Source organism: Rhea pennata, chromosome 13 (assembly GCF_028389875.1).
Source record: "Rhea pennata isolate bPtePen1 chromosome 13, bPtePen1.pri, whole genome shotgun sequence".
NCBI classification, from domain to species: domain Eukaryota; kingdom Metazoa; phylum Chordata; class Aves; order Rheiformes; family Rheidae; genus Rhea; species Rhea pennata.
This window is the reverse complement of record NC_084675.1, coordinates 16,803,502-17,091,859: the sequence shown is the minus strand read 5'-3', so window position 1 is coordinate 17,091,859 and position 288,358 is coordinate 16,803,502. Positions and strand designations below refer to the sequence as shown.

At 37.5% G+C, this 288,358-nt stretch overlaps 1 protein-coding gene and 1 long non-coding RNA gene across 4 annotated transcripts; one reads left to right on the top strand and one right to left on the bottom strand.

Moving 5' to 3' along the window:
• Positions 1-51,520: 51,520 nt before the first annotated feature.
• Positions 51,521-130,719, top strand: ADAMTS18 (ADAM metallopeptidase with thrombospondin type 1 motif 18). Of its 3 annotated transcripts, XM_062586239.1 has the most exons (23): positions 51,521-51,622; positions 51,769-51,853; positions 53,766-54,082; positions 80,456-80,738; positions 83,888-84,087; positions 84,820-84,903; positions 85,796-85,955; positions 86,578-86,683; positions 91,564-91,701; positions 93,177-93,330; positions 94,370-94,465; positions 95,427-95,575; positions 100,253-100,425; positions 102,365-102,495; positions 102,640-102,763; positions 103,967-104,211; positions 113,955-114,099; positions 115,352-115,478; positions 119,857-120,061; positions 122,352-122,543; positions 122,854-123,066; positions 124,513-124,660; positions 128,447-130,719. In XM_062586239.1, the coding sequence occupies exons 1-23, from the start codon at positions 51,521-51,523 to the stop codon at positions 128,560-128,562; spliced, it is 3,693 nt and encodes a 1,230-aa protein (XP_062442223.1). In that variant the 3' UTR covers positions 128,563-130,719. The 3 variants fall into 3 exon arrangements, with proteins under 3 accessions (XP_062442223.1, XP_062442222.1, XP_062442221.1); XM_062586238.1 differs by lacking the exons at positions 51,521-51,622; positions 51,769-51,853; positions 53,766-54,082 and having other exon boundaries at positions 80,667-80,742; XM_062586237.1 differs by lacking the exons at positions 51,521-51,622; positions 51,769-51,853; positions 53,766-54,082 and having other exon boundaries at positions 80,667-80,742; positions 85,751-85,955.
• Positions 91,883-241,326, bottom strand: LOC134146068 (uncharacterized). The gene is made up of 4 exons (XR_009959772.1): positions 241,227-241,326; positions 151,321-151,425; positions 131,413-131,518; positions 91,883-92,167 (listed from the first exon to the last, which is right to left on the bottom strand). It is a non-coding gene; the product is annotated as an uncharacterized LOC134146068 (long non-coding RNA).
• Positions 241,327-288,358: the final 47,032 nt, after the last annotated feature.

Sequence of the window (288,358 nt, the reverse complement as noted above, 5' to 3'; positions counted from 1 at the left end):
CTGAAAATATAGATGCAAGTTAGTATCTGAGCATGTTTTTGCATCTCAACATGCGTATTACAGATATGAAACCCAAAGATTTTCAACTTTGAATAATATACTGCAATACAGCTTAAGTGCCTTTTATTCCTTAGAAGCCATTTCCCTTAGTTTAAAACCATGGGAATTTGTCTTTTCTCACTTGCCAAAGCCACAGAACAGAACAACCATCAGAAAGTAATTAACACTGTCTGTCTTTTCAGATTAAATTAAACAGATGTAAGGTATATGTCTAGGGCAGAGGTTGAACTTACTAAATGAACCTCACTTAAAACAATAGTTTGTATCTTTCACTGTAAGAATTTATTAATAAAGAATTTTTCCTTGTTCAGTCTTCTTTTATTGTTAGAAAAAAAAAGTTACCCTCTTGTCATGACCATTAGCTCTTATCTGTTCAATTTTTTAAAATAACAAGAAGGAAGAGTGATCATAAAACTGAAATTTAAACAGAGCAACAGTTCAAACTGGGTATCAGTGAGAAGTCTGAGTTCGCTTTTGTAGAAAATGGAATTCCACAAAACTGAAAGAACACACATAGGCATATGAAAGCACATGTACACTTCCTTATGTCATTTCTGTTAAGTGTACCACAAGCATCTTTGAAGATAGAGTGCAGAGCTGAAGAACCCACCTGCTGGCACACTGCAGAAGTGATCATTAGGTAAACTAAAATCTTGTCCTGCTATATAGCAGTTTTTGCCAAGTACTGACAAAGGAAGTCTAGGAGCACTAGAGCAGCTATTTGGCCTTAATGGGCTTATGTATGTATGTATCTGTCTGTCTGTCTGCCTATCTATCTGTCTATCTACGTGCGGTGAACTAGATTTAGAAGTCTTAGTAATGAATAATTTTTGAGTACATACTTTTATACAGGTAGTAGTCAATGCCATGTTTTTAACTGTATCCACAGGACCAAACAGAGAATGCTCTAACATGGGATGAGCCTCTGCTGTATCTCTAGCTGACCAACACGGACATCAGTCTAGCCTTACTGCCACTTTAAATGTCAGTCACTGATATTATCTTGCAAGTAAAGTGCCTAAGCAGTTAGGAAAGGTTTCTTAGATCTACTTAAAAAATTAAGCACACTTTCAACCACTTACTTTGTTGGAAAGAAAAATGTAATCATGCGAAACAGAAGTACTTGCACATCTCATTGAATTGTATACCTTTTGAACAGATGGAGAACTGTTAACAGCAACAAAGACTGCAGTTTCTTTATTGTTCGTATTTTTAGGTGTAATTCATCATTTAAGAATAGACATCCATTAAATTACTATCACGTGATAGCTGCCCTGAGCAACTCTTGAGTATGCTAAGCTTGCTTCTGCATGTGATAAATAGTGTAAAGTGTTTTCCGATAATGCTGTGCTTCAAGGGCATGGCTTTTGTGACATGGCAAAACGGCAGTTCATTGCTAGGGGATTGCTAGTGGATCATGTAGGTAAAAAGGGAAATAACATAAACAAACTACTTTTAGTTTTCCTGCTGACACAGATGATGAGTTTACTATTTTAATTTTGCTCTGTGTCCTGTGTAGGAGTATCAGTGAGCGTGGTACACGAGTGGAAAACAGCTTATGTAGAAGGATTAGACTTTCCACAGTGTCACTAGCAATGTTCCCCACCAGCAACAGCAATTTCCCTGTCTTAATGTAACAGCTTGCGGGTGTGCTGGGTGTGCCGGGGAAGGCATGTGGCCAAAGACCTGGCTGCGCTCCAGCAATTCCTGTCTCCAGGAGCATTCTAACCACATGTCCTTGCCAACAAATTTCTTATGCCATTACATGAAGAACTAGAGAAGGGAAGGCTGTGCTGCAGGCCATTGGAAGCAGGTGTGGCCCTGGAGTCTCTTAATGGTGTAATTTAGAGCATCTTACGGTTTCTTCTAAACAATTCCGGGAACCCCTTGAGGAGCCATTTGTCCTAAGGAACAGCAGTAGTGACTTACAGTGGTTTTGTCTTCTTATCTTCTGCTTAGTTGTACAAAGCAGAGTTCTTGCGTATCTGAGAGTCTGGCTGTGTTTTTAGACAGTTACGAAACTGATGGTATATTTTGGACACATCCCACTGGGCTGTTTAGCTCAGTGTGAATGTTTGAAAAAACAGCATGAGAACCATTAGATAACGTGTTTAATTTGTTCTATGATGAATCCAAGAGGAAAGGTTATATTTAAAAATTTTAATAATTGAACAGAGATTATTTGGAAGTCAAATTTCTTTATGATTCAGTAATCCTTCGTAGTCAAGTCATGCTTATGCAATCAAACCTACAAAAAGTAGCCGAAAGAAGTCATCAGAAGAAGTTACTTAGAGCTAGAATTCTGCAAAGCTTTTGTCAGCATTATGTATTCTATTGACTTTCCTTTAGAACTTGAGAAACTCCTTTTTTTTTTGTTAAGTATGCCTTTTTTTTTTTTATCCCATGATAGCATGATCCAGTCTGCTGTGGTAAATGATAATCCGTGTTCTTAATCTTGAGAGGTATACATTTGGAGCTGAAGGAACAGAATTCCATTATCTGCACCTTGGTGAGACAGGAAATATAATCCAAATCCTTTTATTCAATTAACCTGACTTATTTTAAAACAATAAAGTCTTTTGTCTTCACTGGGTTATTTTGTGAAAAAAATTGCTTAATGTAAGACTGATGTTTATCTAAAAGCTGCTAAGCGAGTATCCTAATATTCAGGACAACAAACTGTAGATGAAGAGGCTTCAGATAAAGCAGTAAAGTGCAATTTATATCACTTTCAGATAATACTACCATAAGACTCTTTAAGGACCAAGAAACGTAGCTCTTTCAGATTGCTAGCAATGACTTGAAATGGAATAGTAAGAGACAATACGTTTAAATGCTCTCAGTATTCTTGCCACAGCATTAGTAAATAATTCTCTGAGCAGAATTCACATTATACTTTTCTGTTTAATAGCTTCATACTTGTATTTTATCTCAGACACAGATCACTATGTTTTCTGAGTCTAGGCCTGTCAGGTGTCTAAATACCAAGTATTTCTGGCCTCACTTTCTGAGATTTTTCTTGATCAGCTCTCAGATAACAAGTATTCTGATATCAGCATGAGCTGCTTTCTGCAGCTGGATTGAAATCTCTATCCATACTACCAGAAGGTGATATAAAGTGCCTGTAAGACACCGTACACACATTTCATTGATTCTATGACTTCTAGGATCTGTCCTAGGGTCTATGTTAGCATTGGAGTTTACTTTTATTTTGCCTATTAATCATTTTCAAATACAGTCAGAGAGCTTTTAACACTTGAGGCAATTATTAGCAGCTGACAAACACAAACTGTCCACTTCAATTCCTTTGCATCTGAATTTCCAGAATTCATCATTCCACCTGGAGCTCAGCAAGCACAGGGCACATTTTGCTGTCATCGACCAGCTACACTTGAGGGGCTGAGAAGATGTCTTGATTCTGCTAAAAGCAAGATAAATTTGCATGGGGAGCAGCAAAAGGACCCCAAAGGAATCAAAATGGCTGTGGCAGAAGTAGCTTAAGCAATAGAGGAAGCTGGAGGGATCGACACTAAATGGCAGAAGCTGTAGGACAGAAGTTGGAGAGCAGAAGGGTTGCGTGCTGGTGGCCTATGGTAGTGGCTGAACAAAAACTTAATTTTGAAAAGTGCAAATACAGGTTATATGGAGAAGAGTGCTAAACGCTTTTCTTCTTTTTCTGAATGAATGATTTTAGTTAAAAAAAAGAGTTACTAGAATTCAGTATTTTTCAGAAACAGGGGAACTGTTGGATGATGATATTTTAGAGTCCCAGGGGCACAGAAGACTACCAAAGATAGCTTTTATTTGAGAATGAACCTGATTATTCAGCTGAACTCTTCTGCTTCAAGTTTTTCTTGGAACCCTCAGTAGTTAAATGTATCCATCACCAGGGTGAGTGGACTTAGTTGTACAAACCAGACAGCCTATATGCACTAAGAAAGTTTTCAAGTGGTAATTGTAAGGCACTTAGTTCTAGACCATGCATTACTGTCACACTGTCACACTGGAAAATGTCTATTAGACATAGACATGTCAGCTTTAAGATCTCAGTTCTTATACATTGTGTGTACGTGTAGTTTGCAGGTAGATTTGAAAATGGTGGAACAAATCCGTATGTTACTCTTTCACCACAAGTGATTCTGGAGAATCTCTTAAGTTTAAAAATTCTGTAGCTTTGCTTAGTGCTCATTTAAATGAGTCACACTCATGCAGCTATCACGGAATCAAGCCCTAAGTCTGGACATAAATTGGACTCAACAGCTTCTGGAGTATTTTAAGACCTAGGCTAGAGGGAACAAATGTAGTTCACCACTGACAGTGTTAGGTGGCTCTTGGAAGCACATGTTAAATGGAACATGTCCAGATATTGGACTCACAGATGTGGGAGTCGTTGTGGAATAATCATCTGATCAGTCGATGAGTGTAAAAGCAGAAATGAAAGGAAAAGGCAAACAATATATAAATGTTAATTGGAAAGTGAAATTCAGTGGGCTGTATGACACATGGATGGTACTGTCAGCCTACGTATCATGCCTGGGAAGCTCTATGTAAGAAATAACATCAGCAGACAGAGAAAGGAAGGCAGAATTTAGCTTCTCACTTGATTTGGATTGTGTAATAACAGTAAACAGGAGTGAGATGTACAGTGCGTGGATGACTGTCCAACTTGCTGAAAATTAGATCCTGTCTATGTTTACAAACTGTGCCAGAGAATCTCCATGGATTAATGACAGTTAGAAATCACCACTTCCTCTGTTATTTTTATAATTGTTGATTTTCTAAGTTGTGCTTTCTTAACCAGTTGCTGTCACGTTCTGTATGATATAAATACAAATACTTATATTTTAAAAGATTTATAAGCAAGAACAAAGGAGGGTAAAACAGCTTGGTACTTTCCTTGACCTAACATTTATGCAGAAAGTTTTTAATTTTGACATGACTAGACAGATACCAAATACCACATGCTTTTAGCTAACATCAATACACAATTAGCAGTCTTTGTAATTAATCAGGGCAGAAAATTGGAGACAAGGGCCTAACACAGCCTTCTCTCAGTCTTAATGTCCACTGCAAAAGTATAAACTTTTTCCCTGCTCTTTGGACAATTTTCAAAATGGCTCTTGCACAATTTATAGATGACAATTACTATTGTTGTCTTTCATTCAGAGGTCTGTCAGTCTTTGAAACTTGGTCATTATTTATGCTCAAAGACAGGAAATACTAATGAGGTTTGATTTCATCAGTCTCTATGAGACTACTTGCATATAATTCTCACAAAACAGACTCTGATTTTACTTTTTTTAGGGGGGAAATATAAACTTAGATGTAAAACACGAGAAAGCAGTAGCTGAGAGATAATATCCCATAAACAGTCTTAATACACTGGTAAAAATACTACAACGAAATCCTCAGACCAGCCGTATCACTGCAGCTTATTTCCTGATCTATGAGGTGTTAGGCAACTCTGGTGTCATTTCTAGCCCATTGAATAGAAATGCACAGATTCTGTTTAAGAAACACTTCAGAGTCCTGGTATGACTGTATTTCAATTTAAGTAATTTATATCTCTTTTGGTACAAAATTTAAAATAAAATGTACATTTAATTTTTTTTATCCCTCACAGAATTAAATAAAAGACACCAGAGTTCAGTCAGTAAGAACTATGTTGCCTAGTAATTAAACATTTAATTGGAATTTAAAAAAGTATTTGCAGTGAATTATTATATCCACAACTGAAATACTCTGCTGGGCAGTGTTTTATGTGTGAGAGAGTCTCAGATGATTTTTGTAGTTAATTTTTTTTTGCTGTTGTTTTTCACTCATATTTCTTTCAGTCTTTCACTCACTTACTACTCAGAAATGTGATTTAGCACTTAACGCTGTGATTCCTATTATTTCTTAGTTTAATCGTAAAAGGTCAAAAACAACGCATTACTAAAAACTCCTGTGTAATTAGGCTACTTGCAATGTAAATTATAGCTGCTTGAGTTGAAATGAAATGTACTTAGATTGTTGTTCATGTAGTAGTCATTACACATTTTTGAATTTCATCTTTTAAAACATGGATTTAGAGTGTTCTTAGTTTGATAGCTGAAGAATTTTCCATGTGGCTGGTCCTATTTAACAGATTTGGCATTAAGCTGGGATCAGAAGAAAAAACATAATCATCTATAAGAATTAATTACAGCTTTAGTGGATAAGCTAACTTTAAAAGATACAGGCAAATCTGTACTCATCAAATAGTGATTTTTTCAAGCTTCTTTGTTGATTGTCTTTGTTGTGGGAAAGTATGAGAGACATTTCAGGAATGACAACCTGATTGTAAAGATAAGTACCAGAAAAGATTTGATCATGTCACTGATATTGATGGGAAAATATAACTCAGGGTTTCATGGGGATTGACTTGATGGGCAAGTTAAAGTGCATGTGTAAGGATTAGGCTCGTCAGTGGGAAACCCTGAGACTGGTCATACAGTTAGCTCATTTATGGTACAACAAGGCACGTGAATGTAAGTAAATCTGTAGTCTTTACTGAATAAAGCTGAATGATTTCAGTCAAGAGTGCCACCTCAGCTGTAAAACAGAACGGTCTCCGAATGGAGCAGTCATTAGTGGCTGCAGAATCTTACAGCTTGGTCTGTGGCTTGGACACTGAGAAAGCATTGGGACAGTCAGTCCCAAATCATGAGATTACTGTAGAAATTATAATATAAAATTATTCTTTTTTTTCAAAATTAATGAGGAAGATAATGACTCTGGTTTATAACACTACACAGAAAGAAAACAACACAAGTCATTGGAAAAATGCATATGTAGACTATCTGGTTTTCTTTTTTCAATGAAGAACCAAAGAAAATTGTTCTAGTTGGCCATGGCTCTGAGAGGTGACGTAGAGACCCCACAGCCCAGGGTGAAAGGTTTTAACGGCTTTAAACCATTTTTGAAAACCCTGTGGTCTTCTCTGAGGCCTAGAGACATTCTCACTGCAAATGAAGCCAGCCTCAGGAAAAGTTCCCTAGTTTATACCAATGCTCCTTCCTAAGATTTTTTAATGTCTATTTAGTCAGTGCTACTGGTTGAGGTGAAGATTCTGAAATCATCACTCCTAGCCTTTTTCTTCTGAGAGGGAGTCATAAGATGGCAGCTTTAAGCTTAGCTGTCGTAGGATCTGCATTAAGGGAATCTTCATCTCTCAGGATCAGGCCGCAAAGAGCTCATTATGCCATTCCCACTCTTGGAATGCAACACAGAAGGGAAAGAATGAGGGAAAGTATCTGAACCTCCAGTCATCTCTTAACATAGAGATTTATGAGACATGCCATACGAAGAGGCAGCTCCGTCTTGTTGAAAGCATATTCTCAAAACAATTCTCTTTCTGGTTAATCAGTTGCAGAGTCATATTTCTGTTTCTCATGCGATGTTACTAGTGATTTTATTATAGCTCAGAAATGTGTAATTATTTGTGCTATTAATATGCCCCAATGGGAAGGGTATTCTGCACTGCTTGGTGTGTGCCCATAAAAGCTCCAGTCCATTTGTTATCGGTAATTATGCAGTAGTGATGGAACAATAGTGATGGTTTAAGTCTCAAAACACAGAAGTATTTTTAATCTGTTCCAATATAATAAAACTTTGGGATATAAACAAAGTTCCCCATTTCCCTACAAAGTTAGGTCCTCAAAATTGAAAGGAGATTTCAGAGCCCGTGGGTGTGCAGAAGTTTTCAAAACAAAGCATGAGAAATGGAAACTCAGTTTTCTGCTTGAGCCTGTTTATATACTTCCTTCCTCATACCAGAACTCTAATTCAAGACTAATTTGTTAGATATGTGTTTTAATTATTTCCCTAACAGGGACAGGGAAGTCATTATGACACTATTAGTTTCTATTGCACAAATAGGGTTTCCAAAATATAGCAAAACCAGAGTCTTGGTTAAGCAAGCTGTTTAGTGTAGGTGCACCTAACTTTAATCACAGGAGAGTTGCTGTTCAGTAGTCAAATCCAAGGGGTCACAAACCAGTCCAGAGGATCTTACACCTCTGTACTTCTCCAAGTGCATTTGCACTTATGATTATAAAGAACAATATGTCAAGATCAAAGTAAAAGAGTGATTTTCAACCTTGTGGTGCCCTATACAGGCGTCAACTGCATGAATAATTCAATATATCAGAGGCATGCATTGTAAAAAGAAGGCAGAGGAAGTAGCTTTGTGGTAGTAGACCTGCATCAATGTGTCTCGTTGCCCAAAGTGCACTGGGACTGAGAACTTTTTTACTGTTGTTTTAAATCCGTGTTCCTTTTGAAGTTTTCAAACAGTTTTATCCTACTGATTACAGGAACAATGGTACCTGTGTTGCACTACATTACAGCAGCACTCTGAAGGGGTAAGCAAATAGCTGAGGAATTATGTTCTAAGAAGTCACCAGAAGTAAACTGAATTTAGCAGTCAATGGCTACCACTTCCTCTCCAGTGTTCCCTTATTCTCCTTTGTCTTCTCTGAAAATCAAGCAGATTAATGGCTTCAGATCACATTCTGGAGAGACTTTGTATTCACAAATAACATAGAAAAGGCAGGAGGGAATCTCTGTTAAACTCGTAATTGTGAAAACTGAAAAGAACCCTTATCTTAGAAGACTTATAAGGACTCCCTTAGATGTGTAGGATAAATTAAGAGATAATACCAGATATACTTCAGCCCCATCCTCTATACTCCTATACCTTCATTTTAATCCTTATTACTAATGTCTACATTAGGAAGGCTACATCAAGGTAATCTGGTGCTATGGGACCAGAAAAATATGCAGAAGGCATGAAGTCTTTCTCTGCTTGTCCTGTCTTTTGAGATCTTGGCATGCTATTAACATACAGAGAGAAGATACAGTCAACTGTCTTCTTTCCAAGAACAGGCAAAGGAGAAGGCTCTTCAGTTAAATAAAAGGCTCACTCAGGAAATTCCTTAATAATAATAAAAAGTCTTGCAAGCAAGGGAAGCATTTTTTCTCCATAAGGATGAATTAATTTAAAACATGTTGTAGGGTGTGTCTCACATGCTCTAATGGGTATGTCAGACACATGACATTGCTTAGTATTACACTGCAGAAGGCATCATCTTTAAATTAAAGTGTTGGATGGCTCATATTTTTACTTGACACGTAGCAGACGCCATTTGCTTACATAAATCTTCAGATGAAATTGTTAAACTACGAGGATAGGCACAGTACTACACAGAGAACATGAGACCATGTTTTGCAGGAAAACTGTTTATTACAAGGAGAAAAGGAGGCTGAACTGTATCAGTTCTAATGCCAGTTGCAGGCAGCTCTATCAAGCAGTGCTCTCAGACTGTCAGTCTTCTCTTCAAAGGAAGCTGAAGCAGGTGATGACGTTTACTTGAAGTGGTCTTTTATCTCCCTGGTCAAACTAAAGGAGCAGAAGTAAAGGCTTTTCTATTCATCCTCCCCACCAAGCTGGATCTTTATAAAGCTAGCCACAGTCTTTGGACATAATCTTCCCTGTTCTCTTGGCATGTGCAAAAAAAACATAAGTTGTTCATAATTGGGACCCAAATCTTCCAGGTTAAGTGCAGGAATAATATAAAGGATAAACCTTTCAAATAGAAACTATGTGTGCATGGAAGGGGCAAAGCATCAATGACGTACAGCATGCTACATCTTATGCTACAGTGGACTGAGCAGAAAATCAAAGCTCTGGACCGTAGTGATTCCTAAGGAAACCAAAGAAATGACAAGATTTTAGTACAGAAATTAAGTGTTGCTTTTGAAAAATGGGAAATGACTGGTTTGCAGTTCTAACAGCCTCAGCACAGTACTATATTGATGAAGAAATGAAGAGTAGCTGTGGCTAAAGGAAACAAATTCTAATATTTACAGTACTGAAGGAATTAGTTAAAAGCTTTTAAAGCCTAGCTTTTGTGAGGTCACCTCATTGACCTCAGCTGAGTAGTATGAGTAATACTGGGATATTTTCATTGCTGCTTCTTTTGAAACTATTTCTCCTACAGTCACCCACAAAACAGTAAAAGTTTGTTCATTAATCAACTTTCTTCCATTAATAAGACTGGGTTTTTTTCTTTCTCTTTTTTCTTTTCTTTTTCTACCTCTTTTCATCTTTACAGACATTGCCTCAGGCATTTGCATGTTCACTAATCTTTCCCGTATTAATAAAGTGGAAAGTCATACTTAAATAACCTATAGAGAAGTACATACCCATTCATGGTTTTCAGGGTGAAGTACAGACCCATTCTGAAATGGTGTAGAGTCTTTGTCCGGTACTAATAGCCATCAGACAGGGCACAGACACTCAATTGTACTCACAGTTAGATCATGCTCCCCGTCTCTTGGCAAGGCACAGATTCAAAGTCGACACAAAAGAGAGGAAAGAACCTCTAGGATGTTCTTTAGGGTGGAAAAGACAGGATGAAGGAGGAAATGAAAGAAGAATAAAGGGAGAGGAAAATGTTAATGAACAGGCAATAAGAAAGGAAGCAGTGATGTAAAATTTAATTACTTACCTACATTATAATTTTAAAAGTACTGCTACATAATCTTCACAAAGAATGTGAGCACAGCACTATATACTGTATGCATGCTATACAGTAAACTTTAAGAAGTCCATTTCAAGTCCCTGTTAAAACAAGTTTGGTAGTCTACAAACAAGAATGCTTTTAACATTACAACACCCAAAGCCATTTCTTAGGTCTTGTGGCTTGAAACTCATTCTTGGTGAGGGTTACGCTTTATTTTTTATCCAGAGTGTTTACATCTTTGTGGTGTCAGCAATACAGACCCATCTTTGTAAGACCAGCAGGAAAAAAACAGCAATAAATCTCTGAAATGTGTTTTCAGTATGTCTATAAATCTGAAATATTTAAATGTAAAACAGTACTTTTCTTTGAAAACAGTGGATTGGGACTTAGAAAAGAATTGATTACCGTATTTTTGTTCATGATGATCTGAATAAAGATGAGTCTAATTTTTTTATATCTGGAGTGTAACCTTGAAATTAAGGGGCACTGTGACTGAAAAAGAGTGTTTTATTAAGGGAATTGTTGGTGGTTTGTGACTGTGGGACTGAAGCCAAAACAGTTCTTACAGCAAGACGTGCAGTCCACCAACAAAATGTATGTTATAAAGACACAGTAAAAAGATCAGCTATTTAGATAATAAAACTGAATAGACTTCCCTTCTATGTCTACATTTGTCATCTTAAACCTAATGTTATTCTGACAGGTGAATACAGATTCCTACAGTATTTGTAAGTAGCTTGGGAAATTTCATACAGCTGGACATCCATGCTGTATTTTTCTGATAAATTGAACTTTTAATCAGCTACTATTTTTATAAATAATACTATTTCCATAACAACATGACCCCCAAAGGACCAAAGATCATTGTGTCAAGCGCTTTTAGACTGTTCAGCACTTTCTAATGCAAAAAGCAGTGATTGCCCAAGACAGATCTTAGTGGAAGAATGGAACATGAGGCAGAGTGATAAGCAGAAAACAGGGGTTTGAAAGGCAGGAGAAAGAAAGACCCATATAAAGGTAACTGTAAAGCTATGTGGATTTGAATAAAACAGCAGCTTCAGAGTGCAGTGGTCTAGAGTGACTGAAGCAGGGACAGAATTATTTGGGTTGACATTTCCTTCCTTTGAACAAAATGCTGCACCTAACCAACGTGGAACTGGGTCAATATGGAAATTTAGTGAAGCGACAGAGATTTTAACAAAAAAGAATCCCACAAAAGAATCAAACTCAAAATACATGTTTTGAAATATATTGACATACCATCTAGTATGTCAGTACCAGAATGCTATGAATTCTCTTCTGATGGGTGTATTCTGTGGGAAACCACACAGTAAAGCCCTTCTTTCTAGTATGATTCTACTCTCATGAATAATCCTCTCATGAATGAGAAATACATTACATCATCTCTTCTCTGAAGTGTATGCCACACAGATATTGTATATGTACTTACCTTCCAAGAGATACTGATTTTTCCAGTGCAAGATTCAGGTTAAAAAAGTCTATAGTGAATTATCTCATCTGGACACCCTTTTGAAGTGTTATGTTCTGTCCTAACCCAGCATTTCTTTACCTCGCCTACTTATTATATTTATTTTTTCAGTCAAAGTACAGTTTAGGCACTTGCTGTTGTCCCTTATCTTGTGAACATTTAATAGGGACTTTGGCAACAAGAGGACACACATAGGTCCATATTTGTCCCACCTAACTTGACACAATCACCTCATGTATGAGTTAGGTGTGTAGCATGTACCCAGGATGCCTTTATGGACAATGGAGAAGCACAGACATTTCCAGAAGTCAAGTCAGCCCACCTAAGATCTGGATATAGGCTCCTATGGCTTTCCAGTTTTCAAGAATTTTTACAGCAACAGCTTCAAATTATCAGCTCGATATTTATACGCTGCACATATACAGATTCCACAAATAGTCACACGACGCCAACCCGCACACCCAAATGGATATTTCCCAGCTGCTCGAGCGAGTGGCGTCCCCTGCTGCTATCTCTGTCTGCCTTAGCAGCTGGGAAGGACTGTCCTGCTGCTTTAGGGGCAATTGGCCTTTTTTCCCACTTTTAGGGTAGAAAGAATGAAAGGTCCTTATAACATTCTTCTTATCTGAGAAGGGACCCTAGCCACCAATGCTTCAAGAAAACAGTAGGTCTTACTCTTTGGGGGCAGAACTGTCAATGGCCTTGTGTAATATTGTGCTCCTGCCTTAATTTGACTTAGCAAGGACAAGAATGGTAAAATGGGAAGGGAAAAAAGAAAGTGAATATTGAACATAAGTACTGAAGGCACTCTAGAAGAGCTGGCACTTAAATTCAAACATCCTAGCAAACTAAGTGAGTTGAATAAACAATTTTTATGACTATTATGAGTCAAATCCTGGAAAAGCATGTTAACAGATAGCATTCCAGCATAAACATTTAAGTAAATCACTGTGTGTTATTACAATAGCACTGAATTTGAACAAAAGTTGTTAGAAATCCCCTTCAGAAATTAACCCAGTTATTCGTAAGAGTAATTGTGGCTTTTTGCAACCACATTCATATTAGCCCTCTTAGAAATACGAATACTTCTAATTAGCAAAATGGCAATAAAAGTAAAACAATTTGAGATACTAGATCAGTGGCTGGAAGTGTATTGTTCTCTCAGCTCTGAGAAAACTTCATGTTGCTATATTAGCTTGCAGAATGATTGCATACAGCAGTTTGCCAGGAGAGTTGCTCTGTGTACAAGTGTTTCTGCACTCTAGAAAACAAGAAATGACAGGAATATGTTGTAAAAAAATGTGTCCTCTCTATTGGGAGGTTTTTTATTACACATATATTTAGTCCAAATAATTTTAAACTTACATTTCCACCAGGGCTCATCTTTGCTTTAACAAGTGTTTTTTATTAACTGAAATGATGGGTTTTTTGTTTTGAACTGGAATCTACTCTTCTTGTTTTCAAAAGGGCATATATCTGAAGGATTATTTTAAAAAGCTGAAATGCAATATGTTGAAAAAGCAGTTGTGAACTCTTTTTCTATAATTGAAAAAATATATGAGTTAGGCTTTAAAGTGTGAAGAATGATACAGCTACTATCTGTGCTGACTCAGGCCGACTTGTTCCATGCTGGTATGACCTTCAAACAGAGTTAGAAAAATCACTTGAGGAGAAGAGAATGTCTGTCTAAAAATGTGAATCAAAACTTTTCAACGCTGCATGCAAAATATCAAATGTAATACATGCTATCATTTTGATCTTAGCATAGATTTTTCTATTATTAACAGTATAATCTGACTACATAAAACGCTAAAAGAAGACTTGTTTTACAACTGCTAGTTATGCAGCTATAAATTCTTGTTTCTGAAATACGGAATAAGAAGCAAGAGTCACTACAACTGTATTACTGTAACACAGCTCTTTTGTTATTACATCTGACTATATGCTAATAGCCAGATCTGAATGTGTTTCTTCATGCCTATGTCTAACTAGTACTTGAGGATCAGAATGACCATGATGATCAGAATGGTCATAAGAAAATAGTAGAGCATTTTTATTAGTCATGCGAGAACTTTCATGGACTTATTAGATCAGTTCAGTTTCTAAAGATACCATAGAATCAGTAAGGTTGGAAGGGACCTCTGGAGATCATCTAGTCCAACCTCCCTGCTCAAGCACAGTCACGTAGAGCATGGTAGACAGGGTTGCGTCCAGGCGGGCCTTGAAGATCTCTAGAGAAGGAGACTCCACCACCTCTCTGGGCAACCTGCTCCAGTGCACTGTCACCCTCGCAGTGAAGAAATTCCCCCTCACGGTCAGGCGGAACTTCCTGTGCTTCCATTTCTGCCCATTGCCTCTTGTCCTGTCACATGGGACTACTGAAAAGAGTTTGTCCCTGTCCCCTTGACACCCTCCCTTCAGGTGTTTATACACGTTGATAAGATCCCCCCTCAGTCTTCTCTGTCCCAGGCTGAAGACGCCCAGCTCTCGCAGCCGTTCCTCCTAGGGCAGGTGCTCCAGCCCTCTGATCATCTTCATAGCCCTATGCTGGACTCTCTCCAGTAGCTCCATGTCTCTCCATATCTAATCCACACTGAATATGTTCAAAAGATTATTATTGTTTTATGTTCCAGAATTGTCACTGCAAGACCACAGGACAGCCGAGAATAATATATAGATAGATTTGCCATTCTGAGGTGATTTTAAGTGAACTGCCTGCCCAACCTCAACTTAGCTGGATTTAACTTAGTCAAAGTCAACAGCTTAACTAATGTGCAATTTATAGTAGAAGTGTGTGGAAATGCATAGTTCTGGTAGCATATTAGTCAAAGAAGCAATTATGTATTTTGACAAATTGCATAGGTTGATTGTAGAATTTTTAGTGAGAGGATAAATAATTTAATCTTATTAAATGAATAGAATGATGCATTCAGAAATAATTGGTGGCAAAAATGCTTAAAAATAAGTATCTAATTGATGGTAACTGCTATTATATTCCAGACGTATTGCTAAGAAGGGGTAGGGCTACTGCATCAAATATTTTGGCAGGTTCCAAAATTTCGTATCCGGCAGCACAGCGGGTGCTGTGTGTCCTTTGGTGTCACAGACTGTGTGGGTATGCCACGTGGTCAGTTACGTGTCCATGTGTAACATCACAGAGCTGTGGCTGATACCATGATGCTACATCATAGCTGAGGGGCTTGTGTGGATGGAAGCTAAGTGATCTGCTGGTCAGCTGCAGACCGGTTACAGTATCTTCAGGGACCCCCATCATCATAGTTTAGGATTGCTTCTTTATGTTATGTATCAATTAGTGTTCCAGCTAAGCTTTAAAGTCAGTATAGTTTTCCTCTGAGCACTCTTCACAATGTTGCCTGGCATCATTTATCCAATATCTAATTTAATACCTAACACTTACCTCCTGATTGACGTAATTTCCACTTGCCATGCCTATACCTTTTCTTTCTTTCTTCAGGGAATTAAGAAAGCCATGGAAAGACTAGAACAAGCTCTGTGATTATCCCACTTGCCTTTCACAATTTCCTAGTTTTCATGGGCCATTACGTTTCGCAGATATTTTGGTACAGCTCTTATCTTTATATGCTGGAAAAATGGGGTATTGAAATTACTTCCCAGGCACTTCACTACCAATGTCTGTTGTTGTTGGACTTTAGCAGTTCCCAAGAAGGAAAAACAAAAGAGATTGCATGCATATGTAGTCCAGAAACAACACAAACTTAGGCACTTTTGTGACCAGGATCCTAAGCAATTCCTCCTAGTAAGCAGTAAGGAAGGATATCATCATCATCATCATCACCACCATGCTGTACCCAAGACTGCACCATCTGTTTCCTCAGATTCATACTCCATAATCTAATGATCAAGATCAATGCATATTATCATTTTGCTATAGAGTCTGAACAACTGTAGTGAGTGACATAATGCATCCCTGCCAAACCCCTTTCCTGATGTTAGACCATTTTCTTTTATAATAACTTTTATTATTTTGGCTGCTGTTTTCTGCTAATAATAGGGAATTGACAAAGTCAATTCACTAAAGAAATAATAGGAATGTCCAGTTCTAACAGGCTGACAAGCTACATTAAATCTATTTAGAGCATTTTTTTTTACTGCATAGCTGAAGAGCAGTATCACTTGCTGGTTAAAGTTTGTACCTTTTCATTGATTGCTCTGCAAGAGAACATTGATATTGCTGTTTCATAACTGGAGCTTTGCAAATAGTGTTTCATTCTGTGAAAATACACACAAATAGTTTTCAGTTCCATAGTCCGCTCCTCTTAAAATGTTCCTGCAATGATCTTTCACCTACCCAGGTGGGACCCAGTGTCCCTCTCATTTGTCACATGCAGTATAGGTGACATGTCTTGGAGGCTCTTTCCAAACTCTCTCAAAGTCCCTCTACTTCTTAATACTCATTACTGATGAGACAACAGTACCAAGCTTTTATAACACCATCACACATTCCTCTCTGAGGAATTTGTTAAACTTTAAAATACCTTTGTACCCTCTGCTGCTTCTTCCACGTGGGAGGAGCATTCCATAAGCATTAACCTAATCCCCCTGAGAAGTAGCAGAGAGCCTTGCCATAGTCTTTGAACAATTTCAAATCTTTTCAGTTTACGCTTACTGTTGTACAGTGACCAGTGCAGACAGCATCTTCTGTAATAGGTGAAGCTATTCCTCCCATGCCAAGCTGTTTTCTTGTTCATATTATGTAGTTGTCACTGCTCGAGGGGAGAAGCTGGAAGGATGTTAAGGCCTGCCAGGTTATTCCTTGCAACCAGCCTGTAAATTCTGTGGTTTCTGCAGACAAATATTTCAGTACATTTGAAATGCAACTCTTGAACTCTCGCTCCTCTCTTTGACCATCCTAGTTTATAATTCAGGCTAGAAGCACTGGTTGGCAGCAAACTCTTAGTCCATAGGAGCATATCTCCTTTCCTCAGCGCAGGTAAAACAGGCTGGAATGCTTGAAGTCTGTACCTCGGCAGCCGCACTGTAAGCTTCTGGGTTGCAGGGGAGTCTAATGGCTGCTTACACAAACAGAGGGTGTCTCCGAGATCTGTGTAGGTACGGGATCAGAACCTTTTTTATTAGTAATTGCTGAACTGCCAGACGAAAATAGGTGATTCATTCAAGTGAGTGGGAAACTATAGCTCTCCTATAATGGACTCGTTATTGACAGAGTGAGAGACAGAATCAAGCAGTTGTAGAAATTCACAAATCATCTGTCTTTTTACTAATATCTGTAGGTTTTGGCACCTCAAGAGCAGGCCCCTTCCCCTGGAGAGACTCTTTCATAATGCTCAGTAATGCATCTGTTATTATGAGAAGGATGTTGAGAGTTTTGAACACAGCGGCTCAGCTGAAGCAGCTGTTCCTTCAGAATCCGCAATAGCAGAAAAAAAGGACATTTAAAATTTTTAAATATATACTCCCGTGTGGTCTATTTCTCAGCCGAAAAATGGGCCTTTGCTTTGCAGCTGCCACCTGTCTGCAATGGGGAAGGCTTTATAAAGGGTTTTCCTGGAGCTGCACTTGGCTGCTTGTTTGAGGCCGCAGCCAAAGCCAACTGCTGAACACTGTTGTAAAAAGTGAATTCAGCTATTCCTCTCTGCTTAGATTTCTCATGACCCTGATCTTCCACAGGGGCTGGCAGTTACAGTGAGTGACATGGTAAGTCTTCGCCAATAGAAAGCCTAGCAATCTCCAGGAACAAGTACAGTTGACTGGCTGATAGTAAGTATCTTTCTGAAGAGTGACAGGAAACAGCAGTTATGATTCCACAGAAAATGAAGTATTGGTAACCACAACAAAGGGCCCTGTATCAGGCAGGTAATGACCCTCATCTTGCACAGGGAAACAGTTGTAGGCATCCACTGGCTTTCTCCTAGGTGTAAGAATCTGCCTGGTTGGATGTAACAGCAACACTGGGGCTACAATATATGTGAAAGGGAAATCTCCTTTGTTTTGCAGTTAACAGTTTTCTTGAAAGGATATCAAGAGAGAACATCCCTAAGTGCATAAAATAAGGGAATTATTTTCTTTTCTCCTGATTAAGTTGAGTGTTCTATGGATATGCTGTGTATATTTTTCAAATAGCATATCTTATCATATATAACCTAACTGCCATGTTATATGCTTACCACTGCTTTTCTGAATAGCACATATTTATATAGCTTAGGTTGTGCTCCCCCCTCCATCTGCTTTCTCATGTTAAGTAACTCTTTACTCCTCAGTAAATACAGCTAACTTTTAAGGGGGGGCCAAATTTCAGTTCTATAGAAAGTCCCCTTTTAAAGTTGTTTCATATAGGAGTTTATTTATAACTTCTTTAAGTGTGGAATGAAAAAAATTGGACTGTAATTCATACAGTAGGTTCCATTGCTTTGTGTTTTGAAAGTGTAAATCAAAGGTAAGATTTATATGAATAAAAAATAACAAGTGCCCCATTAACAGAGAGAATTCTAGAATGCTAGAATTCTGAATTTGCCACACTGATATGTGGAGACCAGTGGGAGTCATATGTCTTTAATGCATTTCTAGTAGTCTCTAGAATTCAAGAGAAAGTATCCTGTCCCTATTGCATATTACTGTGTTTATCTTCCTTGGCTCCTCTGATTAACACACACATGCCATGCTTAAAGTTATGACTTTTACAGACCCATGTGACTTTACACTGAGTAAAGTTGAAAAAAAAAAAAGAAAGAAAGAAAGAAAGAAAAAGGAAGAGAAAGGGAAATTTATAGTTCAGTCCGATACTGCCAAAATCTAAAAATGGTTTCAGCAAAGCTTCTTCAGTGCCCATACTTGAAATAGCATGCTCAGCTTCTTAGCCCAGAAATTTTAGGCTTTTCTATACTTCCGCAAACTTTATGGAAGAAAATAGCTTTTATTTTTATTTATACATATATATGTGTGTGTTTGTACATGCATACATACATATATACATACATATATATATATATGTGTGTGTGTATAAATATGGCAATTACTAGAGGAAATGCTAGACAATTTTCACGCAGTCACAGATCTGCCAGCTCTTACAGCATTGGGATTTTTTTCTGTAATTCCAGCTCCTGGAGCTTTGCATTACAGTGGACTTCTAGTGCTTTATTCTTTAAAGGTAATTTCCTTGTCCTTCTCACTGTGGAAAGAAAAATGAAAATGTGAACCCTTAACACTTATAAGAAATGATCCCAAGGGTTTGGGGACTTCCTGAGGGTTCTTTGTGCCATTCGGTGTCCTGCGCAGAGTCTGAACGATGTCTTATTGGCACAAGCCCTCGCTCCTGAGCCTCACTGACCATGTGTTGGTGCAGGAGAAGCCAGCTGGCTGCTGGGGCAGTGCGTGCTCTAGGAATAGGTGATCCCATTCTTTTCTGAAGAAAATATTATGGACCAGGTAGAAATATACTCTGGGCCTGTGACATAGCAGGAATCACTGCACTATTTTCTGACATAGGTTACTAACTGTCACATTTTGTCAAGAAGTAACTATACTTGTAGTACTACAAGAGATGAAGAAGTCATAGATCATAAAGTACAAATCTATGCCTGAGAGAATTAGAGTGTAAATGTGCAAATGTGAAATACTGACTCATAGTGCCTGATGGCAGTGTCTGTATGGGAATTTCTGAAATGGAGAAAATAGTGGGGATAAATAAGATCCCATAATTGCTGGAGAAGTATTTCAGTTTTCAGGTATTTATTCTTTGTTATTTATTCTAACCTCTTTCATGATAATCTGCTGCTGCTGCTTCTTCCCTAATCTCTTCTGATACGAAGCTGTATTAATACCATGTATTTATGTATTTGAAACATTTTCCAAGGTGTTCTGTAGCTCTGTGCTCACTAGCTATTTTCCTTCCTATTATATTTTATTTTCTATACACATACACATGTATTTAATTGTTGCGGTTAAGTGAAAAGTACCTGGATGCATATACTTAAATAGTATTTGTCCTTTGTGTACATACCTTTCCTTAAAAAAGTGGAGAGTTTATATGAAGATATATATTTGTGTATGCACAAAGAATTGTGCAAAATAATTCAGCATCATTTTAAAAACAATGTGTATAAAATTCTGATTACTGTCCTGAATATTTTTGGATCACAAATAAATACATTTATTCAGAAAATTAATTTTCCATTCCAATCTCATTATGATCAGTGGATTGCTGCAGAAGATTACAGATGTACCTGACTCTTTTTAAAATTAAGAATAGTTATGAATTAAATGATAAAGAACAGACATTTATTTGGATGGATGTACATCCTACTGAGAACATATGATCACACTATGCCAAACTTTGAACCTTTTTCTATGTGGGATTTAATTTCATTGGAAAATGGCCTTATAGTGGAAACCTGATGTAACCTTAATGTATTGTATAATTGTTCATCTTCAGTTGGGAGAGTTGTTTTGTTTTTTGCTGTAAAGATTGTCCAGGGCTAAATCAGACTGTTATTTCCATCTCAAAGTTGCGTAGTAAATATTTTATTAACACATGTCTATTTCAAAAACTTCCATTTGGATACCAGCCCTCAATACAGTTTTATTGCAAAATAAGAACATTTCCTGTACTGCAATTATAATTTTCATTGTTCTTCAGCAGGAACCCACCAGAACTTACAAATTTTCTTACATATTTCCTCCAAGGAATAATTGCAAAACAGTCAGAGCACATCTAAATGGGGCTCAGAGGTGAAAATTATAAAGCACTCATGACAGCATTTTCCATCAGTAGTTGATTTGTGATAGGACTTAGTGCTATAATGACACAGAGATCCTACTTTGTAATTGTCCATACAGTTGAACTCTGGCTCTAATATACAGAAAAGCAAAATCACAAGATAAAAAAGCACTTTCAAGTGAGTTGATTAAACATGCTGAAGGAGAACATGTCATAGACAGTCACTCAAATATTGCAGAATACGGTTTTGCAAGTCAACACGTGGAAGAATGGATTGTGTTCCAGTGAAAACTGAAGCTGAGTAAAAATGAATTACAAATTACTAACAATTTAGGTTTTCATTTTATGTTGGTTATTTTGTTAGGGATTACTGGATCTAACAGAGTATTAATACACTGGGATAGCTTATTTTACTCATTTTCCAGCCTTAATATACTATTCCATATACTGTTTCACACTGGACTAGAGCAATGGTTTTGAAAGCCTAACCTAGGCTTCCAGATTAATTCCTTTTTAGATGTGTTTTTCCTCTCTGGAAAAAAAAAAAGCCATAGAATGAAAACAAACAATCTGTGGAATCACCTAAGTTAAAGACTGCAATGACCAGTTAAGTCATTTATTTCATATCCCTAAATAGAGGCTCATTTCATTCTCTGTGAATGAAGGTTGATTCAATATAATTATACTCTCTAGAGCTTTAATCAATCCACCTTTAAATATTTCAAATGATGTGGCGTTTATCGTTTCCTTTGGACAATATTTTCATTGTCTAATAGATCTCACTGTGAATTTTCTTCTGATATCTTGCCTAAATAGCTTAACCATATATCATTATCTTCTCTACTCAGTTAAAAGTTCCTATAACAAGCCCTAGCAATTACTGTGCTGGGAGCTGGTAGTTAAAATGTTTAAGTAAGGATCAAATAGCTAAAATATTTCATCAGATAAGTCCTATAAAATAATTCTTAATTCAATAGTAAGGACTCTATCATTTAAAACTAATGCAAAATTAAGAGATTGATCTAGTGATAAAGAAGATATGCTTCTCTGGTAGCACTGTGCATTGGGATGACCGGTGGGAAAACCTCCTGCTGTGCATTGATGCGTTTGTTGCTAAGTGCCGTGGCTGGTCTACAAACATGTTCATCTCGTGCAGCCTTGGACAGAAACACGTCTCTTTCTGTTTGGAGATTCATCAGGATTCATGTGATTGGTTTGTCTGCCGGCTGTAGAATTTTAGAAAACAATCCCATTTTCCTGAAGCAAAGGGTAAGTGGGCAAGGAAGCCTGACTGCTAGAGAAGGAAGGAAGCTAGGAAGTTGCAGATTTAGATTCACTGACTTTCAGACTTCCGAGCTGGGGAGGCTGATGGGTCTTGAGCAGATAAAGACAAGGGAATAGGAGATATGAGTGCAAAGAAGAAAAGACTGATGGCAGCTCACTGAAAGTGGCTACGTTGGCTTTCAGGAGTCTTCATATTCAAATTTACCTATTAAATTAAATTATGATTGCTTGACAAAAACTCAGATGTTCATTCCCACCCTTATTGCCCAGATTACACTGACAGATATCTTTTTATATGGGCTAACACCATACAGACCACAGTCTGAATCCCTTCACTTAAAACAACTATATAATTTGCATTTTTTGAAGTTCTGTTTACAATAAATGTTGGCATCTCCTCATTCTTTTGACTCTTTATCTAACATACCTTACCAGGCTATACAGGAGTTGTTCTAATATTTTGCTTCTTTTGCTTGTTCTTAGCAAGCAAAATATTATGTAGACCCAAATTGGGTGCCAGTCACAAAGAAGGTTGCATATGACACAGCAAGTAGGTGTTACTTGCATTAGACCTTCAAGTTTTTTTCCCTGTAAATCTTTATTGCCACCTTATTGGTGCTTACAGCACCATTCTTTTTTGAAGGATTTGTTTTGCTGAAGTTCTACAATGGAAAACAATATGTTGGCATATACAGATGCAGTGAATGTAGAAAATTTGGGGCAATATAGCAGGATTTTTTGATGCTGTATGTTTAGCAGAACAAATGGCTGTAGTATAGAGGCAGACTCTCAAGTTAGCTATGCTGCCAGCTAAACTTATCTTTCTTATCTTATACTTCAGCATTTGTGGGTTGATCGTGATGCATTTTAGAAGCTTGTCACTTAAACATATGGGATGGTAAACGAATTCCTTACATATTCACCTTCCCCTGGGACAGCAATTTCTGCAGTACATGGTGTTTTAAAGTCGGATTCTCTCTTGCTCTCTGCAGACTGTTCAGGCAGCCATAACATGCCTTCCTGCAGAGAAATATAAGGAAAAAAAGTTCAAAACGCAAGTTGATTTTTATTTCTACCCTCTTAAAAACTGGCAAGATATTTGCAAAGGAGAGATGATAGGTCTGTGTGCTTTTGTCCTGCCCAAGTGCTGAAGTGATGAAAAATAGACATAGCAAAATCATAACATAATATGTGCTTGATCTGTGAAATAAATATAATTTGAGACATTCTCTGTAGCGATAAATACGATAAATTCAATCACTGAGCTACATACTTCTAAGTAGAGAGATGCATTTATTCCTTTCTTTTTTTGTGCTATGACAACCTCTGTAATGCATCACTATTGAATGCTTCCTTATGAATACTTTACTGTTAAATAGAATCAGCTGCACATCCTGTTCAAGAGATTATCTTGAGGGCATGTGGCTAAGATGGTTAAATTAGTATAAGAAACAACTGATTTTCCAGGGACTGAACAGTTACATAGTGTTGTAGGACAGGAGACATATGGCTGATGAGATGAGTATCAAGAAATATAAAGTGTAAGCTTTAAGCAGTGGAGCAGTCCATTTATTTCTTGGCACCTTTACTGACCAGAAAAGTCTAAATAAGGATGAACTCAGGTCCACCCTTTTTTATTGCATTAAGCATAATAGTCATTGTAAATGTAAGTATACCTGAATAATACAAAATAATAATACTTTGAAGATATTTGCTAGCAGTTGAGAAAAGAAGAGAGCATGCTGACAGGTTAAGAAGTATTTTTTTTTCCTGCTACTACATACAGGCGTTTTTACATCCCAATATTAGATTCCTATTGATAAAATAAGCTATCTGTATATAACATGTACAGCTGATGGCTGTGGTCACCTGGTTTCTGTGTCACATTGCCCTTGAAACTCAATTCCTTCAGTTTTAAAGCCTCAAATCCATCACTAAGTCTTACATTATTTGAACTAGATCACTGAATTAATGTTTGCCTTAAAAAAAAAAAAAACCTATTGTAGTAGTGCGAGTGAAGAGTCTTCAGTTAGTGTTGAAAAGAATGCAAGATTTTATAGTATATTTCTAACTTCCATAGCAGGCGTAATATTGACGTTAAAAAGTCAGAGGACAAATGGACAAATACTATGTGCTCGGCTTAGGATGACTTTAAGAGCTTGGGTTGGCAGAGGTGTCAGCACCTTGTTACATCTTTTTATTGGTGAGGTGCTGCTATAACAGTATTATTTTAACCATAGCAGCTACTGATGCCAGGATACTGTGAAGTGAAAAATGATTTGAAATACTACTCTTTCATTCTATGTATTTGGGGGGGGGGCATAAACAAATGAACACTTGTACTCAGTAATATATAGTCTGTATAGTCTAGAGGAAAGCACTGAAAGGCATATATAAAGGCATCTAGGGAGTCTGACCACCTGATGAGTTACTATCCTAACCAACAGTCAAATCTGAGTCAACTGAGACAGGGAATGCACAAAACAATCTTCTTAATTCATCAGAGGTCTTCTTCATTGTAACACACCCCAATAAGCTGTCCTAGACCTTGTGATAGCATCCAGCAGAACAGACAAACTATACATTAGCTGTTCAAGCCAGATAGCCAGAGCAAACAGTTTAGAACAGAGGCAAAAGACTGCTAAAAGAAACATCAAAGAGATACAGTCCTCATGCAAAGTCCATTGACTTGGTGGGCTTTGTGTAAGAACCTGTAACAAATGCAACAAACAATAGAATCGAAAATAACTGACTGAAAGGACAAAGCTGACTAAAAATAAAATCAGAAAAATTAAAAGGGAGGCTACTATAATTCTTCTTCCTGGCTTTTTTTCCACCTATTCTAGCAAATGGAAGGAGAATTAATGCATGCACAACCTCCACGTGGCTGCAGCACTGCATTCCATACACAATGCAGTTGAAAGGCACATTCTGGCAGCTCCTCACATCCAATTAAAGGCTAATAAGGCATTTTGGATGCTTCATCTCAGTTCTTATCGTCCTGTTGGCGTTATTATTCCAGTCAGAAAGCCACTGCATTCAGCCACCTCTGAGATCACTCATTGCATTTATAGCCACACGAGCAGGGAGAGCATATCCAGAATTATGGTCCCTGTACAAGTTCTCCCTTCTGTTGCTGCTACTACAGACTTATACAGCCTTGGCAACTTTCTATATCATATATTTTTTGAAAGAGTTAAATGCAGGTTGACAGAGTAGCTACATTTATTTCCCAGTCCTTGCTGTAAAGGCTTGTCCCTAGTGCATGAGGAAGAGAAATGCTCACCATCTTAATTTATATGCTGCACACACAATCTTTATTAAGTAGGCTTCAGTTGACAGCATGAAAGCACTTGGATTTACATATCACTAATGTTCTGAACAGTTCATGGGTTCTTCCTCTGGTAGCTTCTGCAGAACAGTGCCCTAGAAGAGCACAATATGACCACTCGCGGACTAAAGCTGTCCTCTGGAGGCTTGCCATGCCAAACTTGAGGCTGTTCTTTTTCAGCACTGGTGTCTAGTGTGACTTCACAGCAGGCTTTAAAATAGTGTGGAAATTAGTACCAGGCTTCCCAAGATACCATACCCACGGGATTATTTATTAAATGTTTTGTATCTTGTTAATGATCACAGAAGCACCCATGATTTTTCTTGCCTTAGAATCTGTACTTGAAGTATGCACATGGGATTTTTTCCAGTGGACCACTATCTTCCCTTTTTCTCCTGAAGCTTCAGGAGAAAACATGTTTTTCTCTGTCTCCTTAAGGAAAGAGTGAATCTTTCTCCTGATATCAGAGAACTTCGGAACATAAGTATTTTTTGGCCAGTATGCATTACTGTTACAACCATAAGCAGTGCAGGTAGCTTGTTGCTGGGCTTCTTTGCTCCTTGTCTTCAAAGGCGGCAGTGAGCTTGACAACTTTGAATAGAATAGAACTTAAGGTCCAGAAAGTGTCTGAGCAAGTGAAAAGGTTTGTGAGGGTGGGACTTCAGCAGACCAGCGAGATGTCATGCTGCTTTTGTGTGGTACACTGGCTATGGGAAAGGGAAATGCTGATTAGGTTTAGAGGCTGATAAGAATAGGATAGCACTGTTAGACCTTGCTGTAAGTAAGATCAGAACGGGATGGTTAGGCAGCCTTCAAGCCTAGAACAGTAAGGGGGGCATGGCAAACAGGCGACTCCATGATATAGTTTAGGTCAACGATGTCAAGAGCAAAGTCTTAGGTCAGAGGAGACAGATGAAAAATGAGTCTCTGCAGAACTGAAGGGGACCTCTGTGCATTTGTGTGGTCTCATTTCATGAGAAATTAATCTGTTTAGGTGCTGCAGTGAATTTTTTTCCAAAGTCTGTATCTGGACACCAGCACAGATGTGTGACACAACATGTTCTAAGGCCCTGTTTTTCCAAACTATTCAGACTAGGAAACCTGGCAGGATCACACAGTGAATCTCTTTGCAGCCTTAAACAAGGGCATACATGTATGCCAAATTCTCATCCCAGAGAGAAATCTAGAGATCTGCACGTAATTTCAGATGCTCAGTTTACAGACCAAAATAAGCTTCTAGCTCTGAGAAGCTGCTGCTAAATGATTGACAGCTGAGAGAGATCTCTGAGGAGATGTGTCATGGCTAAAAGAGGCCTGGGATTCAAGTATTAAGACAGTTCAGTGCTCTTCTAGTGAACTGGATTCTATATGTCTGGCAGACAGCTCCCATGTAGTACAAGTAAGTGATTTAAACCAAGATCTTGGAGGTGGTAATGCTGTGTTCCTCATTTTCTGGATATTCAGCTTGGGACTTCTAAGCTAATATTTCTGGTTTGCAGATGTGGGAAGAGTTCTCAATTGTACTGACATCTGTTCTGACTGGAAATGTGCTATACATTATAGTTGCTTTAAAAAGTCAAGCCCTATGCTTCTCAAACCAGGCAAGCAAAATCAGGTGGCACATTTACCAATTATGAGACTTGTAAGTTTGGATAATGTGCAGCAGGGAATGTAGGAGGCTAAGCAGTGAAGGAAGGGGAAAAAATAGTAGAGGTAGAGAGCATTGCCTGTTCCTGCACAAAGCATATGACTATATAATCAGAGTATGTATCCTAATGTGTGTCCACATGCAGGCCAAATTAAGACTGCACAGGCGATCTCTGAGGAACTGTTAATTCTGGTACCTCCTGGCTGCTTAATCCTTTACTTTGCAAACTCGACTTCCTTTTGTGTCTAGAGTTTGGGAGATTTGCCATCATTAAGTTGTACTGCGGAACTCCTTACAGGTAGGAGCTTGTTCCATTAGGCACTGTGCAGACCTATAACAAAGGATGGTCCTTAACCAAAGAGTTTATAATCTAAATATAAAAGAATAGTTGATGAATGGATACAAAAAGTATGTGACAGGACCTCAAAGAAAAATGTGTCTCCTTTCCCATATCAAAAGGATTTCTCCTTTCCCCTGTCAAACATAAAATATGGCAATTAATTAATAGTGGTAGATGTTCGTTCATTGTTCAGTGCATTGTAGTGGCATTGAACAGGTTAAAGATCTTTTTCTATAATCATCACAAGACAGTACTCCTTTCCACAGTGCTATTTTCTTTAATAAAAATTGTATTTGTATCATATTAAAAAAACAAATCACCTCCTACTAGTTAACTGGAAGCAGCCAGTAATGTACCATAGGGTGCCTACTACAGGAGGGCTCTGAGCCTGGAGCCACCCAAAAATTCAAGAAAACTGTCCTACTAATAGCTTTGAAACCAAAGATTCTTGAGACCTTCTTAAATTTCCCTATGAAATCCTGTCGTGCTTTTCCTGACCAACCAAAACAACAAAGTACAAGTCCATAGCAAGTCAAAGAGCTGCAGGAAAACCTGGTGCAAGTTAAAAAACAAAAGCTCCAATGTTGGTGGGCTTCGGAGCTGGACTATTGTGAACTCTGTAGCAATCTAACAAAGCAATCCCCTGAAGTTCAGATAGGACATGTAAACAGAGAGCCATGTCTGCAGCAGTTGGACTGGGTTCCTTCTGTGGAGCTGTTGCTTTAGCCAGACCACATGCACGACAAAGTAAAACATAGCTCTTCCCTCGTCTTTCCTTGGCCCTAGTTCTTTCAGAAGCTAGTACAGTGCTTTAGGAAGGTGACAGACAGAACTGCATGCAGACTGCTTTCTCATGCATACTCACTTTTGCTCATACCTGTGTTAGCAGCAGCGGAACAAGCGAAAAATAATAAAGGCAAAAAATTTCTCCTTTTCTCCAACCCTTCTCACCGCACATTAATATCTCTTAGTGAAAGGTTAGTCTTTTAAGGAGTGTTTTAAAATCTGCTGTCATAAAAATAGAAAAGCAAAACCACATGTATCCTGGATGTTAAAAATATATTCATATGTAAACTATGCACTCCTCCTGTCCCACAGTCTGGTGCCATTCTGAAATCCAACCAGTTCAGGCCGTAACAACATCTCCCTGAGACCCATGAATGCTCAGGCCTGCAGCAGACTGGCCATAGGGCCCAGATTATACTATTTGTATAATATCAGCATTAATAACAAAACTGAGTTCAGGAATAAATAAAATGGAGGAATTATGCTCCTTGGAGTGGAACATTGCTGAAGTCTTGGAAATACCAAACCCCTGAGATGCAGACGTGGTGAATGATGTATTTTCTGCTAAGCAGTTCACCTCTGGAACTGCTTGAAAATAGAGATATGTTAAAGAAGGGTGTTAGGCTGCTTTCTTTTACCTTCTTCCTGTGTAGAAACATTCCCGTATCCTGAAAACCCTGTGAGTGATCTGTAAGTTAAACAGCTGGCAGATGTGTGTGGGAAAGCAACACGCTACATGCTACTGAGGCTTCTGCAAACACTGAGGATGTGGGAAGTAAACCTCTGCCTGCACCTCTGCGTGGCGTAGGCAGGGATCAGTAAAGACAAGGCTGTTGGGTGATTATGTTGGCAGGCAAGCTGCGATACAGTGAACCAATCCGTATGCTCCGTCCTAAGATTCATTAGGTTTACTGACATTGTGTAATGTTCTGACTGTGGCAATAAAACAACTTCAATTCATTTTCCAACTTTGCATCCACTGAGGCTTTTAAAAATCCTGTGAATTTATCGCTAGTCATTTGCAGGGACATTTTAATGGAGAAAGAGACATCATTATGGATTTCTTTACCTCAAACAACAGGGGTGCAGGGTACCCACTGGCAAAAAACAAAGCCAGAAACAAGACAAAAATGCTCTAGGGGACCAAGAAGACACAATTCTGCGTGGAGACGATATTTTTGATTTAAAGCTTTCATTGTCTACATTTTCTGACTGAGGCTTCTGCTGCGTGAGAATGGCCTGTGTATTGTGTATGTTTGGTTTCTTGCTGTTGTTTTCCCAGGGATGTTTGGTGTCCTAGAGGAATACGCAAACTACACATGGTGCCTAAAGCAAGGCAATGTGGAATGTAGCTTGAAAAGTGACAGGAACGGAGTGCCTGAAAGCCTGTTTGTCTTCCGGCATGGGCCAGGGGGGCAATGCAGAGCAGCAAAATGACTCTTTGCTCCTATTATGTTCTATCAAACTGTTTGTTGAAAGATGCTCATTTTCCCTTTTTCTCTCTGTTGCCCACCCTAAAAACCTAACTATTTTAAATCCCAGTCTGAATAGGGGAATGTGTGCTGCATTCTTCCCTGGTCTGATGGGACAATATGTGTGGCATGTGGGATTGCGGAGGTAATTATTTATTGACCTTGAGTAATTCCAAGAGCTTAGTGTATCAAATTCCAATGCATCACATTGTATCAAAACTTTGGTTAATTTAATATCTAATGTAATTGGCTGTTGCACTCCCGGTATTGAAGAATAGTAATGAGGAAAGATGCCCCTGAGATTCTAGCAAATGCATTTCATGGGTTATGCTTGTTCTCCAGTGGCTTAGTCTGTTTTAACTGATGATTTAGGGAAGGATTTAAGAGCTTTCCTGTACAATTAGAGCTCACTTTTGAGCAACAAAAACAAATTAAAAAATAGAGGTTTGTTATATTGAAAAGGGAAATTAAGAGTTATTGTACAAACCTTGGGTTTTATTTCCTTTTTTGTAATGATTCTGTAGTTTTTCTAGTAATACTAGTATTACTAGTACTGATGCTACTAATACTTTACTTACTAATATAAGTGAAGGTGGACTAGTTCTCGTTGCCTGCAGTATCATACTGGGGCATCTGCCATCTCCACTGTGATAAATTAATTTACACCGTGGCTGCAACAAACACACACAGGTGATTTGAAGGTAAATGTTTTATGTGGAGAAAAGAAATCACTCAGTCAAGGTGAAAAGGATGTTAATTATTTTGAAAAAAAACTAAATTCTGAAAAATAAAGGCTTGAGTTCTCTCAAAAACTTTTTTCAAAGTTTTAAATAAGATCAGATCATTCTAAGATGAAGCATATTCAAGTGGAGCATTCAGACAGGTTCAAACTTAATTGTATTTTATTCGAAAGTTGTTGGAATTGATAGAAGAGCATTCCACACACATGTAACTGTCAATGAGAAAACAATTTTGGTTAAATAGTTGCCTAGGTATTGTTCCAAACCCTCTTTCAGAACCCTGCCTCCTTCAAACCCTGTAGCCTATACCATTAAGCAAGATGCCTGCTTATTTTCTGCATCATCAGCTGTGGGGACAGTTGGTCACTGCTAAAAGTGGTCAGGTTGGAGCAGTGATGTTATCCAAGAATTAGTATTTTTGGAATTGTATGTAGCCAGCTTTAGAAAAAATGGAACCCATATAATACTGCTTGTATATGATTTAACACCTATCAGGTGGCAGTGTAATAAAAGAGCAACCTAGTGATTTAAACGCAGTCAGAACACTAGATTGCTCATAAAGCAATGACATCCACATATCTTGAAGATGTATAACTTCTGGAATACAAGTAATCAGATTTGCTAGCTAATTTAATTCAGATGTTTTGTGGTTATTGGAAAACAAACAAAGACCACAAACTGAGAGAGAGGCCTAAATATCTTCTAATGGTTTATTAGGAAAACTTTCAACCTACGTAAGTGGTCCTATAAATTTGACTTAGTAACTGAGATATGGAACCCAGTAAAACCAGACGTTTTTGTCTTACCATTTAATGTAACCATATCCTACAGCAACATTCTGAAAACTCAAGCAGATGTTCTTTAAATAAATCATTTCATGAAACATGCTGCTCTTTTCTTTTGAGAGGAAATGTCCTTCTGGTTGAATTGTAATGGAGACACTTTACACTTTAGTGGATAGCAGAGAGAAAAGTAAAAACATCTTGATTAAAACAGACATTTTCAGTTCAAAAGTGACGGTACTAATAGATCTGTAAACCTTTGTCAGATGAAGATTTATTCCATGGTAAAGCTCCATAGCTGCAAATGCAAGAATAGTAAAGTGTTTTTTCTTTTTCTGGGGTGATGTGATGCAGTGATTCCAAACCATGGTTAGCGAGAAATGACTGACCGATTGCATGGTGATCCAGAGGAACACTGGAGCAGCTATTCTCAGCTAGCACAGCTTGGGTTCTCCAACAGAGAGTTTGACAGGCTTGTCTTGGTACCACAGGTGGAAAGAGGGAGGCTTGATTCCCTGGGTATTATCAAGGTACTGTATTACAGCAATGGAAATATGCCTAATCTGACAGGTGTGTAAGTGAATGGTAAAGATACCTATGGACTTCAGTGGTCGCTGGTAGTTTAATAAAGGATTAATGACCTTGGAAACTGTTTTATATACTTGCAGGTTGCAGCTATAGATCCACTCAACACTATTCCTTGCCTTTAGTGTTTTTGAAAAATCCTTTGTGGGCAGGTGTATTTCAAACTGTGTCAGCCAACTGGGTAGGAAGCCAATTTTCAAAATCCTTTTTTCTTCCAAAAGCAGATTTTTCAAAACCTTCCAAGCAAAACCTATAGCTGCAAAATAGCCTGGAATTGAGGATTTTTGATTTAAGAAATTAATCAGGTCTTCACAGACTTAACAGACTGTGGCATGCTGAGATGAACAGTAATTATTTAAGTGTTCAGATTTCAGCCAACTGTTTGCTGTACTTAATGTTTAGCTCTTGAGAGGACCTGTTCTGTGGCATGTCCCTTGGGAATGGATTATCTTCTGGGTATATGTACATAGCAATATTGTGATCATACAGTGGAACTGGTGGTAGTATTAATTGGTTTTAGTAAATGATCATCTGCCAGGCTATAAATATGAGGAATATTTGGTTTATTGTTAAGATGTGACATTCACAATTGTTATGAAGCTTAACAAGGCATAAAATATGAATAATCTTGAGTCTGGATCTCTATAAAAGGGAGATAATATTTATCACTAAGAAAACTCATTGAATTGTATGTCTAAGAAAGCCTGACAGATGAGAGGTTACCAGAAATTTATTTTTACTGTACAATAGCAACAACTTTATTATTGCTTCAAATGTAGAGGGCTACATGTATTTAGGTAGAACCTACTGTCTATTGAAACGCTATCTGCACAAGCCCCCAGATACACCTCTGCATCCTCTTAATGCATTATTCCTTTAAGTTGACCGTCAGTTCTTGTTGAAAGTTTTTTTGACATTGGTAGCACTTTTTGGCTGTAAGCATACAGATTTCCATTTGATTTTGGTTATTAAAAAAAACGAGGATGGCTTAGAGCTGGGACCTATCAAGTACGGAGGCTGAAATTCAAGTAAAGCGAGAGAAAAGTATTTTACACTCTTTTCCGATTCAAACAGAGTAGCTGCCGTTACAGAGCAGCAGCCACGGTGCGTTGAAGCAGTTTGTTCTGACATTCGGTATTGCCAGCTTTGGAGACAGGTGAGATGCACTGTGGTGCAGAAGGCCCTGTAGTGCCTGTCTCGGCATGAGCTGCTTCCAGGGGAAATCCCCCGTGTAACACCCTTACAGGAGTGCTACAGGTCAGGACATTGTTTTTCTCTGGCATGGAGGAGGTGTTCACAGCACCAGCAATCAGCAATGTGGACCGGGGATGAAACCACACGTATCGTATGTGAACACACAGATTAAGTAGCCTTAAAACCTTGCAGATGGGGCTCAAAGAGACTGCGGATGAAATTCCCGGTGTGTTGGTTCACACAGCGCACCAGTCCCTGAGGAGGGAGGAACATGCGCCTGCAGTGTTGAAGAGGTTTTGCCTGTCCAGTCTCTTTGTTTTTCTCATGTACAAAGTCCAGTTTGCTTATGTTTAATATGATTTCCCTATATATCTTTGATTGGAGTGAATAATCTAACACCCTTTACCATTCAGCAAAATTACAGAAATTTACGTTCACTTCCTTATTTAGTGACATTCATTACTACCTCAAGGGTATTTAATATTTGGTAACTGATTGATTTAGTTTTCAGCTCTAGAAACCTATCCAGTGATGTGTCTGAACCACATGTATGTGATGTAGGAGCTCAATTCAAACGTGGCATGAATACAAAAATAGAGTAGTTTCATTGAAGAAACTATATTATCTTAGATGTTTGTAAAATAATGCAAGTAAATTGCCATCAGGCACAAAGGCTGCCCCTGGCAAGCTGTTGGGAACATGGCAAGAAATAAGCATCTATCAAAGTCTGTGAAATTTTATAATGAAGGTACTTCATAGAAGTATCAGTATTGGCATTTTACTTGAAAGATGAGTAGAAATGATTTGATTGAGTTATAGAATGTGTGTTATAAATGACATATCAAACAGCTGCATTTGTGTTCATGTGTAGTTCTACATATTTTAGTGAAACTATTCATATATAGGGTCTTTCCTAGAACACACAAAAAAAATGCTAAAGAGGTCTTTTTTTAAGTAGACGTAGAAATTCAAGCAAAGAGAATTTCAAAGACAACCCCAATTCTTGTACGTAATATGATTGATAAATGGTAAAAATTATGTTTGATCTTTTGAAAACAGTTTATGGGAAAAAGTTCAGAAAGCTCAAAAGCTCCTAAAAAATTCTTTTCTTCAGAAAAAATTCAGGCTGTTTGGAGGAGTTGTTTATTTATTCATCAGCACTAGACATCTCTTTTATGTGTTTGGCAGATCATTACCTTTTTTTTTTTTTTAATTTGATTAATTAGACTACAGTGAAGACATTGGAATAAAATGGGCTAGTTACTTCTTCCTTTGTTTGAAAAATAAACATTTGGTTTGAGATCACATTCTTCCACTTCAGTGCATGAGAATATATTTTCATGGGGTTCGATTTTTGAAGATTTTTTTATGATTTCTTTTTTATTGATTTATACTATTTGAATCATGTTCATATTCTGTAGAAGTAATGACTGAAATATTCTGTTTAGAAACTTTCAACTACTGAGCCATCTGTTGATAGGAGGGGGAGAAGCTTGTCAAATTCATAAGGAAAAAAGAAAAAGAAGCATAATAATATTTTTTTCCAGCAATCTTAAATCTTTGCACCTCATAGCACACAACTTTTACAATCATTAAAGAGTTTTGTGACATAGCCATGTGAAATTACGAGAATATATGGGGTCAGAGTATTACAAAGTGATGACAGCTGATTCCTAATTTCATCATTCATCATATTTCTGGTCTCTGTGAACAGCTTGAGATAAGCTGATTCTGTGGTTGGTGTATTAGTAGTTAACATGTTGATATATTTCTTGAGATATATGTACTTTGCAAAATATTTTAACCCGTCTGGACTGTCTGGACTAAATAGAATAAGGATAATACAGGACATACTGAACCCATGTAAAAATTCTCCTTCCCCTTTCTCCTTCTGCATCTGTGTAAGAAATGAAGCATGAGTCAAACCAGGAAAACAAGTTTGACAGTGCTCGATTTGCAGGCCCACTGAACAAAAAGGAGAAATAAGAAGTGAAATGAGGGAAAAAAGCCCCAGCTACTGTTAAGTTTAGACTGTTTACCTGTTTTGTCTGATCTGTGTAATTTAATATTGTAATTTAAAGAGCCGGAGAGGAAGAAAGGGAAAAAACGCAAAAGTGTCCTTTAACACTGCATTTGTGCTCCACAGTAAAGTAACAATGTTATTTCACTATAATCAAAGTAAGAGGTAGTTCTCCAAAGTCTCCTTTCAACATGCCATCTACTTTCAAGATTACATCTTATTGCTGAATGATAGCCTATGTTTGAATACTGAAGTAAGTGTAGTTGAAAATAGATGTGAAGTCAGTTCTCCATTGATAGTGTGTTCTTCTGTTTTAAGATTTTTAATGTATTTATGGTATGTAGAAAGTTCATATTTAAATACTACATTCACATTTAAATACTACATTTACGTTTAAATACTTAAATTTCTAATTCTGTCATTTAAACTAATCCTATTCATTTATGTTTTAGCCTTTCATGACATTACAGTTATCTGATAAATGCATAGTTCTGTTTCCTTTCAAGTAGTGAGTTATTATACAGAGTGGACTAGTATATCCATAGATTATCTTCAGTGCCGCAGAAATCATGTGATTCTTGAGAGCTGGGGTGAACACTTTACATCAAGTTGCAAGGTCTGGTTTCATGCTTGCTCCAAGATTATGGAAGTGAATTTTCCTTGGCTGTTTTTAGGGAGTATCTCTAGCCACAGGAATGTGAAGGCAGCATATGGACTAGAATCTTCACAACAAGCAGCATTTAATTTGTTTTCTCTGAAGAGAGATATCATCATCTAAAACAGAAAATTGTTGTTGCTGTAAGAAGACTCAGTCAGTTGCAAAAGGAATTCAAAATTCCAAAATTTTCCTTTTTACATCCAAAATTTTGATCCTTATTATCAACTTCAGTGATGGTGATAAGGAGGAGGTTGTGTCCCAGCTTCCATGAAATCCTATAGTCATTTAAGGATGTCAGCTTTCATGTGAAAAGCACGTGAAAAAGAAGAAGTTTTATTTTGTAGTTGTAAAGGAAAGCCTAATGGTTGGAAAAAATTAAAGCAAATAAAATGGACAACCGACTTCTGCTATACAAACCCACATACGAACATGAGTACATACTTATTTCATTACTTGCCTGTTTCCGTCATGATTTTTAAGACCATTCGTTCTTTTGATTGAATGTGAAATCAATTAGGATTGGAATGGTGCCTTGGCCTTATCTGCCTTCCAGATAGTATGGATATCTAGATTGTAAGAGCTGGTCTGAATCTGTTAATATTACATTCAAATGAAATATGCTCGCGTCGAGTATAGGCTGTGGAAAGCTTCAGATTCCGTACAGTGTGGAAGTTGGTTTCTTGTAGCATCACAGAATCACATGTGCTAAAATAATGGAAGGAAAAAAAGGGAGATATTTTATCAGTCAGAAGTCTAAGAGAGATGCCATCTGAAGATTTATAAAGCCTGTAATTCTGTGTATAGTTTGTATACATTTTCATTATTTACTGTCCACTTTACTTTGTCCATTTACTATCCAAAAAGATTTGCCCAGTGGCCACATTTTTGTCTCAAGAGTTCATCTAGCTCCTGATATTTCTTTCTTCATTGAGCATTGTCAAACTGTATGGTATTCACAGGAGTTGCAATGAAAATGGTTTTGAAACAGCTGGCAATACCTCCAATGCACTGCTCCTGTTCAGTGAAAATATACTAGCTGCACAGTTGTGCGAGTTTCCTTAAAGCAGACCTTCATTTGCCCGATCTTCTGTTCTTGTGCTGGACAAGCGTTTAGAAGCTTACGGTCCATCCCCAATCCTAATAGCTTTTTCCACTCTGAAGAGAGTTGGATGTCACCCTTCAGAAATGTGTGATTCCGTCACCCCAGTTCTCTTTTCATTATTAATTTCTACTCTTCATTTATATTTCATTGAACTGCAGAAAATCTCCAGTCATGGTAGTGCCACTTCCATCTCTTAACAGTCTGAAATATTTATTAAACTCATTAAGCCCCACTCTCAGTAGCTAATTACAACAAACGTATGTTTATGGAAATAAATCCGGCCATGAAGATTAAATCTAAATAAGTGCTAAAAACTCCTTGCCTTTGGAGATTTTTGTTTTTCCTCTTTTTAATTTGTCATGCTGATTTGTAAAGCTTCCTAGTTATTCTGGTAACATTAGCACTGTTGATAGTAACAGACACTGTTTATCTTGGAGATGGGCCAGTATTCTAAGCACATATCTAATTTGTCCAGACAGTTTTAAAGTCTCTTGAATTTAAATAATAAGTTTAACCCGAAAAGTTACAACAACTAATTACAGATTAAAATTTGGAATGAGAATCTCTTTGCGAAATGAACTACCAAAAGTCTTTGAAGCTAAGGGCACTGAACAAATGCTACCCCTTCTGTACAAATAAATACCACCAACGCAAAGTACTCAGAGAGAGCACTCAGAGGATTGAGCATGTGAACCTGATGCCATTTAAAGCCATTGACAGACGTAGACCATGCAGCTGATTTTGTGGCCACTAATAGACCTAAAATTATGAGTGTACTTCTACTGTTGTAGAAAAAAGCTTTGCCTTTACTGGGAGGAGATGCTCTTCTGGAAAATTGTCCAAGTTAGGCCCTGCTCTGAAACATCCTGTGGAGGAGCATCTTCTTCTCCAGGAACTATAGATAGGCAGGCTGCCAAGCTAAGCTCTGTAATTAAGGCTGGATTAGGTGGCATTCTAAAGTAATCTTCAGTTTTCTGATGTCTTTCACCACTGAATCCTCAGTATCATGTTTTTTGAGGGAAAGTCTTCCTAAGAAGACAGAGAAGTGTATTTAGACTGTTAGCTGCTTGGATACTAATTGTTGTTCACAAAAAATAATGACCTTTGTTTCTTCTTATGAGCCTTTCTGGAAGCTGTCCCCAAAAATATCGATCTGCCAACACAGTGAATTCCCAAGAATCATAAGAAGAAATCTATGTACATAGGCTGCACACAACTTTCTGTGATAGCACTCTCCTCTCTCCTTCAACAGAAAGGTAGCAAGCTCTTTCCTTCAGGAACTTCTGGCCATAGGATTTACTGGATATTACAGATTGTTTACGGTGCAGCCATTATGAGACTTCTAGAGTGGATGGAAAAGCTGCTTGGGTTGCTTTATGTTCTCTAGACACAATTTCCTATTGACGCATAGTGCTCCCATTGGGTTGATTTGTCACGCTCTGAGCTGGCCTGAAACTCTGTCCAGCAGTGGGTGTCGGTGAAACATGACTTCGGTGGAGCGGTGCCAGTTCACACCAGCAGAGACTCAGGAGAATCTGACCTATGGTCCCAGCAAGGAGCCTATGAGGTCTCACTGATGTTCTTTAATAATATGATACCCAGTTTTACTACAACACTCTCTTCTGTGAGGTGATGTGAAATTCACAAAATTGTGTAAGAATTTATGGGTCTTAACAGAACATGAGTCAGGAAGATTCTTTTCTGCATGAGAAAGCCACTATATAAATTTTTTGTCATTTACAGACTTTGACTTCAGTTTCAGTAGAATCAGGAACGTGTACAAAACTGAGTCCACCATGACTTTGCAGTGATGGGACTGTAATGCCACACTTCAAACCTGTGATATAACACTTGGTATTACAAAATTTCATTTTTGGAGTTATATACCACCGTGAAACTCTATGAAGTGCAGCTATCAAAGTTATCAGCAGATCCAAGAAAACAAGACATAAAAAAGTTATACATTGAAACAGTGGTTTTAAATAGCATCTTTTGGCTTGAGAGTTAGAAGATGTAAGCCAGAAAATCAAAAAGACAGAAGGCCTTTCACATAGTCCCCCTTGCAGTGAACAAATTTGTTGCTTTTTTTAATACAGCTGTTTTGTTCTTCAGTTATATATTGATCACTTTATGCCTTCTACTTTTTTGTAAAGATAAAATTCAGTAAATGCCCTAATAAGAAATATAGAACAGTGTGTAACTTGAAAACAAGTGTGCCAGGTTCACTACTGACATCTGCTGGGTGGAATTTATGATCTGCTGGAGAAGGAAGTTTGTCTTGACATGCTTCTTGGCTGCAACATAGTCGGGATATAAAAAGTTATGGTAGTGTGTGACAGAAGAATTGCTTTATGTAGATGTTAGGCCTAAGGTATCCTTCAGAGATGTGTAGCATGTTTCCTCTCTGACTGCTCTTTCAGGCTAGAGTACATTCTGGGACTGGACACAAAAGTTACAAGATATTACTTCTGGGTTTGTGATTGCCTAAACCTATCCTTGGAATTTAGAAAATTTATTAAGCATTATTTTCATGCTGTTTTAAAAGGGAGATGATTTCATGGGTGTGCTATGAGGAGTTAGGCTACTCACACAAATAATCTTAGAGTTGAACGTGGAGTCACTGTCTGCCATCACATGCTGTAATGAGACAGATTTTAGGAAAAGGTAGCCCTCTTTTTCTGTGTGAAGAAACAGGAGGTGGATAAGACATTGTAAGTAGATGTCCATCAAAGTATGTTGCCACTTAAAATCAGATTTTTGTGTTAAGATGTATCTGTAACTGCCAGAGAGAAGCATCAGCAGAACTTGGGGCATGGTGCGGTGACATTAGACAGAGTTTAAGGAGGTAGGTGTACAAACAGTATAGTTTCTTCAGGTGCTGGCCTTCAGCCCTGCAAGAATATGCAATTGCACAAAACATTCCAAATTGCAAATATACCATAATAATAACAGTACATTGCTGACCATAGAATTACTTCGTCATTTGACTTTCCAGTTTCACAGTCCGGGGCAGGGAATGCATATTGTGCAATAAATGCACACATTTTGGAGTTCCAAACGTTTCGGGCACTCTGAATATCAAGATCTATCTTTCCCTATCTGGGGACAGTGGAGCCTATTCAAGCTACAAATACATTGGAGTGCATGTCCAAAAGTGCTTAAAATCCTACAAGTCTATTTTTAAGTTCAAGATTTATAGTCTATATGAATCAAACACATCTCTTTGGCTGGAAAGAGTATGGCTTATGGTATATTAAATGTTTCAAGGAGTATCTCTGCCACTTGAACATGCACACTTATTTCCTCCCCTCTTTAGACAAGAGTGGACAGTTACATATTCTAATCTCTCTCCACAGACCACTTAGGAAAATTAAATGGACCTCTCCATTTCAAATTGTTATGGATTCAAGTCCTTTGTTTTGACCAGATACGAATGATATCTTCAGATGTTTTTTATAATGCATTTGATAACATTAAGTGTGACAAATCAAATTTGTACCTGGCATTTTTCCTAGGATTACATCTGACTTTTCCAGGTATGTCCTCTTTTTCTGCCTGGATATCTTGACCAGTTGATGTCTTGGCCTGCCTGGTCAAGACTCCCTTAAGCTGATCAAAGCCATTCACAGATGTATCTATTGCTTGTGGTCGGATGCACTCTGGAGAATATGAACAATGGATCCCATGCATTTCAGATGCATTAGGATCTGTGTGTGCGCTCTGAATAGGTGATTGGTGTGAGCATAGTAAATCCCATTTGCTCTGGACTTACTGCACGTGTATAAATCAAAGACGCATCCCAGACACATTAGTCTCACTGCATTTCATTTTGTCTGGGAAAACCTGGACAGAAATATGGTAGCCCTAAGCTTCCCACATTCCACACTCCACATAGCGCACACATAATAGGTTCATGTCTTGAACCCTTACTCTCTCTTGGGTTTTCCATTATTGTTGATACAACACATAAATCTCTGGTTAAGTTTTCTCCTGAGTTCACAGTTATTTGTGATTTTCCTATAAGCCCAACAGTCTTTAAATCCTTCTGAATCACTTATTAGACTTTTAGGTGGGAAATAACAGACTCCCCTTGATTTCTCTGAGGATGAGTCAGTAGAAATCTCTTTTCTGTGTGATGCCTTGGCATATGACAAGTCATTGCAAGTGATTTTTGCAGATGTGCAAATTATTCTTGTTTAATATTCTGTGATGTTCTCTTAGCCAAGTTCTCTTGGTATTTATTAATTGAGAGTTGTACCTAATTTAGTTAATCTAACACTTGATCAGCAATTTCAGATCAACATTTGAGAAGGAACATACCCTAAGGCAATTGTTATTTATTCTGGTCAGGTAATTCTTTTCTGGGTTGTTTAAACAGCAACATGTTTTCTGTAACAGTGAGGCTACTAGTCTCAGGAAAGAATTTTGCAGAACTCTGCTGAATTTTTGATCACCTTTCTGTTCCTTTAAAAGTTTAGTTTAATAGTTAGTGCTTAGTATGATAAGGAAAATCAAGTATTAAGATGGCCAGATAGCAGCATAATTAAGAATATGCAACACAGCAGTATAAAATTCAGGCATCTGGTAGGGATTAGATTTTCTGGTTAGACAAAATCATGAAGATACAAATGCTTTTGACAGCTCTGATAGGGAAAAGAAGGATGAATACATTACCATTTAAGCTGCCCTTGTAGCACTGAGAAATTCTATAGTATTTTCCACTTAAAATAGTTCAACATCAAAAGCTGAACATTTGGCTCTAAGGGAAAAGTTCTCATATTTACGTGTATCATACATTGCTAAATTCTTCCTTAAAATACCTCTGTGAAGTAAACATTGACTAAACTGCTCACATTTAGATTTTAGGGGATTTTTTTCAGCATTCAGAGTTTTGGAGTATGTGCAAGTCTGACATGATATTCCAAAAAAAGTCTGATAGCTGTGAAGTTTCATAGAAGATTTGCTTCTGGGCAATCTATAAGGAAAAGGTTGGATTAATATGTCTGAAATATGAAAGACTGAGCACTGTGATAATTCAGGGGCTAGCATGTACAAGCCACATTTTTTTAGTTAATAAACAACCAAGCTTTAATCACTACAAGTAGGTTGTTGTTCCATTTACACATATAAAAAAGTGCTTTGAAAGTTAAGCAGTCCAGGCACTTAGTAAAAGCTGTAACATTACAAAAGTTATAACTTGACATGTTTATCAACATAATAAAGCCCCATTCTTCCTTTTCTTCATCCTCTCAAGAACAACAACCTGCACACTACTGAAGTGTTAAGCTTTATTTAGTGAATTGTTAGAGCGGGTTTTTCCTGGACCTAACAAGGCAAGTGTATGCAGCTCCAGAATAAAGTGGGAAACTGAAGAAAGCTTTGAATTTCAAACATCTTTCAGTGAGGAATTAGTTTAAAAAGACATATAACAATAAGCCATGAAATAGGTCCAGACACCATAATTCAGGGCTAGAATATGCTATGAAACTGGCAGGCATCCAGGCCTGAGCCAGGTGCCTGTTTTGGATTAGATTCAAGTGGCCTTAGGCCACCTACGGAGCTTGCAGGTAGAATCTGGAAGCTGCTCACCTCCCTATGCCCTACCTTCGGCCTATTCCAGGTACTTGCAAAGGATTCCCAGATGGCTGGCCCGCATCCAAAACTGTATGCTTTCAGATCACATTGTCTGCATACTGTGATGAGGCAGGTTTCAGGAAAAAAGATATCTGGAAAAGAAATACTTAATAAACTGCCTGTTTTCCTCAGATTGCAATGGCTGCAAATAGCACTGTTTACTCATAGGAACAACATTTATGCTTTGCCGCTCTTGACACACCTAGTGTTATGTGATTGCAAATGAGCAAAATAATATATATATATCGAATTAAACTGACACAAAAGAGAAGTCCTGAAAAAAAATTTTTTTTAGATTACTATAGGTCATTAAAATTAAGCGTTTGACAATCTTATTCATGTTTTACTTGTCACATTGTTTGTTTGCTTTCCATTTTACTTTGGATCATGGAAGTAGGCCAAGGTAACTCAAGTTGTAGACTTCGGTGTGTGTCCATACTACAAATAATTTGTGCTTCACTGTAGCTAAGTCCCAGACATACGATACCTTCCAGTCCTCTGAAAGATACTGTCTATATCCCACTATACATCACTCAGTCACTACTAGTTTCATATCATGAGGGCAGTGTGCGGTGCCTACCCAGCCTGGCAGAGCTGGAGTCAGTGCGTAACTTGCTGCTAGATGCAACTCAGTAAAATTATCCTGTGAGCATAGGAAAAAAATAATCGGGTCACCCTCAAACAGACTAATGAGTTTCGGTTTCCAGTTATCACGCTCTAGCACAATGTTGCAGTGTCTGCATTGCCAAGAAGAAGGTTTAAATCTCGTTTAAATCCAAGGTAAAAAACCTCTTCTCATTAAAAGTGAAATGATTGAAAAGGTCATGAAATCATTTTTATTAATGTTAACCTCTTAAAGACCTCATCCATGGAGCAAAACAACAGCAGATTCACTGTGGCACCTCCAAGCATGCACATACATAACATCAGACACATAGATAAGTATTTCCTGAGTAGGGTTTTATCCTGCATGAATGGAATTTTCCTTATGGGAATATACCTAAAAAATACTTGTTCTTTAGCCCTCCTTTACATTCTTGCCCCACTAGAGCGCTTGCCTTAATATGCGAGTTCAGAGTTACAACCGTAAGGTTCTGCTGTACCCTTACTGAATTCAGATGAAGAAAGGCTGTTAATCAGATGAAGAAAGGCTGTTAATTTCAATTTTACAGGCGTACAGCCTAAAATGATTTCATTCTTTTTCCCAACATCCAGTTCTATAGAAAATAGGCAAAATCAAACACTTTTCACTCAGTACACACACACAGTAAGATATTATTAAATGTTGTCACAGCAACCAGTGCAACACTGAGTTTGTAAAACAACTGGTCAGCTCCTCAACACACTGAAATCACTTTGGAAATCAACACCACAGTCAGGCAATAGTTTTGTTTGCAAATTAGGAATGCAAAGGAAGGCTGTGCTAAATTAAAAACTGTAAGCTGAGCTCTTGGGATAGGGACCAATTTTCTATTCTACGTGCGTTCAGCACTTTACTCAAGGGGTCCTGTACAACTACTACTACCATATTCTTCTTATGTTATCGTCATCTTCTGGAAGAAAAATAGTGGTAAAAAATATCCCTCTTTGCAGAAAATAAAAGGGAAGTATAACAAGGCCGTGTTTTTCTCATTAAAGAAGAATAAAACAAGTTAAATATTTAAAGTTAATACTCTTATACGAAGCTGTAAAGTGATTGTTTGCTGCTATTGTGGTGTAAAATAGCATACAATAATGGGAATCTGGTCCTCAAAAAAAAATATGCAACTTTCCAATGTCTAACACAAATCGCAGTATTGTCACAATAAGAGTTTGAAGTCTTTCAGTACACAGCAAATAGAATATGCAGATTTATTAGACAACGCCTCCTTTGTATAGTATTACATGATGCTGTAAGCCCTCTCATGTAATAGCAGATATGGAACAGCTCCATCATTCTTTAGGAGACATTTTTGTGCTTGATTGCCAAGCTGTAGTTAAAATTCCCACTGAAATGTCCATTTTGTGTGAGAAGGAGATGAAGATGGTGGGTCTGGGCAAACAACTGCAAAGGGAAGATGAACATACACAGAATCAGAAGTACCTAACTTTCAGAGAAAACAGGCTGGTACTTAATGAAAAGAGATAAAACAATGTATTGTGGGTACACTACAGCTGTTATGCACAAGGAACTGAACAGGCTCACAAACTTCTTTGCAATCTGTGCTCCCAGCAAGAAAGCTGAAGTAACAAAGGCTCATTGATGTGAAAAGGGGGGGAAGTTTTTAATAGAGGAATCTCAGGAGCCAGCCAAAGAAGCATTATCTTGTATTAAAAAAATCTGCAAATAATGAAATTCAGAGGAGAGATAAGCCAATTTTCTTCCTTGCTTGGCCCATGAAATTAGTACCAAATAAAAGAGGAAACACATGGAAAGAGAACTGGAGACTAAATCTTTCCAGCAATATTCTTGGAATATGTTGTTCAAAAGAATATAGGGATGCATATTCAGAAACACTGAGCAGGTTCCGCTCCTATTGACCTCAAGTGGAGCTGTGGATTCTGAGTACTTTGGAAAATTAATTTCCCAAAGTGCACTTGAAATTTTCATCACAGGTCTCAGATTCCCCCCAAAGCTAACTGGATGCAAGCAGGAAAATCCTCATCATAGATTTTATCTTACAAGGCATCCCAAACTGATGCTGGCACTTGTAGCTATGATGGAAAAGGAACAAGTCAGGTCAGCAGAAATTATCTTTCTAATTCAGAAATAAAATCAAAAAGGAAGATAATATATCAAACTTGAGGGAGAAGAAGCAGAACTGCTAGGAACAGAAGAGAAAAGAAAAACTTCTAGCCTCTGCTGGATGAAACAAGTGCATTTTGTTTACAGGCATGAAAAGAAGAACCAATAAGAAATGTATGAGGTACCATTTTGCCTCAATGCCATTTGGTTTGGGGGTGGAGTAACCTCATACATTCCTGTAGTGGAAAAAAAGAAGTTGAAACTTCCATATGGATTTTCTTTCTTGGCCTGGTTTATCTTTTTCTGGGATGCAGATGCTGGCTGGCTGTAACAGAAACTGGGCTTTCCCTCTCACACATTATGCCAAACTATGTCTGAAACCAATACTAGTGTCTTAGAAGTAATTTGCAGGCATTTTAAATATATCTTTGTGACTCCATAGGCTACACTGCCTTCCGGGTATAGTGCAAATCGGTATTTATGAAAAGCATTTTCAAAGTGGATCTTTGAACCTGCTGGACTGCACGGTTTCTCCTATGCCATTTTTGATCCATTGTATAAATACAAATTTTGGCACGTGCACAACACTATAAACTGTATAATTGTTTTTATTAGAGTTCTGTGAGTTTGAAGGTACCTGTTCTTTAATTACACTTGGCAAGTTTCCAGGAAAACTCTTCTAAAATGCACTGCTTGCAAAGTCTTAGTTGGGCCACCCACAATGACAGCTTTTATTTTTCTTTTATTAGTGATGGACATTTTTATATAATTTTGGTCTGGGAGTGTGACAGAGCCCCCATGTCCTGAGCTTCAGCTTCCTCTTGTTCACTTTTCAACCACAGACTGTGTCGGGACACTGTGGCAGCAGCTTGTGACATTTGGACCCCAGCCAAATGAATGCTATTTGCCGAGTTTTTAGGTTGTCTTTTTTGCTTCCTTAGTCTCCCCTCCTCCCTTTTAAAATTTCTGGTGACACTGGAAATGCAAGTCAGTTAATCTCTCCTAAAATCTAAGCATTAGCCTACAGCACTCAATGTGAGAGAAATGCAGAACATTGCTCTGTGAAGTTTCTATATGTCAGCTGTAAGCACCCAGTGTGGAGGTGGTTTTAGTTCTGCTCTTGAGCCCAAATCTGTTGTGTAGCAGCATAGGGCAAGTACAATAGTAACAAGTCAGCAGGATAGCTGGAACTTCATACTCCGTGCCAGAAAGTAGGATGTCCAGCTAGCACAAATAAATGTGTAGAACTAATCAAATTAGGATGGACATGCTGTGCAATACAGAGAAATGCATGTAAGCAGAAAATTGTGTTTAATATTTGCAATCAAAAGCATTTATTTGGGACTATAGCAGCCGAGTGCTATGTGCAAATTGGGTGAGGAAGAATGTAAACATTATTTCTTTGATTTCATTGGGAGTCAGGGTACAACAGGAATGCTGGATCAAGCTCCCTTTCCAGTAGCTATGATTAAAAAGCTATGTAAAATGAATTTAGAGGATTATTGACAGAAAATATTACTGTAAATGGTGGTGAAAACCTGTTCCACAGAAATTACTTTATATTGTATGGAGTTTGACAGAATTTATAGGATGCAATCTGAAAACTGTGGGTTTAGAGCTCATTCGAGGAAATAACTTCAGTCCCAACACCACATTTTGAGGCTTCTGTAGAAAGTAGATTTTAATATAGAACCTGGGGAGACGGTGGAATTTTATTATATGAACTTTCAGGCCTGCAAGGAACATGAATTAATGGAGGAACCACACTAAGTCAGCAGCAAATGTTTTTGCTACTTATCCAGTTTCCATGTCAGCTGAAACACAGTTTTGTGTAAGCAGGGTAGCCATTGACATGGTATAGGCCATGCTGCACTTGTCACTGAAGAATGTTACCATGTAAAAGCAACTTTATTACGGTCGCTCATATTATAAACTGTACAGAGGTTAGATATGCAGAAATACACTTTGTATGTACTTTTGGGAACACGCTGGACTAGCGTTTTCTATTCCTTCAGGTTTCACAGAAATGAACAAGAAGTCCTCATTGTTTCCTTTTCTGAGAGCAGCCTTTGAAATGCGAGGAGGGAGGAAAGAATATTGCATAGGAGTAGATGTGCTGTTAGCAGGCATCACAACCCTCGCTAGTGCTCTGTGAACCTGCTCAGAGCAAGTGTTGAAGTTAATGCGAGTCCATCTGGAGGGGAAGCTGGCCGGAGTGTCCTCAGATCATGGAAAGTCAGTTAGGATGTGTCATATTCGAGCTGTGCCCACATGCCGTATCTGAGGTGCTGCCTGTGGCAGAGGTGTAGGCCATGAGCTCGCTGTGTTTAACGCCTCCCTTCTGCACAAGGGATCTTTCTGGCAAGAAAGATACACTGGACCAATTTCTCAGATTTTGTAAATGAGGCAAACAGAGGAGCTATGATCATTTGTTCCAGCTGAAGGGATCTGGCATCTTCTTTAGCTACATGGTACTGAGTCAGTTTAGGCAATGTGAGAATAGCCGTACAATAGTAATTTGGTACCAGATTACCACAGCCCTCCCTCTACACTTAATCTGTGTGTATCCTTCCACAAGATGTTTTTTAAGATGTTCATTTTGCTGGAGGAGGGGTTTTGTCATGCTAGAACTGAGTACCCGTTGCTGAATTCTGCAGAAAAATTATATACATTTATGAATTGCCTTGAGATTATGGAATAAAAGATACAATGGGAAAGAAAAGCCTCCTCAACAATTGAGTTCAGTAATGAACAGAACTAGAGTTACTCCACTTTGTAGCCTACATCAGCTAGGGAAAAACAGTAGGTGAACTTGATAGGCCTTGAAAACTATCAGCTCATTTTAAAGGGGATCAGTTTCTTTTGTAAAGAGGTTTCCATGAAGTTTCACCGCATGGATTTTGACTCATCACTGCAACTGAAGCCAAAGGGCTCCAGTGCTTCACAAGAATAAAACAATTCCATGAGACAAACACAAAGGGAGTGTAGAGGGCGACCTGGAAGAGTAGTGCAGAGTGCTCCCGTGTGGCTTGAACATGTGTGTCTCCAACAAGTATGTCTCCCAGTAAGAAATAATCATAGAAATAGTCAATTGGGAATGGGTGGCTGTAGAAACTGACTGCTGAGTTAGCAAATGCTGGCTCTGTTCTTCATATTTACTCAATACCAGGTGACTTAGGTAGCCCTCAGTGCTCCTTTTTTGCCATTTGAAATACTGTGCTCCCAGTGGAGCTCTAATCATAAATGGTATAAATATAGTATAGATAATTCAAATTGGTTGCTAATACAAATGTATCTGGAAAAACAATCTAGACCGAAAGGCGATAGCTGTCAGACAACCGATTTCTGTGAATCATTCATTCATCTCTACTCAGTGGTCACAAATGTCTCTCATGATAAAGAATTTGCTCTAACAAAGAAGCCAAAACAAACATGATGGCATTTTTATTCAGGGCTTATTTCTTCTGCATGCCTGTCAGTCATGTTAACAAAAATGTGAGTTCTGTGTGTGTGGCTAGAGCTCTTTATCACTACAGCCATGATAGCCTGGTTCTTGGGAAAAAATGTCTGCAGAAATTCATGAGAGAAGAAAGAGGCAATATTAGAAAAAATAGGTATTAAAAATAATTTTCTTTGATAAGCTGGCAAGTGTAAGAACACTCTACATTTTTTCACAAGACAGTATGAATAGACACTCTTCACCCAGGAACGATCTGTCCAGAGCACAAGGAGGACCTCAGGCTATGCCATGGCCAAGGTCCATGTGGTGATGGAAGTGAAGTATTAGTTACCTACTGGTGCAGAGCAGCATAAACCCTACTCCTCCCATTAGATGTGGGAGAAATTCTGACTTCCAGGGTCAGGGTACACAGAGGCATCTCTTTGCCCTGTGCTGGGGATCCCTCCCCAAGAAAGGTACTATCTCTAGGTCAGTGCTGCCTAAGCATGAGAGCCATCCACTGTGGCTCCCAAGTTTCTTGCACCCACTTGTAACAGTTTCTCATGTAGGTAGAATACAAATACAGTAAGTGGATACAAACAAGTAAGGGAGAAAAATGGAAGAAAATGATCTACTGAAAACATGACAAAACTGATCATGTTAGTGTTAGCAGCATCCAACCTGACAGCTCGGGGAGAATAAAGATGAGTCCAGGAACAGACCGTAGGGTGGTAGTGATCGTCTCTGAAGGGCTTATACACTAGCTTGTGATCTGAGGTGGAAGTGACTAGGAAGTGTGTGTGTGTTGGGGGGAATAAAGGCCTGAGAGTGCCTTGTTTACCTCACGGCTTAGCATGGAGCTTCATTTCTGCAGTGTTTGCATGGTGACTGTGTTTGCACATGGTAAGGAGCTGCCTGCAGGATTCTCTGATGTTTATGACCATCACTGCTGTGATCTTGATTGACTCAGGGAGCAAAGTGTGATGTTGTCTGAGCACGCTAACTGATCGATGTTGCTGCCTACAGGCCAAGGAAGGTTGGGGACCCCGGCCTAATGCCAACTCAAATTTGGACACATGTCATTTATAGTCACGCAAAGCAATATCACTTTTTTTTTCTTCTTCTTTGATCACACTCAGAAAATGCAAATCCCCAGGGTGAAATTTTAGCTCCACAGAAATCAAGAGCAAAACTCCCTTCAGTGGTGCTGCTAGGTTTATGATGAAAGTTGTTTGTTTTTAATCAATTCTTGTAATGGCTAGAAAACTGTATTTACTTCCCTCCCCTCACAGCAAATAAAATGTCAAACTTCACAGCCAAGTAGTCTACAGAAAACAATCAAGGCTATCTGTTCAGGGTGTTGAAGGCTGATAGTAAAACTACAGCCCTGTAGTTGTATGCTTTTCTCCTGTTGTCTCCAATGCAGAGCATGTTTTATGTGTTTTGCTCCACTGGGACCATAGTAAACTTGTAGCCAGCTATTTCTTTTGAATAGGCTCAGTAGGAGGTGACAGATACACTATTACAAAAAGATCTTGAAACTTTATCATAATATATTCAGCAACGTGATAACATAAAACCACTGGAAAATAGAGAGGTGAAGGAGAAACTCCACACCTGGGAAGTCATTTAATGTTTATAGACAGGAAATGCTTTAGAAAGGGAAATATCTCTGATCTGTCTCTCCAGCCCACTGCCTCAAACTTGTTACCAAGGCCCCGATGGCTTAATGCGGACGCTGGAGGCGGGGGCTCTGGCTCACCTCGGGTCCCCAGCGCTCTCCGGCTGGCGTGCCAGCTGGAGCAGCGGGGCACACGAGGTTGACGCAGTGACTGTGTATTTTCGTGGTGCGACATTTGAACAAGGGAGATTTTGCATGAGATTGCCCGGAGCCGCGCAGGCCCTGGAAAGCTCTCCCGCACAAAAGGGAGATCGCGAGGTGAGGGACACTTCTCTTAAGTGCGCCAAAAACATCAGAAACAAGTTCTGTATTGATTTCCCGCCTGGACTGGTCCCATTAGCTTCAGTACTTCAGTTTCCTTTCAGATTATTTAGATCTTTCATCCTTCACTGAAGTTTTCTGTGGAAGGGAAAGTGTAACCCGATAGCATAGACTAGATTAGTAGAGACTAGAACCTGGTGCTGCATTTGGCTCCGGACCTGTAAGCCGCTGTGTGAAAGTCAGCTCCTTTATGGACATCAGCGTTCAGTACTGAACTGGTCTTGGCTGTCACTGCTGCATTTCACCCCCAGGCAAATTAATCGTTATGCTCCATTTCCTTTTTTTTTCTTTCCTTTTTTTCCTTTTTTTTTTTTTTTTTTTTTTTTCTTGAAGCTGCCGTGCAAAATAATGGAAAGCTCCAGCGCTGTCTGGTGCTTCGCGAGCCGGCTGGCTGGTGCTCGGCTCTGCTCCCTCTCCCACCACTTGCCGCCTTCCCGTGGAGGTGCGGGAGCCTGCCCGGAGCCCTGCTCCTTCGGGCTCTGCTCCCCTCTCCGCGCCGGCCCCACCTGCGCCCGGGGGAGGGTTCCCGCCCGCTCGGCCGCGCCCGCAGGTGCCCAGCGCCGGGGCCCCGCGCTCCCGCCGCCCCCTCCCAGGTGCCCGGCGCGGCGCCGCCTCCCGCGCCGCGGCCGAGCCGCGTGTCGCTGCCCGCCGGCGCCCGGCCCCGGCCGCGGCCCCGCCGCCTCCCCGTTGGTCCCGCCCGCTCCGCTCCGCTCCGCTCCGCGGCGCCCCCCGGGCGGCGGCCGCGCCGAGACGCGGCGCCGGAGGCAGCGCTGCCCCGCGGCGGCGGCGGCGGGTTAAAGCGCGCGCGGCGGCGGCGCGCGCTCACCTGGGCGCCGCTCCATGGGCTCCGCCGCCGCGCACGGCGGGGGCTGCGGCGGGGCAGAGCCCAGGTGACCATGCGGGGGATCGCGGCCGGCCCGCCGCACGCTCCCGGGAGCAGGTAGCAGGCCAGGTGCGCGGCGGAACATGGGCTGTCTCCTGCTCGTCGTCTGGACGTTACCTGTTGCGATTCTCAGCGGCAGCTCCATGCAGTTCCCGACCCTCCCGTGGCTTGGAAGCACTGTAAAGGCAGGTCGAGAGCACTTTCTTTTGCAATCGCCTAGTGTACTTTCATTCCAGGTTGCTGCACTGTCTCTGGTGCCTTGTCTTTCTGCCTTCTCTTATCAAGTATATCTCGCCCAACACTCCCTTTTCTCTCTTTTTTTCTCTTGCAGACCCTTCAGCTGTGCTGCCTGTGTTGCGTGTCTCATGCAACAACTTTAACCAGTAACAGCATCAGCACCAGTGAATTAAATCATGGTTTGTATTGCTCTCTCTGTATCTGTATGAGTGAACATTTGTATGGATGCTTTTTTGGGCAGGCTGAACGTTTAAAAGCAAGAAGCCACAGTGTTAGGGGAATATAAAGTGAAAGCAAGTTGGCTGCTGTAAAATAGCTAACCCTGGGCAAAGAGTCACTTGCTCAGCCCTGTAGACAAAAGCTGAGAAGAGTGATATGTAAAGGCAAAGCAAAAGTGTAATTAAGAAGGTAAATACATTCATGTTAATATGTGCAGTTAGAAAGATGAATGTGCATGTAGCCCAAACAACAAAATGTCATGTGTCTGTTATGAAGCAATGAAACAAAAAAACAGAAAAAATTTTGGGTTGGGGAGAGGAGGAAGCAAGGCAATGCAGGCTGAGGGAGAGCCAACCTGCAGAGAAAGGACTTGTGTGAATGCGAGTTCAGGAGCTGTTTGTTACCAGTTTGCAAAGTCTGACACTCTGCTGTTGATGACTTTGGGGAGGTTTGCAGTGCAGTTTGTGCTCTTTATTGGGTGACAATGCAAAAAAGGAAAAAGTTAACTAGAGCAGCACACCAGCGTGCAGAAAGGAAAACCCTCTTGCACCCTATCCTCTGTTCATTGGGGGATTCCCTTTCTCCAGCAGCTGCTTACATTTTTTTGGCCACCAGCCTTCTTAGTGCCCTCAACTCCTGCCATTGATTAACACCACTCAAGGAAAGTGAAAGCTCTTTATGTATTGTTCCCCACTGTCTAAGCAAAAACAACCTATCCCTGGTTAGGTTTTCAGCTTAACGTGTGTCCAATAAAATGTTATTCAGATAAAAAGAGATTAATAGTTTTTGCAACATCTGTTACAACCTAAGAAGGAGGGGAAACCACTTCTTTCTTTTGTAACAATGTATTTCAATTTAAGAAGAAAAGTGGATTGTTTTACACTTGGAGATGTGGACATATTTAAGTATTCATAGAGGACTAGAGCTCAGAAATTAAATGAAGTTAGGAAGCAATTTATTCAGCAAAATTACCCATATAACCAGGAATACATGCCAATGGTCCTAGTTAAGCAAACAACTAAAATTCAGGCCAAACTTCCAGGATACAAGTAATCCATTTGTGGATAAATCAGCAGCGATGGTAATGTACTTAAAACCAGACACCTGCTTAAGCAGCGAGCTGAATTATGACCTCTTGTTTTTTGTTGCTTTTTTTTGCTTTTTTTTTCCTTAGGTTGTTGTGAGTAGATCTTGGTCAGGTCCTCACAAATAGTTTTGTAATTTGTCACATATTTTATCCAAAACAATAAACTTCTTTGACATTCAATTAGCGTTGGCTGACTAAAGGTTATTAGGTAGGATGTAATCTCTCTCTGCTGAAGGTCAGTTACAATCTGAAACCCAGTCTAATCAAGTCACTACAAAGAGATGAGGTCTCACTCTGTTAAGGTATTAATAAATTAATCCTTTAATCCATTTGAACAAGTGGTACAGTTCTGCAATGTCTCAGTCATGGTTACTCCTACAATGATACAATATTTGCTGCATTCTTCCTGAAGGAAAGAAAAAAAGAAAAAAAAAAACAATCTCAAACCAAAACAGTCTTCACATTTGACAGCAATTAATACAGGGGGAGGGCAAAATCTACAGATCTGCTGGTGATGACAAATGTCTTCAGAAGAGTGACTGTGGGAATGTTCACAGCTATGCTAGTTAGTCTGTCCGTCGCAGTGGGGCAGAAAGGAAACAAACACTGCTTGAGAGTTTGTGCAGTCAGGCCTGGGTACACACAGCCTGGAGAGCTTTGGGGCCGCTCGCTAAATGAGGAAATTCTCTGTGCCATAGTGAAAACCTGCCGCTTACTGTGTTAGGATGACATTTGTTTTTATTTGTTGAGTACAAAAGCTGATGGCAAACTTCTTACTGTTACAGATTATGTGTTTGTGACACCTGTCAAAGTGGATTCCAGTGGATCATACATTTCACATGACATTTTGCACAGTACTAGGAAAAAGAGATCAACTCAAAGTTCAAAGAGTTCCTTGCACTACAAATTTTCAGCATTTGGACAGGAACTTCATTTAGAACTTAAACCTTCGACCATCTTAAGCAACAATTTTATTGTCCAGGTACTCGGGAAAGATGGAGTCTCAGATTCTCAGGAACATGAAATTGAGCAGTGTTTCTATCAGGGATTTATAAGGAATGACAGCACCTCTTCAGTAGCGATATCTACATGTGTAGGCTTGGTAAGTGTTTCTTTAAAACAAATCAGTGTTCTCATGCATGGAGCAGTAGCTGTTTTGGCAAAGATATCTAACTGATACAACATTCTGGATGCCATACGCCATTTGATGTTTTCCTGTTGTTAGTAGTTGCTATTGCATTTAACATAAGAGGTTTAGCTATGGCTAGTGATGTGCACCACATGCTTTGTGATTTTTTTTTGATCATGGATTTTGAAAAGAAAAAAGAAGACTGACTGGAGTCCTGTTAATTGGTCCGTGGCGATCTTCATTTGTTGTAGTTTGTGATAGTTTATACAGTGTTTGCTTGCTCTTACGTAAATGCTTTCCCTGTCTTTGTGATTAGTCTCACTACTATTAAGAGTAAAGAAAAAACAATCCATAAGATTATGAGTAAAAGTAAATATTCTGCCTAGGTTTGTCAACTGCTTTAAAGAAATCTCTGTTGAAATTTCTCTGTTCACAGGAGTTATGAACCTGTCTCCATTAGCTTCCTTTGACAATTCCAGCCTACATTGGCTGGAATTGTCTTGATTTTTAGACCTCTTTGTAAGAGGTCAACTAACTATCTCTGCATATCTTCTATTTATGACTGTCTTCCAAGTTCATGAAAAATTATTACTAATAGAAATGATTTAAAAAATACATTTGACAGTGCTCATTGTCTGCAAAGAAGTCTTTACTGATGTAGTTCAGAAGAACCATCAACAGATTTAATAGTTATCGATGATTCTTAGGCTGAAGAAAGGCCTTACACTTCACAACCAGTCTGTTGTGGATGCAGATGAAAGCAGGGACATTTACTGTCGTTAGGTTGTAAGAAGCTGTCTGTATGCTTTGTGGTTGATTAAGGTCCAGATGACATGTTGAGTCACCCTGTAGAATCCTGTTTTCCGAGGGCTTATCCATAAGGGCTCTTTAAGTTGCATGATGGGATCAAGAAGGGGCACCTGAGACAGCCAATGCTTTCTCTGAAATCATAGTCGGTGACTTGAGAAGAGGATGCTCTCTTAGGAAGTGCTGTTGAATATTGATAGCTGCTTGAAGTAGGCTGGATTGTATTTCGAATAGTCTGCTTTTTCTTTGTTAGTCCCAGCAATTTAGAAGAATTGATATCTTAGGTTTCATTTGAGCAGTTGCAGTCACAACTTTGGAGCAGGTGCCAGGAACTGGAATAAAGTTTTCTTCTGTTTTTATCGTTTGTTTGTAGTGCCAAACTGTTAATATCAGATTTGCTTAGCTGTGAGTTTTTATATGGACAGTATTTCTGTGGAAGCGTCATTTTCACAACTGCTAACTTTTATCTGATTATTTAAAAAAACTTTTTACTTGTAGTGTTTGTTGTTCCTCCAAGAGAAGTGCTCTGTCTGCATACAACAGTTACAGTTTGGGTGATCTCCCCTGTTTGGTCAGGTTTTGATTTTTTGAACTTGTTTCAGGAGTTAAGTGGAGCTGGGCTTGTCAAGTCTTGTTTGGAGAAGGAAGGTTCAAGTCTGCCTCAGGTCACAGAGAAACAAAATGTGGTGATCTTAACTGAGATTGAAATGGATCTTTTACCACTGTCTCGCCATGGGTTGTTGTGACTGGGAGACTTCACTTAGGAAAGATCCAGAAACCGATCAGAAGAGAATAAATATTGTGGAATGAACAAATTTATTATGGAAGAACCTTTTCAATACTTAGACTTTCTTTAATTTATCTTTAATCACTTCCAAGTTTTAATAGATTTCACTTTGAATTGTTATTTTAAACTGGTAATTGAAATACACCTTTATTTACAATGATCTCCTGCACAGTCGGTATCACAAATAAACTGTAATTGTTCCTTTCCCTCTATTCATTTATTAATGTCAGTGCAACTAGTGAATACCAGGAAAATAATCAACAGGATTCCTAGTCTTTCAGCTGGCAAGACTGCTTTCTTAAAAATGTGTCGTCAGCTGTCTCTAATGACAACCACGTCATTTTTTACTGTGATCCAAATTCAGTAATCATATGTTAAGTCTGGACGCTGTGCTCTGATCAAGGGAACCTTGTGAATAGCCTCTATATCCTCTTTGCACCAACTACTTTTATCACTTGGTTGCCCTTCTTTCCTATTTGCTTTGTTCACTGCAATTAAACCGAAAGTGGTGTTTCTTCTATATGGTTGGTAGCACTAATCTTTCCATTGTTCCTTTCATTAGCAATAGCTTCTCTACAATAAAACCGCAGTGACCCATTCTTTCAAGCCTGGAACACCACAATGTGATTTGGAAGCAATTGCATTTCAATAGACTGCAGGGACTCTTTGATCTAATTTTTTGGATGACCTAGAGTATTCAGTCATTCAGCTGTCTGTTATCTGCCATTGCCTGCAGAGTGGACTTTGGAGAGAAAGGTTCTATATGAAATGGTTTGTTAGGCAGGGTGACCTTAACTTAGCAGTGGAAAGGAGCAAGAATTCGTTGCTTTGGTATAGATCTGTTAGGAGATGTGTGTATCTCGCTCACATCTTAATAGCTTGGTTAACACTAAATCCTCACATTTTCGTGCTGATTTGTTGATTTTAGACCAAATACTTCCATCAGTCAACACAAGTTTCTTGATGTTTCAGAAGATAAGGTTGGATCCATGTTCTTTATCTGAAACAATACTCTGATACACTATTTTAGCAGTTTAGGAGAATGTGTACAAATTTACTATGAATACCATCTCTTGACTTTGTATCACCAATGTTCACGTGCTTTGACTGTCCGCAGGAAATATGCTTTCTTCCATCTTCTGCCCTTTTCTGCTTCAGTCAGCATCTTCTGCCTGCTGGGGGTTCTGTTATACAGCAAGAAAAACATGATATTCTTTTATGAAATTAACTGGTATGCAAGGAAATCCTGTTTAATTCTTTCTAAGTGCCTGTTTTACTGCCAGGGATGGAGTAGCAGCACAATACTTATTTATAGACAAAGTATGTCAGATTTACTAAAATCTAGGCTTATGCTCTACATCATACTCAGTTGTTTTTTCAAAGATGCCCAGAAGAAGGATGTACTTCGTGTATCTTCAGAAAAATGTGTTCAAATTATCTATACAGAAGATGATACCTTTCCTCTAAAGTAGCCATGACAAATTTTTTCATTTGCCTATATTTCATTAATACATTCTCACTCTCTGTTTTTTTGTTCAACTCTTAAAAGTTTGGGTCAGTGAGTTCATTTACATTAATAAATACAAAACTATTTTGTCTCTTTGGTATCAACTTAATGTGGCCCAAATGGAAATCCCTGCAAAATTTTCATTTCTTTATCAATGTTCTTTATTGCTTTTAGTAGAACACTTTTTTTTTTTTTTTTAATGACTATTTGGAATTTCCTTCAATTCCTTGCTAGTTCCCATTTGATATATGTATTCAGGCCACTGGTACATCATGCTGCTTCATCCTATGTTTACATTCTCCAGTTCAATCTATTAATTCTCCCCAAATTTAAGTTTTTGCAAACTCCAGACTTGAGCTAATTACTACTTATTCTAATTATAATTTATTATTGCTGTTATTATTTAGTAATATATCATTACTTATAATTGCCTTTAGCTATAATTGGGAGGCAGACTATGCCAAATCCACATAATGAAGGGGTTTTGCAATTTTTCTGAAGCAGATGGTGCTGGCTACTGTTAGAATAAGAAACTGATCTTAGGACTTGTTCGGTCTGGCTGTTCCTGTATTCTGAATTCCTTCCCCTTGCCTATCCTCATACATGTTATGCTATCTCTCCTGCATAAAAACAGCTATCAGACTGGTTCACCGTCTTTAATCCCACTCTTGTGATGACATTGTCTCTAAAACTCTCCCTGCTGTCTTCCCACTCTGTGTATATACTGTGCATTGTTTGTTGCTTTTTATATGCTACCTTTTGTCTCCTTTTTATCTCCTTATGTGCTGCTTCCGTTAGGTCTGCATGTACATGATCTGTTGTATAGTGTAATTGAGTTGTTCACAGTCACACAGTAAATCAGGGCAAGAGAACCCCAGAGTTGTCAGAAGTGTAGTTTTGTTCTAGAGACATTTTAAGAAGTGATTTATAACTGTACATTTAAAAACTGAAGTTGCATTCCCGTCGTGAACAAGAACGCTCCCTTATAGCCAAACCACTGTAGAAGTCCCGTACACAAAACATAGACAATAATAAGCATTATGATTGAATTTTTTGTTATCATATAGCATTTGTGGGAATGTTGCTGCTATTTCATGAAAGAGACACGTGAGGTTATATAGCAAATACAAAGCATATGCCCCAGAAGAGAGCAAGGAGGGAAAAAAAAAAAAAAAAGAAAAGAAATACACGTATAACATAATGGGAACTCTCCTACCATTACACTGATCAGAAGATACGCATGTGTGTTTTGGGTCAGAGAGAAAATCAGGGTAATACAGTGCAAAGAGTCTGGCCCTTTAAAACTGTGTGATACACAGTTTTATTATTTAGGCCAAATTCAGTGCTAAACAGATGTGTTAGCGTAGAGGCCAGAGGAGCTGCACCTGCTCATGCTAGAGGTGAATGGGGGCCATTCTCTCCCTTTTATTTGTGTACCTCAATTAGAGCGGTGGTGTCAGCTTCACGCACTGGGTAGTGCCCTCCTTTGTTTTTGGTAAGATGTGATTGAATCTTTCATTATAAGGGGCCTCTTTCTCTTGTCTCAAGTTCTGTTGTGTTTGTTAGTGTCTAGTCAAGGGAAGAGAAAGAGAAGGAAAGGATGAATCATGTTACACTCACAGAGCTGTCAGAGGAGTCTACAACTGGAGAAAGGGTTAGATGTAGCACTGAGAGATAAACAGGAGATGTATTAATTCAATGGAAGTTGTGCGTGCATGTCTGAGGGGAGGACAGTGCTCAAAGTATCAAAGAAGCCACAAAATTAAAGCTTCTTAACACAGCCTGGCCACCTAACAGGCAGGCAGGCAAGGCGACTCATGTACCCATTCTTTGTAGTCGCTGAATTGCACCCCGTATTAGCATTATTTGAGTTCGTGCTAACAACAGCATCTTATTCCTAGAGCTCACACTTTAAGTCCAATTAAATATGTTGAGACAAATCCCAAAGTCCGTATTCAGAGAAGCTCCCATCAAAATCAGTGAGCTAGACTGCTAGTAAAAGTACAAAATAATTGCTGTTTGCAATGAAGTTCCTGTAGAAACCTACAGCTGTAAAAATAGGATAAAGTTTGGCCCAGAGGGACTTTGAAGAGAAACTGAGTACAGAACTGAGGATTTGACTCATTCTCAAAACTATTTTTAGTCTCTCTACAAGTTAATACACAAATCCTATAATTTTTGTCCTTATAGTAGAAAAAACACTACCAGCATCTGGAATATATGCTCTGACTTTCCTGACCATGCCATCTCCCTCCTTTGTAAAACAACAATTGTGTTTTACAGGTTCATCATTTTGTCCACCATTTAGATGGCCATTTTCCCATTATTCACCTCATAACAGGATAAAGAGAAAGGGAAGCAAAATCTTTCAAGGAAAATGAAGTGACAATGAGAGAAAAAGCTATATTCTTGAAGAGTGTACTAGACAACTATGAGACACCATTTCTGGTCCCAGCTTTGTATTGACTGGTGATGGGAAACGAATTGTATGATTAGGTTATTGATTGTCCTTCTCTATATCTGTCTGATAACGTCTCTGTTTAGCTCTGGATTTAACTCTCCAAGACGAAGGCAGTGTTATCTCGGGCTTTGTGGTCCCCCTGCTTCCTACTGGGTAAGAATAGGAATTATAGAGAATGTTGGAGAAATAATCTGCCCCCACTGGACAGAAGAAGTAATAGAGAATATATTTCTTCCAAATTTATATTCAAAAGTCTGGAGCCCTTGAGCGTATAGACAGCAAATACTGTGTCCCCAGCTTTATGGGACTGTTCCTTGAACACAGTGATCTATAGATGTAGAACAACTTGCCAGACTGCCTGCAGAAGCAAGGTAGTCCTGTAGCTCATAGGCTTCTGCCTGCTCCACTATTGCTCTGCTGGCAGTAAGGGGATGGGAATAGTTCACCAGCGTATTTCGGAGCAAGCTTTTGGGTTGTGCAAGCAACACAGCTTGCACCTTAAAACTTCTACAGTTACAGAATCAGGGAGCCATTCTGTTCTGCTTAGATAGGCAGTTCTTCCCAGCCTTATTTTTAAAGAAACAGTCTTATAACTTGTAAGGGAATTAGTATACATCCTTTATCCTTGAAACATCAGCATTTTTCCTACTGTAGCAAAGTCTTTCCACAAAGCTTAGTTCCCACAGTTCTCATAGTCCATTAGAGGGAAGATTATACTCAAATGCCCTCATAAAGGTCAGCAGAGGATGATCTGTCTGCACAGACCTGACCTCCTCATAACAGGATGCCTTTGATGTAAACGAGTATTTTTATTTTAAGTGCCACTATTTTTGTTTGGACTGTACCATCTCTGCTGATGTGATGCAAGACATTCTCCACTCCACAGCCCTGAATTGCTGAACATCTAAAATATTTCTCTTTCCATAGGCAGATTTTAATAGCGGGTTTTTAGTCACTAATAATTAACCTAAGCAAGGTTTTGTTTCTTTCTTGTTCCTTCCCCTTCTACTTAAGGGAATTCAGTGTTTGAGGAAGGTACTGGGTTTGCAAAACTGGAGTCAAAAGCCTTTTGTTTACCCAAAACACAATGACAGTCTGTGAAACTGTAGTTCAAGTCCAGCTCAAGCAGCCTGCTTATGGAGTTCCACAAATGGCACATAGCGGTAGAGTAAGTGGAAAGCACAGGAGTATCTTGGTTGTGCCCTAGCTCTTCAAAACAGCCCACTTAATTTGAGCAAACAGTGGTATCACAGCTGTTCTCAAAATACTTTTTTTCCAAGCTTACTACCTCCTTAGACTCTCTGCAAAACCGGTGCCCTGATAACAGCTTTGTGATTTGCACGCTTGAATGGAATTGAGAACTTGACTTTGATTCAGCATAAGCTGCCCAGAAGAGGTCATGACCAGTCTGGCAGAAAAGATCGTGATCAGTCTGGATGGTCACTGGGAGGCTGTTTCCAACTTCCTGTACTCCCAGTCCTTTTGGCACTTACAGTTTTCTAGAAAGACAGACGTTCTCTAGAAACATTACAGTTTTCTTTAAGTCACAATTATGTTTGTGTATGAGATATTCAAAATAATAACCTGGAACTTTTTAGGGCAGGGATTGTCTTTCTGATACATGAGATTTGCACCACACTCAAACATACAGAGATTGCAGCTGCATCACTTGGGCTGCTGGCCAGTACTGCAGGCAGTAAGAGAAGGGCTGATTCCTAAAGACTGTTCTCAACCTCTGTGGTTTTGAAATTTGCAGCCCATGGATGGGGGCGAGATAAAAAGTGGGGTCATACTAGAAAAAAGCGTCCTGAGCTGTGACACAAATAATGTATCAGTCAGTCCTCCAAAACAATTTCAGTGCCACTTGCACTTGATTTCACTCACTCCAGGACATGAGCAATGTTGTGGACGTACAGATTTATAGTTCTCTAGGGATCTTCTAGAAAATACCTGTTTTTTTTTGGAAGTTGCAGTATCTAATGATCACTTGACAACAGCCCCACTGAAATCAGCAACCTTCTTCATCGTAAGTGTCCCCTGTAACTTGATTCCTAACCATACGCAGAAACTGTTAGTTATGTGTGGCTCTTTCTTTTCTTTCTCTTTTCTTTTCCTTTTTTAATGCTGTTCTCTCAGTGAACTAGCAGGAGAGGGGTTAAATTGAGTTGTTTTGGCCGTGAGAGAGAGCACTAGAGCTAGTGAGTTATATCAGCTGAAGCTCAGACTTCATTTTCTTTTTCTGAAAAGGCCACTCACTTTGTGTTAGGAGGGCTCTGACTAGCCCTTAAGTGGTATCTGATTTGAACTTTAATGGATAATTACATTACAAACAAGATTTTCCTGTGTCTTTTTGATCATGTCACTGGGAGCGGAGATGTTGGTTCTTTCTTGCCTTTTCTTATCCCATTTTAATCCTAAATCTGTTGCTGCAGGTCTACTATAAATTACAGTATGCTAAAGGAATTTCCCATTGATTTGCTCTGACAGTGATTTGACCAGCTATGTGAATAGCTGATGGAAGCAGAACTTTGGTTCAGACAGTAGAGCACAGGCTAAAGCTTGGAGGTAAACATTTACAGAAACCTGAAGTCGTAATGCCTTGCTGCTCAGCCCAATTTGCAAACACGTATTAATTAAGCTTCAGTACAGGGCTGTGCTATGTGTTGGACAAGAAAGGCATCCTGACTCATAACAGATTGACATCTGTAACATTTGCTTGTTTATCAGAAGTCACTAAGAATGAGGGTGCAGAAATGTCAAATAATCAGGTCATACGCAAGTAAATGAGTCTTGATGGCTGAAGCTCAGTACCGTGGGAACCGCTGTTGGCCAGAGTGATTTCTCCTTTACAACGTTAGTTCATAAACTAAGGGAATCTTCAGACAGTTCGCGCAGTCAGATGAAGATCCTTTTCCTGAAGTTTGTTTGTGCCTGCCCAGCTAGTTCCTGTCACAAATTAGTAAAAGAAAAAACAGTTTGATGACAAAGGTGATAGATCTTGAAGTTATTCCTCCTGGAATAACAAGGCCCAGAATCAACCTGTTCAATAGAAAAGGAAGCTGAGGCAATAAAGTGGTGTTTACTTGCACAGACGGTAGGGTGTTGCCTTTTCACTCCTCAGTGGTATTAGCATTTCTAGCTACCCCACTATGTACACAGCGCACTCATGGCTTTATTCTGTGAGGACTGGATTCTTGCTGTTCACAGTAGGATCACTTGAATGCTTGTGCCTGCCTGCCTAATATATGTTAATTGAGGGACTTTTGTGTCTCAACGTCTTTATTAATATTAATGGAATGAGATTTTTAATGGCCCTATACAAAATATGCTTGACCTGGCTTGAGCCCTTACTTTTGTTTTTATACTCTGCAGCACAGTGTGACTTCCAACTAATTTAAGAAGATAATATTATATTCTGTGGCAGAATACACAAACTAATGAAACATGGATTACTCTTCAGATCTGTTATTTCTTTGCCATGACATATAAGATTTATATAACACCAGAAAATAATTAGATTTTTAAAAATAATGAAATGAAAAACAGATTTGCTGTTTTCTCCATGCAGATAATTGCACTTCAGTGAAAAGAGTGGGCATTTAAAAATAATTCTATCTTCAGCAGGCTTGTTTTCATGCCACATGCGTTTTGTTGTTTTGTTTTGTTTTTTAAGAAGTCATCAAACCCATAAATCTTAAGATTTGGCTAGACTAAAACTCAAGAAATATATTAGGTTAATGTTGTAATTAAGAATATAATCTTTTCATGGTAAAAAGTAGGTATAAATGGTGTAAAACAGTGACAGAAAAGAAAAATTCAGATTTTCTAAAAACTGTGGCTGTCTAGTTGCATTCGCTGTTTACAGTTGGCAGAAACTTGGTAAATGCAGATATACATTAAGGATTAAAGTGCCAGTTTTGGGCCAGGGCCAAGCTGGCTTTTCTGCAGCCCACTGTGGGTGACCACAATAGAGCCAAGCAAAATGCCTCTGTCACTTTTGCACTTCTCTGCTACTACTCTGACAAAGAGAGGATCATTCCTCCTAGTCTGCTCTACGTTACATTGTTTGCAAGGCTGTCTGTGAAATCACCGTATAGACGAGCGGGGTTCTGGCTTCTCTTTATGCTAGAAGCTATGCTGAAGGCTGTACAGGCATTTTTTTGCACTCCCAGCATGCTGCGCTGATGATCAGACTGTTAACCTGCCTCCCATAGCAAAAGTCAAATACCAAGCTCAGAGGGAAAGCGAGGAAAAAAAGCGCAATTTCCAGGCTGAAACAGGAGTGAGCAACCAATGTCCTCTGATTTTCTGCAGCACAGGAACTTCCCCTGCCATTGACAATACTACAGGTGTTTGCTGGTTTATGGGCTTCGTCTAAAGCCTGTTTAGCAAGTAAAAAGATTCATACTGACTTGCTTTGGATCAAGGATGATCAGAACCTCACCCTAGAAGCATGTTCTTTTCTCCCTCACTATATTGTCTTGCTTCTTGAGTCAAGAGGCATGCCATTTCTGCTGGAGAGATTACTACAATTGCTATTTGGTTTAGAACGAGATTGTGCAAATGGAAAATACTGCTGGCTGATCAAGAAAGTGAAGCGTGTTGGTTTCTGCTAACAGACTCCAAAACACATCCTGTAAGTAATCCAAGGTGGTGCTGCATACTCAGATTTCACTGAATCAGAAGTGAGATGCAGGAAAACAGCCTACAGAAGGGCAAAGAAACCCGTTTGCAGACAGACCCTCTCCTGTTCTTGGTCCACTCTGACTAGTAACAGCCAGTAGCGAAGGGAAGCAGGAGGTCAGGTAGCTACCTGGAGAACCAGCTGCTGCTTCTGCTGCTAGACAAATGCACTGAAATGCTTGGTGTCTGGGACCTACAGCTGCCAGATACATTTCAGTGTACTAATGCCAAATACTGCTCTGCTGCCAGAGTATTATGACAATGAAGGGGTAAAATAAGTATACTGGCCACCAAAAAAATGTGAAGTCGGGAGTGAATTTGAAGAGGTCACTTGGCCTAATCCTGATCAAGTCCTGGTGAAGTCAAAATCTTAAGTCTGGCATTTGGAGTAAAAGACGAAAGTGTCTTTGAGGCTTATTTCCCTTGTTAGACAAGGACATAAGCTCTTTACCTACAAGAGAACTGTGTGAGGACATTATCACTTGTCATTGTGGAGATGCATCTACTTGGCAAGACTTAACCACATCCACCTTGTGCTCTTGGTAGGAGGACTGGGGAGTTCAGAGTAGGGGACATGTAGTCTCGTAGAAATAGTGCATCTCCTGTAATTCGTCTCTCTACCAGGCGGTTCTGACAGGTCACTTTAACTGCTTAAGGCACAGAGTCCTGCAATTCTCACTTAGTGAAGCGTGCATGCTTCAAGTACCATGTGTGAACATACGGTCAGTGCCCTGCGCCACTGAACCTCAGACTTTGCATGGTGGCAAAGGCTTGCTTTCTTCATCTGCCTGTGTGGCAGATGAAATACCAACAAAAGGACAATTTGGATCAGAATCAGCAAGTGAGGTTGATAGATTACAGCTGGAGCTGGTGATCAAAAACATACCAGACTTTGGTCTTGACCTTCTATTTACAGGTTTATGGTTTGGGGGATATACTGCCCTAAGAGGTTTGTTTTTGTTGTTATTTTCCAAGCATTTCTTGAAAACAAGCTTTCTGGTGTGCAGAATAGTTGCACAAGACTACATTAGTTGGAAATAGCTTAGGGGCTGAGGGGACAATATTTTTTGTTGTTGTTTTGTCTGCACATGATTCATTTAATCATTTTAAGGATTACAGTCTGGGAAAGTCAGGAACACACCCTAATGTGAGAAGCAAAACAGAAGGAAGAGAATGTTACTCACCTAGAATGAAGGTCTCAGTTCTACAGACCAGCATTTGTGCATAGCAAAAGTCACTCTACCTCCACATCCCTACTTCTCTATTAGATTTACTAAAACAAGATATAGAGTGTTTTTTCATAGACTCATGTTTCTTGCTTGCCATCAGCCTCCCCTCAGTGGTCCCCCTCCTGTGCCCCAGAATACCCCCATGGATATGCTGCATGCCCTTACTGACAGTTTACCTTCTGGACCTGACTTTTTGCATTTAACTTGTCAATAAAAATGAAGAAAAGGAGATTTATACATAAACACATATCTATACCAAAGAATTGAAGTGGTACCAAGTCTTTAATCTTGATTTTACAAAAAATAGTGTAATTTAGTGTTCATCTATGAAATATTAACATATCTCTATTTCCATAAAGTAGCACAAGACCGTGATCCATGGAGTTGTTTTCTTCAGCCATTCGATAGTAACGTTATGCGCCAGCAAAATAGTAGTTATTATTTAAAATAAACACCTTCTTTTTTTCTTCCAGGAAGGGACTTACATTTTAAGATTAGTGATGTGATTTATCTCTCCTAGATTGATTGTTGTAGTAAATGGGCGGATGTGTGGTTAGTGCAAAAAACAACAATGTAGATGGCTTAGTTGTCTTCAGTCATCATCAGTCTTGCATGACTGCTATCATTACAAAGGCTATCAACATATGCTAAAGGAAGAAATCATAAATTATCTTATAATTGATTTACTTTCTGCAAAAAAAATTTCAAATACATTTAGGACTGGTGAAATTTGTGAGAATGTGTTACAACATAAATAATATGAGGTGAAAAAAGAGTGAGTCCATGTCCTATTGCAGTGCTTTTGAGGAGCTCAGTGGAGGAGGTGTAGGAATAGCAGCCCTAGAGGTGATCAGATGTGGAATCTTGGGCTGAAAGTATTTCAACAGGATGGGAAGAGCATTTTAAACTCTCTCTTATCTTACAGTGTTCCTTGAGCATGGTAGCTCTCCACAGTGAGTTGTTTTGATTGATTCATAGCAACTGATGTGCAGTTTAAAATTACAAAGCTTTCAGCTTCCTTGTTCCTGACAGATAAAGAGGGTGGGCATTTCCTGATTATATGGTATACATTCAAAGTATTTCAGTTCCCCATGGTGCTATTTGTGCCTAATTTACTTCCATAGAACATTAACACTGCTGGTTTTATGCTGTGGGAGGAGTGTATAGTGTAACATGCTGTGCAGAGAGGAAATGTTTCCCAAGGAGAGGTCCTTCTGTTTATGTTGCCACCTGGAAAGAAGAAAAGGTGGAGTAAATGACTGATGATCCAGATGGACTGCATGAACAGTCACATCTTTAGTCATGACACATTAAGCTGGGCAAATTCACGCTGAGAAGTGGCAGGATTGCACTTTAACTCCTGGGAGGACTTGTGTGTCCTACATAGGAAAATGTTTAGGCACAAATAGTGCTTGACTAGCCTCATGCCAGTAGCCTTGTGGAAGGCAGTGCAGATGGAGTGCCCTTTGGCCAGACACAGGCTGAGTGACCACCAAGCAGCCAGATCACATTGGGCAAATTCAAGGTTAAGCTCTAATGTGAGAGGCAGGGATTGGAACAGGCTTTAGCAGAGGAGTTTGAGAATGATAAATATGGTTGTGCAACTTCTGAGATGTTAAGGGTGTGGGGGGAAACACATTTTTCACCCCTGATTTTTTCTTTTTGAATTCCTGCCTATGAATTTATCTAAATTATGTCATGCTTTGGGGGGATTGGAGATCTTTGATGGTCTGAGCTTTGACTCTCACAGCACTTTGCAGCATGCAAAGGGTATCCTGATTTCTATGTAAGAGTTCAAGATCCATTGGCTGCTAGGCTATGCCACGTGCCTCTCGGACTGTGCCTCAGGTCCGCAAAGAGCAGCTGCTGGCTGCAGCATGGCCTAGGAGGTGTGTGTGGGGGGGTGCAGTGGAGGGAGTGCACCCCAGTCACAGTAGAGAGCATGGTCATGCCCTGGAACTAGGAGGTGCCTACGAGATGTGTCTGCAGCTCTCACATGCTTCCCTGGAGTCCCTGAGCCACTGTGACCCTGGCAGCACATTCTTCTTCTTGGAGCTTTTTCCTTAACCTATGCTTAACCTGACCTTTGCTTAACCTACTCTTCAGTAGATTCATTGCAGAAAGAATGTCAGGTCGCTTAGGAAATTTGGCCTCCTAAATCTTCTGCTGAAACTTCTTTTTTAATGATGTTTTACCATCCCTTTATGACTTGGCAGCTAAGCGGCCTTCAGATTCCATGTAATTGTACCTCCCTAGACTGTACTGTATTTTCCTTTCAGTAAGAAGGCCTATAGGGTTCAGCATTAGCATCTGAACTAATATGACGGCAATAGATTTCTAAATTTATTGGACCAATATCATACAGGGACTGTCGTCTTTGAAGAAGATATTGCTTCCAAGCACTCACTGCATTGCTTCTCAGAGACCGTCACAGAATTACATGTGTTATTGGTAGTCCACAGACCATGCTTCGGGAACCTAGTGTGGTAGGTAGTACATTGAAAACACTCTACTGTGGAAATGCTTTCCTTAAGAAATGCTATTCACACGCTTCAAACTAACAGCAAATGTTTGCTTGCTGCCATAGGAATCCAAGGTCTCCCTTCTTGGATTAGTTTGTGAGTCTCTAGAAATGGAAACTTTTCTGTCTGTCTTTTCCTCAGCTTCCTTTTTGTCCTCTGTTTTCACTCTAATTCTTGGAGAAGTATAATAGAACTGATTTCTTCAATGAAACAAAACATGTAAATGCTCCTGTGCCAGTCTTCGTGCTTTTCTTAAGATTCACCCCAGCTATAGAGTCACATAATTCACTGGTTTATGCTAAAATGTGCTTGTGGTAAAATCATGACCATTTTACTTCTGTAGGCCTAGTCAGCAAGTACAAGTTGCACCCAGATTTGAACACTTGGAGACTTTGTTATGTTAAGAATCCAAATACTGGTTTAGACTTGTATCTTGTACTTTGAACTTATCTGCTGACATCCGGTCTACTGATATAAATTGGTGTAGATGCATTGATTTTAGTGAATTTACCTCACATTGTACTGAAAATACAGACCAACATTAAGCTAGTGTTACCATTTCAGTTTTACAAAGACAGTTTTGGCATGAACTTGTATGTTATACCAAGCCAGGACATATTTGGGGCAGTTTTGCATGTGATAAAATGTTTTTCTACTACAAAGATTTCTGTAGTTAGAAAAGATACTGGAAATTATTTCTCATCAAGCTTTCATTTATAATTGTTTTTAAAACTTTTCTAAACTGGGACAAGCTCATCCAGTTTTCCTATTTTTAATTTCAGTGCAGTTACATCAACAAAACAGTTAGATGCTCCCCTTTGTGCATCATTCCTTTAAAATTCCCTTAAAATGTGGGCCAATTTGTAGGAGAGAGGAGTGTGAATGAGTGCCCACTCAAGCTAGGACAGGAATCAATGCGGGATATCTACACTCTGCTGGCTTACTGCACTTGGCTACAAATAGGACAACAAAGAATCTTCTCAGGACCAATGGTACACTGGTCTGATGTAGTATTGTGAATGGAGATTTTATGGGTATAAATTGTGCCAAAAAATGAGACTTTTTCATGATATAGAATCAAGATGAGTGTTACTTCATTTAGTGTGCCAAATAACTCACTGCTTATTGCAATGCCCATTCTAAATTAAGATCTGGATGATAAGGATGGTTTACTGTTTATCTAAGTATTACATATAGCTGTCCTTATATAGGTTTTGCAATGTTGTGAAAATTTGAGAAAATGGTGAGATCTTATTTTAAATTGGTGGACCTTAGAATGTTGCTTCTGTGCCTTTCAGGTTTAAGGTATGAATTGTGTCCAAAGTTTTACTGATTTGCCATTTCCTAGAAAAAAGAATATGATTCAGCCACACCTAGACTGTTAGTCTTTTTCAAAGATGTGATTATAGGAATTTTTTTTTATTTTCTGCTCCACCTTTGACAGTGATGCTAGGCAATGAGGCTATTTCGTACATAGGCATACATAAAGTGTTATAACAAGGGAATTCCTGTTAATGAGCAAACCTGTCAATTTTCTCAAACTCTGTTGAATGTGACAGTGCATTTCTGGGAGATGTATTATGTAGCAGCGTTGTGCCATGAGACCCCACTCTCAGGAACAAGCCCATCCAGGGATGGGACAGGGGACAGACCCCAGGGGAGAGCTGTGTTTGGTAAATGCGTCTTCGAACAGGGCACATTTCCACGTGGACTCTCCTGGGTGACCCTCCAGGTGGCAGTGACCATGTCCACGTGGTGCAGCTGGTTGGTGGGTCACAGCTCGAGCTACACAGTGGCATTCCCAAGCTTGGGCCTGCGGGAGAAAGGCCATGTGCTTACAGTGAGCGAGATACAGGCATTTAAACAGAACAACCACACTGGGGTTAAATATGACACTTCACAAGTTGCTCTCGAGCATCTGCAGGGTAGACTACACCCATAGTCCCTGAAAACTTCACTGTTTGTTTTTTTAAAATCTTTTCTTGTGTCAAGGAAGTAAATGCAAATACTCTGTCTTAAAAATTGAGAAATGAGGCACAGGGATGCTAAGTGACGGAAGCATTGGGAGGCTCCAGGTTCTAGCCTCACATTCTAGCTATTAGGCCATTTTTACTGCCAGTGCTTTTTGTTTTCTGCTCCCTTGATGGCCTTTCTTCCAGTCCTCTTCTCCTTCCCACATAGATATTTCAACACATATATATGTCTGTCTGTGTGTGTGTAATATCTGCAAAGCTGATACTTTGCTCCCTGCAGAGTTCCTTGTGACCACTCTCTCATGTAACTAATCCATAGCAAAGAGTACTCCAACAAGGAAAATTAAAAGGTTGGGAACCACTGATTTAACTTCTTAGTAAGCAGTACAGCTCGCAATCAGATGTAACCTGAGCCCCTTGCTATTGGAGCTGCTTGAATTATTCATAGCAAAATAAAATTGTTATGGGAATTGAGCTGGATGTATTTTGTTTGAATGCAAATTATCCCAGGTCAGACAGTCTCAGATCTTCTGTCCCCTTAAATTCATTTTCATCATCTCTGCCAGCCCAAAGCTTTTATCTGGATCTTGGTCAGGGACAAGTATGTATGGGTAGTGAACTCTCATCATCTAGAGCAGTCCCTTTGGGACTTGGATATTTCATGTAGAGTAAGTCACTCTGAAGCTGAGACTTTTGCTGTTCCCTCTGAGGGAAGAATTTGCTGTCAGCTAGCACAGTTGGAGTGTTCAAGCTTATTTAGAAAGTGCCTCTGTCTGTTGGCTGTGACTTATACATGGTATATTGTAAGAGTGAGTGAGTCTTTCATGCTTGTCAGCCACCCTGAGGCTCATGATACGTGTGGTTCTCCTGAAAGATGCCAAAGTTCCATCACCATAGGAAAAGCTGAGTTTTCACACACACACACACACACACACAAAATAATTCTAGTACACATGATCATGAACGGCTAAAAAAGAATCTTAAAATCTCAATCCACAGTGGTTGAAGAAATCAGAAAGCAAGCAAGACACCAGACCCTTTCAGCATTATTTTTAAAAAAATCTAATGATTTATAGTCTCATTTCCTGCAAGGCCTGATTCATGACTTCTAATGTTTGGAGTTACATGTCTGATGGGGAAGAGTGTTCCTAGTCAGAAACACTCAAAGCAAGCCTCTGATAATGCTAAATACTCATGGAAAAGAATTTCCAAGTACTGATTTTAGTTAACTGTCATCAGTTCTCTTTATTAAGGAGTTTGTTCTCTGTTTCATTATTTTTAAATAATCTTATTGGTTCTGCCTTTAGCACAATTACAGAAGAGATGATTCATTAAGAAAGCCTGTAGTTTCCCCAGAATATTAGTACATTTGAATCTCACCCACACAGAATCGATCAGCCATACACAGAGGAGGAGCAGAATCCTGAGAGTCCATTTTCACTGCACCAACTCCTTAGAGCAGCACAGGTAATTCATAGAAAACCATCCTCAGGGTGAAATTTTGCCCTGTCCAAAGGTCTACTAAAGATCTAGACGTCTGGAAGTCAAGTTTTAGAGATTTAAGAGTGCTTTTATAAAAGTGCTTTTATCTTATGCTGCTCCACTGAATGGGAAGGGGGGGGAGGGTTGCATTTTCTATGCCTTAAAGTTGCTCTGAGGTAGAGCTCCTATCATGCTTATAAGGGCTCTCTTATGACCTGATCCAGCAATGTACTCGGTTAAGTGGAATGCAGGACTAGGGCGTGAAACTACCTTCTAAAGTCAGTTATTCTGTTATTCTTGATGCACCATAAGTAACTAATCAACTGTAAGACAGCACAGGACAAATAGTAGGCTGTCTCTTTTTAGGAAAAGTGAAGCATAAATGCATTCATAAAATAATCCTCCTGTTTCCTGTTTGCTTTCAGAGCTGTCATAACTAATAAAATATCTAGATTTTATCTTACAGTTTCAGAGATTTGCTTAAATAGGCTATGCCCAACTGCTTATATAAGTACCAAGTCTGAATTTGATCTGTTGGTTTTAGCTAATTGCTTTCTGGAACCATCAGAACAAGCAGAGAGCCCAACAGTTGGTGCATTTGCTTGTGTCCTGATTGCTACTCTGGGCCCATGCTGATGGAATCATCAGTGAAGGGATCTAGAATGTCACTTAATTTAAATGTGATTAGTGCATAATTCATGTCATGCTACTGCAGTTTACGTTATTATTTTTCCTGTTCATTTATGATGTATACTGTTGGGGTTTTTTTTAAGCATGAGAAATGAGGAATTAGATACTGAGGATCTAAAATGAGGATTTTAGCTACTCGGATACCAAGGATTTAATTTCTGGTAAAGCAACTGAATTTCTCATTACCCTTCTATACTACAATTTAATATATTTAAATACCAATGTGACTGGTTCAATTACCTTAAGGGGAGGAACAAATAAGAGTATTTCCTTATTTGCCACATGTTGACAGAGGATTGCATAAAGATGTTTTAAACAAGTTCAGTCAACTGCAAAAATACAAAGGCACTATTCAGAGATAACTTCATCTTTGTTCATATAGGAATAATTAAAGACAAGCAATTTTGTTACCTTGTTTTAATAATTGCTGGTTGTTCTGCATAGCACCCTTTCTGAGAAAAGGAACAGAGTAGCCTTTCATGACCAACTCAGAGTGGCAATTTGAAGGTCTTACTGTCTGAGGACCCGATTGAAGGAGAGTAAATTACGATATTGTTAAATATTCAACACTTTACATTTGCAAGAAATCTATATTGTGTTAGAAAACAGAATAAAGTGAGTTATTTTTGTGAGTCATTTGAAATCTAAAGAAAAAGGTGGTCTGCTGTACAACTCTCAAGTCAAAATAGGCAACTGGTGATTCTTATGTTTCTTTCATGACTGAAATATTTTAGTCTGTATAAAAGCCATTAACTTAACCTAAACATTTGGTGTGGTACAGAGCCAGATATTCCAATCTGGTGAAAATCAGTAAAGGTCTGCTGAGGTTATTCTCGTCATACCAGGACCCTGTCCAATGAAGTACTGTGTTTGTGCTTCCCTGACTCTGGGATAGTCATCAGCTAGTGTTGCCCATGCACAAACTTGATACTTTTCCTGGAGGATGAGTGAATTTGTTTGACCAACATAAAAACAAGGGAAAAGTTTAGTAACTTAAATTCTCTTTTGTTTAGTGTGTTCACATGCCTTTTTGCTGCCTGGTTTGGGATAGGATCAAAAATGAAAATGCTCTGAGTTTTACTCCTGGGATCTCTGACTTCAATAATATATGTGTATTATTGGAAACCTCATGAGAATCAATTCTCAGTAGTTTCCCAGAACATTTTCTTTCCCAGATTGGTTTAAATGCACTCTGAAAAAGAAATGATACTCAGTTCAATGGGAGCTGCTGGGTGCTTAGAACTCTTTAAAAGTAGATTATTTATTTAACCTATGTATGGATTTAGGGGCCAGATTTTATACTTCTTATTGGAGAATCCTGGGCCACGCTCCTGCTGCTGTGTCTCACAATATTCCTTAAGTTTACCTAGTACCCCAATAACGTGGGTACATCTGTGCAAAGTGCCCTTTTGCAGGGGACACAAACGATGTATGGAGGCAAAACATGCCTCAGCCCTGTTAGCTGCTGCTGTCCCCATTGCAGCTACTACCCAGAAGAGGGGCTGTAGGTCGCAGCAGAGAGGGAATGAGCCTGTTTAATTACTGTGATTTACTGCCGTCGGTTTGGCTGTTTGCTCATGCTGCGTCCCAGGCGTAAAGGTATCTTTCACCTCAGCAGCACTGTGCAGTTGAGCTCCTACTTTGGGCTTTGTCAGATATGTTGCTTGTCATTTGTTTTCTACCTGATTTCATATCTTAATCTGCTCATTTTGATTATATTTTCCAGAGCATTGACATGTTGACCCTAACCTGAGAGGTGCTCAATAACTTATCTCTCAAAAAGTCAGTTAGTGATATCAGGTATCTACAATTCTATCCTGCTGGCTGTTATTTGAAATGGTTTTGCTTATGACTGTGGTAAGGTTATAGTCTTGCATATTTTTCACACTACCAACTTAACTCATCCCAAGTCTGCTTCATTACACATTCTCTAAAAAAACAGTAATTTATGTGGACTGTTCACATGTGGGGTTGTTTTGAACACCCTTGTCCTAGGATTGGGTGATAGAATATCCCTGCTTTAGAGGAAGGAGGAATCCAAAGATGAATGCTGGCAGACTGACTAAGACTTTATTCTTCCTGGGCTTCCTTGGCTTATGTGAGGCAGCTGTATCTTTACTGCCTTTTCAGGGCTTGACCTGTTCTCACCAGCTGCCACTTTTTCCTTTGTTTTGAATGAATTTTGTGTCGGGCTGCAGGTATATGCATAGTGGACTGCCATCTCCGCATAGGTTTCTCGGAGTGTGCCATTGGCAGACAGATCTGAAATCACTCTGCCTGATCTCCTAGCTGCCGGCCATCAACTAGCTCTGCTACAAAAAACCATATAGACACATTAGCATGATGCTGTGCTTGAGCTATTAAGCTCAGTCTCTCAGCAGCTGCTTTGCTTCTGGTTTGGGCTGGCTTGTCTCCAGCTGCCTTGGAGCACGAGTAGAGCGGACAGAGGGCTGACTGCAAACGTGTGGATCATCTCTATGCCTAGCGAAGTGACTACCACTATTTAGGCTATAAAACCTGAGGCAAGGGGCTCGTCTGCCATCGTTCTGTGGTGGAGTCCGAGCGGAGGTGCAAGGGTTGTGTGAGACAGCTCCCTTCTTGTAGCATGCAGTGCGGCGTGTTGGTATGTGAAAATTGACATCTACCCAATTCTAGAGGCCAATCTGGGCCCAAAGGCTGTTGAGGTAGCGCTAAGTTGCGTGAATACCTTATCGTTTGCTGGAACTCCCGTCATATCCTCATTCAACTTCTAATATACTTGTTATTCGAGAAGGGAAAATGTTCTCACAGACAAAACCTGCAGGCAGGACCCTGAATGTAGGGGAGTCCCTCCTCCAACGAGGGAACTCTCTGCTGGCGGAGGTAGGTCCTTTGTGCTTCCTTTGTGGTGCCAAAGGGCCAGAGACTTAGCAGAACATCAAGGCAGGAAACGAGTTCAGCTTTCATTAAAATGACCTGCAGCTAAGATCATTTCATGAGTTTTCAATGCAGAGTAAGTGAGAAAAGACTAACGTGCTGTGATAGGAGATGGCCCCAGTAATATCATGATGGGATTTCTAGATACCTGGATATCTCCTGGCTGTGGACCTCTGATGATTTCAGATAATTAGCAACTATAGTTCTTAGCTCATCTTTTCTGATTCCTTCCATTTCAAAGAAATTCTTCATTTATTTTTTATGTGTTTTAAGTAGAACTAAAAGCTGTACTTTGTGATACGTGCTATAATGCTCGTTAAGATGCGTTTGAATTAATGATTTGTGGTTTTTAGGAGCAAGACAGTTGGGAAATAATGCAACAGAGGTCTTGGATCAATGTCCGCTGGTGTCTGTGTAAAGCTGTATGCCAATTTCAGTTGGCCTTTTGTCAAATCCTTTAAAACTTTGTGTGAATATTTGGAACCATTTTAATGGGTGTGAAACTATATTTAACTCTTCCTTTTGAGAAATGTTTCATCATGAGTGCATGCACAACCATCTGGTCATGTAGACTTCATGAATTCTTTGGCCACTGTTGTAACTGCTATCAGTTAAAACAGTGAGTTTTAACACTCTTAGTTTCATATATATATATTCATACTATAACATTGAATAAAGCATTCTGGAAATAAGCAGTGTTGCTTAGATAATATGTGCAAATATTTTGCAGCACTCTGTTTAGTCTAGATACTCCTGTCATCATACAAAATGTAATTTAATTTTGCATCAGTCAGTACTTAGCACATTTATTTAGCAGAGATATTGCAGTTCATTTATTCATGTTTTAGTTTTCAGTTTCATTATGTTTCTTAGCTTTTTTTTTTTTTTTTTTTTTTTTTTTTTTTTTTGCATCTGGTTTATGAAACTCCAGTAACTTTAAGATGCATATGGCCAAGCTGTTGCCTTTAATTTAATTAACACATAATGAAAATTCCTTGTATGCAAACAGAGAATCCACAGCCATGAGTCTGTTCTAGTTTTGAGCAAGGGTTTCTCTGCTTTCTCAGAACTTAGACTTCTTAAAATACATGCAAGAAAAAATTCTGAAAAGCCTCCTCAGTATGATGGGTCACTCAGAGTCATTGCGGTATATCTTGCAGAGCCTGTTTCTTGGAGATGCTGAAAACCTCAGAGTGAATTAGGCTTACAAGTCCGTAAGATCCCATGGACCTCACTCAGAGTCTAAGAGCACAAGGGAAGGCTGATGGAAGGACCTCTGTGCTGGTTCAGTAAGATACAAGTGAGACCTCCCTGAACAGATGGTATTTTAGAGCAGGACTCCCAAACTATTCATTGTGGATCTGAAATCAGTGGAATATTTACTTTGTATAGCTAGATAAACTTTCAGTGATTTAAAAATTCCCATTATTCTTCAGCTCCTAATCTCAGTTAAACAAATCCTGAAGCAGATTTTGTTTTATCATCTCCCTTGTCCAAATTTATTTTTGAGATTCTTCCTCCTTTTGGAAAATACCAAGAAAAAAGAACAAGTGCCTTGCTTTGGTGATAGCATCCTGATATTGAAGAATTTTACAAAGGCGTATTCCAGTCTGAAAATTCCTTTAGCCCAGAGCTAAGCAAACATTTCATAACAAATAAAGGATGGAAGGAATGTTGCCTTCTCATCTCTTCCTGACTTGTCTGCAAACAAACTGCAAGTTCCTCTAATTTATTGATTACAGTATTATTTGCTAGCCACACAGATCAACCTGTGTCTTCCAGTTTACTTTCCAATATTGCAGAATATTCCTTACAGAGGGATAGCTGTGAGGGAAGAATAAAAGAACAGCAAATTCCAACTGAGGAATCTCTTGGGTTTTCCTTCCCACCAAGTTCACACAATTGCTGCTATTGTTAGCAATAGCCACAGTGGGAGAGAGAGAGTAGTTAGGAGTCCCTGGCCTTTTGCATGCTGTGTTGTCTAGACATAGTAAAAATGTTAGATTTTGTCATAACTGCTTCCTGTCGCAGTATTATAATCACAGAACATCTGAAGAAAAATTGGAGTGTGGACATATCTGACCCCCTCCTTTTAGGGTTCCAAACCCACCAAAGTTAGTGGAAAGATATCATCAAGTTCTGATGCAAGGAGAATCACATGTACACTTGAAGTTACTGGCAGTAGAAAGGACTATTGCAAAAAAAATTGCATGACAATTTTGACAGTATTTATTCATCTACAGAATTATTTGAGCTGGAGAAATGTATTGCATCTAACTCATGACTGTGGTGATGTTTCTGCAGAAAACCTTCTGAATGACACTTTTTCTAACACTGCCTAGCAGTAGAGACTAGCCAAACTCTGGCCTTCATCAGGAAGCAGGAATTCTTTGGCGGTGTACGGTTAGAACAGCTGATTCTGTGCTGCTATCCTGCATTTATGCCTTGGTCTTTCTCAACTGGCATATGCTCCAGTTGACCTAATGATGGCCATAGGCCACTTTAGCTAAGACTAAAATTCAAGAACCTGCAAGAAAAGGATTGGCAGTTATTGTCCAATTGCCAGTTTCCACCAACCCAGAAGACTGCATTTCTGTCGGAAGCCAGGTCAGCATTCTCAGCATTCTCAGATTATTTGAAACCATCTTGAAACCATCCAGTAACTGGAAGAAGTTCAAAATGGTCTGTGACTGAATGAGTGTTCAGACTGCTCTGTGACACTTCACCATTTCTTCTTGATAACATTATAAAACTGAATGTTATCAAAAAAGAAGACATCTTTCGTTCATGCAACATTTTTCAATTTGCAGGACTTGTCTGATGTAAAACGCAAAGGAAAGAGGTCTCATTGGAAGATTCAGGGTCTTTTCCGCTGGAAAAATGTGAATATATTTTTTAGTCAGTTACAGCATATGAAAACTGTGCAGAAAAACATATTCAGCACAGGGTCCAGAATTCAGTTCACCTTTTTATTTCCGGAATTCTCCATCCACCCTTATAATGTTAAATATAGAAATTACATTTGAGGCTGAAGCTTGGGGTGCGTCAGGGACAGTTTCTTACAGGAAAATGTAGAAAATCCTTTGTTCCATATGGTTTGAATCACTTACAAAATGAATCCTACAGGAATAATTTCAGATGTGGAAACCTTTAAAATAGGGAAATAAAAAACAGATTTACTCCATTTCTGTTTTCAAAAAAAAAAAAAAAATGTGCCCAGTTATCAGCAGTGCTCTCTCTAACTCTAGCAGATAAAAATTGCCTCTTTGTTAGAATCACTTTTAAATTATGTGATGACACACATCGTCAGGATTAAAATACTAGTTGTCTTCCCTACAGGAAACTACTTTGCCATGACCAAATGTGATCTGACATTTGAAATATGCCAACTTATTGCAGTGAGCAGGCAAGCTGAATTCTTGTCAGTGATGAAAAGCCTGTTTTATTCTCTAGTCGACAAAGACAATTTTATCCTTCATTTAGAATGTTAAGTAGATATAAGATGAGATACATAATTACAAATTTATGTTGAAGAAAAGAGAGTGGGCAAGTTATTTATCAGAGGATAGTCTACAATTGTTTTCTTATTATCATTTGGGAGACAATTAGACCCTCCCAAGTCATAATATAGAACCACTTTTATTGACAAAATTAAGATCATGCTGTGATCTTGTGAGCAGTTGCAGTACGTTCCCAGTAGAGATGCTGATATTGTACTGTGAAGATGCTATTGATCTTGTTCTGACCATCTGGAAAAATACAGAAGTGAATTTCATTTAAAAAAGGCATGGTGTCTGATTGCAGTGTTGAGAACCTGTATATCTCTGGTAAATCCTTTTAACAGGGATGAATTTAAATTCAATTTTAGCATTAACTAAGTAAACAGTTAAAGCTGTGAGGATTTCACATGTAACTTCCTATTTTCACGTGCTTTACATTTTCTGTTGAATATTCCTCATGGGAAACCAGTGCAGAAAATTCCACAAATCCTTAAGAAATACCGTGCTGGTCTTAGGTATTGAAATTGCTCTTTTTTCTGATATCATTGGCATTCTGGACCTAGGAGCTCAGGCAAAAGCAAAGCATCAATTTCAGAAGGGGTTATGTGATACATGTCTAAAGTATCTGCGTTTTCAAAGAATGTTTTTTAAGGAAAGAGGTAGAATCATGATCTGGGAGGACTTAGATGTCAGGCAAGATGGTTTGCAGTTGACATTTGTTTGTCTGCACATACTTTTCTGAAGCAAAAGAGATATGTAGCTCTCGTGGGATACTTATTTTGTTGGAAAGGTGTTGGCACATGGTAGAGCTGATCCAAAACAAAAATCTGTATCTAGTATTACATATATAATGTAATAGAGTTACAACTGATGAAACAACTTCTTGTTTTTTGACTTGGTAAAAAAGAATGTTTATCACAACATGTTTCACAAAAACAAGAAATGAACTAAAATCATAAGTGATTAATGAGCTGCATGGAAATACTTCCTCAGTGCCACCCACATTTCTCTGGCTCTGGTCCTGGAAACACTTCATCACATGTGCAGTTTTATGCATAGATACTATGTGAAAAATACTATAGTTTTCCCATGCTTACTTCTGTCTTTTAGGGATACAAGAAGGAGAACAAAAAGATGCTTGCTTTCACTGATGAGTTTTATCTTGTATGAAGCAATAAAATTTAAACTTTATCACGATAAATTGCTAGGAATTGTTTACTGAATAATGGTACTAAAATGTTTAGAAGCTTTATCTTTGCACTGATGCACCAGAGTGTGCTTAGGTTTCTACTTAGAGGAACCTTAAGTCTGGATTTCCTGGCTGGTAATACTTGATTTTGAAAAGATTGAATCTTAATTCAAATATTTCTGCTTTACTCATCTATACACTTACTAGAAATATCATTTTCAAAAGCATTTTCTCTTTGTCTGAGACCATATAGCCTGTATGTATACATATGTACACACACAAATACATACTATGAAGTACAGATTAATACTGCATCTTGAATTAGTCCTGGCACCATATGAAAGTGTTATGCTGGCAACCTGACAGACTGAAGCATTCTTGTTCTGTGTGTTAGCAAACATGAAACCTGGTCACCTCCAAAGCGAAGCAAAGCATATTTTAATTGAAAATAGTTAGCCTGTATCTTGAATAAAACTAATTTTAACTGACAGAGAGAATATTTCAATCTCTTTAGAGCCTTTGGAGGGAGATCACTTTAAGAGCTATCATGTTCCAACTGTAAAACTTGACAGCCTTTCCTCTAATTTGTTTGCTTTTCAGTCAGGTTTAATAAGGACACAGAAGATCGAATTCCTTATATCTCCATTACCTCAGCAGCTAGCAAAGGAGCACAACTACACATCACCTCCTGGACACCATCCACACGTATTATATAAACGAACAGCAGAAGAGAAGGTGCATCAGTACACAGTAGAGTCCAATCCCAAATACTTTTCCCTTCGTCATCACAGAATTCACACTTCCCACAAGTCTCATGCTCAAGCGAATGGTTACCACCATGGAATGTTTCAAAAGCAGCATTTTTGTGGACGTCGCAAGAAATGTATGTAAGGAAACTTTCTCTCCTTGTTTGAGATAGTGGCTCTTAGAGACTGTATGGTGATTCCTAGGTGTGGTTTGTAGTCACCTTTGTTTTGGAGATGTCATAATTTCGAATAATATGGCTATAAAAGAAAATAGATATGGGAACATAATTACTCTTTTAAATTTAAGCCATCATCCTTGTTATAAAGCCATCAGAATCACTGATTACTTTTCTTATTCTCCACCTAAATTAAAGATCCCTTACCTGACTTCTTGAAATTACCTTAGGTTTCAGTAAGCCATTCTGTTCCAGACTGCCACTTTTGCACAGTTACTGATTCCAGGTCCCTGAACTGTTCTCTTCTAGTCTGGGATATGTAATTAATTCAGCTTGAGGATGGAGGAAAAGCCTTTTGAATCATTAAGTTCTGACAGGATGGAGGATATGTCTTTCAGAACTCACCATTTGATAATGAAATTCTTAGCAACTGAGATCTTCAAAAAGAACCTCCCACATAAATTGTTTAAATAAAATTTTGTAGCCACCTCTTAAAAAACATATTGGAATATATTATCCTGCCAAGGTCTGTTCTGAGGCCTTCATTAGACCCTCAAATTGCATAATATTTTAGAGCCCCCTTGGAGCCTACAACTGTACTTAAAACATTCTGCTGACTCCATTTGAAAGCTGATCTGCTTCTGAGTTGAGTTTCTTAATGAGAGTCTCCAGGACTGCACACAGAATTGAAAACACTGTCTCAGGCTAGTTATATTCTTCCAACCTCCTACCTGAGTTCTGAGAAAATGAGCAGGTTCCTTTCCAAAAGGAATGTAAGGAAGAAAGAGGAAAACAAATAGCAGGGAAAGGAAGGAAGAAGTAGTGGAAAAGGTGGCTGAGACCAACGCCTTTCTGAAGCTATGAGTTCTCAGCTGCAGTTTTAACTGAATTTTTGTTAAATGAAGAACACACAGTTAGCATCCAGAAGTGAAGAGTTTAGTATGTGATTTACCCTTCATCACTTAGGAACTTGGTGTCAGAAGCACAGTTAGATCCAGTTAAATAAGGTAGCATTTAATTACCTTAACCATAAAACTCATTCTTTCCACATCCTGCAGTCTTCCACTTCAAATAGGATGTACCTGTGACCTTCTGAAAGAAATGAAAGAGGAATTCTAAAAAATAATAGCCTAATTCTCTACCTAGCCTTCATTACTCTGTAGAGCAAGTATAACTCACCTTCATTAAATAAATGTGGTCTAACAAATAAAATCATATGATCATTTAATTGAATAGGTCAAACAAAGGATATAGAAGGAAAGATACCACTGCGGTGAAGGCAGATTATTTGAAGCATAAGGGGAAGCAGACACTTTTTTTTCTTCTCCTTCTCCCCCCTTTTTTTGGTAGTTTTTACTTTTTTCTCTGGTCTTGTTCTGAGATCAGAAGTCATATCAGTTTGAAATCTTGAGGAAGATTAATCTGGACATCTGGAATAGAAAATTTCAACCTGAATGAACAGAGGCATAAGAACTGAGAATGCAGTGTCATGGAAGGCAATCCTCTGTTATTAGCGCTGCCTATATTCAAGGTTTATTCATCCTAAGCCAGCAAAGAATCCAAGCTTGCTGATCAGTAAGACTGCAGAGCACGTTGTCACTTTTAATGGCATAAAAGCAGCTTGTCCCATTCACCATCTTCTAAAATTTCATATACTGGCAGTTTGTAAGCACTAGAGAAGCCAGTTAATCATCTTTCAAACTTTTCCTCACAATCTAAATGTCTTTAGATCATGCAGACTGAATGGACTGTAGTCAGTAGATCATACTTAAAAGATACTGCTGCTGCTCATGTTTTATTAATAGCCAAAGAGTTAATTTGAGAGTAAAACTATGCTGCTTGTGGATCAGTCTACAGGACGTGTGAACATGACTTTCTATGACTTAAGTGCCTTCAAGTTGTTTTGCCTTCCAAATAGTACATGGAAAGTGATGTGTACTGAATTGTACACTTCATTCTTGGGTGAGGCATGTCGACATGATTTCAGCAGAGAAGAGGAGCTCTTTGAGCTTATAAAGGAAAATTGTTTATAATGAATTTTGCATTTTAAAATCTTACTAATACAGAGACTTGTAGTGTTAATTTTAGTTCAGAGTTCTTGAAAGTAGATGCTGTTGTCCATTCTACAGTATTCTCGATTTCCCAGTTTGGCCTGAAAAGAGACAGCTACAGTTTCAGCCCTGCCATTGGAATATCTTTCTGATGAGGCATAGGCAGGACTTTTTAATTACCTAAGACTTCCTCATTTGTGTCATATTACATCCCTATGACCAAAAAAAAAAAAAAAAAAATCCTACTGTTATCTTAACAATATTTGAAGTGACCTTTGATTTAATTCTTGATGCCAAAGAAGCACAGGTATATCCAAAAGAAGCTATGAGCAGCAAGAAAACTATAGGTTTAGCTTTCTTTTCCCACTTCTGTCTTTCTTTAGAAACTGAGTGAGTCCATTCTTTAACCATGCAATTATACAAGCACTAAGGGGAAAAGTGCAGCCCAACATTAGGATGCGCAGGCTGGATACACATATCCTGTTGACCAAGCCTTGATTGCTGCTTCCTGACATTTCCTATACTATGTAAATAATTCCCAGCAGGGATAAATCTCAGTGGCAAATTTGCATAGAAGGCTAATGTCAGTCAAATAGCAGCCTAACAGAAATCTTGCTTTTGGCATGTGTCTTATTTCTGTACTCATGGTGGACAGCTGATGTGGAAAGGAGTTTTTGAACCATCTGCTAGGTAAGTAGCACAGGCCAAACACCTCAGGAAGTTACCAACGGGACAAAACAAATTTTGATACTCTTTTAAAAAATCTGAGTATATCTTTTGCTGCAAATACTGCCATTTTATTAGATTCATTCCTTATGTTAAATTATTTATTGTATACAAATGTCGTTCTCCCTTTCCCTTCCCTCGCTGTAACTATCCTTCCCTCAAGAATTAATTAGGTCTTATTTACTAAATATATTAGAACTTCCTACCAGTAAATATTAAATCACATGCTATAAAAATAATCTAAGGCTCTAAACCTGTGTTATTTTATTATCTGGTAAAACTGCTTATGGGTGATCTGAACCCTTTCCAAAATTGAATTTTATTTCCTTTTAGATGCACCTAAGCCTCCCACAGAAGAGACATACATTCGCTCAGATGAATATGGGACTTCTCCAAGGTTCAAAAGATCATCTGCTAAAATTCAGAAAAATGGGAGTCTAAACGTTGAAACTCTTGTTGTGGCAGATAAAAAAATGTTGGAGAAACATGGCAAGGAAAATGTTACAACTTATATCTTAACAGTTATGAATATGGTAAGATCTGATGCAACTGAAGTATGTCTTTCCCTGTGGAATACTGGTATGTCAAAATAGTACCTTTCATCAGACAAACAGTGATAGCAAAAAGAGCATGCACACTTTACAAACACAAGCTCTCCTTCAAGCCTAATCTCATATATTATTTATGCTAAAAAGCTGCTTAAAAATACATCCTTAGATCATCATGGCTATGGCAATACTACTACAGGGTAAAAAATAGATACGTTTGGAAAATACTTAAAGTATTGAAGTGTTTATTTTGTAATACAAGGAAGCAGGTACTCATCAAAAGTTTAATTTCCCTCAGTATTATAAGATTTTACTTTGTTTCACCTGATGTCACTCCTTGAAACAAAAATTTATAAGAAAGCACATATTTATTCTGAGAAAAATAATTTAACTGGAAATATTTTTCCTTTGAGGATTTCCTCTTCTTTAGTTTGGTACTGCAGAAACTTGATTACACTTGATCCAGAAGAACAGGGACAGAACAAAGCCCTGTGAAATCAGTAGAAGTTTTTCAAGTTTTTTGAATAAATGCAGTGGTTTGGGGCATAATTCTTCTCAGTTAAGCTCTTTTAGAGTAAATCCTGCAAAGCATATAATTACAGCAATTTGTGCTGAAAACTGAAGCCTAATGTAATAACCCAATACATATAGTCAGTTTTTTGAAAAGTGTTTTTTAGTACATGTAGGTCATATTTCCTGCTTGAATAATCATTACAGGTTTCCAGTCTGTTTAAAGATGGAACAATTGGAAGTGACATAAACATTATTGTTGTGAGCCTTCTTCTTTTGGAACAAGAGCCTGTAAGTTGTCACAATTACTATGTAGTGCACTTTATTTGACACTGTTCACAGGGAGCATTGGACATGTCCAGGTTATGTACATGAACTCTTATTGGAAGTTGCTTATGACATAAAGCACAAGAGGAAGACTGATATCACAAAAACCTGCAAACTCACATTTTCTACGTTTCACTGCTTCTACTTTTTTGATACTAAATCATGATTTTGATTAAAATGTTCTTGAGAAATTTTGAAACGCTTCTGCTAATAATTTCCTGCCTGTTCTTGAAGAGAGAGGGCTGGAATGAGAAGTCTACTTAAGAAGTATCTGAATAAATATACAGATTTTGAAGTGGGCCTAGGTAAGACTGGCTTTCCAGGGTATGATCAGTGGGAAGGAATCAAAAGTCCCAAACTGAAGACAGCATGTAAGGTGGGAGTTGAGCCTGTTCTTTGGGGAATGATGGTGAAAGAAAATAATACAAAATCGTTTTTATAAGAAGAAATATGAATTTGTGGCTGGTCAACCTAGCTGGCTAATACTGTTCCTGCACAGAAATTTCTGAATATTTTAAACAAAAGACTGAAAATGTTTTAGCTTTCAGCTTTGACAAAAAACAGATATATTTGTACACAGTAAGAAACTGGTGAAATCTTTTCATTTTCAACTGTTATTCCAACCATCAGCTTTGAAAACAACTATGTGTCTAGGGAGAGGTTCAGTTTTATTTTATAGTTGTGATTCATCAATCAACAGAATTGGTCATCACAGTTAACATGAGAATGCGTAAGTTTATATGCAACAAATATGAAAAAAATAACTCCTTTTCCCTACCCATCTCTTCTTCCTTCATTTACCTTCCTGAAGTACTGGTGGAAGCACCTTATTTCTGTGTCTGTGAAATATCTACAGGGTGGATTATTGATTAACCACCACGCGGACCAGTCGCTGAACAGCTTTTGTCAATGGCAATCTGCTCTGGTCGGGAAGAATGGAAAGCGCCATGACCATGCCATCTTGCTTACGGGTTTTGATATCTGCTCTTGGAAAAATGAGCCCTGTGATACTTTAGGTATAGTATGTAAATGTGTCCTGAGAAACTCATGGATGTCAATAGCAGCATCTTGATAAATAAAACAGAAATCTTTTAGAATAAAGAAAGGTCAATTTTGCATATAGCCGTAATCTTCTCAAAGGTGACAGAGCAGTATTAACATTACATATTTTCCTTTGAGGTACCTAGAAGAAAATGAGAATTATTGGTGTCTTTGTCCCAGCAAGAATGACAAAATAAGCTTTCAGAAGACATCCTTCTGGACTGTCACCTTTTCAAGCAATATCTGTGATTTTGAAAATATTTCTAGCCCACTCTGATTTTTATTTTTCTGTGACCACTTGACTCTTCATGAATGGGATTCCTCCCTAATTTGGGAGCATTAGAGGCAATGAATGATGTTTACTGTAAAAATGCATTTCTTTGGGCTGGGTTTGATTTGCATATACTTCTTATACAGGAATCTCTTTATTATCAAATAGAAATCTGCAGAAATTCTTCCACGATTAAACTGATCAAGTAGAAAAATACCTTCATGTATCACAACTGACAAATACTGACGTACTAGGACCTGTGCAAATGATGTATGTATTTTGCATTCTGTAGAGAAACAATCTCTTGTAATGTTTCCTTCCTCCAGGATTTGCCCCTATCAGTGGTATGTGCAGTAAATACCGTAGTTGCACCATCAATGAAGATACAGGCCTTGGACTGGCTTTTACAATTGCTCATGAATCTGGACACAAGTAAGTTATTTTCCACTAATCTTGCATTCTGTTTCTATAAATATGTAAATGAATGGAAACATAGTGATTCTATGTTTCCATTAGCCAGCTAATTATAGATCATTTAGAGAGCAATATAATTGTTAGACTGTATAGAGCTTCCCATTAATGTTTTGGTCTTTATTAAATGTCATCTCTTCAGCAATCCTGAAAGTAACCACTGTGAGATTTTCATTTATTTTGCTGCTGTAGGTGGAGTCACCTTATTCTGACACAGGTACATCACTATTGTTCTTACTTTGGCAGGAAGCTGTAGACAGTTTTAGGTCAAACAGAAATCAAGGCTCTTCACTCAGAGATGTGTCCTATAGCATTAAGTGGTGAATCGACTGCCTGTGGTTCTTTTTGTTTTTTGCCATTATATATATTCCAGTAAATAATCAGAACAAACAGTTAGAGCTGACAATAATCTACAATATTCCCATGCTCCTATCATATGCCAGTAGACAAATAGCTCTTGTAGTAGTGTGGTTGCTCCAAAAAGAGAAGGAACAGAACAGCTTACAGTATGGAGACACAGTCTCTCTGAGTCTCTGAAAGGTCTCTTTCCCAGAAAACTCTGTGCTTCATAGAGTCTTGGATCCATTCACCCCATTCAACCTCTCCTTCTTTGTTCTCTGTACCTATTTAATGGGTACGTTGGTTCAGAACAACCTTTGTGGGGGTTTCTGCCTTTCTGCATATTTTTGATTTTCAGTTCTAACACAGCTCAGATGGAATTCTTTCTAACCACTGGCAGTATAGAAGCATAGCTTCTCTATGTGGTGCAGATCACAAACATGAAATCAAGGGTCAGAGAAAATATAGGTATAGATGGTTATTTTCTGCAGTTACATTTCTACACAGAATACCTTTTTAAAAGGCAGCGCTACTGTATTCTCCTGTTTAGTCAAGGCATGAATCCTTCCGATTCTGCATGACTGAATCAGGACTATTTAGTTTTCATTGTACAGATATGCTCTGCAGTATATACTATGACCTAATGTCTACATGAGTGACCCTTTCACAGGTTTCTGTACATCTGAAGGGAAACAAGGAATTAAAGAATAATCCAGCTACCAGTGAAGTCCATGGGAACTGTGCCAATGCTTTCAATGAGACCAAATAAGTAAAATACCTATGGCTTGATGCTCATGTTACACTAATGCAATTTCACTGACCTCAGTAAATTTTTTAATGCCCTTCCATCGGTGTTAGGAGAGAATCCGATCCATAGATTATTTTTCAAGAATTGTCCCCTTAGTCTTTTAGTTGCCTGCCTTCCTCTTTAACTTCTTCTTATTCTCTTTGAGAGAATGATATATTAATTACTTATCTTATACTTGGATTTTTTCCAATGTTGTTGGATTTTTTTCTTTTTTACCACTGCCATTTTATTCAGCCTGTCTTTGGTTTACTTTAGTGCTCCTGCATCATGCTTCTGCATCTTGTCTAATAGAATACATTTTATCTCCTGGAAGGAAAAAACCTGCCACAGATACAAAATGTCTTTGTTAACATTTGTTTGTGCCGGTGTTCCTGAGACTACTTACTATGAAGTGGAAGAAGACAGGATTTTGTCTCTATAATACTCAGATTCCTGGAAGAAAAATGTTTAGAGGATTTATGCCTTACAATCTTACTAATAATCAGAGAATAGATGGGACTGCAGCTTTGAAAACAGTACATCATCATATAAATGATGTAAGATAGCTCAGTATGATTTTGAAACTTTAAGATCTCTGTTGATCATCCCAGCTTAAATAACAGCTTCACAAGTGCTCTGAAAAGTGGTGTCTTCTGGGAATTAATGAAGGCTCAGGCGAAGGTAAAAAGTATTTCTCATCTGACAGGACAATACCTGTTCCCTGGAGTTTTCTCCTTTTACTCCTTGAATTTCCACTGTGTGTTTTTGAAAGTTAGACATTATTTCACAGAGTTCCCTCCTGATCTCACTATTTAAGACATATAGGACAGACTTAAATGTAAATGTAGGATTGGTACCATTCTTCACTTCTTTAGTAAACTGAGTGCTCAAATATTGCACATATTTAAACATATAGTTGGAAGGAGTGATTTGACTATTTTATATTGATCTCGTTTCAATATAGATCCATTGAAACAAAGTGTGCTCGTGTATGAAAAACTGTGACAGCTCTGGAGGTGATGAGGTCCACTGTGAAAATATTAAGCTAAAGATATCATAATAGCAGAATACTGTATACTGTAGAGGTTACACTTACAGTGGCTCCAGGTGTTACATATTTTTATGATTTTCTTTAAATAGTTCGTGTTTTTTACCTGAAAGCTTAATCGTTCCTTTGGGAGTTCAGAGCCTATTGTGTCAGTGGATATTAAATCTATAGGTTCTTTGGCTGCAATGCATGTGAATAAAATTATTATTTTCTAAAGCATTGCAAAATATTAGCTCAGTTAGGAGCTTTTTGTCCATTTATAGAATAAACCATATTTTTTTTTCTAGAAAGTTTACATCTTCAGCTTGAGGCAACACATGCAGTAACTCTGATGGGCCTGAAATGATTTATAATAATAGAGAATCGAGTCCAGTGAATTAGATATTCCCTGCACATGCACACATTATATTCATAAAGTCACTAGTGTACTACAACACTGAAGTAACAGATTATGAAATTTCTGTTTAAAACACATTGGAATTCACAGATGTCCTGTACAGTGAGTAAATATAAAGCACTGAAAGAAAAAAAAATCTGAAAATTAGTTTTGTTACAACCATAAATTCCACATCATTTATCATATTTAATATGGCTTTTATTATCGCTTATTATTCATTATATTTTTGTAACACTTCTACTGAAAGCAGGGCCACATGATGCTACAGACTGTGTAGAGCACCCAATAAAAGGCAGTATTCCCACTAAAAAGCTTTCAGTCTAGACAAAGTAAGTGAGAGAGGAAATCAGAGGCATGGAAAAGAAAGTGATTTGACTGAGATAATATAGCAATTTAATGGCCAAAATAGGAAATGGAATCAGATGTTTATGTTAATACTTGGTATTCTATTCATTCAGTCACACTTCTTTTGGTACACAGATTGAACATAGCTTTACCGTTCTTCCTTCAAATTGGGAGAACATTTCTATTCTATTCCTACACTGATATTTTGCTGGGCAATTCAAGTTAATGGGAGTTGTCACTATGATAAGAAAGGCTCAGACTGCATGCATGTTTTAAGCTGATAGATTTATAGGCAGTATATGACTGTGAGAGAAGTTAAGATCCATTAGTGTTTTACCTCCATCCATCTCAATGGCATTCTCTTTGTACGTGCCCTAAATGTGCATCTTCCCTTTCACAAGGATTGCAAGGATAACAGCAGGGTCTTTCTGGGTTAGAATGACAGAAGTGATGCTATTAGCATTCTCTCTACTGGGCGCAGAGATCAACAAGACATACATACCCAAGCATGCCTGAGTACTGTGTTTTCAGAACATTCAGAAAATTGCATAGAAACAAAATATAAAAAAACTGCTTGAAATAATTACAGATACAGCTGGGTTGTGATGTACTCTGATACACTTAATTTTAGCATTAATCCACTAATAAAAAGGTTTCTGTATTTATGAACTGGTGGGTGAAAAGGTGAAAAATACTATCATTGTGGATATTACTATAAATGATGCAAAGAAATTCCTTACTGCTCCCTAAATGTGTCATCAGCACAATGCAGAAAGTGGCCCGATACAAAAATTCAGTCAAATTGCAGACTGTTCAGTCATTACCATGATACATGGGGAAATAAAACTAGCTTTAATTCTTAGTGGTACATTATGGTGGTTATTTAGTCCATCATGGGGCTATTGTCAGAGCTGACTCATTTGGTGGCAGAGGAGAAAATTCTGCTGGAAGCAAGAAGCCAAGTTACTAGGCAGGATTAGGAGATGGAAGGGAACATGGAGTAAAAGTGGCTTCAAGGTAATTTCTCTAATGTAATTATCTGCACAAGTCATTAATCACAAGGTTGTTTGTTTTTTTTTAATAATGTACTTCATATATTGTTCATGTGACAATATAGTACCTAGAGTATAAACCTGATTTTGGCATTGATTTGTACATTATTGTCCCATTTGACTAATGCTACATAGACGAAGAGCTATACTTTTGATTTAAACCTTTTATAACATACCTGTGTTACGATGATATTGCAAGGAACTTGGCGTCTGTTTATCTGTAGGGTAGGCCTATCATAGACAGTGGCAGGTTAGCTTTTTCCCCCCTATTACCCCAAGCAGTTCCTTCCAAGAGCAGTGTCATTAGTAGTGAGGAAGATGACTCCAAGTAACCTCAGTTCTTGGCTTGTTCTGTGACGATCAACAAGGCAGCCAAGTACAACAGCGATTTTTATAATGTGAAGTGGAACATTTTCATGACTGAATGCATCCACTCATTTCAGAAGCACCACAAAAACTAGATAATAAATTTCACTGGCAATGCATGATACAATAAATGGGGAGAATTTTAGGAAAGAGAAATTGTTTAATGGTGAAATGTCTCTCACAGTCTGCAGCTCTGGTATCTATGTGCCAGTGTCTTGTCATTAACTCCCACTGCAGAGCTCCTGTGCATCACCAGTATGGGTCTTTCTGGAAACTTGACAACCTTTCTCTAATCAGATAAGTATATGATAGCAACAACATTTGAATGCTACTAACTGGAGCTTTTTTCATACTAATAATCATTTGTATGTTAGTTTTTACATATGCTTTCATCCCTTTGTGGAATTCAAGCATAGGGATGTTGCCCAGAAAGAGTTTCTTCTGCCCCAAATTTTGTCTTGCTTCTGATTATCTAGATTCCACTCTCATGTATGGTTCTCTTTTCAGCTTTGGTATGATTCATGATGGAGAAGGAAATCCTTGTAGAAAAGCTGAGGGTAATATTATGTCTCCCACACTAACAGGAAACAATGGAGTGTTTTCTTGGTCTGTGTGCAGCAGGCAGTATCTCAACAAATTTCTCAGGTAGGTCAGATGTAAATCTGGGCCAGTGCCAGGGAATATATCTTAGTAACAGGGCATGAACTCTTGAACAGACATAAAAATTACTAAAGTGTGAAATTCACTTCTTTTTAAATGTACTCAAACCAACGTACTATTTGAGCCCACACACTTGGACTTATGAGGCGTATAAGTGGTATGCTATGTATGCAAAGTGTCTTTGTCCTGCCTCTTTCTAGAAGAATGAATTTCACCCTCCATGAATATCCTGCTGTAATGACTGGCATGCCGTTCTTTCCCAGGGATTCCTGTCCACAGCTCAGTTTATTAGAGAATTAGAAGGAAGTGAACACAAAAGAGGGCAGACACAGTGGTACCAAATTCATTACAAAATGTAAATTAACACTAGTGGCTTTTCTCCCTGAATTTTTCTCTCTTGATGTAGTTCATGCCATGAGTAGGCACATTTTCCATTTTCCATATACTGCTTCTGGGAAAGAAAAAAGAGAGAGAGAGATGTTAATTGTTTCTCTAACAAGTTTGCATTATTCAGTGATGTTTTTTCAAGGAGCTGTCTTTTGATGCATGTTTAATATCATGAGAAATGCAGTCCTTCTTTCCTGTACAAATGTATTTTATTTTGTTAGTCCTACATGGGCATAATGTGCATCATTCCAAAAAAATATGTAAGTAAGTGGTACTAAGTCCCAGATCCTGAAAAGCTGTTTTAGATATTAATTCCTTAATTAGAGTCAGAATCAAGAACCTAGATACTTCTGTGGATCTGATCCTTGCACTCCAAATTAGTATTTCAGACTAGCAGACAGGAAAGATGACAGTTCTGGTGATTTTGACTGCTAAATGATCACAGATATTCTAAGTGCACAAGCAGAGTGCAAACTACAAAGTCATATAAGCCCTCCAGCATGCAGTATGGTCCAACAGACATACATTTGGAACATAAATCCAGAATAGGCTGACCCTCTGTATATGAGGGTCCTCAAGCATATATGAAGAAAAGAAGTAGACCATAGTGTACCTGTGGTCTTAAGCTGGACTCAGCCAACCCAAAGCACACAACACAGCGACAGCTGCCTTTGGTTTGTCAATCCACATGCAGTTAATGGGTCATCTTGATTCTGTACATTGTCTTATATCCTGATTTTGGGAATCCATGTAAGGGAATGCAGCAGCAGAACAGATCACCTTGTTCTTGGTTACACAGAAATAAAGGGAGAAGAATAATTTGATAGCATTCTTTCTTGTCATAATAATGCCAAGGCCTGGAAATTCCTGTGCCCTAAAACTTTGCAGGTCAGGCTACCGACAAGATGTCAAGATATTTTAGCTTCTGCAGCAAATATTCTCATTCCAGTGCATGCCAATAAAGCTAGTTAAAAATACTATATACTCTACTATGTATTTTTTGCTGTTCTGTAGCAAATAAAATATTCTGATAGAAAGGTGATAGTCATGATTAATATATGTTTTCATTATAGTACAGCTCAAGCAGCTTGCCTGATTGATGAACCTAAGCAAACAGGACAGTATAAATACCCTGACAAACTGCCAGGGCAGATCTATGATGCTGATACCCAGTGCAAATGGCAATTTGGAATGAAAGCAAAACTATGCAACCTCAGCTTTGTAAAGGTACCTATTGATATACTTTTCAAAAGTTAAAATAACATGAGAAAACTGCAGTGAATTTATAAATAAGTACAAGTGATAACGTGTTCTCCACAGGGCTGGACTATTTCTCAATCTAATCTTGCTTGGCAATTTACTTTGAAAGCATTGGTCTCCCTTGAGGAATATCACCATCTCAGGGGAATTTCAGAAAGAAATGTGTTCTTTCCAGGACGTATAAATTTGTATACATAAAGATTGATCAGGCATTACCTGCAATGCTAAGGGAGATTAGCAGGCAGTGCTGTTTTGATCAAAACTTGCAGAGTGTGTTGTGGAGGGGGAAGTTCATTGTGTTTCGTTTTACTCTTACGCATTGGCATGGAAGTCTGGACCAGATCTATAGGCTTATTTTAGAACAATAAATTGTAACTTATATTCTTGTTTTTTGATGGAGGATTAACCTAGTTTAACCTGTTATTTTAGTGACTATTACACCCTTTGCTGATCTTTAGAGAAGATGTTTTATTAAATAATCCAGAGTGCTCATTCTGAAAAGAAGTGTTGTAATTTCTCATACTCCTATTATTATCCTGCAGTATTTTATTTTATACTAACCACATTGATCAGGTGATGGCAGCTGTTTTTCCTCTACAGCCAATAAACAAAGAAGTGAGAGTGAACAGCACTGTGAACGGACTGTGTTTCCAGACATCTCTGTGTTTTAGAAAACTGGGTCTCTTTGGAATTTCGTAACCCCTGTAGATTTGTTTTAATTTTGACCTTGAACTTTTTACCACAGTTTTTGTTCTCATGTAGTCTCACACTCAAAAAAGTAAAAAAAAAAAAAAAAAAAAAAATCCAGTGAAACGGTGCATGAACACAAAGGCAATATACAGAATAGTGCTGTGCTAAGAATCTTAAAGTCTAGATTTTCTAAGTTCAGAAGAAGGTTTTATTCATATAGCTTTTAAGATAGCAAAAGCATATATCAGTTATTACTATTTCTAAACACCAGGAAATAATGGGCAATTATATGAGTACAAGTTCTTTTTCTTTTCAGGATATATGCAAGTCTCTCTGGTGTCACAAAGTGGGTCACAGATGTGAGACAAAGTTCATGCCAGCAGCAGAAGGAACACCTTGTGGCATAAGTATGGTATGTTATTTTATTAATAGGACTACATCATTCTAAATTATTGTTAGACTGTATTGGGTCAAATACTAACTCCTGTCAAAACCAGTTTTCTCCAGATCACTCCAGGTTTCATATTATGGGTGGCTGGATTGCTCAGTAAAAGACTGCATTGCAAAAGACTGCTCCTTGCAGTGACACATACATGATGGTGGGGAGCGATCTCCCTCCCATCAAATTATGCAATAGGATACTTCTGGCAAATCTAAGTCATTAAGAAATTCCACTGATTGTAACAAAAATTAGATCAAGACTTCAAATTCCACTCTGTAATAAGCATTCCTTAAGTCATAAAATTGGCTATACAAACTAAGGTCGCCATGCATACTATCATCAGTGATCACTACTGAAAGAACATGGTTATTTGTTTTAATTGAACCCTGTAATTTACTTAAGGTTATAGTTACATGAAATATTTTATTTTGTTGTAACGTGTTTCTTCCATTGGAATATTGTTTTCATTTTGAAGTTACTGACATCATGTTCTATCTCCCTTTCTCTCTTTTTGCAATGTCTAATAAGTGAATGATAAAAGGAAGACATTTTAACAGAACTTTAGCAGCCTATTTCTAAATGAGATGGGCAATTTTGATGTTCTGACAGCCCAAGAGCATCAATTAAAATGGAGTATTTTGGAATAAGTAAGCTGAGAAGTTAGAGTACAGTTTTAAAAATGTATACCTCAGAGATCTTAAACCCAGAGCCTGGGCACGTTTTAGAACATCACTTCCCTTTATCATTGTGTTGACCAGTGTCCTGCGTCAGAGTCCTTGTTCTACTGTAATCTCATTGAGTCCTGTGGGAGACCTCATGTTTGCAGGGTTAAGCACTAACTCTGAGGCTTTTAAAAGTAGATCTTTTCTTTTTTGCACTTTGTAGTTACTGCTATCTCTGATGGGGTACTTTTTGGCATACTTTTTGGCAGTGGTGTCGAAGAGGACAGTGTGTCAAATACGGTGAACATGGACCCAAGCCTGTCAATGGCCAATGGTCTGCCTGGTCTGAGTGGTCAGAGTGTTCTCGGACTTGTGGAGGTGGGGTCACGTATCAAGAAAGACACTGCAATAATCCAAAGTAAGACATAGATATGCAAAGGTATTATTTTTATATTAATTATTTATGTTATTAAATCAGAAAAGACGTAGAGTCCCTTTTTGTTAGGATGTGTGGAAATCATTCTAAGATTTTCCTTCTTCTCCAGTATGACCTATCAGTAGTTAGGGAACACTGAAAGACAGAGTATGTTCTGATAATAGAAAGCAGAGGTTTGTTTAAAGACTGGTAGAACATAAGGCAAGTCTTCACATGATTAAGATTTAATGATTCCTATGTAGAGCTCATCAAAGAATACAAAAGGATTTTTTTTGACAACAGGAATTTTTCACGCTCATTGTATTGCATTTTAACTTAGATGAATCTCCCAATTCTCTTCAAGGTCATATTCAGTATCTGTATTAGAGGTATGTTCTACATTAAAAAGCTTACCATCCACAGACTAGTTTTCTAAAGCACCTCTGGAACAAATATGAAAACTGAATGCAATTTATTTTGTGTAACTGCACATACTTGCAGAAATAAAGAAATGCCAGATAAAAATATTCACACCTAATAACTTAAGACTAACTGAAAAAACTCTTGTAGGCTATTAAAGACTTCTGATGACATCACTATCCAGGATAGTAAACCGAAAATGTTTAAAGCCAATTCATTGTACACAACACAAAGAACATTTAAACTGCAGTAATAAAAACAGAAAAAAAAGTCGCAGTTTATATGAGGCTATAAAGAAGCCTCACATCTACTATACAGTGTTTCAGTAATAATATCCGCACTTCACATACTATGTTATGGGAAAATGTGAGTTACTTAAAATAGTCTATTACTCTCAATTAGTTGAAACAGTCTTTACAGATCCATAGCAGAGCGTTTTCTCAAGCTTTTCTGTTGATCCTCAGTATATTTTGAAAAAAAAATATTTAGATAGTTTAATAACACATCTAGCAAGAGAACACAGGTTCTCAATTGCATGCCATACATGTATTTTCATACTTTGGTCTCTGTTTTTCCTGCTAAATACACATGCAGGCACATTGTTCTCTGCATTTATTCTCAAGTCCTGGATTGTTGTCCTTATACCACAGCAGAATGTCTGGAAGTTGGAATGCCTCCACCTGGTTCAATATTAGAAAAATTATGATTCAAATGGTTTTAAAACTAAAGCTCTTTAGCATGAAATGTGTCTATTACTGCAGCAGGGTGTATTTAAAACTTGCATAGAGAGTGATCAGTCCATTTTAACTTTAATATGAATTCATATAAGACTTGACACCAGAACTGGATCATCTCTCTACTAAATTTAATTTTATTACATTAGTGATAATTAAATTGGAAGTAAGACTGTAAGTGGACTGTAAGTAAGCCACTGTAGAACAGTGTAGCTGTATTTCACATCACTGACCAACAGTGCTTTTTATATAAATGTAGATTAATCAGAAAAATGATTCTATCCATTTCTAATGTTAAACTACATGAAAAGATTAATAACTTACTGTTCATTGTTAATCTCTATAATGACAAGTAAACAATTTTTTTAAACTTTGTAAATATATTTCAGACTTTTATGTATTTCAGTGCATATATTACTTCATATGCAGTATATTTATTTCAGTTTTCCTAATCCAGATTTGTGTAGGAGCTAATATTTGTTTTGTTCAAAAGCTAGTTAGAAGATTTTGGATAGCAGAATTCTGAAGATAACAAAGAATAAAATATATTTCTGTAAGAAATCAGGACAAAGGCTATGGATCTCTGAAGACTGGCTGAATTCTAAAATAAGATTTTTATATAAGTAGTCTGCTTTTCAAAACAACTGACTCCTTATGAACACCGAGGACATGTAAACTTGTGTAAACCAATGCTGCTGTTTAAAACATTACATTAAAAATGAAAATTGTTAAAGATCTTGTAAGACCTCTGAATTTACACAGGAAAAATAGTCTAGCTTTGCAATTTATGGTTATTTGTAATAATATGGTTATAATACAAGCAGAAATGTTCACACTTGAATTTAAATGATCACAAACCATGACAAAAATAGAATTCCAGAATCTCAAGGTCTAATTCCTTTCATAATGCAAGAAATATTTCTCTTGATCAGATTACTATAAATATCATTCCATGTTTTCTCACTCTGTATTGCATTCCAGTGAGTATTCATCTCAGTTTCTTTCATTGTTCACTAAATCTGTTGTAGAACAGAGTACTGCAGAATTAATTTAAGCTACTCTTGTAGCATTATACGAAGTGCAGTATTGACATATTTTGCAGTTACTTCTTAAGGGTTTTTACAACTCATTGTTTGGAGACTGTTTCTCAAAAAAATTCTTCCTTGCCAGTAATCCTCAGTAAGGCCTCAGCTCTAACAGCATCAGCTCATGCCAGGATCTTTGCCTCCACGTGCCGAAGCTGGGGTTTACACAGATAGATGGAAAACACAGGCTGTTTGCATGAGGAGTGCTGTACTACTACAGAAATACTGGCATACCCAACACTGGCAAAGCTTTCCATCAGGAGCAGTTATGTTAACAAGTGCTTCTGTGGACAGTCGAACCAAACCCTCCTAGTACTGTAAGTGTCAGTGTATCAGTGTAGATAACGGACTCTGCTCAACAATTCAGTTTTGTAGATCTAAGTGTAGTTTCTTATGGCTTACATAATTATTATTGACAACTTATCGGTAAAAAACTGAAAGTGAGGAAAAGTCCATCAATTCTCTGGCCAGCAGTTTCAGTGATGGCCGTGTGCTGTGTTATTAAAATGCTGTAAGAGAGCTCAGAACCAGAACATCTTTTCCAGCACTCCCTTAGTTTGGTGGAATTTTACATCACCCTCAAATGCAAGACTGTGGATAGAAGTTACGATCTAGCCATAAATAATCCTACTATATTGCTTGTTTGGTGGCATTTACTTGGAAACAACTTGGATTGCTTCTTTCCCTTACAGCTGAAAAATCCTGTTCTCTGGGGATGGAGGTCAAAAATAAATAAATAAATGTGCTAAAGCTGTAAAGAAAGTCAGTAGAGAATTGAATATAGACCCAACAGCTTGGCTGCCTTAACTCAAAGCTCCCACCAATTGCACAAAAACAATATAAATACTCCCTGACTTCACTGATAGCTACTTAAAGATGCATCCTCCCCATCCCTCAGAAACTGAATCGCCACCAATTAGGACAGAACATTTGCCTTTTTAAGACCTTTGCTGTTGGAGCCAGCGTCAGCACAGCTAGTAGACGACCTCAGGAAAGGTCAGTGGAAGGTTTCTCCTACAGTGCATTCCCCTGCTGCTTTATCCAGCTATAAATGGATGAGTAGAGGGGTTTCCACTCCTTCCTCTGCTGACTAGGTTTTGCAGTCTAGATTTTTGGCAAAGCCAACACCTTCAGCCAGCAGTACCTTCAAAGCTGAGACAAAACATGAAAACCAAACCCCAGCTTGTTTTTAGAAAAGTATGAGGGTTAGAATTTACAATAAGGAAATAGTATAAAAATGAAATGAATCTGAGTTCTCTCATCCCTGCTGTACCAAGCTGCCCCAATGTTACTCCATAGTAGGATGCACATTAAGAGAAGCTGCATGATATAAAATTTTCACATCCGGTTTAGGGATTTAGACAAACAACTCCATTATATTTTTTGCAACTGTATAAATCCAGTATCTTTTAAATTATTCTACTTTTTCCCTTAAAGTGTGTGTAACATGGCCAAGCCATCTGCTGAAAGATCACAGCTTGCCTTCCAAGTGTGTCTGTTCCTTACATTTTTAAAAATCATGATGTGAATGTATGCAGGTGCAGAATTGTTACATTTTTTCACTTGATGCAAGAAACAGTACAATATCACACAAATTCCTGTAGTTTGGGGTTTTGAAGACTTGGCACAGTACTTGCAGATGTATATCTGATTGTGAAACTGCAACAATAACATCAGTGGATTCCAGTGTAGATCCATAAGGAATACAAATGTGAGTGAATGTATTACTCAGCAGCTTAAGAGATCACTCACTCTGAAAAGAAAAAGACTTATGTTTAAAATTGGTTTACAGTCGTGTATGTAGACCCAATAGTTTAAAAATGATTATTCTGATAATGTAAGATGCTAGCAAAGTAACAGAATATGTTCTTTTCATACTGGCCAACATTAAGGAAAATGCCCAGGTAAGGTCTGCTGAAGCGGATGCAATGTGTTTGAAGTTAACCATGAACTTCAACGTTTTTCCCAAAGTAGGGCAACTAAGCCTTGACTATTTAAAAGTCATTACATTTTTTACAGTGATTTACAAAACAAACAGCTATAATATAATCACTCATTCTGTTTATGTTTGATCAGTTTTCCCAGTTATCCCCTATTAACTCTTACTTTGATGGATAATTCTTTGCACATGTTCATTCCTGGATTACAGCAAAGTAAAAATAGCTATATAAGAAGACTGAAACCAACCAATACAAAATAGCTCTACAAATTTAAATCAGTGCGAACATGATTCACTTCTGACTGGCTGCATCTTTGCTGTGTTTGCAGTGATCCAAATAGGTATTGCATGGCAGCTTTGCTTAGTTTTAGCAATCATGAAAATTAATGGCCATATTAGAAATACTGATCTCTTAAGACAGTAAGTCCTCTCATTTTGTCAGTGCGCGTGTAATATCATATACATTGCAGGTTGTGAAAAATATATTTTTTTTCTTTTTTAGGCCACAGTATGGTGGCAAATTCTGTCAAGGCTCAAGTCGTATTTATCAACTTTGCAATTATCAGCCATGTCCACCAAATAGTCTGGACTTCCGTGCCCAGCAGTGTGCAGAATACAACAGCAAACCCTTCCGGGGATGGTACTACAAATGGAAGCCGTACACTAAAGTGGAAGGTAATTATAGCACCGCTCTGATGGAAACAAGTCAATTGCAGGAAGCAAGCTATAAATCTGTAACTCATCCGTATTCTCTGAGCAAATGTCACCCTGATGTAAGCAAACAGAAATTCAGTTGGCTTATTTGGGAATATGTTTGCTTTTCAGCATACCTGAATCTCGACTTCTGTGTGATGCTGCCTGTATGAACACGCAGAGTTGATTTTGACTGTGAATTTAGATCTTTGTCCTTGGCATGACTCCCTGGCTGTTGCTACCCTCTCTTTTATATTATATATGTTTTAGCGTAAAACAAAACAACAAAAAAATTTCCATGGATTTTTCAGCATGGGAAATATGAGGTCCCACAATAACACTACCAGACTCTTCCTTCATTTGGAATGTTCTCAGATTTCTAAATGTAACAATAAATCAACCTTTTGACTTTTCTACTGGTGTAGTCCCATGAGAATTGGAAAAACAAACAATGTACTGACATCAAATTTTTAAGGATATCTTTTACTACTAGACCTTTATAAAGGTCAGGTCTCAATAACTATTTCTTGTATTTTGCAGAAGTTCACTTTTCCTTTGCAGAATTTTATTTTGTAATTAGAATCAATATTCATTTTTATCAGATATAACCAATGTTTTCTGCAGTTTGGAAGCACCATTTTAAGTGCGATTGATACTACTTCATAAACTTGCATATATGCTAGTCATAAAAGTGACTAGCACATATCACATTGTAGCTGCTCTATTTAGACCTGTACAAATTCGCTTTGATAGGTATTACACACACAATTTTATATGTGCACACAAGTAACTTTTATTTATAGTCTGTTTATATCTCCTTCAAAAGATTTTGGAGGCACTTTGGTTGGTGTTTAGAAATCTATGTTGTATAAGCCATTATGAGTGGGGGAAAGAAAAAATACAGTTTCACAGCATGTCACAATGGATGCTGCATTATAGGCAGAAAGATGCGTCTTGTTTAACAGCAATTAAGCTAACCCACATTGATTTTAAAGGCAAGAAGGATACATTTAGCAAAACAAATAGGAGCTTAAAATTAGGGACAAAGGACATAATTTTCAAAAGGAAGAAGTCCCCAAGTAACTCAGAAATTAAAAATGCCTCACTGTCGTAACTCTCCTAACTGCTTTTCAAAATCTCCCCCAAGATCTATACTTGTGCTCCTAAAACCATGGTCTGGTTTTCAAAATTGCTACACGTTTTGACTCTGTAGAAAGAGCAGAGTGCTAAGTACTATCCAAAATCCAGCTGCTTATTTAAATGCTAAAAGTATTTTGAATCTAATTTCATGCTCCTGAAAATAGTTATGTTGCTTTTTTTAGTCCCTTACTTGCACGAAAATTGTGTGCTTCAGCAGTTACAATATTTCAACAGCATCACTGGATTTTCCTATGTAGAATTTATTAGCCCTTCAGAAGCATAATATACCGTCCATGTAGAAGAATAAATTTGTGATTTTTTTAGAGGAAAAGTGCTTCCAGCTGAACTTACCTTTTGTGCCATCTTACTTCATTTTCATTTTTTACTTAAAAATAAATGAAAATACTACAAATCTCCCATTCCTCTTAATAAATGAAACTTGAAACTGTGCACAAGTATTGCTGAAATTTAGGGCCACATCAGCAGCATAGTTATATGTGTATTTTCACACTAGTGTTGAATTTGAAACACCAGTTTCACTCACCATTGTGAGTGTCTGGATTGTCAAATTCACATGTTATTTTAAAATAGCATAATATAAGCTACTGTATGTGGCTGTATTTCTGCTTGTCTTGAAGTCCCCATATGTGACCAACCACAAATAACCCTTGTAGCTTCCAAATGTCACCTAGGATGTGGGAAGAAATGATGGCAGAGGTTGAGGGGATGGGTTTAACTCTCTTTTGTCTGCTAAAGCTTTCTTGTCTTGTTTTTTTCCCAGAGGAAGATAGATGTAAATTGTACTGCACAGCTGAAGACTTTGACTTTTTCTTTGCAATGTCCAGCAAAGTGAAGGATGGAACTCCATGTTCTCCAAATACATATGATGTTTGCATTGATGGAATTTGCGAAGTAAGATAAAATTAAGTTTCTTACAATCCTACGATCCTTTTTTTCTTTTTTTCTTTGTGGACAATTGATTTCTTTATCAAAAATGCAGCTGTTTCTTCAGATTCCCTTGTGTCTGAGTCCTTCACTTCTGCCTTTTGGTTGCAGCAAGTAGGGTGTGATCATGGACTTGGTTCCAAAGCTGTATTGGATGCTTGTGGAGTTTGTAAAGGAGATAATTCAACATGCAAGTTCTTTAAAGGCCAATACTTGATCCAGCACAAAGCTAATGGTAAGGAAAACTGTTCCACATGATCATCAACTCATTGCTCTGCTGTATCCCCATGTAATGTGTATGACTCCTTGCTCACTAGGGCAGTGGCTGAAAGTCCAGATGTGAACTGGAAATCACAGGGAGAGTGAGAGGAGAGTTCACATTTCTCTTCCTCCTTGGTAGCAGGAAAGATATGAACATTAAGTCTTGGTTAGTTAATTTGCAAACATTCCTCTTGTTTCCTAAGCTACTTTTTTCCCCTTACATTTCAATTTTCTTTTAAAAAAGATTTTAGAATTTCTGCAAGTGAAAAAATAGCTGAAAATAATTCTGTCTGTAATGAGCTTGTGGAAGATATGAACAGTAGTACACAGCATAATGCCAAACATGACAGCACTTCCATGTCCATTTTCAAAATAAATTCATTGGAAGCTATCCCATTGATTCAAAGAATGACCCAATCACTGGGACTTTTCTTCACTGGACTGTCACAGGCTTCTTAGGAAATAATCTCACTCTCCCTCTATTTCCCATGCATAAGTTACAGATAATAAATACTTCTTTACCTTTGGTCGTATTTTGAGGATTCATTTACTCATAATCATAAGACATGTCAATGCTACAGTGATACAGACCAGGAAAATATTTAGGATATAGTTATACAGAGATAAAATACAATGCTAGGAAAACAATCTGAACCGAATGCTCAGCAAAATTAGCCATGTGCAGTGATGTCTGATCAGACTGTACAATGACTGAGGTTTCTAAATGCTCACAGTGTAGTTGGTCACAGCAGGGAGATCCAGTGGTGTACAGGGCTCTGTGAAAGCTCTCTGTGTCTGAGTGCATCTCAACCCCAAAACTCGTCCTTGGTTGAAACAGTACCTTCCAGCTACTCTAAGGAACTGCAGGGAAAACATGGTAAAACCATTACAGTAAAAACACCATTTGTCTGATATGCATTTTTCTAAGGTGAACTTGCTTTTTCTTGTCTTCAGTCACAAAAAAAATTCCAGGAATTGAAACACCTCTGAATTACTCTGATTACAGGCTGCATAGGAGTTTTAAAATCAGATCTGGTATGTCCTTGTGAAAATTGAGTAACTTTTAATGGATCAGAACAGCTGCCTTCAGTGTCTTTCAAACTGTTGACTCCAAAAGGATAAAACATCTCTACCTGTATGACAACTGCAGAATTGTTGCTCACTTCTTTCTTTTCAGACTACTATGCCGTGGTCACTATTCCAGCAGGAGCACGCAGTATACAGCTCCATGAAATGCAAATCTCAACCAGCTATCTTGCAGTACGCAACCTCAGTAAAAAGTATTATCTAACGGGAGACTGGACAATTGACTGGCCAGGAAAGTTCTCTTTTGCTGGGACCGTTTTTGATTATCAACGCTCTTTTAACCATCCGGAGAGTCTATATGCAGCAGGACCGACTAATGAGACGCTGGTCTTTGAAGTAAGCTTTCTGCTGTTTATTCTTTCCTTGATGTCTATTACAGAATTAGTAACGACAGCTTTAGCTCTGTGCTGTCGCTCTCAGCTGGATTAAAGAATAGCATTGAGTCACGATAGTGTTCAGACTTAATTGTGTAGTCATGCTGGACTGAAAGGCCTTTCACTGGTTTATCAAGTTCTGAAGTTTAGCAAAGTGTCACAACTTCTGAGAGAAGAAAAATGCGTAAAACACATCACATGCCATTATTTTTCAATTGTTGCACAATGGTAATAGAGATTATAAACCCATCCCATAAGTGGTATACAGTAAAATTCAGTGATGTAAAATTAAGTCTAACATCATGTTAAAGCTTAAGGGTAACAGTTTCAAATAATGCTTCCGAAACTTTGGACACATGTAGCCATTTTTACATCTTCCTTGGGAAACAGATGGTCTGAGTACTGCACGTAGCTCCTACGTAATTTCTCTTGATTCAGTTTTATTGCTGACAGCATATAGGATAATAAATCTTACATATATTTATTGCCTAATCAAACTTATACCTATTCCATCTGCCAGGTGCCCTGTATTGAAACTATATTTAGCAAAAAATAAATTGGTGCTGATATGGTTTGTTCCAGTGTAAGAATTTTGAAACTGGTCATACAAACTTTTCTTCTAAGAAAAATCTCTTTCTGTATTGGGTTGTTTTATGAGAGTTTCTTTGAAAATGCATCAGAACATCTGATGGTCAGTTGCTGGCTGAATTGCAGAAGTCTTGGGTGACTGTTAGCTACATTACTTTGCCTGCTTTCTTAGAAAGCTGTAGCAAATCTTGGGATTTGTAGCTCATCTGTTATGTTCGTTTTGATGAGTCCTTCCCTGTGAGAAAGCAGGAGCCCTCCCCAGAAGGGTTTAGTTTTTCCCGCAGCTGCCAGCAATGCCTTGGTCGGCTCGGTACCAAATGCATGGTTTTCTCGTGAGTGCCCCAGGGGAGCGGGAGGCTGAGTGCTGTACCCACTCTCCGAGGCAGCAATTTGTGGTTCTTCACCCCCACGGTAACACCACAACTAAAAACTGCTCTCTGCCGAAGTTCAGCAGGAATGGTCACCTGAGAGCTCTGCATCCTCTCTTACACATCTTTACTCCGTTGAACTAAGAAACACAGTAAATATAGACTGTAAATGAAATATATATTCTTCAAGGATTATTTGAACTTTTACAACTATTCAGTACAAGTTTTGTTTGGAATACTTAACAGCCTTACAGATACTCATATTGATTGAGTATCATACTTAAACTTATCTTTAAGAGCCATTGAAGCTCGTGGACCTTGAACATAAGAGTTTTGCTTTAGGATGGACAACCTGTTGTGGACTAAAAGTGAGTATTTTCACACACGATTATTATGATTTGCAATGCTTTTTTAAAACATTTTTTTCTCAGTTGAAGAATTTTCATTCTGGGTGTGTGTGTTAATATGGATACTTTAGTCCAAAGAAGAGTTTGGTCTACAAGTTACAGATATGCTTCCCTGTCTGCAAATCATTTCCAAAATAGCCTTACATGGCAGCAAGCACACTTATAAATACTATGAAATGTTAAACTGAACTCATGGGAATTTTATTTGTCATAATACAAAGTAAATTGAACTTCATTATTACAGAACTAAAGTATGAATAATAAATTGCCTAGAAGATGACTTACTTGGCTGCATATTGTGCAAATACTTTGCAGAATAGAGATTAAAGAAAAAAAAAGATCTTGTTTTAATGCCAGATAACACTTCTATTTTCATCCTATCAAATTATGTTAAACAGTTTTATTAAGATTTAACTTTTAACTTGAGGCTATTGCTCCTATGAGAGCTTATTTAAACTTCCTCTGTATTTTTATTGAAATACCTACACCACTAGCACTGGTAACTAGGGATTCTAACAGCTAAAAATGTTACAGTCACGTATTTCCCAATTATATATATCTATGAGCTGCAGTTAGTATTTTTTCCTTCAGTAATTTAAACAACATTCAGCAAATTGAATTTAGAAAAAAGCAAAATCTTATGTGTTCAAAGATCTGCACAATTTTTATTTTTCAATAACTAAGCAGCAAAAATACCAATGAAAACTTAAGAAATAATTTTTATGATGTAATACACGCATTGCTGAAAATCTGCAGCAACAATAATCTAAGATATCCTACTTCAACTATAAATTCTAGAAACTGATAGAGGGCTGAATAAAAGGAACCTTGGAGCATACTACATGTTAGCTTCATTTTTATTTTTCTGTCTTCTGTAGTTTTCAGAGAAGCATACAAAACAAGTCCTGCTAGCAATTTTTTTTTTATCTAAGTAAGTTGGTTTTCAGTCAGATAAGGCTTTCCAGGAGTAATCCCTCAACTTCTTCCTGTGACATTTAGGTATTTTTTTCTTTATTTTTAGTTGCGTTGTATTCAACAGCGATTTAGTAATTATTTTCTAGATTTTTTTTTCCCAGAAGAATTGAAAGAGTCCTTATAGAAACATACACTGCTTGTACTGAGAAACAGAATAAATGACATGCATAAATGCAGGAACTTTTCTTATTCAGGTGGACATAAAATATAATTTTTTGTGGGTGTATTTATTGCTATTCCACTGTGTTCTTCTGCATGATAGATGAACACAGCTTGTACTTGTTTGCTTTTGTAGTCCTAGTTTAGCTAGACATTTGTGTGGTGAACCTAACAGTCCAGGTTTTTGACTAAGTTTCTGGATGTAAACCAGACTGCATGGATCCAGCGAGTTCAGGCTGTATGTGTCCCCTGAGCAGCATTCGCAGGGAGGACAGGACCCGTGCTCTCCAGGTATGGGTCCAGACAGGTCTGGCAAGTCAGTGCTCAAGGCTATCACTTCCTTTGAAATGCAGTCATTCTCCAAGCTATTTGCTTGAAAGAGACATCTGAAGCATGTATAACATGAGAAGGATGCAATCCAAATTAGAAAAAAAATCTTAAAATTCCTTGTTTTCTTGCATATCACAAAAATAGCAATAATCCAGCCTTGCAGTCACACTAAATATTTCATATTTATGACATATTATTTACAGCATGTTCCTATGCATCTGTGTTTTTTCTATCACATTTTTCAATGGTTTAGTTTAGCAGACTTTCAGTTTTTGTAGTCCTAAAACATTATTCAAAAATGGATAAGAGACAAGAAAAAGAATTATATCATGTTTTCATATTTATACTGGAATATTAGAAAAAATAAATATTCATTATATAGCTATGTACGTATGTAATTACGGGAGCTAGTCATACCAAAGAAGACAAAGGGCAGTAACTCTGTAATTTAACTAGGTTGTGAGAGAAAAAATACAAACTTCACTGGCCAAATACTTTCTGAGGAGGAGGAGAACATTGTGCGAAGAATGTGGAATGAAATGTGTAGGACTAGTGTTTCCAGAGTACAGCTACTGGAAGTGTAAATGTATAGCCAGATTTAGGAATTCATTAGAGCTTTTCCTGGGTTGTTCAAGAAGTAAATTCACACATGGAGCGAAAGCAGTGCAGTTAAGCCAGTGAATTGGCCAGTGAATCGTTCTGAAGTTGCACTTGTATTATTGATACTTTGGTGATTGGGGGTTTGTAGAAACCAATAAAAGCTGAAATGAAAAATCTTTAGGGATTCAGAAGGCAGGTCCCAAAATGGCCAGATTTAGGCTAGGTGAAACCAAAGACAAAGCTCAAAGTAGTAGAAATATGACAGTTAAATGATAATCTAGGATGAGGAATTAATACCAGGTTTTAAAAATATGAGTTCTATAATGTCATGGTGTTATCTTAACTGGAAACATACTGGATTTTTTTTTAACGTAGCTGAATATATCCAGCTAATTAATTTATTTGTAATTTGGTTAGAGCTAATCTAAGGTCAATACTTTTAATTAAAAGACCTTGAGAGCGTTTTTCTGGTAACTGAAAAAGACGTAACTTGAGGAAGGATTAAGTGTAACTCAGCATTCATTTATTCAGCTTTGGAAATCAGGGCTGACAGTGGTCCGCTAAGTGCTGCAGATGTTCTTCTCCCCAACAGCCACCCCAGCTAGCAGAGCACCAGGGACAGGGCCATCGGCAGGCTCCCGGCGGCCGCTCGAGCCCGCCCTTTGCTGCAGTCTTCAGGCACTCTCCTCGACTGACTGGAATTACAGGCATGGTTTTGAAAGGGCAAAACAAACTGAACTGTTATGTGGGGATGAAAAATACTGCATGAGTGTGAATTAGAAAACTCACTCAAAAACAAGGGAGTTTGATAATTTGGTTTTCCGTTTCATTAATGAGCTGAAGAAGAATGGATTGACTCAAGACTCCAATCTGATATGAGAAAGCACAGTAAAGTTCTTCAGGATGAGACAGAACCAGTATCCTCACTGCACTCTACCTCACACTTGGTGAAATACTGAATCAGGGAACTATGAAACCTTGGTGAAGAAAGATGGTTCATCTTGACAACAATAAGTAACAGATGGAGAGGATGCTTTACAAAGAGGCAAACATTCACAGGAAAGGAAGGTGAAGGGAGCTTCAAAGCAGGAAAATGTCTAATTAAAACCAGTAAATCATTTCTTTCTTGTCGATAGGGAAAAAAGGAGAAAGGAAGCCAGGTGGAGTGACTTTACTGATGATCTAGCTGCCACTGGGAGAAAGCCAAGCTGCAGTTATAAAGCATTACATTTATTATTAGCTACTAGATGATAAATTTGTACTGATTTCCCCTAAAGAGAAAGTAAGTTAGAGAGAGCTAAGATGTGCTTATAAGATACAGATGTTGATGCAATATAATGGATAAAAGAGCTCTCCTTTAGTGAAGAGAGATTAGCTGCGTACTATCCCTGAAGGTTGTACATTTAGCATGTGAACAGTAAAAAGATGGAAACTCAGTAACAACAGAGGATAAATTTGAAACAGCTGAAGCAGAAATGAGATCATACAGGACCTTTCAAGGATACTCTTTTTCTTTTCTTCTTTTTTTCCTTTTAATGACCTTAGTGGATTTTCTTGAAAAACAATAGCTGTTCATAAGCTTTTAGTTAACATTGTTTTTAAAGTGACTTTAAAATATGGAAGGCATAAAAATGCTTTTGTTTTAAGGTTTGGCTAGCTAACTAATGGGTAATTCTTCCTCTACAGGTTCTCTCACTTCCTTTGAAGCTCCTAATATTAGCCACTGTGACAGACAGATAACATCCAATAAGTGCCCATTCCATTATGGATAAAATAGAGAAGGGTCCTGTGTTTTTAAATTGGTTTAACAGTTTCCCCCCAGCATCATACGCCCCATGCTTAGATTTGCACTACTGCAAAGAAAGTAAATTCATGCAAGTTGGTTGAATAAATCTTGATTAATTAGAGAAATCAGAATCTGGCTCAGGATGTTGGATGTTACACATAGGTTCATAATAGATGAAAACACAGGACTCACAACCATCTTTCTGAAAATACCACCACTTACCCCTCTTTCAAACACACGAACTTTTCCTTCTGCCCTCCTGGAGAAAGCTAACTGCTTTTATACCTGCCTAAAAAAATTATCTAAGATTTACAAAACACGGGAGAGACATAGGAAATATAGATGCAATTTGAAGAGAAAGATCAAAGCTACCATATATGTTGGCAATCTAAATTTAGGTTTATGCCCATTTTGTAAGTTATGCAAATGCAGAATGAGTAAAATTGAAAATATATGAAACAAATGTGGGTAAACAGTAGCTATTCCTTTATTTTGCTCTTTTTTTAAGCTCAGCTTCACTCCATAGTGATAAACGTCTGTTTGTCCTTTACAGAGATAATCATTCATTCTTTCAAGTTGTTACATGCCAGACACTTTTATGTTTTCCTATACATTAGATAGTATACTATAGAGGAAAAAGAACCTTATGTTGTCTAAGTTAATCTCTCTAAATTCAGTCTATTTGCAAGTAACTTTACATATGTATCTTACAATAAAACATACCTTAAAAGCACAAATCAGTCATAAAAAGGATGTGTTGATAGGCACTTTAAAAATTTGCCCCCCAAACCAGAGTATATTATTGGAGGCTTAAGATAGCACGGAAAAAAAATACACACACACATATTATACATACACACACACACACACACACACACACACACACATATATATATATATATATATATATATATATATATATATAGGCAGAGGAGCAGATGCACAGCTAGTTTTGGTTTAGCTTTGAAATCAAAATTAGCAGTAAAAGGAAAAGGTTCTTTACTCAGGAGAATTCAATTTATCCATTGTTTTAACATTTTTATGCCCTAAGCAAAAGCCACAGTTCTTTTTCTTTAGAATAGATCTGGCAGATTCCAGCCATAGAGTCTGTGGTTTTCGAACTCAAGAAGCTGTAAATTTTATAACTGTGCGCCCTGCGGTCAGAGCTGCTGAGTGTTGTGTCTGAAATCAGGTGGTTGGTGTGTTAAAGGTAGACGTTAAACAGTTCTACTGAGGAACTGGAAATGTTTAAGGAGGTTGTTTGCCAGCTGTAAATTTGGGAGCAAGTGCCAGTTGGCTGAAAAGATACTGGACTGCATCCAGTTAAGTAGACTAGCATTGGAGGTCTTTCCAAATTTGTGGGTCTGATAACTTGGCTGTATATGCAGACTGCAGTTATTGGGTTGTTAAGGATGGGATTTATAATGAATGTTTTAAGTACGATAGAAAACTTTTTATATGCTCATTACTCGGGCAAAATTGCAACTCTGCAATAGCATTGCATTCTTGATGAAAACTTGGTTGAACATTATACATTGTATAACATTCTTCAGCTGAGTGCAAGGGACTTTAAATTATATGCTTTTGTACCCTACAATATTTGGTCTCCAATACTTTTCCTGACTTAGCTGAAATGGGATGATACAGGAGATAGGAGAGAGAGGTACGATACAGCTCTTGCTTTCTGAATGTTCCTCCCTCTTGTGGTCCTCTAGATGGGAAGGGGCTCTAGCTTTGGCTGCTGGCTAGGAACAAGAGGGAAAGTTTCAGACTTTGTCTGTCTTGTGTCTACTGTCCAAGAAGGTGATGCAACCCAACATCTTAAAATGTGGATGGGCCAGCTTGTGTGGTGACCAGGATTTACTCCACAGGCACTCACTCAGAGGTTGCTGGTTTCTTACATCATTATGTGGTTGTTCTCTGAAGTGATGAATATTAACATGTCTTGTTCAACTTCTGAGAGATCTTTTGCTCTCTTTCCTTCCGCTGTGTTGAAGCATCAGGAGAATATTGCTCTAACAGGAATAAAACTGGTTGCCATATTTCTTCTCTCTTCTCATCCTTCCCTCTGTATCCTGTTGTTCAGGTGCATTTGTTTCTTGCCTTTATTATGACAGAGTAAAGAACAGTTAAGTACTACTTTTCAAGTGGGAACAGGCATCCTCTTTGCTACCTGACTTACTAGAAGGCCTGGTAGGATTTCAGCCCGAGCACTTGAAGGAACACAGAGCATCTACTGAAATTGGAAAAGTTCATCCTCAGAGGACCATGAAAGAGACCTAAGTTTGATCATTCATACATTCACAGACCTCTTTCATCACAAGAACAAAATAAAGTTACTTCCTGTATTTGGATAGGCCCCATAAATACTTTCTTTTTTGGGATACAGACAGTTTTCTGGCTGCCTTAGACACTGAGATCTGTGCTAATACCTTGGACTCCTAGGACCTTCCAGTGGTAAATGGCAATTAAAGCATTTTGAGGTCTGGTCTATAAAAAGAAACAGGAGAGATACAAGTTTCTTTTAAAGAATGGTTTTCTAGGGCTTATTAAGTCTTATTAGGGTTGATACACACCATTTTTACTGACACGTGTTCACACATTAGATGTTTGTTGTAAATTGAGAAGGACATAAGAGTGAACACATACTGTTGCTTGTTCTAACATAAAATTGTGCAGCCTTTTTCTGTAGAAACACTAATGTCTTTAAATTCAAGATTCAAAGTCATTGTGGAACAGCTGTTGTAACAGAGTTGGACTTTTTGTCATTGCTTTAAGAATCTGCCCAAGTGTGGCCAATGACACAGACTACAGCACTGCTTGTATAAACCCCCAAACACAGGAGGACAAAGGATCAATCCATAGTTGTACTACCTCCTAAAAATCACAATTCTTGTGGAAGAGACATCTTCCTTCACCTGAAAGGGCTGATGAGTATTGTAACACACTTGCATCAAATAGTGATGAATGGCCAAGGGAAGAAGAGAGTCCTGAAAAAGTGGTAAGTTTTTGAACAGGGCATAGCAAATACAGCATGAAACTGCCTATTAAAGAATGAACATAAAACAAACTATGGGAAACTTTGCAATATGCTCATTACGGAGCACCATGTACTGTAAGCACTGAACATTGTAGAAGCTTTCTGGAACATATAATGTGATCCAAAGATTCAGTGCACACTTGTGCACGGCAGCTTCAACTTGCACAGCGGTCTCAATTCCAATGTTTTCTAATTTCAGAGTGCTTGACCTTAATCTTGTTCTTGTAAATTATTGTGATCTATTTAGATGACTCTTCCATAAAGCAGCTATAGTAACATTATTTCTATCAGGTACATTTACAAGAAATAGAAGTATTTACTAGGAATATTTTAAGGTGTTCATGAAACAAGCTCCTTGCAGTAAAGCATTTAGTCTTGTTTACAGATTTCAATTTACCTAGGCTTAGAAGGTTTTCTAATCTGAATCTTTCAATGACAGGGCACATACTGTCCTTTTCTTTTGAATGTATTCTGTCTTTTGCAGTTCTAAATTCCTATATTCTCAGTTTGGATCATTATCAAGAGTCACTAACTGAAATAAAATATTTGGCTAAGAATGGAATATATAGCATCCGTTTTTCTTTCTTCTAGAAAAGTAAACAGTATGCAGTCCAGACCCTTCATGTGTTCAGCATTACTGAGCTCAAGTTCATGTAAATTTGATCTAAATTTTCACTGTCGTGGGTAATTTCTCTTTTCCAATATGTACATTTTTTGAATATTTTAAAACACTTGGCCACATATTAAAATGTTACTACATTTCTTGGTCATAAAAGACATAAACGTAAGTTTGTTGATGTTTTTTGAAACCTACCTATATAGAGGTCGGTTCTACCTACACGGATGTGCTTGACCACTCAGTTTAGATGCCATGTGACATACCATCTGCCATATTTTATTACTATCTTGAAAGTTAATCGTTACCATAGAGTGGAATCATACCTGTAATGCTAGTGCTTATCAAAAAGCATGTTTAGGAAGTGAGGTTAACTGCACCTGCTCTTTATATTAGTACGACCAGACCAATACTGGTGAAGAAATAAAACTTACTTAATAGAGCTCTATAACTGTAAATTCTTATACTCTATTAAATATGACTCTAAATGTACTTAGCTGCCAGAAATGCTTTCTAAAATAAATACTGTTAAATAGAAATTTTCCCCCAAATTTAGATATGTGTCAGATACATCTTGCATTGATTTTAATTCAGACTTTGGTGGAATGAATACAGTGAACCACAGAAAATTGTTTACATGAAAGCTGCAATTAAATTTACCACTAAAATATTAAATAGTGTAACAGACACTGAGAAAGACCTCCAAGAGCTCAGCTCCTTCAGTTAAGTGACAAAGATTATTACTGTGTTGTTCAACTTCCTTCAGAATGACAGAACTTTTCTCTTTATTCTCCTCCCCCTCCTTTTTTAAACAAAACCCGAATACCCCTCTTTAGATCCTGTTACAAGGCAAAAATCCTGGGATTGCTTGGGAATATACATTTTCCAAAATCACCCACGAGAACAAGACATCTGCCAAAAGACATCATAGCCACTCCTGGGTGACGGTGCAGTCAGCGTGCTCGGCTACCTGTGGCGGGGGTAGGTAACCTCCCACTCCCCAGTCCTCCCCTTTTTCATTTTAAGGACATCTCAAGCATTTCAGCACCTTTAAATTTTACACAAGTCTGTATCAGTAGATACAGGGGATTATACTGAATGCCTGGTCCTTATTTCTTATGTGACAACTTATTATATAAATGAAGTACCTTCACACTTTCTTTAAAGTAAACAAAACTCATCCCCATTTCAATTCATGTGACTTAAGGCAACTCAGTGTTTCTTCTTCAGGTCAAGTGTAGACATATAATATCTTGCTATTGAACTAATGTAGGAATTAAATATGTGCTTTCATGTAGTTGTAATTCGGGGACACAGAAAGATAACAAATAATAAGGACTAAAATGTATCTCTTTGTAGAGAGTAATTGAAGACCAAAATATTATCAAGGCTTTACTGACATTTCCACTCTGATCTTCTCATTGTTTAAGTACAAATATTTGAGTTAAGCCAGGTCAAATTCTGAAATTCTATATAAGCTGAAGATTTCTTAACACTATATTCCTCTACATATTTGCTATGTTCACACTATGTATTTATTTTTCTAAATCCTGGATGTTCTGTCACTGAAAGTAATTCTAAGATTTAATGAAAGCAGAAAACTGGCATGTGGGAAGTCTTGCAAAAGGAACTGAGAATTAAAAAATCATATAAAAAACATATAAAGACAATGGAAACAAAAGTGTTCCCGATTTGGCTTGCTGTGCCCAATGAACCATGGGTGAAGTAAATGATCCATCTCAATTAAAGGATAAATATATAAAATCACTTAATCCCTTAAGGCATTTCTAGCCTTCTATAATCTGTCCTGCTGCTGAGACTAGATAGACACGAGGTACAGGAGCTTCCAGAATTCTGTAGAAGTCTGTAAAGACATAGTGAAAGAGTTGCAACATGTTTTTGCAAACATGTGAGGAAAGCTCTAAGAAAGTACAGCTTGTTTCTGCAAGAAATTAGGATGTGAAATATTAGTAATTTCTGCTGGCGGAAGATTCTCCAAATATGTTGTTTTTAACTAAAATGTTTCATCTGACTTCAATAGTTCTTGTGTTGCAGAGAAGAAAATTAGTCCTAAAAACACATTGCCAAATTAAATTCTGTTTTACTTAAAGTCAGTGGAATTGTACCAAGCACAAGCTTGGGCTTGTTTGATTAAAAATCTTCCTGACTACATTTTCTCTTGCATTTTGAGTAATAATTTATTTTACTATATTTCTTTTTAATACTTCTATAGGACACATTACAGCAAAAGCAATTTGTTTAGAAGATCATCGTACACAAGTTAATTCCTCTTTTTGTGGCCCAAGGATGAAGCCTTTAACTGAAACAAAACTATGCAATACTAATCCCTGCCCAGCATAGTAAGTGCTCTTTATTTTTGTACCTTTTACATGTGCCTTATGTCTGACTTTTTGCAAGGAAAGAAGTGCTCTCTGATAGGTACATAGAGCTGTATAGCCTGCTAGATGAACCCACTTTTATTCTGTAACTTAAAACAGTAATTGTTTTAAAATGTTACTTGTGTAGGCTTTTGCCCAATGATAATAATAGAGGCGGTATTTCTAATGTTGCGAAGCAAGACCTCCTGAGGATTGCTTGCAGCTCTGTCACCGTGCTGGGGTTAGCTATGTGACACTGAGTAAATCTAAGTTACTTAGAGGCCGATTCTGCCACCTTTACTCACCTTGAATCAATAAGACCATTTCCTGAATAAAGTGCTACTCCCCCATGTGGAAGCAAGGCCCCGTGACTCAGATTCCACATACTAGATTAGGCTAAAAGAATTCTGTGAAGTGTAATTATTGATTTTTGGACAAAATTTACCACAGAGGATTATGATACCAGTAAGAAGATTATCTAGGCCAAATAAATTGTCATCAATGCTCCTGGTGCCCGCAAAAATAAATATGGAGCTGTTTCTTATGTTTACAGTCTTATCGTCTAGAAGGCATAAGAAAGGTGAGATGCAAAGGAAGACACTGACATATAGAGAAGTATTTAGAATCCAGCTGGCATAAATCAATAGAGCTCCTTTAAAAACAAGGGAGTCACACTGATCTGTAGAGGCTCTGGTAGAGGTCCTTTGGAAAAAGAAATGTGTATTCATATAGTTAAACACAGTTTGACTTCTAGAACAGTGAATTTTCCTAAGAGATGTGGAAAAATTAAGAGTGGTTCAGTAAGAGACTGAAGTGAAGATAGTCGGAGATGCAGCAGTGGAGCATGGCAGCAGAAGACAAGAACTGGAGGAAAGCTCTTGTCCTGTTACCATCTGCTGTTCTTACACTGCAGTGATAACAGCAATGGGTGGTAAAAGCCATGGCCATGGCTGCTACCATACTTACACAAAAATAGCACATGTAAAAGTTTAACAGGCTTTCCCTCTCTCCCTCAATCCAGGAGAGGATGATGGGGTAAAATGAAAAGACATATATACTGTGCAGTGGCTTTGTTTTTACTTAAAAATCCATAGTTTGCAATATGTTTAACATACTCAAAAACGGTCCGGTAATAGTTTGGAATTTCCTGCAAAATCTAAAGATTACAGCAGAGAACACAAAATCCAAATGGCAAATTATACAGTATGACCACAAAAGGATAGAGATAAGGTTTAAATAATGGCAGCATGTCACATGAGAGCTCCATGTTCCTGCTTCAGCAGTTTCTTTAGATTGCTTTAAGCCACATGATTTTCTGAATACTAATTTTAAGTAATCTTTATAGCCAAACATAATCTGTTTATATGTGACTTATCTTCTGCCAGAAGTATTTTCATCCAGTGGACTCAATACCATGTAGACAGAAATGTAGTTTCTATGATGTTTCCAGGAGACGTTTTCAGTTTGTTACGCTCACCTTCATTTTACGTGGCATTGTGTTGGTATAAAGCTTCACAAACATGATCTTCATTTCTATTTGGTCCATTTAGACCACACATAAAATCTCCATTTCTGTTAACTGGAGGTCCCCATATACTTTGGAGATCCGCTGATATATGTATATCACTGAAAATATCGGAATAGCTATTTTGACATGCAGTGTAATGTTTTTATGCTATATTGCTCTAATAGTCTTGTACTTTACAGCACAACTAATGACTCGAACCCTAAAAAAGTACAAAAACTACAAAAACTGCAATGCCCTCAAACTGCAGAGAAAGTATTCAAGTCACTAATTAAGTATTTTTTAAATCCTCAAAATATATTAAAAGTATGAAGGATCTACATGTGGGACCATGTCTTAAATCAAGAGATTGCCACTGAACCAAATGGAACTAAACCAGATTATCTCTGCTGAGGAATCTGCCAGAAATTTATGGCATGTAATGTCTCCCATAAAACTGAGACTGCCAAACATCAAAAAAATTAGCATTAATAAATACCAGGGAGGAAACAAAGCATGCTTAATAATGAGCAAATAAAGACAAAACAAATGAGTTAGGCATAATAGGCAGGGGCGGGAGGTGAACAGTAGATGGAGATACAAGTGTGTCAGTCTCGAGACATAAAAGCAAAGACTCCAGACTTGTACAGTTCAGTGAGGAATAATCACTGCATAAGAACAAAGACATTAATCTGAGGAGGAACAAAGTTACTATCCTAACAGTACAAACACAGAAAGGCACCAGAACTGCACACTGTTATTGTTGGATTCCGGAGCTGCCAAATCTGGTCATAATTATTTAGATATTTGAGCTAATGAAAGATACTGTTGGATCACAGCCCAGATAATCTTGGAAAATGGCAGTTTCCTAGAGGACACTAAAGCAGGTTTATTGGCCATTACTCTGTGAAGAGGGAGACCTTTTTGATAGTTTTGGTGAGTAAACACTTAAAATGATCGTTTTCAGTTGCTCTATCAATCACAGTCACCAGAAACATCAAGGCAATGTAACTGTAAGTCGTAGCATGGATTAAGATTATACCTTCTTTCCAGAAGTTTGTGTTTCAGTATTCCAAGTATTTATAAATCAGACAAAAAGAGAACTTCTGAAGTGTTCCAGAATTATGTAACTACTGATTTTTTTCACACTAACTTTTCTTTGTCCTAATTGGGGCCCTTTATATTTCCCCAATACTTTCGGCAGTTACTTGAGTTACTAGATTGTGAGTCAAGCTTTCTTCTTTTCCCAAAGGAGTTTTTCCAAGATAGGCTTTTAAAGCATCTTTACAAATTAAAATTACTTCTGATTTCAGACAGATTTGAAAGAATAGGCAAATGGGATGCTACTCATCTTTCACAAACAGAGAAGAAAAAAGGCTTTTCTGTCATTAGAACTATATAGGCAGCTATTCTAGGTGTCAGAGGGCTAATACTGTGAAAAAGCACCAAGTAGGATAGGCCAAGCAGTTGGATTTGAGACAAGGACCTTTTCTGTGAAATAAATTCTGAAAAGTTCATAAAACAACTATTTTAAAATTCTGACCTTAAATTCAGTGCTGGATACTTGAATAGGAGTTCTTATCTTGAGTAATCATTTAGTCATTTATAATTTCCTTTGCTTTCTTCACTTTTGTTTTCCTCTCCAGTTGTTATTTACGATCTTACATTGTAAGCCTGGGAGGACAAAGACACTTTGCTGTATGTTTGCATAGCATTACACAGAGGTTGGGGACCCACCCGGTGCTTCAATAATACAAATACTGAGCAGCTTTTAAGGTTTCGAAACTGAATTTATCCTAAACAGTTGACAATAATTCTTCGGCCTTTAGGTGCTTTTTGTGATAATCATACATGACTGAGGCTTGCCTGTGACTCAAGTGCAGATTGGCCCAATAACTTTTGGCTGGTTATGTTCATATTGGTTTTTTAGATTCTACATCATCTGGCTGCCAGATATATTTGTCTGAGGAGATTTAAATCCTCCAAACACTAATGATAGGGCTGCTGATTTTAGCAAGCCAATTCTTTTTTTGTAAACAGAAGAAAGCTAAGGCATGACATAAATATCACTGGGCAGCACCAGGCTGACATTTGGAGTCATAAACATATGTTCCTCTGTACAAATGCATTTGGTGATACATATTCAGGTAAATTGGCCCTATTCTTTGCCTGCCCTGTCAGCTTTTTCCTTAGCATCTGCATAGGCGAATCTTTCTTCTCCTCCTCCTTTTGAGAGACTGTAACAAGGGAAAAATGTAACAAAGGACAGAACTTGACAAGAACAATCTCATCTGTTTACAGAATTTTGCTCCATATATCTGATTTCTTCTCCTGGAGTATTAGTGCATTTGGATGTCTCTTCAGTAGCTAAAGTGACAGAAGAGATCATCCTATCATTTCTTTAGACAAGATTTTTTTCTTCTCCTGCTTTAGAGATAGCGTTTTCAATTAAAAACATAGACATGGTTAAGAAAGAATGGTGATTTGTTACCAAGATCCTTAGATTTTCTGCCTGTTCTACCACTCTGAATGGCAGTATCACTCTGATCCACATGAAATTACAAATTCCAAGTCAGATTCATTGACAAGTTTGTTCAGGTAGATGAGAACTGTAAATAAGTAATAGCAGTTTTTCCATTTGCATGCTTTATACTTCATCCCTATTAAAATGTTCTATGCTTTGAAGATAGATTATGTAACTTAGGCTTTCTGATTGCTTGAAAAGATATCAGTGTATCAGCAGAGCAAACTAAGCAGAATCACTGAATAAATCGCATTTTGATAGGTGGCTCGCATGCATTGATTTTATAAAGTTAATTGGATTCCTAGTTTCTAATACATATTTTTTTCTTTAAGCTGGTTGGCAGGAGAATGGAGTGCGTGCAGTAAATCTTGTGGAGGAGGGCAGCAAAGTCGTCTCATTCAGTGTGTCCAGAAAAAGGCTTTCCAAAGAGAGGAGGTGGTGGCCCATTCCCTGTGTCCTGTCAGCACCCCTACACAAGTGCAGATGTGCAATACTCAAGACTGCCCCCCAGAATGGACTCCTGGACTGTGGTCTCAGGTAATCTGGAGAAAAACTTACTTTTCATTTTGCTAGCATAATGAAAATATTGCCAAAAATTCTGCTAAAAGAAAGGGAACAGTAAAAATGTTGTAAGGACTAATACTTTGCAAGTGGCTATATTCATGAAAATAGTATGTAAACTGTGTTATATATTTTAACTAGCCTTTATATGTGATCAGACAGCAGGGCTTGCCAGAAGTGGACACATCCATTCCTTTTTAGTACATACAAACAGATTGATTTTTTTTTCTGGTTTCATAGCTTAAGGCTCTATGGATTCTTTAAAACCATGAATCCCTCTCTGAGATTAATTCCCACAGCAGTATTAACTTTTTTTAGAGATGAAAGGCAGTCAAGGATTGAAGAATCATTTCGGCTAGATTTGCATATTAATGTACATGCATTTTTTGAATTATGGGCTGATGAAGTTATGATTTACATGTACAATAATCACTTCTGTACTTTAGCCTTTGTTAAGAGTGTAACTGTTCTCCTAGAAGCAGAGTAGCACTGCAGTTTGCTGCTCTCTCAGGAGCCTAAGAGAGTAGCCATGGCTCCTAGGCAGATTCCTGCATGTACACTGCCTCCTTCACAACCATATGAAAGGCCTGACAATCTACGGACCTTAGTTAAAACACACACACACACACACACACACACACACTTAAACGAAACTCGTTTCTGCTCTTTCTTTCACTGTTATTGATGCTGGTGTGAACTGCTAACATAAGGATAAATGAAGTACTAGCAAATCTGTAGATTAGATACCCAAGAATGTACCTATATTAAAAGGGCTGTGTAACTTTTGAGTTTTTCCATCTTCATTTAATGAGATTCAAGGTGGATTTAAATGCACTGTAAAATCTATTACTCCTGTGCACACTTTTTGGTAGTTACTCTCTAAGTGTTCAAGAAGAGCTTGACCAAAGCATTCGCAATCAAGAAGTGCAGACTACCTCTCGAGAGGTGTACCCTGTCATGTACTACAACAGACAAGTAACTACTCAATAGTCCATAATAATAGAGTTTTAACACTCAATCCTTCCAGTGTATGTGAAGGAGTTCTTACCACAGCATTGAGATTTTTAAAAAAACAGAGATGACTAGATACTTAAAAGGGAAGAACACAGTCTTCAAACACATGCATACTTCCAAACTTTCCTTTATAATACTAAGTTTGCATTTTTCTCCTCTTTAGGAGATACATGTCTCAAGTTGGTGACAAGCCTACTGACCAATTTATCAAAGCTTTTAAGACTTCAATTGAAAGCTGCCATGTCACAGACTCAAAGAAGTTAAAAGAAAAAAAATGCAAAATACTCAGTCTCTCTTCACAAGTCAGAGAGAGAGTCATTTTAAATGTAAAGGGTTTTTTTGTTTGTTTAGAGGAAAGATTATAAATCATAGATTTTCAGCAAACAGATATTTCTGTTGCAACCCCAGTACAACTCTGCTTTCATTAAATCTCTTTAAAAACATTTATGCTTCAATATGTATAGTGGTAGCATACAATTCTGCATTTGGAATGTGCCTGTTAATTATTATTAAGAACAACTGAAAGAGGGTACAACGCAGCAGAAAGCCAGCAGCATTATCTCCAGGCCATTTATTTCCCTATTTCACCAGAAATGACTTATTAATGTATTTTGTTGTTTGCTAAGGCAATGAAAAATATAGATTATGTTTTAAACTGAACCACAGTTCAGCAATGCCTACTTATTCCCTGGTGACTTGTCCTAAGCTTCGGTTGTAACCTTGGCAATTAACGTATCTTTGGTCAAACATCTTAACTGTTGTCTCTATCAGAGTCTGCCTTGTAGTGAGATACATATGGTGAAAGAGTCCTGTAAAGATTCCCTGAGTAGTTTTCTCTGCATCTATCTCATCCCTCTAGAGCCAGGTGAAGACAAAATAACAAACAGCTGAGAATATCTTTTGTGAGAGATTTCTGAGATGGGAGGTTAGGACCAGCTTTCAACTATGTTGTCCAGGGAAAAAAGCATTTTGCTCACAACTCCAGCTTCCCTCATCTACAGAAGAGGGTTATACATGTGGGCTATAAAAGCTGACAGTCTACACAAAGAAAGCACTTAGAACAATGTTTGAAAAGAAGTGGCATATAAATGTTATTTTACTACATACATATACCAATAGAATTTCAAGTTTGCTTGTATCATACTAGCAGCTACATAGCACATTATCTTTGTTTTCTATGCTCTGCTGTAAAATACAAAAAAATTCCGATTTTTATTTCCTCTAGCTCAAATGATATTTCTTTCCATCACAGTGCTCCAAGACTTGTGGGAGAGGTGTTAAGAAACGGGATGTCTACTGCAAAAGTACCAGTCCTCCTAAGCAGAAAATCTTGCCTGAGAGCATGTGCAGCAGAGACCAGAAACCTGAATCCCAGCAGACCTGCGTGCTAGGACGATGCCCCAAAAATGACCGGCTCCAGTGGGTGGTTTCTTCTTGGAGTGAGGTAAAGTGATGCTGTTACATGATTGACTCTGTTCCTTTGCAAGACTTGAGAACATTGACTCAGGACATTCACAAACCTCACAGAAGAAAAAAAACAACTGAGCTCTACTTGAAAATCCATTGTTTTAGGCAACTGCCTATAAAAAACCACAGCTCTACATATCAAGATGTAGTTATAAGTACCCTGATGTCCTTTTATTTTCCTCAACTTCAACTGGCTGGGATCCATATTTCAGTTTACAGATTATACATGGTCTTTGTGTTTTCAGTTGTATAATGCTTTTTAAACATTTTGTACTTTGTTTTTGCAGTGCTCAGCCTCTTGTGGCCCAGGCATGCAAAAGCGAGAACTGAAATGTGGTGAGAAAAGCATCCATGGAAAATTGATCACCTTTCCTCAGAGAAGATGTAGAAATATCAAGAAACCAAGTATAGATCTGGAAGGAGCTTGCAACAATGGGCCCTGTCCATTGCACACCTTTTATAACATGATGTCTGGCTGGTATTCCTCACCCTGGCAGCAGGTAGGAATGAGTAGCTTTCTTGCCTCTCCCTCCCTGCCCTGACTAACACTGTATCTCCAGCAGTAATTGCACGTCCCGTCCTCCTGGCTTGAGGAGCTTAAAAAAGGCACAAGTTTCTTCTACACAGTAGTTCAAATAGCATCCCCTAGAGCTCTGCATTACAGAGCACTGAAGAACTAAACAACTGCAATGGGGCTGTTGATGCAGACAATCTAGCCACCGTAATGAGAAGATGAGGTTGCAATTTTGGTCTTGGACACACCAAACTTAGAGGAACTACGGTGTTACATGCCAAAGAATGGACACTAGCTGGGTTGGCATAAACAGCTGGAGTGGCAAAAACTACTGTAGTGGTGTCTTTAGGGCCATATGAGTCTGAGCTATCTAGATTAAAGCTAGCTTCAGCCTATCTAAATGTCCTGCAATCAAACGTCTGATTGTACTGAGGAGATATCCACAAGGCTAACAGTCCACAGGTGTCTCCTGCACATAATCATTCCCTAAGGAAGGTCACATCACTCAGACATTGAAGCTTAATGCAGCTGGTCCATATTCACCATGTATTTTGGTGCAGTTCATTTCTTTATCCTGGAACTGAAGAATGTCACCTAAAAATGTTATTTGTACTCCCAAGGCACTACATTGCATGCTCATTTTCCAACTCTTCCTTCTCAGACTTCTTCAAACTGCACTGTGATTGAACTATTACATATCTATATGCACAATGTACATGAGCATCCGCACAGATTGTCTGGAATTCCCTAAATACTATGATTAATTATGGGATCAGTCTGTATTTGTTTCTACATTCTTGCAAACAAGCTTCTGTATTTCTGGGACTTGTCTACTTCATGAGTCACAAATCAATGACACACACACTCATTCAGTAACATTTACGTGAAACAATGTATGCCTAACAATTGCAATCAGATGAAAATGATCACATTTATCTTAAAGACAACTTTTCATGAAACACATACAAGTAAAAACCTTATTCACTTTAAAATACTTCATACATCTTCCTGCAAATACATAGTGTTTTTCCCTAGGTACTGTCATTATTATGGTTCTCACAGGAGTTTTATCTCTGTTCAGACAGCAGGATTGGGCCCAGAGGCTCAGACTTCAAAAGAAATCTGTGCAGACAATCAGGAACAGGTTTTCTAAAATGTGCGGCTCATGTCTAGGTATCAAAGTAAGGAACCGTATTTTCAGCTGACTCCTTAAATAATCAAACTTTCTGAAGAGTTCAACATGGGGAACAGATGCACAGATCTTCGAAAAGCTGGGCCTGTTGGGGATTGCGGAGCATCAGCACATCTGATCCTGACCTCTCTTTCTTTGAAAGTCTCATCCAAAGCCCTTGAATGTTTCTCCTTTGGATTTTGTGAGCTCTGAGAGATTCTCTATAATGAAACATGGCTTTTCATGTTTTCCTCTTGGCAGTGTACAGTAACATGTGGAGGAGGAGTGCAAATGCGGAGTGTACAGTGCCTGCGCCAAGGGAGACCAGCTTCTGGGTGCTTGCCCCATCAGAAACCTGCAATCCTGAGAGCTTGCAATACAAACTTCTGCCCAGCCCCTGTCAAAAGAGGTAAACCCCAGCTCTACATGCCACAGGAGGGTTCATTGCTTAGAGCCCTGTATCCAGCAAAAATCACCTTGTTCAGTTATACTCACTGGAGATTCATGTGTGCAGGAACATGCCAAATATTAATCTCCCCCAAACTTTCCAGCTTTACTGACACTAATACTAAAGCAGCTCTCTTCTCAAAGAGAGCTCTCTTAAAACATGCATGACAGTATAACTGACACAGACAGGAAAGTATTTTTAAAACAGAGTTATGTTCAAAAAAAAGGGGGGGGGGGGGATGTTAAAGGAAGCTTTGCCTTTTGGGTTTGACCTGCATCTGACCTATATCTTTTGACGATCTTGTTGAATCACATCAAAACATCCTATCCTGGTACTGATTAAATAATTAAAAACAGTGACTTTTGAACGGAGCAATGAGAACATGCCATTTATTTTCAGTATTTTGATGTCCAGTCAAGGTTCAGATTACACCTATCTTTTCCCCAGTGTCCAAAAATGCTTTGTCTAGGATGTAGTTGCTCTTCCCTCTGCTCCTGATCAAGTGTTATGACATGTGCAGTCAGGGAACACAGAATTAAGGTCTACTTGCACCTGTATATCTCCAGTGTCCCTCTCCATCTCTTTAGCAAGTTTTCTGATTTGAGAGGAGTAAGAAGAGCAAAAGGCCGTTTGTCTCTCTGGATGGCAGAATGGGAATTCTCTGAACCACCACAGGAAAAGGGCATTTGCCCTCCCATGTATTTGTGTACAAGCTGGCTACAATTTGTGCTTCCTTCTTAATGGAGGAAAAAAGCTCACGGAGGCCCAGGTTAGTCCCATGTAACTCCAGGTACCCAAACATGCTGAAGCACTTCACGCGTTATTAACTTTCATATATATACATACTTCACCTTATGCTGTCTTGTTACCATTTTTAAAGCAGGGAGCTGAAAGTAACATTTATAAAACTCAGGCAGGACTGCAAGAGAAAAGTGGTAACAGAGCTGAGATCAAAGATCAAACTCTGGCCCTGCATCCTGTAATTTAAAATTAGCCAACCTCCCCTCTCATCTGTACTATTTCAAGACATTGTGCCTAGAAACCCTGTAAAACTCAGTAATACCTTAATGTAGCCCTCTCACTACATCAACTCAAGACACACATAGAATCAAACTTTTATCTAGGAACCTAAACCCAAACTGCTCCTCTCAGTCAGCTGTAACTCAGCTAGACTGAATATTTAGATGAAATGGTCCTAAAAGGGAAAAGTAAGCAGTGTCACTGTTTTTATAAGTAATTAAATAATCCTAATAGTTAAAATGCTAAATAACTTTTTTAGAAGTTCTGCTGTACTTCAGAATTTCTGTATTGCATCCTTTTTCTTGTCAGGATATAGCAAACACTATTCTTTCACCCCAGCCTCCTTCTGCCATATTTCATATCTGGAGTAATATCTGTTACTAATGTTGGACTTGGCCTGTTTCGCTCTCTCCTCACATCTGCAGGAGCCCTTTCTTCTTTACTATAATTGGGTCATCAGGCTCTAGAGATCAATTAGCTCTTTGCTGTTCTCTAACTTTCTGTCTAAACCAGCAAAAGAGAGAGGGAACCAGCTGTGCTGGAATCACATCGAAGCAAATCAGTCTCTATTATCAGCCATGCAGCTTCAGTTCAGTGATCACAGACAAGAAATTAATGTTTCAGGGCAAGTTTACACACTTCCCTAGACAAGTTGGGTCATTTCCATCCCTCTCTTACATGCAGTTACGGTCACCATAACCCCTAGCCAGCAAATCTAACTGCTTGAAATGCATCAAAATTAACATAAAAATAATTGCATAAATGGCAATAAGGAGCTGAAGGACTGATCTAGATTCACTGAAGTCAGTGGGAGTCTTTCTGTTGATTTCAATGGCCTTTAGATAAGTCTCAAGAGTAAAGTTTTTGACCATACCTCTGTAATGTTAGCATTGTATGCTGATCTTCAAATGGGACATAAAGATTGATTAGCATAGCCTCTTCACTGCTTATATATATATATATATATATATATATATATATATATATATATATATATTTTTTTTTTTTAAGTCATAGGTAACTTTGGAAAATTCACCCTCAAATGGCAAGTGAGCTTTTTGTCTGATTTTTACTTATTTAAGGTTTTAGACAGGCTATTTAAGGTTTTAACAGGCTTTCTTCACCTAGTGCTTTGCATGGTTTTCATGTGGTGTCTGCTTTGAGCACCATGGCAAATTCTTTTTGATGGACAGTAGATCAAATTATGGTAACTGTGGTGCTCAACTACCAGTTTCACTCTTACTGACACTCAAGTAAGAATAGAAATGTCACATTGTTGAGAGGGAAAGCTGCAGTTTGAGGCTCCTAGTTCATGAAGAACCATTTAAGGACAATATTTTCTTTATATAGGATTAGTATTTACAGGGAGGAATATATGTTCTAAAAAAAAATGAGGAATAAAATGACATCTCTTTTCTGATTTTTTTTCCATAAAAATACGTATGAGAGTGATAAAGGTATTTAAAAAAAAAATTGCCTTTGCCACCTTAAAAAAAGGAATCATCAGAACACCAAAAAGTGGTGAATGATCAAAAGAACTTCATTTAAGGAAGACTGAGATAACTGCTGATCTGTAGAAAATTAAGTAAGTTCTCTGTGCTGTGTGAGGCAGCATTTATCTTCTGTGTCTCAGTGTGGCTCATCAGAGAATGCAAACAACACTGGCTCCATGTAAATTCCTTTCATTGACCATGTAAACAGTAGTTCTCAGGGCTGAACAGAATCTTTTCCCATGCTCATAGGAGATTTCAGTCTAGCTATAAATTTTGCTAAATCTCATTTAAATGTCTTACTGCTCTCTCAGACATTGTGAATTTGTTTATAAATCATCTGTATGAATCATCACTCTGCTCTTTTAAAGAAACATAAAGCATCCACTACATACATAACTCGAGAAAGGCACAGCTATGAAGTATTTTCAAACCTACTGGACTGTGAGCATAAACGATCTGTACATAAGTGAAATAAGATCTTAATTGAAAAGTCTGATTTGCTTAGTTTTGTAATTAAAAGCTGTGCTTTTCGAAGTAAACACTATCAGCTTGTCTCTTTTTGCCATTACAACCGATTAAGATTTCACCAACATAGCACAGTCAAAGTCCTAAAAGCCTGATTCATGACACCTAACTGAAGTGTCTGAATTAGAAGCGAGATTGCTTGGGTTCCCTGTGTAGTCCAATGGAGAGAAATATGAGTCTCTGGCAAGTGCTGGAATATGAACACTTACTTAGCAAAGCATTTTGTGTGCGCTGAGTCCATGCATTCAGGTTTCCATACATATGCTAAAAGCTGACACTTGTCTGAGGCTCAAGTAAACTTTGTGCAATGTTTATATTTATTTACAAGCACTGGAGCAGGTTCCTTTCTGCAAATATTTGTCTTTAGAACAAAATTTATAATCAGCAGTGAGACCAAGGATGACTTTATCCACTCATTAGTGGGCTAATCCCTATTTCTTCCTATTTTCCTGAACTTTAAAGTGATGTGCCCTTAGTTCTTTGACGTCTGTAGTCTCTGATACTATTGTATTAGCTCTATTGTCTCTATCAAAATAACTTAAGAAATTAAAAATAAACTAGTAATTTTGCAATAAAACATAGGTCATACTGCCTTGTCTTTGAATTGAATATTTTTAACATTATGAATGCATACAAGTGTACGGAAGTATTGCCTGGTAGAACTGCTGAAACACTGTCTTAACACATTGCTTGGATTTCTCTCCTTCAGATGATCCTTCTTGTGTGGATTTCTTCACGTGGTGTCATCTGGTACCCCAGCATGGTGTCTGTAACCACAAATTCTATGGCAAGCAATGTTGTAAATCATGCACGAAGAAGAACTGATAGCAAAATGTTATCATCTGAACCCTTCAGTGACAGGAGTCTCCTCTTCAATTTATGTTGGAATTAACTTTGCTTTGAGGCAGGACATGGTGCCACATAAACCACTGATAGAAGAGACATAGTTTCTAAGGGAATGTCTGAGGTACAGTAATTGGTGGATAAATGTTGGAAAAGGAATGTTTCTTTTTTTCTTTACTTGCTGACCTCACTAAAGTACAGGGTACTAGGGATCACTTGAACACTGAGACTCAAGGGGCTGTTCTTCTTTCTTTAAAAGTGTCATTTTGCACTGTCATATGTTATGAGGAAGAAATTAAAACAAGGAAGGCTGGCTAATATATAAGAAAGCAAAGCAAAGGCAATTGGGAGTTGCAGGAGTAAAGTTACAGCGTGGCAGCATGACAGATGGCGCTACCGAAAGTGTTTCCTTTCGTATTTTTTATGATAATATCCTCCTGGAGTAAGGAAGCTGTTTACTGCCACTTTTACAGGAAAGACATTCAAATGGCTGTTGTTTGGAGAATGCGATGTCACACGTGTGACCACAAGAAGTAAATGGTGCACTACGAAGATATATGGTGCTTTTCTATTATACTTGCTGCTGGAAAAGCAAGTTTTGCATCATGCTAATGTTTTTATTGTTTTGAAGAATTCACTTTCTGCTTTGTGTAGAAACTCAGAGGTGGTTAACTAGCAACTTGAAATGTATTCCTAGAAATATTCAGCATTTGAACATTGGAACTTTCAATAATGTTTCTGTGTGCTACAAGTAAAATAGAATTTCACATTTCAACTAACTAAAGACACTCAGATTTATTGAGCTCGGTGGTTATGTTTTCAACTTTCTAAGCTCATTAGATAAAACATTAAAATTTAAACTTGATATTTTAAAGTAGTTTTTTCTCAGAAGCTAGGTTGTTTGAATGCCAAGATACTGAAGAATGTCTTCTTTTTAATCTCAAATCTCTCTTAAAATTCTGATTCATCAGTTACCCAAAGGGAAATACCAAGAATATGACAGTCCATTAATTCATGACAAACTTCTCTAAATAGTTATTTATTCATATAGGTGATATGAAAAAAAAAAAAGAAAAAGAATGATTTGCTCTCACCAAATAAAGTTAAATCTATTTTTTATACATTTTCAAAATACTTTTAGAATCCACATGCAAACAAAATAAATGTTATAAACACAATGATAATTGTAACCATGCAGTATCAAGATGTTAGGTGACACTATGTATCAAATAGTACCAGTTAAAAAGTTTCTTCATTGAAGAAACCCAACCTATTTGCCAAAACCGGTCTGAGACGGAGCTATGTCCTACTGTAATTTTCTGGGGAGCAGCTATGAGGGACATATTTATCTAATTCCACTAAATCCCACACATTCTTTTGATGAATGTAGCCCAGTTTTACTGTTTTTTAAAGTATCATTTCAGTGAAAGATTAGCCAGCTCAGCACTAATGCCAGACAGTGGTCAGTTAAAATTAGCAGTTCCTTTTGCAACAATTTAAATGAAAAACATGCATCTTCTGATACTTTTAAGGAATGATGATTGAAAACATATCTCAGCCTACAGGCTCTGTCTCGATACTGGACACTGTATAACTATAACCTTTTTCTAGGAAAACTACATTTTTTTGTTTTGTTTTTATAATTGTGTTCTTTTTATTATTTGATGTAAAATAATTAATTTATTAATGCATAGCTTTTCCTTTATATTTCTTTGCTCACTTAAGTGACAACAAATGAAAAGAGAAAATGCTAATGTCACAAAGTATGAGTTATGGTGTAAAAAAAAAAAAACCCAAAATATAAGTGTAATATTTAATTATTTTATAAGCTTTGTAATAAATACACTAACGATTTCATTGTATTTGGAATTGTAAAATTCATGAATAAAATATGGAGGTTATAAGTAAATATCAAGTAATAGAAGTAGTATATGCATTTGTTTGCATCTGTGTTGATACCCATAGTATGTTCAAGTAAAATATCCTGTTTTCTTCTGCTGTGTAACTGTCAAACGTCTGTGACTCTGAACCTACCCAAATTCTACAGAGCGGCAGCAACAAAAGCTCCTCACAAAAAAAGGCCGTCTTTTGGGCAGTGGAAACACAGATACCACAGCTAAGTGTGACCTCTCTGCCCATGCATGCCCTTGCCATTCAAGTTTTGTAATGGGTTAATATTGGTGGGGAACCCTCAAAACAGTGGATTTGAGTGTCAACAAGCCATTACGATGAATGAGGTGGAGGTCATTCCTTAAAGGCGCTTCAAGTCCGTCATATGGACTAAGGTCATGTGAAACTTCTCTACTTTTGAAGGTCCCATTATACTGGTAAGTGTGGAATGCTCTGCTGGTTATTCAACAGAATAAATATATTGTAGTTGCATTTTAAGATCATAAGATGTTTCTCATTTGAATGGCTGCCATACCATTGAGCTGGTTTGAGCTGAACCCATTTCAGGCACAAAAAGGCAAAATGACCACAACTTACGGTTTTATAATAATATAAAAATTAAAAAACACAAAAGTACAGTTACTTCAGTTTCTGCAAGATAAAACTGACCTAGCTGATCTGTCTGTCCAAAGACACTGGGAAGCTCTGTACCACAGAACCAGCATGACTGCCCCCTGTACATATTTATCTGCAAGGTGCTTTGCAAGATAAGAAGCCTCTTTCAACAAAGCACTAGGTTTTACAGCCTCTTTCATCTGCCCAGGGAGACTTATTTTTTTCTAAAAGTGACTCAGATTAGAAGTTTCCATGCCATTCCACCATATAGACTGGTAGAGACTACATCTCTTCACTGGATCATTTTATATACACTAACATACTCACCACTTGTCCATTTATTCACCTTCACGCAGTTCTCTCTGGAAACAGCAGGCTCCATGGAGTATTGCTGACAGGCAGTACGGCGTGTACGTCTGATGTCCACTACTATCTAGTAGGCAATAGTAAACAACAGATCAGTCTGCTCCTGAATGACGCTCAGCAAATGTTCTATTGAACATGAGTTGTTGGACTAGTGATTTAAATAATTAATATGGCTGTACAAGAATTCAGGCTCTAAACTACTTTGTGTTCTGGTCTAGAATTTTGGAATTAAAATGAGCCTGACAGTTGTCAGTGAATTACATTGTTGGAGATGGATGCTGAAAGAGGAAATATTGCATAAAAGTGTGCTATTTTGCAGTTGGATCAACCCCAAGTCTGCAGCTATTTTATTGCCGAACCCTCACAACGATATTTGGTATACAAAGCTTGGCAGTTTCCAAAAAGTATATTGCTGCAAGGCTGACTTTATAAAGCAGAATGGGGTCTTTTCACAAAGGAATATCTCCGTTTCCTGTAGTCAGATTTCATCACTAGATAAAGGAGGTATCTGCCTGAAACTCAAACAGATATTTAATGAATGGCTTGATTGTGTAAATCAAACTCAGCTACCTTGAATGCCCAGAAGACATGAAATGTTGGAGACAGATGAACATTTCACAGCATGTGGTTTTATGGTAACATGATCCACATCCATATTTCCTATATTTTTCAACAAATCCATTTCAAAAGCATCAATAAAATAAGTTAACATTTAGAACATTTAACTTATAGAAGTCCAACCCTACTCAGTGATTGGGGTCTCGTGTGTACACGTCATAAAAGCCTCACAGTCCCAAGAATATAACAAGAAACAATAGGAAAATAACATGTTAAGAGTGAGATCATCGTAATTAGGAGAAATTGCTCACTGTTGCTCATGGCTCACTGTTTGTCTGGATACTGCAGAATATTTCAAAGCAACCTCCATGTAGATAAGAACTGAAAGAGCATAATATTGAGAAACTTTATCACGACTCTGTTCTGAAAGCAAATGTTCATTATTGAGGTCTGAGAGGATAGGAGAGGGGAAAGGCAGCAAGGAAGCTGGGAACAGTGGAGTGGAATGAATCAAACATGAGGCGTGTTCAATGCCGAGTCCTAACCAAAGATAGCGACTATCACTGGAGGAAAGCAATAACTATGAATCATTCAAATTGTTAGCCTGGCAGTTATCAGGGACTGCAGAGATGTGAGTTTTTGGCAAGACAGTAAGTCTTCTTTCCATCAAAAAAGTTCTGAAATAAGGAGATACAGCTGCTAGAAAATACCTTGAATTCCTCCCTAGCCAATCTTACATGAACATCAGCCAAATCAACCTGACCTTCCTGTCTACTTCCTGCACGTTGAGCACCACTGTCAGAGACAGCCTCAATCCCCTGTTCCTCAGAGGCACTCCGGGCTAGGGCTGGAAGGGGTTGCTTTGGGATTTATCTATCTCCTGCCCAATTTCTTCAGCTTGTAACTTACAAACAATCTTTGATTCCTGTGAGCGCAGGCAGTGACAGGCTGATAACAGAGCGACAGGCGTTCGCAGGCACTTCAGAGCACGCACATGCTGGCTCCTATTTACAGCATTTGTATTGCATTGTCTGTGGAAAGTTGTCGTCTCTGCCCTGGCTAGGGCAGGTCAGAAATGCACTCTGCCCCGAAGAGTGCCTTCCGACCAGCCACACACACTTAGTAGGGTTAAAGGAAGTAGTTACCTATTCATTTTCCAAAATGCCTGAACTAGAGCTGGAAGCTGAATTTCCTGATTCCCAGTCCAATGCGGTAACGTCAAAATCGGTTTTCCTTATGTTCCGTGAAGAAAAACATCCATTACAGGGCCTATACTTCAAATGAATAAATATTTATAAACTTGTGCCCAATGAGAAAAAGTATTCAGTCACAAAGAGACTTAGTTTTAATTTCTGGATTCTACCTATGCAGGCACAAACCTTTAGCTAAACCCTGATTTTCAAATTTATTTTCTAAATCAAGCCATTGTCACCACACATTTCACCCTTAATGCTGCATTGTGTACTCACCAGGATTTAAGACAGTCTCTTAGCATCCTTTACATGACTTCAGCTGCCAAGCATTAATTTATTATGTTCTTTTGTGATAATGCTCACTAATCCTTTCATATTAACATAGGAGAGCAGACACAAAAGCTCATTCAAAAAGAATATGAAAGGATTTATGATAGAAATGTTTACTCATGAAATTTTTACCTGTGAAAGCAAACAGGTTTCAGAAGAAAACATGCACAAGAACTCGGTCACTGCAATCTTCCCCTTCTGCACTTCCCCTTCTAATTACACCATGTTATCTGAATTAGGTTTGTCTAATATGAAGAACTAATGCAGGCCTTCTCCCCAAAGCAGGAATCTCCTGCTCATACTCATGTGCTTCCACTGTAAATCTGGACCTCCACTAGCTCTATTTAGCTAATAGTTCAAGATCACTGCAGGATTCAAGAGCTGCTCTTGTACAAAGTCCTCAATGTCTGTCTATAACGCCCTTTCTGACTGACTTTCCACTGGGCTTTTAGCATGGTAATGCATTCCAGCCATCCCGATTCCTCATCTCAAGCACTGCAGGAAACTGTGAAGAGACCCAGGACTCCTGCAGGGTTCAAGCAGAGAAGGGGACCCTGAAAACAGAAACAGTAGATTTTTCCTTCTATGAGAAAAGATCAGAGAAAATTCCACTAATATTTTCCCTAGCTACGGATATAACCAAGTCTCACAAGAAAAGTCACACCAGCGCAATGCGTTCCCCAGAGCACTGGAACTCACATTTCCACATTGTACACTCAGCGTAACTGTTGAGCAAGTAAAAAGTAAATTAGCTGTCTGTATTTCACATAATGCACCACCAAAAATTATTTTTCTAAGTTTATAAAACAAAATGCTTTATGGTTTCCATTTTGGGGCGCTTTCCAAAGCTGAAGAATAGTTTTTGATTTAATAAGTCAGTCCTCTATGTTATATTTTTGCCACCCAAACAGATTATCTCACAGATTTTTCCTCAAATGATACAAATAGATGAATCCTGCAGAAAGGATAGTGCTTCTCAATTATTAATTGTGTTCATGATATGTCACTATTTATCCACAGGAGTTGAATGAGAAAATTAAATTTACACATCATTATTTCACTCTCCAGAAAAAAGATATTCTACTTCTGGGCTTATTAAAGGAAGTTTAACTTCCAAATAATTTAACTGTACAATACTCTCCATTTATAGATATTTTAATTGGATCAGAATATGCCATTTCTATCTGCTGACATTACCTAAAAGCATAAAGGCCATTAGCTTTTTAAAAATACACTGCAAATACTAAGTTGCCCCATAGTACCATGAGTTATCATCATCTCTGCTGTCTATAGGGAAAAGTCAACCAACACAGACAATAACAGGCTGTAAAGACAGCTCTCCAATTAGATATAGTACATACTGCAAAATGTATCATTTACCACAATTTAATTTTGAGGGTTTTGGTGTCCACTTCTAAAATACTAGTTGCAAAACCAAAATTGCCTATCAGCAAACTGGGACAGCTCCTTTGAAAAACATTCAGCTATTGTATGAGATTTTAAGCTGGCATATAGCCTACTGCGATACGCATCTACATTACATGTTCTGAACTTGAACTGCAGTTGTGTTTTATGGTCAGTTAACATCTAATGCTGACATGTTTTTCAGCTGCAATGGATGTCGTAATGAAAATCATGAACTTAAAACTACTTTATTATTCAGATAACTGAACAGTTTAAAATCACGATCTTATAACTAGATTATTATTCAGATAACTGAACTGTTTGCTCAAATATTTACTAATCTGTAGCTAGACTGGTCCTATATTACATTAGCCATACCAATTCAAATCAGCGCAATTCTCAGGAAGCTGATATAAAACACATAACTCACTAAGACACATTTAACATCTGGCATGTTCATCAGCCATTTTATTTATTCTTTAGCACAGTGATTCTACACTCGAACTTACACATTTCTGAGAATCCTATTCAGTTTCACCAGTCATGTTATTTGTAAGGTAAGTTGGAGCTAAATCAGAGACCCTGTCTCCATGGCACAAGGCAGTACTTTAGACTAGCTCTGAGCAGCAGTGAGAAAACTTCATCTGGGCTAAGCAGCTGAGAAGCCAGAAGTTCATAAAACTGTTTATATAACAGGGGTGGGTTGATGCCAGTGCAATAAATTAGTTTGAGATTACAAGATTTCTGAGCTTTGACCTGTTGTGATCAACCACTACAAGGCTGAAGGGAGGGAGGCCAGACTGATTTTTTGTGTTTGCTACATTGTAGTTGCACTGCACTGAATTTGACCAGTGCTTCACTGTTCCTGCTGGTCTTCAGCAGGAGCTAAAATGGGTTTTTCATCTCGATGCATAACTTGGAAACACAGAATGGAAGGGAAGCTATCTTCTGACTGACAAAGGGTGGAGATGAGATATGCTGATACTCTTTCGTTCTTGGCTAGGGTGATTTTCCCACTCTTTCTACACCCACTGCTGAATGTATGTCCAAGAAGGAGGATGTTTCCCCAACCAGTCAAGATCCTCTGGACATTTTCAAATACACTCCTTGTAGTATTGCACATATTTTAACCTCTCCAATAATCTTCCTGTGAATTATTAGGTTTTGAGTCTTTGATCTTTTGTATCTAAGCTACTATAAGGTTGTAGATAGTGTTTTGCAGCTTCTGGTACTTGGTAGGGAAGGAAGAGGGCAGACAACAGCAGACACTTCTGGTTCATTCTGGACTTTACATCTATGACATGGTAGTGTCTTGCAGCCAGAGACTGGATTTGATACATCAAGTGATACAGGCCTTTGACCATCTCTCTGTAGTTCAGTATATCCCTATCCTCTCCTTGATTAGTTAAGTGGCTAGTTTTATTTGAGGCAGGCATCAACTCTCACTTCATGTCTGCATGGAGTGTAGCACAACAGGGCCCTCTTATTGACCGATACTGATAGCAGTACTGATCTGCTGACAGATGATGACTTAAAGGGATGTTACAAATCTTACCTCTTCTTTTATGTCAGAACAGTTACCCCTCTATCAAGGCAGATGCTAGAAGTACCACACAAATTGTTCTTATCCACATATATAAATAGAAGACTTTGATCTTCACGGCTGTTAATCTAGCTTTTTTTTTTTTTTTTTTTTTTTTTTTTTTTTTTTAATACAAGCAACTTAATTAGGGTAAGAAAATACAAATAAATATTTCATGCTATACATTTTTAATCAGAGAATAGCCAGAGTAAGGTAGTTTCACCAGCTTCCTGGATGACACAATCACACTTTGCTCAAGTTAATAACAGAGTGCTTCAAGAACTGTTATTCTCAGTTCTGGCATTCGTAAATGCTCCTCCCTGATCTCCTCATTAACCTTCTGAACCTCATGCCTACCGGATTCCAGCCAGCATCTTTCAACTACCAAAGGATTCTTTGAAATGAGAGCTTACACCTCACCTCAATTTCCAGACTCTGTAACTGCAATGCACTAACTCTATGGAAAAGAGATGCAAGTAGTGAATTTTTCCTTTTAAAAAACATGGTTGATCAAAAAATAAAGTTCCAATAACGTGAGACTCATGCAGTCCCGAAATGGTCAGACATTTTGGCACATAGCTCTGTCTCTCTTGGACAATTGCATCTCCCTTTTCACTGCTTCTCTCTTCCTGCTCCAGAGCTCCCTCCCAAAGCCATTGGGAGATGGGGAACAGAGTGCGTTGAAGTGTCTTGGGGTAATCCACTCTAACAGGGAACTATATTGATTAAAAGTTACAGCTTTGGAACAGTAAAGCTCCCACTGCCGTCCATGTACAAGTTACTGCTTTCCATTTAAGCCTTAACAGTCACATCTAATCAAAAGAAAACAAGGATATTTTTATGAATTCCATGAGAAAAATTCCCCTCAGGTGTAGGTTGCACGGTTTGATCAGTTCCAGTATCATGTTTTAGCATTTCATATTAATCCTGCAGAATCCAAGCCAAGAATGCTAGCTTTCATACTCTCCTGATGGTCAGGCAAAAACACTTCTGCAATTTCTTATTATTCCAGCTAAACTTGCAAATATGTAAATTAAGATTTATAGTAAATGAAGGCCTAAAACCATGTGTTTATCTTCATGTGGAAAAAGAATCATGTACTTGCAAGATGCCAGAAAATACCAGAGCTGGGCAGAGAACAAGCAAATTACAGCTCCCAGGAGGCACTGGAGAGCTGTACATCAGCATTTTGTGTCCCAATGACAGGAAACAAACTATTTCACAGCCTAAGATTTTCTGGAAGATATGGGCTTGACCCAACCCCCAGACTGAAGTATCTCATTTCAGTGTTTCCAACAGAAAATTGTTAAAGTGTCAGGTAAATCTAAGTTTTTCAACAACACTAACCTAAAAGAAAAATTACGGTTTATGGAATATAAGTATCCTGTTGAAAACACAGTGATGGGAAAAAACTGATCTAGTAGAGATAACATTTATATTCCTGTTATTCACCCATTCTCCCCCTTGCTTCTCCACATATGAGCAATTAATATCATTTCCAGCCCTATGCTGATTCAGTTTTGCTGCAATTCCATTAAGACAAAGAGATGAGATGCTGCATATTCCCTGTCTCATGTTTTTTGGGTAGTACAGAGCAACACAAACCATGCAATCAAGCTTCAGAGGTGCTCTAGAGAGATGCATTTCTGTGTGGTCTTATTCCCTGCTTTAGAGTCAGCATTACTGAAGACAATGAGATGACAGAGGACAAGAGAGGGATCCACGCATACTTTCCTTCATAAGTCAGGGTTTCCAGTGAAAAGTATTGGAAAACCTAGTTACATGCCTGAAATTCAACTCAGTCTGAGCCTTGGGGTCCCATTTTCATTTCAGCCAGAAGTAATTTCCCTGAAGCTAATGGAGTCATAACCACACAAAATCAGCACGTATAAACCAAACTCAAACCACATCTAGCAGTGAGGACTGTAACAACATGAAGGATGTTAGGTGACCAGCATACATTTTTTCTGGATCTATCCTCTCATATACAAACCATAATTTCTAGGTTCTGGAGGTTGCTTTGCCTCACTCCTTTAGCTTACTGGAAGAATTAGCCTTAGTTACATACAGACAGTTTATGCTATTCCCTGTTTTTGCCTATGCTATATAAATATCCTATAGAAATTGAAAAACTGGTGATGCAAGGAAATCAAAGAAAGGCTTGAACTTAATTGATACAAATACTTAATTCTGCTCCTTAGTATTTTCCACAAACCTGGAGATAAAGTAGCTTACCCCAGGGATCTGACATCCGGTACCCGCAGTTGCGCTCCCTGAACGGAGGCCTTGCAGCAGGCACCTGCGCCTGCTCTGCCTGATCGGAGAGCGCTCTCCAGCGCGAACCCCGGGAGCGGCACAGCTGCGAGCGGGCTGCCTTTCCGCGCCGGCAGGAGTATGTGTGCTCCTAGACAGCCACCTAGCGAGCACAGCGAGGAAGCAGAGCTGGAAGAAAAATTATCGAACTCCTAACGGAGACTGGACTTACACTGTAAATACGGTGCTACAATTAGCAACGCATTTTGTAGATTTTTTTTCTGTTCAGAATAAATGCAGTAGCACAGCAGAAATACTTTTGCATCACTTAACAGCTGTGGGACAAGATTCCTCATTACTTTGCGATTCTGAAAATGAACATTTGGGAAAGAGTTTAAGATTATCAAAGAAGATATATCTGAGGGTCAAATGGATTTCAGAACTATGCTTAAATACAACTATATGTGTATGCATGTATATATCTCGATATCTAGAGATATGGAAATACATATCTTTATCTCATCTTTTTTTTTATATACCAATTTCTGCATCTAAACTCTACTGTTGATTAAAAATTCTTATGTAATATAAAAAAAAAACAAAGCCCAAAGAGAGAGATCCTCAGAAAAACCCCTGATAACTCGCATAAAGCGTCTGTTTCACTGGCATGTTTACATCCCAGCATTTCTGCAAATTTAAACTTGAAAGTGACTATGAAAAAAACGTCACGCTTGTAAGTAAATCAAGACAACCTGTGGCCCCACTTTACATGAGGAATAGTCCTTGCATTTACTTCTTGTGTGTGTGCTAAATTCTAGGTCTGTATCCACCACAGGTGTGCATAGGAAGGGGTTTTGAGTTTGCCTTTGCAAAGTTTTCCCAGGGAGACCTCTGACAAAGTTGCACAGTCATAGTTTCGTAACCATGTTAGTGTTCCAAATACCACTCCTGGGTGTCCAGAGAGCCACAACATGCAACTTTATCATCATGAATGTGTAAGATTATAATGAAACAGCCAGAGTTTGCACCTCGTAAGTCCACTGGTTACAGATTAACCAGTGCTTGCTAAATTGTTTTTGCTATGAAAACCACCTGTGAGATGAATGCTCCCACAAGGTCTCTTTTTACGACAGTGATCATTGAAAAGAAAATGAAAAAAATGATCAGCTGAAATGAAAAACTGAAAGACTTGCGGAAAATACTATCAAACCACAGTTAGACATTGGACGAAGTTTCACCTAGTATTAATATTCCATAAAATCACTGCAGGGAGGTGGGTAAGTTAGAGAAAAAAATTAAACGCAGATGATGACAATCTATATGGGATGTTGTAGAACTGATATGTAGAAATTTACTGCCTTCCAAAAATCCGATACAGAGAACTACCATATAGAGAACTACCACAGATCATGTCAGCCCTAAACTACTGCTGCAGCCTTCGATGCAGAGTTTCTTTACAGACTTACAATGTTTGTAATCCCCAAGTCGAACAATATACTAAAAATAGCTGTAAGTTCACTTTTAATTCCTCTCAGAAACATCAGCACTACATACCTAATTAAATATCCTCAAAACCCATACACACACACAAAATCGAAAGGGAAAAGACATCTCTTTCATGAGGGCCAGATGATTTTAATTAGGTCTCACTCAAAACCTTCCTACTGCCACATGGCACAGCTTGCTACAAAACACCCAGGCACACTGAGATTGCACACAGTGGTCTAGGCCCCTCCTTCCTCTTTCATACTGGTTTCTCCCTTTTTGTCCTGATTTCTGCACATTAGCTAGGAATTTACTTTCATCCAGAACTCAGACACTTTGGGGGCTGGTGTCATTTGCTGATTTCTTTTCTCTTGCCCCTTAGGAAGAGAGCGCCGTGCATATGGCACGCTTCTGCGTAGAAGCTCAGCATATGCACAAAGCTTTCACGCAAATCTGTGGAGGAGGCGGAACAGTATTTATTTATTCTGAATAGAGTTACAATCCCCTTATCCTCCCACAGAATAGGTTTGCTCTCAGCCCAGCACCTAGAATGCAAACTCAGATCTCACTGCCCACCCCACAGGGCACTACAGATTAAACCCTCGTGACTGCTGCACAAAGCAGGTTGCCCCTTCCTAAAGGGATATCAGCAGAGGGAAAGTGGGCAGCACTACCAACACAACGCATCTGGACAAAGTCAACATTTCTGCCGTCTTCCACCACTAACCCCAGTTTTCCTCTCTTTCGCAGTCAGAGAGGAAATTGTGCCGTAGCGCTGCAGCGCTCTGTGCCACTGCAGAGACGTGTGGGATAGGCACCTTTCAGCATCCCGGTTCCAATTCCGATGCTCAACAGGAGCGTTTTGCATTAAATAATTGGGGACTCTTTAAAGTACAATCCTGCACCTCCGCCTGTCCCAGCCATACTTATGAACAACAAATATTAAATTTTGTATTGCATGAGAATGAAATAGATATCCAATTTGCTCTAAGTAAGTATTTAGAAACGTTCCCAAAATAATGAAATAATTTCATCTGCTTCAATATGACAGATAGCCATTGACATAGTTCTCAAGGTCCCTTACTCTGTTCTTGTATGATGTCTCCCTTCTTGGCCCTGAGTATTTTTATGCTTAGGGTTCTGTTTCGGGTGCATTATGGATTCAAACATGCCCAATGCCTAAGTGTCACAAGCCTCATCCTGGGCTGAACAACTGCTGCTTACTACGAAACTTTATCTGTCATGTCCAGGGGTCATTGCAGATCTTGCAGCAACTTCTGAATTTGTGGTTTGTTTATTTTTTTTTAATGCCAAACCAAGGAGTCTAACAAATTAATATATAAGAAGTTTTGTTCCAAGACTTCTGCTCATTTGTTTGATAATTTGTTTAAGAATGTTCTTCTGCCATATGGAGTGAAAAATCTAGGCTGGAACTGAAAGGATCTTTGGCTCAGTCATCAGGAGACCAGCTTTCTGTGGCCTCTAGAAAAACATCCGGCTTCTCATATGAATGACTATTAAGTTGTGTTTCTCCTCCTTTGGTTTGAAAATAGGGTAGAACTTGATTGAAGATCTTTGTCATGATGGGCTTAATCCTAAATAATTCAGAGTAAATATCTCTCTGGGGTTCTGTTCTGGGTCTTCTCATTTAGAAAGAAATTCTCCCATTTCCTATGGTGAATTATTCCTGTGAATGTAAATATGGTATCCCTCAAAGCTTCTGGAAAACACTGTAAGAAGTAGACTAGTAAAATTAGAACTATGAATTCTCTTGTAGAGGATGGCTTGGTGGATTATTATTGCTTCCAAGGCCATTAACTACAGAAATATTCATTTTTAAACTTTCTAGATCTGTTGTAAAACAGAGCTTGGATTATTTTGCTGTTTCTGTCCTTGATTTGTTAACTAGAGTTATTCTTTTTAAGTTTTCAAGGCATTAAAAACATGAACTTACAGCCGAAGCTGGTGAGAACTTGAAGTATGGAACTACTAAAAGTTCCCCTCTGATGTCAGAGCAAAGTCATTTTATGGGAACAACATTGTAGATCAACATATAAAACACTCTCAAGCATGTAAAATTAGACATATATTTGAAATGACTTCACTCTGCATTTATATTTTCAACACTGACATGCTGGCATAGAATAGGTCTGAGTAACCTATAGTACTAGGAAAGCGTATGTTTAGATCGTCAGTATACTTATGTAAATGTTTGTGTTATCCTGTGAAAATGAGATATGCATTTAACTTTTAATATTTGCTTGAAATTTCTGACAAATTCACCTGAGCTACAAACAACTAACCTTCTGCAGTGTGTGCATGTAAAAGATGCTGTGCAGACATGACTGCCTGAGAATCTTTGCAGAAAGTGAAGTTTCAAAGTCACCTCAAGAATAAGAGAAAAAAAATCACCCTATATTTGTTGGATGATTTCCTTGCAAAGACTGATTTGTTCCATTTTACTGAAAACAACTTCAGGGAGACAAAGTTGTTAGACTTCCTGCAGAATGGGAAAAGAGTTGACCCATCTGAGAAATGGAGATATGCCTACTAGTTTAATAATGTTACACGGCTTAACAGTGTGCTTGCACTGATAATACCATAGAGCTCAGATGACACAGCCAACAGAAACACACTATTGAGCTTGGAGATAGCTTTTCTCCTTGACAGTGTTGCTCAATGCTTCTGAGCCTATCTGGGTATGGAGAAAGTCTTGTATTTTGGATCTGAAAAAAAAAAAAAAAAAAAAAAAAAAAAAAAAAAAAAACCTCTTTGTTTTCACAGATTTAGGGGATTTAAATTCAGGCAATCTGTGAAAATCTATAGAAGCAAGAACTTCCCACAGCTCATCTAGAACTTAAAAGAGGTGTTTGCTCATGCTATTTGATGTTTTACACTCTTCATGCAAGACAATTCCCTCCTTTGATCTCCCCTAGTGGTCTTAATTTCAGAACAGAAGTGTTATATCACAGAAGTAGACTGCATAGTGAGATGGCAGAATAAGCTGTAGAGAAACTCTTACGCCATATGGGAAAACTTTAAAAGCAAGTTGAAAGTGTTCAGATTATTAAAAAATGAATGCTAAATCCTTCCTCTATATTCTTAATGGACATTATTATAAGAAAATCTAAAACAACCATCCTCAAAAGTATGCTATTCTTGCTGTTCGGCATCAGTGAGACCTGAAAACTTTTCCTTTCTTCTCTTATTCTTGTATCTACACATGAAGAGCTCTGTTGAACATAACTGCAACATGGCTACTATTAATAGGCTCTGAAGACATGTGAAGGAGAAGCCTGCTCTAACTCATTTCTATGTAGGTATAAGAGGAAACCATCAGAGGTTGCTGTTAGAATAGGAAGAACATACTCTGCAGCATGGAGAAGGGATGGAGCAACAAAGGATGGAGCTAGACTTGGCTGGCCTGACATGCATTGCTACATTTAAATCATGTGTCCAGGTTAAATCTAAACTGTAAAAAGTCTTGGTTACACTGCTCTCAGCACATTGGCAAAGTTGCTTCCTTACAGCTAGAGTTACAGGTCTGGAGAGCAGGTGACCTAGTTCTGGCCACACAGATCTGGCTAGTCTTTGTTCAAGGATATTTTCACCTTTGAAGTACAAACTAGAAGAAGCTTTGGCTGAATTTAGATCATTGTAACTCATTGAACATTGACACACAGGGGAAATCTTGTATGAAGAATGGAAAAATTCTTATTTAATAGTACTAGTCATGACTTTCTATTTCTTCCTGCAATTTGAGCATAGCTCTTCTCTCTAGCTTTCTGAAAGCATTGTATAGAAGCACATGGCAACACAGCTGCACTGCTGCAAGGAGTCTTTCTTTCCTTCTATGAGGAAGGTCTGTATGTGAATATAATTCCAAAATTTTCCAGCAGGTGACAAAACTAATCAAGAATTGTCTTAACGCTGCCTTTCTTCATGTTATATCCACTTATTTCTGAGCACCTTTGCCAGTAGCACCCCTTCCAAGCTTATTATAATTGAAGCACATTTATTGTTGTTATGCCTGTCCCTTTGACACACATCTTCAGAAAAGGTCTTTAAAGGGAGAGACTTTTGCAGAGTGTAATTGAGCTATCAAACCCTCACCTCACAATATTTCATTGAAGCAGGCACTAAATACAATGTATAAATGAGCAATTGCATTCATATAATTTGCCTCAAGGTTTTGCACATATATGAACTCACTTGCAGGAATTCACTTTAAGGAAAAGAACACTCCTGCAAGTAAAAACAGGAATGTGTCCTTAAAATTGCCCTTCTGAAAATAGCTCAGTCTATTTGTAAGAATTCCTGCAACTTAGCACATGCTTCATCTTTAGCGCAGAGTGTTAGCCAAGTAATAATCAGCACTCAGCAAGAATTAGAAAGCCAGTTTGTCACAGTTAGGTCATGGGGAAGATTATTCCTGCTTTATGTCTCCATTTATAATAAATATTCCATAGACTGTCATGGAAAGGATGTACAATATATTTATACTTCCAGTCTCCCTTTACATATACAATTCATCAGCTTGTTCTGGTAAATTCAGTAGGAATCTATTCCCTCTTCTCACTCTTCAGGTACCTTCTGTCTCAGAAGAACCAGTAATCCACCTTTGACTGCAATGGAGATATTGCATATCTTTGAAAGTTAATGTAGTACAGATACAGATTAGCAAAGGTATTTCCTTTTAAGGTAGAACATAACTGTATAAATCTCCTCCTCATGTCCCACATATGATGCAATCACCTCATGTTTAGGCTGCTTATGACTATCTGCTGTGATATCATGATTTGAATTCACAGTTTCACCTTTCCCCTATCCCAGTACTTACTACCAAGCAACCATGTGTTTGGAAAGCCTACGTGACATTGTAACCACTATCTCTTCTGCTTTCATAAACACTTAGAAGAGAATGTAGTGCACGCAGCATCTTTCTCAGCATGCAGAATGTTTCTCTTACTGGAAAAACAGCATGCAAGTAGTGTCTATGTTGTGATGAGCTATTGAAGTAACTGGTAGCAGTCATAAGGGAATTAGTACTACCTAAGGGAGCTCATAAGAACATTGTAGAAAGTGTAGTTATCTGCATCTGCACACAGAGGTGCCAAAAAATGGTGATAAAATTGGCTATGGCAGAGCTTGATGGAAGTACCACATGAAAACTTTTTCTGCAGATGAGATTGACTACGTCAGGGAAAACAGAAACCCAGTTATAATGTCTTAATAGTCAGGCAAGTCAGAGCAATTAGTCTTAATCTCCACTGGGTGGCTTCCAACATGACATCTCCCATGTGCAGATGGTTAAGAGTTCAGCACGCACAGTTTTCCTATGTTCTCAGCTTCTCTAAGGGAATATGGCAGAGGAGCTGGTGGTTGTATTTTTACAAAGACTGGAGACTCCTCATACCAGGAAATTCACATGAGAGTATGTAGAGAACAATTCATACCATAGTGTTGCCAGGTTTGTAAAATAACGATTGAAGAAAACAAACTCCAGATTCTCCTCTTTTTCACTCTGAACATCTTAGCAGCACAGAAAATATGTCAGTTAAGATTTCAACAGGATGGTGTCTCAGAAAGGTTTCTAACATGGATTTATCCAGCGGATAAAAAAATACCACTTATTGCTACCGTTTGGTCTTACAAAACACTATAAGATACATGTTGTATCTGCCTCCACTATAAATATATACTAAGTATTTTGAATGCGTATCATTCAAGCAAACTGAATATAGACAGCTATTTCTCTCCTTACAAAACATATGGTAATCATCATCATGATGAAATTATTCCTTTCAGAAATTCAGACTTGGAGTTCTGCAGAACTTCCAGTTGTTCTCCAAGAAAATAATCGTATAGAGAGAAAGCAACAATTTACCTGTGCAGGAAGTTCCTAATCCTACATTTCTTAATCCTGTAATTCTTACTTACATGGCTTTCACTGAGGTCTATTGTTTAAGAAGTATTCTCTGGTGAGTGAAAAATGAAACAACAATGTATTTAAGCTCGACAACGAAATAGATGTTTGTCAAGCTTGAGAAATAAGTTGCATATCTTTTTTTTTCACAACAGCAAAGCAATTGCAGATAGGGTTCTGTGACATATCATGGCTGAGCTGATTATTAAGTATTGTTCAAAGCCTAGAAGTATCTAAGTATTTTACAAATAGAGCAGACAGGAAATCAGAGCACCTATTTTTAAGATAAGGAGGGAGGACAAGAATCCTAGAAATATGGAGAAGAAGGATTTTTTCCCCTAAGGTTGAGAATCTGTCATAATACTATTTAACTTCATGGCATTTTTCAGTCAATTCACACAATCATTATTTCAGGACAAAAAGCAGAGAAGTAATGAATGAATTAACAGTTTAAAGAGAAGCACACTGAGAACAAAGCAGTCAACACTTCTCGGAGTCCAGAGTTTGTATTTTTAAATTGTTGAAGTTATCACCTTACTCTGATGACCTGATGGTAAGTACCCTTACCTCCAACTCCTGAATGTTTAGTGAATATGTACACCCCCCTCAGCAGCAGATCTGGCCTAGCGCAGTTCCCATGCCTTTTCCCTAAAAGCTCTTCTAACCTGACATCACTTCTTGGCCACTAGCTCTGGCTAATCTTACAGTACTCATACCTTATTTTCTGTATCCTGGAATGGTTAACATTGCATTATTCAGTTCATTAGACATTTCTATTGTTATTATTCCAAGCAGAATTCTGTGACATTTTAGTGGTTTTGTTTTGGGTCACTGCAATGTTCTGAGCTGAGGCTGGTGGTAACACACAACAGACTTGGCCTGCTGGTATATGTATAGATTTTCACGTTACATGTAAAACACTGGTATTTATCTGAACAAAATTTGCAAGTCTGTTTCACAATATCAGGTTTTGTGAGACTATTTGTGAGCCTGCAGCAGTTTACAACACTCAGAATGTTGTATAAAACAGCCAGTAGTTAATATTGTTCAACTATCCTTCTCAACCAGCCATCTGCAGTTGACAGAGTGGCATTAACAGCTCCATGCTTCAGCTAGGGAGACAGAGGCAGGAAGTCTATGTCCCTGCTACAGCAACACATAGACACTCAGCATTAGTATGAGACGCTTGCTTATAACTCAGGGAAGTCCTCTTAAATCCTAAATACAGTGCCACCAACCTTACTGAATCCTTCAGTTTCCCATGCTAGCAAAAGAGTATCTTGCTGAATAGATTTTTTAAAAACTATAAAAGGTGAAAAGAGTCAAGCCATTTGAAGAGTGAGAATAAGGATTTAAAACTCACACGGTAAATAGAGATATGAGCACTGAAGAAAAGAAAAACCCTCAAGCATGTGTGCTACGCTGTAGTTAAGATATCTTCAGTAAAGATGAGCTACACAATAAATCTGTCATAAAAGCCTTCTGCAGACACATGAACAAATACATTAAAAAAATCTTGTAAAAGAAAACCCTGAACTCAAAACCAATTCAGTAGAACCAAATAGTATTTCTTATTGCTGAAATAGCTAATGTAGCACAAGTGTGGCACTGTGTCAAATCTCTGCCACTTAACTGCACTTAAAGAAATACACAATGCAATCTTGAAAGCCAGGCAAGACAGAAGGACAGGAACAATAAATGAACAGTGGCTAGTCAGACAGAAAATCCCACCCAGCATTTTATCTTCATCTGCTTCTCCTTGTAAATGTACCTTTACACAATCAATTCAAGCCCCAACTTTCCCTTTCTGCCACTGAAAATGGGACAATGAGTATTTAAGATAGAATGATATGTCTTTAAACACAAAAAATAAACAACAAAATCTGAAAGTAAGCATTAGAAAGCAGAGGCTCTTGAGAAAAGCTTCGTTAAAAAATATTCTTGCTATTTCCTTTGTTTTTCCATATTGTTCTTTAATCTTGCTCCTGGAGGAGGCCCTGAACAACAGCAAGAGATAAGCGCAGAAGAGAGATGAAAGAAAGAAAGAGGCAGCTTTGAAAAAGTAAAATCTTTGTTTCTCATTTTCTAGCTATCTGGTATCACCTGTAGCAATATGGAAAAGCAGCAGGAAATGTGCTGGGGTGGAAGTTCTGCTGTGAGCTTGTGTTACAAACAGTGCATTTTTGCACAGAACATAGTCTTTTTTTATCCTTCCCATCAGGTTTAATAGTATATGACACTTGCAAGTTAACATCTGCCGAGTTATTTCCAAACATTGCAAATCTACTCTTTCATTTAAAGTTACATTTTATTGTTTGTATCCTTGATAAAGCTGTATAATCTATGTCTAGAGATGTGCTAAATAGCTGTAAATAAAAGGCTAAATTTTGCAGGACTAGGATTCCAAGTTGCTAATTGCAAGAGGATTCATTCATGATAGAACACAGTTAGCATTTGGTGACCTGTAATTGTTACTATTTAGCAACTGCATAATGAAGGTGAAAGAGCTAAAGTAACTTTGCCTTTAGGTCACAAGGAAGATCAATGGACAGGTTCAGAAAAAATCTGCATTTCCATCTACCTGTATTTTAGTTCTGTATCTTCACAAATATTATTTGTTGAGCAACTATAATAAGGGTTTATGATTAAACATCAAAATTTACAAAATACAGAACTAAAAGACTAATTCTGCTGAGCAGAAGCCTTGTATAATGCATATACTATTTAGAGATGGTGCTTCTGAGATGTGTACTAACTTGCATCTAGAGCCTATCACTACCTTCTAGCCAATGACTTATTTTGCAGAATTGCTTGTGTGTTCAGTATCGCAGATGACAATATCAACTGGCTAATGGAGAGTTTACTTTAGCTGACAAAGTAGAAAGCTCTTTTGAGAGCAAGAGCTGCAGAGTTTGCATCCCTGTGTTGTGCTGAACCTGATCCAACATCCATTGCAGCTGATGGAAAGACTCCTGTTGACTTCAGCATGGTGCAGTTAGCCGTAGTGACAATGCTTGAATGTGAAGTTCCTGAGACCTTATGCTACATGGACATACCACAACTGACTGTGTGCATACAAGAGTTGGAGAAATTTATTTTCTCTCCCTTTCAGGGCTCAGTTAATGCCATAAATACCACAGTATATCCAAGCCACTGAACATCTTGCTTTACTTTTACATGCTTTTGTTCTTGAAAAAAATCAGACAAAAACATCAGCTGCACTGTCTCAATATTAAACAGCCACTTCAGAGCAATGACCCTTCTTTTAATTTTTCCAATATTTACCGATTCAGAAGTTGATTGTGTTGCAGGTTTGAAAATAATTGGCCATTTCATTTAGTTATCTACAAAATCCTGGATAAAACCTTCCTCTATGCCAAGCATGTACCTGCATCACATAAGGCCATGTGCTGCCTTGCATGATCCATGGACCAAGAGAACAGTTCTCTGTCAAGACAGTCAGCTAAACACTTCTCAGATATCAGCCTCAGTGCCAAATACCTTAAAACCAGTTTCAGCAGTCTGATTTTTGCCCCCTCCTGAAAGGTCCAATACCTTATTGTTTCTAAAATCTGCATGACACATACAGAAAAGACTCCTTTCATAACTGTAGTCATCAGGTAGTTTCATAGTACTATTACTGTGATTAAATACATTAATTCTCAGTAGCAATTTCTACTAACAAATCATTAGAAACTGGAAGTGCTTAGGAGATGAGATGCTGTAACATCTGTATGTTCATCCTATGTACATCCTATACATCCTAATGTAACAAGGAATTTCCTTTTCTTCCATATTTCTTCTGCTCCTAAGGGTCTTAAGTAACATTACCTACGAGGTATCACAGCTAATGGAAGAAAATTTAAGAAATGTAATATTGATCTTACACTCTATTCTTTGTCACTTCTACTAGCCAGTTGTTTTCCTCTATTGCTTAACAGAACAACGCCTATACTTGGTGACAGTACTGTGGCCAAGGTTTACTAAGTTACAGATCATTGAGACCTGGTGAATTCCACTACTACAAGAATGTTTTTTTTTAAAAAAAAAAACGGAATCTAAGATGGCATCATGGGAAGGAGGTCATATCCTGGAAGACAGTTTGAAGAGAACAAGGGTAACAAGATATCCATGGCAACAATCTACTTGAAGTATTTCCTAGAGCTCCTATCACTGTCATAGTAAAATTTCAATGTGTGAGGCAAATAAATATGGATAGCAACTGAGCTGCAAATTGACCTTGTAGGGTTGAGATAGATTTAGTCACTGCTGCCAAAAGAATTTTCAGGTACATCAGAGATTTGTGCCCAAGGGTCCTCTTGTTACCCAACTAACTTGTAATCACAACTGTCAGCTCCAGAACAGTTATGTGACCCTGTGGAGAGTAATGCAAGTCAACCATTTGAATGTGAAATTCATTAGACAGCTGCAGTGTGCACAGTGGGAACAGACTGTGAGACAACGGTAATGTAAGAGAGAAGATGAAGGAGCAGCTTAAAGGGGTCCTGCAGTGGTTTTGCAGGTTTGGGAACAGGTGTACAGATATTATGCCCAGAACTTAAAAAGAGATTGTTCGAATGCCAAGCAGTAACAGAACTTGACATCTATCTTTTCTGGCAACAAGATACAACAGTGATTGGACTACACTTTAATAAGTTCTGCTAGCCTTTGTTTATCAAGGAAATGAGGCTCTGGAAGCAGAGTTTGCTAGATTTTAACACTGCTGTAAAAGGTGTGAGCAGCCCTCCCCACACCACTTTAGCCGTTACCCATGGCACCTCTGAGCCAATGTCAGTCACTCATCTCTAAGTCCTTTGAGTTGTATGAAGGGGTTTTAAATATCACTAACTTGTGTCTGGTTCCAGCAAGGCTGATTTAATACTTTTCCCTCAGTTAAACTTACCTAGCTTTCTGAAATCCAAAAAGAACCTATTGATACAGCTAAGGGCTTTATGCAAAGCTGAATCCTAAGGCAGTAAGAAACTACTTGTCAGGAATTGAGTTATCAATTCCATATTTTTTTCTTTCGTTTAATTCTAATTTTACATTCTCCCTCTATTTTTCCCTGTAACTTCCTATTGCTGAGGTGGGCACTTACGCAGACAAGCAGTACTGCTATTAAAAGAATCAATACTTACATTGCCTTGCCTTCATTCCTTTTGCATCCTGTGCCCTTGATCTGTGAGGAATAGTGATCAATTATGAAGATCTGTCAGGTTTGTTATTACACAAGATCATTTGCTCTGTTAAAAGGATAAAGCAGAATCAGCAAGCCAGGAACATACCAAGTCAACTACAGTTCCAGAGCCTACAGTTAAAGCCGGTTAGATAGACAAGTGTATTTCCCCACACTAAACTCAAATTCTAAGGACAAAGACACAATTCTCTTCAGCCTGATCCCAGAAAGTATGTAATCAAGAGTCAGTATATTCAGCCTGTGAATTTCTGAAGACCTTTCTCTACTACTAAAGATTTTCTCTCTAAAGATCTCCCCTCCATCATAACAACAATCATCCATAAGACTGATGGTTGAGTTTGATGAGATTGACGCTGAGTAGAACAACAGTACTCATCAGATCCTTTTTATACTGAATTGGGACATTTACTTAATTATCCATAGCTGGCCCAGTTCAAGTTCTTTGGGAGCTGCCATTAGGCCATGCAGCCCTAGATTTCTCTTACCTTTCCAAGATAGTATCAACCTTAAATTTGCTGAAACTAGCAGATGCCCAAGTACCCTGTAAGAGGCAGACAGAACAGCAGCAGGCATTAGCAAACATCAGTCTACCACAGCTGAATACAGCTTTCAAATCTGTGAGAGCTTGTTGTTAATGTGATCAAGCTCTGCTACTGTGAGTGAGTAGGCTGGATATCATATCATTAAACCAAAACACACTCAGTTTCTCACAAGCAAAAGCCTTTAGTTCCATACATTCATATATCCAAATTAGGCAAGGGATGGTTGGGGTAATGTCAAAGACAAGACTTATTTCTTAAAGCTTCATAAGTTTGCTCTTCTTCACATGATAAAAGACAAGGACAAGAGCAGAACTTCTTATAGTGATTTTCAATTGATGCTTTGAAGGGAAATTTCTGAATATTTAAAGTATTCCCCATAGTGGGAATTCTGATATTTGTAGCCACTGCCAATGTAGGATCTTTTGCTACTAACTGGTTCAAACTGAAAGTGAGCATACTGCAGAGTCTGGGAGAGATGCCAGGAGTCCAAGTTCTCTGCTTAGTTATAGAACAGGTACAGTGGAAGTATAATATGTTCAAGATATTTTCTCTCCCTGGCAAACATCTCATCCTAATTTGGAAAGGACTATAATAATGATTAAAAATTTGTTCATTCTGCATGTCCCTTCTGCAGTGATATAAGGCACTAATTAATGCCAACACTAATTTTGGAACTAGAGTGAGGCCCAGATCCTAAATATGCTTAAGTATCTACTATCCATCTATCTATTGCATCTAAAGCCAGCTGACAGCATCGTATCTTGGAGGATTTGGATCCAAATTCTAGAATAAGACATACAGCCCTACATATTGACTCCATCTCTTATTCTCCAATTAAGGAAACCTGGGCATACGGAAACCAGCTCACATGTGTGTTCTGACCTTGCAGACAGAAGGATGATATGACTCTGAGAACTCAAAGTGTGACTTGAGTGCACGTACCAAAACCAGTAAGGTTAAAGTTACTTGGATCTTCAAATCTCTAAATGAGCACTTAACCCTATGAACATTTGAACTCTCAGATTAAATTCCTACCATTAAAATACCTTAGGTGCTAACTGTCTGCTTGGAGGTATACATAACATGACTAACAGCCTTATGACATTGAACTCCTCAGCCTCTGAGCCCAAGAAGGATGCTTAAAATAGGTCACCCTCTATCATGCTGCCTTAAGGGACTCAAGGCAGAAAAGGTGATCTTGAATCGTGTAGATACAATTCTCCATTCTTCTTCTAGCTTGGCATGCTCCTGGTCAGACCTACTGGTCTACAGATTTCAGCTGTACATAATGCAGGGGATAATTCTCTAGACATAATGATAGAAATGAGTTTAAAGCTGAACTTCTTTCTTTTCTGTTATTCCCCCATATATTTCATATACAGCTTTCTTGATGAAGGTGTACAATTTTAAAATATGTGTTTGTGGCTATAAAACCAGAGTTTGCATCTTAGGCTGAATGCGGCCCAATGATAACTACGTTATTGTGCCTGTTGATATGCTACACAAGCAGTGACAAGATGCAGAGGAACAATTTAGAAGAAAAGAAATACAATTCTAAATGTGTCGTGCCTAACTACATTTGGAATTCTGGTCATGGATATCCTATCTGCTTGTAAGTTTCAAAGCAAAATATCTCTGAACTTGCTATGTCAGTACAGAAATGCTCATCTTTTTCTTAGTGCATAGCATTATACACATACTAGGCAACTGTGAATGATTAAAAGAGTCTCTCCAGCAAAATAAAAGAAGATAGGTCTTGTTATAAACTTGGTTGCTGATTCTTGACAGAGGTAAGAGTTTAAGGCACACTGAGATGCTTATGAAATTCCTACTGATTATTATGAGAACTTTGAGAAGTGGTTATAGGCTGAAAAGTGACTCTGAATAAATGGCATTGTGCAGTTCCAAATTTATTTTCTCTGAAAGCCTCACAGAATAAATTTGCCCGCTTTACAGGTAAAGATACGTTTTCTCTAGTTGACAGACTTGCAAACTCTGAAAGTCACAGCTGTGTTCTCCTTGTCTTGTGCATTTCATTACTGCTCTTCTGAAGCAGTATCTTAGTTAAAATTCTGTTGTTAATGTAGGAGATAAAAAATAGTCCCATATACTTCCCTACAGCTCTGTTGATTCTACAGGACTAATAAGAAGAAAGAGACCCCAGAAATTGTTTTTGCCTTAGAAAAGGAAGACATGCAGAGAACAGATCTAATGTGTATGAAGGTATCACTAAATGCAGCTGCATTTTTGAGCAGGAGACAAGAAAAACAGGGACAAAATTCTGTTCAGGCAATTGCAAGCAATGACTTGTGGGTTTTCTGAACTAAGTGAATTTTTCTAACATTACTCTGCACCTGACCTTCTGGTTCAGGTTGAATTACGTAGAAATTAAGGAGTAACCCCCTTCCACCAAATTTAAACGACCTTTATCTTCTGAACATGAAAACTACCCCAAGTGTAACCTTTCTAATACATATTACTATTCTTGCTGGCTCAATAGTAACTTTAAAGTGTGACGAATCCAGTCACAGTCCAAAGGCAGTTACACCCCAGAGCCAGCAGATGAAGGCAGCTTACACACCATGTTCAGTTCCTTTGCTCAGAGATCAGAACTGCAGTTTCATTAGTATCAGTCAGTACAGATGCTCTGCTCAGAAGAAGCCAGAGCTTACTTCCACATTGTTTGTGTCTTTTGCCCGGATGTGTGGAGCTTCCTCTCATGCTGATACAAATGTGTTTAATGTATTTGAAGAGTTATGCCAGGTGCTTCTATGTTGTGCTCATCCCTGACTGATTCCTCTACAGAGACAAGTTGTTTACAACTGAGATAGCTGCAGCTGCTGTGTGCTAGGGAGTAAATCTTCAGACTATTTTGCTGCTGCTCTGAAGTTTTCCCTGACTCTAGCAAAACTCCTCCGTGGGAAACTTCTCACTTAGGCTTTACACTTCAAGGTAACTGGCCTCACGATCTACTAGAAAATTGTGCAATCTGCAACACATTAACCCTATTTAGCTTCACATATAAATCCTGTAACAGGCCTTGAATGTAAAGAACAACTAGTGCACATCCTAAGATTACTATAAAGCTATAACCATAGCCAAGGGGGGGACACAAATCACTCTGAGATTTGGTTTGCATGAACCATAAAGATTCACCATAAAATCTAGTTATGAGCTCATTAAAAAAATAAGCTTCAGTGAATGAAACATAAGAGACGCTTGCGATCTTTTGGAAAAATAGTGTCTTGTTTAAGATCAAATTTTAAATCATTCTTTCAAAGTTGTCTAAGTGGAAACACACTTCTGGCAGTCAGTTCAAGGAGATGTGTACCCCTTATTGGCCTATCATGGTCTGCTCTTCTCAGAAAGTGTTAGCCTAAGGGATTAAGGTCAGATTTTGAAAGACATTTCATTTCTAAAGACGTAGATAAAAGCCTATTGAGAGTTCTGAAAATTTTAAGCATCTAACTCTAGTCAAAATCAATTAGATCAGTAACTACCTCAGGTGTTTTGAAAATCTCAGGAGCTACTGAGCATGGTAAGTGCCTGAACGACTTTAAAAGTCTAGTCATTAGTGCCTTCAAATGACTGGTAAAAGAACATACAAAATGGACGTCTTGCACATTTAAAACAACAGATAAACAGACCACAAAACATTGACGGGATGTTTAACATTGATCTAATTCTGTTCTTTTATTGATACAGGTCACACTATGTCACTGAAGTTAATTGCAGGACACAGGTGTAAAATCAGTGTGAGATGAAAATCTTGCCCAACATGAATATGCAAAAAAATCAGAATTCTCTAGATTTTTCCTTCAAACAAGACCGTAAATGCTAGCAAAATGAAAATGTTGCATGCTTTGAGGAAAGTGTGTTAATCTGCTGATCTTGGCTCAAAATTTTCATGAGGCTAGAAAACTTTTCTGAACAACTATAGTGAGTTTTGAGAGAATCAAAAAATCTAGTATTTCATCTTACTATGTTTAAAGCTTTCAGAGGAAGTATTGTTTAGTAATACTCAGCACAGACCCCATACAGATCAACTACAGATCTCAAAGTATTCTACAATAGGCAATTATTTCATCATCTTATTTTCTATATGGGAAAAATGAAGAAGAGGAAAAGAAGATGAACCACTAAATCCAGAATTCAAACTTCGAGCATCTCACGGGTACCTTTAGCCAGTAAGGCACATGATACATTCTCCAGCAGAACCCCATCAAACAAGACAGACTGCTACGATGAATAAATACACAGTATTTGATGCCTGTCTGGTAACAGCACTGACCACAATGTAAATATCATCTGATACATAATTTTAGAGGTCTGATTTTCGAAGAAGCTGAACAGTCCTGATTGCTTTTACTTGGAATTTTAACTAGTCAGCACGTCATTAGATCAGGTTTAATGAATTATCTAAATAGTGATTTCCGATCATAATTTTCAGCATCCCCTTTGGCAAACAGCTGCTAGCACCTTTACTAAAATAAACCTTTTCTCTGGCAGGCTGGACAGTGGTTATTCTGCCCAGTCTTCACAGAGAGAGCAGAACTGGATTCATACTCCTGCACAGTGTGGGACTGTTTGCCTCATGGATTTTGTTTCAGATAGAAAGATCAAATAGAGATTTAATAATTTTCTTCTCACTTCAATTCACAAATTTCCCTGGAACTAGCAACTTGGAATATTTCCAAAGAAAATGATAATCAGCTGATTTTTCCCATTGTTTGGTGCACAGCTAAGACAGATGAATCAAAATAGTAATGAGGTCATGCTTCAATTTCTTCATGCTTCTTCAACTACAATGCTGTTTTGAGCTTACACTGCCATGTTTATTCACTTTATTTATACTGACCAAAGTCAGTATAAACACTTGCTAAACCAATCATTTTATACTCCCTGAGAAAACTTTGCCACAGGAAATCTCGGGATAGATCAAAATTCTTGCATGGCACCAGTGGCATCTGCTTTGGGGTATGTGTACAGACATATAGAGACAAAAGTCAAGATCCCTGCTCTCTTCTCACACCCCCCCCCAACCACCACCATCCCTATGTGTGAAAATGGATATTAAAGCACTGGTACTTCAAAGATCTTCAGGTAGTTGACCCAACCAAAATAAAGGGATCGCAAAACGCCTCTTTCCACAGATACAGTCACCGCTCCTCAGGTTTACTAGGTTACTGCTCCTGTCTCTTTGAAACCTGCACTTCCTGAGCACTTCTAGAGATGGAATCTTTTTACATACATTTTAAAGTAACACTAGAGGGCAACAATGCATGACATACTCAGAATCTGCAGGCCTGAAAAGGTTTGAATTGGGTGATCTTCATTTGTTAATAGTTAATCAAAATTCAGCAACTGTTTGCTCCACGTGTTTGCTTTAATTTGCAAAGAACAGGTGCTGGTATAGGAAAGGAGGAAGAAAAGGCTTCACGAATGAACAGAAACAAATAACTGCTTGCTTTCTTTCACATTTATGTGATATTCTTTAAAAAGGTGAATTTTCTGGGGGAGAGATATCTGCATGCAGGGATATCCATCTCTTCCAAGCATAATATTTAAAAGCATGTAAAGATTCCTCAATTCGTTTTCCATTTTAGTGAAATGCTGACAGAGAAAGATCTCAAGGAAAAGGAAAAGGAGCAAGAGGAGAGGAGAGATCACAGAGGTAGTTAGAAGTCATAAATTTTTTTATCTCTTTGTTAGAGGTATCTCACCTGCACAGCCCAATGATTGTACTTGCCTTTTATTGCCTACTGTCTATGTAAGTTTTAGCTTTAAAGCTAGTTGATCACTAACCTAGAAGAGCTTTTTTGCGTAGGGGAAAGAAGGGTTTGATTGATTGATTTGGTTCTCTTTTTTCCTGAAACTAATCTATCATCCTTTCACATAATGTTTTGGGCCATATATTAAAACAATTTTTGCTTGCCCAGATTGTTGCTATTAATAAAAAATATTGTCTAAAGTTTGGTGCTAGAAAATAAAACAAAAATCTCCACATCTTACTGCTTTCAAGTCTCTATAAATTCAAGGTACCTGGATGGATGCTTGTCTTGAATTTATGGCTCTGGTGATGATTAACATCTTCAGGGTACATTCAGACATGAAGAAAAGATTTCGCTTCAAAAAAGCTGTCTTTTAGGAATGTCAAGTGTAAAATTAATGATTTAGGATTCAGTCTAAAAAAAAAGAGATGTAAGTGTGAAGTGAACCTTTAATGAGTTGTGAGAGGGAGTGACTGCTTAGAAGAACTTTTACAGCAATGTGTTTCCTGCTACTTCAATAATAATAACAACATAACAGTTACCTCTTATGTTTCACTGCCCATCAGCAGAACTCAAGTAACTATGTTCATTTCTTATCTTATAGCAAGTATTACCAAAGAAAGGAATGTCATAATGCTATGTCTTCCACTATCTGTGCTTTTAAGCAATGCTGCAGGCTCAATTTTGTCACCTCTACTGAGGCAGGATGCAGAGAAGGACAAATAGCAGAAAAAGCTCTTTTTAGGCATCCAAGTTTTAGAGATCACTATAATCTCTTTGGGGGTGAGGTGGGAATCATGGCATGGCAACACAGTGAGTCTGGCTCCTTTGGGTAGAAAATAAATACATTTGTTACATTTACCAGACTCACCATCTCTGCCTTCAAATACATTGCATAGGACTAACATGATGCTACATTACTACAGTATGTTATTGACAGTTGATGCCAATTACAGGTTCAATCCAGGCATTTAAAAAACTGAGTATCATCTTCTTTTTAAGGAAAGAAATTACAGTTAAGTACTAATATGATCATCAATTTGAGCAGGCTTCATTTTTTCCTTCTACAGCCTATAGAAAATTATCATGCCACACGAAACTAATTTAGGTCATAACAGTGCAGCTGAAAAGCTAGAGGACAATTCATGGAGATTGCTCGGAATAGACTCTCTATTTTCATGTTGCATTTAATGAGCCTTTTGGTTGAAATACTTGTTACGATGTACTTTGTTTCCAGTATAAGATGAGTAAGGCTACTGTGTTTTCGAGCCTCTCCAAGATTATCACTGAGATTCAGTTGTTTCTCCTTTATGTACCCATGTTCCATAGGTCTAATTCACTTCATCACTGGCAGAGTATGAAAGGGAACAATAAGGATATTCACATAGGTCAGGTTTCCCTGAAGAAATCTTGCCTCTTACACTGGTGTTCTTCCTGCTAATCCAAATGTAAAGACAAATAGTAACATTTCATTTTAACTATGTATTATTAATTTTAAGCAGTCTAATTTTTCTTTCAGCCACTTTATATTACCCACACATAATGATCCTTGCCCACATAAATCAACTAGGAAGATTTAATTTGCTTACTGAAGAATCCAGTTCTGTTCATTTCCAACCTCTTCTTGCAAAACTCTGAATATAATGCATTTTTTCCTTCGTCGTCTTGAGGAAGTAATGCACAGCTAAACACTTCGGTGAAACCTGGAAAACAGCCCCTCCGCTCTTAAATGCTGACTACTAGCTGCAGGCATTTAAAGTGCTTAGCTCTATAGTATTCAGCTCTACTATACTGTATTATCCTTGATTTCTGCACTGTTCATTTTAGCTGAATAAGGTGGTAATTAAACATATACACTCTATACAACAGAAAATGTTATTCAAAACTAGCAAAGGTCACAGAATAAATACATTGACAACTCACTAAAAAAGGAGATTATCCAAAGTCTTGACTTGCTGTTAGTTCAAATCCCAAGACATGAGAGAGTTTTTATTCACTCTCAATTCCTTTGTTGTTTTGGGATTTCTATGCATTGCTTAGCTTTAATTTCTGTCAAAGCCATCTCATCAACTGTGTTGACTGCCTGGTAAAATTCCTTTCTACACTTGGGTCAGTATGTACTGAAGAAGAAGGTTATCTGTGCTATTAAACCTTTGACTTCTTGTCTTTTGAAGAGATCATTTTGCATTTTGCTATGGCAGAGCTGTAATTAGATCTGTTAATTAAGGACAGAATGAACTTTTTAAAAACTCCAAACTCCTTTGCATTTTTGATAAGTTTTCTTAGGTTGCTACTGACCTTTGTATGGGGTTTGCCACTGCTTATTAATTGTTAAATTTTAATTAGGCATGCTGATGAATGTGCTAGCCTTCGCAATAAATAAAAGGTAGCTTCATCTATAATCAGATATATACCAGTCTAAAGCGAAATTATCTGCTTTCCTAGAACATGGTTCATTTAACATATTTTGATAAGAATAATTGGTGGTATATAAAACCCAAACCCCAACAGATATATACATATATATATATAGTGACTCCCTGGTTAAGAGGCTGGATTCCCAGAGCAAACTGAGCTAGGACATTGGATCTTAAAAACATCCCGCAGCCACTTGAACTAAATGACTTCAACAAATGGTCAGATATTCACAGTATTTCTAATTCAAAAATGTGTTTCCAAGAGAATGCAGTCTTCTGACTGAATAAACAGGCCACAATATGGGGATATGGGGAGGCTGAGAGGTAAGGGGATGAAGAAGACAACCATCTTTCATGTCTAAGGGAGATGAAAATTTGCAGCTCTAGCAAGCAACCTGCTTTTTTCTTTGCCAGTAATAAATATATGGCCTGTGCCTTTGCTTGTGTCACCCATCCAGGCACAACACAGACTAACCCACCAAGACTGCTGTGAAGCAACATAATACAAACTTCTCCTAAAGCCCACTGAAATTAAGAGGTGCCAGATATCAAAATATATTTTTCAGGTTGATCAACAGCGCTACATCTGAGAGAAATGGCAAATATCTATCCTGTTTGACTGCTGTAGTAGAATAATTAACCATTCTGATAAACAGGACCTCTTGCCACTCTCACCTTTTGTCTCTGTGAAGGACCATCAGAAAATCTTTTCATTATTATTGGGATATTTAATTAGCTACATTCCTTGCCAGGAAGAGAGAGAGCAGTCTCCAATGTTTGATGCAGCATACTCATGCACATAATTTCATCCCCAGTTTCAGTGTCGTAACTTCAAGTTGTACAGCAAACTGGGAAAGTAACAGGGACAGTGACTAAAGTCTTGTTCAAGTACAGGCAAATGGCAAAAGTCACACTGACTCGACATAAAGTCCCTGCCCAGCTTCAGAGATCAAGGGCCAAATGCTCTGAACTGTTTTTATCAGGAACCACCACATACATAATGAAATGCTACTGTAGTTGGTGCTGATTTTCCAGCTGTTCCACTGTTCGTCTTGAAGAAAGAGCACATATAATTCACTTTTTACTGTGAAGTTTATTAAGTATCTCCTCCCAAGGACTAGATACCTAGAAAATTATCATGTTGTCTGTATTATTATTGATGAAATGCTACCTAAATTTTATGAAGGATGACCCAAATAGGTTTTGAAAGGAGATGAAGTGCAGTGCTCAGAACTGCGTGTGTAGTGCCAGGAGTTTCCTGTCCTCTGACCATCTCAAAGCATACGGTCACTGCTGTTTGGTTTGATGCTATTTCTTCAAGTATTGAGCGCTGCTTTGAAGATTCACATCGCAAGCAGCAGGGCAGATGATTGACTTGCCAGGGTGATTTCAGGCAGTCATAAAAGTGCTACTTTTCAAAGGCTAGTGCTTTGGGAGCAATCTACCATACTGTGGGAATATTTTGCTAGTGGTACACCTAACCGGACTTACAGTGAAAGACTGCAGAATTCAGTAGTAGTAGACAAATTCATTTGCTGGATCCTAATAAGTATGTCTTCCCAGCAAACATGTTTCAACAGACACCTTATGTGGGACTCAGTGAAGTGTGTTTGATTATCTCCTGACACTGAAAAAGAGACCTAAGCCAATTTCCAGAGAGTGTTCAAGTAACCTGTCTGCTATTAACCCTGTTTTATCCACAGATGTTCCTAGCAAGTCTACTGAGAATCAACTCTTGTTCTTTTGAAATCAGGTATGATTGCATGACTGGCTTCACTTTTACTTGCAATGAAAATGCAAGAGAAGTATCTGAAAGCTTTCTCCCTTACCGACATAAAAATGACATTACATCTTCAGCACCGAGTGGAGTATGCTTTCTCTGATACTTCAAAACATAGGCTAATGCATCTTACGCAGTGCTGTTGATTTAAATGAAGACCAAAACCCTAGAAATACAGTTTTTACTGCAACAGAAAATGGGGCATGAAATAGAGGCCATATATCAGTCTTTTTAATAATGATCTCAAAGCCATATTAATGAGGTGCAAGCAAGAAATTATGGTTGAGCAGAATTTCTTCCCCTTGAACTCAGAATAGCAGCAGGACATGAAGGAGCTGTAATAGAATGTTATTTTACAAGAAGTAAATAATGTAATAGAGTCTATAAGGATGTCAGCAGGAGAGTTAGAACTGTCATAGCATAATCCTGACTTGAGCAGCAATGTGTGAAAAAGTAGCCTGCAGCAGTTTTTCCAGTACTTCAATAATTTCTACTTTCTCACTGATCTTTGTTTACTCTACTTACCTTGTCAAAAAAATGTTTTACCTTATGTTAAAATGCAAGTTAAAAGAAGAAAATGTATTCCCAGAAATCCCAACTTTTCAAGTATACATATTTTCTTTTCTTTATAAGTTGTAGTTTTAGGAAAGATGGAAAAAATGTATTCTCTTCACTTAAAAAATATGAAGAGTAGTATAAAACACAAATAAAAAGAAAAGCCAGTGTCTTGGTTGCTTTTTTTTCCTTCAGTCTAATGAATAATTCAAAAAAATGACAGTATTACACTTCACATTCTTGTGATGGCATTTTTTTTCCAATGAGTCCTCAAATGTAAGCTCAGGAGGGTCATGAAACTACACAGTTATCACTGTTTGGAATACAACAACATCTTCCAAGATACTGCAGCATCTTCTTATCATTACTGAAGCAAGTCAGAGAGGACAAGTTTGCAACTAAATAAAATGCTAACTATTAAACTGAAGTTATGAAAAAAGGGGAAGGAGTCTGAGTCTTTTTTGTCATTTCTCCTTTCCTGTACTATCTATTTAATATTTCTTGAAATGTTATTATAGGAATGTAGTAAAGATTGAGGGACAAAACTAAACCAAATTTTCATAATTGCTTTGTTCCTGCCTTAACACCGTGCAAGGGATTCAGAGCAAGCAGCCCCAGAAGAATACTCTCACCAGTCTTCCCTGGCACAGATTCAATCTGATTTTCAGTAGAATCTAGGCACCTCTACTTTCCTTTCAAAAATACTGCTTCCATTGCTTCATTGCTATGTGATACTGCTGCAGATCATAAGATCCTATGCAATTTTCCCACCCCATTCTAGTCATATCCTAAGGAACAGTATGCCATGCTTTTAATTCTAATTGTATTGGCTTCTCTGGGTTTGAGACAGACCTTTAACATCAGTTTGCTGTAATATGTTTGTACTGAATATTTGTCTTGGTTTTAAGGAAATACATTAAAAACCTTTCATTGGGAATATGAAATATTGCATTGTCCTTGAAATTCTGCTAGGTCCTTCGAAGCCATTTAATCTCAATTAAAGCAAAGCATACAAGATAAGGTGCTCTGAAGATGCATTAAAGCGTGTTATAGTGCCAAGCCTCCGTGCACTTTGACACTTCCTAAAAGCACTGTGGCATTGGTTTAAAGGTACAGTTCAAAAATCTCCTTGTGACCCATTATCCATGGATCATTAGCATAATTCAGAACTATTACAGTGTATTGTGCCAACGCATGCTAACAAGAACTGTTAATGCATGAAGCCTTGACATGATAGATTGTAATGCCTTTGGCTCTGTCATGTCGATGGAAGTTTATGTATTAAATAAAACACACCAGGGGATTAGATAGCTAAGAGTTTGGAAGTGTACTATAAAACCTTTTAATTCAAAATTACCATTTGTAATCCATACTGAAAATGCAAAGTACAACCAAAAGTTTGACCTCACATGGAGGTTCAAAATTTTATATGAAGTTTAATATTGTTAGTATAGCTCCTTGCATCATGAGATGGCCATCTTCATAGTATTCCTAATGGGATCTTAAGGACTGTATAGGTGATTCAAAGCCTAGGCTGCCCTCACATCTGAATGTGCCCAAGACATTGCAGCTTGATGTGAGCAAGTTTATGCTGCCATTGATTTTGCTGTGCTAATTTGGAGCATAAACAGAGGACTCAATTCTCCAGAGTTATCAATCTGGCACATTTCAAGCACATTTAGACTGACTGGCAAGAGCTTTTGTTTTCTGGTTTTTTTTTTCCTTCGTAATTACATGTTAAGTGCAGCAATGTTAACAGATGTCACTAGCACGTAATTCCCAAGGATTTTGAGGGCAAATAATACCAAGAAAAAAAAATCATTACAAAAAAAGTTTAGTTACCATGATCATTTAGAACTGTGAAACAAACTACATTATTTTCTTCAATATCTCATTCAGATAATATATTCAGAGATATTTTGTTAAAAGTTTTTGTTGAAGTTGCCAGTAAACAGTGTTGAATGACAACTATATAGGAAGGAGATAATTGAACAGTAGGAACACACCTACCACGAAAATGAAAGGCATTTGGTCATATTATCCATACTGATATTGCCTTACACCTATAATGTAGTATGGAGCAAAAGCTTAATGGTCCACAGGGCTATCATGTCAGGAAATGGATTTGCATTATAAATTTGCTAAAAAATATAAGAATCAGAGACATATAAGTACCATGAATATCCTGGCTCTACTTCCTACTTGCTTTTTGGACTCATAAAACCATTTTTGTATTTCTGCCCTCCTTAATTTGTTAACACTGATTTTTTTAAGTAACTTAGCTACTACGTAAGTCTGTTCTTAACAAATTTACAGCTGGTTTAACTGCTAAATTAAAAAAAAAAAAAAGAGTTACATAGGAGGCTGAGGTAATTAATACACCAGAACACTTACTTATCCTTCTACATAACACTGATTTCCTCGTCAGAAGCGTATCATTCCCATAGCATGAAGGCAGTGAAAATTGCAAAGATTAAGCCTCTCTGAAAACATAGCTGTTTTAACACAGCCACCCATATGTGGACATGCACACAAAAATTGATTCCTACAAATCTGATAAACTCAGAGATAATAAAAACTGATTATTAGTACAGTAAGTTTTTGGAGCTAAATTTCTACCAGGTCTGCCTATTTATTGTTCACTAGCACACATTAGTAATTCTTAATATGTGTCTATTTTGGACATAGGAAAGCATATCACAAACAGATAAGCACATTTATATAAAAACAGTCAACACAGACTCTCTATATAGTTCATGTAACTGACTCTACATTTGTTTAATACTACCCAGGTCTACAGCCAAGAGCAGAAGTACACAAATAAGTAAGAGTAGAAAAATGTTCTCTGAATATTGATTTATATATAAAATGGAAGTATTTCTGAACCTTATCAGAACTCTGTTGTTCATCTTCTACTAGACCACCATGCCTAGAGTTGTATTGGCACATCAGTTCAGACAAGCCTCTTCAGCATCTCCTGAGTCACCTGGCTGTGAACCTCTTCCTTTCCTTCATCCTAACCCAGGTCTTTGGAATCTGTGAGGAAAGATTTGCCCATTCTGAGTAAGGTCTGGAGGAGCACCTATCCCCCTCAGAGAAAGCCCATTAGCGCCCTACCCACTGACCCTGAAGACGCCATTGCCAAAAGAGAACTCGGCCAACACTCACTGCAGAACGACTTCAATCATGTGTTAATGTTTCTGTGGACACCAACTAGTCGGCACTGCTGCTTTCTCGCCTGATTGCAATATGCCCTGAAAAAGGCAGTTCCAGTGAAACACAACAAAATTTTGCACTCTTACCCTTACACTAGTGTTTTCTCCTTATGTAGTCCACTGCTTTAATACATGATACATGAACACAATTTGTGTTTTTTCTCATTACTAGCCTGGTTCAGGCTTATAGCCCTGGAACTATTTTCACTGGTGAACTGTAGATGGAGTTAGTAAACCACAAGAAGCATCTGACAGAGAAAAGTGTATACCTTCTTTGAAACATTTCTAAGTTCTTGCAATTGTTTGCTCATGTACTAAGAATAGTATATTCAAAAGCATGGGATGCACGCCACTAGATTCACTGAGCCCACCCCTACAACAGTGAGCTGAGTATGACAGAAGAAACAGACATCTGGTTTGGAAAGGATACACAGCAGCTCATCCATGTAACACCATACACTTCCTAGTGCTTCCTAACAAATGCTAGGCCTACAGAAAAAGACCAAAAGCCCGTAACTGCAATAGGAAAAGGAGAGATCTCACAAATAAATAAATAAATAAATAAATAAAAATAAAAATAAAAAATCCCACATCTCAGAAATACAATATTGCCTGCATTAAGTTTGATTTTAGGAGTAGCAATAGTTCACTATTCCCCACTGTTCCCTCACTGTTCCCCAGCTACCATGTAACATCATAGCTCACTTTGTCTATCTCTCCCTGCGTTTTAGCTTTGTTTTCAGCTGAGCTTCACCAGTTTGTGAACTTGGGCTCTCATCAAATTCTTGTTCAGTAACATAACTATTGGGCTAATAGCAAAACCATCTTCTTCTTCCAAGATATCCCTGTAGTCTTTTGATAAGATTAGGATGGCATTCTTTTCCATTGTAATAACAGACCTCTAAAATGTTAAAATACTTGCACATTTCTAAGGGAGTAGAACACTCCGTCATTAGTGGGTTAAGAAAATCCCCTGGAGCTACATCATAAAGAAGTTATATTCCTGTTCAGTCGTTTACTTAAATGCAGTTATCTCTGTAAGGATATGAAACAAATCCTTAGGGCATTCACATAAAGAGAAAGTTAGGGCACAAGGGGATTTTTCACCTTCAGATCAAATAAACTGTCTTTATTCTAAATGGGGATGGTCAACCCGGATAGTCAACCAAGCATTTGTTCAGCTCCCATATGAAGACTGCAGCTAATGACTAGCAGAGGAGCTGTGCCAACATGAAGGCTTTTTAGGTAATCTGAAATCTCAGCTGTGGGAGCAAGTCAATTAGCAGAGACTACTGCAACTGACAATGAATGCCCAGTGCAAAATGGGATCCTGGAGAGCTGTTTGCTTTTAAGACATTCATCATTTCCTCCTCTGTCCCTTTTACTATGTTTTTAGTAGGCATTTTCTTATCACTCTCAGCAATATGAAGCTATCAGGACACAGTTTGTACAGTTAGGAAAGCCAGTCTGATTTCCTCTAGCTAGTTGCTCTCAGGAGCTGAATGCCGAGAGAAACACAGAAATGTCTTCTCCCACCAGGAGAGCTCTGACTGGCCCTCCAGAAAGCAAAGGGGACGTGACAGCCTGGACACTGCTGCTGCTATACTGCACGTAGCATCAAGTTTTAGGAGAAGGGTCACATATTGGTCCGTGTTTAATAGTCCACCACAGAGCACACTTCTCCCAGGATCTGGAGGCAAGCTGGCTCCAGGGATTCTCTTCTTTTAGCTAGAGCTGCTCTGCTCTCTCCCTGTGAGCTCAGTGTCATAAGCAAGGGCCAAGACAAGTTATTTGTTTTGAGGTCAATATTACTGATCTTATATTTTTAGTACTCACACAGAATCTCTTTGTCTTCTGAAATTGAAAGAACATGCTGATTACTGTAATACAGTCTACTTCTGTACATATCAATGCACCTATTTGTATGTACCTCTGCTGATTACTGAAAATCAGACCTAATTTGCACAAGAGCTTTGTAGGAGGTGGACTAACTCTGAATATTATCATCACAGACATTCATTATTGTCAACCAGAGCAACTTGGACCTGGTAGCTTCTTTGTAGGCCCATAAAATAATAATTTATACAAGTTTTCTTATGCAGTTAATGTCATACATGACATAAATTTCACAAAGAAAATTATTCACATTCATAGGTGGTAAGAAGATCAGGTCTTTTAGCTATCTCAAAAGCATACAAGACTACCATTTAAAAATAAAATGCTCTGAGAAATGTTTGCTATAATGCTTATTATACCACAATTGTTTGAACTGAAGAAACTCCATACCTAGTAAGACAATAATTTGATAAATTGCTAAAAGAAATAAGCCATAGTAATGTATGAGCCTGAATCAAAATGACATCTAATTGAAAAAATATAGGTCTATTCTGTTACCCTCGAGCCACAAGTCAGCCTTAGATGAACCATGCTATTAGTACAGCCAAAACAGGAGTTCAGGCTAATATCGATTATGCTTAAAAATGTATAGCAATTTCTGATACACTGTATTAAAAACAGCCTGGGAATGGTAAATGAGAATTGAGTGCTTCTGATTATTAGCAGAACAGTATTGTGTAATGTATTATTTTGTTAAGGAACACTAGAGGTCTCTCTAAAACCATATTCTTGTTTCCATGTCATCTCTCACTCTTTTATTCCTTGCTCGTCTTCCCCTCTTATTTTGGACCATAGTTTCTGTTTATGCTTTAGACAATTTACCTCACGTAACCTGAATACTAGTGTATAACACCCACTTATTGAATTAATTGTTTAATACGCCAATTAACTTCAGCTATTTCTCTCTATAAGTGCACAAATGAGATCATTCTCTTCCTCTACATAATATGACACTATTGTAATGAAAAGTTAAAGGAGACTGGATACAGCAATGCAGCATTAGTCTTTCAGGCATGATCCAAGAACTACTGCAGGCACTGGAATTTTGATATTAACTTCAGCTGCATAAAGATTTGCAAAAAGCCACTTTAGTACAACAGAGGTGTCTATTAAGCTGTATCATTTTAACAGATCCATGTATCATTCCACTACCTAAAGCACAGTTTACCTTCTAGGTTTCGTAGGTGTTAACTAATCTGTCTTATATTTTGTATTTCTTTCCAGATCATTCAAGGACTTTGTTTATTAACTACTTTTCACATTTCTAACACATTGAGAAAACCCGACTTGCACACTTGGTTAGTGCTCACTGAACAGTGTTATCAATAAAGAACCTGAAGCAGCTGAGCTCCTGAGGAAATGCTGCTATAGACTTACTCAGGGTAGTATCTGCTTAATGAAGCATATAAATTGTAATTTAGTGTCTCAGGTCAACTGCTTTCAGAGAGCCTGCATAAGAGATCCACCTCAGCTTCATCATCACCTCTAAGTGTACCTGTGATAACTGATGCTCCCAGCCATTTACCATATTCTTCTGCTGGAATTCACTGCCTCCATGGCAGGAATAACAGAACACTACGTGTCCCTTAGGCACTGATATTTGCAGCATGGACTATTCATGCATGCAAAGGGGTTTCACCTCAGCTCTAAGTGACAGAGACCTATCCAGCTTCTCCCTTCTGTCTTCTCGTCTTTTAACTTTTACTATCAGTTGTTGGAAAGAAGTAGAGGAGCACTTTGGATGAGATATCAAAAAACTTTAAATTGAACTTAAGGCCAATTGTCATTGGTTTATAATTAGCTGTATTAAATATATCAATTATCACAAGCCTTGCATAACCATTTTATTTATTTTATGTACATATTTGGTCCCTCATAGCTAAGAGTCTTGCAGTCATGCAGCTTATTTTCTTCACAGTAAATAAACAAATCTTCTTCTGATGTGAGGATGTACTTTTATCTCCATTTCCATTTGGGGAACAGAGTCAGAATATGAATAGTTTGCAAGAGGACTACTCACAGAATATCCGGCAGATGACAGAGATAAAGCCAGTTATGGAAACGATGACTAGAGAAGGGGATACTAGGCGTTTTATCATGCAATGGGGTACGCAGTGGTCTTGCCTGGCAGCAGGTTATGATTAAGCAAAATGAAAGCACTTTTTCACAAAATGCTTAATTAGATTTTTGAATGAAGCATCGTAGTATGTTATGGAGAGCAAAAATGCAAATGGGTTCAAAGAAGCCATTAGACAAGCTGATCACCATGAAGGATAGGTCTATTAGTAACCACTAAACTTACATGAGAGTCCAGACACAAAAGCAGCACGTCCTCAAGTCATCATTTGTTCAATGTGTGGGAAAGATTCACTGCCACATACATACTCCTTAAATGCCACCCTCTTCTTCCACCACTGCTCCCTTCTGGAGAGCGGATATTTCACAGAAAGGGATCTGCATTGAAGTTACTACCCAGCTGAGAGAGAAGAGTTCTATTTTACAGTGGATATCTTGTAAGCAAGTGCAGTTACAGCTACATAATACAAACAGGATTTGAGGGGAAGGAGGGGTTATTTTTATGTTTTTCCTCTAAGGTTTGGAGACTTTGTTCCTGTAAGATGTATCAGTCTTATTTCAGAACGGCTGAGTCAGGATGTGCCATGTAACAAGTAAACAACGACGCCGCTTGCATTGTGGCCAGAAGACTAAGCTTGGTAAGTCAATCTAAGCGTTCTTCCCTTCCATTGACAGGAAATCAATTGTTTCTGACCCGATAGATAAACCTATCACACACTAAACTGCTAGGTATGAAAATCAATACGCAATAATAGGAGGCATAAGTTTGAAAAGGAGCCGTTCTACCATTTTCAGCCCAGACACAATACAATAGTTACAAGGGTGATTTTGAAACTAGGGACGCTGCCGTGATGCGTTTGTTTTGCAAAGCAAATGCCAGCTATACAAGCGCAATGGCAACTGATGGCAGCTCAAGGCTATATCCATTTATATTCCATGACTGTGTCGGGAACTAGTAGCGCTGAGAGGTCACTGTGGAAAATGAGGGGATCTAAATGACTACTTGTTTACGTAACCATTATAAATATTCTTTACTAAAGTATTGTTGTTATAGAACAAACTGCCCTTTCAGCTCTGCACTGACTTCTGGGGCTGCACCTATTCAGTGTCAGGGCTTCAGTTTTTTGAGAGCAGATCTCTTTTTTCATGTGGATCTGTAAATGCCAAGGTGTTTATTAGTTATCATGTCAAGGTCAAATCAGATGGCTTTTTTTCTCTCCTGAGATTCCTGTTACCAGTACTTATTAACCAAGTATACTACTAGCAAACATAGGAAAAATTTGAAGCAAATGAAAAGAACCCACAAGCAGTCTATCTGCATGTTTAGTCAGACCTAACGATGCATGTCAGTGCATGGCTGCTTAGACACATGGTCTTTTGAGCTGTAAGAGAAGATTGGAGTCAACTTACCCTCTTTCACTTTCTTACATCAAGGAGCTCTTGAAATCCTACCTGGGTCTCTTTGTTTAGCAGTGACTGTTTTACCCTGTGAACAGCTTCCCTGGCTTCACCTTTCAAGGAATTTGGATTTCCTCAAAAAGACCGTTATCTTTATGTTTTCCCTCACATTTTCACACTGCTTACGCATCCCTGATACACAGCCTGCATCTTCTTTTATCCACAATTATTTTTTTTACAGCTACTAAAATTCCAGCCAAATAGAAATATGAGAAGACAATTTCTCTCCATTTTAGTTCAAAATTAGATTATCAGGGTAGGGCTTTTTCAAATTGAAAAAGTCCTCCTAAGTCAACTGAAATGTTCATTTCAAAACACAGATGTTTCATGTTTTATTCCTCAGGATTTTTTTTTTTAGCTTCTGAGTAACATTTAAGTAAATTTCACCTCTAAGCAAATGATTTTTTATCATGCGTAAGAATGAAATATTTAAATTTTATACTTTTCCTTTTTTTTCAGACAAAGAATTTTCTGAGTTTGACAGAAATCTGTGACACAGGCTGAAGCTCCACTTCTAGCAGATAATTACTCATCCAAAAATATTGCTTATTCTTCATTAATTTCCTAGTTAGGCAGACTGGCCATACCTGTGAATGTCCAAACGATGGTTGCTTCATTGCTTGGCATACAAATCACTTAATTCATCTTGTGTTTTCAAAATGATGTGTGGAAAATATTTTTCTTTTTGATATGCCAGTTCTGATACTGAATAAATCCCATTTTCAAACAGGATTGTTTTGCTCAAAACTCTGTCACAGCCCCATATTGCTCACAAATAAATAGATAAATGAATGCTATCACAAGTCTATCTTCTGTTACTTCAACTCCAAGCAACTTGGCCCTAAAAGGAACATAGTTTTGCTCTTTATATTTTCATTATAATGAAATGACAGCTATATAATGTCACCTTTCCCAAATTATTTCAGCTACAGCAGGGGAACAACAGACAGAGGAAATTGTAAAGACAGTAAGATAAATCTTTACTCTTATGCGGATGTTGTGCAGTCTTTAATATACAAGCAGCTTAAGATGTCAGTTCCTAAGGTCTTATTTGAGCCTTATTTTGAGCCTTACAGATAAGAATATAAACATAACCTCACCGAAGTCTGAAAAATGCAGGCTAAACCAACTTGCAGGATTTATGGATTTTAAGGTAAGCAAGGAGTGCTATGGCTATCTGGTTTGACCTGCATAGCTCAGACCAAAGCATATCACCCAGTAAATCCTGCTACTGAATTAATTAGTGTTTCATTCCATATAAGTAGTCCTGCCAAAGCCAGGAAGTTGCATCTGAATTACAGCATATCTTTCAGAAGGGCATCCAGCTTCCCTCCATCCTGCTTACAAGGCTAAGCATGAAGCCCAATAATCTGTCTTCTTTTTCACTTCCTAGAACTAGAACTTAATCCAGCTGTGATGTGAAAATAAAGCTACGTTGTGACATGCTACTCCCATATATCGCTGACCTTACACCTGTGAATGCCGCCAGAGTGCTACATTTACTTTGTGGGATAAGCATTTCACAAGAAATGATGACTAGGAATACCAGGAAAAAAATCAACCAATGATAGAATAGCTATCTGTAAAGGGAGAAGTAGTCCTCATTTGGGTTTTTTTCCTGATTTGTTTTGCAACTCTGCAGAATTTAAAAAAGGAAGAACAGATTAGAAGGAAAAGTAAAAAAAGACTAAGTGGCAAAGGACAAGAACAGGAAAGTATTCCAGATTTATCTTGTGCATCTCACTGGAAACTCTTGAAAATAATATCTGAATTTAGGATTGTCACTACCCTAGTCTCCCTATATACTCAGCAGTGAGAGTTACACATGCATGGAGGAAAACTCAGATCAAACAGGGTCTGAATCATCTTTTTCAGGTGCTGCTTATATCCATTAACATACAGGGAAGCTAAAGTAGGTATATTCCTTACTTAGCTAAGTTTGGTGGAGTGAATTTGAACATTTGTCACAGTTATGTCTGGATTAATGTAGATTGAAAATGGTCCTATTTATTTCACTGACAGGCTTTTAAAATATTCCTAGAGCTTAATTTGTGTTTCTTTTACATCACTGGAAAATAAAATATGTCCAGTAAGTAGAATTCCAACAACTTTAGGATGGAGGGGAGATTGTTGTTGTTGTTGTTGTCATTGGTGCTGTAACTGAATAAAAGGTGTGCCAAGCTGCAACCCATTCTCCTTCCTGATCCAAGATTTTAATTTGAAAATGGCTATTTTTAGGCTAGAGCTCATTTGAGGTTGTTCTCTGTCTCCAGCATGTAGCTGATTGCTGATAACCTGTTTGGGGGAGTAGGGGTGGACAAGTGCAATCTGCAAACATTAAGAATCAGACTGACTGAAAAGCAGAGCAGAGCTGCCAGGGACCTTTCTGAGATTCGAGTCTGATCTCTGATACTCACTGCCTTCTCTTAAAGATCCACTCTTTAGTTATAAGCAACACTTCTTTCACATTTTAAATAACTGGTGGAAAATAAAAAGGAAAAGACCCTAAAATGCTTTTACCAGACTAGTCAATGCATTTAAGATTAAGCTGAACATTTCTATACATCTGTGACCTTTAAAAACTGTTAGGAAGGTGAGATGTTAGGATTTAGTCTCAGCCAGGTGACTGATTTTTTTTTCAACTGTAAAGCAAAGCTATAGTTTGTAGTCTAAAGACTATTTATAATCCTCTTTAACAGCACTTGCTATAAAGATACAACTCATTTCTTTGTAAAAATAGCCTGGCTCTGCAACAGTATGATATGTTTAAATACAGCAAAGTAGGGACCTGGAGCTTGTCTTCAAGATATACATTAAAGAACTGTCAATAATTGCCCTGCATTTGAAGGAATTTTGTTAATATGAAAATCTGATAGCATCTCTGTAAGGTAAGTGTCAATATAGGTTTTCCATTAATCTGTTTCCTTTCTCAAAGAAATTGGCAATTACAAGAAATAAGAACAGAACCAGCTTTGTAGGTGGAGCATCTCTTTCTTAGGCTGCTCCCCAAAATGTTTGCCACTTTGTCATCTGTCACTGGCAAATAAGTGCCAGGGTGCTATGAGCAGTGCAGGGGTCAATCATCTATTCATAGTAATGCTTAATGTAGCCTCCTTTGCTCTTTTTAACTTGGTGTGCTCTAATGATCCATTCCTGATGTGCTCAAGGATGCATCCAGATGTACCTGTGCATGCACGTTACTTACAAGATTTTAACTCTACAGCATTTTTTTCGCTGTCATTAGAAAAGGAAAGAAGTAATGGAAAGAGGAGGAGGAGATTTTTTTGGATTTACCAGTATGTCTGTGCACTTCTGGAAAGCAACAATTAGGCTTGCTGGGGGAAGTGAAAGTTTGTAGCTATGAGGCATGGGTTCATAGTCAGTGAAGACATCAGTTAGGACAGGCAGTTATATATGACTCAATATATTCTCAAGCCGGAAGCTGAACCCATCATCAGTATTTACGTTCAACAAAGTTGGAAAATCGGTAGTTATCTCACTGGCAACTCATTAAGGACCCAGTGAAGTTAGATATAAAGCTGAAACGACATTTATTTTGTTCAGACAAACTTTATGCTCTTGTGCAGCCTGTAATACTTAGCATGTTCCAATATTCCCTCTTAAGTAAGTTTATGCCTTTATTGCTTTATGTGGCTGTGGCCACCAGAATGTGAATGGGTGTGGGATCAAAGTAACAAAATGATCAAAATAACAAAAAAGTAAGTCTGAATTCACAGTTTAATATTTTTGACAAGATCTAAAAGATGAAATTTCTATGATTAGGCAAATTCTTACTTTTTTTCCTACCGTACTTGTCCTAATGCATTTCATACTATATTTATCCTAATAAAGGATTGCACACAGGTTCAGTTTTGTTGTATGGTCATACTATTCTTCTGGCTGTTAGGATAGGGTTTTTTTAAGATGGTCCAACTCCCACTAATAGAATCCAATGGAAACTGAATGTTCCCTAATAGTGATCCCTACTGAAAAACCTAAATTTAAAGGCACGATAAAGTACCATCCAAATTTGCTTCTTTCTCTCCATTAGACTACTGAGTATGGGAAATGGACCGGAAACTTTGAAATCTCAGTTAGATTTCAATGCAAGATAACAAGACTCTACTACATCACTAGAGAAGCTCAATTCTGTTGGAGCCTGCATGTACAGTCCGCTATCAGTGCAATCTAGCAGAAATGAAACTTTGCTGAGCTGCTGAGGGATTCCCTTAGACTAAAGAGGTCTTTTGAGCTGAACAGAGATGGAGCAATGACCTAAACTGATAAACTTTAGTCCCTTTGTTTTCCTTGCAAATTGCCAACACGTCACCATAATCTTTGAATCCTTTACTACTGGTATTGACTTCTGAAGATGTGCCAAAAAGGGGCAATGCACGATCTGCCTATGATGAACCTGGGTTATACAATTTCAGGTATGGCTAAGTATCATCTCAAACTACCTGATGGGCCTTAACAGTGAGGCAGCAGCAGCCACAGCCTTTGGCCATCATATGTAAACTCAAGCTGCACCTTAAGCTGCTAAAGCCATTGCACAGGCTTAGCTACCTTAAGCTACCAGTACTGCTGCTGAGTCTCTTAGAGCTGTACAAGGAAGACAGACAGACAGACAGACAGAAGAAAGAAGAGAGACAGAAGGAAAGAAGAGGAAAAAAAGGAAAGAAGAAGAAGAGGGAAAGAGGGAAAGAGAAAGAGGAGAGGAGAGGACAGGACAGGACAGGGAAAGAAAGAAAGAAAAAGAAAGAGAAGCACAGAGACAGAAAGGAAGAAAAGGGAGGAAGCCAAGAAAGAGCAAGACAGGCATGGAAAAAGTAACAGTTTTCACAAACAAAACATACACATCCCATTTTTTCAGGGAACAAACTAGCTATACACACACAAAAAGAGGGAGGAAGCTGAAGAAGAACTTAAATAAATTGGGTCACTTGCATTCACTGAAGTATGAAAGTGACTCAAATTCAACAACTTGGCACCTCAGTGTCAAACTGAAGTCAGAGCTTGATTGTCCTTTAGTTTTAATTTTCCATAGCAATGATCCTGCTGTCTGCTTGTTACAGCTCCTTATCTGATACCCTATTGCAATTCTCACAACAAACCATTGATAAGACCAGACTAGGTGCCTGGATGGAGCTTTTCCACATTGATCATCAACAGACCTCTCTTTGCTTCTGTAAGGCCAGGTTGCTTCTTACTGATCATTCACTGTGTTTTTCTGGCATGCCAGGCTTGCAAAAAGAGTCAAGCAAAATCATGTGGGGCTTACAGGGGCTAGCAGAGTTTTGTAAATCCGAAAGAGGTCAAACTTAAGGACAATTTGATCTAACCTGGGATTTATTTGGGCAAAGACAGGAAACATTAGTCAATCTCTCAAAGAAAATACTGGATCAATATAGTGAAAGGAAGGTCTCATTTTATTCTATGCTGTCAGTTTGGAATTTCCCAGCTTCTCTGAAACCATTGCCGGAGGAACATGTCATTTATGTTTTGTTTACATGAAATTTATCCAGGATCATTTGCTGTTACATCTTGATATGAAAATGTTAACTGTTAGCACTGCATCTCTCTTGGAAAGAAGAAGAAATGAAAAAAGCACAAAGAGCTGCTCTCCTACTGAATTTTTCTCTGCATGTCTACCCTTTCTATTTTGGTTCTTTGCTGAAAAGAAGTGCAGGACCATACCTAAGAAACAAGACTGTCAGCATTCATTAAGACCAATGCTTAATCTCAGTTGACAACATCAATGTCAGAATTGTAGCTGAGAGCTGGCAGCATTTCAATAGAGGATTCTTCTGAGCTCTTACACACTACTTCAATAAATAATCCTACCGGGAAATATGGAGAAGAGCATTTAAAATGATTTTAGCTGGCACGTCACTACAAGGTTGAACCATCATGTAGTGATGTGCCCACTGCCTAATTCCACTGTGAAATGTTGAAATACAGCTTTTAGCTCCACAGAAGCATGTAGGCCTCTATTTACATGCAAATTGATGCTATTCATGTGTGAACTACAGCAGGTACTGACTCTGCCAGATGGAATAATTTGGGGACGGGCCCATTCTCTTTAGCTGAGGGCTGCATGTATTCACACATGCTGTAGATAATTGTTGGAATTTCTATGTCACTAAAAGTCCCAATTAAAAAACTATTTAAATAATTTACTTTTTTCCAACGGAAACATGATCATGTATATAGTTGAATAGAGTAAATATAATGATGATGACAGTCATACTAATAATACCACTATTAATAATAACATCATTAACAACAAGGAGAAGCAGGTGGTTCTGGACAGAATATCAGGAAACATGGACACGTTGCTGCCCAGTGATTCTGGACATGTCATTTCATCCCTCTGTCTCTTTTCTCCCTTCATTTTCATCTGTAAACTATTAATGGAAGACATAGTATTTTATTCAGTTTCCTGATTTGGGCTAGGCAAAAAAAAAAGGAAAAAAAAAAAAAAGAAAAAGAAATTACCATAATAGACATAAATATGCTTTTTGTTATGGTAGCCCCCACATGACCTTCACCAGCAGTGAGGGTTGCTTAGTTTTAATCAAAGACAGTCCTCTTCTACAGAATTAGGATGATATTGCAACACAGTAGGTGGCTAAACTGACTGATGAAAATAGGCCTGGTTTGGCTGATAGTGCTTTGTTTGAAGCATTTATATGCTTAATATTTGTTCAAATATGATCAACAGAGAAATCAGGCTATCAGTATGTGAAGCTCTTCAATGTGCAGTGGCCCACCTTGTACAAGGCTGCAACAAACATAATACCTGAGAGGAATCAAATAACAGAATCAACTGATCTATTCACAATTGGAATCTACAAAGGGTTTTTTAGCCAGCGATTTTCATTCTTTTCAAGCTGGAGATGCAGCAACATATTTTGACAGTTACAAAAAGAAAAGGGTTTAACTAAATTGAAAAAAATGAGATAAGCTTTGCATAACAAAAGAACAGAGGAAAACATACCTATCTTGCAGAAATAGTCTGGGACAGGATGCAAGGGGTTGAACTCGCCTCCTGCTCTCCTTGAAACCTATCGTGTGTATTCCAAATCCCACACGGGGACCTTGCTGCTGCCAACCCACTGTTAGCGCTGAATTTGCATCGCGTGACATCTCTATGCAGGCAGCCTTCTGACTGGGCCTACTCCTCCAACATGTGGTCCCCAGAACGCATCCAACCTTTGCCTGACCCAGCGCTGCTAACTGCCTCAACTGGCCCTCCAACACACACCTTTCTGATTCTGTCCAAAAAACCCTGCTTCTGCAATGAACATCCAAATCCTCCTACTAAAATCAGTGAGAAAGCATTAAGGCAAGAGAAAAAAATAGTTGCTCATTCAAAAACCCATAAATAGAAATGACCAAAAAAAATCAAATAAAAAAAAAAAACAAACATAGAAAATCTCTACATTCAAGTTTAATATCCAAACAGAAGTGAGGCCGCAGAGCCTTTTCCATTTCCAGTTTCTCTTATTCCAGAGCCATTTTATGAGCATTTGGCTTCACTACTCCCACTCCCTGGAACATTCCCAAATGCCTTCACATTTCAAGGTCTCAAGGGCTACTGGATGGGTTTGCTTCACCTGTAAATGCTGGCTAGTACTGCAAAATGTAGACATACTATGATATCATTACAGTGTAAAGTACAGCATCTTACTCCAACCATGGAAACAATCCTTCTACTGTAATCTTTAGTTCACTGGAGGACAGTCAAAAGATATTTCTCCCCAAGTATCATTTTCAAAAGGCCATTTAAAAATAAGATCTGATAATCATATTCCTGCAGAAAAATCTAAGCATCATATATAAAATGGCACACATTCAGATACTAATGCCTCTACCTTTTTTTATTTAACAGAGATGAAGAAACACCAGAAAATAGTTCATTCTGAACTTTTTACTTTCCACATGTGATTGATTCTAGGACACCAGAAAAACAGAAAAAATCCAATGTTTCTTTGTCAATTCTATGGGATCAAAATAATAAGGTCAGAAAATGGAATAATGGGCACGATGATGAAACTGATATCCATGTCTGTGAATGCTTGTCTCTTTAGCTGGTGCATACATGCTTGTTAATAGAGTTTATCTGCTTGCCTTGCTCACCAGAAGTTAATCAACATACACTGATAGACACTGGTTAATAAGTGGTATATTGAAAAAAAACCTAACCAAGGAAAAACAATGTACTTCCGTAGACATTAAAAATTACTACACCGCACTAGACAAAACGCCTACCTAGCATTATTCTCAATTTCCAAGAGTGAGCATTCACTGATGGACAGGAAGAGATTACAAGAAAAGGGAATGAACAGGGCAATTCTTTACCTCTTGTGTTCAGCAATTAACACTGTGTCAAAAGCTTTGAATCCAGATATGTTTTTAATAGCCACTAATAAGCCTGTCATTCAAGAGTTCAATCACATTTCGAATCTACTTGTAACTTTCTTCTAAACATCCTGTAGCAATGAGTTCCACAAATTAATCATACAGTATGTGGAGAACTTCTACATCTTCCATATCTTATTTTCCAAGCTAAAGACTCCTAATCTATGCAATCTCTCCTCCTATTTTGACCAACCTTATTTTCTTTCTCTTATTTTAATATTTTCCTCTGTGCATTACTTTAGACTTCTCAGTACTAATTTTTATCTGCTATTTTATTACTTCTGTGAATTTAAGGTCTAAATTTTCCAGGTTTTGGTTTGACTATCTTAGTAATTTTTCTGTGGTCACTACATATGAACTTTCTCTCCAGGATAACTGATAGCATACTGATTAGTACAAATCCCAGCTCAAATCCTTGGAGAACCCCTCTAGTAACCTTCCTTCAATAGGAAAGCTGTCCATGTACTCTTACCCTTTATTTCTTATAACTAGTTTTTAATATATGAGAGAGCCTTTTCTCTTATTCTTTGACAGCTTAGTTTTCATGAGTGTCTCATGAGAGACCCTGTCAAAAGTGTTGAATGGAAACCACTCGTATGAAATGTTTCCTGTTACGAATTAGAATATTCATTCAGGATCAGCAGTCTATGGAAAAGACCATTTGATTTATGGAGAAAGGGAAAAGGAATCATGAATCATTTATAGGATGTTTTCTGACATTTTACGTCAAAGTAGATGCTGCAGATGATATTAAAATATCATAATTTTAGTAGTTTACCTGACGTTTCAGCAGTATCTGGTGAATAATTAAACTGTTTTTCTCTGAATATCTTGCATATATTTCCACTTTTACTTCTTTTCTTTTCTAATTGAAAACTAAACTGAAAATAGAGAGGATCTGAAATCAAATAGAACAAGCTGAAGCTGCTTTCAAGCGTGCTTGGGCAAGGTTGAACAAAGAAACCCTGACCTAACAAGAGCCAAAATTCAGAGCTAGAGCCCCTTGGTAGCTCTTTTCAACATTGGTTCATAACACAGAGCCTGCTCAAGGCACAAGCAAAACAGACTAAAAGAAGTGGCAGACTCCCTGCTTTGCCGTTGCCTACTCCACTCTTAAACAGTGGATCAGCCTGAACTGCTAGAGCAGATGCTGTATTGCTACCAAGCAAAGGGGTCAATGTGCAAGATACACAGTTACAGGTACAGATCACAGCCCCTGCCAGCACCAGTAGCCCCCTCCTGCAGCTCCTTTCCACCCCAAAAGCTGAGAGAAGCACTGCAACAGGGGGTGCTCTGATGGAGTGCTGCTGCTTTTATATCCCTTAAGGAGGGAGTAGAGAAATGCAAATGTTTTAAAGAAGGTGGGAACTGAGGGATGCTTTCAACTGCTCTCCCCAGTCAGAGCCATTCTGAAAAACCTCTGTCCTCCAGCCCCTTCTCCATCACAAATCCCCTAAGCCCCACTGATAAAACTCCCACTCCTTTACCTACTCACCGGCCCTTGCTAGCTGCTCCTAGGCCCACTGCAGAACCCACTCTGCCATCACTGCAAAACTGAATTTCTCCCACACTGCTGAGAAGCTGTGAGACAGCAAAGAGTAAATGGGAATTTGTAATGCTGACACTGAGGAGCTATCTGTCTTCTTGCAGTGTAAGTTACCACAGTTTGGAGATTTAATACAAATGACCAAAGAATCTACGTAAGTGGGCTTTTACATTCTGCTTCCTTAACACATGGCCATGGCACAGAGAAAAATTATTTACCAAAGAAATGATCCCACAATGACATAATGGAAGAATTAACAATGTCTATAATAAAATTAACTTTTAATAAGTTGTAGTTTCATACTGTTTCATTAAAAGAAGCATTTTTTATCTTAAAAAAATTCAAGTTAGTTTTTATTTTATTATATAATCTTCTGCCACTACCTGGCAAAAATTATATGGAAATAAAATTCAGATTAATGTGTGGCAGGCACTTAAGGGTATAAAATATTAGATGGATATTGTAAATTCTCAAAGCCATACCTAAGAATCTCCATGTTAAGGTTACACTTATAAGACATCTGCATATATTAAGGACAGAAAAGGTCATTAAATAAACTTAACATTTCCTTGTACTTTTTTAAGTAGAACAAAGAGGTTGAATTCCTGCTGTAGGTGCCGGGTGCAACTGCTTTAACTCCACAGGTATGACCAGCTTCAGACAGTAAGTTGTCATTATAACAGAAAAGCTCCTTGTAAGCTATACAGAGAGCTGGAAAACATCTTTAGAGTAAGAACTACAAAAGGAAATTTTAAAAGGCTGAACACAGTAAATAATCTAGAAGCAGCTAATGAGATAGAACTACTGCTCCTTGATAAAATGGAGAAAGATAATTTTAGAATAATTTATCAGAATATTGTCAAATATTTTATTTTCTTAGGTGTTTTGTGTTGGCTGGTAGCCATTTACTCAGGCATTTACTCACGCACTGCAGTTCAAGAGCAGAACATTCACCTCCTCTGTTTTTCACTCTAATATCTCATTGCACAAGCAGAGCTTTGTTACCAGTAGCTGCCAATATGAAAGGCTCGAATAAAAATGGTTGTCCTTTGATTTTGATTAATTTTAGCTGGCAGCTCTTCACAATTTCTCTCTCCAGTTCAGAACTAGTCCTCTGTAGCTTCTATACATAGTCCTCCAAGGCCTCCCAGTACTCTCCCATTACAAACCAGTTGACTACACTGTCAGCACCTCACAATGAACTTTCCAGTTCCATTTAGTCTTCATGACTTTTTGTCTTCAGCAATGCAAATAAATTCCCACTTCTATTCTCACCTCCTAATAAACTGGAAGGAATATTTTATGTCAGATATATTCTTGCTGAACCTAGGCATTTAGCACAGTCTCTAATTATACTCTTTTGTCTTACAGTTTGCACATGTTTCTCAACAATTAAGATCCCTCTTTGAATCTTATTTTATAAAAAGGTTTAATTTTTATTTCTTCTGTTTTTGTTCTTGTGCAAGTGTCTATTTCCCTAACTTTCCATCGTGGATACTATGACAGGCACAGGCAAAATGTCAGGCACTGATGCAAGCCTGTGCTTAAGACATACAAATCTGCAGAAGTTAAATGTCTAAACACTTTCCTGAATTGTTACTGACAAAAGGATTTGCAGGCTTTCTGCATTGGACTCTGCTGATGTCTGTGTTTTATACAGTTTGTAACAACAAGAAGTGTAACAACAACCCTTACCTAGCTTCTTTTGGTGTGTGATACTCCTAGATACTTTCACAAAGTCAATTTCATTCAGAGAAAAAAAAAACTCAAAAAGTAATAAGCGGCAATTTGTTTGTACAACAAGAATAAAAGAGTGATTGCAAGACAGTGTAGCAAAAACACTGGAAACAGTATGACTTATATTCCTATTCAGGACACAGAATTTAAAAGAATAGAATTTGCCTATATTAAAAAAAAATCACTGGAGTGATTATGCTATTTTACCTCTTTTACACTGGCCTTCAAGATTTGCCTAGAAGTGATGGTTCTGTGGAGATAAAATGCTACTTTGCATACTGAATAGCGTCACTTTCTTCCGATTCTGCCAAGTTTTAATGTAGACTAGCATAAGAAAATGTTAACCTCTCCTGTTCTCACTCTTTCACTGTGATTTCTAATTCATCTGACACAATCCTTTGTAAGTCCTTATTTCTCGGTAATTATATTAGCACGATGATGTGCCTTCATCTGGGACTTCATCTGGAATTCATCTTGTAAAGAAAAAAGTCCTGGATCACTGAAATACCTTTTTCTTATGAAACCATCTTCAAAGCCTTAACCTGAATGTTTCGAAAGATCTGTCAGCTTAGAAGTAACACCTGACACCAAATTATTACCATCATCACATCCAGGGCAATCATTCCTCCCTCTCCTGCCACCCTGAGGTTTTCAGAAAACAAAAGTAGGTTTTTTTCAACTTTAAAAATTGATAGCTGTGAGCATGACTTAGATTTACAAAATTACTCTACTGTAGTGTCCCAGGAAGACTTGGCTGAGATTGATTCCAGCCACACTGAAGGCGACATATATCAAACTCTTTCACAGATGCTTATTCACCCATCAGATTATATAACATTGACCTGAGAACTGCTGAGAACTAAAAGAAGTAAAAAGAGAGTTGGATATGTTTTATCTGGGATGCCAGGTCATTAAGACTATTCTGGTAAGACATAACAGAATGGTATGATGCAGACTTTCTACCTCAGGCTATGAACTTGTCATCTTACAAGTGAAGTGTAGCCAGTCTGCTTAACTGCTGGAGCAATAAATAGCACCTCTTTTCTAGCACATAATAAAAGCAATGGATAACTTCTACTTAACTCCTACTTCTTCACTCTCTCTTCTAAGAGTGCCCTGAGTCCTGTCAGAGTGCTTAAGTGATCAGTGTTGATACTGGTAAGCAATAACCCATAGTAATTGCGCTATTTTTATGCATATTACTATGTTTATGAATATAATGTCATAACTTCTAGAAGTGATGTAACATGGCTTGTTTTTCACAAACAGAGTAACATTAAACAATGTTTACTGTGTCATACCAATATGGTCATTAGGTTTCTTTAATGAGTACAGACACTAAACTGTAATGCATGAATTTCAGTACTCCTGAAGAATATGTTTGTTTTCCTAAGAACGGTTTCACATTGACCCAAATAAATGCATGGCTTGTCTTCAGTGTCCTATTACAGTCCAAATATTTAGTTCTAGCTTTCTTTTTCTTAGGTCTCTGGGATTTAAGTCAGTAGAATCTGCATCTTCAGTTATTGCAACAAAATTATGCTTACAGACGAGGAAGATAATCATGTCTTTAAAAATCAGGTTTATGGGAACTAATCTAAATGTGAAGTTAATTCATTTTTAAAGCTGAAGCTTAAACTGCCATTAAAGCAAAAAAGAAAAGCCTTTAGAGGGAAGAGAACATAAAGAGGAAGGATCTGAGACATCACGTTTCAGAGTTGTTTCCTGCCCAACAAACAAGTAGTAGAGCTAGCTACTTCAACCTCTATCCCACATAAACAAGTAGTTGATGGTACAATAAACCCAGCAAAAGTGAATCTCAATAATGCAAACGGTTTTATGCCAAACTGCAACAAAAACAAGGCTCTGAGGTTGTACGAGCGCCTTAAAAATAGGCAAGTAACACTGCAATATTACATGAGATCATTCAAAGCCTCTAAAAACCTTCAAAATTTCCCTGCCTCTTTTACTGGCACTTTAATAAGGCAATTCCCAATATTTGACTTGTGAAATAGCCTAAAATGTAACAGTTGTATCAGCAGCCTCTAGTTAGGCTGTTCCTTATTGGTCCTCTGTGAACATTTTAAACACCCTTTGTAACAGGATGAAAACTGTACCTATTTCAAGTCTTATTTGCACAGAGGGAGTAGTTAAGAGTTTTGATTATTGGGACTGCAGATGGTGGGGCAAATTCTGGAAGTAGCAGTCTATTCTCCTAGTCCACGGCATCTGGAGACCCCTGGCTACACTAGTACCCATTTTTTCTGAACTAAGTCCTTTTTATCTGAGAACAAATCTGCAACTGACATTGTTCATTTCAGTAATCCAGCTCAGTGTCACATCAGCTTTGTCCCCATCTTTAAATACATTCATGCCATCTGTCTTACGGTCTCAACTGGTAAAAACAATTGCGTCGTAGGTTACTTACAATCAATTCCCAGTTGTTCTGAACAGCTTGAGATGTCTCACATCTTACTCTGTGGCTTGTGGTAGAGACTGATAAATGATTTTTATAGGAAGATAATCAGTTTAGGATTCCCTTTACTGACATCTCAGAAGCCAAGAAGCTCAGATTTTAACTTGATATCTTTACACTTTTTTCCCATATGGTTTTGGTTTCCTCCTTGCAAAGAAATGTGTTTCTCTCCATATGTCTCTTATCTTGAGCTTTCAGCTTCATCTTTAATTAGAAACTGAAAATCAGTTAGTTTGATTTATATCAATGTTTGTCATTGTTATTATCTTTCAGACAATCATATTCAGATGTTAGTGTCAAATTAAGATTATTCTTTATAGGCTCATAAATATGAAATATGCAATTAAAGAGTTCCTGTTAAGAAATAATACAGAGTGTAGGAGAAACTCTTGTTCATGATGCTTCAGCATCACACCCAGTCAGCACTGTCCTTGTGACAGTGATGTGAACCTCTCATTCAGGCCCACCATGGCCAGAGCCTGAATCATATCTATGGTCACAGATCTGACAGTTCAAATTCAGATCACCAGGGTGTTAAACTTGCTTTCAGTTCTTGTGATCATGGTGAAATTGTCAAAGTGAATGATGACACATCATCCAAATGGAGATGCAGGTGGTCCTTCCTGAAAGCTGCAGAACAGGAGCAATTAGGTGGTCTCATTACATTTGTGGGAACAAATCCCAGGTGGAGCAAAGCTCCAGTCCCTGGCAGGACACAATTGCTCCCTTGTGACCTGAAAGGCTAACCATATACAGGGAGAAAAATGAAGACTGTAGAAAAGCACAGGCCTAATCAGGCAGGCCAGCACTCACTACACAAATTTGGAAGAAAAATCGCTCTTACTCCAAATTGCAGTTCAGAATAAACATCACATTTCCAACTATTTTTGGACTTGAAAAAAAATCCAGCTTCCTTGTGAGGTAACTTCATGCTAACCGGTGGGTTCTGGTGACAATGGGTAGCTCCTTGTCTTGATGCTTCTGGAAAGAGCAAGGTTTTGTCTTCCGCTTTAAATGAAAGGAGCCTGAACAAATATATACCTTCTTTTTCCTAAGTTCTTTTTTGTACTGAGTCTATAACCAGCATTTCTTTCTTACAGGGAACTCTCTACAGTAATTTAACTGACCCTTTTGTTCTGTTACATGAGTTCAATAGTGTGAGAATTTCTAGCAGTGACTCATTAGCTTGCCCAAAGGTGGTAACAAGGCCTCAGAAAATCCATAGATAGTGTTAAGAGCTACATGAGACAAGTTGTATACAAAAGAAGCCATTTACAATGAAGCATGCAATAAGATACTTGATTTATCCTTTATACTGCGAATCATAGGAGCAAACACTGCATACTCCTGCATGCCAGCTACTAAAATACTATTCTCAACTTAGTTATTAAAGCTAGTTATTTTCACATTCACAGACATTAGCTTTGTCATTATGAATGGAAAAATAAAGACCACCAATGTGGTATAGAGTGAAATGTGAAACTGCAGCCTTCTAGGAAGAGCCGTCCCCAAACATACGGACATATGGTCTGCCCTCCTTCCTCACACATGGCTGTGGTGGGTAAATGGTTACCTCAGAGTTCCTGAAGGAATACAGGAAAACAAAAATTTGAAAGCACTCATGGCATGGAGGACAGACTGGCCCTTGAAAGTAAGCAGGCAGGTAAATTGTTCATTTTAGTGAACTCTACAATTTTCCTGAATGTAGAGAAAATAAAAGGACATAAAATCACACACACACTGTCCTCTTGGCTCCTCCTTCTGTGATCAACAGCAGTTCAAGATGTCTGGAAAGATGATAAACACCTTCCAGAATGACCAGGCCTCTATTACACAGCAGCTGTATTTCTCTGTAACATTTCTGATAATACAGAGCAGTTTAGAAGCAGAATTTCTTCAGCTCAACCATCCTGCGAAGCCCTTGTTTTTGTGACAAGGCACTAGTTGCCTTCGAAATTGTTTTTACCACCTCAGATGCTTCAACTGTGTGCAGGGTTATGGGGACACTGACCATAAAATAATAGTTTTTGAAGCACTGCTTCTGGATACTGACCTGAGTAAAATCAATAACATTTTTGGACGTCACCCAAGTAGCTCTAGCCTTCATATTTTCTTCTCTCCTAGTCGGTAAACTGAGAATAAATCAGGGTCTTTTATTGTGATACAAAAGAAACAACCTGTTACATCGGGCTTCATGGGTCAGGGCTTTAATGTCTGTACCAGTATATCTGAGCTAAAATGTATTTTCTAACTACATATAGAGAAAACAGTAAAGAATGTGAAAGGATCTCAGAAAATAAGTAGAATAAAACACGAATTATTGAGATAGGTTTTCAGTAGACATTGCATTCATCTGCATGAATAAAATGTATACGGTCTTGATTTTGCTTCTATCACAGTCAATGGCAAAACAACCTTGTCTGTAAAGTGAATATAATGGGACTGCACAGATTATCACCTACAATGCACTTGCCAATTTCAGCTTGAGAAGACAAATCTGAGGTACAAATACAGCATTTTCACATACTTTTCTGGAGCTCTATTTCCCTTGTAGCATAGGAAGAGGGAGAGATGACACTAAGATTGAAGGGCTACATTCAGTGATTGGCCTGGTAAGGTTTAAGAGGGTTCAGTGAGATTGTGGAGTCATTAAGTTTATCAAGAAGCAAATTAAAATGCAAAATACAAGGGAGTTATACTTCAATGTCATTACAAAAAGTCCAGTGAATATCAATCTAAATTAATTTTGGCCTCTCTAATCAATCATCTCTTTATGAAATACAAATAAAGCCACCTCAGTAGGACATGTTATTAAAGAAGAAAAGAGATGAGCCCTAAACTTCTGGTGACAATTTACATAAATGTCAATCGAGGCAGCAAGGTTAGACCTCAGGGAGAGCATTATAATATTCTAAAGAGCATCAGCAACTTCACTGTATGCAAAGCATGAAACAAGGAGAACTGGTGCCTAAGAACCTGGAAGTGCTGCAGAAGTGGGAGAGAAGGTTAATTTGGCACCTCTCTAAATCTTAGATAGCTTGCATAGCATAAAAGAAATATAAACAAAATATCAAAGGAAAATGGCCTCAAAGAATATTTACAGCACCATTTTTTAAAAAGAACTATGATCCTTAACTCATACAAAACTCTCATTTATTTTAGTAAAAGATCTGTGTAACTAAAATGTACAGCTATTGCGTTTGTTATATTACACCATTACTGTTATAGTATTTGTGTTACTGTAACTCCTGCAGTCATCAGATGAAACTGGGACCCTGTTATGCCTCCTATGTAAGCTAGAGAAAAACCACACTTGGAATTTAACAGTCTAAAGAGTGGGGAAATGGAAGGAGACTGATTTCCCAAGGATATACTGGACGGGACAGGCTAAGGCAGGATTAGAGCTTGGGAAATACAATTCACAGCCAGTGCCCTTGTCAGTATACAACCTAGCTCTTGCACCCTATGTGCTTCTGATATGCACCATGAGTATTCTTCACAAAAAGGTCATCTGACCACACTGAAATCTGAAATCTCAGTCACAGTCTATTTCTCCCTCAGGTCTCCAACGTGTGTTTTGCTTCCCTCCCTGTTTATCATTTATTCCCATTCTGTTATATAAAAAATGAACAAAGACACTTTTTAAAGGCCATTTCACAGCTTTAGGGAGCTGTATTCAGGAGAGTAATGTGTGATCTAACGCAAGCTGAGGAGCGTTATTTTCCTATCACCACCCCACAGATGATGGGGAGCGACAGATTACACGTCAGTCACAGCACACCAGGCAAGAGCCCAGTCTGCCTGTAGTTCTGTCCTTTCTGGCTCCAACCAAAGCACTATTGAGAACGAAAGAATTGTTTATAAATAGCTTACACTGAAGTCAGTCTATCACAGAAACTGCAGATCAGCCTGGTCTTTATTCAGGCTGTTCAGAATGTCTGTATGCTCATGTACATGCAGGTGTTGCAAATATAGCCTGTAAGGATCATGTACCAGAGCTATTCCCTTCCTAGCTGTCATCTTTCTTAGTAGGAAAAGTAGAACTTACTGTGAACACAAACACCTTCATCTCCCTTTGTTCCTCTCTAACATCCTTCTTATTTGATAGATTCCACACTAATTTGTACTTTCTTAGAAAGACTTTTTAAAAAACAATTTCCAAGCATTCATCCTTTCCCTGAAAACCTGACAATGAAATATTAGAACAATATCTTATTAGCAACCATGTTAACAGACCTCCCACAGAATGTGCAGCATGGCAAGTAGGTATTTAATAAGAGAAGTGAGCAAAATCTTTTGCCAAAACTGAATCAAATCTGCCTGGAGAAATCACAAATGGGTCATTATCCTGTAAGCCTCTCCTGAATGTTCACATGCAAAAATTAGATGGATTTTCAGGACTTTCTGCTTTACTATGTAATTATATCTACCCTGATTATAGTCTGAGTGTCCTCAGCCTGCTAAGAAAATGTCTTAGCATGCGTAGAGGCAAACAGTGGACATATGACATTCATGCAGTTTTCCCACTACTCAAACTATGGGCAGACCCTTAAAGACCCTCACCTGCCCAAGACTTCACCCCGTCCCAGCTTCTCAATGGCATATCACTGAACTTGGCTACCCAAAAGCGTCTCTTTTGCCAAGCAAGTGGCAGCAAGGACCGGTCTGGAGCCAGCTGTGACAGATATGCAGTAGCATTCCTTCTTCTAGAAGAATCCCAAATTACTGACATGTTGGCTTTAAATAACAAGACTTGAAGAGGGCCTGACTTTCTAATGTATACCCCTACCCGGATTATTTTTTAAATAACCTCTCTGAAAAGAACTTTTGTATTCTCCATTGAACACGCTCTTGGTGTTGCCAATAGGAGGGAAGACTAGTAAGGCAATTTGTTTCAAAGAGAAGTCCTACAACAAAAATTCATTGTCCAAAGATAAAAAAAAAAAAAAAAAAAAAAAAAAAAGAGCAGATTGGAACAGAAGCTGTGCCCACAGAAGATTTTTTTTTAATTACCATTAAGTATCATTTATCCTGTTTTAATCTTATGCACAGAATATCATTATTCCTGATATATTGACCAGGAATAAAAACAGACAAGTCACCTGGTAGCTGAAGGTGTAAGATGAAGACTGATGAATTATACATGTGTTCTGGACATATCTTCAATCAGTAGAGTATGGGACTAAACAGGGATTCATACCTACTGAAATTAGACTATCCGAAATTTTCAGCCAAGTATCTTGTGTCTGATCTGCATCATTCCCATACGTTAGAGTAAATGATTGCCTAGTGCATTAATATATTTTTTAAAATGATTGCCTAGTACATTAATATATTTTTTAAAAGGATTACACTACAGTCCATCTATGATACTGCTACACTTCATGAACCAATTCCTTTAGGAGAGAGGTAGAGAGACAGAGAGACAGACAGATGGATGGATACGGCATTCTTTTTTTATCACATACACTCATACAAATCACTGAAGCAGACCTACTACTTTTTGCCAGTGTAATGGCATGCATTTAAACTGTGGCTGCTGAGGTACAGAAGTTAGCTGCTTTAAAGAATTAATTTACCCTTTTAAAAATCTTTGCACTACTATCAGAGGCTGCTTCTAATATCTGACATCTAGGCTATTTAAACCTAACTGGGTATCTTAATACTACACTACCACCTACATATTGAATATGCTGAATGGAAAATGTATCAGGTTCCCCTACAGTACTATTTTTCCATTAAATATATGTCTAGTTCTGGAAATATTTCCTACCAAGAGTAGTGCACAGTCATAAACAGGACTAATCCTATGAATTCACATTGCCTCTTCTCAGACTATGCAGGGTAACACCGAACCCCTGAAAAGCATCAGAAAAACGGTGACAAGCAGTTCTCTGTGCAACAGCTGAAAATAGATCTGTTTTAAAAGAGACTCTAAGTGTTATTCATAGATCATGTCTGTTATTGTCTACATAAATAGAAGAAGCTGATTGCAAAAACCCTCCACTTCAGGAAAATGAGGACTGCACTGCCAATTTAAGGCCAGACTGCACATGGCTGAACAGCAAACTGAAGACAGAGGAACAAGAAGTGTTTTGCCCAAAGGTAGCAGGGTACTGTATGAGTTTTGTGGCTGATCCTCTCCTAGGGGTCTTAAAAGCAATTAAAAATCTATGTAAGCTTTTACTTATGAAGAATCATCCTTAGCTAATGAAAATTGACATAGCTCATTAACTTCAACAGTGAGATACTGATTTACAAAGCTGAGTATATGGCTTGACAGTTACACTGGTGTCACTGACAGAAAAACTGGGAACTGTATTAACAAGGGTAACTAACTCAGAAAAATCTAGGTCTAAACTTAACCAGCAGAAGAATTTTAAAGCTTTGGTGCTTTGGGGTGCTTATATATGTGTAATATTATTACAACAACCAGTTATAACATATGCAATATTATTACAACAACCAGTTATAAATAAAATTATTAGGTTATTTTTTGCTCGTGATCTCTTTTTTGTAACCACTGCCGTCCTGGCCAAAGGAGGCAGTTGCAAAGCCTGGACCCGATCCTTCACAACACTGTGACAAGTGAAAATTTAATGGATTTTTTTTCTGTTTTTTTATAAAAAAATTTACTGCTACACAATCTCAGACAATAAGCCAGCTGTTTGCTCTGAATCTTGACACAAGATTAATCCTACAGGGTATTAAGTGAAACTAAAATCACAGCAGGCTTTTTCTGAAATGAATCCACAGTCATTCTGTTCTATTCTGTCCCTTTATCCCTTTAGCAGTGAGAAGTCAGGACCTGCCCTGTCATCAACCGGAAGTTGCACAGAATGAATCTGACTTCTAAAAAGAGAGTAAGAAGTCAGTGAAGATTGGCCTTTTACAGAAATCAGTGAGAGCTAGGCACCTCAATTCTTTGAAAAACCACCAGGGACCCAGCAACATCATTTGGAGGCTAAATACTTTTTAAAATCTTGCTTTAATGTTTTAGACTTCCTTAAACTTACAACAAAAAGGACCACGTTATTAAAGATTAAAACAAATACCTTTCGCTTAGTGTCCTCTGAGTGAAGTTATTCTTAGAGAATACACAAAGATTGGGAAACAAAAGAAATAAAAGCTGTACCACTTATCTCTTTAGTATATAGGAACAGCAATGCTAAGCTAATACAAATATTGCTTAGTCAGATCCTGTTTTCATATTCCAATGGTGGATATAGTTCTAAAACAACATCTTTAATACTCAATTTCCTAAATTACTTACTGCAAAAGATATTCAGTCCATAGGATTCTTCCTTTTATTTTGAAGGATTGAGTCTGGAAGTCCTTATTTAGGTTACTTGCTGCAGAAATCCACAGGGCTTACCCGAGTAAAGAGCTCAGGAACTGGTCCTGTATATGCATATAAATTACTAGGGGAACTGAAAGATTGTAATGTAACAAAATAAGGAGTCTCTAATGCATGCAGGCTTCTGATGGTTTTTGCAAACATCAAGGAATATGACACCTACCCTTAATATGTTTCTGCTTTGATTATGAATTCCCAACTGCTCAGAGTCCATCTTTGCGTATGCCAGATGAATCATTTTTCCAACCTGAGCTGTCTGGTATTTCTTTGAGTGGATGAGGAACTTTTTAAAAACGAAATATAGAGTAATAGGTACTTACAATTTAAATGAACCATTGCATGCAATGTAATTTCTTTAAACTATCTGCCAGGTAAATCTTGAATCAACAGCATGACACATTTGGAATTTTAAAATTTTGAATGTATACTTAAATACTAGTACTGTTAATTGACATTCATCAGAGTACAACACATTGTTTAAGGGAAAAATCCCAGGATGCTGGTGCAAGAAAAACTACCAAGGTCAAGAGAAGTTATACCTGCAGATGGAGAACAGGTTACAAAGGTCCCATTCTTTTCTGTTAGATGGGCTAACCTAATGCTTACCTTCATCAAATTACAAAGAAGAACATCCACTCTTTGTATGATGGTGGAAAATGTTATCATCTACCTCATTTTCTAGAGACCTTCTCCTAGGCATGCTACAAAAGGTTTTGAAAGGTAAGATATGCAGTCACCTCAGGAATCAAGATTATATGTTTATGCATTGTTCGCAGAAGTTGTAGCAATGCACAGCATCTGCCTCTCTCTGTTTTTTCTGAAGCTGGGTCAATGCTATGTGATTCTGAAAATATTTGCTTCTAAATATGGCCTAATATATTTGGAATCTTCCTAAATCTTTAGTTTTCAGTATATATAATTAACATTTCAATATACAAGTTCTTCCTTTAAGAACATTACATACTTCTTAGGAATAGGCATTTCTGTGTAAGAACAAAGGAGGACATGGTAAGAGGTGGGAAAAAGAAAAGAGTTGCGGGGGAAAGTTGTGTTCTACTGTTCTAGGAAATTTTCTGCAATTATTTTTTTAAATCAAAATTTCATCAACCCCAGTAGGAAAATTCAGGCTCAATAATTAGCCTTCCCTAAATACAGCAGAAGCATTATGATAGGCAAAAGTATGGATGCATCAGCCTCTGCAACATTTTACACAATGCTGAAGTGAGAACAGGCCATGCTTAGATGAGTAGATTTTAGTAGATTTTATCTTATAGGTATGTCATCTTTTCATTTGAAAATGCTGATCAGTGCTTTACAATAGATGTTAGATACACTCCTCAGCTCACATGGCATGAGCTAAGAAGTCTATGGTATGTACTTCCAACATAACAGCTGGATCAGGTCTAAATGTCTGTTATTGTGTATATCATAAATTTGTCCTGGTGTGATTGTAAGTATATCTAGTATTTGAGATACCTTTTTCTGTTTGTAACCACTGTTACAAAATGCTAAAAAATCAGACTGCTGATATCTGGCTTAGGTATAATATCCTCACTCTAAGCAGCAGAGTGCTTTTCACACAAACATTATTTCTTTTAAGAGGCAATAGGTTAAGAGGTATCACTGATTTAGTTTATAAACATTCCTAATATTGAAAAATGTCATGAAGAAAAAATAAAAATTTCAGTGAGTTCAGCACAATATTTTTAGGTTTTTTTAAACTCCGTCTTTAATTTAATCTGATACAAAGCTATTCCGTTCTCTTCTGTCCTGTTCTGTTCTATTCTGTTCCATTCCACTCCACTCCACTCCTCTCTACTCCACTTCCCTCCACTCCACTCTCCATTCCACTCTGTCCTTAACACTGGGAAATCAGAGAGGATTTTAAAAGCACATTAAGTAATAGGCCTAGGTCACGTGAACTTATGCTAAATTGAAAAACAATAGGGAAATCTGCTCTGTAACTACAGTCGTCCATCACCTTTGAACTTATTTTTCCCATGGTGATCTTGAAATCTTTGTCTCAAACTAAATTTCTTCACCTACAACTCAGTAATGCAATTGAAATCAACACACTTAAGCTGGTATACAATTAGAGTAACTAATATCACCTATTAGAATCTATTTTGAAATAATTAGAGTTGCTCTATGTCAAAGGGTAGTATTTCATAGACTTCAATGAGTTTTGAAAAAAAGAGTCTAAAATTCTACATCTCACTTGATTTTGGATGTGTATAAGGTGGACAAAATAAGATGGCTACATTGAAATAAACGGATCTACACTTGTAGAGAACTAAGTAGAACAAGAATCAGGATTACTGAAATTAAGCTTTTGGCAATATTAGTGTAAGGGAGTTTAAAAATGGATTCCTATGATTGTCATTCTGGAAAAGCATTCTCCTTTTCTTTGTTTGAGTAATTGCTTTAATAGAAGAAAAGCGCTTTACAGGTAAAATTCGTATTACCAAAACTAACTGGATTTACAATTTGTTTTTATTACTACTAAAGCAGCACTAATTCAAGATCTGGATGCACTGTAATGCCACGAAACAACAATAACCTTGTTTTTATAGCCCTAAACACGTAGAACAGCTAAGACTTTCTTCTATTATATCATGCCCAAATGTCATTATACTTGGTAAATGTAGCTGACAGTCATGGTTTGTCTTTGTGTTAATGTCCTCATGTTTTTAACACACGTACTTTTGTCTGATAACAGACCAATTCTTCAGATTAAGCAAAACACCTACATTTTCTAAATACGATTTCTGCCAAAAAGCTGTTGCTGTTTTTATCCAGCTTCCTTGGTTTCATTTAGTATTCTCAAAAACTTTGTATATATAATAGGCAGAGTCACCCAAATGTGTAGCACTTGAATAACACTGTGATGTCAGCAAAGTTCACTGTTTGGCTCTGTTTAGACTTAATGTGTCTTTCTATCGACTTTAGTGGCCTCTAAACCAACCCTTTAAACGCTGCACTAATTCAATCACTGTGTGGAAAGTCAGCTAAGTCTGTTTAGCTACGACCCTTTGCTGAAACAAGCTATTAAATTAAGCTTCACGTAGAAATAATCTTCTAATTTTAAATAACCTGTTGCAAAACCAGCACTACTAGAACAACAGAAGACAAAATAGAGAAGACAAACTAGTATACCAGTACAGGCCAAGCTGGAGGCCACATTACCTGTTGAGTAAGCAGAACCCTTCATCTTATGCCCAAAGATAGGAAATGTGTTTTGAAGTGAAAGTTGCCAATGTATACAGTAACCTGCAGGACAGTGGGTTACAGAGGAAGGCTTGCGAAAACCTGCCCGTGAAATGATCGCACGCCTGTGTACAGTTTCTCCCCAGTCCTGACTCCTAGAATCTTCTCTGCCAGACTAGCACAAGAATGATTTGGGGATCTGTCAAGACAGCGTCCACTCTCTCTGATATTTTCAGATCGAAAGCACAGAATATTTTGTAGTTTTGACTGGATGATTAGTGTGACATGAGGAAGGAGACATAAGCAAATCAGAATGCACAACTAAAACCAGGGAAATTGCCACACTGAAGTTGGTGGTCAGTTCAGAGCTTGCTGTCCCTTTGCAAAGGAGCATTAGACTTGATTGTGTCATTACAGGTGATTTTACAACAGAGGAATATCACTGATGAACAGTGAAAGGATTAAATGCAGGGCAGCTGATGAGAGTGGGCATTGATAAAGATGGTACATTTACCAGTTCCTGTATTTGGCTCACTTTTGTTCAAACAGAATTACAGTCATGAATCCTACTTGTTTATAAGTTCTATTTGATTGGGGCAATTTGTATTTAACATCTGCCTTTGATTTCCTGGCTTTTTATAGTCAGTCCCACAGTTCCTATTATCTAGTCCTGGCATGCTACTAAGGTAAAACTGACAAGGTGGGAAGGGCAAGCTTGAGGATAACAAACTGCAGAAGCCCTGACAGGTATAAACAACCTAATCTTTATACAAAGAAAGCAACTGACAGTCTTTTATACATGCTTACATGTATATTTTGTCATTAAACATGATATAAAGTTTGCCACAGGAAAGCAAGAAGTGTATGAGTAATGTGCTATTGCTTTATTTTAAAGTGTGCTGAGAGACAACAGGAAAATGTCACCGTTGAGAAATGGTTGGCTTTGTTCACAGCTGCGTAATTTCCAAACTGATAGATCATCTGCACACAGACAGAACAAATATGTGTTGTCCCAAAAGCCTGATTTTTTTTTGTTGTTTCCCTTTAGAATTATTTACTTTTTTCCAGTTGGAAATGAACATATTTCATCAGTGTAGAAATCCCAGAGTGCAAATATAATTTCCCATAGCTAAAACAGAGACTCCATGAAGTCACTTATGTCTACATTCTTAACCAGGAAATAGTCACTTCAATGGTATTAATAAAATTGACAACTGGAATATTTCCAAGTGGCAAAGTGGGATATTTCTGTATATAACCTTTATTTAATTTATTCTTCTGTTATAGTTTATCCTTTAAAATCAAAATGAAATTAACATATTTGTGTGCTACACTGGAGCACTTACACAAATGGGTCATGGATGTGAAAGGGTTCTTAAACATTAATACGTTATGCATAAATGAGGAAGTATTGCTCTTTTCAAGGTGAGTACATTATTCTTAGAGGCATGTTCTAATACTGTGAATCCTTCAGACTTGTACTGGTTATAGGCCTGAGATGGTGACTGAAACAGGGAACATTATGTTCTTCCTGAAACTACAGGAAGAACATAATGTAGCAGGAATTGTCACAAAATTCAGAAAATGATGCAATAGCAAATTATAATGGAACAAATAGCGAAGGTCTGGAGACAATTTTAAAGGGCTACCCCCAACAGCATATCTATGCACATAACAGCAATTCCTGATAGTAATTCAGACACAAGCATTGCTTCAGAAAAAGGAAGTTATGCTTGAGGGACAGTGTCTGAAGTGATATAGTGGGCCAGATGCGACTCCCTCTTATTACACATCTGTGTAGATCTTTAGCAATTCTACTGAGTCACTAAATCTAGAACAACTGCACTGGCCCAATTTCTAATTAAACTTTTATTACAAGAATCTTATGGATGTTATGGATGTACAATCAAAGTACTGTAAAATAACACAACACAGCATGTTAACACATCATATATCATTTTGAAAAACTAAAATCGTAACACATAATGAATTATGCAATCTAAAAACTTTATGTATCACTACAGTACAATTTTATTTGCTTACTAGGGCCTTGATAAAGAAGAAGACTCTAAACATGTTAAATTTTGTCTACATGCCATCTTCCTTCAGTGATCAGAAAACTGATCTTGAGTGAGAAAAAAACAGAACTTTAAAACTATTTCTTTGTGCTTAATAACACTTTCTTTTTCTTTTTAGAAACAGGCTTTTGTGAAAAAATAATGGATATCTCAGCCAACGTATTTTGTTTTTCCAGAAGGATTTCAGGTAACAATTTATGCTTTGTGTTTTGTTATACAGATTTCTTTCTTTATGAGAAACAGAATTACTGATGCTCTACTAATAAAGCCCACTGTTTAAATACTCTGCTAAGTGTTTCAGTGTGCCTTTGACCAAGGAATAAATTTAGCCAGCCATCAGTATGTTAATCAATTAGTATACACAAAGCAACAAATATGACTGCAGATACTTACTCTCAGCCGTAATTACACCTATGGTGATCTAACATTGTTGGAATTTGATGCCTAAAGGGTTGCAGATGTTGGGGATCTGACAGGTTGGATTCTCAGTGGAAGAGAAATTAGTGTCATAGAATATGGGGAATATTCTTAAAGCAGCTTGTTATTCGAGTCTTGTATATATCAATTCTGGAAAAAAAAAGCATCATTCCAAATGACATTAAAGATTTAGGTCACTGAGCAACCTTACCCTATACACTGATAACATTTGGAGCTTAGCTCTGCCTCAAGCACTGGTTCTAGTCTGAGAGATTAAGGAAGAGGACAAATTCCTGGGATGCTCACAGTACTCCTTCCAGAAAAACTCAAGCAAAAGCCTTGAGGTATTTCATTACAAATTACACATCATTTGTATGCTCTATCAAAGCAAGATGTAAGAGAACTGCCCAGCCTATTTTCCTTGGGTGGCTTCTGCTAAAAATAATATAAAATTCCTTTATTTTAGGACAAAAAGGAAGACCAAGATAAAGGACTGAATAATCCTTATTCAGACTGAAGAAAACTCCTTTCTCAGAAGAAACTCTGTGATAAATTACTTTTGGGAAGCTAAACATTTCCATCTGGTCCTTAATATGTAGGGAATATAAAGATGCACAGTCTGTTCCTTATTGTGTAATGGCTAAAACTTCCTTAGGCCAATGCAGGTGAAGAGAGAGCTTGGAGTGGTTATGTGACTGTAAAGAAAATGATGTAACACTGATAGAGGCAGATAATAAAGAGTTAACTTATTCATATTGGCAATATAACTAATGAAATAAGAAATGAGAGACAGCATCAGCAGTATCACAATTCTTATTCTGATTGATTGCTCATTCTTCAGAAGGGATTGATTCATTTTATCCCACTGTGATGCTCACTGCCATATTTCCCTGAAAATGGAGGTGTGAGGGTCTAAATATCAACCATCAGAAATAAAGCAATAAGCATCTCCTAGGCAGAACTCTATTAATCTCACAGCTACAATATTCAAGCCCAAAACAATTTACTAAGATGATGGATCTACTTAAACCTAAAAAAAGAAATCATAACTCTATATCAATCAGGAAATTTGTAGGGGTGTGGTTATTTTGAAATACACACATTTATGGGGAGAACTAAGCTTTCATATAGCAAAATGCCCAAAGATATTATTGTCTCATGATAATCACATTCCATGCTGGGTTTTATTGTGTATAATTCTCACTTTCTTATTAGAAAGACCATCTTCCATTAAGCTTTTTATATTATCAACTAGCATAGACAGCAACTGAACCCTATCTCCTGTACTCAAAGTAGTTATTAGGTGAGCTCAATTGTTGGTTGAGATTAGAAATCAATTATTTAGAAAAATCTCCCATTTTAGTACTTCTCTAAAAGGCCTATTTTTTATGATGTGTGTACATTTTGCTTGCACAGCAAAGTGAACTACCCAAAACCATCCGTCAAATTTATATGCTATGTGAATACATGCATTTAGGCATGTTAATAGGAATTTGTTTGAAAATTAATACTATAATGAAAGTCTAGTAGTAAAACTGTAATATAGTTATAGTGTGGCATGTGTTGCGGAACATTTGGTTTGGTAGTTGCCTACTTCCATAGTTTATGCAATACAATCAATTCATAACAGAAAAGAATCACCACCTTTACCATCCCTGCAGTGAAGAAACGCAGATGGACTGGGACCATGACATCTTGGAACATGAAAATGACAGGTTAGGTCCTGAACTCAGCTTTACCATCTCTAATTACACGATGCAGCAGTAACTTTTGCAGGCAAGTGCTATTACTGAAAATGGCATAGTTGAAATGTTCTGAAACAGAAACAGGGAAAATTTCGACCAAATACTTAAAACCCCACAAATTTCATAATAAGGACAATTAAGCACTGAAACAGGGGTCAAGAGAGGCTATAGGAGTCTCCAACCATAGAAGTCTGTAAGACCTTGCTAGACAAAGCTCTAAGTGCTCTGGTCAGAATTCAGTAGTGACCCTGCTCTGAGCAGGAGCCTGGGGCCTGAGTCCTCTGACAGTTCCTCCCAACAGGACTCTTCATACGGTTCTGTGAAATGCTGATGAGGCACCACAAAGTCACTCTAGAAAAGGTTTTCCAACTTTATGGACCATGGGGCACTGGCTATTAGATTTGTCTTCACTGTATTTCAGGAAGAGAGGATTCAAACCAAATAGGTAATAACTCATCCACCACTAAAGCAGAAAAAGCTGACAAAGAATAAATAAATGAATAGTAAAGCTCCAGGGATACAATCCTGAGAGATGTACTGTTTGAACTACAGTCAGTTTTCTAGGGGCTGAAAGATTAAGAGAATATGATAAGACTGTTGGTTTTAATACGTTTATAGCTCTTGCATATGTAAAATAATCAGTTCAGTGCCTGAGGCAAATTCCAACTGGTATTTTGCACAATCCCTCCAGAAAGCAGGATTCATTGCAAAGGCTTGCTAGTACAATCTGTCCTTGAGAAGAAGGCTTTTTTGAGGCATATGAGCAAACACTGCAGTTCAAGTACTATGTTCTAAGTGCATTAATACCAGCATATATCAGACAGATACAAGTAATATTCGTATCTGGAATTTGTAGTGGGAACTTACAGTGAGAAATAATGGTGCCACTGGCCAAAATGAAAACTCTAAACCGAGGTATTTTTGTAGTTTGCAAAATCAAGATCAAAATCTGGAATCCAAATTCAAAAACAAGATTTCTTTTCCATTTATAACTTGGTTAGATTACATCACATGTTGTTCACACAACATGCTACTACGGTGAAATCAATAAAGGTACTCTTCAGACTAGTTCAGATGACAAATGTTAGCAAGTTTTTTTTTTTTTTTTTTTTTTTTTGAAGTCTACTTCTATCTGTCAGGCTTTTAGTTACTCTAAAGCAATTACGACAGTTCTGACTGATGACAGTGATGCTGATGCCTAGATTTACACGTTGCAGATTAACTCAGCCAGTCCATATCAGGGTATAGTATTAATTGAAGTATAATTGTATGAAAGAAATCTGTTCTGCTTATGTTCAGCATATACTTGTGGCAAATGTTCTGAACATCCTATTTTTATCATGTGGCAAGCAAACAAGGAATGATTCAAAAAAAAAAAAACAGGGCTGTAACAAGAATGGTGTTTTCATCTTTCAAAAGATTTTTAGATTTCAAAACTGTTTTCATGCCCATCACAAACTAAACCCTATCATTCAAAATTCTCCATGAAAGAAGATTCCGGCTGTAACAAACCAAAATGTTGTCTCAGGCCAACTGTTAACATATTTTATTTTCAAAAAAAATCCAAAATATTTCATTTGGTTACAACTCTACTTTGAGGTAGAATTCCAAATAGAAATACATCTGAAACTAAGACTCCATTTGGAAGGAAAATAAAAATATTTTGCTTGAAAATATAAAAGCGGGGTAATTCAAAAGTGCTTTACCAGCATACGTATTTTTTATTCCCAAAGTAAACGTTCAGCAAAATCAACAATCTTTCAAAAGTTTAGCTATGATGGAAATGTTCTTTCCAATAAAATATAAAAAATATATTTTCAGTAAACATTTTTTAAAAAGCCCAGGGGAGATACTTGATCAGTTCCTGATATAACACTTCTTGCAAATAAAGGACAAAAGTTCCTTTTAAATGTATTTTACAACTGAGGGTGCTGTACTGCCACATACTCAGTTGCCTCCCAAATATCTTCCAGAATAACGACATCATGGACCTGCACTGGTGTAACTGAGATAAAACTGGTAAGACTGAGAAAGGACCAATGGCTAGATCCATTCATGGTGATAAAAAACAGAAGGCTTGCAACTATTTTATTTCCTTAGGGCTCACTCTCCTCACACATCCCATCCCTCTACAGGACAGTGCATTTCACTGTTCAGCAAAGCATTAAAGGAATTCTATTGCCTTCTTTTTCTCTATGGTAGAGAGAAAAGCTTCCTTTTACCTTACTTTGTTGGAATATGGAATTGGAACATGGAATAAAAGATGCTTGAGGTCTCCTGAGTAACACCTTGACATGACTATACTTAGGCAAATCAGTGATTTTATTATTAGTGGTGTAATTACTTGAGTTCAGCTATTGCTTGAGTAATTACTTGAGTACAGTACTACCTCTTCTTGGAACTGTAGCACAGAATAAGTAAAATACTCTAGCAGCCTTTTATTTTGTCCTTCCATCCCCAGCAATATGATCTCCTTGTTCTAAATGCAAAAAAGTATATTTGGAAAGTACCATTTAGCAGGTCAAATTTTGGTACTGTCTCCAATGTAAATCAGGAAATGTTCCACTGAGCTCCATGAGTTTACATGAGTCATCTCCTAGTGCCTTTGCATTGCTAATTAGTGCAAGGATCAGAATATTGGAACTCTTAAAATTTAATAATAGTAATTTGTTTGTAGAAGGATACAGTACTACTAGATCCACATTTCATAGACTTCGGCCAGTTGAGGAAGGTATGACAGGCAATGAAAGTATACACCTATGCAAAAAACTGATTGAATTTTGCAGCCATTTATGAAGTTTACAGTTGAGAAATACAGCAAAAAATGATATTCATCAAGCTACTTATCATTCTTCATGTTTAACCCCATATATAGCCCTATTGCAACTGTTTTTATCTTATTTTAAGAAGAGTAATTTCTCATTGACCTTAGAATGTGAAAATTAGCTAGAATTAGGCACAGTATGTGGAACAGGAACACCTGTTAGTAATATAAACATATTTAAATATCAACCTTTCTCATTGATTGATTTTTGTGGATGCAACTACTGATTGGAAACATAAACTTCAAACTATGACCTTCCATGATGGCAGCTAATGTGTGATGCCATTAAATTGTTATTGAGTCACCTCATTAAGTAAAAAGGGCAGTTTCAAGAACTAATTTGTTTCTTTTTGCAAATCAGTATGACTTGTACTGTTCTAAGGAGGTCTTCAAATTAAAATTTCTGGTGTGTATCCCTGCTTGCATGAAGCAGTATAGTCAACACATGCATCATGAAAAGGAACAAAATGCACCAAAAGCACCTGTCATTAAGAAAATTATCTGTTTTCTTTCATAGATGTTTTGAATAAGGAGTGTATTTTGTTCCACAACTCTCTCCACAGAGTTGGAGAAGATATTGTTCAGAATATAGGTACGATTGTTACTCTAAATAACACTTGATAAAATAGCTAGTCTAATATTTTTGTTGAATATTTAATACTGCAAACAGATGTACCAGTATCACCACTGTTTAACTCCCTAAGTTTCTAATAAATCCTTGTGCTAAAGTTTGAACTTGGAGCAAGTGAATATGCAAAATTTTTTGACATGAAAAAATTTTGTATTTTAGGATTTAGATTTGAAACTGTAATCCTGTCATAGCAGATTATCAAATGATTAAAGCAATAAAAAATGAATTGAGGTTAAACTTTTAAGAAAAAGCAGTTATATTGTAGTATAAGACTTTTTAATAGACCACAGGCATTAAACAGACCCTGTATTAGGCTTTGAAATTAATGGGTCACTGTATAACATTCCAGTCTTCATAGATTGATAAGATTAATGCTTGCTTATATAGCAAATTCAATGGCTCATTTAATTTCATATGAATGTTTAAAGTTAAATTGCTTTTGGATTAAGTCTAAACTCATTATTCATTTTAATGTCTGAAAGAACTTCCATTTTTCTTTCATTTTACTTAATCAAGTGCATCATCATTAAGTAAAGGCTATGAACCTAGATAGCTTAGAAATAAAGAAGTTTATTAATTTAGTTTAAAAGGGATCTATTTGTTCAACTTGAATTCAATGACTATTTTAGGTTCATCATGAAGTTAGGAAAAATAGTGACTGCAAGTTGTTTCATTTTCTTGTAACGCTATTAGGGGGAGAAGGTGCTTTTAGGCAGTATCTGCTTATGGCATATTAACCACTCTAAGAATTATTCTGCAGGTACCCTCCCTTGTTAAACATACTTTTATATTCACATCCCTCTTTTCATAAGACTGGTCCTTCTTTACTCTAACTCAGCATGACTTTACAAACTATTGGATCAAAATGCACAAAAACTGATTAATTTCAGTGACTATACATCTGTTTACATCAGGTAAGAGTCTGATCCCGCATTGCCCCATGAGCTACAAGGGTATACTGGGCTGATTGTGGATTTTTCCCTAATGCTGTATTAAGCTTCAAAAATTTGAGTGCCAAGCAAAACCTACCCTACACTTCCAAACAGAAGATGCATTAGCTTACTTATCACCCGAAGCCATGCACTGGTTTCTGCTGCCATTCTATGCACAGTGCATGCTATTACCATACACACTCACTTTCATCGCCAAATTAGACACTCTGCTCTAACTACGACTTCCAAAATAAATATCTCTTTAAAAATACTCAAACATCCACTTATTATGTAAACCTTAACATATTTGATGAGGAGCATGGCTGAGGGACCATAAAACCCCTCTCCAGGATTTACCTGGGACTATTAGAGTTTAAGAGTGTTAGCTAATGAATTATTCAAAATGAATGAATAGCTTGGGAGAGTCCTTCACCTGTCTGACACAACTTCATTTTCCTTAGATAAGGTTTCTCAGCAGACTCAGCTACTGGCAAACAACTTTTGTTTTCCCCTTCTAGTGTATGTGCAACTGTTTGCAGTAAAGACAATGAAAAATGCATTGCTGTGTATAACAGTAATAATCTCACCTAGCTGCAATGCAGTTCACAAGTGGATCTCTGAGTGCTTTGCACAGGAGATCAGTATAACTACCACCTTACCTTACAGATAAGAGCCTGACCAGGGTCCAAAACTCAGGACAGACACAAGAGCTGTTGCATCCAACTGAGCACTCTATTCTTTAGATAACATTGCTCATTTTTTCTGAAGGGATAAATAGCTTTCCATGAAAATATGAGATAACATTTTAAGTTGCTTCTTCCTATTCACTGTATATAAAACATTTTTAATGAGAAGATATATTATACTTGCATTGTACTTGTCAGTACTTTTTCCCAAATAATATGTTATTAAGGAGCTGCAGAACAATTTGACTGGCCTAGTATTGCTGTCTTTTATTTATTTATGGATTTATTTAATTAACAAGAGAAATCTACTTTTTTTTATATATAATTGACTTTGCATGTGTGTCTAATGCCAGTATCTTGTATTATTTGCAAATAGTGTGACTCTTTGTGCAAAGACATGTACAAGCCTACACAGAATTGTACCATCATGTCTTAGTTTGTGATTTACTGCAAACTGTTAAGCACTTGTAAATAAAAACACTTCATTATAATGTTACTTTTTACAGTATTTGAATTAATGTTGATCATGCAGGAAGAAAAGAAATCCAGACAGCCCTATGTCTTCTGGTGGATTTTCCTTTATATAAGAAAGCACAAAACACTTCCCAGAGCTTCCAGCAACTTGTCATTAAAACTGGACTTTGACTTCATGCTGAATCAGGGACAAACAAAACTAAGATTCCTCTCTCCTTCATCTCAAATGTCAACCATGTGGAACATGGGTATGCAAGATCAGTGAGTTTTATAGTATTATACTCCTGCAAATCCTGAGAAGTCTCAGGAGAAGTTATTGCTATGCTTTTTCCTCCACCTTATATGATGGGCAGACAAACTGACCTAGTGTCAGTAGTTGTGTAATTTGTTGCTGCCTTTGGTTTACAGCAAATTACTACTGCCCTGAAGCAAAGAGGGAATACATCTCTGAGACACATTTCCTTTGAGGCTATTCCGCAGGAGATGGCAGCTTATGCACCATCTTTTTTGATCAGCAACTATCTTTGAAAATAAATCTGCCCAAGAGTCCCAGGAGGTTTGATATAGCCCCTCAATCAGCGACAGCTCTCAGGAGATCCTGCTGTAGCTAGTACATCTACTCCTCTCCCTCCCCCTCCTCCATCAGTGAAGACAAGGTACAGCTGGGGTTAAAGCAGACAGTAAGATGGGAAAAGAATAAGGACTATAGGCTCAAAGTAACAATAATGAAAATAGTAATGTAACATGGCATCAGTAGTGATATGGAGGCTAAAAGAGCAGTACTGTTGGAGAGATCAAAGCAGTGGGGAACAGTTCTTTGTACTAATAATATCTCCCACATTTTTAAAGTGAAAAAATGTAAAAAGCAAACTGTATACTGTTTTCCCTCAGGCCACAACTATTAGAGGCAGTTGATAAAACCTGCAAACTCCTACAGAAGAAGGACAGCAGACCACTGGAGTATAGAATACAACATGTACTATCTAAAAAGCTAACATGACAGATACAAGGCAAGGCAAGTATTCAATTTGGGCTATCATAAAAAAAAAAAAAAAAAAAAAAAAGACAAATGAGAAAAGAATCTTATGTGACAATTCACCAGGGAAATTGCTTTGATGCATCTGGAAGCACAGCCCTGAGCCAAGAGAGTGTGTGTGTGTATATGCCTGTATGCATGTATCTAGGTATCTGTGATGGTCCTCGTCAGGAGAAGTCCTGGGAAGCAGAGAAGCTCCCAAGATTTTTGTCACATTTTTCTTTCCTCCTTATCCTTAATGAAGAACTCCTAAGGTATTTGTCTTTTATTTCTAGGCACACCAAAAAGAAGCCACACCATTCCTCCCACATTCCTGCCCCACACTGCTACATCACAGACCCCGAAGGGCAACATGAAGTAAAGACCTAGCTTTGCCTATCCGCTACTTGTAATCAAGCAAGTAGCTTGTTTACTCCCATATATTTCAACTTCAGATCTTGATAACCTATGCAAGAAAGACATTTCTTGCCTGCCCAGGGAATAATCTGAATTTTTAAAAGTAAGTCATTTTCAAAAACAGATTAAGAAGGAACATGTGCGGGCAGGAATGGCACTAGGCAGAGAGTCAGTTTTGTTTCTACTGATGCAACCTTACACTTTATTTATCTCTCTGTCTCATCTACCTACACTGCAAGCTCTTTGATGTTGGAATTGTTTCTTTCATAACTTAGTAGTGGCTCTAGGAGAGTGGGGTTTTGATCTTGGTTTTATGGATGTGTATCATCATAGAACAAACAACAATTTGAGAAGCAGGATTACTGAACAAAATATTTGCCAAACCAGAGTGAATACTGTAACAGCAATGCACTGCCTGCTTGACAGAGATTGAGTGCAAATGTATTCTTACACTGTAAATGAATGAAATGGCTTGAAAAATTTCCCAGAAAATAGTTTTCTGTTGGAAAATGACGTTTGAGTGAAATTGAGTTTTTCTGTGAAATAATAATGCTTTTGATAATTTCTACTAAAAAATGAAGTAATCATCACTTTATTTATTTCAACATTCAATATTTATTTGAAATAATCTATATTTATATTTCTATTATTTCATGGCCTGTCAGTAGAAAGAAATGTAATACTATATCCTACAAAATGATATTGAAAACAACTCCTTCTCTATTTACTGACACATAAATCAGCAAAGACTCTGAAGATACTTTTATTCTTAGCATTAAGATGCACTGTCACGTCTTTCACCAAATGATGATGTCAAAATAATACAAAATAGAAACAAAATCTTAAACCTAAACTTTGAGTTTGAAATGCACATTGCTTTTTGGAGTTGCTATTTAGAATATTCCTTTTGTAGGATAGTTAGAAGAAAATCTTCTATTTGTTCCATTTCTGAGCAAAACTGAACTTCAAGATTTTCACATTTCCCAAACAGAAATTCCGTATTTTGTTCAATTCTGTTTAAAAATTCAGTATGTTATGCACTGCTCTCACTGCTCAGAACAGTGCTATTTAGAATTGTGCTATTTGTGGAATATTTGACAATTATTAACAAAATATCATTTCAGCTTAGCTTATAACTTCAGTTTGGATTCTACTTGATAGTGTTTATGTGCTAGCTGAAGTGTTTTTCATGTGTTATAATGACATCTTCAGATGTCGTGCAGTATCTTACAGTTTTCAAATGAGGCAGTTCAAACAAGACTCTTTTTAGTGGCAATTTCATGAAAATCATCTAAAGAAAAAGGTTATTTAGAAGAAAATGGAAGGGGGAGAGCAAGAAATATAAATGAAGCAATACATTTCCAGCTAGGTTAAATGCCAGATTAGAATTCAAAGAAGCAATAATGGCAGGCAACTGTTGTCAGATTGAAATGACTGAGAAATGATGTGTCTGATTCTATAGAAGCTATAGAAGCTGCTATATGTGGTCATTTGGAAAGCTCAACAGGGCAAATTCTTAGCAGATGCAAAACTCAAAAAGCCCTAAAAATGTCAAATAGAAGTTGACAATTTATAACATATGAAGGTCCAACTCCTGTTGTTATTTACTTATCTTTTCTTAGTGTTAAAAGATGGCCCTACCATCACACTATTGAAAATCCTTGTATTATTTTTTCAATTAAATGATATATTTTTGAAATATCCACAGTGCAAATAAAACCAGATTGTAGATATATCTCAAACTATGCATATATCTGTGCTTGTCTTAAGCATGCAAAGAGACACACTCCGTTGCATAAAATACTTGCTCTAGTTATTAAATGTTCTCTACTTGCCTTTTTCTTTTGGCAGGCAGAGAGACTCTGGTATTACGGGATCATCCCCCGAGTAGTGGCATGTAAAAACATCATATAACAAATTGCCAGATTGGTGGTGGAGCAGCAGAGACTTCACGTTTGCCTTTCTCCCTGTAGTGCTTTGACTTTTAGGAACAAATATGCACATTTCCCTGTTGGTCTCTAGCAAAATACATGAAGAAATTTTTTTTCTTTACCTTCCCCACTCCTCTGTGAATTACAGAGTAGTAAGCACATTTTTAAATACAGCTTTGCAGAGTGAGATACAGCCCCACTCTGTGCAAGACAAATTGAAGCTCATTTATGAAAGTACATCTAAAAATGCCAAGGGAATAGACTTATCAAAGAGATGACATCAAGTTGTCACTCATTCTTCGTATATACACCTGTGATTGAGAAAAGTGTTTTCTTTAATATAACTTGATATTTGAAGAGAATATGACAAAATGAAGTCCCATCCCTTCATCATTTACATTATGCCTTAGGGGTACAAAGTTGATCTAAGACATTTTGATTTATGCCTATTAGTGAAGCTGTACCCACAGATGATCAAAAGGCTCATTCTGATTCCTATAAAATACTCAATATCACAGTTAGGGAAACTATTAGCTATGATTAAATTACTATAAATGTCATAAATCTGTGATACTTTGTGATAAATAACATTTGATATACCAGGCTTTTTAAAGAGTTCATCCCATCCACCCTCCTTTCAATGAGGCCCTAAATTAGAGGGCATGAAGAATGATGAACATAAAAGAGGAAGTTATCCTACTTAGAGACTAACCTATAGCTAACTTATGAACCTTTGTGCTTTCCCATTTGACATTATACAAGCTATATCATGAAATCACAAGCGTAATGAAAGTATTTTTTGCCTTTATTTCAATCATATATCTTGTGGACCAAGATATAATTGAGATGTGCAGAAGGAAACAGAGCTATACACTGCCACTGGAATCTATGAGAGCTCAGTAGGCTTTTGCATGCAAAAAAAAAGCTTTTCACGAGGCTGAGGCAAAAAAAAAGAAATGCCAGCAAGTGGTAAGCAGTATTTTTCATATTCAACATACAGAAGAGATATGCAAGAGAATATACATCTAACTATATGCACGCAACTGACTTCACTCATGAGCAAGCATTAACGGATAAGAGACCTAAGTGTGCTGAAATGCGCACATTAGCCAAGAATGGTGCAAAGACATTGACAATAATAAGATAAATCCTGGATTTATCCAGGCTATATCCACACGGAGAAAACTCTAGTTAACTAGTGACATCAGGACAGGGAGCAAATATAAGAAATTGGAATTATCTTTGGCCTACACTCAGACTAACTGGATGTACTCTCTGGCTGCCGCAAGCACGACACACTAGGCCTAGGTGTAAGAAGCATCCAGAACAATAAAAACCTAAAATTGTTAGAAATCACTATTACTGATGGAGATCATGCTACCTTCACATTTGGTATGAATTCCCTATAAATACCTTCAAAATTATTGTACAAGCTCCTTTCTGACCTACTAAGGTCTACCTTAAGACCCTTCTGACCTTTCTACTTTTGAAAGTCTATCTCCGTCTTGAAGGACAGGCTGTAGTGCGCTGAGTCAACTGCCTGTCATATTGATAGGTATCATTTCCAGTACTGTTTGTTTCCATTAGTCTCCATTCTTGTCCTAATTCTCACTCTGTTTTTAGGCTGTAGCTCTCCCGTGCATGGATCACCTTTTGGCTCTTGGTTCAGAGACTAAGCAGAGTTTCGGTCTCTAACTGAATCCCAAGGCATTATGATAATGCAAACAGTAAGTAATATATCTTCTAGTGTACTTACTTCACAGTAAATACTATGGCCGTGGGTATGCTTGCTACCTGTATGAAGATGCAGTCCCACTTCAGGACTTGTGAAGACTCTGGCCACGGTTATGTTCTGCAGAAATGAGTTCCACAGTGAAAAGAAATGAAGTAACTGTAAAACTATATAAAGAACAGAAGGCCATATGGGGAAGAAGAAATTTGTAATGCATCAGTAGAAGAGAAGTAATGGAAAGCAACTGGGCACATCACCTTGTAAAGGATGCCCATGCATAGACCAGTCAGTTCAGTGATAGAAGAACTACATCTACGTGAAAGGGAGGGAAAAAGAAAGGAAGAAAATGTCATATGCAGGTCTGGAAAGTTTGTAATGTGGCCAGACACGCTGTAACCGTTTGAATCATATAATCACAGAATCATTAAGGTTGGAAGGGACCTCTGGAGATCATCTAGTCCAACCTCCCCGCTCAGCAGGGTCACTTAGAGCATGGTAGACAGGCTCGCATCCAGGTGGGCCTTGAATATTTCCAGAGAAGGAGACTCCACAACCTCTCTGGGCAACCTGGTCCAGTGCTCCGTCACTCTCACAGGGAAGAAATTCCCCCTCACGTTCAGGCGGAACTTCCTGTGGTTCAATTTCTGCCCATTGCCTCTTGTCCTGTCACATGGGACAACTGAAAAGTTTGTCCCCGTCCCCTTGACACCCTCCCTTCAGGTACTTACAGACATTCATAAGATCCCTCCTCAGTCTTCTCCAGGCTAAAGAGGCCCAGCTCTTGCAGCCGTTCCTCATAGCGAAAAAATACTCCAGCCCTACCACACTCAGGTCCCAGTCTGGCAAGGGATTTTGGTGAACATCTAACCGTAATCATTTTGACTTCAATGAAAATTCTTCTCTGTTTGCCATTAGACATCTGCTTAAGTTCCTGAATGAAGTCCTAAAGAGTTAAACGTGTAGACATGACAGATGTTAGTTCTGGTGGGGATTACGCCATTTTGGAAGAGACGTTCATGAGCCTCTGAATGTGCTGAGGTCAGCGGCATCAAAAGAGGGTTGAATTTGGCCCTGTTTATATGTTGATACATACTGCTATGTATACTACATATACTACATATACATATACTACACTGCATTATGTCTTTTCCTTTCCTTCATTTTTGCATTCTACTGTTTCACTTCACTACAAACTGTATGAGACAGAGCCTCCTCAGGGAGCAGCTAGAGATTTGAAATTCACATCACTTTTACCCTTAAGCCTGTCAGATGATCAGATAGCCGAGAAAGTGCTAATAGCTTATGCTCTGGTGAAATATGTTTTTCTGTACATGATTACCTTTGTATTTTGTTCCTCTTATCCCTGATTGTCAGCATTTTAATTAAAAATAGAGGTGTTAGAACATGGGAAAACCTGTCTGCAGAACAGGGCTGTCTCTGATTTAAGTTAGTGTAGTAAGTTTGTAAATTTGGAACAATTTTCTGCTGCCATCAGTTGACTTGAGTGGTTCCATTGACACTGATGCTGAATAATGTTTTTTTCCTGAGACACCTATATCTCCCCAAAAGTGTCAGAGGGAGTGTAGACACACTGGCAAGTAAACCCTAGTTAAACCTTCCAAAGGTGGTGTAAGCTGCTATTGCCTCTCTGACTAAAACTTTATGTTCCTGTAACAACACTGGGAAACTATGGTATGGGTCCAGTACTCAGCTCCTTCATGGCCAGTTTACTGGTTCTTAAAGAGTGCCGTCTCGTCAGCTTTACGGCAGGATCGAAGAGATTAATATCCATTACTTTCTTTTTCCAGACACTACCACCATTGCAGACAACACAACAGTCAGTTTGTCTATTTATCAGCTGTTGCAGTTCACAGACTCATGCATTTTAGTGTAAGTTAACCCAAAGGTTGGTGAGGAGCTGATATATGTTCATTCAGCCACCTCTATTACAGAGTTATAACTTCCAGAAGAAAGGCAAGAAGGACAGGCGGAGATAGTTAATCTCTATAGATTTAATTTCAATCTCCACAGCTTATAAAACCTCTAAAGAAAGTTAATAGTATGCCAACATGTGCATATATAATTCTTTTTACTGTGGGGGGAAAATACCTCTGCAGAAGGATGGGAAAGGTGCCATACTACCTCACAGTAATATTTTAACCTTCTACCACAAGATTTGCTCGTTTGGTGGCCCACATCTGAGATACCTTATGTAAGGCTTCATCACAAGAATCAGACGCATGAAAATTCCCTAGGCACCTAATTTATTGAATAGCCGTGGCTTTGATAGCGTTGGCCAGTTCAAAGCCACATTTAAGCACAATCAGGATCCAGAATTAGAGCACCTCCATATTCCTGATAGGCCTGATAGTAGGAGCCACAGTTCTTTATTGGATCCAGTCTTGTGTAACTAATTCACTTTTGAAGATGAAAATTATGCTTTTGAGTTACATAAAGGCTTTTTAAAAAGTAGTCAGTCTCTAGTGAAGTCCATAAAATAGAAATTGTGAAAGAGAGAAAATCTCATGTTCTTCCTTTTTATATAGTATTAAGGATTATTATTTCACTTTTCTCAACACTTTTATGATCAAAAATATTTTTATGCCAAAATTAGTACACTAGCATAAGGAGAAGACACTATTTTATTATAAGTTAGTGGGAAGATTAAATTACATGATTACTTTCACATGGAGATAGGAAACCACCACAGACTAGTATCTGAAGGCTGAGGTGATTCAACAATGACTCAACAGAAAAAATTACAAGATGAAAGGAAGTAAAACAATATGATAAAGATGAAAGATGATACAGCAGAAATGCCACGAGAAAAGAACTGTGCATGAAGAAATTGCATTAGGACACAACAGAAGGTGCTGTGATGGAAAAGAATTAGCCTGATGTGGTTTATGATGATGCTGCATAGGAAGAACTGCTATGATGATATATTGCAGCAAGAAAAGGCACTTTCAGACTACACAGTAGATAACGCAGGTGGACAAAACAGAAAAATGCTGTAATACACTGGAAAGAGAAAAACGTATTTTGGTATTTACATTCAAACAATCTAATTCTAATTAGTGGGTCTGCTCATGTGGCTAAAGTCAATAGCAGAGTTCATATGAACAGTTATTAACTTAATTGAAGACATTCATTTTACATCAATAATCTGAAGGTCTCTCTCTCAGCTTGCAATGCTGCTTTATGGACCAGTATCTAAAAAACAAATTGAGAATATCTGCTGTATGTGAGGTAGTATGGTACCTCCACAGTAAGGACAACTATCATAATCCTCTACTCTGTGCTGGTCCTGGTTATGCAAAGTGAGCTGGGAGAAACTGCTCCTTCTGGGAGCCCTCACACATGTCAGCGTTTCAGAGTGCCCTGTTTTTCCTGAGCAGAAAACTGCAGTGGAAGCACAGTGAACTGCTGTCTCTGTCAGGCAAGGCTGAGGAGATGAGGACAGGATGCCTTGATGAGTGTCACTGTCCTCTGTCATTCCAAGATGATGACGATGACAGTGATTATTATCACTTAACAAACACAGCTTTGTTGATAAGCATGTCACTGTATGACAGCTGAATTAGAGCAAACACTACAAAGTTCATGCTAACTGCATGAGGACAAGCCACATCCAATTTGACCTAAAGCCTTCCAGTAAAAGGAAACCTACCAACTGTTTTGAACAAATCTTATCAGGATGTGACCTTGTCAGGGGTTGGGATCATGTAGCCACAACATTTTTGTTTCAGCCGGAGCTCCCTTCCATGAAATGGCCTCATTTTACTGAGGGGGGCAAGCCACCCGAAAAGACTTTTCTTCAAATCTCTCTTTCCTCTGCACTCCCTGCCAATCCCTCTTGTTCTTTCCACCTCCACTATGCCAATATGACTGTGTGGCCACCCCACACTGAAGTGAGTCAGGAAGCTGATCTGGCTAAAAAATAACCTAAAAAAACCACCCCAAAGTTTGCTTTTCAGCCAAATGCTTCCATTGGCAGTGTCTTGGCATCTGTTCCATAATTCCAGGATGGTGGGTAGAGACTGACTCTTTTGAAAACCAGTAGTTACTAAAGTAATATGAACACCAGTGCCAAACTGGAGAAGTGGCTGAGTCACTCATGCATGAGAAAGGCCTGAAAAATTATGGATGATTGGTTGGGCTGGAGTATATAGTAGGTAAAGTAAAAACTTGGGATTCAGAGCATCTTTGACACCTTCGCAGCCTAACTGCTAACTTAACCTCAGAGCTTCCAGCTTTTCAAGAAGTATTCTCCACAGTTTGGTGGCACTCTGAGAGGTGGCAAGATTGATGGCTGACTGCGATTTGCAGTGATGAGGGACTGTAATACTTGACCCAGACCTGTGTCAGTGAAAGAAGATGTGCATGTGTTCTTTGAGAGATCGAGTCTGCTTTATTTCACTGTAATGTGCCACACTGTTAGGTGCCTAATAATGAAGTCCAGTATTTTTACTGTGCTTATATACTGCCATACTTAAGCTGAGATAAAAATCACTGAAGTTTGGACAAACCTGAGATTCAGATTGCCTGTGTGACTTTTAGAATGCTGTGTTTTCACTCTCTGGTAGGAAAGTAGGTTGCTAATATTCTTGGTTCATCTTTGCTCACAGAGGTAAAATTAGAGGCCTTGAGACTCCTGCTGGTAGAACAAGCTCTCAATTTCTCACTGTCGAAATTCAATCTGATTTCTATCTTTTTCACTAAAAAGCTGTCAACAGAAAATAAGCAATTCCCATCAAAGAGTTATATTAGCTCCTGAAGTACATAAATTGAGCTGGTGGATGGTGAAAAAAATCAAAGTAATTTAAATTGTTCTTTTTATTTTAATTTGTATTTTCTAGGAAACAAAACAAAAATATTAATGCAGGACATAACTATAACCCAACTAAAAGTAAATAATCAAAAAGAGAGAGGCTGATTTAGTATTAGATCACTAATAACTTCTTTTCTCTATGCAGCCCTGGGTTTGTTTTTTTCCTGCTTATGCTGAGGTAACTCTATTGAGCTGGCTAGGGTTATCCTTTATTTACTGTGATGGAAGCAGGAAGACATTTCTGCACTCATTTACAGTGAATAACATGGTACTGAAATCAGGAGTTTTCTTTGTAGTATAGAATAATATCAGACCTACCAGTATCTAATAGGACTGCCTTAATATGCCAACCATACAACTTCCTTTTTCATATGTGGAATTGTGACATCCAAATAAAGAGAACGTACAAAGCAGTTGATTTCACATATTTCCAAGTCATACCTGGAAAATTGATTTATGTTTTATTTATAAAGAAAGATCTAAACCACATATAAGTGGATTTAGATACATTTTTTTCAACCATTTAGTATCTGAAGAAAATGTTTCTAGATTTTTTTCATTGTAGTTTCTCATTGCACAATTTCTCAAGGGAATTTCAAAAGCAGACAGTTTGTAGTTTTAAATTAAATCTACAATCTCTGAAATCGCCTTCACCTTTCTCAGACCTTTGAGATCAACATCTGAATTCTGGCTACTTTTCCCTCTTTTCTGGCAGATATTTGAGCAATAAGAATTCGAGCAATTTAGATTAGGATTTTTGGTCATAAAGGATTTTATTCATTACACAAACTCATTAATGTCTTTTTTCTCTCAAGCACTACTACTACAGCTGAACAAAAAAGTAGTTTAGAGATTCCTTTTTTCCCCTGCAAGGCAGCTGTGCTACACGCCAGCTCACTGCAAGTATGCCTAGTGCTCTCTGGGCTCTGAATCCTGATTCGGTTTAGATTTATTTCTTGGCCAAAGAGGTTACTGTTCCTGCTGTCCACCCTATTCCTCTTCTGCAGACGACTCCCCCTGGAATAAAGGTGGCAATGCAGGTGCTGTGTCTGCTGTTTTGACATTGCAGTTCACATCCTGATACATTAACATGAACTGAAATTGATGGTGGGTTAAGTTAATATGCCAGGCTGCAAACTGTGGCAGCTGAGTCCTGACTACAATGCCTGTTCTGCTTTGCCATGGGGCTGGTAACCTCCTTATAGGGACAGGACCTGCTAGAGGCTTAGCCTCCGCAGTTATAGCCAACAGGAGCTGTGAATCAGTGTGTTGATCTTTAGCCCTGGGTTGTCTGTTTACTGTTTTCTCACAGATCTTTGTTCTTGGTCATGTTCTGTTCACCCTGGATTCTTAATAAGGCCTTCAATCACAGTTCTTTCTTCTACAGTTTTCAATATTCCATATTACTCAGCCAGACTATTTAACTCACATTTCATCATTTCTGTTTGCACTATAAATGATGAATAAAAGAGACTGATAGTATTCCAGCAAAATATAAAAAGTCCAGCATGAAATCCTTTAGAGAGGCTGGAACAAGAATCCCGGAGTACGCTACACAGCATTTCCCCCTATAGTCTCTGGAGCACACTGCCTCTGGATAAAGCAGCCTGTACATATTTAATAAAAAAGACAAATGAACAAATAGAACTCCTAAATAAAATCTAAAGGGAAAATGATTGAAACAAGACACTCTGCCTGGGGAGAGGATGATAAAAAAACAAGCACATGACAAACTGTAGCATGCTCATTGCCTTAAAGAAGTTGCTTAAATGTTCTACTGCTGAACACTATCAAAGAGGATATATGGAAGAGAATACCGAGAAACCAAAGATCTGAGTATTAACCTGTGCCATCTTCCTTGCGCTTCATTTGTTGCTTGCAATACACTGGGGATATTTACTGTCCAGCATTTACTGGCAGTTAAAATCATGTTCTCTGTGCATGGTGTGTTTAGAAAGTGCCCAGTCTATAATCAAAAACCTGTAAAAGAAGTAGATTTATCCATACCTACTGATAATTTTCCTTTTCCTGAGATTCTTTTTTCATCAAAATACAATCCTTTCTACCTGAAAAATATTTATCAGACTAGAAACACACACTATGAAGCTTCATCCTAGGAGGGACTAAAACGACCACGAAACTCATCACTTTCAGAACAGAACGTAAAATTCATTCTTTTAATCTTGCTTTTTCACATTAAATCATCAAGAAAAGAAGAAATGAAATAGCAAATAGAAAGCCTTGACATTTAACTCAAAAATGTCTAAGACATATCCTGATGAACAGGTTGTAACAGCAAACACAAATAAACCAAAACACTACATACAGGTAAATTTCAGTAAATTCACACTTTTCAGTGACTTCACTCCTTTAAAAGAGAACTGATCTTGTGCTAAGATTCAGGAAAAGAATATATGAGATCCAAATTTAGGTGTATGTTCTTTCACAAAATGTGTGTATGGCTTCTGGCAAGTCCCTCAGAGCCATATTTCAAAGGTACTTAGATACCTAAGAAAATATATTTAAGTACTTCATGTAGGAAATGGACATCCTCATACATTTGAAAATCCTACTTGGCACCACAGCAACCACTTGCCTCTTGAGGTCCTCAAGAGTTTATAAGAAATCCAGCCCTTAATCCCTTGATACCTTAGTAAAATAAGAAGAGTAGTTTTCCTCTTTCTGTCTTCTCCATTTAATTTTCAGCTTAAAGCAGGGTTTTTCTTATGAAACGCAGCTATGTCTTCAGCCTTCACCACAAAAAGCAGCGAATAATCACCTACATGCTCAGTGATGTAAGCCAAACTGTCCCAACATCCAGGAGCTGCAGTCTGACTGCAGAAGTCTCATAAGAAGAGTATGACAGATACAAAAGGAAGGGAGGAACTCCATGGAAATTTGGTGCTTAGGTTTCTGATGACACCAGAATGCTGAGGCACAGAAAGGAATGTCAGAGCTGACTTTATGTCTTTTTGCATATACAGACGAAGTAAGGGAGGAGAAGATAAATCAACTTTTCCTTTTTTTTTTTTTTTTTTTTTTTATATATATCAAAGGGTTTCAGAAGAAATATAATTCAGTTTTGCATTGACTTGTGGCATCATGAAATCAAAATATACTACGGAAAACCCTGCAGAAAACTCATGCAAAGATGATAATGGAGGCCATAAACATATCTGCCAGCACATGGTTTTCCTTTCACATCTGATATGGAGTCAGTGCCAACTGAAATGGGGAGAAGGGAGGATGAGCAGCCTCCTAGCCAACATAGGTGAGGTGCCACAGAAGCCTTTGTTGGGCTGGTTGATTCTGGTGATGAAGGGGGAGTAAAAGTCTCCTCAGCCTCCTCCAGGAGCCCACACAGCGCAGTGCAGGCATATGCAGTCATGGGACCAGCAAGCTTCTGAGTGTGTCATAGCTGAAGAAAATCTGAGTCCTGAAGAAATGAAACTCAGAACCTAAAGAATACGTTCTCTACCTGACAGGGATGAAAATGCACACATAAGGATGCAGAAGATAAGAAGTTACTGCAAACAAACACAAGAATAAGAACCATTCAGAAATGAAAGGGAAAAGTAGCTCTAAATCCTTCCAGTGCACGGCATTAGCTGTTGGGAATGTTAAGCAACTGCACTTAAAAATATCCTGCTCAGTTCTAGGTATCCAAAAAGCAAGATCTTCTTTCCCCCATGCTCCACATCACGATACTGTATATTTTGTTCTGTGACTTTTTTGTGTTTGGTTGCTGCAGTTAATCTCAATCATTTATAGTCTTACAGTGCCCAGTAATCAGAAACCCATAAACCAGCCATACTTCCAACACCCTGGGATGGCCATATTCTCATTATCATTGTTCAGTCAGCCAAACCTCCGTAAGGAATGTATTAACTTCTGAATATGGTTAGTTTTCTACTCCTTTAAACCCTCTGGTGATGAGAGTCAAGAAAGTCTTTTCATGGTGCCCTCATGGATTTGATTAATTTATAACTATTCAGTGCTTCTACCTGATGGCACCAAGATGAGGCAGAGGGGTATGAACATTCCTTCTTAATTTACAGATCCAGAACTGGTGGCTCAGAAAGAAACTGAGTGTCTGTCTACATGATCAGGGCAAGTATTTCTGAGCCTTGAACAGGTACAATGAAAGCCAGTTCTAGCCTCAAAGCTACCAAGATGTATCAACGTGGGATTTTGAGGCTTGTGCCTGGGCTCAGAGGGACCTGAGGCTTGTGACTCTCTTTTCCTGACTGCAGTGAAACATCTTAATCACCTACTCAAGGTCAGCAAGGAAACCTATGGCAAGAATTACTCCTAAAAATTAAGCTTTTTATTCCCTAGGGAAAACTTCATGAAGCTATAATAATATAAACAGACATAAACGTATTTTAATTTCTATAAGAATATTTGTGATCTCACAGAGTTCTCCACAATGGAAGCCAAATGGAGAAACAGTGGCATATTAAATCAAGAAATAATGATATCTAAAACACATTATACATACTATTTAAAATAGTTAACTGTTAGTTTCCAAGAAAACTTCAGAAAGGATTTATCTGGCGACTATATAACGAATATATATGTATGTAATGAATATGCAATGTATTTAATTTTATAAATTTACCTTAAAAATCTTAATTCTCAACTAATTGGTGACTATTTTTCAGGACTGCCTGTAAATACACATAACTTAGTAAAATATATGGAAGAAAGAATACATATCTAGATTAATAAAAGTCTTGTCTGCAGTGTTATTAAATAGGACGTATTTGAAAAGGACTCCATTTTTACATTCTGGAGAAAACACTATACATTTGGTATTGTGAAGTAGAACAATACCCCATTTAAGTTGTACTGCAGAAGGCAGAATAGTTCCATACCTTACCAGGCTTTGAGTTTTTAAAACATTCACAGCAGCAGTCACTATCAGAGATTAGCAGCAGCTTAAATAGACTGAAACTTGCAGCTTTTATTGAAACTAGTTCTGAAAATTTTAGCCTTTTAAAATTTATGAATACGCATTTTTTGTTTGGTAGAGACACGGATAGCTCAAGAAAATTCCTATATTCAGATTTCAGTCTAACTAAGTGAACATGTATTTATTAATAACCTGTTAAGCATTGCCTAGAAATAATCCATAAAGACAATCTACAAAATTTCCCTTTTGTGCAAATTATCTATAGACCACAGATTGAAAATGGACTGCATTAGATATGATCAGTTATACCAAGAATGTTCATATTTGAGGATTTTGGTTCTGAAAGAGGAATTATGCTGGCATTTTTGAGCCAGAATAGAACAAAAATTGTTTGTGACTAAGAAACCGGTATTATTGGGAAATTAAAAGTGGTCAGTAGAAAAAATTCAGTTTTAATATACTTATATACAGTCATGTCAAACCCAGATGATATCCCTCTCCAGGAAAGGAACTAGATTACTGAAGGAATAAGTAAATACAACACATCCTGATTTTAATAGGGTGTCCCATATAATCCTTTCTTAAGAAAAGCAAGATGCCGCACAGTTTAACTCTTAGATGAGTGTACAAATGATTAATAACTGCACTTCGACAAATGCTGAGACATACCATTTGTGACCTCCCAGGGGTTTGCTCCATGTCTGACACAGTTCAGTGTATTCATTAACACCTTAGTGTAAAGGAAGACAGAGTACATTGTAAAACTGTGGATGGTGCTAAGCATTTTGGAGGACAGGGTTAGAATTCTGAATTACTTCGACCACAGTAAATTGAAGATATAGTCTGAAATCAGTAAGATGAAATTCGGTAAAGACAAGTACAAAGTATTATACCTAGGAAGGGAAAATAAATTCATAATTACAAAACTGGGGAATAACTGTCTGAGGCTGGAGCAGGCCACAAACTGACTATGGCTGACCGAAGTAACAGTTTGGGTTAAGAAAAGAAGACAAATGTAACTTAGGAATGTAATTATGGGACATTCATACAGAGCACCAGTGAGATAATTATTGCACTTTACTAGGCTGTAGGAAGCGTCATCCAAAATACCTGTTTTTCACATTAGGAGAAATGCAGATAAATTAGAAAGGTTCCAGAGGATAGCAACAAAAATTACAAGGATTTTAGAAAACATTACTTATCATGAAAGGTTAAAATAATTGGATTTGCTTCAACCAGAAGAGGGAGTATGGAGGGGGACATGATAAATGTCTTCAAAAATGTAAAAGGTTATTATAAAGATGGCGATCAATTGTTTTCTATGAAACTGAACCTTAGACAAGAAGAAATTGGCTTAATTTCCAGCAAAGAAGATTTAAGTTAGACATCAGGAGAACTACAGTAACTGTAAAAAACAGTAGAACACTAAAACAACTTATCAGAGGAGTGTGGAAAATCCCTTTCATTGAAAGTTTTTAAGAACAAATCGAAGAGATCCTCATTAGAAATGGTCTAGAGTTACTGGCTTTTTCATTAGATTGGAAGACAGACTCAGATATATTAACTGAATTTCAGGTTTGATTTTCTACAGTTCTTTACAGGCTAGAAGTCTATGCTATTTAAAAAGACTAGAACAACAATTTGCAATAGGCAGATTATGCAAATACTATAAAACAAATCCAGTCGCCAGGATCAGCATCACTGCATTGCTCAGCTACAGGTCTGACTCTTTTATCTACCTACACACCATACTTGTTTTTTTGTTTCTTTTTTTGACAAAATATACCAAATTTCTCACATGTACTTTATACCGATAAATCTAGTGAAGACACTGGAGTTACAAGTGACGTAAAACTGGTCTAAGTGAGGAAGGACTGAGATCCACTCTCTTGAAATAGGCTCTGTAAGTATTCATTTTAAATTCATAAACCTTTTCATCTTATCTTAAAAAGCCTATTTTTCTATTCATGTGTGAACAGATTAGAAATAGTGCTGCTGATCACAAACAAATGCAAGATATAATCCACTTCTCTACAAGCAGGAGGTAATAGAGTACATTTCTTAATCAAACTACTGAAAATACCAACAACTTGTGAACAGAAATTGTAGAAAAGGTCAGCACGTTTGCCTTTCCTTTTCCTAGCCCCGTCTTACTATTACGTATCTTGCCTCATTTATTTCAATGATTCTGTTTGACTTAATGGTAAACAGGTCAACATTTTTGTGTGACAAATGCACAGAATGGAATTTCACCTCCATTGTAGCAGATGACAGTACTCTTATCAACTTCACAAAGGTTTCACTAACAATCTTCTAGATTTGTGGGTACACAGCAGTCCAGACTCCAAATTAGCATTTTTATCCATGCTTTGATCTATATGTATTGCAGAGTGTTTGCCTGGGGAAAGAAAAATCCACAGTCTAGCAACACTTCTGTCATGAGTGTACTGTGTAATTTATTTTAGATTGCCTAGAAGTGACAACCCATATAAAGCATATCAAACTGAGAACTCCTGCTTACCTCAAATGACAAAACACAAGTAGTTCCTTTAGATGGGGCTGAGGTGCCCCACACTGACCTGTCTCACCAATTCTTTTCTATTGTGCTGCTAAGATACGTTACTATTTCATTCGTCTTTCTGCAAGCCTTAGAAAAATGAACAAGGTAGGGGAGTCTAAATGCAAGTGTTCTGGCAAATACTTAATTTTCATTTACATGACAGGGCAGTTGGGAAAAATAAGTTGCTATAACTTACAAACCGGGAGTTAATATGGTCAGCCAGCCATGCAGAGTTATGGGTAATGACAGGCATCAGTACCCAACGATGAAAAGGAAAAAGCTGTTCATCTGTTTTTATTTATACTGTATACAAGAAGGAAATGAAGAGTATGATTCCTGAAAGGTTTCGCTCTTTGTCTAGCAAGACACAAATCAGCTCTCTAAAGCTTACAGATTGTTGGTAAGAAAAGTACAAGCAAAACAATAAAATACTGAGATTCTAATACTTTTTTAAGCCTACCAGAAACAATATAGTTGAATAAAAGATGGATGTTACCAACTATGTAACATTAGACACATTGAAAAAAGACTTTTAGTCCAAACCATATGGAGAGAAATAGAGTGAAATCTGAATCTCTGGAAAATATATTCTTTATAAACTCTAGAATCTGTATTTTCCAGTGGTCCAGATTCCACTCACAGACACTCACAGACAAATCTACTAAGACATCTACTGTTTTAAAAGGAAAACAAAACAAATTCTTCTCTGAATATGATTAGCATTTGCATTGATACTACTTGAGAAAAAATCTGGTTCGTAATTTTTGTGGCCTTTCCTTACTAGCATTAGTATTCTTCATAAAGTCTAAATACTAGCAGCTACACATAAGTACTGTGATATTTCTTCACTATTATGACAGACAGTTTCCAAACTGAGCATCCAGAGGTGAAGAGATTGGTAAATTTTTCATGCATAGGATTATGTCTAGAAATGTTAAGAACTCCACATGATATTAGAAAGAAAGAATAAAGACTAAATGTTGTTTTGTCTTCGTCTTCTCTCCTCTTTTACAAAAACTCAGAAGGCGGTATCAAGAATGAGTTATTTCTTGCAGGCAAATGAAATATGAAATCATGAATATTTTAAAAACCTTCCTAAACAAATAAGAAAACTATCACCAGCATGGCAGCTCACATGCATGGGAAGTCAAGGGGAAATACGCTCTGCAATTGCACATTCTTTGTTATCACTTTGAGAAAGTTACTAAATCACAATGGTTCTGGACAGAAAGAGAGGAAACCATGAGCTGCTGTAACTCTAAGCCATCATGGACAAATATCACACCTTTAATAATATCACATAGTTTAACAACAGCAATAGCAGATCAAGACAGCTGTATAAAATCCTACAAGGGGCTCTGCAAAAGCAGTGTCAGCTACTAAGGTAGCTTTTCAACGTACATCACTTACGCTGGACTGCATAACAAGGCTAATTCATGTATTTGCAAGATAAAAATATTTCTAATATGGTAATATTAAGGAAGATTCAGGAACTCAGACGAGCATATTCATAGAACCTGTGCTAACTCTGTCTTTAAATACTTAAACAGATACAGCATCCTATCCAAAATACCAAGTTGAACAGAAAAAGTTCATCAAGTGATACAGGGAAAATATGAAAATACAAGAGAAAATATGCCAAAACTCTAAGGGCAAAATCAAATTCACAAAGAGGAAAAAAACAAAATACAAAAGAAGACCTATTGATACTGCAGAGAAAAAATATGATAATAGAAAATGCCCTGCATATGAGGTCATAAGTAATAATGGTAGCAAGAGAAAACGTTATGTCAAAGGTTGTACATGAAAAAAACAAAGTACAAAGGCACCATATCAAGGAAGTATGCAATGACTCAGGGGACGAGATTTTGCATGTCTAACATTAATGCAGAACAAAAATAAATATGTGGTTTATAAAGCTCAGGCTAGCATCAGCTTCAAGGGCAGACACAGAAACAACCAGCAAACTGAATGCAACTAGCCAGTAGAGCATCAGAGACTATGCTGACCTATAAAGATTTACTTAGCTTTTTGCAAGTAACAAAAAAGGCAAAATTGTACTAACCTAAACCAAATTCAAATTGCATTGGTGAACAACTACAATGCTACAAGGATTATGCAAATTATAAGCAGAATACAAACTAAAAGTATAAAATCCAAGGTACAGATAATAAAAATACAAGAAACATTGCTAACAGCTGAAACAACTGAACTTACAGATCTGGAGAAATAATTAATAAAATACATGATTAAGTAAAACAAAATAATCCAGAGCAGGCAATTCTCTGTAGTATCCCTATAGCAAAACTGCCCAAAATTACCAAACTGTATTTGAAAGACTGAGATGTCTTCCAAGAGTTACACCTGGAAATAAATAAAACAATTCAACCGGTACAACACCTGTCTTGCAGAACACCCATTCAATTAAAGCAAACAAACAAATCAAATAGTGGGAGCAATATAGCAAACAAACAAAAAAAATAAAATCACAGCACTGCTAAATAAATATCAAGAAAGTCATTGAGAATACTAGGCAAGTTGTAAATCTGCAAAGACCCAAGCAGTCTAAACACAGTATTGAGCCCAGTTAATTACTAAATACTTACCTCTGCAGAAACCTGTTTGATTTAACAAAATCTACTATACTTTAAAGATGAATACTAGCAGAATTAGGGGAACAGCAGCCTCCCCGCATACCAGCAGAGACAGAGCTTGCAGGCGGCAAGCAGCAAAAGACCATCAGTTCTGCTGGCCAGATCTAACAGTGGAACTACTTGATTGATGGCATTCTGCTGTATGGAAGAAAGACTTGAAGATGGAGAAGAAACCACAGCACAAGCAGTAGCAGGTCCTTAACACAACCTCATGTGTTTATAAGAATGAGCCATGAAAACAAACAAGCAGCTTCCTAGTACTTCCTAGACTAGCAAGAGCTATGAGCCCTTCCCAAACAATGGGCAAGAACTTACGGACCAATCTATAGAGATCAGATCAGTTTGATGGCTAGTAAGATTCATAAATCATAAGAAAATAATCCCTTCCACTGTCTTAGTTGTTTGTCTTCAAGACTTTTGCTAGACAAACACTCAGTATACATTTGGCTATCTTTTGCACTACTCAGCATTAACTTATTAAAATACATATCAAAGACATAGAGACAGTATATGGAGTATCAGAAAAAAGAAAGCCTGAAGCAGTTACTGTTTTGAATTAAGGTTATTATTTCAAATGGTGCAACAGGAAATGGCATGCATGAAAACTTTAACCTGCATGCTAAAGATGGAGAATCTCTGGAGCAGAAAACGACATAACTGCCAGGGCTTTGAAGGCATTCCCACTCTCTCCCTCCTGGGCGTTTGGCTGCCATGGCTCTAGACCAGCCTCAGTAGCGCAGCTGACTGGTTTGTAAGAGAAGCCTCAGCTTATTTAGCTTAGGAGCAGCATTTTAGCTCAGGCTCTCACCCCTGGTTTCTGCCTGAGTTATCCTGCAGCCATGTATGTGCCTGCCCATGTACAAGCCTGATCCAAACCCACACCCTGACCCACTGGTTCGACTTCCTTCTCACTTCTCTATGGACTTATCTCTGGTAATCTCAACTCTTGGAGGAACCTGGTTACTGTCACAGGACCTGCTCTGCTCCCCTTGCTCAAGTACTCTGAGACTGTCCCCTTAGTGGTGGAATCCCTGCCCCAGCCTGCCTTGCTGTCATGATCAACTTCAAGCTCACCTTCCCTTGTAGAGCAGTTCCTGCCCTTGCAGGAAGAGTGACCAGGATAATACTATCATGGGAATACTGCTAAGAACACCCAAACCCTCCATTTTATGTTACTGAAGCTGCAAGGCTAAGGTTTAGAAATACACATGTCCAGAAATAAATCAATTTCTATTTGGCTGCCTTCTTGTCCTGAGCAGAGCAGGACTGCAAGATCACAAAAAAAACAGCTACAGAAATCTCAGGAAGCACTGTTTGAACCAATCCTATGGCAGGTTCAAGACAAGGTTTGGAAGTAATTCAGAAATGCGCTACACACAAAGATTTACAGGTGCTAACATCCATCACTCCGCTTAAATTGCCAAGAACTGTAAGAGTAGCCCCACCTGCTATTTGACAGCATCAGAATTACTGAGATTATTTGGATATAAAAATTTCTTGAATTGAATTGAAAACAAAGTCTCTCTCAGGAATACATTGATCTAGAACAAAATTTTGTATCCAGAAGGCTAAAGGTTCTGGACTAAGATTAATAACAATATTTGAGATCTGGTGGATGGATGTGATGCTTATGAAAAACTGTAAGCCAAGCATCAAAAAGAAACAATGACTTGTACAGCATCAGGACCTAGACTAAAACAGGAATAGGTTTTTCCACAATAAACCACATATAAAGTACTTCATTATTACAGACAAGTCAGACTTTTATAAAGTAGATGAACTGACAGACTGACAGACATGATTGTAGTGACAGTCACAGGCAAAGCAGTATGGTATGTCAGTAACTTGATGGCAGAACTGGGTTTACATCAGTGCAGTGAGTTCCTGCAATTTTCCTAGGAATGAAAACTGAGATTCATCATATTATCACCACTTCCATAATCAGTCAGTCAAAAAGCAAAGCTGAACCAGCATTTCAGTTTCAAAGCTCCTAATAGATCTGCTAAAAAATGACAATAACCCATGGAAAGTCATTCTTAAGTGGAGAGACAGTCCCATAGAAAGCACAGTAAATATTCTGACCTCAAGATATACGTGCACAGTAATGCCTGCAGTGTTACTCGAACTACTAAGAGTTGAAGGATAACACATCAAAAGCAGGAAAAGATACGTTAGGGTCAAAGTCTATTATGACAACCTAAAAATATCTTAAAGTACAGCTGATATCATGTTTGATCAAACTATTCCTTATTCACAGTGTTGGGGCAGATGGATACCGCATTCCCCCAGAAGAGACACATTCACTCAACAGCAACACAGAAACTGACAACAGCTGAGTGCTCCCACTACGCCCTCTGAGAGAAAGAAAAAGAGGAAGCTCAGGAGGTGTTTTCTGCTTGTGAAGCAGATACTTCCCCATAGTAGGTAAACCCTTTACTCCTCCTCAGCCCTTTTCTGCTGGGCTGCTTTAAGCAGTTGCATGTTGGTTATGGTGGCACACATCTCCTTAGCAAAATGTTTTGGATTGCATTAACAGGTACCTTACAATCACAGAGATGCACTGAGGTACTGCACTTGGAAGTTCTGTATTTCTTTTTCAGAACCAGATGCTTAGAGTATTTGCAGGACTGCACATATTTGCATCTGTAGTTAGGTAGGAGTAAAGCACTTCAAAATGAAATAATTGAAGGAGGCACTGAAATGCACAAAGATAAAGCCAACAGGACTGTGAGAGATAATAGTTATCTGTAGTAGTAAACATAAAGTGAGAACAATTCCTGACTTGTGATAACATTTAATGTCAGGAAATAAATCAAATGAAGAGAGTACAGTTGAAAGATGGAAAACACATGCACAGCTAGACAGAAATAAAGAAAATATAAAGAGCCTTTCGTTATCTTCACCCTGTAATTGAGATAGTGCTTGTCTTTAATGATACACCCTTAGAGAGATTCCTGCACTTAGCTGCAAGGCTGTAACAATGGCTCAATAACATCTAAGTTTATGGATATACCTGATTAGCACAGCTCTACATTAGGCACTACTGAAGCCTGTTGTTTGCCAAGTCACACTGAAGAAGCTGAACTTACGTTTGTGTGCCCGGCAACTCAAAACATTCAGCTGTAAACATGTATATCAGTTATTGATTCAATTCTTTTTTCATAACAAATGATAAATTTCTTAATGTTGTCAAAGTCTGATGCGTAAAGTAGTTTTACTTGAATAAATTCAGATGTACTTGCTAAGTGTAACCTAACTTCATCTGTAGTCATCTTTATGACACAGGACTCAAAGCACAGTGTCATTCTCTGAAGATAAGCCAAATATACTGGATTTGTGTTCTCCAGATACTACATCCAGGGCACCTTCTCTGCAAGGTATTATTGCAAAAGAGATTCATGTTTTCAAGGCCTAAACTGCACATGCCCAAGTAAAATAAAAAAAGGTAACAATGAAGCAGAGATGCCATTTGACAAGTGATGGCAGTCTTCTTGCTTTAGGAATGCCATCTTTATTCCAGGTGGTATTGGTAATCTATTCCAATCCCCAGCAGTTCTTTGTGTTCCTTACAGGAATAATACCCCAAAGGAAAAAAGATGTTGAAAGAGCTAATATACTAGAACTTTAGAGAAGTTCATCCACGTTCATCTTGGTTCCCTTAAAACTTTGGCATTGCTTTGTACAATATTTTCTTAACTTGTAGAGTCACTTTACATATGAAAAGATTATAGGGGGAGGGAAAAATAGAATGAAAACTTTAGCCTTAACTTAAGTGCGAGTATTTCGTGGCCTGACTAAAAGGATGTTCCAGGTGAGTCTCCATTGCAATCTGCCTTGTATCTGGTATCATTAAATAATTACTTGGCTAATGGAATAGGTATTAAATTCACAGTTAACACTGGGGTGGAAGGGATTCAAAATCTGCTAGAGGGCAGGAATAGCATTCAAAATGGTACTCTCACATTGGAAAAATGCTCCAAAGTGCAACTGATAAGGGATGAGAGCAAATCTCTACACAGACGCAGGAGTAATCAAGTCACACTAGATAGGAAACAGCTAGCTGAACAAAAGTTCTGCAGAAAATATGAGGTCTTTAATGGATCATAATCTGCAGTGAGTCAATAATCTCATGTTACAAAAAAGCATGCCATAGTAGGATGCATAAGAGGAGTACAGGGCTGTATGACATAAATGATGCTCTTTCTGCTTTTTTCAGTAGTGCTAAGATTTAGTTAAAGTACTGCATTGAGCACTGGATGGCAGTATGGCAAGAACCAAAGCAGAACAAGAAGAATAATTAGAAATACAGAAGAAATGATCTTTCAGGAAAATTGAATTAATTGGGATACTTTAGCCTAAAGAAGAGAAGGGTAAGGTAGAATATGATAACAGCCTTCATATATAAAAATCAGCTGCAGAGAAGAACAAGAGAATGATTTGTTAAGTGTATCCATGAAAGATAAAACAAGAAGTAATGGGCTCAAATTACACCAAATGAACACGTTAGACCTCAGAAAAGCTTTTTAACAGTAAGAACAGTGAAACAATGACAGAATCAATTGCCAAAGGATAGTATAAACTTCCACCTTTGGATATATAAATACAAAAACAAGTTGGCCAAGCACTGATCAAGAATAACAAAGAAAAAGTGAAAGACAGGGAAGTAAGTAACCTCTTGAGTCCTTTCCAGCCCTAATTTTCTATTTTTTTGTACTTCTCAGTTACTAAGTTTCCATAATTCATGCAAAACATAGTTCTCTAGTATTCTGTTCTCTGTGTTAAGCCTTTCTCTTCGCATTCAAAAAATACAACGAATTTCTATGACACTGACAAAGCACAATGAACTTGTCATGAATAGTATAGTGAGGTAATAACATATAGAGAGGGAATTTTCACATTTTCCTGTAAGCAGGGTTTAAACATTAAAACTAATTCTTAGAAAACCTAACAGTGTCCCCACCACTACTGCTGCTTTTGAAATCAAAAGGCAAAATTTAATTTCTCTTAATGGCACTTTTTTAACTTCTGTTTTTACAGCAGAGATGTACAATCCAGTCACGTCATATACATTTTTAAAAGTCAGGTTGGCAAAGAAAGAGATGCAGGAAAAATGTCTTAAGCATGCATACTACTCTACAAGACCATAAAAGACATAAAACCATATGCAAACACAACTTTGGCATTATTTGAAAATTATTTTAGTGCCCTTACAATAAATAATTTCACTGTGAACGAGACACTTTGGAAACTCCCAGCTTTAGATACTTAAATATGTTTAAAACCTAATTAAGTAAGACTCTGCCCAATACTGTCAAAATTCTTTGAGGTGGGCTAAATTTACTCATGTTCTGGTAGCTCTCCTTTTATTCACAGATACAGAAGGAAACATTTTTTAAACATTTTTTCCACTATGTTTTCATGTGCCTCCCATGTATGTTTTCGAAAATGTCAGGTAATTCATTCAGTTTTGATTAAGCAATAGTAGAATAGCAGCTAATCTCATCTGCTTTTCTATTACAAGTATTTTCTGAAGAACCCATGGAAATCATGGTCCTTTGAAAATTCCTGTCTATTTATTTGCTTTCTGATGAGATGGACAGCTACCCTGAATTGTGAAAACGTGTATTAGTCCTTTATTCACTAGTAAAATGTTACTAACACTTTTTAATTTAGCGTCTCCAGTAAGCATTTCATTCAAATTTAGCAAGCCAGATACTGCTTTTTAATTAAATATGATTGTTAAAAGAGAACTTACTGAGAATTTAAAAGATAAATCTAATAGTCATTTAATTAGCTCAAAATTACATAAGCAAGAAATGCCTAATCTCATTCTTAGTAGCACATGGACTTTGTAAGGATTTTGTAGATACTTAATTAACAGTTATCAAAATAGCCTACAGCAAGACAGGTTTCTATTAATTGTTAAAATAGTGATAATTAATAAGCTTGTTAAATGATAATACACTTGGGACAATCAACTCACTCAGTTTCTAACTATTCCAGTATAATTCCCTAATGTCTCTATCAATATGTTATAATGCCAGCTTGTCCAAAAGTAACCAGTGACTGTGGGTAGTTTAATTTTCAAGGTTCATAAAGAGGCATCATATTCAGAAGTAGCTGTTTAGCTCCTATTAAAGGTTCCTTGTCTTATTCATATCTGAAAATTCTGATCACAATAGTTTAAATTTTATGGAGGGAGGAAGACCTTCTCAGTTAATTTTTGTTTGCAAACCTGAACTGCTCACCTTCAATAAGCAAGTCACTTAAAAAAAAAAATCAAACCTTACTATAAAATCTTTCCTGTGGCTGTTCTTTCCTTGCTTACTACTACAAGGAAGGCATTGGAAAGTTTACTTTTTTAGCATGAAGAAATCCTTATGAAGTCTAGAGAGGCTATACTAGTGCTATGTTTAATGCTTCAAGACAGCTTTATTCTTCTTCACTAAGACCATTTACAGTTTCTCCTGAGGTTGTGTTACCTAGAATACCTTTTGTGTGGTAGAAGTTTCAGGAATATAAGGGCAAGGTTTAACTCTTAATTTTCTAGCATTGAGAATGCAGTAACTAAGGCTGTGGTTATCACCTATGGAAGAAAAATATACTGATGATGGTACGTAATTGCGAGACCAGATTTCTAAGCCAGTGAAAGAACAGACCACTGAATCTCCAAATTCCCTTACTAAATTTTCTACCAAGTATCATAAAATGCTGCTTAGAGGCAATAAAAAAAGATTTGTTAATGCAAGGAATAGCAGCAGAGCAACATCAGTATTTTTATAAAGAAAACAAAACACTGCTTTTTTAGAGTTCAAAAATTGTGTAACTACCAATACTATATTCTTAGAAGCACTTGTAAAGGAGAATGTCTACAGATTTTTTCCATTCACTCAGAAAAGGAGAGAAGATTGCTTTACACTCTAAAAAAATAACGTTAGGACTCTCTTCAGTTCATGAATCGATGGAATCATACTGCTAAAAAATGTCTGGGAGTGAAACAATGGACCTACGTATCCTTTTACTGTGTGGATTGACTTCAAAATATGTTTCCTCCAGAATGCCCTTTTGACCCTAACTGCGAAAAATTATTTCAATCCACATAAATCTGGAAAAGTGTATTTTCCTGCATTTTAAATATCTTCATTTTGGAGCTTTTTTGTTTGTTTATTAAATTTGGTAGACTAGAAAGTGTACACTAACCCATGGCCCCCAGCCAGAGGAGGCTAAATTAATTACAGGCTTTAGAACTCTTAATATTATACATTACACTGTGTGATTTATACATTACACAACATGATTAATCAAGAGTTAAAACTACTGTTGCTATTGTTAACTATATAGCAACTGTCGCCAATAGCGTTTTCCTGCCTGTAAGGGAAATGACAGTATCTCTTATTGTACCCAATATAACTGCAAAAACTGAATAAGCCTTTCAGCAGCCAGTTCCTTCATGGTATCTGAAAAGAAAGTTACTCCAAATTAACATCAGGTTAGAAACAATTTCAGGTTGATACATTCCATCACTAATAGATGGATACCTTGCAAGTTAAATGACAAATATCAGAGATAGTACCAATGCAAAGATAGTACCAAAATTTGCATTGTTTGTATCTGAGCTTGAATTATACAGTGTACTTGGAAAACTAATCTTGCTGTTTCAGAGCACAACAAAGCTGCTTTTCATGGCAATGCACGTGACAATCTCTATTCAGATTGCATACTGATGTGTATATATTGCTTTAAATGGCATTTATTATTTCACAAGTAGCATGGGAGTCAGTGATGTGGTAATTCATTTAATTTGTTTAACCTATTTAATCTACTGGAGAGATTGTGGGTACTTGTCAGTCCATTAGCTGTGACAGTTCTAGGGGCTGTTTCATCTGCATTTAAGTCCATTACTTCCCTAAATGTTTGTTAAAATTGAATATCTCATTTATTAAGTAAAAGTAACAATGATGCATTTCTTTACTTTGTTGTCTGAGATAGAAATTGAGATGTGATCAGTCATCAGTGAATGACAAAGAAAGCAAGCATTACCACAAGTAACACTGGAAAGGAAACAGAAATGTTCTTCTATAAATAATGCAAGAATAAAAATGAACTATCATCATTATGGACAGAAGTCTTCTATAGACAACTCTGATCATAAAGAGAGAAACAAGTACATCCAGTACTAACTGTGGTAACTGTAGTTACGGTAGTGATAAAAGGTATGTTTGTTGGTGGAGAAGGAAAAAATACAAGGAACAAAATATGGCTTAAGCTTTTATTTCCTGGCTTTTGAGGTTTGACATCAAGAATGTTATAGACAGAGGTTTACATATTTCATTTAGTAATATTTTGGGGAATCTATTTCATAGCTTTTCAAGTGCTTTAACATCTTTAATATTTTGTGACAACAGGAGTAACAACATACGTGAAATAGTTTCTGAAGTTTTGCTACAGAGAGGCAACTTCTGACAGAGAAAATTATATCTGAGTAGAAAGTATAGTTGCTGATGGAGAACATTTTACCTACAGAGAAACACAGATACTGCCAGAACAGATTTTATCTGCCTGCGAACAGAAAGATTTTACCTGGTCGTGAAATGCAACCACTGACAGAGAAGATTTCATTCATCAGCAGTTGAACTTCTGTGGCACATAAACTTTTTCTGTCAGACATTGCACAATTTTTTCTCCATTGTAGGATAAAATCTAGGAAAACATTTGCTGATGAAGCTTGTATGGCTTTGTGCAATGGAAGAGACTTCATCAGTTCACTACCTGCTGGGGTATAAACTTTCACCAGCTGAGAATCTGGCCCAGTTATACACTACACGCACTAATGAATCACTGCATCTCAGAGCAGAAGCCAAAACAATAATACACTCCAGAGAAGTAACCTTATTATGCAAAATATCATAATATCAACAATGTAATGACATCATTTTTTTGAGTAGTCATGTGGAAAAAGGGATGCTTAATTGTTATTGCCATAGGCTGGAGAACCAAGATGACTGGCATGCAAAGAAGGGAACTAAAAGCCCCAAAGCAGCCTTAACTTAAATGTGTCTGGTTTTGTTTGTTTTTCAGCCTTGGGTTACCTCCCACACCAGCAACATAATTTGCATCTCCAAATCTTTTGTGAAGTGAATGTGCGAGTGAAGCCCTGCTTGTGCAGACAAGAGGACTGCATGCATCCACTAATCCAGTTGGAGCACAACTGTTCATTCATATACAGAAAACAGGCAGGCAGCTGTCACGGTAGTATATGTGGCAAAGACTGAACAAATGTCATGTGATGTTAATTTAGCTAGAGATATTGATCTGTAACAAAGATCTTTGTTTTTCTAAATACATATACTGCATTTAATTTCGTAACTATATGGATTGCAGGCAGCTTTCTACCTTCTTACAACTGCTAAGCAACCCACTCTCATGCTTTAGTGTTAAGAAGAAAATGCACAACTATGAAGGCAACCACAAATCTCTCAAACTGTAAAATACACACACAAAAGACATTCCTCACTATTCTAGGTTTCAAATTCTTTTCACGTAGGCTATTGAAAGAGATGAAAATGGATAAATGTGTAGCCACCAATGGCGTCCGCCTCTCACTTTATAGAGAGCTACTATTTCATTAAGTTTGAAGTTTTTGAAATAACATAATCATAATGAAAGAAAGGAAATAAAATTCTCAGAAAGTTCTCAAAGGAGTATTAAAAGATGAGATTTGAATAAGACTGATCAAATGTTGGAATGGAAGATGCAGATAGGTCATAAGCCTTTGCTTTTTTGATTGCCCATATTGTCTCGAAACTGTTCAGCAGAACAAAGAGTTTTGTGGATGAAAGACTGGTGTGAAGAAACATGAATGTCAACTTGAGTTCTGAAAGACAGTCTGCTAATGAAATATTCTAAAGTCATTTTCAAGGTAGTAGAAAGTTCTCACTGATGTGCACCAATGCTTCTGATAAAAAGCATCAAATAGGCAAGTATTGGCTTTTAGGTCTGAGAAAATAAAGCAAGGCTTGTATGACTTCAAATATTGCAGAAACATATTTAGTTTCTTATATTTGCAGAGGATTAAAAACCTTAATTAGTATGTTTGTTTGGAATCTAGTTTTGGCATACAAAACAATACAATTCTGAATCAGTTAATTTTCAAGGTAACAAAAACAGGTTAATATCTAGTACCAAGTGAGTGAACTGAAAATAAACAGAGAGATTCTAAACGCATTTTTTAGTTCTAGAAAAAAAGGCACTATTACTTGCCCAGTAAGTATAATCAGTATAATTTGAGACGGAAGAGTAAATAGTACATTTGGTTGTTCTTAGTAGTAGACTTCTGAATCCAACACCGTGTGATATTAAGTAGCTTCTTCATAATAGGAGTCCATAAGGGAAAAATATCTAAAAGCACTAAACATTTTTTCATACTTCTAGGTAGGCACATCTAATTAAATTCTGGAATATAAAAGCTTCTGAAGTAATACTGCCAATTTCCATCTTCTACTGGGATTCTCTTGAGCACTTGAAGCACCTTGTAAAAGACAATCTTTGATTTCCGTTAAGGCTAGATTTTAAAAGTACTGAAGTTTATACAGAGGAGGCCTAATTTATTGCGAGTACCCTTTGATTTTATCTTGGAATACTTTCACATTAAAATTTGGCTTTAAGTCTGTAACCTTGGTGTGAGGACGAACAGCTGGACAGAAACAGCAGATTCGTGGAAGACACTAAGTAACAGAAGAGGGATTTAGGTAAAGTTTTTGCTTTTAGCACAAAATATTGACACAAGCAGCTACCTAAACACCAGGAGTGACTTTTAGGAAGTTCCTCATATTTGTCTCAGGGAGAGCCCAGTTATTGCGGTGTTTACATGGCTAAGGCACCTCCATACTCTGCCATGCCTGCTCCTAAATAGGGTTCAGAAACAAGGTACTCTTTGATGTAAGTCATCTGAGGCACTTGAGCCTGATGGCAGATTCAGAGTATGCAGACCATAAACCAGCAGGAAAAAGTACACTATAAAATTAAATTGCAATGATCATTGCCTTGTCAAATACAGCCAAAGGAGGGTTGCTTCATACTAAAGCCAATAATTAACACACACTGCAGGAAGTGGAAGAGCTTCTGTCTGAGTGGCTGAAATCCTACATTTATTACCTCTCAGAAAAACTTCGTGCCCGAGCTAAAGGCTACTTAAAAGCAGGGAAGGTCACCCCTACCCATCTTGTTTAAGCCATTTCACAGTGTACGGAAGAAATCAAGTTTCAAGTATCAGGAAGGAAGCACAGAAAGTACGATTCTTAAATAGAGGTAAAGAAGGTGAGATGTGTAACTCCACTGCTGTCCCTCAGCATATCCCACTGGTTAACTCTGAATAGCTGCGCAGTCAGTACCCTGCCTCTTGCCACGCACCATGTAGGATCCTGGTCATCTGAGAAAGGGCTCTGCGATCCACATTGGTAGCCTGATTTTTAGATAATTGAAAACTTCTTCAGATTTGTGTTTAAGATTTCAAATCAGAACCATTATTATTTTGCTTCTATTTTGAGAAGTTCATAAATATATAACATATTTTCTTGTTTGAGTCATAACATCAGCTCTTATTCCTACTGTCACTATTTTCCATTAGATTATGGTAGGACATATGTTCTTTGTTCCAAAACAATACAGTCAGGTTTTAAAAAGATAATACATTTTGTACGCTAATGGAATAAAAAGTCTGTACTTGCTTTTAACATGCATTCCTTTGGAAACAGGAAATGACTGGTTGTTACTGGCTGTTTTCCCTTATGATTTAAAAGAAGAACTGTGGGAAAGCTTTGCTGAATGGCCTTTGATTTTCTGTCAATGCAGTTTTGCCAGAATTTTAACCTAGGTCCCATAAGTGAAAGTAAAACATTAATCTACTCAGTCAGTCAGTCCCTGGATAAACCTTGGAAACAGAAAAAGTGTTTACAACAAAGATATCATAACCCTCTGAATACTTAAAAGAATGATAACAAAGCAAATAGGTCTCTATTTAAAACTAGTTAAGATGCAATACTATTGTTCTGAATCCACATGAACAAGTGAAAGCCAAAGACAAGTTATATCTTATATTTTAAAGTTATTTAGCCTTTTGCTTTAAATCAGCCTCAAATGAATGTTTAACTCTCTTTAAATGTGTGACACCATCCATCACAATTTTATAGTTAGACACATAATAATGTATAATCTTGGCTTGCTGTCCACTTGTAAAAATGGGAATAGACTTCGAGAAATAAGCAATTTCCCAACAGAAAATTGGAAATTCTGCCAACCAGTTCCAGGTGACCTGCCATCAATCAGTGTTAAATTCTCCCAAGCTACTGCTGAAGGGTATTGCCATTACTGACAGGCTTCACCTGGTGACTAATGGTATATAACAAATACATTCAAAAACTATAGAAATCCTAATCATCTGTAATTGTCAGTTAACTTCCAACAAAGACCTTCTCAGGCAATTCAGAAAGGAAGTGAGGTTCTATAACCTCCAAACTACTCATTTCTATTATAATAGTTTAAAAAAAACAGAATCACTTGATGCCATGAAACCAAATTAAATCAGATTGCAGAACACTTATTTGTGGCAGAATGATTTAATGTAGATCTTTTTTGCCATATGCACAGAATATGTGCTAATGTGACAATTACTCTAAACTTAGAAATCAAACTCAAGCTACTGGTAAAACTTTGTGTGATTAATAATTATGATTAATGTTTGAAGTATGCTGCTCCAGGGTAATAGTTTCCTTGATTTGCCTGAATATATACTTAGAACTAAATATTCAAGTGCTTTGGTTACCCACATACAGCCAGCATAGTTACGAATTTACAGATGAGAAACATGCTACAGATACGAAATCTTGACTCTGTTGAACCAATATCAACCAGAGAAATCATGATGGATCTGTTGCATGGAATCTTCAAGACAAGGAAACAGGGTTTTCACCGTTGTCAAAAACAGAATCCATCAAGATTTCAAGCTGCTTATGAAGTACAGAAACTTTAACTCCCACTGAACTTAAAAAAAAAAAAAAAAAAAAAAAAAAGGAGTGGACAGTACTGCTGGGCTTCCTCCAATGGAAGGGGATCAGATCAGGAAGTCTCTTGTCCCCGTAACAGCCCTACTGAACTCACTAATCCTGAGCTTGCAGGAAACTATAGAAACTATAGTTTATAGAGGCTTTAACATTTCTGTGGGACAATCACAGGCATAAAGAAAAGCATGTATATAAGTATTAGCAGGACCCAAATTTATAAACCTCCAACAACAAGGGTAATTAATCATTTGTTAAAAAAGGAAAAGATAAAGGAACAGTACCAGAAAAGGTCTGTTTCTCTGTAAATAAATCTACTTAATGCTATGCTAGAATAATAACAGTAAGTTTCTAGAGTAGACACTACAACATTTTAAATCATAGAGAAAAGCTGTATTGTAGTTCTAATGTCCACAGGATACTAGGCCACTCCTGAAAATAAAACAACAAAAAATAAAGTGTAAATATTTTATATGCATTCAGAATCCACTTTGTCCAAAAACATGAAAGCTGATGAAGGGAGAAATGTAGATACAAGCAGAAAATACAGTTATTAAATCACTGAAAATGTTCAGAGTAAGAAGCTTCTTCATGTCCTTCATGCAATGGTACAGAAAAAAATGTAGACACAAGATGTCTCTACATTAAGTCAGACACCTGGATTTTCCATGTGATGTGTACAACAGTGTGGAGATCTCTTCCATGTGGTACTGCTGTTTTAGGAGTTCTGGTTTTGTTTGTAACTCCTTATGTGTATCCTCCTTCATATCCCTTCACCAGATAACAATGATAATAGCTGAATGCTTGTTTTCCAGAATTATTGATAAGAACAAAAATATTCTCTCAAGCAAAGCAAGATCCTTTTACTTTCAAATGATGTCATCTGACTCATTTAGTCAGGATTTGCTTCCTGTTGAGCAGGTTAAGTGCAGAAAAGTAAATTTTCATAAGAGCAGTCAATTTCTCAGTGCAAGACTTGCTATGACAGATCGCAAAGTTAGCATGCACTTGCTTTTCTGCTGAATAAAAAAGCATTCCATTCAGAGACCTCAGTGTCTATATAAATTCCAGTGAGGGAAATGCTAAGAGCAGATATTTGTTACACATTTGGACTGAGACGAAGAAGTGCTGAGGTCTTCATTCCCAAAGTCAGGAGATGTTTATCATTTCATAAAATCCTGTGAATAATCAGATCATCTTTGCAGTGTTCATAAACTTTCTCACTGCATCTCTCTGTCAAAGGTGTTACTTACAGCCATTTTACTGATAAAGTATAAAATAAGGAAGTGCTAACTGGAAAAAGAATCAGTTTCCAGGAGTGGGTTTAAGTCCTTGTCGTACTGAGAAACGGTATGTTCCCATTCTCTCCATAGCTTACTGAGCTCTCTGACTGCTTAACATCATTTGTAAAAGAAATCAGCTTAGATTTTCAATGTAGAGACTTAAAATATCCTTAAATACTTAATGACAGATTGAAAGTTTAAAGAATAAATGTAGGAATATATTGAACAAAATAGCATCTAAGATATTAATTTAATTACCAAGTCTCTCTAAGGGTAACTGATCTGCGGTAGCATGGACTTATTTCTCTCTTCCTTTTTAGGAACAGAGAAGCAGCAAGTGACAAGATCTTCTATTATTCTCTAAACCTGTCAGTGAACAGTGTATTGCCATATTGCATAGAACAATTCTTCAAGTTTGGTTTCTATCTTGTCTCAAGACATGTTTTCTAAGAGTACAGTCAGTAACGGAACTCAGTTTGAAAGACTTCAAACTGAACATATATTAAACTAAAAAAAAAAAGATTTTCATTTGAAATCGCATTTTCTAAGCTAATTGCTCTTTTTAAAATTATCTAGAGACAATCTAAGAATTACTTTAACTTGACAAGTTAAACTCTAGTCCATCAAATACTGACTGAATGGTTCCCAATGCACAGAAAAGAAGCTTTAAATATTTTCTGTCTGTTGAGTATCTGCCCATAACTTATATTGGTATTCACTGAGTCACTGATGCATCCAAATGATTTTTTTTTGTAAAATCTGGACTTTGATTATTTGGACTATTTTAAAACAAATTACATGCAAGTACTTCTCCCACTACTGTTATAAAAATATATATATATATATGTATTAATACATTTCAACATGTTGTAGTTCTCTAAACTCTCAAATTCTGACTAAAAGAGTTCCGTAAGAAAAAAAAAATGAATTCTCAGCCAACATAATTACGTAAGTTCCACTGACACCACAGCAATAAAGAGTGCAAAACAGCTGATTTTTAAATAGTTTAAAAGAGATTAGAGCTGTAAGTAACGTATCAGTATGTGACGGCATATAGATAACCTTAAAAAAAGGTCTTTCTTCTTATGGAAATAAATTCAGGGAAACCACTCAGACATATGTATCCCACTGAGCAGGAATAAAAATAGGCCTATACATTCTGACTTCTGAAAGAAGAAATAAGTAGATACATAACACAGAGCATTCCTACCTTATTAAGGAGAGTTGCCTTAGAAATCCAAAGACACAGCATTGCTTGTGACGAATACTAATTAGAATTGTTCAAGCCTGGAGGTGCATGTCCATTTCAAGCTTTCTGAACCTCTCACAAAGCCTAGCAGGTTTTTCAGGCCTGTCTCATATTGTTCACACATTGTGTACTAGCATCGCCATCTGTGACACTTCACAGCTGTGACACATTGGTAGGAGAGAATAAGCGTTACAGTTCACAAAAATATGTGTCATGGATGGTTTACAAAAATAAGCATATATAAAAACTATAGGAAACTGGTCTCCTTACCCCTGTAGTCTGGGGACAAGAGCGTTCTATCTGACAGAACTCATACTAAGTTATTATGGAAATTACAGGCATACATTAGTATTATATCATTATGCAGAATTATGCCATTTCTGTAACATCACAGACATTCCCGATAAATCTTAGGATATAATAAAGAGTTTAACTGAAATATTTTCTGAGACTATTACACTATTAGGGAAATCTGAATTTCCTGAAGAGGTAAATTCTGACACTCATACTCACGCTAAGTAGAACCTGACTGTCTGAGATGTCTTACTGGCTTTAATAGTCCTATTCATTAAAGATTTTTTTCAAACGATCTGTGGATCTGTAAGCAAAACTCCACTTCAACACATGATGACTATTTTCCAAATCCTTCCTCAACAGACAATGTCCCCATCAAAGGTAAAAGTTCATCAAAAAGATACAACATTGCTAAGGTGCATATAAGCAATGTTGTGTCTTAAATACAAAAACTGAAGTGCAGACACGTACTTTGCAAGGAAGACCCTCTTCCTTGACAAATGCAGCAGCAGGAAATGCTGAAATAGTTTGGACAAATGCTATAGATCTCTAAGGACCTTTGAGAATTAGAAAGCTATTAAATGAAGCTTTGCCCTTTTTCTTTTCTTTTACAATGGATATCGCTCTTCAGAAGATGATAGATGCTGATCTCATAAGTATGTTAAGTAACTCAACTACATCCTTGTGAGTAAATTGAAATGCCATTGAAAGCAGATAGCCTGCTGTTCCCTGGCCTACTAGTTCTGCAGTAAATTTCAAGCCGTTCAAACCAAAACGCCTATCATTCTTCTTTCACAAACACACTTCTGTAATTCAGGAAAATTTCAAGTATCACAAAATGCTTGAATGTATACATTTTCCCAAGTGTACCACATATACAGTGCTTGGAAACTTCTGTGTTTTCATAGAACCATAGAATCAGTAAGGTTGGAAGGGACCTCTGGAGATCATCTAGTCCAACCTCCCTGCTCAAGCAGGGTCACCTAGAGCATGGTAGACAGGGTTGCATCCAGGCGGGCCTTGAAGATCTCCAGGGAAGGAGACTCCACAGCCTCTCTGGGCAACCTGGTCCAGTGCTCTGCCACTCTCACAGGGAAGAAATTCCCCCTCACGGTCAGGCGGAACTTCCTGTGCTTCAGTTTCTGCCCACTGCCTCTTGTCCTGTCACACAGGACAACTGAAAAGAGTTCGTCCCCATCCCCTTGACACCCTCCCTTCAGGTACTTGTACACACTGATAAGATCCCCCGTCAGTCTTCTCTGTCCCAGGCTAAGCAGGCCCAGCTCTCACAGCCTTTTCTCATCGGGCAGATGCTCCAGCCCTCTGACCATCTTCGTAGCCCTCCGCTGGACTCTCTCCAGTAGCTCCATGTCTCTCTTGTACTGGGGAGCCCAGAACTGGACACAGTACTCGAGATGAGGCCTCCGCAGGGCTGAGTAGAAGGGCAGGATCACCTCCCTCGACCTGCTGGCAACACTCTTCCTAATGCAGCCCAGGAAACCATTGGCTTTCTTGGCCACAAGGTCACATTGCTGACTCATGGTCAACCTGTCATCCACCAGCACTCTCAGAGCTGCAGAGCTGCTCTCCAGAAGGTCAGCCCCCAGCTTGTACTGGTGCCTAGGGTTATTTCTCCCTAGGTGCAGGACTCTGCACTTGCCCTTGTTGAACCTCATGAGTTACTTTAACCTGCTAAATCCAGACTAGATTATGTGAAGTCATCTCATTTCTTTCAAAGACTACTGACCCTTTTCCATTGTGAGAAAACCATCAGTGGGCTGCACATGTGGCACCTTTGAGTTTCTGAACAAACAATCACAATTACATTCAATCAGAAATAAAGAGGGAGAGTCTACAGTAGCTGTTATGAAGGGTAGCTAAGAGTGTTTTTTAACAGGGACAACCCAATTTGGAAAAACTTGTAGTAAAGGACACACAGTCCTGATGGGAGAAGAAACAGAGAAGGAAGTCAAGGCAGCATACACTGAACAGCATATAAGTTAATTGTGTAATCTGGTAAGACTTAAACAAGAGTTTTTGGAGATACTCAAGACACTCAAGACATGAAAAGAGTAGAAATGTAGAATCTGTTCTCTAACCCATAACAGCATGGCTTGTTCCATAACGGCCTCTATCGCAGTCTTTCACTTAGTCACTCTTTATTCTCCCTGAGTAGGAGCTGTAGAATATTTTGTAAAAGCGCACTTTTGTAAGTCCAGGAAGAAAAAAATCTATGAAGCAAGATGATGATGAAGAATCTCCTTCAGAAGAAGGAACTGAACTTACCTCACACTCATGCAACCATCAAGCTCATGACTGAGCAACACATTGTAGAGTTGAATATAATAAGGCTGCTATGTAATGTCACATTGCCCAAAGCACTGAATTTAAAGAAAAAAAAAGAAAGAGGTTCCTTCTGATAACATAACTCTTCCCCTCTACTACGAAAAGGCACAGAGGAAAACTAGGAAATATATTAAACCACATCTCTTACAATTCATGCTAATTAGCCAGTTTTTTAGTCAGAATATATGCAATGGAACAATCAAATTGAGATTCTTTAGAAGTTATCATAAGTCATGTATATGAATTGCATTTGTTGTTATAAACTGGTCTTTCTTCATTGGAAGTTAACACAATTCTGGAGAGCAAAATGATGGATATTTGATTGCTAAAATACTATTTTTAGAAGTGACCATTAATTAATTCTTAGCTGTGATTTCATTAGTTAACTGAAATTTTTTAGTTAGATTTAGGATTTCATCCTAACTTCTAAATTGTTAATGTCTGAGGTGGTCTGTTGAGTCTGACTGCTTATTCATAATCCCCAATTTTGGGCATCCTTGATTATCCCAAAATTATCCCAAAATTAGGCAGACATAAGTGCAAAGATGAATTAGGCCTTAGATATCTGCTTTCCTGGGCCTATATGGCTAAAACACTTGGAGGTTTACCTTAAGAATAACCATACAACACGGAATAAAAATCATTTGCTTGGTAGATTGCAATAAAACTGAAGTAAGCAAGAGTAAATATGAGAAATTCTGTGGATGACTTAGGAGATGACCCCACTTGCAAGAGTCATTTTCTTGTGCAGAAATCATTTTCTCATTTGCAGTTTATGTCTGGCCATTTTTCTTCTCCTTTATTTGAAAACTGAAACCTCATATTCGTTTTTTTATCCTGCATTTTTAGAAAAAAAAAATGAAAATATGCAACTCATGCTCCAGTGAAGAGAGAAGTTAGTTATCCCGATCTTTTATACCTAAGGTACATACTTGGTTCCCCACAGATGCTGTCTTCATATACCACAGTCTCTTGGTGCAGCTACAAAAGAGCTTGTAACTGGTTCATTTCCCATTCTGTATGGGGTAAGAAGATACAGTTTGTTCTGTTTCTTAATAAGCACCAGGCTGTGGATTGTGAAAGGCAAGTGTTGGTATGAAATTTTTAAGAGAATTCTCATAATGAAGCAGTAGTAGTGACACAGATCTTCTAATCGGGCACTTACTAATTTTGCTTTGCAGCTTGGAAAATGTCTTTCATTCACCTCCTAGGAGCTCTATGTCAGGCAATTATTCTTTACCAGAAGATTTCAAAGTCCAAGCAAATTAAATGGGTGCTGTTCTTAAAGCAATAGTGCCCTCAAAGTATCATTACTGTTAAGAAACAGTAAATCTGAAAGCACAAAGGCCTCCATTGTCTATGAATACAGGTGTAACGCCTATTAATGTTATTGACAATCGTGTATATATTTAGAGGTATAAAGTAGAATTTCTCTGGATGAATAACATAGCTAAACATAATTCTGACGGAAAAGCATTTAAAATGAGAAATGAGTTTAGTTTTCAGAACAATGAGACTTCTGAATTAATGAAATTCAAAGTATTATGGCCTTTAATGATATTAGTTTCAAACGTGCCCAGATACTAGCTAGTTTGGTCAGGAATAGACCTCTAATGAAGAACAGTAAACTCGCAACAGTTGGCAACAGTAAGCATTAGACTTCCTTTGCATCACTACTGGATAAATATTCTTGTGCAGTAGAGCAAATCTCCATGTTTGCTAAATTGTAGTCTTAGATTGCTTCTCACTGAAATAAAAAAAAAATGACTGATTTTCGTATCAGTTATCATTCAAAAACTTACAATCACTTGCAGCCAGTTGGAACCACTGTCCGAGACACAGGCCAAATGCAAGTCTGCAGAGGGGGGTTAAAATATGAATGCACAGAAGCCTGGGGAATTACATGATGACACTATACTTTTAGGAAGAAAATCCAGATCCCACAAAGAAACCCACAGTAAAGTGCTAGAAATAAGCAGATGTAGTAGGCCCCAAGAAAGATGTGAAGACAAATTGCTTCTGAAGAGGTGTGGACTCAGCCAAGACAGCATTTTCTGCTGTTCGATTCCCACTGAGTTAGATAAAACTTGGATTCTGCGCATACTGTATCCAGAAAAAAAACTAGCTCACCAATAACCAAAAGCAATAATAGCACTTTTGATTTCTTTTTTGTTTTTGGTAAGTTGGTACATTTTCAAAGTGTTGCAAAGGAAACTGGGCACAGAAATGCTTTCAAACAGAACAGATTTTTCAGACAGACTTTTTGAGACCTCTGAATTAGAAATTACTCTCCAAAGTATCTTTTCTAGCACTATCTTTCCACTTAAAGGAAAATCAAAAGAAAATGATGTCCAGGTTTATGTGAGAGATTGTAGAATTTCTAGGCTGGTTACTGATAAAACAGAACTATGGTAACAGAAAGCTGTCAGCAGAACTCCAGCTCGTAATCCAGTACAATCTATGTTGCTAAAACGCTACTTAAAAATGACAGGATGCCCTCTGATTCCAAAAAAAGGCCGCTATAATCAGACAAGCTTTCAACACTACAACACAGTGTTACTGTCATCCTTTCTTGCCCAGGCTCACAAAAGAGATAGGCTTGCAGCAATTCCCATTGAGAACATGCAAGTTGTTGGTTGTCATACATTCTGGTAAGTCTCTCCTGTTTATTTCTATGTTATTTCTAACTGTCAAGACATGGCTATATAAACAAAAACGCCTTAATCATTTGCCTTTCCTGCATATCTACTCAGTAATAACATAATCTAGGTCATAGATACTGTAGTCACTGTGTCTATGAAAACCTATGTTTGGCTGGACAGAGCATCACAGTTTTGGCTCAATAATAATATTCTTCACTGATTGTTTTTGGGAGGGCAGGATTTGATGCCTTCAGTTTATAGATTGTTTGAATTCACATCAAGAAGTATGCAAAGTCTGGCATAGTCGACTTACAGTTATTATCACTTGTTTATAAATTTTAGATTCGTTTTCCAATTTAGCTAGCTAGATATTTAGATAGCTTTCTAGTTCCACTAGAGTAACACTGTTTGTACTTTAAAGTCATTAAAGTGAGGAAAATAAGAGAACAGAATAACATGAAGGTAACTAAGTGCTATTTTCAAAGGCAACTTGTGATAGCATTTGCAAAAGCAGCTCAGTGATCAGGGATCTAGAATTTTCTCATCACGAAAGGCTGAAAGAATTAGGCTTGTTTAGTCTATTGAAAAAGGACATTGACAGTCAGCAATATGATAACAGTCTTCAAACACATGAAACAAAGTTTTATGAGGAAAAAAGGATACAGTTGTTCTTCACAGACACTTGGGATAGAACAATAAACAATGAGTTTAAATTGCATTAAGCCAAATATGACCAGATCACTTTTTAAAGTGTGCTCCCGTTACTGAAAGTACTGAAAATTTTATCCATAGTGCCCATGTGTCCAGAAAAGTGTCTAATGATTGCTGTACTTGGGTAGAGGGGTACCTACCTAATTATAGGAGAGGTCACACTGAGCCAAAATAAACTGTTCACATCCTTGAAGTTAACAGCAAGAGAAACACATCACTAAATGAGTTTATTGCCAGAATTTTATCCATGACATAAGAAATTCCAGGCTCAAACACCTATACTGTGTTTTTCTCCTGTCTTTCATGCTTAAAGAAATAAAAAAGCATAAGAGGTAGAGAAATACAAGTATATAGATTTAAATAACCTGTCCAGATATTTTCTGAAAGTACTTTCTTTGTGCAGTATGCCAGCATCAGCTCCTGAGCATGTGTTTATTATAGAGGACAACTCAATGAATTTAAGCTACCTACTGTTAAGAGTCTGAGATGAAAATTCTGCAGGGGCAGTTTATCTGCCTATCATATTTTCACAGCAGCTACTGTCAAGAGACTAAGTACTGGACTAGCTAGACTTTGGGCCAGATGGCAGCTTTAATGCTACTGAATGCTACAGTATGTTTCTAGACTACAGTACTTTTCCCTCATAAAGATCTTTATACATAGACTTCATCATAGCCAGTGAAGTTTAACTGTCTCAGGCCAGTGCAGTATCAGGTATTCAGTCACTGCTTCCAGTTAAATCTCTGCTTAAAATCAGCTCTCCCCACTCATTTCCATTCTTGCTCTTTCTTTCATTACTTTACTTACAAACAGAAAATAAATCAGTCATTGTTACTGAATCAAATTGTTGAAAGCACATTGACATTACAGCATTATCTGTGAATGATTTAGAAAGATATTAAATATGTTCTACTGTGTGTAATTCCATGGAGCCTTGACATTTAGATATTAGTGTAAATAATAAACAATAATACCTAATTATGATTAAAACTGAAAAAACAAACAGTGCATTATACAAATGGAAAAAGAAAAGAAAAGTGGCTTAGGTACTAAACAGAGACACAGGAAAATCCATCAGGAGTCAGAAGATAACTATACTTAAAGCCATACAATTACATTGTGTCAAAACTAATGGAGGGAAGCAGCTTGTCACTAATGCAATTGTGCTTTAATAATCGAGATGGCACCTACATGAGCCTGTGAGAATGGCAACCTTAAAAAACATAAATTAAAACTTTTGAAGAGATCAGGTTTACTCTCTCAGCTATTTTTATTGTGCATCAAGCTGAAATAATTGGACGCATCATTTCAAAACATTCAGTTTCTGCTTGAGCAGGTACGAGGACCTCCTGCAATTCAGGGTAACCCACAGTCTGTTGTGGGGACCTTCAAATTCACCAGGTGGTCCCCTGAGAAACATCCTATGTCATCTAATCTCCTAGCTCTTTTCTACTCTAAATTTTAGTCTGTCAAGGTTGTTAATGTGAAAGCCATTTAGATGTTTTCTTGTTTTTCACTTCCTACTCTAAACCTTTTCAGAAATGAATCCTCTACTTCTGAATAGAGAATTGGCCTCAGAATTGGTCAAATTTCATTTAGACTTTTATTAAGGACTTATCAAGTAAAAAGAACTGGAACAAAGAAGAATAAAATATTTTATTTCCCCACCCTCTACCTAGCCTGAATGACTGCCCTTTTGAGGTCAGTATTGCCTAAGCCTGTAAAATGAAAGTGCTACGAATCACAATCAAGTAACTATCAGGTGCCTTATTAAATTTCATCCATACCAAATCTTAAGGGACCATCACTATCTTCCAATTTAGACAAAGATGAAATAAAAGCCGATCAAAGATTTATGGAATTCTAAAGTGATACTAAACGCAATGTGCTATGCCTTGAAAGCTTTCTCTGGTGCAGTGGAGTTACAAGTGGCCTATTTTAATGGTTTTATTTAAGTACTACTTTTCATAGGAGGCAAAAACTAGCAGTTTACAACCACATCATCTAATTAAAATCTCATAATTCATAGTCTAAATCAAGTTTACACTAGTATTAGGATTTAGATTGCTGACTAGAAAGAATAAAAAACCACCACCATGGAAAAAGAGGTAACATTTTTTTCTAATTCAAAAAAATAAAAGCCAAAACTTCACTTTTGGTGAGTTTCTAGACTACCAATTATCTATCTGGGGTCAAAGACAGACGTGTACCCCAAAGTCATTCTGGGTTGCATGCTCTACAGTTCCTGTGTGTTTACTTATCTTTATCCTCATAATGTCTGAGAATATCCTTCACAGAGTTTCTCTTCCTTGGTAGGAAAGTATAGGGACACCTTATCCCTACTTGTTAAATAGAGCAAGGAGCAGGGTAGAGTAAGTGATTAATCCAGAAGCACATAAGAAATGCACAAGTGAGCTAGGAAGGTCTCCTAAGTACACATTTAGTAGTAGCAGTAATTACCAGACTGCCTATTTTCACCATTATAATATATCCGGATTCTACTGGCTGTGGTAATAAGCTACATGCAATTATTACATAGTAGTATATTAAAAATATCAAGAGGCCAAAAGTGAAAGAAAAAGAAGCAATGAGAAAATAGCAGTAACAGAAGGAAGTGGCCCCATTTTATTTCTTGTTGCTGAAAGAAAGAATTCATAAATAAGCAGAAAATCACAAACACTTAAAATTTTGTTTGTTTACTTTCAAAGCAACCAGATTCATTACAAACTGTGTGCTTTATCTAGGGTTCCAGTTCTAGTAGAAAAAATTCAGGCTAAGGCTTGGCAAGGTATTTATGACTTTGGACATACACCAGAATTAACCGAATTTTTTTCTGGTAGAACCTCTTGAGAGTCAATAAACAATTACAGAAGACAAAATGATTTCTGAAATGTAACTCAATAATACTTCCACTGTTTCTGGTCTTCTTTCTTCTATGGCGGCTCTTTCCGCCCTTATCTGAATACCTGTAGCAACCTTCCTTAATGAGCTGATCCTGAAAACTTTGCTACTGATGATTATGTGTGCCCTAGAAATGTGGATCTGTTTACTGAAAATCTAAACATAAGACAAAGATGGAAAGCTCAGATCTTTCCATGCCTTCTTTACACTGTTGCAGCCCCAATGATCTCAGATACACATGAAAGCAAAGGCAGAATTTCAGTGCAAACGACAAACAACAGCATTTGTGACTCCTGCAAGTTATGGTATTTCAAAATCATATACAAATCCATGACACACTCAGAATCCAAACAGAACATGAAGCAAGATATCATTAAGACTACTTTCTATTAACGGTCCACGTAGTTTTCCATATTTTAAAATACACTTGGCATAAAGTCACAAGAACTATAGTCAATGAAAGTGTTTGCACTTGCAGTTTGTACACACAGTCATTCTGTTATCTACACAAAATAAGCATAAACTAGGCTCCTGTGAAGACAATTCATAAATGTCAGCCACAAGAAAGACCAAAAAAAGCTTTACAATAAACATGTTTACTTCTTACTGATAATTTCAAAGACAGAACCTTTCACCTCTACTCACTAACATCATAGGAAATTAAACCAATACTCTCTCGACATCCATTTAAAAAGGAAGATGCAAATTTAACTGAAACATAACAAGAATTATTGCCTGCTAATCACAAATTCAATGTTGGTATGACTAATTCATTTTGATACTACTGAAAATATATCATTTAAGATGAATTCTGAAGGGACAAGTTAGCTCCATACAGAAATGGATTAAAGAGCAATTAACAGGCCTTCTTGTACATCATTTCAAATAATCACATTTGTCACTTTCTATGATTAGCAGAGATAAAGATTCAAGATCAGCAAATTAAAAAATAAGAGTTAGCAAAAATGAACTGAAGTGGAAATACATTGTATGTCACTCATTTATCTGCAAGAGATTTTCTTTCCATGCTGCCCTTAACGCAGGAGCTTCTGCCTAATGTTAAGCATGTGAAATGCAAGTAATTCTAAAACATGTTAACTTCCAATTGTCAATGCCACAGAAACCCTGCTACAAGCCTCTCCAATGGGATTTGCGAGTCTGAGGAAGAAGCCCCATCTGAGTTTAATATACTAGGATGGTTTAATATTTTCTGGAACAGCTCCAAGGAAACAATTAGAGATGAACAGAAATGAAACAAAAACCAGAAAATCCCATCTTCTAGCTTTTCCTGTTAAGAGCCAGCTTATAAGCCAGAAGAAGATCTCACAGGAAAAACTAATACAACAACCAAACTCTCACAAAAACACAGGACATACACTTGACACAGGCAGTGGCAGAAAGCACCATCATCCTTTTTTCTCTGTGAAATAAAGAATTAAAAGAGGAGGAGGAATGAGCAGAGACGCAATTGTAAAGATAGGTGAAATCTACCTACCTAAATCAGAGGCAATATATAATGCTTTTGTTTTCAGCTGTATACCTGCTTATGAACGTTTCTACTGTTACTGTTATTAGTGCTGCTTCTTTCACGGAAACGATATTTTATTAAGTGATTTCCCAGTTCCTCAGCTCCAGAAACATCACTCGACAAAGCCCCACCTTGAAACCATTACCCATTTATAAAAGTTTAATCCTATTATATAGACCTTAAGCTGAGTTTCTGGAACATTCAGATGGCTTTGCTGGAAAGGTACTGAATGGCCAAATCCATTTTGAAAATGCGCTCTTGGTCTAATATACGGACAGGCAGGACAAATCATAGTTAAACAGCAGCGGTCAAACTCTCTGATGGAGTCATCTTTATTTCATCAGCAATGCCCACTATTAGCTGTGCATATATCTTGACGTTAAGCCAATGGAACCTACGTGGAAAACTTGGTTTCAACTCTTTAATCGAATTAAAAGAAAAGCAAATCACCTCCTGCACTGTCTCACAGCTACTGAATTTCTAGGCTCATGTAAACAATTCTTATTTCTCTTTACTTACAGAACATAAACAGAAACATTTGATATTTTTATTGCTGATTTTGTATTTAAAGCTGAAGATTGACAGACAAAATCTGAAATGGAAATCAAAGTGTATAAATAATACATTCATGTCAATTAGGAAAATAAATTAATTCTTGCAGAAACCTATGCAGGACAATGCATTTGATAAAAGGCTTATACATAAAAGAAATATTTTGTGATTTTTCTCTCCAAAAAGGCTGAAGTCTATAGTAAAGAAATTATATGATGCATTTCTAAGTAATTTTTGACAAATCAGACAGAAGCTATTGAATTACTTAAAAAAGAATAGCATACACATTGTAGTAGAAAGCCTCTTAGACTCAAAACATATTGACACTGCTTTCTTGCTTGCTTTCTTTTGAAAGCAAAGTTGAATAACATTTGTTTATTTAACTATGTAGAATCAATAAAATTAAGTGTAGAAACACCCTTTACCTGTAAAATCAAAGTTGCCTCATTTTGAAAACAGACCTACTCTTAAATTTTCTAGAAACCAGTAGATGACTCTGTGAAGGAGCCTGCTTTTCAGCAAGTGCTGAGTACTAGACATTACTTATCTTTATTTTTTTTGTTTCCTTTTTAGAAAGATAAATTCGTATGTTAGCTTAGTCAAATGCAACTTCTGCTCCTTAAGTATTTTGCTTTAAGCATATAATCTTGCATCTGTATCTGCCACTTATATATAGATATAGATATATAGATACATTTTTTTAAACTGAAGCCCTGCTTTCCACACAAAAATGAAACTTTTAAATCTCTGTTTACTAAGTAAAGGCTTATGCACAACATAAAAAATTATTGTGAACCAAAGAATACTTAATAGAAAATGGCATCTATAAATTACAAAGAAGCCAAGACAGTCTCTTGGTAGCTAAAACATGTGACAGACCCATGGGCAGCTTCAAAGCTGCTAGGCTGATGCATCTGCCAAGCATCCAGCTGCTCCTGCTAGACCATCTCTTTTGTGACTTGGCATCTAGGTCTTGTGCTTGCCATTCAAAAGCAACAGAAGGAATCACAGGATACAGAATGGTTGGTAGCTACCCCTTCACATAACATCTGCAGTAATCCTTGTGGAGGCAGCAGGTGCCATGGGAAGCAACATTTTTGCTCTGAAAAGCTGGAGCAGTCAGTTAGGGGGCAAAAAATACACAACTGAAAGATGTATTTATCATAAGAGCTCCTTTGCTGTGTCCCCACCACCCCAACACACTATCTCAGGACATGGAAAAGCTCTTATGGCATAATGAAGAATGACAATAGCACTCCACTACCCTGATTTTGAAGGCAACTAAGGTATCAAAGATCAGGTGGTTCAACAAAGGTCACAGAGGATATTTGTGCCAGAAAAAGGATTCAAGCACGTCTTCCCAGATGTAATCCTAACATGGTGCCTATTGGATCATGCCTTCTTCCCTATAAAACATAGGTCATTTCTAAGTACATGTAACATGAGTTTTGCTCCATAGTAGTCAGCAGGAATGAAATCATTGCAACTAAGTTAAATCACAGTTGCAGAGAAACTTCTCTCAGAAGTCTTTCACAGATTTAATGAAGGACCGTGTATTTCCTGGATGTTATGTTTTAAGCCATTCCATACAATATCAAAGCAAATCTGTAATTTACTATTACATTCTGCAAGATGATTCCCCAAAGTTAGGCTCCTCTCTTAAACCTTAGAGAATTTTATAATGGTAAGTCTGATTGCTTAACCTTCTCATTGATTGTAGGTTTCTATATTAATTCTTATTTTTATGTATTCCTCAGAAGTGAATGAATTGTGATTCATTCTCTACAAACTTAAGAGCAGCAGTCATCATCATGATAGAAACAACTGGCGTTTGCACTACAGCTTGAATAGCTAGGCTTAAAGGCTCACAGAACAGTGATTCCAAAGTCTCAGATCCATTTTCAGCCAGGTTCATTTCCTGGCAAATAATGATGAGGTGAACAGAACACAACCTACTCCCTCTTCCAGCTGCTTCTGTCCTAGCACTCACTTCACATATCTTCCATCTGCTAGCTTCCACATCTGGAGGGCAGCCTGGCATCAGTTTCTTTGAATGATTCACACATTATGCCATATCCAAGGATATAGCAACATTTAAAGAAGATAGATGATTAAAAGACAGTGAAAGCCATGCATTATGAATTAAAGTGCAAAATGACAAGTTTTTGGAATGTTAGTGTTGCACAAATATTAAATATAAATACCTGTAAACTGCAAAAAAATATCAAATTTAATGACATTCTATGTTGTTTTAATGGAAAATCAAAAAATTTAGCAGAGAAACATATCCCAGTGGTAGGAAAAAATTATATATTTATATATAATTTTATATATAATGTATTATTTTCTGAAGAGATGGTGTGCTCATATTGACATATAGGGGAATGGAGGAATTATGAGGGCACTTCATAATAGTAAACCTGCATCATGATTAGAGGATTCCACTTCACGGAAAACATAGACAAGACATAATCTGGGAGGTAGATAATCCCAATAGCTGGGCCATTCAGGTTGCTAGGTCCTCAAGTTAGCTTACATCAACTTTGCAAGATGACATTTAGAAGATAAGCGCTATTGAGCTGTCCTCTCAGTTCCTACAGTCAAAAGAAATCTCAAAGGAAGTTCTGCTGTGATAGACATTTCTCAACTGTTGAATCTGCCTTAGCTACTGCAACTAAAAAGATGCATTAGAGAGATGTGACACCTGGTGTATTTCAAGTTGGCATTACCTAATTGCCATGAGATAGCTCTTCAATAGGCACTATTTGCTACATCTCTAGAAACCACAGGGAGAAAGTACAAAAAAAAAAAAAAAAAGTGAAATACTTGCATTTCACAATTACACTGTTTTATTAATAAAAGAAGATGTCACATTGTAAAATCCAGTTCTAAAACAAAATAGAGCACTGTAAGTATGATGCTAAATAGAAGAGAAGAGGTAACAGGTAAGACATCAGGTCAAATGAAGTAAAGAGGGATAGGAGACTGGGATAACAAACAGAATGGATTCTGCCCTTGTATTACAGCATTTCCTAACCTTTGGGTGTTTTGCTATAGGATTTGATTAAAACAACACAGACCAATAGACAAGGCACTAGACCAATAGACAAGCCACTGTGTTTCTCAATCATGGCCTAAGTATGTTGCTGTAATGAGGATCTCTGGTGAATCTGTTGGCATTCTGGGACCTGAATTTATGGTAGTCTGTTACATTCATTGAAATCACAAAGAGGAAGTAGTAATAAAAAATTGCTATGACTGCAACAAAAAGCTCACAAGCAGGGCAAATAAGCCCCTCTGGAAGTTACTCTGATTAAATTACCATCATTTGAGGAAATAACTATTTGTTAACAAATAAAACTTTATTATTATAGCTATACTTCTTTGCTGCTCTGTGGCTGGCAAGTTTTCTGATTTTTGACTTTCAGTTCTGAAATACCACATTTTCAAGAACTAAGTTGACTGAACAGTGTAATCTGTGCATTCAGATCACATGCTGCAAAGTATCTTATTTCATATGTATCTACTGTAAAGTGATTCCAGCCAACCCACCAGGAACAAATGGGCTCTCAAATAAAGGGCCATTAGTGGCCAATAAATAAGAAATCCAGATGTCAACGGAGGTAGCAGAAAATCCCTACCTTCTCTTGACACCCATCTGCACTCATTTCCACATCAAAAAATTGCATATAAAAACTTACCTATCTAATTGGCTTTGGGATTTAAACCACATCCATCATAAAGGCAACCAAATTCTTAAAACCACTGTGCTTTGACATGTATATGTTTCTGGGTTATGCTTCAAAAACTCTGCATTTCAACAGATCTGTGATATATATGTGCACAGGTTAATAAAATAAATTTGCCCAAGATATCCTTCTAGTCTCAACATCTGACTTCTCCATAATCTGAGTCTCCAAATCTTCCATCACTGTAACTAAGCATGTCTGCATTATTTCATTACAGCTAAGACTGTTGATACCACCTAAAGATCTGGTTCAATTTGCCTGTGCCACTTCCTCACCTTTCATCCATCTTTTGGGATATACAACAAACATAGATGTCCTGCATGAGGAAAAAGTATATACAATCCAATCCACTAACACTGTCAATATTAGCTACAACCCACTAATTAAGTTGCAGAAAGTGATTGAACTAATTAGCAAGGCATACAAAGTGGAATATCATTAGTCAGTTAATCAATGCTAGTTTCCATTAAGTGAATGAGTTCTTCCTACAGATTTTGGGTCACTGTCAACTTCCCTAATTTCCCATTGGACTACCTTGCCCTCTCACCAAATTTTTAACCGAAAACACTAACAGAATGACTTGTTTCTACCTATTGCTTATACTCCAATGGACCACCAATGATTACAATCTGGGAAACAATGAAACAGTATCATTTGCTTCAGATTTGTTTCTGTTCCTTTCACTGAGATTAGCAACTGAGACCTTAACTTTTCCAAATCCCAAGTGAATTCAACACTTGTTGTGATAAATATCCCCATTTAGAAAAGTATTTATTGAGGTATAAAACTCACAGCTATAAAGAAACTCTGCCAAAGGTACGGCTGATCTAAGGAAACTGCTTAAAGTGGTATCTAATCTTTGATGATTGGCAGAGCCCCAAGGCATTTTGCGTGGTGGAAAATTTAAGTTTATTTGCATTAGGCTCACTTTCCCTACCAAGCTTTCACGAATTCCTCCAAATCAGTCTGCTGACCCCCAGCATGCTGTCAGACCACAAGTTTCAAACCACTCTGTAGATACATAACACTAGTATCAAGCTTTAATATGATAGGTATTCCCCAAAAATATTCACAAATATGCTTTCACTGCAAGTCTGATGACTCAAATATTCTGCTGCCCAAACTTTAGCTCATTTATTTTAGTGCTTAAAGCCTTACAGGAATCCCTCAGCACTCTGAAGACTCTGACAGCTAAAACAGTAAACACCAACTTCCAGTCATTGCTGCTGCATTTTCACTGATAGCATGTAATTGTTTATGGCACCTTATTCATGCTAACATAACAACAGATAACTCATTTGGAGACAAAGGAAAGAAATAAAATACTCATTATGCTTGTGAGGCTTGTCATTCTCTGACTTCAGAGCTGTCCACATACAAGTAGTTTCCTTTGGCTAATATCACTCCTTAATGCCCTTGCTATCCAAAATCTTCCACTACACATGCATTCAGACACCAAGAGTAATATTTTGGTAATGAAACATTTCCATTAGGCTAGACAGCATCATCAAATTCAGTGTGAGAGAATGATCCACATAAATACTGACTGGAGCAAGAGTGCATGATGAAGTACCTCTTATTGATTAGTATATTTGCTCTTGTGTATGGTATTTCACAACATCCTTAAGCAAGCCTTCCCTAAAAGATTCCAGCAAGATTCAAAAAAAAAAAATCTTGATTTTGATGAATAGGCTGTCAAACCAGGGTTAGACTTACAATGTTTTTAACCATTAGCTGGACCTGACATTCTTATTTCAGGCACAGAAAAAAGTCCTAATATATAATTTTAAAAGATACAGATACATATTCCTAAAGAAATCACATACTTTGCTATGAAAGAGCTGGCATTCTACTCTGAAGAAAAGCTGTTACCAGCATATGAGGTGATCTCATTCTGAGAGAGTGAGTGCTCCTTTTAGCCTGCTCTTTATAAACAGACATCTCTGATATAGCCGAGAAGTATGCAGCTCTAGTAGATACATGCTTCAGAAGTCATCTGAAGTGCACTTTCCAACATGATGCCTTGTTTTGGCTGCCATTTCTAAATTTCCATGTAACATAAAAATGAAAGGAATCACAAGAAAAGCCAAAGAGAAGAGCTTGAGATACAAGAACTCTCTGCTACCAAGCATCATGAAGTAAGAGATACTACAATGAGAATCAGTGGAGGTGAGAAGATAGGAGGAAAATGTGTTTATGAGCCATTTGCATGAAATATAAATGAGGCTTCATTCATTCATTTCATTTTTTCCAAGTAATTCCATCTCCAGGATATCAATTCAAAAACATTGCTCCTGCAGTGACATCTACTCAAGCTAACACTGGCTTAGAGATACAAGAACGCTTGGTTGCATTAGTACATAAGGAATTAGTTACTAACTAATATTAGCATGCGTGTAAATGATCAGATAGTAGCATACAGATGCCACGTGCCTAGCAGAACTTGGAATCAGGTCCCTACAGTATGTAATTTTTTTCTTACAGTACAGCCATTTTATAGGAGATGGCAATACTTTTCAACCCTTTCCAGTATGTATCTTTAGGATTAAATATGCAACATTTCTTCAAATGCTTCAAGTCAAAAAAGATCATCTTTGAGTGTATAGTTTTACAATCACTACATGTTACTTTCACAAATAATATCTGGATTCACTGGAGGCAAGCAAGACTCTAGTATTGAAAACTAAATTAATATAATAAAGCATCATTACTTCTTCTGTCCAAAAGAGGAGGGTATTCAAGAGGAACACCAAAAATGAGCATCACATTACTCCAATATCTACTGGAGGATTTCAGCTAGCCCAGCTGAAGGGCATAAGCACTGCATCACTGCTATATTACATTTTGAAAGTGTTAATCTTCCTTTGGTTTAGAACTGATATCCATTTCATTCTTTATGTTCTCATTCCACAGGTATACACTAAGCACAGAGTATGTAGGTTCAAAAATGCACTGAAATGAAGCCGTGCTCAAAATAATGGTAATGCTTCTTCTGACGTTAGATACTTGATTTATTAGAAATAGTTCAAACATTTTTCCTAATTAATGTGAGCAAAGTTCCTAACAAAACTAGAAAAATATCTCTAGTTTGGACTCCACTGAGACCAATACTCATCCTTTGCACTTCAAGGGGCAAAGTCGAGTAGGAGAGAAGAGGGAGCACCGGTTTTAGTCTCAGCGACAGCACTAAAAAGGGCCATTTAACGTTAGTACGTTAGCTACGGCTGATGAACAAATTCTACATTTTTCAACTTAGTAAACAAATCTCCAAGTTCTGCTGAAAAACCTTGCTATTATCTCATACCCATACTCTCTTCCCATCCTAAGAGTCAGATAGATTTAGTAATATATGCAGATCTTTTTCCTACTACTGCAAGAAAGATGTGCTCCTATTTTCTGATAGATAAAAATGAATCTTAGAGCTAAGATTCATCTCTGGAAGCAAACCCAATTTGCGGTTAGGTGTCTAAGCTGGAAGTTATATTGCCCACTTTTAGCTTTCTAAAAGTTAGATGTTTAAAGCAGAATCCCTGTGATGTAGATTTACTTCAGATACCAATCTTAGGATACAAATTCTTTCTAAGCATTACACACATCTGACAGGGTTTCAGTTCTCTTTTCAGCCTTTTTCATGCTACATTAAGCAAATTACCCATTCAGTGTACTGCCTGTGCTGAATCCCATTCTGGGCTGCCTTACTCTCTCTGTACATTTGTCAGGGTTGTGAATTCTATTACAGGAGCCAAAAAAACCCCAAAGTACCTTTGGAGACATGCCTCTGAATAACTCGCCAACAGGTGTGACAAAAGTCATTGTCAGAGTCAGAATTAAATTTCAGGAGTCCTGGCTTCCAGTCCAAAGCACAAAAATGACTCTTAGGAGAGGTAACTATTGCTCAGAGAAACGTACAATCCTACATCAAATTGGCATGTACAGTCACTGTGGATGCATATGCAAAAATCAGCCAATCGACAGCTTTGCGACTTCAGATGCTGAATATAGTACTGCTATAAAAGCATGGGGGACAAGAAGTTGCCTTCTTTCCCACTGTTTGCAATTTGATTTTCATATGAAACCTTTCAGGCGGAAGGAGACCATCCATGTTGCATGAACTCCTTGTTTCTATCTTTTGCAAGACTGTTTAGCTCAACTATTTCTAAATGCTACTCCTATTGTCAAAATCAATTTCAGTTTGCCTAAGCTGAAGTCATGCCCTCAAAAGTAGGTATCTTTCCAAGTGTACAAATCATCTTGGGCCAAACAACGAGAAATTTTGAAGCACCATATCTGCTAGTGGAACTACAGAGCCCTTACTTTAAAACACACCTTCTGCCTTGTCATTCTACGTCACAGAAGTATGGTAAGCATTTTAATTTTAGGATATGCTAGAAGGAATGTCACAAAACTGTAAAGCTACTTTTGTCAACATGCCATAGAAACACGAAGAAAACATTTTGCCTGAAAGCTAAACAATGAAGGTGTTCGACATGCAAATAACAAGGCTGTGATACATTTTGCATCAACCTAGTAGATCACAGACCTTTTATGCTCTTCATCCACTTGTAACTTAGTGGACTCCCAAACTCCTATAGATCTTTACATATAGAATAGGAGTACTGGCAATACTAGTATGGATACTAAAGAGCTTGTTTTGATTTGATATCTAATATAGCCCTGCTCTCAATATGATCTACCATCAACAATAAGTCAAGCTTGGAACTGTTAGCATGTAATAACTTAACAAAGTCCAGTGAATTACCTTTTAAATTTCCTACATGCATAATCTAACTTATTAAGAAAAAAAACATAAAAATCAGTTTAACCAAATGTATTCATATGGTACTTTCCCTTCCCCTCAAGTCTAGTTAAAAGCAAATGCAATTCTTAATGAATGTGCATTTTTAAGTAAGCTGTGGGAAGTGAGAAGATGACTGACTAGCAAGGAAGGCTATTGAACCAGCAGCAGTAAAACAAATAAAAAAACTGCAGGTTGACTATTTGGTATATTCATACACATATTCTTATATTCATACACTCATGCATATATACTTCTTCCAGTCACACTTATGGATGTAGTTCACCTTTATGTAGTTAAGTGTTAAAATATCACATAAAATTCCCTTAAATGATAAGATTCTGCATTCTTTCTGTCCTGATATTACTGTATAAGCAGTTGTGAGTCTTGGGAAACTATGTGCATTGTAGGTAAGTTAGAAGGCAATCTTTACTGAAAACAAGCAAGAAGAGTACTCTCTCTGATTCAGGAAGAAACTCCTTTGAAATCTGAATTTTTCTACATAAGGCTTGAGGTTTCATTTAAGAATATATTTTTACTCTTTTTAGTGGGAAAATAGGACCCCTCCTCCCCACTCCAAAAAAAGTCAAAGCATGCATACTTCATAAATGAGTACCTGGGACTCTCTTTAAAGTAATCAACTTTTTATCATTCACTCTGGCATGAGGCTGAAACTGGTAACATTTTAGAAAGTAATTTCCAGTTCTACTTTGTTGGCCGACTTCATTAAAGAATTCTCCCTGTGGCAGTCACAGTTCTCATTCCTGCAACTGCCCCCCCCATCCTCCCACCTTACCCAAAGATCCATTAAAAACACTGATTAACCCACAGTTCTTCAATGTTCTAAACATATCAAAATTCAAGTATTTATGTATCAAACAGACACATCCGGTAATCCTGTACATTATTTACGGCCTTTTTTGGATAGGTGCATAATTGATTCAAATGAGTAATTAAAAATGTAATTTATAGTCTGGCACCTCAATTTTAAAGCTTTGTTTTACTAAGATTCGTCAAGAGAGTAATCAGTTTAGTAGTGAGGTAGAGCTAATAGTTTCAGGCAATTTTTATAACATCTTTATGCTAAAGCATTAAGTTTTTGCTTATCTCTGTCCTTCGTTTGTGTAATGGGGGATATTTACGCCAATCATACATTTTCTTTTCATTCAATGATTCAGTGAATCATAAAATAAATATAAAATTGATCAACAAGCAAGAGGGTAATTATGAATGGCTACATTACTTTCTGATTGCCTTCCATTTTTATTGCAGCCTACTTTTAAGCCTGCTTCAGAATCTGGTGAACTAATTTCTTTATTACACAGTGTTTTCCTCCCTACCTCTAAGTGTCTTAATATGTCAGCACTCTCTTTTTCAGTCATGTAATTACAGTGATTAGGCTTTTCCTCTATGCATTCTGATTCTTAGGAACACTGTACTTTAAGCAACCTTTCAGTGTCATTTTATGAAAACAAAGGCAGTTAATACGTTAAGGAAAATTACAAGTGAAAGAACTTCATGTACTTTGGGCATTTGTTCGAGTTTTCTCTTTATTATAGTGTTCAGAATAATATTCTAAGTAATATGTTTGGAATCAAGTATTGCAAAAAATGTAGCAGACATCTTAAAAGTTCTATCTCGTTACTAAAGCATGTTGCCATAGATTATTTACAAATATCCAGATGTTCTTGAGCTTACTCTGAACTTCATTTGAAAGCTCAACGCCATACATACGTATTTTGTTTTTTTTCTCCTTTGTTCTGCATAATATGTATGAATAACATGCTATAATTGAGAAAAGGAAAAAAAATCGAGAAATAGAGGTAAAGAAAAAGTATATTTGACCTTGACTGTAAACAAAGAAACTCATCTGTACTTTGTTTGGTTTATACCTTCTCAGAGAGAGATTACATACATGCTGAACAAGAAACAAGCAAGATACTGCTCTACAACTTTAAGGCTAGCGTACACTGTATCTAAACATACCTATACACAGCGCCACCGGCCAAAAAGAAAAAGGGAACAAGATGGCTGAAACAAAGTTGAATAATAGGGTGAGTTGTCTACTTTAAAAACGATCCGCCTACCGCTTCCAAAGCACTGTTCCTTTAAAAAGGAGTCTTGTTGTGAACTGAGCAAGATATCCCAGTGTACAACTTCTTTCTAATATAAAATGTATTAAAAAACCACTAAAAACCCATTGATTTCTAAAGTAGTTTGGCTTAACTTCAGATTTAGTTTTTGCAAAACTGAAATATGACATGAAAAGTCATTTTAAAAATGGAGTACTACATCCTTCTACTCTGTAAGCAATAAAATACAATACTTCCACTACCTGATTGAAAGCACTGCTCAAAGGAAATGAAACTTCTTTAAAATATAAGTCTCTCTGTAAAACATTTTTGCATTTGATAAATCACATTTCTTCAATCAAAGAGGATACTTCCTCAAGTATCTACTGTAATTAAGCAATTACAACCAACATTTTTGTTACAGACTTAGAATTTAGCCACAAAACACTGTCTTACAAAGTTGGAGCTTAAAAGGAATCTTAAATGATTTCAGTTCTCATTCTCCAGGATCTCATGCTGTAAGGAAGTCTCGTATTATTTAACAGATAAGGTCAATCAGATTCTGGGAAGACCTTACACAGATCAATGTCTAAGAAACTGCAGCAAGTAGTAGCTATGCTCTGCCTGAGATTTTTGCCCAGTGATTTAGGTACGATTTTCTAAGAGAAATGGGTAAATAAGGAAAACTGGTCATTTGCAGTTCAGATGAAGAGAATGTAGGTATGTTTAGAGGCAAAGCTAACTTAAATGGCAAGTTTTGTTTTTCCACTCAGAAGAGGTGATAGGTAGAAGCTCTAAACATCTTCTCCCGATCCCTCACCAGTACTCTCCAAATCTTTTTATGTAGCCACTAATTATGCCTGAAAGCTGTAGTATACTGACTGTCAGACATTGGTTTTACAAATAGACCACTTCAGCAACCACCCAGTATCTGATTTTTTAAGTCCACACCTTCAAAGCTCTGAAAGGCTTACCCTTCTTCTTTCCCCTGCCCCAATCTCTTTAATGTAGTGCTTGAAATTTTAAGACTTTGCTGTAAAGGAAATTTATTATCTCCATACATCTGGTACTAGTCACATAAAAATGCTATTGTCTAATTTTGCAAGGATGCATATTCCCAAGTAAAATAGATTTATATAAGACAGAGATTTTACTAGTCAGAAGATATATTGAGGAACATGATCTTTGTAGTGTCTGATTAGTTCAGTATGCTATACTATGGCTTCTGATAGAACAGTTTATCGCAGCTTACTTCTTTGTAAATCAGGGAATAAAACCAAAGGATCACCTTTAGCATTTACATTTCAATGGAAGGAAGCTACGTATAATTTCTTAAGTTCAGAGAATTTTAACAGATTGGACAGGGATTTTTCCAGCTATGCTTCCTCATCATTATCATGAGTTAGTGCAGTAGTTGTCTTTCTCAAGATACATTTTATTTCATTGCAGTTAGAGTGAAAATTTACCACTTGTCCATACACTACTGCTGAAAGCAGAGTAATAATAATAATACCTTTGGTTTTGTTCGATAGACTAAGAGACTAAGTTTTTCTAGGTTATGAAATATTAAAGTTATAGTCAAAGGATATGCACCTTTCCCATTGTACACTAGTTACATTAAAACACAGTTTCTACATATGATGAAAAAATGCCTCTACTTTTTTCAAATCATTGTATTCTTATGAAATTTTGTATCCCAAAAGTTTTGCCTCAAACCAATGCCTGAGCAGAAGTCTTCTGCTTTTTTCCCCAATCACAGTTTATTCTTGTTTTCCTGATTATTATTTCAATTTCATTCTCCTTACCAATAGTAGCATGAATGGAAGCATCCTATATGCCTCTAAAATTATATTACCTTCATCCTCTTGGCTCATCTCTATATCCAAGTCACCTTTATAAACTAACTCCCCAGTGCAAACTCTACAATACATCAAGAAACAGATGTTTTGAGTGTCTGTACAATAGTTATTGGGATATTCTGTTTATTTTAATGTGACCCTGGATCCCTGTAACTGCAAGCAACATCCACACATTTATAAAAGATTCTATACTGCATTCCAATGAGAAACGATAAGCACATTCAGCTCTTTTGCAGTCATGCAATAAAAGAAATGCTTAAGATCAGAATCAGAAGACACAATAGAATGATTCAGCCACATGAGAAAAGATAAGATTTCACTTCTCAGGAGAGCCACATGATCTGGCATCGTTTTAAAACAAACTTTTAATACTAAGAGTTTCTTGTTAGAAAATTTTCATCTTGTTCCCTTCAGAAAGGAAAGATAAAAATAGCTGACCATTCCTGTTTTCCTGAAATGGCCCCTATGCTCTCATTTTTGTATTTTCTCTCCCTCCCTCAGCCTGAAGACTGTAACACATAAATACTGAGTTAACAAGATAAAGAAAAGGATTTTTAGAAGCAAAACAGATAAATGTAATGGGTAAAATACTCAAAGGCATGATGCTAGGAGAAAATATGACTCAGTATGCATTGTGCATGAAGATCTTAGTGCCTTACTGAGACAAATTCCTGTTGAGGTGAGTGGTAAGAAGATATTTAAGAGAATAGTACCTTGCTTCACAGAAAGACACAGGTAAAGCATTACTACTGTGATTCTAATAAAAGCAACTCGTCCCAAAACACTCTTTCCTCTTCAACTAGTTACTGCTGCTGTTGATGACCGGTACTGTGGTACACATTACTTCTTTTGTCTTGGTAGGGTAGGAACCACTTAAAACTGACTTCATCTGCTTAGCTTTACGCATGTCCACTTACCATCAAAAATGCAGTTCTGCCTCATTCGCTTTCCTGTTCCTTCTCAGTCCTACTATTCAAATGCTTGTGCAGAGCTGTACTGGGCCAGATAAAGGAATTGATCTATCTGAAAATAAAATACATCTTTGACCTGAGTATCTATGATATGGGTGCTTGAATGCTAATTCCAGCACAAGGAAAACCCTGGGAGCAGACAGGCTGAGGAAGAAGAAATTGTAGGAAAATGGTAAAATTTAACATACTACATTAGCGTAAATATAAAAAACACTTACTGATACCTTCACAAAACAAATCTCTCTTTGTAAATCTGAGATAAAAAGCTTTGAACTGCTAAACATCTTTTTTTTTTTTTTAATGAAAAGTGCTAACAATCACAGCAGACCATGAAGAGCAGCACCACAGAAAGCAAAAATGAGCTGCAGGAAACAGGAAGAAAAAAAACAAAACACACCCTCTTGTGTGATTCCTTCATTGGCTTCGCAAAAACTTGCAGTTGATACATGAAGTTCTGTCTGAAACCATTAATAACAAAAACAATCGCCAAACGAAAGAGCAGCCTTGCAAGCAACCATCCATAAAAAGAAAGCCAATTAATTAAACAAATCACAAGCTATCTCCAGACTGTCTCTCTCATAAGTCCTCAGTGCAGAAAAGAAAAAAATCTCATCAAATGATATAATCATAACAGCCTCAAAATAACTCACACATATTTCCAGATAAATCACTTCTGAAATATAAAGTGCCTGGGAAAGCTTAGAGAGAAATTGTACCTTAGGTGCAACTCCTGCTTCTTGGAGGGGCTTTGGAGAATAGTGGATCTTCTTTCTCTTCACTAAATGTTTATTCCTGTTCCTTAGATTGTCACTTTTTAATACAAAACTTTAATTAATCTCTAGATTCATATCACTTGGTGTTGCAGGGCCATTTCACCATGTCTCAGAAGGCATTTAATTGGAATCAAAGGCTCAGGGTTAGAAACAACATTTATCCCTTGCAAAAATCTACAAAGCTTTCCGAACAGGGCCAGCAAGCCACAGCAGAACTGGAGAATTGGCTGTGAGAACATGGCTAATGGCAGCACTGGTCCCATGATGTTACTGCGTGATGGAAAAGGCAGCAGCGAGTTAAGAGACCTGGATGTGCACTAATTTTTCTGAGATTATACACTGTGATGAGACTCTTTCATCAGCTTGGATAGGTCATAGCAGCTGGTAGAAGCCTTAACAGTGTCATCCCATTATAAGGCTATTATCGATCCATAACCTAATGGGAAGATCAATTTGGATTGGAATCAGAACCCAATATGACAACGATTTCAGAGTGGATAAGAGGTAATTTACTCCTCTGGGTGCCAGAAATCAATTTTTGGTTTAGTGTGCTGACCCAGCTGACAAAAAAAAAATGCTGAGGATAATGTGCAAATAAAGGATTATAGTAATCCAATCTGAAGGTGATAAAAGTATAAACCTGGCTGCAAACCCATCAGAGCTAAACAAACATTTAATCCCAGGTAAATACCTCACATAATGGTGAAAAGGGTTCATATTATTTTTGATGCATTTGGCTAACACAAAATATACCTCTGAATTCAAAGTAACTCTTTGCATTTGTCACGTAATTCTTTGTGGCAGCTGGCATCAGAGAAGTTTATGAAGAGATCTCAGACCCATCACTATTTGTATTATAGTTGTACTGGGCACCCTGGCAAATCTGCATTAAAGGGCTAATATCTAGATTCACCTAGGCTTTCCTTTGGAACAAAAATCTTCTGCAAAGCTACAGGCACCACACAGCACCCGCTGCCCACCTCAGCTTTTGGACACATGCAGAGCTGTACAGCCTGAGGCAGCTCCTGCCTCAGGGAAGATGGGGCAGCAAGGGATGAAAGTGGTGCACATAAGGCAAGGGACTTCTGCTTCAAGTTGTTGGCAGAGCTGAGAATTTTCCTCTCTCTACAGGGCTGGCCCTCAAAACCTTTTTAGTTTTATTAAGTGTGGACATACTGCAGAGATGTGAGACCTAGTTATCTATGGTGAAACGGGAAAAGTTTTTCTATTTTTTTTTCTCTTCCACCAATCACAGTGGAATCAGTTTTATTCAGATTTCACTGTAATTGGAGTGAGGCTCTCACTGAATCTAATTTCAGCTAGAACTAATTATGGGGGGAAAAGGTCACAAGTGTAAGATGGCTGCATAACTGTGTTGGAAGAATATTGACATCATATACTATTAACTCTGCTCCTGTAAAGGCCATAAATACTTAGAGTAAAAACAGCCATTAGGAGACAGAACAAAATGTACTCATTTCTTTTGATTAGAGGAGGGAACTGAGGGAGGAAAAAAAAATCTGCAAAGGGAGATTTAGAAATCATACAATAAGGAAGTACTACAAAAAAAAAAAAAGTACTGATCAACTGTCTCAGACGACAGTCTAAGCAGTACCAGAAGCAAACAGCTATTCCTTAGTTAATAGAAAAATTTACCTACAGTAACAAAAACAGCCTCACAAAATTGCCAACACTGATATCCAGGCAAAATTGAGACCGCGACATCATGCTGTATGTAATCGCTGGACACACAAAGCCACGTGTTAAAAGAAATCACTTACTATTTCTCCCCAGTCCTCGAGCCAGTGGCAGACAAAATGGCTCCCGCGACCGTTGACAGGCACCGCGCGGGGGTCAGCGAGCGGCGCGCGCGGCCTGACAGGAGCGGCGCCACCGCCGCCATTACCTCAGCGGTGCGGCTGTTACCCTGGCGCCTGCGGAGCTTTTGTCCTCACTTGCGGAGCAGATTTCCAGTCGTTTGAGCCAGCCCCCTTAGGTAAGCTGAGGGGAAAGGCGCAGGGGCAGCTCGGGCACGGCAGAGGCAAGAGGAGGACAGGTCCTGATAATCTTTGCTTCCCTACTTGCAGTCTCCCCTCACCATCACTCCTCAAAGGCAGCGCCTGCTTTTAAGCCCATTTCTACTTTTATACCCTTCTTATTCCAAGAGCTATCACTCCGGAGAACATACTGTTCAACTTGTTTTTATGTACTACTCTATAGGGCAAAAAATAGAGAATTTTTGTAGAGCTGTAATTAAGACAATTTTTTTTAAGTGACAAATGTGGTGGTACATAAAACAGTATTCAAACAGAACAAAGGGAGACCTTTACAATTTTTTTAAAGGGATAGGCAAAAATTGTGGAGAATGTTCTACAGGCAGCATTTGTAGTTTGCAAGGATATATACTAGATCAAAGAGTGTTTTTAAATATGAACATAACAGGGACTAGGGCCACCCAGCGGGGCTGCTCCTAGAGTCTGTTTTGCAGTAAGAAATAGATAGGAAAATATGCCCATTTGCCCTCACGTTTCCATCTGCACAGAGCAGCTGAGGCCTCAAGTTTACAGTGAGGAAACCCATAGGTGGACAGTACCAGGATTCCTTATCATGACTCTTGTAAATTGTTTCACTGAATTTTGCGATGATTTGATTAAATGAAGAATTTCAGCATTTTCTTTATATGTTTTCTTGTAATACACAGAACCAGTACAAAAAGGAAGGCGTTGCAAATGAGATCAAATTACTTATATAGCGTAAACTTTGACCATAATGTGTTTCAATTAATCAGAGAATTGTTATTTAGATATAATTGCACACGTCCTCATCTTTTTGGGATTAAGTGCTTCTTGGGTACTTAGATTTACAAAAGCACAATATCTAAGCCAGTTTTCATGGTCTGCTTTAGACCTGAGGCTGAACTGTAGTGGTGACTCAAATCAAATTAACGAACACAAAAGCCTGTTAGACATCTCTTCATGAGCTGCATTGCAGTGAACATGTGTAGATTCTGTAGGAAGCAACTGAAAGTCGTTTCTGAAATGTTAACTGAAAGAAGTTAGTAATGAATTTTTTTCTCTTTCTCTCTTGGCTGCTTCACAAATGCATGACACTATCACAATTTGAATCAGAACTTTTTATAGTCAGTGAGAGCCTCTCCATCTAAGTTGTCAGTCAAAGGAATGTCAGACTTATTAGAAGCAAAAGCTTACACTTGATTAAACTGTGCTTGATGTCACCTTCTTGTCCCCTCAGTTCAGTCTAAAGCAAATTCCTACCAACATTGCTGGAGATGAATAAAGACATTGGGCAACCAGTCTACTTTTTACACAATACAATGTCTTCCAAATGGTGTTTGCTGCTGTATCTGTATCAGTGAAAAAGCATGTTCCTTTATGGGTCACTTGTCACAACTGAGTTCTTCCTATGATTCCTGGTTTACAGATTTTTTTTTTTTTTTTGCTAAATTATTCCTTGGTTGCCACCTGCTGCCATCAACAGATCTCACTTATGTTTTTTCTGTGCTGTGGTCAGAGGGAAGAGAATAACTTTTCCTGTGAACACAACATGCTTACATTTAATAAAGAGAGAAGGGACAATGCTTTTATTAGTTTCTCAGAACTACTCATGACAGATTTAGGACCACATGATCATAAAATAAATTTTAGAAAAAGAGAAAAGTCAATATGAAACACTTCATCATAGAAAAGAAGATATTTTTATCCATACTTCTCTCTCCAGACATTATTCAACTTGCTGGAACATTAGTTCTTCAAATTGCTTTTAATTACATGGCCTGCAAATAAATATGCACCACTATTAGCATGCTCTCAGGTTGAATACAAGGGGTACTCACTTTCATTCCAGTCTAGGAAATATTCCAAGGTGATTTATACTCTCATTACAGGCTGTTGCCTTTCCTATGTAAATTTGTAATCAAATATTCTAAACAGGTGATGACAGATAATTTAGGTAACTACTGCTAGCAGCCTAAATCACAGTCATAGGACCTCAGAAGTCTAACAGGATAATTTTACACACCCTTAAGCACATACACATGAATGGTCCACAAAGGTGCATCTTCTGTGTTATTAAATCTTCTAACAATGTCTGAATACATAAACTCAACCTACATCAAATTGGTGACAATTTTTTTTTTTACTGTGCTTAATTTAGCAAACTTCCCTTTCATTATGTAAGCTATTAGGAAAAAAAAGGAACATTAATTAACTTACTGAATTTTTGATCAGATATTGCAATGATAATTTATCATTTTAATAGGTTGCTCTAGAATGGATGTTTTAGAAATGTTTCACAGAGTGAACCAACAAATTTATATAGTAATTATAATGCTTTCTCATGATTCAAATATTACACATCATTCTGTGTTGTTTAAACACCCTTTCAGTGCAGTAGCACAATGGACAAGCATCTAACCTATAAAAAAAAATTCTTTGTTCATACACTATAGTTTGATTTTACCAGCCCTAAATCTAGTATTTAATATTTATTTTCATTGTAATTTAATTTTTTAATTAAAATTTATGAGATGAGATTTAACTTCAAAAAGATCTTCTACAAATAGTACACAATTTTCTTTTAACTTTTGAACAAGTCACTTTTTGATTGAAATTCTAGAGCTGGACATCCACAGACTGTTTAAAATGTCTTAAAGACTTTCCATATTCTCCTTCCTCACTAGTGATCAAGAAGAAAAAAGAAGATCCCATTCTCATTTTAGGTTTGTAATTTCTTCTCATTGAGTTGACACTCTGTTCTCAGAGAACTGTGACAACTAGTGTTTTCTTCTCCAAGAGAATGGTCTGGGTGACCAGCTGGGCCTTTAGTATGTGCATTTATGTTATCCCGTGCAGAATGCTTTTGTAAGAATGGATAGATACATTATAACATCCACAAACAAAATCAAGTAAACAGTCATTTTATCTTTTAATATCTGCAGTCTCATTTGGCTTTCAATTCTCAGCCAAGATTCCCTTTCTTGGGTGTGAATTCAGAGTGGCAAAGGGCTCATGAAAGGAGCCCAAGCACAAAGTTTATACTTCAGTTAGTAAATTACTGGGACAAAGCAATGGAAGTAGATGCAGAGGGCAAAGACCTAGCATAATTGGCTACAGAGCTGTCATTATGCTTTTCAGAAGCAATACCACGACCTATGTGGCCTGCGATAGGGAACAGACCAAAGAAACATCTATGAAAGCAGACATTAAAATATCATCCTGGGCCTCAAAAATGGTAGGATTATTCCAAACCAAAGGTATGTGCCGACTGTGTAGTCATGCTCTCAAGCTGCAAGGGAGAGTGGTTACAGTGGATTCATCAGCCGTATTCCCATGGGACACTTTATTTGCCATGTCTGAGCAGAGGGAGAGAGGTAATACCACAGGTCCACATGGCTACCTTGCTCCATCCTTCATACACTCCCTAAGGAAACACTAGAGGTTTAGAGACCCCCATTCCACCATTTTCTCTGTTCTTGCTGAGGACTGCCCACCTGTCCTGTGCTTCCTTTTGATGCATACATGCTTTGGAGTTCTGCAAACCCCAAGTCTCAGAAATCCCCTACATCTTTTTCCTTCCAGCTGTGCATGAAAGTTCATGATCATCTGGGTAAAAAAATAGAGGTTCCTTGGCCTCCCACAAATACTTCAGACCACTGTTGTTATCACCATCTTCTGCTTTTGATTCAAGCTACCTTTCTTTGACATTGCCTTATCCAACAAACACACAGCAGTATACTTATTTATAATAACTAAGATCAAACACAAACAAAACTAAAACCAAACCACCATGACTCTGTACCAAGACAGCCCTGCATACTCTTTCTGTCCCCCATGGGCAGAGAACAAGACAACACACATAAGAGATCTTAAACAGGTTGCTCAGCAGATTACTGTAAAGTGTTACAGTGAGGAGTGCTGTATATAAGCTTACATGGAAAAAAAAATGCAGAGAAACAGGAAGATAATCTGTTCTCTAGCTGCCAACCCTATTTTTCTGCACCAAATAAATCTCAGAGCAGGAGGGAATTCATGTACGTTAGAGTGCCAAACCACAGAATGCTTATACTCAGCATATCTGGGTATGCAGAGTCCCATAGAAACAAAAAAGACAGGAAGAAAAAGAAAGACTGCCTTTTCTAATATCACAGTACGATTTATACAGTCCTGTGCTGTCCAGATTTGACACTCTTCTCACTCTTGATTCTCTGCCTCTGCATGCAATTGCTGGTCTTTTAAATTTCCAGTCTTAATGAAATAGGTAAGCTGCAGGAAAGATTAAGCTGGAAAATACAGCAGGAATACAGAATGAGGACAGATGATTGATCTTTGAGTGGGTATCCAGCAGCGCAATGAAATTCTCAGGCAGGTTCTTCTTTATTTCAAAATGGGTTTGATTCAGAGGGATTTTATAGCAGCTAAATCATGCAGTTGGCACAGATTGTGCCAGCTATTCAGCATGTTATACTCTGAAAGGTGTCACATTTGGCACAGGCAGTAAAGCTCCATTAATTTATTGTTGTTTCCCATTGAACACCAAAATCCAGGGCATCAAAAGATGACACAGCACACGTTACAATACAATTGTGTTGAGTCACCTGCTATCCTGGCTAGCAGAAATCTCTGGTGGAATGCTATGAGATGGCAAATGGAAGCCACCTGTGTATGAGGAAAAAGAAAACTATAACTGTGAATGGACTAGCGAATGGCAGTTGCAAACTCAGTCCATGATTCTGCAGACATATAAAAGCACGTTAGCAATTCAGCTTACCTGCAAATTTATCTCATTCTGTTAAGTGAATGTTCAAAACTCCTCCCCCAAAATAATGGAAGTAGTGTCTTTAAAGTCAGTGGAACTTCTCACGCATGGAGAATTACAAATGCGTTTAAGTATTCCTAGAATCAGGACCACATATTGGGTGTTTAATTACTTAATCTACGTGTTATGGACAATTGCCTTTCTGACAGTAAGCAAGAGACTGCTTTGTCAGCAAGTTTAGCCTGTGTGAAAGTAGTGCTAATTAGCACTGTACAAAAAGGGTGTAAAGACACATGAAATGACCAAAATCATGGATTTTTTTTTCTTTTTCTGTTTTAAGCTATCAAAAAAACCCAACAAACTGAAAATTCACCAAGTCTTAGTAATCTCTACCAAATTCCAAGAGCAAATACGTCTATTTTCAGTCAAAAATGGAACAGAAAAAATATGGCTAGAAACAGATCTGAGTGGTTTCTTTAATACCAATTTCTCTTTTTTTTCCCTTGGCTTGAACTAATTGCAAACATTACAAAGCATGCTTGAAAAATATATAATATATTCAAAAATCAAAATAAAAGCTACTTCTTCATAGACCAACACATTCATATATGTAAATAATCAACAGAAGAAGCTATTTGAAAATTTATCATGAATTCTCTGAAATGGATATAAGGCAGATCTGCCCTCTCATTATAGCCTTTTCCTATGCCAGAAAAAATTACTGTCATCTAAGATTCTAAAGACTTTAATAATTTATGTTCAAGGCAATGAGAGATGTTTAAGAAGCTCGTTCTTTTGTTTTCCAATGGCATATTCTGAATATAAAGTCAGGAATTCAGTACCTCAGTAAGTGCATGGCTACCACCTAAAGAGTTTACACTACGAGCAACTACTGTAGGAAAGTTCAAAAGAGTGTTCTGACCCTCAGTTTAACCTTGCAAGGAGTCTCTTCTCACTACTGTTAGATATACAAAAGTAGCATTAATAGAGTTCAGGATGTGTAATTTTTCTGGGCATTAAGAGCGTTAGAAAGGTTTTACTATGTACATTATAAATAGGTAAAGCATATCCGACATCCAAGTTTCTGATTATGGAAGAAATTATATTAGATTGTTATTCACAACAGGGGAATGTCACACTTTTCTGTATACTCTAGTTCAGCACTTTTCTAATTTCCTGGACCTCAATTTACATTTGTCAGTGTTTGAAGTTAGATGATATTGGTCTACTCAGGAAATGAGTTAAAGGGGAGAGAGGTCATTCACCTTTTGGGCAGCACCATACTTTGATGATGCATAAATAAAGCACAGCACAAGTGTGTCAGCAAAAAATGGATGTCCTAAAGCCCTTTGATGCAATGGATGATGTTTGTTAGAAACAGAAGGTTAAATATTTAGAAACTGTAAGACTGAAGGGATGATGTGAAGAGAATGTGGCTAATGTCTTAGCAGAAATCCAGCTTGCCGTTCACTGTGAGCTTACAGACATGGAGGTTTCAGTAATTTACCAGTAGTGATTTGTCAGTATGTATGGAGATTATAATATATTTACTAGTTAAATTGACAATAATCAATGGTATATGAGTGCTAAGGAATTGGTATTCATCATGGGCCTGATCCTAAGACCATTACCATCAACAAAGTCCTTCATTATTTTAAAGAGATTCAGATAAAGCCCTCAAATGTTAATCTGAGTGATGATGATGGGCGTCTTTGTTTCCTACACCCATAGGTTTAATTTAAAAAATGTGTTGTCTGTATTGCCAACTGTTACTGAAAACAAAAATGGATATTAGGAAAATTCAGCAAATATTTTGTTCAGAACAAACTGAATGATATAGCTAAACATAAAAACCATTGGATGCTTAATAAAATTTATCTAAACACTGACCTTGAAAATGTTTCAGACCCTCTTCCAAATTTCTGGTACAGCTTCATTCAAATTTGTAGCTGAAGGTTAGAATTATCTGAGGTCATCCCCCTATCCTATTAAGGCATCTATACAAATGAATAAAAATTAATATACTTTTATGTACTTCTGCCATTCTGTTTGGACTCTGTATTTGCCATACTTATTTTGTAATAGCTTGTATGAGCACAAAATCTAACGTCAGAGTTTACATGCATAAATAAGAAGTCATAAACCATATACAAGCTGCCTAACAGTTTAAGGCAGACAATCTTGGGCACTCAGTTTTGGACTTTCACACTTAGTTTTTTTCAGTATAATAAGTCAAAAAGATGTTTACTTACATACAAAATTTTCCATCTATTGTACAGCAATAGTGCATCACAAACGGAAGTAAAATCTTAAGCCAGTCACAAAAGTCAGAAGAACAGTAAAATTCTGAGTTAGAACAATGAATTCATTAAACCAAACCAAACAAACAAAAAACTAAACTGTTAAAATGAGGCATTTGAATAGTAACTGTTAAAATGAGCTCTGAAATCTCCATGCAACATGAGATTTTTATTGGCAAACAATTAAATCTCTCTTTAAGTGCACTTTTCTCTGTACAGCCTAATTTATAATCTTATCAGGCATGTCTCTCTGAAGAATTTGCTACTAGTCTAAGTCTTTATCTGCACAATGCAGAATACTAACAATTGTCTTGTATGTTTGTTTCCAATGTCAAAGACTGAAATTCCAATTTGAGATTCTGACTGCTTTTAGAATTTGATATTATTTTTAAAGTGCTGTCACTTTTGTTCACATGGTGTGACAGAAAAGGGGAATATGAGAATAATAAAATTGTTGATAATAAGAAGAAAAAAGGTGATGCACTCAGGAATCAGTTTGCTATAGCTCACTTGCTGTTTAATCATTTTCCATTTAACCCGCAGGGTCCTGTTTTAATTCAGCCCTACTCATTAAGTTTCACAATAAGTATTAAGGTGAAGGAAGTTAGAGGCAAGGTAGAACTAAAAGAGAGCACTTTATGTATATCACAGCCAACTAGGAATTTTTGAAACCTGCAAAATGTATACTAGCGCCTATAACTCTGGGTACACGTGTATATCTTAATTTGCGTTGCCTACTTCTTGTATCTCTCTGCATTTCCCTTTTCTATAAATCTGAAATAAATTCACCTTTCCTAGCCATAGACCTACAGTACAGTGTTCATTTTAAACTAGAATAATAAATAATTTCATGTAGTTTTAATTCTAGAAACTGCTAACATACCCTGTTTTTTCACCTTGGCAGAATGCACAAGAGAAAAAGAAAAGTCTTTTAGCAAGCAAATCACACAGCACTATATAGTTACTTCCTTCCCTTCCTCCCAGTCAAAGTTCTAAAAAGCTGTAAGATACAGAACCACAGTAGCTGCACAAAGTGCTAGCCTAGAGAATGTCATTTAATCTTTTTTAATGACATATAAAATCCTGCTAATTTTTTCAATATAAATAGCCCATATTGCTATTCCAAGCCCTTCCCTTTTATCTGACTCAGAACACCTGATGGCTAATTCCCAGTTGAGATAATTAGCCCTTGGTTATCACCAGTTACATTGTCACCTGTTCAACCTGCAAATGTCTACAAATTTGAGTTTTCCAATTAACATCATGAGATCCCTGTAGTATACAGCTAGGGTGTTGGTTTGGGTTTTTTTTTTTTCTTTTTCTTTTTCTTTTCATGAGGCAAATCACTTTTCACTTACACATTCTACCTATTGAGTCTCCTTTGGTAATAGTGCTTTAAAAATTACAGTGTTTTTCACAGAATAGACTTGTCATTGCCCTACCTCCCATCAAGCCCAGATGGCTGCTACTATAAAGGAGAGAAAAACAGAAAAGGGAATTAAATGAAAGCCTCTCCTTAATAAGTATCCAAGTCAATTTAAATAGTTCCATTTCATTTTTATATCAGAGTCATGCCCTAGTATTAAGGCATGAAGAACATTCTCAGTGTGCTAATAAGCCCCATGACATGTTGAACTGTTATTTCAGTAAGTGGAGTAAGTTACAGTTTATTTTTAACTTCTGTGGTATGAAGCCATACGTAAATCTCATTAGAGACAGTGGCCAAGTCTGTGTTAGATGACAGGGATCTGGGTTGACTTCCAGCTGACCTTGACTAAGTGGCCTTCTGACTGAAAAACAACACAAAGTAATACTTGAAATTTGGAGGAGGTAATTCTGGAAGCACCATTTTAAATCCTGAAAGCACATGATACAGAGATCACACAGTATCTTAGTACTTCGCTTTGTTCTTTGTAATGCCTGCACTGTATTTGTGGCCCTTCAAGGGAGATGATTAAGACACCTCTTAAGCTCTAAGTTCTGCAGTAAAAAATGAGCTCTGATAATTTTTGTTCATTACATTTGAGGGTATCAGAGAAGCCCTGATAATATCTTACAGGCCTTCCCTCACTGTTATGCTGTGCCTCTGCAGCTATGAGAGGAGCTTTCAGATACAGAAAAACTGGTGGCTTAGAAAAATGTAACAGGTTGTGCTGCTTGGGAGCTCAGCTCCCCTTCCTCTGGATTTGTTGAGAATGGACCAAAGTAATAACTGAATCCCAAGCAGATAAGGCAAGAAGGAATCTCATTTCAGAGGTCTGTGTGGCTTAGTATTAAACACAAAACCTTTCCCCAGTTCACAAGTTTTGGTTCTATTGTTGCTATTTTATGTTTGCATGTTCACCCATGTGCCTGTCTGTGAGGATTTTCTTACCCTTTAGCTGGAAGTTTGAGACAAACATGGTGACAAAAAAAACTCACTAAAAAACCACTATTGCCTCTGAATTGAATTACTTTCAAGATAGTTACATAACTATCTATAGCTATGTAAGTGATGCTTAGCACACTTCTGTTAACATCAGCAATGCTACAGACACACAGGCAGACAAGTAGACACTGAAAGATAAAAACACTGTCTTCTTAGCCTGAAAATTAGTAACCCAATGAAAACTTTATGAAGAATATTAGAAAAGAAATGGCTTCATTGAGGAATACTAGGAAACAAGTGGTTTCTTGCTGGCCTGTACTAACTACAAATCTCAACATTTTTCTGGCTAAAACAGATGTTAACAAAGTCATCTGCACTTTCCTCTTGTCCCCACTTACCTAGCTGCAGCAGGAGTAGAGCTCAGACCTCAAAGCCATTTAGGCATCAGTTTCCCTTTGAAATTGAATGGTAGATTCCTAACTGATTTTGAGAATCTAGGCTTAAATGGGGAGACAGTGCCTGCTTATTGCTTTGTGTCTGGAGCCTATGAATCAAATAGACTCATACCCAGTGGAACAGGTTTATTACTTCATGGCATGGGCATGCAGTAGCAGTCACGATCTAGCCCTCTGAGATCACGACAGCAAGAAATTCATGAAGATTTAAAGTAGTTAAAGGAGTTTATTTTCCAGGTGGGAAATCCAGGTGTCAGAAGGAAAGTAACTATAAATTTTCAACTCAGCTTTCCACATAAAATGCAAAGCCATTTGGAGCACACAGAGAGCTCAGTATGAACTACAGCTGATAGCTGGTGCAAGGTATGATCAGTGGTTTTAAATGATTGATGGAATTATCTCTGAACTGAAGTACTAAAGTTGGAGTAGAAGACAAAAATTGAGATCTGTTATACTGGTGCTATATACTTTTTTTCTTCCTTTGATGGTCAAACAGAGTGCAGCTGTACAGAATGATTGCTACTTTGTACTAGTGATACATATGGTAGCTTTGAATACATCTTCTATAGAACTTTATCCAAGGAATGGAATAATACCTCATGTGGACATGATTTTTGAAAATTCTCCTAATAATAAAGGGTCTCTTTAAACGGGGAATAAAGTAAAGCATACTCAAGTTGTTTTTGTTTTTTTTTTCTGTTGAAGATTTAATGTTTTGCTCTACTCATATTTAAGAGCTTTAAGATAAGTCAACAAGTCATATTAGCTCAATAAAATTGTTACCTTTCATTTGTAACAATTTGGGTTTTCCCCCAGTAACATTACCTAAAATAACCTGGTATGGCCTCTGTTCAATTACCAGAATAACAGAACAGTACTCATTGGGCAGTCTCTCTTTTCTTTTCCTTTCCAAATACCAGGACCATATGAGTTTTAAGCTGCATATCAGATACTTAATATAGTTTTGTTGAAAACAGTGACACTGCTCAAGGACTATTCAACGTGAAAAGGATAAATGAGCAAGTGCTGAAGGAACAGACTACTAAATACTCTCTAAGAAGGAGTACAAGACACTGACTCCCTATTTATACTCAGCAGGGAGATCAGTGTATTAGCTGACTGGCATTTCTCTTGCTGAGAAAAGATCAATGAAGAAGAGATCAGCCGAAGAAAGATCGATGGTGACTGGACAAATCATTAATTCATAATAAAAAAGATTTTGCTTGGAGAAATAGCACATTACGCTAAGGCTTAAGCTCAGACTTGATCATTCCCTTTTCTTACGTGATGACTTGGATTCTCACTCCAATAAATTTCAAGTCTTCCAGAAAGGAAGACTTAAGAGCAGGGTGAGGACTAGCTCATGTAGGAACTCTGTCCACATTAACAAAAAAGAAAAACAAACAAAAACACTGAGACCCCCTGCTCCAGGAGAGAATAAGATCATAAATGGTCATTCCACATTTGAAAATGTTCCTCTATTTCCATAAGCAAAAACTTCTTGCATAAATTTGTAACAAAATCTGGCTATTCCTGATCTTTCCTTGCAGATAACCTAGAATTTGGTATTCCTTCTTTTCTAAATTTTGTGGGTTCTCCTGCAGTTGCAGTATCTAAATAACATCTAGTTAATCTTTTAACAGTGTCACAAACACTTCCTACATATGGTTCATTCTTATTCTTCATTCTTTCTGCAGGGGAAGCATTGTATAACATTGTGCTGGATGGTTGTCACAGAAAGGGCTTTTTTGGTTATTTCTATCTTTTTAGTTGCCTTCTACTTGGAATAATGAAACTGTAGATGGTCACTAGTCTGAGATCACCTGATAGATCTCTCTTTCCATAATAAACTATTTGTATATCCAAAATATAAGAAAAAAAAAAAAAAAAAAAAACAAAAGAAGAGGTGATATGCCAGCATGTGGTATATACATATTCTCAAAAACATTCTGCAGAAATAGAGAAATAAGATGCTCAGTGAAAAGTGCTGGGTGTTGAAGAAAAAGCTTTGATGTTTCAGGAGTTGTTGAAGAGCAGTTCACCTGTGGATGCTGCCAAACAGCAGTAGCACTACCATAGTGATCATGTTTTAAAGAGCTGCTCTGTTTGAGTGATGCAAAGCAGCTTTAACCAAAGAATCCTGCTGTTTGAACATTAGAAAATGGTTGAGATGAGAGAATGAGCTTCATCTGGAGCAAAGTTTTAGCTTTTATAGAATGAAGGAGGATCTTTTACTCTAATTTTTTTTTGTTTGTTTGTTTGGTTTTGATGTTACATGGGATGATGTTCTGGAAACACTGAATTCTACTTGATGGATTTCATTTAAATGTGCAAGATGCAGTGATTTTTCCAGGTTAACTCACTAACCCTGGCTGTTTGTGCTTAATATATATTTTAGGATGACATTCTACTAGGTATCACAAAGTGATTTTTGGACACATACTTAATATATGCCTGGAGCCAGTACACACTTTCTTAATGGACTGCTGTGTGCAACTAAAGAAAATATTAATTCAATCAAGTCTTACTACTGTAGTTAAAACAAAAGTATCCTGGCTTATAAATCTAATCTTATGTCATGAAGGGAATATCTATCCCTTTCTTACTAAATTCTTCCTCCCCTTTCATAAGAAAAATATCAGATGAAATTTAAATTTTGTTTTAAGAATATGTTTAGAATTTCTGGTCCTTCCCTACTGTTTCTTTCCATTTTTTAAGTTTCATGGGAAGAAGGGAGAGAAATTATTCAGTATTAGGAAGGTAATTAAGAAAGCATATAATATAAATAAAAGAGTGTTTTCTGTCTTCTTCCTTTTGCTACCTTCTTCCTTGGAAATGTGGGGTGAAAAATCATGATATAGCAGAAATTTCTTAATGTCTATAAACAGAAAATATTTTTAAATAACATATTTTTAGGTTCTGTATATAATTAACATATAAGAGAAATACCTTTCTAGGAAAACAATGAGGAATGAGGCAAAATTAATTTGACATAATTTTTGGTGAAAGGCCAAGAACCATTTTTTTTAAAAAAAAAGCCTGTTCACGCTCGGAAGCCTACTGTTCTGTTTCCTTTATAGCTGCATACGTAACTAACCTGTGTTACGCTGTTAGTAGGTATTCATACGGTCCATGATACCTAGGCTTCAACAAGTCATTGGACTCCGTAAGTTTTCATTATTTGGGAAGTGTCGCAGCATCCCAGATATCCCAGACAGACACTGAGAATATACTTTAAAAAGAAAAGGGTAACAGGATAGTAGATATAAGGCTTTATGATTACCTCAGCTAGCAATGTGCACAACTAACAGTTTCCAATTTCTTTAATCTGTTACTGCATTTTTGGGGCACTGTTCTTCAGTATCCATTATGGGAATGGGACTTGCTGGTGAATTTGAAGCAGGAGAATACATAGTCTCACATCACGTGAACTATGAAAGGCCTTTTTACTTTTGTTCAGATTTCAGCTCAACTTAGTGGGTGAAATCCAAACCTCTTTCAAGTCAGTGGGAGTTTTGTCATGGATTCAAAGAGGCAGAGTTTCTTTGTGAGGATAAACTGGAGTTGCATTTTGCCAAACTCCACATGACCAAAATGCATTGTTCATTTATAGGTGCCTTGATCATAAATTTGTCTCATTTTACTGTATTCTGAGTCACTCCCCTGAAGTTTTAACTTACGTATTTATTGTTGATTCAGAAATATCCAGGTAACAATGACAGTCTGACTTAATAGCCATTACTTTTTAGATATTTATCATGTTTAAGCAGAATTTTAGGAAGACAAGCATCCCATAAAGTTCACATTATTTCTGAATAATACTCCAGACTTACTGATCAATCCTAATAGAGCTTTGATTTTACTGCAAAAGTTATATCCATACTGTCTTGTCAGAGGTTTGTCAGCTAACTAGCACAATAGAAAACTCCCTGATTTGGCTCCAGTCAGAGTTTACGTCAAGTTAGATATCTCAGTAGAAAACAGCACCCTTTTTATTTTTCAGGGGAGTTATAGCTCAGCTGACAGTTAACCTCAAAAGCTGAATGTATATAGGAAACTTCACAGTGCATTTTAATATTGCATTCAGTTTAATTAGCACTTGGGCAATTCCTTTTGTTCTTAGTAAACAAAAGTAAGATTTGACAAGGAAGAAAGAAGAGTGTATTTGCTACTTTCATATGTCACTCAAACTAGCCTATCACCATTCCCAAACTAATACTTCTTTACATGAACTTTTGCTAAATAGTGTTAGATTTTTAAATCTAAAACTGGCAGGTTTTCCCAGGGTTGCATCTGATATCAAAATCAAGGTTTATTAACATTACAAAGAGCACTGCTGTCCTGTAGTGCCCCTTTTATCATTCTAAGCAGCTGCCTTGAGGCAATGCATTTAACCTTGGGAAATGTGATAGGAATTCTGGGAAGTCAGAAATCTTTGACAGCTAAAGCCTTTTACCTCATCCAGAATCTGCTCTATGGCTTTAGCTCCCACACTGAAAAAAGATGAGACCCTTATTTTCATTTGATGTTTATCTATTCTATTCATTGCCCTTAAAATCGAAGATAGGATGGTATTTACTTACAAACAGTGATCTTCCATTTATGCTTAAAGCAGACCAGTGATGAAAATATTCCTTTTCCCCACTAAAACTGTATTAAGAAGACAGTACATTGGGGGAAAAAAGGAAAAAAAAAAAAAAAAAAAAGCATGCTAAATGTTTAGAAATAGTTCTGCAGATTATCTTATTCCTGTTTTATGATAAATTTCACATTACATTGTTATTTCATCACCTGTTGCCATTGTCACTATAGTGAAGGAACTGTCATCGATTCAATTATAAGTCCTTATTTGTCAGGGTTTAAGGCTTAGCTGCAAAAAGAGAATACATTTTGATGTTTCACATATCTATTTCACTTTATAAAGAGCTTTTTCTTTCACAAGGTCCCAAAGCGCTTCATAAGCTGTACTTGAACATTACCTCTGAAATACAGCTACTTCTGCATTTCCAGCTGGCCCACAGCACATTGCGCAACAACAAAGTAGCATAGATAGAAATTATCTGTCAGATATTAAACAAACATCTACAGTCTTTGTGGTATACAGTCTCTCAAGCACATTAAAAAGCTGTTCATTTTCCCAACATTTCTGATGAAAACATATACAATGAACTATACAAGCTGGGACCTAATTCAGAAGTCATAGTCTAAAGATGATCTAAGGGAGAGAGGGAATATTGTTTATTCTTAGAGGAAAACTAGACTTTTCTGCTTTCCTGAGGTATGTTTACATGCACAGTAGAGTACTGTTCCTGCCTCTCAGCAGGATATATTAGCCCAGGCAGAAATCAATGCTAAGATAACTACACTGCTTTTGGAGGCATGAATAGTCATTCATATCCTTAAAATGAGTCATTTTTAGACCTTGCTATTGCTTAGGTATTTTAGTTAGATAGTACAGAGCAAAAGTCAACTGATAGATCAGAATGGGCATTTCTGCCTTCTAAGCTCAGGTGGCATGGCTGGTGCTCTCTCTATTCATAGTTGTCTCCATCTAATGAAATTTTGCTCTTATTCAGGTGAATTGCTCAGCTGCTCTGATCATAAACAGCTTATTTGTTTTACTTCAGCTGTATGAATGTATCATCCAACCATTTCTACCTTGATACATATTACTGGATGAGCAGCATGTCTGGATTCTGACAGATTGCAGTGTAAAGCCAAGTGTATAAGGACCCTTTTTTATTGAAGTATTTTAAGTGGTGGCAAGTTCATTTTCGAAAGAAAAAGTGAAACATTGTCTTCACAAAAGAAGGAAGTATGAGACCTATTTACATGTTTGCATCTAAAACTGGATTTCTTATTTAATGCTCAATCAAGAAATAAACCTAAGACCCCTCTGTAGGTCTCTTCTAGGATACTGCTTGTGCCTGCAGTGTGGTGTTTTGACTATCCACAGCTTATGCCTTCTCTGATAGTTTTAAACTGGAAATCTACTACAAACCAGGACAACTGTGTTATGTAAGCAAGTACCTCAAAGAAGTAAAAGAGCTCATTTTCTTAACCAATATATTTATATCTCTCTTTTTTTTTTTTGCTTCAGCCATTTCACTTGAGATCAACTTGAATGGATGATTAGCGTTGCCAGTCATTTTCCCTCTCCATGTAAGAAAATAGGACATTCTCTCAAGAAGTGAGATCACTGCTTGAGAAACAGAAATTTCTCTCTTACCATTTTAGGACTATTAATGAGCACTGACCAATTGGCAAGTTAATGTTTCTGGTAAAACTCAAGTCCCAACAGCTCCAGCATATTAAATAATTTTTGCTTGCAGCAGGTTACTTGCCAACATCCTGGTAAATCATTCCACACTCCTTCTCTCTGTAGTCTCAACTAGCTAAGTTATGTTTTTTTCATTACCCTTCTTAAAATCAGGTCTGCTTTGTGTTTATGAGCCACAAATGATATATATATGCATAAACACTCACCATGCATAAGAATAACTTATCACTGTTATAAATGTGTATCCCTGATTTATACACCATCAGTGCATTATAAGTATTTTACTATTTCATATACATTCTCACATAATATATAAACAAAATGTATTTAAAGAAAGAAAACCAAGGTTATGAAATCAAACATTTAAAAGTTGTTATTCTGCTTTCTTTCAATTGTGCTTTCAACCTTATTCCAGCTCTTTCCATGGTATGATGTAGTTTTTACTTATATCATCATAAAGTACTTACTCCTCATTTCACACAAAGGGTCTTAGAGACTTCCTCAGAATACATTTCTTCTGTAGTAGACATATAATGCACGGTTTTCATTGTATAGGGGTCAGTTGTAGCTTGAAGAAGTAGAGCAAGTTTTACATTAATTATCCTGGAGAACACCAATATTACATTGTTTCTTGCCTTATGTACTGCAGTGGCCTTGGCGCTCTGCTCTGGAACCCACCTCTTATATGAATATCTGCTGCTTTGTCACATACTTGGAAGTATTTTGCTCTGGATAGTGATTGTTAGGAAAAAGATAAGCAATGTAGTTGCCCATGCCTACTGCATTAATGGTAGTGTTTTCTAAGAAATGATGGTAGGAGCTTCAATTAAGGATGTCCTTAAATTTCCTAGATTTAGTTTTGGTGAGTCTGCTGTTCTTCCATGTAGCTCTCACCACCTGCTCAGAAATGCTTCTCACATTGCCATTGCAATTGGTGGCACTTGTCTGCTTGGTCAAACACCTAGCTGCACTGTTCAATGAGGAACTGAGCTTTGAGGCTGACATTTGACACATTATCAAGCCATCTTATTACCACTTTAGGTATGTGACCAGATTAAAATGTGTGCTCTCACATGCAGATGCCAAGATTCTAGTTCATGCTGTCATTATGTTCAGTCTTGAGTACTGCAGTTCACTTTTCTCTTTCATAAGGAACAAAGCTTCATATGTCACATCTTTTCAAACCTGTTTTTAATAGAGATTTAGGGCTACATCCTATTTGACCCACCATACATTTCAGAAATATCAGTTAAATGTGATTGGAATATTGTGAAACGTTTGAATATATAATGTTGTCATAGATAAAAACTTATTTTATCTTTTTTTTCTTCCGTTTGGATTTTTAACTATTTCTTACATACACAACAGGCCAAATACAATCTTATTTTAAATCAGTTGTTTCAATGGCATTTTACTAAGGCTCAAGATGAAATTTATCATATCTACATTTCATATATACTTCATATGTTTAGTAATAGCTAGTCCCTTATGATGAAGCATTTCATCATCATAGCCTCTTGACAACAAGAGAAATAGATTTTTAAATAAATGAAAATTGCAGATTCCTCCCTAAGTACTAAGTCACAGATTGCATATATGGTTCTTCAATTTTGAGAAAAAAATCACTTTTGGTAAAACTCATTCAATTTGTTGCTTCTGACTTTTCCCTCTTCTGATTCTAGAAATAAGATTCCACTGTTTTAATTTCATGGCAAACTACTCCTTTGCATAATCTCTTATTTGGAAGATTTGCATGATATTCAGCCTAAGTTTTCCTATGTTAAATCTCACCTCATTAGTCCTAGTTGTATACCTTGTGAGAGTGCATCCCTCTTTGAAATTTATCAGCTTGTATTACTAGAAGATAATTAGTATATCCCCCTTAGTCATTCTTTGACCAAGCAATGTATATTTAGTACTTATAATCTTTCCTTGTAAATCTCCTTATAACTTCTGTTACTCATCCTCAAAATCTCGTTTGTTTGCAGTCTTCTAGCACTAGGCAATAGGAATTAAAGACACTAATGTAAAGGCAAGATTCACTAGCGATATGCATAAAGGCGCTGTCACCACAGACTGTTTAGACTTGGCTAGGTGCACGTTTCATCCTGCAAGGCAGGACTTTGTGTCTCTTTTCCCAGCTCTGGATCCCAGTAGTACAGTAGTCTATGAAATGCTCCAATACTCTAGTCCAATATAAGTTTCCTCTTTACAAGAGAAAATGATAGGGGGGTGGAACAAGGCTGTCTTTATTACATGGTTTCCAATCCAGCCAAAAGGTATCCCCCAACATAGATTGTTTTGTTTGAGAAGTTCTTCATTCTCATCCAGATCACTGCGATAAAGTGAAAAAACACTTTAAGGGCAGATTTTCACCAAAAGGTGAAACACAGAACAGAACAACAAAGCTAGCATTTGTATTTTCATGAGAGAGGGAGCGAGGGGAAATGAAACTCATTGTTCTTTATCACTTAAGCATAAGTCACATTAGCAGTGGCAGGAGTCACATACATATTAATTATGAAGCACTAGCTTAGGTGGAAAGAAGGTAGACTTAAAAGAACATTTAGTCATTTGGATGAGTGGAATCCACTAAAAATGGAATATTGGATAATGCTGCCATGTTCTGTTATTCCATAGAGCTTATTTAGATGTATTTTGGAATGCGCTGGATAAATAGACTTTAGATTGGTTGAAAATTGGCTGGGCTACTGGTCTCAAAGGGTAATAATCAGTTATAGATTATACTAAATCAGAGGACTTGGGTGGCTATCATGCCAAACATCAGACTTCTAGTTCAGAGGGACTTTAAAAAAACTGAGAACAAGGCCAACAGAAACCTCACGAAGTGCAAGAAGTGCAAAATTCTGCATCGGATTTTGCACCTGCATCATTAGCAGCTGGAAACCAACTGGCTGAGGAACAGCCCTGATGAAAGGACCTGGGGTCACAGTGCTAGCTGAAATGTAAACATTCACAGAGCACCCTCAGCACAGATGAAGAAAAACAGCATACTAGGCTGTATTAGCAGGGACATGGCCAGCAGATCAAGGGAAGTTGTTACTGCCTTCTGCTTGGCGCTGGTAAGGCCACACCTGGAAAGCTATGTCCAGTTATGGAAGAATGTCCAGTTCAAGAAGGATGTTGAGAAAGTGAAGAGGATCTCACAGACTTTTACCAAAATTAATATGACCTATACAGAGAGACTGAGGCAGCTGGGTTTGCTTAGTCTGGCTAAGAGCAGGCTAAAGGGCAGTGTACTAGCAGCCTGTAACTATTTGAAAGGAAATTACAAGGACAGTGGGGCCAAAATTCTCAGTAGTGCCAGGTGGCAAAACAAGGGATAATGGCCACAAACGGCAACTTTGGAGGCTCCAACTGGAAAGTAGGAGAAATTTCTTTCCTTTGAAGCTATTGCAGCACTGGTACAAGTTATCCAGAAAATAGAATCATTATCCATTGAGGCTTTCAAGACTTCACCAGAAAAACCTGCAGCTAACCCAGTGTTAGCGACAGTCCTGTGCCAAGCGGGAGGCTGGAACAGATGACATTCAGAGATCTCTTCCAATTAATATTTTTCTCATTTTGTGAGTCTATATTTTGCTCAGAGTCTAAGGTAGACTTACTGGGTAGTTCTGAAAACGTCTCCCTTCATAGTTTTAAATGAAAGACAGAGTAAAATCACAACAAAAAAAATCTGCTACGAAACACTGAATTACTGTG

Bases quoted from the DNA above. Each gene is read 5' to 3' on its own strand.
- ADAMTS18 (XM_062586239.1), top strand. From the start codon at position 51,521: ATGGGCTGTCTCCTGCTCGTCGTCTGGACGTTACCTGTTGCGATTCTC. The intron at 84,088-84,819 runs GTAAGATCTGAT...TAATCATTACAG, and splicing joins TCTTAACAGTTATGAATATG to GTTTCCAGTCTGTTTAAAGA. The intron at 95,576-100,252 runs GTAAGACATAGA...TTTCTTTTTTAG, and splicing joins AGACACTGCAATAATCCAAA to GCCACAGTATGGTGGCAAAT.